Source organism: Salmo salar, chromosome ssa09 (genome assembly GCF_905237065.1).
Source record: "Salmo salar chromosome ssa09, Ssal_v3.1, whole genome shotgun sequence".
Taxonomy (NCBI): domain Eukaryota; kingdom Metazoa; phylum Chordata; class Actinopteri; order Salmoniformes; family Salmonidae; genus Salmo; species Salmo salar.
The window spans coordinates 69026529-69314886 of record NC_059450.1 but is presented as its reverse complement, the minus strand read 5'-3'; the positions used below and the strand labels follow the sequence as shown (position 1 = coordinate 69314886).

General features: G+C 43.9%; 12 protein-coding genes, 2 non-coding genes and 1 pseudogene across 33 annotated transcripts in view; 8 read left to right on the top strand and 7 right to left on the bottom strand.

The window, feature by feature from the left end:
- The window catches only part of LOC106611770 (GDNF family receptor alpha-4), a 39196-nt gene extending 31249 nt beyond the window's left edge, over window positions 1-7947 (bottom strand). For all 3 annotated transcript variants that reach the window (XR_006771044.1, XM_014212325.2, XM_014212326.2), the window contains exon 1: window positions 7680-7947. Coding sequence is in view for 2 of the 3 variants with exons in the window: in XM_014212325.2 (XP_014067800.1) it covers window positions 7680-7719 (40 nt within the window). In the remaining variant the exon portion in view is untranslated. The remainder of the gene's footprint in view (window positions 1-7679) is intronic.
- A 15275-nt stretch (window positions 7948-23222) lies between these two features.
- LOC106611692 (dead end protein 1-like) lies at window positions 23223-25114 on the top strand. The gene has a single exon (XM_045723908.1). The coding sequence runs from the start codon at window positions 24337-24339 to the stop codon at window positions 24733-24735; it is 399 nt and encodes a 132-aa protein (XP_045579864.1). The 5' UTR covers window positions 23223-24336; the 3' UTR covers window positions 24736-25114.
- A 272-nt stretch (window positions 25115-25386) lies between these two features.
- Window positions 25387-30469, bottom strand: hars (histidyl-tRNA synthetase). Of its 2 annotated transcripts, XM_014212328.2 has the most exons (14): window positions 30320-30455; window positions 28956-29398; window positions 28775-28864; window positions 28500-28619; window positions 28292-28387; window positions 27995-28120; window positions 27747-27854; window positions 27513-27611; window positions 27257-27350; window positions 27049-27176; window positions 26465-26740; window positions 26224-26340; window positions 25927-26073; window positions 25387-25831 (listed from the first exon to the last, which is right to left on the bottom strand). In XM_014212328.2, the coding sequence occupies exons 2-14, from the start codon at window positions 29064-29066 to the stop codon at window positions 25772-25774; spliced, it is 1572 nt and encodes a 523-aa protein (XP_014067803.1). In that variant the 5' UTR covers window positions 29067-29398; window positions 30320-30455; the 3' UTR covers window positions 25387-25771. The 2 variants fall into 2 exon arrangements, with proteins under 2 accessions (XP_014067803.1, XP_014067804.1); XM_014212329.2 differs by lacking the exon at window positions 28956-29398 and having other exon boundaries at window positions 30320-30469.
- A 264-nt stretch (window positions 30470-30733) lies between these two features.
- Window positions 30734-30805, top strand: trnaa-ugc (transfer RNA alanine (anticodon UGC)). The gene has a single exon. It is a non-coding gene; the product is annotated as a tRNA-Ala (tRNA).
- Window positions 30806-47921: 17116 nt separating this feature from the next.
- LOC106611773 (matrix metalloproteinase-17) lies at window positions 47922-58187 on the top strand. Its single transcript, XM_014212330.2, has 12 exons — window positions 47922-47999; window positions 52905-53278; window positions 53755-53887; window positions 54003-54156; window positions 54350-54458; window positions 54642-54819; window positions 55180-55356; window positions 55557-55653; window positions 55772-55845; window positions 56100-56249; window positions 56821-57087; window positions 57300-58187. Exons 2-12 carry the CDS (start codon window positions 53114-53116, stop codon window positions 57662-57664), a joined length of 1869 nt encoding a protein of 622 aa, XP_014067805.1. The 5' UTR covers window positions 47922-47999; window positions 52905-53113; the 3' UTR covers window positions 57665-58187.
- Window positions 58188-70417: 12230 nt separating this feature from the next.
- Window positions 70418-72322, top strand: LOC106611802 (saxitoxin and tetrodotoxin-binding protein 1). Its single transcript, XM_014212388.2, has 6 exons — window positions 70418-70736; window positions 71130-71272; window positions 71393-71460; window positions 71656-71781; window positions 72004-72108; window positions 72199-72322. Exons 1-6 carry the CDS (start codon window positions 70593-70595, stop codon window positions 72234-72236), a joined length of 624 nt encoding a protein of 207 aa, XP_014067863.1. The 5' UTR covers window positions 70418-70592; the 3' UTR covers window positions 72237-72322.
- Window positions 72323-78628: 6306 nt separating this feature from the next.
- ugl (ureidoglycolate lyase) lies at window positions 78629-125115 on the top strand. Of its 5 annotated transcripts, none has more exons than XM_045723906.1 (29): window positions 78629-78975; window positions 82169-82330; window positions 82710-82841; window positions 83175-83308; window positions 84321-84367; window positions 84493-84606; window positions 84751-84826; window positions 84976-85090; window positions 85594-85724; window positions 85889-85996; window positions 86091-86284; window positions 87357-87435; window positions 88455-88530; window positions 95723-95835; window positions 118409-118537; window positions 118671-118889; window positions 119180-119270; window positions 119552-119628; window positions 120029-120139; window positions 120273-120332; window positions 120498-120654; window positions 120947-121145; window positions 122837-122915; window positions 123078-123170; window positions 123280-123352; window positions 123461-123528; window positions 123635-123765; window positions 123927-124120; window positions 124637-125115. In XM_045723906.1, exons 1-28 carry the CDS (start codon window positions 78891-78893, stop codon window positions 124096-124098), a joined length of 3225 nt encoding a protein of 1074 aa, XP_045579862.1. In that variant the 5' UTR covers window positions 78629-78890; the 3' UTR covers window positions 124099-124120; window positions 124637-125115. The 5 variants fall into 5 exon arrangements, with proteins under 5 accessions (XP_045579862.1, XP_045579861.1, XP_045579863.1 ...); XM_045723905.1 differs by having other exon boundaries at window positions 123927-124147; XM_045723907.1 differs by lacking the exons at window positions 85889-85996; window positions 124637-125115 and having other exon boundaries at window positions 123927-124466.
- On the bottom strand, window positions 100303-104068 carry LOC106611775 (short coiled-coil protein B). The gene is made up of 4 exons (XM_014212334.2): window positions 103926-104068; window positions 101797-101868; window positions 101609-101689; window positions 100303-101521 (listed from the first exon to the last, which is right to left on the bottom strand). The coding sequence occupies exons 2-4, from the start codon at window positions 101813-101815 to the stop codon at window positions 101379-101381; spliced, it is 243 nt and encodes an 80-aa protein (XP_014067809.1). The 5' UTR covers window positions 101816-101868; window positions 103926-104068; the 3' UTR covers window positions 100303-101378.
- Window positions 114404-117709, bottom strand: rab33ba (RAB33B, member RAS oncogene family a). Its single transcript, XM_014212339.2, has 2 exons — window positions 117185-117709; window positions 114404-116805 (listed from the first exon to the last, which is right to left on the bottom strand). Exons 1-2 carry the CDS (start codon window positions 117413-117415, stop codon window positions 116311-116313), a joined length of 726 nt encoding a protein of 241 aa, XP_014067814.1. The 5' UTR covers window positions 117416-117709; the 3' UTR covers window positions 114404-116310.
- On the bottom strand, window positions 125027-136628 carry naa15 (N-alpha-acetyltransferase 15, NatA auxiliary subunit). The gene is made up of 20 exons (NM_001140156.1): window positions 136431-136628; window positions 134584-134668; window positions 134339-134443; window positions 133687-133844; window positions 133430-133564; window positions 133105-133258; window positions 132824-132943; window positions 132562-132657; window positions 132171-132277; window positions 131990-132062; window positions 131741-131910; window positions 131460-131612; window positions 131256-131384; window positions 129573-129786; window positions 126738-126931; window positions 126393-126501; window positions 126197-126295; window positions 125873-126016; window positions 125658-125755; window positions 125027-125481 (listed from the first exon to the last, which is right to left on the bottom strand). Exons 1-20 carry the CDS (start codon window positions 136482-136484, stop codon window positions 125269-125271), a joined length of 2610 nt encoding a protein of 869 aa, NP_001133628.1. The 5' UTR covers window positions 136485-136628; the 3' UTR covers window positions 125027-125268.
- LOC123724185 (small nucleolar RNA SNORA18) lies at window positions 126573-126706 on the bottom strand. Its single transcript, XR_006756863.1, has one exon. It is a non-coding gene; the product is annotated as a small nucleolar RNA SNORA18 (small nucleolar RNA).
- A 500-nt stretch (window positions 136629-137128) lies between the features above and the next one.
- ndufc1 (NADH:ubiquinone oxidoreductase subunit C1) lies at window positions 137129-138858 on the top strand. Its single transcript, XM_014212340.2, has 4 exons — window positions 137129-137429; window positions 138087-138190; window positions 138438-138513; window positions 138721-138858. Exons 1-3 carry the CDS (start codon window positions 137384-137386, stop codon window positions 138495-138497), a joined length of 210 nt encoding a protein of 69 aa, XP_014067815.1. The 5' UTR covers window positions 137129-137383; the 3' UTR covers window positions 138498-138513; window positions 138721-138858.
- Window positions 138859-150661: 11803 nt separating this feature from the next.
- On the top strand, window positions 150662-171466 carry LOC106611779 (fibrous sheath CABYR-binding protein). Of its 12 annotated transcripts, XM_045723901.1 has the most exons (10): window positions 150678-151024; window positions 154257-154360; window positions 155086-155191; window positions 160670-160690; window positions 163111-163521; window positions 166271-166776; window positions 166810-166830; window positions 166939-167349; window positions 167637-167685; window positions 167923-171466. In XM_045723901.1, the coding sequence occupies exons 1-9, from the start codon at window positions 150949-150951 to the stop codon at window positions 167670-167672; spliced, it is 1692 nt and encodes a 563-aa protein (XP_045579857.1). In that variant the 5' UTR covers window positions 150678-150948; the 3' UTR covers window positions 167673-167685; window positions 167923-171466. The 12 variants fall into 12 exon arrangements, with proteins under 12 accessions (XP_045579859.1, XP_014067828.2, XP_045579856.1 ...); XM_014212347.2 differs by having other exon boundaries at window positions 150675-151024; window positions 166810-167349; XM_014212350.2 differs by having other exon boundaries at window positions 150676-151024; window positions 166271-166686; window positions 166771-167349.
- A 377-nt stretch (window positions 171467-171843) lies between these two features.
- Window positions 171844-179492, top strand: LOC106611780 (ETS-related transcription factor Elf-2). 2 transcript variants are annotated; one of them, XM_014212357.2, is made up of 9 exons: window positions 171844-172172; window positions 172782-172865; window positions 174385-174592; window positions 175335-175442; window positions 175656-175772; window positions 176730-176819; window positions 177057-177249; window positions 177547-177786; window positions 177913-179492. In XM_014212357.2, the coding sequence occupies exons 2-9, from the start codon at window positions 172791-172793 to the stop codon at window positions 178778-178780; spliced, it is 1899 nt and encodes a 632-aa protein (XP_014067832.2). In that variant the 5' UTR covers window positions 171844-172172; window positions 172782-172790; the 3' UTR covers window positions 178781-179492. The 2 variants fall into 2 exon arrangements, with proteins under 2 accessions (XP_014067832.2, XP_014067831.2); XM_014212356.2 differs by having other exon boundaries at window positions 175332-175442.
- A 4686-nt stretch (window positions 179493-184178) lies between these two features.
- LOC106611781 (nocturnin-like) lies at window positions 184179-187420 on the bottom strand (annotated as a pseudogene).
- Between the last annotated feature and the right edge of the window lie 100938 nt (window positions 187421-288358).

Sequence of the window (288358 nt, the reverse complement as noted above, 5' to 3'; positions counted from 1 at the left end):
TTTCACCCAATTGATATGGGAGTTGATCAAAATTGGATTTATTTTTGAATTCTTTGTGGGTCTGTGTAATTTGAGGGAAATATGTGTCTCTATCATGGTCGTACATTTGGCAGGAGGTTAGGAAGTGGAGCTCAGTTTCCACCTCATTTTGTGGGCAGTGTGCACATAGCCTGTCTTCTCTTGAGAGCCAGGTCTGCCTTCGGCGGCCTTTCTCAATATCAAGGCTATGCTCACTGACTCTGTACATAGTCAAAGATTTCCTTAATTTTGGGTCAGTCACAGTGGTCTCTCTCTCTCTCAAACCCCTTGAAACATACGACTAATAAAACTTCAAACGTGAAACACCCACACAGACCTTGGCTTTCCCTGTCCCTATCTGAACACACAATCCATATTCCAAACAAAATGTTTTATCAACCCTATCATCACATCTGTACACTACGTATACAGTGCATTTGGAAAGTATTCAGACCCCTTTACTTTTTCCACATTTTGTTACGTTACAGCCTTACTCTACAATGGATCAAATAATACCCCATAATGACAAAGCAAAAATAGGTTTTTAGAATTGTTTGCAAATGTATTAAAAATAAAAAACAGAAATACCTTATTTACATAAGTATTCAGACCCTTTGCTATGAGACTCGAAATTGAGCTCAGGTGCATCCTGTTTCCATTGATCATCCTTGAGCTGTTTCTACAACTTGATTGGAGTCCACCTGTGGTAAATTCAATTGATTGGACATGATTTGGAAAGGAACACACCTGTCTATATAAGGTCCCACAGTTGACAGTGCATGTCAGAGCAAAAACCAAGGCATGAGGTTGAAGGAATTGTCCGAAGAGCTCCGAGAAAGGATTGTGTCAAGGCACAGATCTGGGGAAGGGTACCAACAAATTTCTGAAGGTCCCCAAGAACACAGTGGCCTCCATCATTCTTAAATGGAAGAAGTTTGGAACCACCAAGACTCTTCCTAGAGCTGGCCGCCATGCCAAACTGAGTAATCGGGGGAGAAGGGCCTTGGTCAGGGAGGTGATCAAGAACCCGATGGTCACCCTGACAGAGCTCCAGAGTATCTCTGTGGAGATGGGAGAACCTTACAGAAGGACAACCATCTGTGCAGCACTCCACCTATAAGGCCTTTATTGTAGAGTGGCCAGACGGAAGCCACTCCTCAGTAAAAGGCACATGAAAGGTGGCTTGGTGTTTGCCAAAAGGCACCTAAAGGACTCTCAGACCATGATAAACAAGATTCTCTGGTCTGATGAAACCAAGATTGAACTCTTTGGCCTGAATGCCAAGCGTCGCATCTGGAGGAAACCTGGCACCTTCCCTAGAGTCAAGCATGGTGGTAGCAGCATCATGCTGTGGGGATTTTTTCAGCGGCAGGGACTGGGAGACTAGTCAGGATTGAGGGAAAGATGAACGGAGCAAAGTACAGGGAGATCCTTAATGAAAACCTGCTCCAGAGTGCTCAGAGCGAAGGTTCACCTTCCAACAGGACAACGACCCTAAGCACACAGCCAAGACAACATAGGAGTGGCTTTAAGTCTCTGAATGTCCTTGAGTGGCCCAGCCAGTGCCCGGACTTGAACCCGATCGAACATCTCTGGAGAGACCTGAAAATAGCTGTGCAGCGATGCTCCCCATCTAACCTGACAGAACTTGAGAAGATTAAATTAACAGGTGTGCCTTGTTAAAAATAAATTTGTGGAATTTCTTTCCTTCTTAATGCGTTTGAGCCAATCAGTTGTGTTGTAACAAGGTGGAGGGGTATACAGAAGATAGCCCTATTTGGTAAAAGACCAAGTCCATATTATGGCAAGAACAGCTCAAATAGGCAAAGAGAAACAACAGTCCATCATTACTTTAAGAAACATAGGTCAGTCAATCCGGAAAATGTGAAGAACAAGAACTGTTCTTATAGGCACTTTAGTATTGCCCGCCTAATCTCAGGAGTTGATAGGCTTGAAGTCATAAACAGCGCTGTGCATCAAACAATGCTAAGAGCTGCTGGCAAATGCAGTAAAGTGCTGTTTGAATGAATGCTTACGAGGCTAATGCTGCCTACCACCGCTCAGTCAGACTGCTCTATCAAATATCAAATCATAGACTTAATTATAATATAATAAACACAGAAATACGAGCCTTTGGTCATTAATATGGTCAAATCCGGAAACTATAATTTCGAAAACAAAACCATTATTATTTCAGTGAAATACGGAACCGCTCCGTATTTTATCTAACGGGTGGCAACCCTAAGTCTAAATATTGCTGTTACATTGCACAACCTTCAATGTTATGTCATAATTATGTAAAATTCTGGCAAATTAGTTTGCCATGAGCCAGGCGGCCCAAACTGTTGCATATACCCTGACTCTGCTTGCACTGAACGCAAGAGAAGTGACACAATTTCCCTAGGTAATATTGCCTGCTAACATGAATTTCTTTTAACTAAATATGCAGGTTTAAAAAAAATATACTTCTGTGTATTGATTTTAAGGAAGGCATTGATGTTTATGGTTAGGTACATTTGTGCAACAATTGTGCTTTTTCGCGAATGCGCTTTTGTTAAATCATCACCTGTTTGGCGAAGTTGAGGTAGGCTGTGATTTGATGATAAATTAACAGGCAACGCATTGATTATATGCAACGCAGGACAAGCTAGTTATCCTAGTAATATCATCAACCATGTGTAGTTAACTAGTGATTATGTGAAGATTGATAGTTTTTTATAAGATAAGTTTAATGCTAGCAAGCAACTTACCTTGTCTCCTTGCAGCCACAAGGTCCTTTTGATGCTGCACTCGCGTAACAGGTGGTCAGCCTGCCACGCAGGCCATGCCGATTAATCGGTTGACCTCTAAAAGAAACCACTACTAAAGGACACCAATAAGAAGGAGAGACTTGATATGGCCAAGAAACACAAGCAGGTGAAAATGTGACAGGTGAAAATGTGTCCTTTGGTCTGGAGTCCAAATTGGGAGATTTTTGGTTCCAACCGCCGTGTCTTCGTGAGACGCGGTGTAGGTGAACGGAGGATATCCGCATGTGTATTTCCCACCGTAAAGCATGGAGGAGGAGGTGTTATGCTGTGGGGGTGCTTTGATGGTGACACTGTCTGTGATTTATTAAGAATTCAAGGCATACTTAACCAGCATGGCTACCACAGCATTCTGTAACGATACGCAATTCCATCTGGTTTGGGCTTAGTGGGACTATCATTTGTTTTTCAACAGGACAATGACCCAACACACCTCCAGGCCGTGTAAGGGCTATTTTACCAAGAAGGAGAGTGATGGAGTGCTGCATCAGATGACCTGCCCCGGACCTCAACCAAATTGAGATGGTTTGGGATGAGTCGGACTGCAGAGTGAACGAAAAGCAGCCAAAAAGTGCTCAACATATGTGGGAACTCCTTCAAGACTGTTGGAAAAGTATTCCAGGTAAAGATGGTTGAGAGAATGCCAAGAGTGTTCAAAGCTGTCATCAAGGCAAAGGGTGGCTATTTGAAGAATGTCAAATATAAAATATATTTTGATTTGTTTAACACTTCTTTGGTTACTACATTATTCCATGTGTTATTTCATAGTTGTGATGTCTTCGCTATTATTCTACAATGTACAAAATAGTACAAATAAAGATAAACTCTTGAATTAGTAGGTGTTCTAAAACGTTTGACTGGTAGTGTATATACATTTGTAAAAACTTCTAAAAACCTGTTTTTGTTTTGTCATTATGAGGTATTGTGTGGAAATTGATAAGGGAAAAAAAAACTTCATCCATTTTTTTTTCAGTTAAGAACAAATTCTTATTTTCAATGATGGCTGAGGAACAGTGGGTTAACTGCCTTGTTCAGGGGCAGAACAACAGATTTGTACCTTGTCAGCTCGGGGATTTGAACTTGCAACCTTTCGGTTACTAGCCCAACGCTCTAACCACTAAGGATGTAATGTAACAAAATGTTGAAAAAGTCCAGGGGTCTGAATACACTGTACCTTGTCATTTTTCATGCATGTTCTTTTCTTTCCCTTGCCGTCATCCCTCTTCATAAGGAAATCATAATGGAGTTTACAGTTCCCTCTAGGTTGTTCCAAATGATTTCAATCATTTTCTGATTTGAACGAAACCATTCATACATGTTTTCCCATGGTGGAAGTAGTCAGCAAGTGACTCTTTGGACCTGATTGCCAAAACATTCAGGAGACAGAGGTGCTCAAAGTTGACCCATTTTGCATACCCCACCATACCTACCATGAGACGTCTCCACCACTGAAAAAGATAAACTGTTCAGTTTGATATCATTTGAAAGCTTAAAAACAGGTTTGTCAAACTATTCTAGGATTTCTTGAAAAAACATTTGAATGAAAAAAAATGTCATTTTTTAAATCTTGAATGTAAATGATCTAAAAACGCGTAAACGGCACTATTTTTTTTCATTTTCAGAAATGTTGTACTGTAGACCCTATTTTACATAATCTGAGGTGTTTGTGTTGTGCCCAACATTGGTTGAGACACTGCATAGTATTGAATACAGGGTGGGTGTCATTTCAATCATAGAAATGGAACTCATAGAACGGACCTATCCCTTCAGACCCCTGCAGTTTAGCTGGTACACCACTGACATTTAAATTGAATTGAAACTTTAACTTCCGACTACTACCAGAAACATGTCCACCGGTCCACCCACTGTTGAAAGTCAACTTGGGAATGTTTATTCTATTATCTATAGTTCTGTGATTTCAGTAGGTTTCCTACGGAAGATTGATAGTTTAATTTACAACAATGGATATTCCCACTCAAGTCAACATTCTATGATGTGTGGAACTCCAACCATCCATGTGGTACCATATGAAAGTTGTAATTTCAGTATTATTGTCACGTCCTGACCAGTGAAAAGGGTCATTTGCCATAGTAGAATGGTCAGGGCGTGGCAGGGGGGTTGTTTTGTGTGTTTTGGGTTTTTTTGGTTCTAGGGGAATTTGTTCTAGTTTTCTATTTCTGTTTCGTTTTCCATGTTTGGCCGAGTATGGTTTCCAATCAGAGGCAGGTGTCTTTCGTTGTCTCTGATTGGAAGCCATACTTAGGAAGCCTGTTTTCCTTTGGGTTTTGTGGGTGGTTATTTTCCGTTTAGTTGTTGTTACCTGACGGAACTGTTGGTCGTTTGTTATTTTGTTATTGAAGTGTTTTCATTAAAAGTAAGAATGAGCACTCAACACGCTGCGCCTTGGTCTGTTCACTACGACGCTTGTGACAATTATTCACATTTTAGTACATTTATTAGCCAAAATATGACACCCATGCAGTATTCGGGGTGGGGTGGCAGGTAGCCTAGCGGTTAGAGTGTTGGACTAACAACCGAAATGTTAAAGATCAAATCCCTGAGCTGACAAGGTAAAAATATGTTGTTCTGCCCATGAACAAGGCAGTTAACCCACTGTTCCTAGGCTGTCATTGAAAATAAGAATTTGTTCTTAACTGACTTGCCCAGTTAAATAAAGGTAAAATTTAAAAAAAAAATATTTATGATAAACTGGGTGGTTCCAGCCTTAAATGCTGATTGGCTGACAGCTGTGGTATGACAACAATTTATTGTTACTGCTCTAATTACATAGGTAACCAGTTTATAATAGCAATAAGGCACCTCGGGATCTTGTGATATATGGCCAATATACCACGGCTAAGGGTAGGGTCCAGGCACTCTGCGTTGCATCGTGGGTAAGAACAGCTCTTTGCCATGGACTATTTGCATTGTGCCCCCCCTCCCAACCCCTCTTTTACGCTGCTGTTACTCTCTGTTTATCATATATGCATAGTCACTTTAACTATACATTCATGTACATACTACCTCAATTATCCCAACTAGCCGATGCCCCCGCACATTGGCTACCCGGACTATCTGCATTGTGTCCCGCCACCCACCACCCACCACCCCTCTTTTACGCTACTGCTACCCTCTGTATATCATATACGCATAGGCCTGTAAGTAAGCATTTCACTGTTAGGTCTACACCTGTTGTATTGAGTGCATGTGACAAATAAACTTTGATTAGATTTGATATTGGCCATATATCATACCCCCTCGGGCCTTATTGCCTAAGTAAGCTGTGGCTCAACCAATGATGGGCTCAACACAAAAACAACTCAGATGACGTAAAATACAATCTGAGCTACAACATATCTGAACATTATTTTTTTATTTATTTACACGTTTGTAGATAAAATAAAAATATAAAATAAAAAAATATTGTTTTTATGAAGATTTCTTATTTATTTTTATAAATCATAAAGCAATTTGACAACCCTGTTTGTAAGCTTTCAAATTATATCAAACTGAACCGTTAATCTTTTTCAGTGATGAAAACATGTCTCATGGTATGGTGGGGTATGCAAAATGGGTCAACTTTGAGCACCTCTATCTCCTGAATGTGTTGGTATTCAGGTCCAAAAAGTAACTTTCTGACCACTTCCACCATGGGCAAACATGTATGGAAGGTTCAAATCAAAAGGGGTGCAGTGAGAAAGTGATTAAAATCATATGGAACCTCTTTATGACCTTTTCCAAAGCGCTGCTGTTCAAACCCCGGCCTCCCGCTATGCGGTAAAATCACCTCCGACGGAGATATCAGGTGGGCGGGAGTCTAGACCTAATACACTTTGGAACACCTGTCACCAGAGTGTGTGACACGAGATGGGCGCGCGCCCTGGGAGGCTGTCAACACATAGTGCGCGACCCCGCCGTGTGGCGCCCAGTCCCGTTGTCTGTCTCCGCGGCTATTCAAACACACCTGGACGCGCATCTGGCCACAAGCACCTGTGTGCCGATAAGACGTCAACCACGATTCCGCTGTTTGCACACCGGTGTCGGTTGAATGCGCTTCCTCATTGAACAACAACTGTACAATGTATTCTGATGTGCGGTTGGAGGTGAGGTGAATTTCTATTAAGATTTTTTTTAAATCGAAAGAGACCTGTAAACCAAAAAGGTGTTCGCTTTAATCAAAACACGCTCACTCGGGACGAGGGAGAAAAAGACACCGCGCTGATATACGATGCGACCCTTGGGACCCTTGTCGACTAGGCCTACACCAGCACCGCAAACACACAATAATTAACTCGGCTAATAAATAAAACTGTCGATCCGTGGGGGAATTATGCATGCAGCCTATGCCTCAGGCGGCAGCAACTCAGAGGGAGCGGAGACTTGGGGATGCCAACTTCCGAATATCCAAAAATAGTGGTTGTACATGAGATCATCAACCTTTGTCCAAAGTCTGGAATGGAAATGTCTTAAGTATTTTCATTAATCAAATCACAAAGTTTAAATTCAAGTCGTTTCCATTTGTTTCCCAAAGTCTCTAATTTCATCAACTATTCCTGCTGTCATAAAGGTTTTATTAAGAGCAAATTAGAAGCCATGCCATTGTCAAGCCAAAGCTCACTGAAAACGCGCATTTGAGCCATGAATGTAAAAGGTTAAATCAAAGAATTGGCGCTGTGGGCAATTAGCCTTATTACGTCTTCAGACTTTAAATACGATATTAGTAAGGTGTCATGATTGCCTATACAATCATATTGCTAAAAAAGTAATTTTAAGGCTAGTTAATAGGCTAGATATAACCTGAATGACTGACGACAAAAATGGATGTAACACCATGGATACCTTCCTGCATCTTACCTTGTATGAAGATGCTGAGCAGTATTCCGAGGAACAACATCTCCGTTATGGGGCGGGAAGAGGCACCGGGACACGGAAAGGGAGATGGAATTTGGACTTTGTGCGTTTGCTCAGCCACGGCTCTATTCGCCCGCACACCGACCCGCGTCACTCCGCTCAACGGTACATCCAGCGGGAGTCACGCTCCACGGTTCTGGGTACGTGTTGCAGGTGTATAGTCCTGTATAACGATTAATTCCTTAGATTACACTGGTCGAGAAGACAGCTAAAATAGTTTGACTGTCACCACCGCCAAAGTGCGCAGCGTGTAGCGCGTGCTCCAATAGACTGAACACAATTAACAAATACTCCCAAATACAGCTGTGGAACATCAGGTTACTCTGCATCCATAGATAGAAATTTTTTCTCTAATTTTGACATTAATGCCATTTCTCTCTCCGCAGTGGCACTAGAGGAGCCCGTCTACATGCTGCCTGAGACGTTGGGAGACCATGAGGATGACAGATGCAGTGCAGTTGGGTTATTAACCGGCGGTCCCTCCTCCTCGCGCTCGTCCGTTCACTGTGCGACAGTGGGTTAAATGCCATACACAGCTGCGTCCTGATGATTGGCTCAGAAGAAGAAGTTCTCAGATGCGGCGACGGGGGACATATAGTAAGGGATGTACCAAGCTATATTAAGTCTGGACATATTCGAGTTTCCTCATAGTTTCAAACTAAAGAGGATTTCATGGACGTTTGTATTTCATGTAGCCTACCGTATTACAACAGCCATGTCTGAATGCAGGTCCCCTTATCCTCGGACTGATGACATGATGCCCTGGTGTGTTTACTCATGTTGGGTCAATGAAACTCTGGTCATCCATGTAAATATTGACCTTTGGACTTTCCTGTCAACACCTCTCACTGTTGTGAAAGATTTTGGCTAGTGCACAGGCTATGCTATCATGGCCCCAGATCTGTCTGTGGCTTGCCAACTCAATTGCTTATTGTCAAGCCAAACGCTCCCTTTATATTGACTGACAAACTTTTCCATTCTGTATATTCTGTTGCTGCCATGCAATGCCATTCTATCTATTCTACAGTCTATTCTGTTATATTCTATTCTATTGAGGGGGTGAGTGTTGAAGTGGATGTGTAGCCTAATGTGCAAGTGGAGAAGAGGCTCGGGGAGGTTTATGGCTGGGCAGCCATAAATAATCATGACAGAAGCGATGAGAGGAGGATCATGAGTCTTTAAATTATTCACGCAATTTCATAATTGGCAAACTCACTGGCTTGAGAACTGTGTAGTTTACGAGCTGGAATCTGCATGCTAATGAAGCCAACCTGTCAGGATGTCACTGATTAAAAGACAATGGAACAAGAAAACAATTGGGATGCTTACGAAAAACATTAGCCTACTGTGTTAGGCCTACCGGTTTCTTGTACAACGATGTTCAGAATATTCAACTTCAAATTTTTAGACCGATGAGAGAGAAACACAACCTATATGACTTATGCTGTTGCTGGTATTCGCAATCCGGTATTCACTGCTTGTTTGCTATTTTCAACCTCAAATTGCCAACAGCAATCATCAGTGGGGTCATTTTAATGTTGACACACACAGACATCCACACGTTATGGCCTTGTCCAGTCAAATAAATGACAGGCCTTTGTGTTGTCACTGCAGAGGTCGTATAACCCTACAGCCTGTTGGGTAATCACCAGGACTGATCCATTCAGCTAATCAGGGAAGAGATCCTGGACAATACTATGACAACACCGTGACAACACAATAGAACAGCTTCACCACCATCTGGCTGGAACTACTGTTCCACCTTCCTTCCTTCTCTCTCTCGTCTCAACTACCTCTCTCCCTCTCTCTGTTCTCTCTTCGACCACCCTTACCAAGGTTTCCAAACAGTTTCTACCATACTCAACCTTCTCTGTCTTCCCCGGTTCTCTCTCACACTAGTCCTGCTAAAACTGCTGTCTACTACAATAATATCATACTGTACACTAATACCATTATCCTAAATCAGACCAGATTTATAGACTTATCTTTTCATTAATGTGCACTATGCCGGTGCGTCAACATCCATTTGAAAAGGGGGAGAGACATGACCCACTGGCACAAATGTCAATTCAACGTCTATTCCATGTTGGTTCAATGTAATTTCATTGAAATGACGTGGAAACAACATTGATTCAACCAGTTTGTGCCCAGTAGGGAGGAGAGTAGGGTGAATATCCACACAGGCACGTAATACCCAGATATTGTTACAAAATCTCACAAACAATTTCACACGCAATTTCTCTCACTCGCTCTCCCGTTTTATATTATTTTTAGTTCCACTTGATATGGCAAATGACAAAACAATCAAAGGCAGTGAGACGGTAGTTTACCAGCTCACAGCACCAGGAAGACAAAACAAACAAGACATTCAGTGAAATCTACACGATACAGGGGGAAGTGGATACTGAAGGCATTCATCTGAAATGTGTCTTCCTCTCTGTGATTGATTGATAGATTTTTTTTTTGACCGTTTAAAACGTGACAGGGATCCTATAGACTTATTTCCATTGTGGTCCCCAAATTCCATGGTCCCCCCCAAAAAAGTGCCTTTGAATGGGGTATGGTAGTAGGTGCCAGGAGCACTGCAATGCTGCTGGGGTTTTCAAGAGCAACAGTTTCCTATGTGTATCAAGAATGGTCCACCACCCACTGGACATCCAGCCAACTTGACATAACTGTGGGAAGCATTGGAGTCAACATAGGCCAGCATCTCTGTGGAATGCTTTCAACACCTTGTAGAGTCCATGCCCCAACGAATTGAGGCTGTTCTGAAGGCAAAAAAATCCTTCCTTAACCTGTCTCCTCCCCTTCATCTACACTGATTGAAGTGGATTTAACAGGTGACATCAATAAGGGATCATAGCTTTCACCTGGATTCACCTGGTCAGTCTATGTAATGGAAAAAGCAGTTCTTACCAGATAGACTCTTAACTTTAAAATGTTAAATTTCAGAGTCTCTGGTGTTGTATCAGTGGACATCTCTAAATAAATAAATAAATACAAGTAAATAATTCAATAGGTACCTTGGGGCTGAGTCAATAATAATGGACCAAACCAAGTTGAATTAACTTACCCTTTTCTCTACAGAATGCGCAACCTCCAGATGAGTATGAGGGGGGAGTTTCTCACCAGCTTGTTTTGGCTGGTTTGTAGCTTATTCTTTCAATGTTTGGGGCTGCTGGTAAACCATGATGTGCACACATAATCAAAGTTACACTGAACTAGCACACGTGTCAGTCTTTAGGGTCGGCATAGAGTAGGCCGATTTCATATCGTCAATGTACATTTACATCTTAGTCATTTAGCTGACACTTATCCAGAGTCACTTACAGTTAGTGCATTCATCTTAAGATAGCTAAGTGGGACAACCACATATCACAGTCATAGTAAGTAAGTATTTTTCCTCAATAAAGTATATATTTTTTGGTGTGTGGGGGGAGGGGGTGTGGTGAGAAGGGTTGCGAGGGGAGGTGTTGTGGGATTATTTAAGATACTCGTTGAAGAGGTTGGGTTTCAGGTGTTTTCGGAAGATGGGCAGGGACTCTGCTGTCCTAGCTTCAGGGGGAAGCTGGTTCCACCATTAGGGTGCCAGGGCAGAGAAGAGCTTGGACTGGGCTGAGCGGGTGCTGCCCTCCCTTAGGGGTGGGAGGACCAAGAGACCAGATGTGGTAGAACGGAGTGCTCGGGTTGGGGTGTAGGGTTTGAGCATAGCCTGAAGGTAGGGAAGGGCAGTTCCTCTTGCTGCTCCATAGGCAAGTACCATGATCTTGTATTGGATGCGAGCTTCGACTGGAAACCAGTGGAGTGTGTGGAGGAGTGGGGTGACATGGGAGAACTTGGGAACATTGAACACTAGGCAAGCTGCAGCGTTATGGATAAGTTGCAGGGGTTTGATGGCACAAGCGGGGAGGCCAGGCAACGGCAAGTTGCAGTAGTCCAGACGGGAGATGACAAGTGCCTGGATTAGGACCTGCACCACTTCTTGTGTGAGGTAGGGTCGTATGTTGTAGAGCATGAACCTGCAGGAGCGAGTCACTGCTTTGATGTTTGCAGAGAACAACTGGGTGTTATCCAGGGTCACGCCAAGGTTCTTTGCACTCTGGGAGGGTGACACCATGGAGTTGTCAACTGTAATGGAGAGGTCATTGAGTGGGCAGGCCTTCGCCGGGAGGAAGAGCAGCTCCGTCTTGTCGAGGTTGAGATGGTGGGCTGACATCCAAGCTGAGGTATCTGCCAGGCACGCAGAGATACGTATCACCACCTGGGTGTCTGAAGGGGGAAAAAGAAAAGTAGTTGAGTGTCATCTGAATAGCAATGAGGAGAGACCACGTGATGATATGACAGTGCCGAGTGACTTGGTGTATAGAGAGAAAAGGAGAAGGCCTACAACCGAGCCCTGGGAAACACCAGTAGTGAGAGTATGTGGTGCAGACACAGATCCTCTCCACGTCACCTGGTAGGAGCGACCTGTCAGGTAGGATGCAATACAACAGTGTGCAGAGCCTGAGATGCCCAGTCCTGAGAGGGTGGAGAGGAAGATCTGATGGTCGAAGGCAGCGGATAGATCTAGGAGGATGAGAATAGAAGATAGAGATTTAGCTTTGGCAGTGTGGAGAGCCTCCGTGCCACAAAGAAGAGCAGTCTCGATTAAGTGACCCGTCTTGAAGCCTGACTGATTAGGGTCAAGAAGATCGTTCTGAGAGAGACAGTGAGAAAGTTGTTCAGAGACAGCATGATCAAGTGTTTTGGAAAGAAAAGAAAGGGATACCGGTCTGTAGTTTTGGATGTCAGAGGAGTCGAGTGTTGGTTTCTTGAGGAGGGGAGCACCTCGGGTCATTTTGAAGTCAGAGGGATGAGTTGATGAGGGAATTGAGGAATAGGAAAAGGTCTCCAGAGATGGTCTGGAGAAGTGAGGAGGGGATGGGGTCGAGTGGGCAAGTTGTCAGCGGCCGGACCTCACTAGTTGCAGCATTTCAACTGGAGAGAGAGGGGGAAAAGAGGTCAAGGCGTAGGGTAGTTCTGTGTGAAAGGGAGGAGAGTAGGGTTGAAGAGGCAGAATCAGGAGAAAGGAGGGCGAAGTATATAGCAGAAAGGAGAGACAATAGGATAGAAGAGGAGAGAGTAGTGGAAGAGAGAGAGAGCGAAGATTGCAACGGCGTGTGACCATCTGTGTAGGGGCTGAGTGCTTAAGGTTGGAGGAAAGGGGGACAGAAAAAGAAACAAAGTAGTGATCAGAGACCTGGAGGGGGGTTGAAGTGAGATTATTAGGCGAACATCCTCTAGTAAAGATGAGGTCAAGCGTATTGCCTGCTTTGTGAGTGGGAGGGGACTGGGAAAGGGTGAGGCCAAAAGAGGCAAGGAGGGGAAAGAGAGAGTTGGAAAGGAATCGAAGGCAGATGTCGGGAGGTTGAAGTCGCCAAGTACGAAGAGCGGTGAGCCACCGTCAGGAAATGAGCTTATCAATGTGCCAAGTAATTGTGGAACTCTTGAAGGGAACCTGGTGGGAAATAGATGACAACAATGTTAAGCTTGAGTGGAGAAGTAAAAGTGAAAGCATGGAATTCAAATGAGGAGATGGACAGGTGTGAGAGGGAGAAAAGAGAACATTTCCACTTAGGAGAAATGAGTAGCCCTGTGCCACCACTGTGACGACCAGATGCTCTCAGACTATGAGAGAAAACATAGTCAGATGAAGAAGAAGAGAGCATCTGGAATTGTAGTACCATGTCTCCATAGAAAGAAAAGTGGGCTAAGAATGCTCCCCTGCGGGACCCCACAGCTAATCCCCTTTCCACTAGAAAGTTTACCATTAAATCCACCATTTGGTCTCTACCTGTTAAATAGGATTCAACCAAGTTAATTGTCCTGCTGTTAAAACCAAGGGCTTTTTACTTGTAGAGAATCTGCCTTCTGCAGATTCAGCATTACCATTCCACAGAAATGTCCCCTTTCTCCTGATGAAGTCCGTTAAAACAATAGACGTGTCAGTAGAAAGTCATGCTATTAGCACATTCATAAAGACCTATAGACGAGTTGGTTGTTTTGCAACAAAACCGACACATGCGGAAAACAGACGGGGTTGGCTTAGATTGTTGACAACATGTAAACTATATTTCATCTCCAATGTTTATTGAAAACATAAATAAATGTGTACAACGAGGACTTGTTGTCTCTCAAATAGATCGTTACAGTTGTTGGCTGTTCCACGCTCTCCGCAGCCGATGTGAGTAAGACCTTTAAACAGGTCAACATTCACAAGGCCGCAGGGCCAGATGGATTACCAGGACCTGTACTCCGAGCATGCGCTGATCAACTGGCAAGTGTCTTCACTGACATTTTCAACCTCTCACTGTCTGAGTCTGTAATACCAACATGTTTCAAGCAAGACCACCATAGTCCCTGTGCCCAAGAACACTAAGGTAACCTGCCTAAATGACTACCGAGCCGTAGCAGTCACGTCTGTAGCCATGAAGTGCTTTGAAATGTTGGTCATGGCTCACATCAACACCATTTTCCCAGAAACCCTAAACCCACTCCTATTTGCATACCGCCCCAACAGATCCACAGATGATGCAGTCTCTATTGCACTCCACACTGCCCTTTCCCACCTGGACAAAAGGAACACCTATGTGAGAATGCTATTCATTGACTACAGCTCAGCGTTCAACACCCTAGTGCCCTCAAAGCTCATCACTAAGCTAAGGACCCTGGGACTAAACACCTCCCTCTGCAACTGGATCCTGGACTTCCTGACGGGCCGCCACCAGGTGGTAAGGGTAGGTAACAACACATCCGCCACGCTGATCCTCAACACGGGAGCCCCTCAGGGGTGCGTGCTCAGTCCCCTCCTATACTCCCTGTTTACTCATGACTGCATGGCCAGGCACAACTCCAACACCATCATTAAGTTTTCCGATGACAAAACAGCCTGACCACCAACAACGACGAGACAGCCTATAGGGAGGAGGACAGAGACCTGACCATGTGGTGCAAGGACAACAACCTCTCCCTCAACGCAATCAAGACAAAGGAGATGATTGTGGACTACAGGAAAAGGAGGATCGAGCATGCCCCCCATTCTCATCGACGAGGCTGTAGTGGAGCAGGTTGAGAGCTTCAAGTTCCTTGGCGTCCATATCACCAACAAATTAACATGGTCCAAGCACACCAAGACAGTAGTGAAGAGGGCGTGACAAAACCTATTCCCCCTCAGGAGACTGAAAACATTTGGCATTGGTCCTCAGAAGGTTCTACAGCTGCACCATCGAGAGCATCCTGACGGGTTGCATCACCTCCTGGTATGGCAACTGCTTGGCCTCCAACCGCAAGGCACTACAGAGGATAGTGTGTACGGCCCAGTACATCACCGGGGCCAAGCTTCCTGCCATCCAGGACCTCTATACCAGGCGGTGTCAGAGGAAGGCCCTAAAAATTGTGAAAGACTCCAGCCACCCTAGTCATAGACTGTTCTCTCTGCTACCGCATGGCAAGCGGTACCGGAGTGCCAAGTCTAGGTCCAAGAGGATATTAAACAGCTTCTACCCCCCTGGGTAGCTGGGTAGCCATTTGATTACATGTTCAGGAGTCTTATGGCTTATAAGACTCCTGAACATCTAATCAAATGGCTACCCAGACTATTTGCATTGCCCCCCCCACGATGCTGCTACTCTCTGTTATTATTTATGCAAAGTCACTTTAACTCTACCTACGTGTACATATTACCTCAATTACCGCAACTAACCGGTGGCCCCGCACATTGACCGGTACCCCATGCCATCCCTAGGAGGGGTGCGTCACTTGAGTGAGTTGAGTCACTGACGTGGTCTTCCTGTCAGGGTTGACCCCCCCTTTGGATTCGTGCCGTGGGGGAGATCTTTGTGGGCTATACTCGGCCTTGTCTCAGGATAGTAAGTTGGTGGTTGAAGATATCCCTCTAGTGGTGTGGGGGCTGTGCTTTGGCAAAGTGGGTGGGGTTATATCCTGCCTGTTTGGCCCTGTCTGGGGGTATCGTCGGACGGGTCCACAGTGTCTCCCGACCCCTCCTGTCTCAGCCTCCAGTATTATGCTGCAATAGTTTGTGTCGGGGGGCTAGGGTCAGTCTTTATATCTGGAGTATTTCTCCTGTCTTATCTGGAGTCCTGTGTGAATTTAAGTATTCTTTCTCTCTCCATCTCCTCTCTGAGGACCTGAGCTCTAGGACCATGCCTCAGGACTACCTAGCCTGACGACTCCTTGCTGTCCCCAGTCCACCTAGTCGTGCTGCTGCTCCAATTTCAACTGTTCTGCCTGCAGCTATGGAACCCTGACCTGTTCACCGGACGTGCTACCTTGTCCCAGGCCTTCTGTTTTCAACTCTTTAGAGACAGCAGGAGCGGTAGAGATACTCTGAATGATCGGCTATGAAAAGCCAACTGACATTTACTCCTGAGGTGCTGACCTGTTGCACCCTCTACAACCACTGTGATTATTATTATTTGACCATGCTGGTCATCTATGAACATTTGAACATCTTGGCCATGTTCTGTTATAATCTCCACCCAGCACAGCCAGAAGAGGATTGGCCACCCCTCATAGCCTGGTTCCTCTCTAGGTTTCTTCCTAGGTTCCGGCCTTTCTAGGGAGTTTTTTCTAGCCACCGTGCTTCTACACCTGCATTGCTTGCTGTTTGGGGTTTTAGGCTGGGTTTCTGTACATCAGCTGATGTAAGAAGGGCTTTATAAATACATTTGATTGATTGATTTCTCCCATTATTCTCTGCAGATCCTCTCATGCTCTATCGGCTTGGATGGGAAGCATCGCTGTATAGCTATTTTCAAGTATCTCCAGAGGTGTTTGATCGGGTTCAAGTCCGGGATCTGGCTAGGCCACTCAGGGACATTCAGAGACTTTCCCGAAGCCACTCCTGCATTGTCTTAGGTGTGTGCTTAGGGTCGTTGTCCTGTTGTCCCAGTCTGAGGTCCTGAGCGCTCTGGAGCAGGTTTACATCAAGGATCTCTCTGTACTTTGCTCCGTTCATCTTTCCCGTGATCCTGACTAGTCTCCCAGTCCCTGCTGCTGAAAAACATCCCCACAGCATGATGCTACCACCACCATGCTTCATCGTAGGGATGGTGCCAGGTTTCCTCCAGACGTGACGCTTGGCATTCAGGCCAAATCTTGGTCTTAATCAGACCAGAGAATCTTGTTTCTCATGTTCTGAAAGTCCTTTAGGTGCCTTTTGGCAAACTCCAAGCGGGCTATCATGTGTCTTTTACTGAGGAGTGGCATCCATCTGGCCACTCTACCATAAAGGCCTGATTGGTGGAGTGCTGCAGAGACGGTTGTCCTTGTGAATGGTTCTCCCATCTCCACAGAGGAACTCTATCGGGTTCTTGGTCACCTCCCTGACCAAGGCCTTTCTCTCCCAATTGCTCAGTTTGGCCGGGCGGCCAGCTCTAGAAAGAGTCTTGGTGGTTCCAAACTTCTTCCATTTTTAGAATGATGGAAGCCACAGTGTTCTTGGGGACCTTCAATGCTGCAGACATTTGTTGTTACCCTTCCCCAGATCTGTGCCTCGATACAATCCTGTCCCGGAGCTCCACGGACAATTCCTTCGACCTCATGGCTTGGTTTTTGCTCTGACATGAACTGTCAACTGTGGGACCTTGTATAGACAGTGGTGTGTTTTTCTAAATCATGTCCAATCAATTCAATTTACCACGTCTGGACTCAAATCAAGTTGTAGAAACATCTCAAAGATGATAAATGGAAACAGGATGCACATGAGCTCAATTTCGAGTCTCGTACCAAAGGTTCTGAATACTTATGTAAATAATGTATTTCTGTTTTTTATTTGTAATAAATGTACAAAAATTGCTAAAAACATGTTTTCGCTTTGTCGTTATGGGGTATTGTGTGTAGATTGATGAGGAAAAAATGTATATAATACATTTTAGAATAAGGCTGAAACGTAACAAAATGTGGAAAAAGTTGGCACTGAAGGCACTGTACACAACGACACACCCACAAACACATCAAATGATGCCAGCAGCATACCACTCTGCATCCCCACTGCTGGCTTGTCCTGGCTAAATTTACCAATCTGGCCCTCATACCATCATGGTCACCTAATCATACCCAGCTTTCAATTGGCTCATTCATCCCCCCTCCTCTCCCCTGTAACCATTTCCCTGGTCATTGCTGTAAATGAGAATGTGTTCTCAGTCAACTTCCCTGGTGAAATAAATAAACATACAAATGTATGCAAAAAGTTTCCATGTAGGTTTAGTTGAAAATCTCCTTTCTATTACAGTCACACTGGGGTGGTCATGTCAAATTTAAGCTCAGTTCTACTGCCTCAACACACGCTGCTCCACACACTTCCTTATTAAACATCTGCTGGTGGCTGTGTTTTAATGTTGTCACAGTACATAGACACGTCTCTCCTGGTGAGTGACTGCTCGGCTCCACGCGTATCACTATCAGGAGCATCAAGGGGCGGGGATTGGGAGGTAGGGAGGGAGAGAAGGAGAGCAAACACATCCCTTTGAGAAAGAGCCTCCAGAGCTAATATTGACCAGCACGCTCAACTACACACAGCAATACAAATTAGCTACAGTACTGACCCCTGCACAAAGGACACATGTTATCACCTCGTTGAATTAGGCCCGTCTGCCACTGATCAGCAGTGCCCAGACACACATCTACTGGGAGGGAGAGAGAGAGAGAGGGAGGGAGAGAGACCGAGAGATTTTTCACAACTGGGAAAGATGGAAACCTAGTCAGTTACACAACTGAATGCATTCAACTGAAATGTGTCTTCCGCATTTCACCCTCTTAATAAGAGAGGTGCGGGGGATGCCTTAAATCGACATCCACGTCATCAGAGCCCGGGGAGCAGTTGTTGTCGGGGGTTAATTGCCTTGCACAAGGGCAGAACGGCAGACTTTTCCACCAGGGATTCGAATCAACAGTGCTTTGCTTACTGGCCCAACTGAGCGACACGCACGCACGTACACACATGCGCGCGCACACACACACACAAACACACCATAAAAAACATGACAGAACACAGTAAAGCCTACTTTTAAATATAACTGAATCTAGTAATCTGGCTCTATACACAGGTGCCATAAAAACAACACATTTTATTGACCAACAAGTGGCTTCTTTTTCACATTATCTACAGTTATTTTCAAGAAAAACCAACTCCCAAACATACTGCATAAATAAAATGCTGATACATATTCTGATAAATGCTGCCGAGTTCACCGTTTGAAAAATACATGAACAACGTCCTGAGTAAGAAAAAGCCCTGCTGGCCTTCAGCAATTCAGAAGCCAACATCAAGGTCCTTCTCATAACCTCATAACCATAAGCATATACACTGAGTGTACAAAATATTAGGAACATCGTTCGCCCTCAGAACAGCCTCACTTCGTCAGGGCATGGACTCTACAAGGTGTTGAAAGCGTTCCACAGGGATGCTGACCCATGTTGATTCCAATGCTTCCCACAGTTGTGTCAAGTTGGCTGGATGTCCTTTGGGATGGTAGACCATTCTTGATACACACGGGAAACTGTTGAGCGTGAAAAACCCAGCAGCGTTGCAGTTCTTGACAAACTGGTGCACCGGGCTCCTAAGACCATACCCCGTTTAATGCACTTCAATATTATTTCGGGCCCATTCACCCTCTGAATGACACACACATCCATGTCTCAACTGTCTCAAGGTTTAAAAATCCTTCTTTAACCTGTCTCCTCCCCTTCATCTACACTGATTGAAGTGGATTTAACAAGTGACATCAATAAGGGATCATAGCTTTCAACTGGATTCACCTGGTCAGTCTATCAAATCAAATCAAATTTATTTTTATATAGCCCTTCGTACATCAGCTGATATCTCAAAGTGCTGTACAGAAACCCACCCTAAAACCCCAAACAGCAAGCAAAGCATGTGAAAGAAGCACTGTGGCTAGGAAAAACTCCCTAGGAAAAACTCCCTAGAAAGGCCAAAAACCTAGGAAGAAACCTAGAGAGGAACCAGGCTATGAGGGGTGGCCAGTCCTCTTCTGGCTGTGCAGGGTGGATATTATAACAGAACATGGTCAAGATGTTAAAATGTTAAAATGTTCATAAATGACCAGCATGGTCAAATAATAATAATCATAGTAGTTGTCGAGGGTGCAACGAGCACGTCCGGTGAACAGGTCAGGGTTCCATAGCCGCAGGCAGAACAGTTGAAACTGGAGCAGCAGCACGGCCAGGTGGACTGGGGACAGCAAGGAGTCATCATACCAGGTAGTCCTGAGGCATGGTCCTAGGGCTCAGGTCCTCCGAGAGAAAGACAGAAAGAGAGAAAGAGAGAATTAGAGAGAGCATATTTAAATTCACACAGGACACCGGATAAGACAAGAGAAATACTCCAGATGTAACAGACTGACCCTAGCCCCCGACACATAAACTACTGCAGCATAAATACTGGAGGCTGAGACAGGAGGGATCAGAAGACACTGTGGCCCCATCCGATGATACCCCGGACAGGGCCAAACAGGCAGGATATAACCCCACCCACTTTGCCAAAGCACAGCCCCCACACCACTAGAGGGATGTCTCCAACCACCAACTTACCGTCCTAAGACAAGGCCGAGTATAGCCCACAACGATCTCCGCCATGGCACAACCCAAGGGGGGGCCGCCAACCCAGACAGGAAGACCACGTCAGTGACTCAACCCACTCAAGTGACGCACCCCTCCCATGGACGGCATGGAAGAACACCAGTAAGCCAGTGACTCAGCCCCTGTAAAAGGGTTAGAGGCAGAGAATCCCAGTGGAAAGAGGGGAACCGGCAAGGCAGAGACAGCAAGGGCGGTTCGTTGCTCCAGCCTTTCCGTTCACCTTCACACTCCTGGGCCAGACTATACTTAGTCTACTTAGTCTATGTCATGGAAAGAGCAGGTATTCCTAAAGTTTTCTACACAGTGTATGCTGCCGAGGTCGAAACTCACACACTCAGATTATTAAAGTCTGTTTCAAAGTCTTGAAGACTTGTTGGGAGTTGTGTAACGGCAGATGCAGGGTGACAGGAAACAGATTGACGCTGCCCAGGGCACGCCCTCAGGTTAGACTGGGGAAAGAGATCACTCCCTGTCCCTGATGTTTAGGTGAGAGAGGCGGGGACACAGCTGTGTGTGTGTGTGTGTGTGTGTGTGTGTGTGTGTGTGTGTGTGTGTGTGTGTGTGTGTGTGTGAGAGAGAGAGAGCACCCCAAGGCCCTACGGCTCAGAATCTGCTGTCGCTATGCAGCTGACACTTCTTAGCAACAGAGTGACACAGTCTCAGAGACTAATTTGACTCTGTACTGGAGTAGATATTCTGGAAACTTCACCTCTATTTAAAATGTACCTCCTAGTTTTTAAAATTAAGAGATGTAAAAGCTGAAAATTACCCAAAGGCAGCAGCATAAAATAGCAGAAGCCAACTCAGTTTGAAATAATTTTTCAATTACGAAGGCATTATATTTCTTCACCAACACAGTTGCTAACAACGTCACAGTAATAAAACGTACTTTCAATGGGAAGACTGTCCCCTGTGGCTCCCTGCTACTGTCATGTACCGTATCTGTCTCCTAACCAAGGCCTATGTGGCAGGCAGCAGTTATGCTACCAATGATGTAACAACTTACAGCACTAAATAATCTAGTTGGTTTTGTATAGACTAATAAACACATTTACTAGTGACACAGTGCCGCGTAACCACTCAATGGCCGTGTGCTGTTGTGTGTAATGGGGGTGTGTGTTCCTTTGCCGCACACGTCAACACTTTATATTGCACAGTCACGGAAAGGCACACAGACACGCATAGGATGGTGTAGAGAGAAGGAAGGAAACCTTCAAACAAGCACACAGGGGGAAACTCATTCATCTATATCCACCTCAGCATCAAGTCCAAAAGCGATGGTCAATAAAAATGTTCAGGACCTTGATGTAAATCTTATTAGCTTGAAACAGGGCTCTTATCTGGCCAGTCTAGATACAGTAATTCACTTTGTTTCATAGAGACACTTCAGATAAAGCACTCTACTGGGAACAGTCTAAGAGGAAGCAGTGTGTCCCTCTCTCTCTCCAACTTTCCATCTCTCCTTTTTTTGGCAGAGGGAAATTAACAAGCTGCTCCGAAAGCCATTATCAGAAAGCCATAAAAGTCATCCGAAGGTGCAGTGCACCCCTGCAAAGACATGGCCAAACTACTCCACAGTAGTCAATTCTCCAAACACGGTTTACCCACCACCCCCACTGTGTTGTTTTGGACCCAGACAGACAGCCCCTGCTATCACACAGTGGATCACAGAGCAAGCAGATTCAAAGCCCATTCTTATTCCCCTCAGCCTCAAATGAACACATCTAATTACCAACGGTAACACACACACACACACACCAGCACCACGACACAGACCACCCACCCGACCCAACCACCCTCACACGGTTGGTCTTTAAAACATGTTTTATAGGATGTATGTGTTACACACGCACACACACACACACACACACACACACACACACAGAGACAGAGATAGACAGAGAGACAGAGAGAGAGACAGAGAGAGAGAGAAGACCTTGATGTGCAGATGTGAGGGAGAATGGCTAGCAGCGGGAATGAAACACTCCTTTAATGCCAGAGTCAGAGACATCCGTAGTGACGCCTGGCTGCGTCCCACTACAAAGCAAAACCACACCAAACAGTCAAGCAATTCTAACCCCGTGTCCCCATCAAACCACTACAAAATACTACAAAATACTACAACATCCCATACACCCTCCCTTCAGGTAACCCCATTACATGCCATACAGGTGAGTACCAACACAACTGTTGGGGGGGGAACACCATTGCGCACATGCAACTGATGTGAAATAGCTAGCTAGTTAGCGTCACTCGCTCTGAGACCTTGGAGTAGTTGTTTCCCTTGCTCTGCAGGGGTGGTGTGTGCAGGGGGTCCCTGGGTCGAGGGAAAGAAGCAATACTGTTATATTGGTGCCGTGACCTGGTTCACTCAGTTGGGCTCTACTCAGCAGCTAGTGTTGCTATAGAGGAGGTGGTCAAAGGGGGGTGGTGAGTGTAACCGGTGTGAAATGGCTAGCTAGTTAGCATCACTTGCTCTGAGACCTTGGAGTAATTGTTTCCCTTGCTCTGCAGGGGACCATGACTTCTGTGGAGCGATAGGTACAGATGCTTCATGGGTGACTGTTGTCGATTTGTGTAGAGGGTCCCTGGTTTGAGCCCTGGTTGAGGGATGAATACAATACTGTTACACACAACCCAGAAACACTGGCAGCGCGCAGACTATGTGTTTGACGATGTGCTGAGAAGCTCAAGATCCTATTGAGAGTTTGATGATGACTATAAGTCTACTTACAACAGACCTGGTGAGATGCTGACATCTTGTGAGAGAACAGTGTAGTTGCATCCCTCCAAATAGGGGACCACAGTCATCCTTTTAGAATCCTGTTTCCCTTTATACATTTTTCATTCAAAGATTAAAATGATACAGCTCTGAAATAACGCAGGTTGAAGGATGCACCTGTTAGAAATTCAACTAGGCCTACCTCTCGGACCCGGTGCAGTTAAAATACTTGAGGTTTCTTCTCCAAATGATTTTCAACATTTGTCTTGCTGCAACTGGCCTTTCCGTCAGCAGGAATGTATTGTCAGTCGCCCTGGTCTTCAACCTTGAGCAACTTTACAACCTTTTGCCCACTCCCCCGACAACATCAGTGACGTAAACGCTTTTTACCTGATGGCTCAGTATATCTCCGTTGTACCTCACTAATCAATAGGAAATAGGAATCTGCAATTGAAGGCTAATGTTACTTTTTCGAGAGTTGGGATGATGGAGGACCGCTCAAGCCAGGTAAACTAAAATGACTTATACCATTATTGTTTTTAAGCATTGTTGATTGACATAACGTGCCATGCACGTCTTTCTGAAGCAGTTCACTAGTTTTGCTGGCATTCGTGTAATATGATGCACGCACACTGGACAATGCTGTGCAATGCCTTTTGCACGTGAATGTTTATTTTTTCACCGAAAACAAGTGCCCATACACTTCAACATCCTTAAATTACTTATTTGTCAGCATCACCCAAAGTGTCTCTGTTTATATTATGAAGGGCGCAAAATGTTTGGAACTTTTTTTCGATTCTCTAGGCCTGTTTGCAAAAGCAGCTAATTGGCTGGTGTATTGGCTAGTCTATTGATCTGCAAGACGCACGTCTTTCATCAAATAGTGATGGCATTCAGTGTTTTTTCTTGGTGAGCCGGCAGGCCCATTAGGCTCTCAAACGGCTCTTCGTTTTAAACACTTAAATTGAACTAGAACCATCATTTTTAGAACCAATCTCCAATGATCAGAGTACACCCCGCTTTCTGTTAGCATCTCGTTTACATTTGAAATGCTCGCATCTCTCCTTTAATCATTTTCCCCCCTCTGCCTGTCCTCTCTCCCTATTTCTGCAGCCGGTAAGAAGCGCTTCAGACTGGCCATCATTGTGAAGTGGTAGTCCACTGCTAGGCCCAAGCACGACAAGCCTTCCAGACCCCCCACCTCTCCCTGCCGCTTCCTCCATGCTGCCCCCGCGTTCTGCTGGGCTGTGGGGGGAGAGGGCCTCTCCCATGGTGCACGCTGCTCCTGTTTCCCCCAGGGGGATGTCTAAGGTGCCTCCTGTGGACGCAGCAGCTCTGCTCCAGGGTGTGTGTGAGGTGTACGGGCGGGGTAAGCTCCTCAACGACCTGCAGTACCGCCACATGGGGCCTGACGGGTTCCTGTGCTTCAGCTACCAGGTGAATGTGTCGGGGCTGGCCACACCCTTCACTGGGATGGTGCAGACTCTGCCCGGCCCCAACCCTGGAGCTATACAGGAGGCTCGCAGAGCTACAGCCCAGCAGGTCCTCAGCGCCCTGTGCAGGGCCTATATCACCCCGATCCCTGAGGCACAGAGCCACTACTCGTACTTCACATTTTAATTGTGAAAATACTTTGTTTTGCACTCTTTTATATGTAGTAAATCGTGAGTAGATGCGTGATTTTACTTTTGCCTGTTTCTAATTTGAATAAAACTATTTGTAATAAATGTCAGTTGTTTGCCTGTCTAATATGGAGTTCAGAGTGGTAGGTATTATACATCTGAAATATCCCCCATGGATTCCACAAATGTACATTTGAGGTCTTTTCACAAGGACCAGATGTAACCCTTGTAGTATTAGGGAATGCTGTTGGTGGTTGGGAGCATCCTGGAGAGGCAGCAACAGACTAGGATTACATCTGTCAACAATGAACACTCAACAGCTTGATGGTTCAGCTGAACAAATGTACATTTAGTAAGCAATTACATACTGCATCTTTTCAGGATGCCGCAAAGCACTTAACAGCACTCCCTTTCAGTAAAACACAGGAAGAATTCACAGGGGGTAAATGTCCTATATTGTTTTGGGAATATCCAACACTGCCGACTGTGTAGCATTTGTTTCAGTGATTTATTGCAGGCCAATGTTTTTACTATTGTAATTTGACAGTTTCTAGTTTTAGTTATTCAAGTAGGTTTTCTAAAACACGACAGGCCACATTAAATTGTAACCTGCTGTTGGATAAACCTGTTGTAAATCAATCTCTTAAGGTGGAGGTAAATATCCATTTATTGGTATGCTGATAGGACAGGCATTAGCATTTTTCCTATATAGGCAGATTAACCTTTAGGGATAAGACTAATACAGTGACTATTGTAATGTTACCCATGTCATACTATTGTCTTATGTACATCATCAAAGTTCCTCATCCTTGAGGGTACGCAGGTGTCTGGGTAGTCAGCATGAAACCACTGCCTTTTGAGACCACTAATATGCAAGGCCTGGACAAGTGAAACTATTGGGCAATCTTCTGCAGTTGAGACTTGATGTCTTGGTTGGCATGTTGAGGGCTTTGGGTGGTCAGCGGTGAGACCTGTGGTAAACTTCTTTAGCCAATCGGATGATGAGGCGGGGTGTTGTCAGGCAAAACCACGACTTAGACGTCTGAGGTCCTTCTCTTGATCTCCTCCACTAGTTCGGCTCTGGACACGTCAATCTGAGAAAAAAAACAGAAACGTGGTGTTTTAGTCAAGAGAGTGTGTGTGTGTGTGTTTAACTGACAGAGATGCTGTGCGTGTATGAGAATCTCACCTCCTCTCGGCTGTGGACTGTTCGGAGCTTCACCACCCCGTCCTTGAGCTCCTGCTCCCCTAGGATCGCCACCAGGGGGATCCCAGAGTCCTCACAGTGCTGCAGCTGGCTCAGCAGCTTGGGGTTCCTCTTATACATCACCTCTGCCTGACAACACACACACAGAGTTATATAAAGGTTCCTCTTATGAATAGCCACAGCCCACACTCAGCCATTTCACCAGTGGAAATCAACTCTACACAGGCACCATCTCTGACTCACTGTGGCATTAATCTCAGTTCGAACACACACACACACCTTGATCCCCGCGTTCCAGAGTTCAGCGGTCAGTCGGAGTCTCTCCTCCAGAAGGTTTTTCTGTGCCGAGGCCACCATGACTTGAGTCTCTGTGGTTCGCACCTTCTCCGCCGACGCCTGGGGAGCCCGACCCCAACACACCAGTCAGCCACACACAGAGTTTCTCTCTTGACACATTTATGAACAGACCAGCCTGTGGGGAGAACTGGCTGTTTGATAATGCCCCGTCCCCCTTCCTTACCTCAGCCTTCTGCTCCATGATGGAGAAGACCCTCTCGATGCCGATGCTGACCCCCACACACGGCACCTTCCTGCCCTTGGGGTCGAACATGCCCACCAGGCCGTCGTAGCGCCCGCCGCCCGCCACGCTGCCCACGCTCACACCTTCCTCAGCCTTCTCGCCCGCCCCGTTCTGGGCTGCCGCCACTGGGACCGGGCCGGTCTGGGTCAGAATGGCCTCATAAATCACACCTGTGTAGTAATCCAACCCACGGGCCAGACTCAGGTCAAACACCACCTGGGAGAGGGGGGGAAGAGAGGGAAGGAAAAAAAAAAGAAGGGAGGGAGAGGACAGATTAAAAGGAGACAGTAGGAAGGAACACAAGGCGAGGGATTTGGGAAAAAAGGACTGCATCCTCAGACTTATTTCAGCTGATCATATCATGACATCTATCTATATAACCCCTGACCCCCCAAAAAACTATTACTGTTCATTGAGAACTAAATGCCTCTACGGAGTAGGCTGTTGATGGACAGATTTCTATAGACTCATTACCTGTCATATCACCTTGGTCACCAGATAACCTGTCACCTCTGACCCCTCACCTTGTCTGTAACCTGGAAGAGCTGCAGGTAGCTGAAGAGCTGCTTCATGTCTGTGAGGCCGGCACACGCCTGCTTGCTCTGTGACATCTTAGCATCCTGCAGCAGACGCTCAGCTAGGTCCATCCCCCCTGGAACACACACCAATCACAGGCAGGGTCAGACCAGGGGAAAGGTCAAAGGTCAGTCTGTGTGTGTGACCTGTCCTCACCCTGCAAGCTGACATACTGTCCGATCTGATCGGCTGCTTCCTCAGACAGACCCTTCTCCTTCACCATTTCACTCCTCACATCCTCCCAAGACATCTGGATAGAAAAGCAGGGAGGAGCATAGAAAGGGTGGAGAAATGTTATATTTACTGTTACCTATATTTACTTGGTTTGCATATTAAAACATTGTTCATGTTTACCGTTTAGCATTCCATTTCCTTAACCACATAAGGTTTGGGTTGGGTGCAGCGGGTTTACCTTGTCCAGTTTGTCCACTGTGGAGCAGATGGTGCGGAACTTGTCATCCGGAACTCCACACACCGCAAACATTCCGTCTAGAATACGTCTGTCATTCACCTGCACAGAGAGGATATTACGGTGGGGAGGGGAGTTAGGACGAGTATGGCCACACATACAGACCTTTCGTGTATTCCTTGCTTCATATTGCGTCACAGGATGTTTTACCATGGGTGCTGTGTGTCTCTGACCTACCTTGATGCGGAAGTCTCCCAGCTCCAGCTCACTCAGGATCTCGTGGACGATCTTCAGGCACTCGGCGTCTGGGATCATGGGGTCGTACTGGCCTGCAATGTCAAAATCCTGGGAAGTGGAGAAACACACACTTAGCAAGAAAATGGGTCATGCGTATCCACAAACAGTTGGATGTAGCAGAAAGGAAAAATGATTCCAGTGTTATGGCTGATGTGGACGGTCGAACCAGGGTTCGCTCTGACGCTTACACACTGATAGAACTCCCTGTAGCGGCCGCGGGTCATGGCGGGGTTGTCACGGCGATAGACCTTGGCAATGTGGTAGCGCTTGATGTTGGTGACCTTGTTCATGGCCAGGTAACGGGCGAAAGGCACCTGGGAGGGGGTGGGGTCAAGGACTAGTAGACACCTGATTGGCTCCTAACCTTGTTAAAATCCACAAGTTGGTTTGCTTTCGAGGCATGACCATGAAAAACATAGGGAATTAACTGACCAGGTTGCAGGCTAGTCCACGCAATGTACGCATCAGGACTAATACAAGGATACAGTGAGATCATATCTAAGGGACAGCAGCTCTCCTCCTTGGTCCTTCAGGTCGTAGATGAGCTTAGAATCCTCACCATACTTTCCTGTCAACGTTTCCTACAAATTGTCAACATAAGCACAAAATCCCGATTTATTACAAATCCACTGGCTAGTTTCCAACTTTCTATTCATTGTCAACAGTGTGTGTCTCTGTGCGCCTCCCACACACCTTCAGCTCAAAGACGGGTGTGTCGATGTTCTCGGCTCCGTGGCGTTTAAAACAGCTGATGATGGTGTTGAAGACTTTCTCTCTGATGGCCATCTGCTTAGGGTTATAGTCCCTGGTTCCCTGAGAGAGATGGAGGGAGAGAAAGAGTACATAAGCAAGACATCTACTGATTTGGATTTTCAATAAAAGACAAGTAGTAAACATGTTATGCAGCAAGTTCTCTTCATGATCACCTGCTGCCTGTGAGGTGCACTCTCTATGGTGGCAGTATTTACCTTTGCAGTCTTGAGCGTGAATTGGTGTCTGCCTTCATCTCCTCCAAGCTGAGCCTTCAGCTCTAGCAGTTTGGCCACTTCCTCATCAATCTAGGAAAGAAAGACACAAACACAGTTCAATGTTCCTCAGGACCTTGGAACAGATTCTCCCCCATCCCACCCTCCAGAGTCAGGGTCCTACCTGAGACACAGTCATCCCAGTGATGGTGCGTAGAGAGCGGGCACAAAATCCAGACCGACGGCCCACCAACCCCGCACAAAGACGCAGGGACGCCACACCCAGGTTAATCATCCCAGCAGGGGAAAGCAAAACAAAATCAAATGGAAAAAATAAATAAAAATGGCCGTTCAGGAGTGCAGCATCAGAGAAGCAATACAGTCCAATGGCAAAGTTCACCAAGCCATGTTGTCCAATAACCACAGTCCGTGAATGCCAGGTGACGGCAGGGTTATCCAATCCAAATGCAGTATTATCCAGGAATATCCAGTCGGAGTGTTTGGATTCCAAATGGTGACGTGTGAGGTAGAGGAAGTAGATGACGGACGGAGATGAAGGTATGACCCCAGCAGGGTTGTTGGCATCGAGCAGGAAGAACAGGAGAAAAGTGGTGAGCAACCCTATCACTAGGGAGACGGGCGGGCATGACGCATCATCACAACATGGAGGACAAAACATGAGGCAGGGGTCAATCAAACCAACCAGCCTATCACAGCCCAGAATCAAACCAACCAGCCTATCAAAGCCCAGAGACATGGGTGGGGGTGGGACGTCACTGACCCCTGGAATCAGAACTAAAACTACCCCTAGACCAGACAAGCATTGGGCCATGTTCAGTACACACAGAGGAAACGGTGTGCTTTTAACACGACCCAGAACTACCTCTGGACCAGACAAGCACATGGTCTTGTTCAGGAGGCACAAACCAGGAGAACATTTTTTTTAAACTGTGTGTCCTACTGAACACAACCCTGGCCTGGTGCTGGAGGAAGATCTGAAGACTCAGTGAGATCCCCCCCCGACTGACTGACTCCACACACACACACACACACACACACACACACACACACAGACAAACGTAAATTAAAACGCATACAGATCATCTCTATCCTCACCTGTGTAGTTAGTTAAAGGTGGGGAGAGATTGTCGGAGAAGCTCAACATTCAGCCATTAAAAGGAACCATGAATTTACACAATGAATGACCAGCCCATGCAGTGACATCTATCCTAAGGGGATTGCATCAGTTTGGATTGATAACTAGCTTCTACTAGCTGTATAATTTGAAGCACTATTATTAACTAACGTGCATAAGAAAAATAGCATTCATGATTTACTTTGTAATAGCCATGAAATTCCACTTCTTATTGAACTGACTAGATAATTAATCTGACCGTGAGCCGGCAAGGCCCGTATTTTGGCATGAGTAGCCAGCTAACGCTAGCTTCGTTCATGACATATGTAGCACGCGTGTCTGTTCATCCCATCCCCGTCCCGCTGTACGTACAACCTTTTGGAACATCGTCGTGCTAGGCGTTGAATACTGACCTGTTCTTTGCTTGCTTTTTCTGTCTTTAGTTTCCGCACGACTTCTCCTTGTGTTTTAATCGCCTCTTGTATCTGTGCTTTGTCGGCCATGGTGTTGCATCTAATGCCAGAGACTAGAAGACTGTGCTAACGCTTCCTCAAAGACCGGAAGCCGAGAACCCGAGGATATACCTCCACGTACCGCACGGTGGCAGTAGATTTACATTGGTGTTTAACAGAGCGACGCGAGATGTACATGCCAGATACAGTGTAACAATCGTGTTTAGCAACAAGACATTGAAATGAACAAAGGTTCCGCACAACAGAAAGTTGCAAGTAGTTTCACACTTCTACACTATCAGCTTTATTTGGACTAAATTTGATATCTCGGAATTCACAGTATGTATAGGGTGCATTTCTGCATTGACCTCAGTAGGGGATGTAGCTCAGTGGTAGAGCGCATGCTTTGCATGTATGAGGCCCCGGGTTCAATCCCCGGCATCTCCACTCCTTTTGACCAAGATCTGTTTTCTGGCAACTACTTTACAATCAAATAACAATGCCTATCTCATCAACAACAAAAAATAATATGTAGAGCGTTCATTTATAAGAAGAGCTTTAGTTTTTTTAATGATTTGATGACCGCCATGCCCCCAATTTGTTGATGCATTCATTTTTGGGATTTTGTAAAATAATTTGGCAGTATTATTTGTAATCTATGTTCTCAGTGACCCAAGTCAAGTCAAGTCAAGAAAAACTTAAATATAAATGGCATTGATTTAGCTTAATAACATAATTCATTTATTAAGTGATAGAGGATTTGTGAATAAATGTCAACAGACATTCTGACGCTGAATAGTCAGCTTTCTGCAGTGCTCACTGAGAATGCTTTGATGTGAAACTTGATGTATTTTATTGTTTATAATGTCTCTCTGAAGGCATGAACATGCCTGCTAGTGGTTAGGTTACACATGTAATGTGTAGTTTGTCGGTAATAGTATACCCCATTTTAGCCTAACACAAACACACACACACACACACACACACACACACACACACACACACACACACACACACACACACACACACACAAACACGTTTCAAGTTTTAATGTCACATGCACAAGTACAGTGAAATGTCTTTCTTGCAAGATCTAACCCCAACAATGCAGTAATCAATAACAATGTAGAAGTAAAAATAACAAGGTATAACAAAAACACAGGAGATATAAAACTAAGAAATGAGAAGAACACGAATAAGTAAGTAAACATACTACATACAGCTTATAGGGAGGAGGTCAGAGACCTGACCATGTGGTGCCAGGACAACAACCTCTCCCTCAATGTGATCAAGACAAAGGAGATGATTGAGGACTACAGGAAAAAGAGGCCTGAGCACGCCCCATTCTCATCGATGGGGATGCAGTGGAGCAGGTTGAGAGCTTCAAGTTCCTTGGTGTCCACATCACCAACAAACTAACATAGTCCAAGCACACCAAGACAGTTGTGAAGAGGGCACGACAAAACCTATTCCCCCTCAGGAGACTGAAAATATTTGTCATGGGTCCTCAGATCCTCAAAAGGTTCTACAGCTGCACCATCGAGAGCATCCTGACGGGTTGCATCACTGCCTGGTTTGGCAACTGCTCGGCCTCCGACCGCAAGGCACTACAGTGGGTAGTGCGAACAGCCCAGTACATCACTGGGGCCAAGCTTCCTGCCATCCAGGACCTCTATACCAGGCGGTGTCAGAGGAAGGCCCTAAAAATTGTGAAAGACTCCAGCCACCCTAGTCATAGACTGTTCTCTCTGCTACCGCATGGCAAGCAGTACCGGAGCGCCAAGTCTAGGTCCAAGAGGCTTCTACCCAGCCTATTTGCATTGCTCCCCCCTCCCCTCTCCACACCACTGCCACTCTCTGCTGTCATCTATGCATAGTCACTTTATTTAACTCTACCTACATGTACATACTACCTCAACTAACCGGTGCCCCCGTACATTGACTCTGTACCGGCACCCCCTGTATATATTGTTATTTTTTACTACTAATGCTCTTTAATTACTTGTTACTTTTATCTCTTATTCTTATCCGTATTTTTTGAAACTGCACTGTTGGTTTGGGGCTCGTAAATAAGCATTTCACTGTAAGGTCTACACCTGTTGTATTCGGCGCATGTGACTAATACAATTTAATTTGATACGCAGGGTCAGTTCCAGTAGGGGAGAGTGAGGTATGTTGTCACACCTTTCACGCTGTCTAACATTTACTGGGCACAATACATCCCAATGGTATAAATGTCATACCAAATGAAAGAAGGAAGTCTTGGGCACATATGTTGTATTCATTACATCTTCATATCTTATTTCAGTACCGGAGTTGTAGACCGTTAAATAGAGAGAGAGCACTTGTGACAATTTGCCCCATCAGCGGAAAAATTGTCACACTACTGTACGTCGGGTAAGTTGTCACATTGGATTATCAACAAATAAGAACACAACTAATTAATTGTGAATATTGATTTTAATTTCAAATTCCCAACCAAATTCAACTTCATTAAAGAACTCAAAATAAAAACAATCATGCCTAGAGAATCTGGCAAATCATGCCTTTCCATCAAAACAATAATGCTGGCAGGGCACATATTAATTAAGTGGCACGACCACTTTACTTTGAAATCGAACGTTCTCTGGCGTGCACGGAGATCCACAGTAATTGTTGGAATCGGAATGGAATGTAATGCTGCAGATAACTTGCTTAAATGTTTAAAGTCTTAACAAAACAGATGTGGTGTTTCAACACACTAATGCACTAACGCACAGTTTTGCAACAGCCTATACGACGTACATCCGTATCTGACTAATCAGACTCATCTTCAGTCACAGTTCTGGCACACATAAATTGCCTGGCCTGAGGTGCAAGCATCATGGGCCCATTTGTTGCATCTCACACACTTCACCCAACTCTCCTTTGGAAGGCTGTTTGAAAATGGCTCCACACAGACGAGGCAGAAGCACTCCTCTTCATCTGATGATGACTCTTCTACGATTTTTCTTTTTTTAGCTGCCTTCTTGTTCTTTGCAGATCCAGATTTTGACTCCCCCCTTGCTTCCCTTCCTTCGGAAACAGCCTTTTGCTAGATTGTGCCTTATTCTTTTCCATTTCTATTGCCTGCTTCACTGGTGTGTCACTTAGAATTGCTGTTGTGCGCCGTTTTCTTCCTTTGCAAGCTGGTTTTCGGGGGCCAGTTTTTGGATATGGCCGGATGTCCTCTGGAGTTGGTAGTCCGCTGTCAGCAATGGCATTGTTGGGCGACGGTGAGCTGGTGCTAGCATAAGAACTGGGCAGGTCTGTGTCTGAGCTTGTGCTAGGCAGGGCTGAAATGGTGCTGGGTCCTGGCAGGTTGGTGCTGGGGACTGGCAGGGCTGGAATGGTGCTGGGTCCTGGCAGGTTGGTGCTGGGTCCTGGCAGGTTGGTGCTGGGGACTGGCAGGTTGGTGCTGGGGACTGGCAGGGCTGGAATGGTGCTGGGTCCTGGCAGGTTGGTGCTGGGGACTGGCAGGGCTGGAATAGTGCTGGGGCCTGGCAGGTTGGTGCTGGGGCCTGGCAGGTTGGTGCTGGGGACTGGCAGGGCTGAAATAGTGCTGGGGCCTGGCAGGTTGGTGCTGGGGCCTGGCAGGACTGGAATGTTGCTGGGGCCTGGCAGGTTGGTGCTGGGGCCTGGCAGGACTGGAATGTTGCTGGGGCCTGGCAGGTTGGTGCTGGGGCCTGGCAGGACTGGAATGTTGCTGGGGCCTGGCAGGGCAGGGTTGGTGCTGGAGTCTGGTAGTGTTGGGTTCTGAATGGGGCGATCTGTAACGTAGGATGGCGCAAACTCGGTTTCCAGAAATACATCCCTGTTGTAAGGTTGTACCCCAGCCACCCTAAAGCCAACCTGAATGTTCAAGGGGGTTTCAGCCAGAGGATAGGCGATTGTCACAATCCCAGGTATGTCATAAATTGACATTGTCCTCCTGGAATTGTTCCTCATCTAGGCATCACACGCGGTGTTGATGTGCCTCTTTAGCGGCCCATAGACAGACCTGTTTAAGGGTTGAAGCCGATGAGAGCAATGGGATGGCAGCATAATGACAGCATAATTATGCCATTTTCTTTGGCATAATTGAGTCCATCAATGGACAGATGAGACTCGTGGTTGTTCAAAAGGAGTAAACACTTCGTATGCTCGACAGAATGTTTCAGGAAGTCAACAAAGTTCACATCTGTCATCCACCCAGAGGGATTTGTATAGCCAACCACTGTTGTTGGCATGGCTGACTGACTTTCAACTTCTTCTCTGGTAACCTTTTGACAATACCGAGTCAGAGTATGGTAATTTATGTCAAAATCCTTCGCTGTACTCATGATTGATTTGTTCTGCAACTTCACCTGCCTCACTGCCTTTAACATTATGCCAGGTGGTGTGCTGCTATTCTCTGTCTTTCTTTTATAATTTCTAACCATCTGTCTTTCCTTCCTTCCTTCCTTCCTTCCTTCCTTCCTTCCTTCCTTCCTTCCTTCCTTCCTTCCTTCCTTCCTTCCTTCCTTCCTTCCTTCCTTCCTTCCTACATATTCATTACAGGCTTATTACGCCCACCTCCCTGTCTACTATCCTTGTTGCCACAATGCAATTCATAACACCGCACTAAATTCATGACACTGTATGAAGTAGTGTGTGTGTGTGTGTATATACTGTCTCATACAGTAGGCATGTAGTGTGTTAGTAGACACACACACGCCAGAGCCTGTCTTGTGTCGTCCAGGGATATGTCTGCTGCTCTAAACTACACGTGTATATAATAATCCATTTACAGTAACATTTAATACTCTTATCAGAGCTGATTACACAATATCAATGTTTTTTGAGCATGTTCAATGTGTCTATGTATACTGGGGCAAGTTGTCACATGTGAAGACTTGCCCCAAGGTCATTGAGACAACTTGCCCCAAACTGACATGTGTGCTAATGTTGGCTAAATCTCAAGGTTAGCTCAACATAGGACTGCATCTAAAGTATCAAAAGACATGTTATTGTCTCCTCTACTCAGTGCAAAATTACCATTTTGAACATTCATACCTAACAAAGTTTTATTGCGTAAAATGTAAAGTGCCAATTTTTTACTTTTGAAGTGGGAAAAAAGAAACTTGTGCTCACCTCAGATTAGAGTGACCTTGACCACATGTGAACAGGAAGTTGAACATAGAACATGTAGTCACACAAAGTAGCTATTTGATTTTTGAGATAGCGCCTCTAGTGTTGGAGGTATGAACAGTTTGATAACTTACCCGTGTGACAACTTACCTTGCTCTCCCCTACTATATCTACAATTTGCAGGGATTCTGGATCGATAGCGGTAGCTATGTATAGGGTAAGGTGACTAGGCATCAGGATATATGATAAACAGAGTAGCAGCAGCTTATATGATGATTGTTTGTGAGTGGGTGTGCGGGTGTGTAGAGTCAGTATAAATGTATGTGCATATTATGTGTGAGTGAGCAAATGATGGAGTGAGTGTTTGTGTGTGTGTGTGTGTTGGAGTATCAGTGTGCATAGTGTGTAGGGTCCTGTGAGTGTTCATTGAGGAAGTGCAGAAATAAGAATAAAATGCAAAGGTCAACTCAGATAGTCCGTGTGGCCATTTTGTTAGATATTTAGCAGTATTATGGCTTGGGGATAGAAGCTGTTCAGGAGCCTGTTGGTGTCAGACTTGATGCACTGGTACCTCTTGCCGTGCAGAGATAACAGTCTATGGCTTGGGAGGTTGGAGTTTTTAATTTTCCGGGCCTTCCTTTCACACCGCCTGAAATAGAGGTCCTGGATGGAAGGGAGCTCGGCCTCAATGATGTACTGGGCCGTCCACACACCCTCTGTAGTGCCATGCGACCGAGAGCCGTGCTATTGCTATACCAAGCAGTGATGCAGCCATTCAACTCTAGCATCTAGCAGTCAACTCTAGCATCTAGCAGTCAACTCTAGCATCTAGCAGTCAACTCTAGCATTTCAACTCTAGCATCTAGCAGTCAACTCTGGCATCTAGCAGTCAACTCTAGCATCTAGCAGTCAACTCTAGCATTTCAACTCTAGCATCTAGCAGTCAACTCTAGCATCTAGCAGTCAACTCTAGCATTTCAACTCTAGCATCTAGCAGTCAACTCTAGCATCTAGCAGTCAATTGTAGCATGTAGCAGTCAACTCTAGCATCTAGCAGTCAACTCTAGCATCTAGCAGTCAACTCAAGCTTCTAGCAGGCAACTCTAGCATTTCATCTCTAGCATCTAGAAGTCAACTCTAGCATCTAGTAGTCAACTCTAGCATCTAGCAGTCAACTCTAGCATTTCAACTCTAGCATCTAGCAGTCAACTCTAGCATCTAGCAGTCAACTCTAGCATATAGCAGTCAACTCTAGCATTTCAACTCTAGCATCTAGCAATCAACTCTAGCATCTAGCTGTCAACTCTAGCATCTAGCAGTCAACTCTAGCATCTAGCAGTCAACTCTAGCATCTAGCAGTCAACTCTAGCATCTAGCAGTCAACTCTAGCATTTGAACTCTAGCATCTAGCAGTCAACTCTAGCATCGAGCAGTCAACTCTAGCATCGAGCAGTCAACTCTAGCATCTAGCAGGCAACTCTAGCATCTAGCAGGCAACTCCAGCATTTCATCTCTAGCATCTAGAAGTCAACTCTAACATCTAGTAGTCAACTCTAGCATCTAGCAGTCAACTCTAGCATTTCAACTCTAGCATCTAGCAGTCAACTCTAGCATCTAGCAGTCAACTCTAGCATTTCAACTCTAGCATCTAGCAGTCAACTCTACCATCTAGCAGTCAACTCTAGCATATAGCAGTCAACTCTAGCATTTCAACTCTAGCATCTAGCAATCAACTCTAGCATCTAGCTGTCAACTCTAGCATCTAGCAGTCAACTCTAGCATCTAGCAGTCAACTCTAGCATCTAGCAGTCAACTCTAGCATTTCAACTCTAGCATCTAGCAGTCAACTCTAGCATCTAGCAGGCAACTCTAGCATCTAGCAGGCAACTCTAGCATCTAGCAGGCAACTATAGCATTTGATCTCTAGCATCTAGAAGTCAACTCTAGCATCTAGTAGTCAACTCTAGCATCTAGCAGTCAACTCTAGCATTTCAACTCTACCATCTAGCAGTCAACTTTTGCATCTAGCAGTCAACTCTAGCATCTAGCAGTCAACTTTACCATCTAGCAGTCAACTCTAGCATTTTAACTCTAGCATCTAGCAGTCAACTCTAGAATTTCAACTCTAACATCTAGCAGTCAACTCTAGCATTTCAACTCTACCATCTAGCAGTCAACTTTTGCATCTAGCAGTCAACTCTAGCATCTAGCAGTCAACTTTACCATCTAGCAGTCAACTCTAGCATTTTAACTCTAGCATCTAGCAGTCAACTCTAGAATTTCAACTCTAACATCTAGCAGTCAACTCTAGCATCTAGCACTCAACTCTAGCATATAGCAGTCAACTCTAGCATTTCAACTCTAGCATCTAGCAGTCAACTCTAGCATTTCAACTCTAGCATCTAGCAGTCAACTCTGGCATCTAGCAGTCAACTCTAGCATCTAGCAGTCAACTCTAGCATTTCAACTCTAGCATCTAGCAGTCAACTCTAGCATCTAGCAGTCAACTCTAGCATTTCAACTCTAGCATCTAGCAGTCAACTCTAGCATCTAGCAGTCAATTGTAGCATGTAGCAGTCAACTCTAGCATCTAGCAGTCAACTCTAGCATCTAGCAGTCAACTCAAGCTTCTAGCAGGCAACTCTAGCATTTCATCTCTAGCATCTAGAAGTCAACTCTAGCATCTAGTAGTCAACTCTAGCATCTAGCAGTCAACTCTAGCATTTCAACTCTAGCATCTAGCAGTCAACTCTAGCATCTAGCAGTCAACTCTAGCATATAGCAGTCAACTCTAGCATTTCAACTCTAGCATCTAGCAATCAACTCTAGCATCTAGCTGTCAACTCTAGCATCTAGCAGTCAACTCTAGCATCTAGCAGTCAACTCTAGCATCTAGCAGTCAACTCTAGCATCTAGCAGTCAACTCTAGCATTTGAACTCTAGCATCTAGCAGTCAACTCTAGCATCGAGCAGTCAACTCTAGCATCGAGCAGTCAACTCTAGCATCTAGCAGGCAACTCTAGCATCTAGCAGGCAACTCCAGCATTTCATCTCTAGCATCTAGAAGTCAACTCTAACATCTAGTAGTCAACTCTAGCATCTAGCAGTCAACTCTAGCATTTCAACTCTAGCATCTAGCAGTCAACTCTAGCATCTAGCAGTCAACTCTAGCATTTCAACTCTAGCATCTAGCAGTCAACTCTACCATCTAGCAGTCAACTCTAGCATATAGCAGTCAACTCTAGCATTTCAACTCTAGCATCTAGCAATCAACTCTAGCATCTAGCTGTCAACTCTAGCATCTAGCAGTCAACTCTAGCATCTAGCAGTCAACTCTAGCATCTAGCAGTCAACTCTAGCATTTCAACTCTAGCATCTAGCAGTCAACTCTAGCATCTAGCAGGCAACTCTAGCATCTAGCAGGCAACTATAGCATTTGATCTCTAGCATCTAGAAGTCAACTCTAGCATCTAGTAGTCAACTCTAGCATCTAGCAGTCAACTCTAGCATTTCAACTCTACCATCTAGCAGTCAACTTTTGCATCTAGCAGTCAACTCTAGCATCTAGCAGTCAACTTTACCATCTAGCAGTCAACTCTAGCATTTTAACTCTAGCATCTAGCAGTCAACTCTAGAATTTCAACTCTAACATCTAGCAGTCAACTCTAGCATCTAGCACTCAACTCTAGCATATAGCAGTCAACTCTAGCATTTCAACTCTAGCATCTAGCAATCAACTCTAGCATCTTGTAGTTAACTCTAGCATCTAGCAGTCAACTCTAGCATTTCAACTCTAGCATCTAGCAGTCAACTCTAGCATCTAGCAGTCAACTCTAGCATCTAGCAGTCAACTCTAGCATCTAGCAGTCAACTCTAGCACTTCAACTCTAGCACTTCAACTCTAGCACTTCAACTCTAGCATCTAGCAGTCAACTCTAGCATTTCAACTCTAGCATTTAGCAGTCAACTCTAGCATCTAGCAGTCAACTCTAGCATTTCCACTCTAGCAATTCAACTCTAGCATCTAGCAGTCAACTCTAGCATCTAGCTGTCAACTCTAGCATCTAGCAGTCAACTCTAGCATCTAGCAGTCAACTCTAGCATCTAGCAGTCAACTCTAGCATTTCAAATCTAGCATCTAGCAGTCAACTCTAGCATCTAGCAGTCAACTCTAGCATCTAGCAGTCAACTCTAGCATCTAGCAGGCAACTCTAGCATCTAGCAGTCAACTCTAGCATTTCAACTCTAGCATCTAGCAGTCAACTCTAGCATCTAGCAGTCAACTCTAGCATCTAGCAGTCAACTCTAGCATCTAGCTGTCAACTATAGCATCTAGCAGTCAACTCTAGCATTTAGCAGTCAACTCTAGCATCTAGCAGTCAACTCTAGCATCTAGCAGGCAACTCTAGCATCTAGCAGTCAACTCTAGCATTTCAACTCTAGCATCTAGCAGTCAACTCTAGCATCTAGCAGTCAACTCTAGCATATAGCAGTCAACTCTAGCATTTCAACTCTAGCATCTAGCAATCAACTCTAGCATCTAGCTGTCAACTCTAGCATCTAGCAGTCAACTCTATCATCTAGCAGTCAACTCTAGCATCTAGCAGTCAACTCTAGCATTTCAACTCTAGCATCTAGCAGTCAACTCTAGCATCTAGCAGGCAACTCTAGCATCTAGCAGGCAACTCTAGCATCTAGCAGGCAACTCTAGCATTTCATCTCTAGCATCTAGAAGTCAACTCTAGCATCTAGTAGTCAACTCAAGCATCTAGCAGTCAACTCTAGCATTTCAACTCTACCATCTAGCAGTCAACTCTAGCATCTAGCAGTCAACTCTAGCATCTAGCAGTCAACTCTAGCATCTAGCAGTCAACTCTAGCATTTCAACTCTAGCATCTAGCAGTCAACTCTAGCATTTCAACTCTAGCATCTAGCAGTCAACTCTAGCATCTAGCAGTCAACTCTAGCATATAGCAGTCAACTCTAGCATTTCAACTCTAGCATCTAGCAATCAACTCTAGCATCTAGCTGTCAACTCTAGCATCTAGCAGTCAACTCTAGCATCTAGCAGTCAACTCTAGCATCTAGCAGTCAACTCTAGCATCTAGCAGTCAACTCTAGCATTTCAACTCTACCATCTAGCAATCAACTCTACCATCTAGCAGTCAACTCTAGCATCTAACAGTCAACTCTAGCATATAGCAGTCAACTCTAGCATTTCAACTCTAGCATCTAGCAATCAACGCTAGCATCTAGCTGTCAACTCTAGCATCTAGCAGTCAACTCTATCATCTAGCAGTCAACTCTAGCATCTAGCAGTCAACTCTAGCATCTAGCAGGCAACTCTAGCATCTAGCAGGCAACTCTAGCATTTCATCTCTAGCATCTAGAAGTCAATTCTAGCATCTAGTAGTCAACTCAAGCATCTAGCAGTCAACTCTAGCATTTCAACTCTACCATCTAGCAGTCAACTCTAGCATCTAGCAGTCAACTCTAGCATCTAGCAGTCAACTCTAGCATCTAGCTGTCAACTATAGCATCTAGCAGTCAACTCTAGCATCTAGCAGTCAACTCTAGCATCTAGCAGTCAACTCTAGCATCTAGCAGGCAACTCTAGCATCTAGCAGTCAACTCTAGCATTTCAACTCTAGCATCTAGCAGTCAACTCTAGCATCTAGCAGTCAACTCTAGCATTTCATCTCTAGCATCTAGCAGTCAACTCTAGCATCTAGCAGTCAACTCTAGCACTTCAACTCTAGCACTTCAACTCTAGCACTTCAACTCTAGCATCTAGCAGTCAACTCTAGCATCTAGCAGTCAACTCTAGCATCTAGCAGTCAACTCTAGCATCTAGCAGTCAACTCTAGCATTTCAACTCTAGCATCTAGCAGTCAACTCTAGCATCTAGCAGTCAACTCTAGCATATAGCAGTCAACTCTAGCATTTCAACTCTAGCATCTAGCAGTCAACTCTAGCATCTAGCAGTCAACTCTAGCATCTAGCAGTCAACTCTAGCATCTAGCAGGCAACTCTAGCATCTAGCAGTCAACTCTAGCATTTCAACTCTAGCATCTAGCAGTCAACTCTAGCATCTAGCAGTCAACTCTAGCATTTCATCTCTAGCATCTAGCAGTCAACTCTAGCATCTAGCAGTCAACTCTAGCACTTCAACTCTAGCACTTCAACTCTAGCACTTCAACTCTAGCATCTAGCAGTCAACTCTAGCATTTCAACTCTAGCATCTAGCAGTCAACTCTAGCATTTCAACTCTAGCATTTAGCAGTCAACTCTAGCATCTAGCAGTCAACTCTAGCATTTCAACTCTAGCACTTCAACTCTAGCATCTAGCAGTCAACTCTAGCATCTAGCAGTCAACTCTAGCATTTCAACTCTAGCATCTAGCAGTCAACTCTAGCATCTAGTAGTCAACTCTAGCATCTAGCAGTCAACTCTAGCATCTAGTAGTCAACTCTAGCATCTAGCAGTCAACTCTAGCATCTAGCAGTCAACTCTAGCATCTAGCAGGCAACTCTAGCATCTAGCAGTCAACTCTAGCATTTCAACTCTAGCATCTACCAATCAACTCTAGCATCTAGCAGTCAACTCTAGCATCTAGCAGTCAACTCTAGCATTTCAACTCTAGCATCTAGCAATCAACTCTAGCATCTAGCAGTCAACTCTAGCATCTAGCAGTCAACTCTAGCATTTCAACTCTAGCACTTCAACTCTAGCACTTCAACTCTAGCATCTAGCAGTCAACTCTGGCATTTCAACTCTAGCATCTATCAGTCAACTCTAGCATCTAGAAGTCAACTCTAGCATCTAGCAGTCAACTCTAGCATTTCATCTCTAGCATCTAGCAGTCAACTCTAGCATCTAGCAGTCAACTCTAGCATCTAGCAGTCAACTCTAGCACTTCAACTCTAGCACTTCAACTCTAGCATCTAGCAGTCAACTCTAGCATTTCAACTCTAGCATCTAGCAGTCAACTCTAGCATTTCAACTCTAGCATTTAGCAGTCAACTCTAGCATCTAGCAGTCAACTCTAGCATTTCAACTCTAGCAGTCAACTCTAGCATCTAGCAGTCAACTCTAGCATCTAGCAGGCAACTCTAGCATCTAGCAGTCAACTCTAGCATTTCGTCTCTAGCATCTAGCAGTCAACTCTAGCATCTAGCAGTCAACTCTAGCATCTAGCAGTCAACTCTAGCACTTCAACTCTAGCACTTCAACTCTAGCATCTAGCAGTCAACTCTAGCATTTCAACTCTACCATCTAGCAGTCAACTCTAGCATCTAGCAGTCAACTCTAGCATTTCAACTCTAGCATCTAGCAGTCAACTCTAGCATCTAGCAGTCAACTCTAGCATCTAGCAGTCAACTCTAGCATTTCAACTCTAGCATCTAGCAGTCAACTATAGCATCTAGCAGTCAACTCTAGCATCTAGCAGTCAACTCTAGCACTTCAACTCTAGCATCTAGCAGTCAACTCTAGCATTTCAACTCTAGCATCTAGCAGTCAACTCTAGCATCTAGCAGTCAACTCTAGCATCTAGCAGTCAACTCTAGCATCTAGCAGTCAACTCTAGCACTTCAACTCTAGCATCTAGCAGTCAACTCTAGCATTTCAACTCTAGCATCTAGCAGTCAACTCTAGCATCTAGCAGTCAACTCTAGCATTTCAACTCTAGCATCTAGCAGTCAACTCTAGCATTTCAACTCTAGCATCTAGCAGTCAACTCTAGCATCTAGCAGTCAACTCTAGCATCTAGCAGTCAACTCTAGCATTTCAACTCTAGCATCTAGCAGTCAACTCTAGCATCTAGCAGTCAACTCTAGCATCTAGCAGTCAACTCTAGCATTTCAACTCTAGCATCTAGCAGTCAACTCTAGCATCTAGCAGTCAACTCTAGCATCTAGCAGTCAACTCTAGCATTTCAACTCTAGCATCTAGCAGTCAACTCTAGCATCTAGCAGTCAACTCTATTATCTGGCAGTCAACTCTAACATTTCAACTCTAGCAGTCATCTGTGCAACATCAGAGGTTAATGCTTCCCTAACTAGACATCTAGTTAACATGGGAAAGCACAAAAGGGACACTGTGGACTGCAAAAAATGTACAGACTCCATTCACCCAAGTCATAGACTGTTCTCTCTGTTACCGCACGGCAAGCGGTACGGCAGCGCCAAGTCTTTGGTCCAAAAGGCTCCTTAACAGCTTCTACCCCCAAGCCATAAGACGGCTGAACAATTAATCAAATGGCCACCCGGTCTATTTACATTCACGGTAAGGTACCTGTTGTATTCGGAGCATGTGACAAATACAATTTGATTTGATTTGAATACCCAGCTAACAGCAGGCCTACAGCAGGGGCGGAAATCCCGGGGGGGACGGGGGGGACCCCCATCCTGGGAAAAATATGATTTGTCCCCCCCAATATATCACTGAAACATAACTATGTAAATTAAATAATATTAATAATACACAATGAAAGCAATTGTGCTGATTATAGACACTTAATAGCACGTTTTTAAGTTTCAAAAGATTGCGACCCCTCCACCCTTTGCCTCACAATGGTTTGATCCACTGCCAGTTCCTTAGTTGGCAAGGTAACAGAGGGGTCGTATCTACTGTCTGAAAGGCACTCAATGAACGTAACTGACGTGAGGTTAATCTAGTCAATCGCGCACACACACTAGCTGAATATGCAGAGCTAGCGTGCAAATATTAACTATTAAGCTAGCTAGTACCTATTCCATTTATGTGGCGTCGTCAAAGATGGAATCAGCATGCAGATGATGTAAGTTAGTGCTTCAAAGTCCCTGAAATAAGGTTAGCGATAAACTGAAGTCCAAACTGAACAGAATTACACTCTCTTCTACCATTGTCTTAAATATATTTAATGGTCTCGTTGCAAAAGCTAAATTGTCGCAAGGGAACTTTTATTTATTTATTTATTTTATTTCACCTTTATTTAACCCGGGTAGCAAAGATTATAGCAAACACCACTGAAACTGAATTGGTGCTCGCTAGCTTTGCAAATTCAGCTATTGTTGGAAGCCAGCCAATATGAAACAAACTATTAAAATTACAAAAGGTTGCAGCATATGTTGTGTAAATGGTGAACTCATACAGCTGTCAACTCTTGTCATTTTAATCCGTTTTCACATTTGCTAGCTACCTATTAGATCGAAGCCCAAATAGAATGATAGAAGATGATAGAAGCCCATCTCCTACTGTAAATAACCTACACACTGTGTGTGTGTGTAGCCAGCCAGCCAGCCAGGTAGAAAAATGGCAGAAAAATAAAAGACGGACATCAGAGTATTTTTCAATACACCAAAACGCATAGTAAGAACCCTAGTAGCCTAATATCTCAAAGACTAGTTGATAAAATGTTCATAAGAAAGAAATTAAATTCTACTGGAAATGTTTCACAATGATGTCATTAGGCAGAGCAGGCAACAGATGGCACACAGACAGCAGAGTTGGGGACAGATATGCAGGGACAGACTGGCAGAGACAGGGAGTCTCAGGTAAGTTTGTTGAGTCTTTGTTTGGCAACATTATGAAAGGTTCTCAACTTTTTTGACTTATAAAATAGGAACATAATTGGAAAATGCCATGGATACCCTCACTCTCAACTTAAACTGGTGACTGAACTAAGATTTGTTAAAGGCAATGGTATTGCTGTTGTGATTAGTTGTGTAGTTTTGGGTACCGGTAGTTAGGAGTACAGCAAACACCTTATTTCTTTGGTTCCTCAATATACATTTCCCATATTACAATGTAGGCTATGTGTTACAGCACTACTTTTGGTGTCCCCCTCAGGAATTGCTCTTGAGAAAATTTCATGTAATGTCCCCTCCAAAGTTGATATCAGATTTTCGCCCCTGGCCTACAGTCACAGTATGGCTCGGCATTCTCCTCCAAGTGATGTTCCTTATGGAGTTGGCCTCACTTGATGTCAGTTACTGTAAGTCTAATGCCAGTTGTCCTCGAGAGGGTGCCAGTCTGTTTCAGCACTGAAATGCCTGCCATATTAGTTTTAGTTTAACTAAAGATTATCTACAGTGAAAAATGTAAAAGAATCAGTGTCAGTTGATGATCTGGTCATTTCAACAACCTTCCCTGTTCTTGTCATTCGAGCAGACTGGCATCAGGCAATGAACACCCTTCCCACTGGGCACACTGGTTGAATCAAAGTGGTTTCCATGTAATTTCAGTGAAATGACGTTGAACCAACGTGGAATAGACGTTGAATGGATGTCTGTGCCCAGTGGGTTCCTTCTAGGAGTATGTGACAGGACAATTAACCCAGTAAGAACACTTATATCCTTAATGTTGCAGAGTGTAAAAAAAAACAGGACATCTGAAAGATGTCAGTTGTGAGGAACGCCACATGCTGAGTGAACAACAAAGACCCCATGCAATGTAGAATTCTTAAAAATGTGCCTGTTGCCTGGGGAACCACAAGTTCAGCCACACAATTGGGGCATTCGCAGATTCCCAGACACACAAGCCCATTCACATATTCAAGCCTATACCCCCTTCCCTGCTTCAGGAGTACAAAATACAGCCTCCATGCGTTAACCATCTCCCCCCCCAGCACATCACCTTTGACCCTGCCCAACCACCACATACATTCATGTGGGTTGGCCCCGTCGTCAAGACAACAGGGGAAACTATTTTCTATTTTCTCCACCTAGTTGGCAGCCAACTATAGATTCATGGGATTTTAAAATAGTCAATCGTGTTAAACCACAGCTGCGAACAGGTTTTTGATGTCCCAATACCATGGCATTGGGTATATGAACTGACATATAAAACAACAATTGACACATCAATCCGTTTGTTTCAATGTAAGCTATTATATAAAGTAGTTGCTACAAGGATGTATTGCAAAATAAAATAGCAAAATGGCATTATACTGGGAAAGATGGGTTAATCTGTGGACATTGGAGGGTTGGAGTTAAGATCTGAGTGAATGGAGGATTGGCTGCTGTGGGTGAAAATCCAGCACTTGAAAGAGGAAATGAAGAATATATGTAGAAGTATTTAACTACAGGTACCGTAGTTGTGAGTGAAATAGCTGTAAGTAGCAGTAGAAGCTTACTCCAAATTAGGGTAGGCATTCTAGGGTAGGAGGAAAAAGCCTAGAGAAAAGAAAAATATCACAGAGAAATGGGGTCAGTTGGCGAGGTTGTGGTGAGTTGAGGTTTAGCGTGAGGGCTTTAAATGAGAAAAGTGGTGGTGCTAATGTTGCCATTAGGTATTTTATGTCTTTTTTTGTCTCTGCTTTGACAGGTCCTGGTTTAAGATTAGGGGCAGATCAGGGGATAATTTTTTTTTTGTAAAAACAGGGAGTCCTTAACATCCTTTTCCAATCAAACCTTTCCCCCGAGAGAGAGAGCATGGAGGAGGAGAAAGAGGGATGTATCTATACTGATGCATCTGGAAAAGCATCTGTTCTCTCTCTCCTTTCTCCCTCTCTCTCTCTGTCGATATAAAGTTTCAACAGGTGGTGTTATAGTTATCCTGCATCGTCGCTCAAATCTTCTTATTTTTGTCTCTGTATCTCTTTCTGTCTCCTCTGTTTGGGGTGGCAGGTAGCCTAGAGGTTAGAGCGTTGGGCCAGTAACCAAAGGGTTGCGAAATCAAATCCCTGAGCTGACAAGGTAAAAATCTGTCGTTCTGCCCCTGAAACAAGGCAGTTAACCCACTGTTCCCCTGTTGGCTGTCATTGTAAATAAGACTTTGTTCTTAACTGACTTGCCTAGTTAAATACAAATTTGGTAATTGGCTTTCTTAGTCAGAATTCTTTCCAGAGGAGGTCAGTAGGATAAAATAATACCCCTGCAGACAGAAAGAGAGTGGGAGCGAGAGAGAGAGAAATAGAGAGACACTTAGCGAGTGAGATCTCTTCAAATCTTTATCTTACATTTTTTAAATCCTTTCGTTAAGAGGATTTAATCAAAATCTTACTAACCTCCCTCCTTACTACACACAGTCAAACGTGGACACACTCACACACACAGAGACACAAACAAGCACACTATATGTGCTGTCTCACTGTCACTAATTCCACAGAGAGAATCTTTAGTTACACATCAAATGTATTTTTATACGCCGTGCCAAACACGTTTCTGAGCCTAATTGTTTATTTAAAAAACATGGATTAATTCAAAATGTGGTTTTCATATTGAATGTGTTACAGGTTACATACAGTATACAGTACACATATATACTGTGTATATATATATTACAATTAATTAGGAGTTGGAAAGGATTAATAGCCATATGTGTGGATTGAGCGACACACACACACAGATTTGTTTAAGTGGTAGTATTGAGGAGGCTATTGTGAGAGCTCAGCAACATGGGGCGGGAGGGGGGGTAGAGTTTGAGGGAGGGAAGGCGGAGTGATTGAGTTAGAGGTTGGTAAAAGGGACACATCTGTTCAGAGTGAGTGAGAGGAGAGAGCGAGAGATCGAAGTCAGGGACGAAGAGTAAGGTAAGCTTTGGATAAACTGCACCTTTTATCCATTTTTGTCTAACTGTCAATCATGAGAATCAACTTGTATGCAGTAAAAAGGAATGTTTGCCCTTTGTTTCCAGTATTGGTATACAGATGCATTGTAGTAGCTATTAAACATAATATATTATTAATTTGCAGCTCTCTTACAGTATGCTTTTTAGCTAACGCGTTTCTTTGCCATATTGTCTGACAGAGGGTGCTAGAACCATTTGTGCGTGATGAGTGCTTTAGAATGCCAACATGCACTGGACCAGATGGCGGGCCCAAGTCAAGAGTGCGTGTTTGGAACCCAGCATAATTAAAGAATCCCTTCATTAACACCCACTAGCACTTTCATTACTCAACCACCACATGCCACCCTTCACCCATCTTACTGTACACCTCCCTTTCTTTCTTTCTGTAGCCTACCTCCTCTCTTAAGCGTCTCTCTCTCCGAGTCTCTCCCCTTTCTCTCCTTTTCTCCTTGAAAGGGAGAAGGAGGCACCACTTGTCTTTTATTTCCTCTCTTTCTCCTTCTATCTGTCCCTTGAGAAAAGGCCTGAACCCCCATTCCACTTTAATCCCATTACTTTACAACTGTCCTCCATGATCCCTCTATCCTTTCATCCATCCTTCCATCCCTCCTTCCATCCCTCCCTTTTTGCCCCCCCCCCCCCTTCTTTAACTAAATGACACCAGCTAATTTAATTAAACCACCACATCCTTCTCAGCCCCCCTTACTCCCACCTCCAGCCCACACACACTTTCCCTCTTTGAACTAAAATCGTATTGTACACACCCTGCCATATCCATACGCCCCTCCCTTATTTACTTCATGCAAATGTTCTTCCATCTCCTGATTAGCTTTTCTTGGTTCGTCTCCTATTGAACATGCCTACATGTCCTGACCATCTTCATCGACATTTTTCTTCATCATTATTTTCAGTATGAATATAATATTGTATCTCTGCATTATATACATATTATTTCAAATGTCTCAATGATAAAGAGGTAGATTTACTCACTTTTATGCTGAGTTAAAACGAGGCTATACAGCAGAGGCGTCAGTTGGGTCGCCATATCCTAGCTAGCTCAAAACCAAAAATGTAAAGTAGGCAAAAAAAAAAAAAGTAGACTCAAATCATTCCAATCCCGGTTAAAACGCAACAGCTGTTTAGGGTAATCCAAGGCTGGTTTTAGGACCATGTGGAGCGTCGCTCGGAGAGCAGCTGCCAGTTTGCGCCCTTTTCTCTCACTTTTAGAAAGCAGAGACGGTGCCAGTTTCCTTTGCCAGTCCGCGGTTTAGGCAGTGCGCCGATTGCTTTGAATTTAATGTCAGCATTTGAACTCGGCCGTGTAAACCTCGTTGTAATCTGATAGCCAGGGGTTAATTGCATTGGGAATCGGAAGGTGAGGGCGCCCTCCTTTTTGGTGACCTATTGCTATTAAAATGCTGTGATATCTTTGGGCCTAATTGATATTTAGATTAATTTGCCCAGTAGGGTAGTGTAATTTTTGGTATGAAAAACCCCCACAACTGAACAACTTTCTATTTAGAGCATTTCTCCAAAATACATGTCCTGTTTTTGGCTTCAAAGACAATAACAATTGTAGGCTATAAAACATGTACATTGTCATACAGTGACAGAATGATAATTGAGATCATGCAAATCAATAATGATTTAGTTGTAGGCCTACTTCTTCATCATCCTCTGCCTGCATCCCTAATCCCTACCTGTAGCCTACCTGCCTCTGGTGTAATGCATTTCCACCTCTCACTCAATGAAAATCACATATTCTTACAGATCAATCTTACTGGCAAAACGTAATTAAATAGTGCTAAGTTATTTAGTGTGGATGTAGTTTTTTATATTTGTATAATAACCTCCCAGATAGGGCAATTACTGCGTAGGCAACATAATAATATCAGTCAAGCTTGCCCATGGAAAGATGCCGCCCTTTCATTGGCTACTATGTTGCAATCAATATTCTCGGAGCCGCCTTGTTGATACAGAATGTTTCAGTATTCTCCGAGCCGCCTTGTTGATACAATGTCAAAATATTCGCAGAATGTTTCCCTTCTCTGGTGAATAATGCAAATGCAAAAATGAGCTGGGCGCACACATGAGGAACATTTCTGAATGCAGCGCAACGAGACAATGTTAGTGAGAGGGGCACGAGACAATGACACTGTCATGGTACACTGTAGCCCTATGCGCTGTTCCGCAAGGGTGGCGTCATATAGCCTATGACGTGCTGACTTGGTCAGCACATGTGGATTGGTAATTTACAATTGATCCTACCATTTCTAAAGATCTGCGTGCCAGTTGTGAATTTCACATTTTTATTAACTTTTATTTAATCAGGGAAGCCCAATTGAGACCAGGGTCTCCTTTTCAATATACGCACTGTAGGCTACCTAACTGTGACCAAAACATTTCTAACAGCCCCACAAACTAAATAATTATATACACTACATATACAAAAGTATATGGACACCCCTTCAAATTAGTGAATTTGGCTATTTCAGCCACACCCGTTGCTGACAGGTGTATAAAATCGAGCACACAGCCATGCAATCTCCATAGACAAACATTGGCAATAGAATGGTCTTACTGAAGAGCTCAGTGTCTTTCAACGTGGCACCGTCATAGGATGCCACCTTTCCAACAAGTCAGTTTGTCAAATGTCTACCCTGCTAAAGCTGCCCTTGTCAACTGTAAGTGCTGTTATCGTGAAGTGGAAACGTCTAGGAGCAACTATGGCTCAGCCGCAAAGTGGTAGGCCACACAAGCTCACAGAACGGGACCGCCGAGTGCTGAAGCCCGTAAAAATCGTCTGTCCTCAGTTGCAAAACACTCACTACCAAGTCCCAAACTGCCTCTGGAAGCAACGTCAGCACATAACGGAGCTTCATAAAATGTGTTTCCATGGCCGAGCAGCCGCACACAAACCTAAGAAAACCAATGCGCAATGCCAAGCGTCGGCTGGAGTGGTGTAAAGCTCACCGCCATTGGACTCTGGAGCAGTGAAAACGCGTTCTCTGGAGTGATGAATCGCACTTCACCATTTGGCAGTCCGACGGACAAATCTGGGTTTGGCGGATGCCAGGAAAACACTATCTGCCCAAATGCAGAGTGCCAACTGTAAAGTTTGGTGGAGGAGGAATAATGGTCTGGAGCTGTTTTTCATGGTTCGGGCTAGGCCCCTTAGTTCCAGTGAAGGGAAATCTTAACACTACAGCATACAATGACATTCTAGACGATTCTGTGCTTCCAACGTTGTGGCAAAAGTTTGGGGAAGGCCCTTTCTGTTTCAGCATGACAATGCCCCCGTGCACAAAGCGAGATCCATACAGAAATGGTTTGTCGAGATCGGTGTGGAAGAACTTGACTGGCCTGCACAGTGCCCTGACCTCAACCCAATCGAACACCTTTGGGATGAATTGGAACAATGACTGAGAGCCAGGCCTACTCGACCAACATCAGTGCCCGACCTCACTAATGCTCTTGTGGCTGAATGGAAGCGAGTCCCCGCAGCAATGTTCCAACATCTACTGGAAAGCCTTCCCAGAAGAGTGGAGGCTGTTATAGCTGCAAAGGGGGGAGCAACTCCATTTTAATGGCCATGAGCAGGTGTCCACATACTTTTGGTCATGTAGTGTATATGTAGTGTATATATACAGTATATATATACTGTATATATATCCTGAACCAACACATATATCGTTGTTTTGGGGGGTGCGGTTCAAGGAGGGCGATTATTTAAGATTTATTTTTATATTAATTTCACCTTTATTTAACCACGTAGGCTAGTTGAGAACAAGTTCTCATTTACAACTGCGACCTGGCCAAGATAAAGCAAAGCAGTGCAACACAAACAACAACACAGAGTTACACATGGAATAAACAAACATACAGTCAATAACACAATAGAGAGAAAAAGTATATATACAGTGTGTGTAAATGAGGTAAGATAAGGGAGGTAAGGCAATAAATAGGCCATAGTGGCAAAATAATTACAATTTAGCAATTAATCACTGGAGTGATAGATGTGCAGAAGATGAATGTGCAAGTAGAGATACTGGGGTGCAAAAGAGCAAAAAAATAATAACAGTATGGGGATGAGGTAGTTGGATGGGCTATTTACAGATGGGCTATGTACAGGTGCAGTGATCTGTGAGCTGCTCTGACAGCTGGTGCTTAAAGTTAGTGAGGGTGATATGGGTCTCCAGCTTCAGTGATTTTTGCAATTCGTTCCAGTCATTGGCAGCAGAGAACTGTAAGGAAAGGCGGCCAAAGGAGGAATTGGCTCTGGGGGTGATCAGTGAAATATATCTGCTGGAGCGCGTGCTACGGGTGGGTGCTGCTATGGTGACCAGTGAGCTGAGATAAGGCAGGGCTTTACCTATCAAAGACTTATAGATGACCTGGAGCCAGTGGGTTTGGCGACGAATATGAAGCGAGGGCCAGCCAACAAGAGCATACAGGTCGCAGTGGTGGGTAGTATATGGGGCTTTGGTGACAAAACGGATGGCACTGTGATAGACTGCATCCAATTTGCTGAGTAAAGTGTTGGAGGCTATTTTGTAAATGACATCACCGAAGTCAAGGATCGGCAGGATAGTCAGTTTTCCGACGGTATGTTTGGCAGCATGAGTGAAGGATGCTTTGTTGCAAAAAAATATACTCTTTGAAGAGGTACGGTTTCCGGTGTTTTCAGAAGATTGGCAGGGACTCTAAGTAGGCAGGGGCAGTTCTTCTTGCATGTTTGAAATATTTGTGCCATATGGTGCAAAGCCAAGCTTCGTAGTCTTTAACATAAACTGTGTCAATGTTTTCTTTGGCAACAACAGCATAAAACCAACAATGTAAACCGGTGGCTTCTCCCTCCCATTTCCAGAACGTTTGACTGGTTTCACGAGCAGTGGCAAAAAGTTCAGAGAGGTCCTGTCACGGCTTACCTTCCCTCTTCACCGTCAACCCGACCATGAAGGACGGATGACACCTCATAGACCTTGACCAGTCGCATGGCTGAACTGACCTGAGGCGATAAATGTTCACTCCAACTTTGTTTCCCGAGTTTGATTGGAATATGTGAACGCCAGCAGGATGAAGGCAGCGGCGTGGGGTTTTCTCCTCCTGTATGTGTGCGAGCGCATGCAAACCGTGTCCATGGCCGAGGTCCAAGGCTCAGCAGTTGCCCCGACGGACACAACAGCTTCCACATGCTCTGCTCCTGTTACCCCCACGGATGACGAGACCACTGGACTGGTGGTGAGGGACAATGCAGAGGCGTATAGGTCTTTCACAAGGAGGTTTTTATTATTCATGCTGAATGGATTATTTATTTCAGAAAGTTGTCATTTACGATGGCCTAGTGAAAATAGACAGTGAATAGAGAAAATAGTGAATACCAAATCCACTAGCTAAGGTGATACATCACATGCCTTGATGAGCAAGCTTAACTGGGCTCACGTGCATATGGTCATGTACCTTCACAGGATTGGTCTATTGAGTTATTGAGTTAGACACTTAATTTTAGACACTTTGAAGAGCTGTCGAGTCAACCCCTGCTTTTTACTTATCTGATTTCCACTTAACCTGTGATTTCTCTTTACCCACTCAAAACCACCACCTCTGCTGCTCATGACGTTGTCACATTGTCACAATGGACCCACGACTCGGTAGTTTACAACTGAGTCCTACCTACATGATGCTTCTCAATGCAATACTTCAATGTCTTGTCCCAGGATTGGCTGACGAGGTATGGCTACCTCCCGCCCTCAGACCCCGCCACTGGACAGCTACAAGCCTGGACAGCTGTCACTCATGCTGTTAGCGCCATGCAAAGGTTTGCAGGCCTAGAGGAGACAGGAGTTGCTGGTGAGAAAATAAAAAAGAGGGTTGGGGTTGGGGAAATTGGGGTGATTGTATCCATCCTCTGTGGTTCTCTCTCTCCTTCTCTTTCTCTCTCTCTCTCTCTGTCCTCCTGTCTAAGATGAGGAGACGCTGGCTCTGATGCGAGCCCCGCGATGTTCACTGCCAGACAAAGGGGAGGAGCCCAAACCACTGGCCAATCAGCTCCAGGAGGGGCAGGGCCTGAGGAGAAAGAGGGCTGTGACCACATGGACACGAAGGAACATCAACTGGAGGTTCATTAGACTTCTGCTCATCATCCCTCCAACATACCCTCTTATTCATCAAGTTATCACTCGATTGTTAACTTATCCCTCAATTGTCAACCCCACAGCTCTCTCATCCTCCCTAGAACTCCCTAGTAATGCTTCTCTCTCTCTCTCTCTCTCTCTCTCTCTCTCTCTCTTTCTCTCAAATAAATGTCCCTAGGTTGCGTTCATACCCCACCTCCTCCTCCCTCTCCCGCGAGACGATTCGCTCTCTGGTGTTCTATGCCCTGAGGATGTGGGCGGAGCCAACTCCGCTGGAGTTCCACGAGGTCAGTCTCTTTCCCTAGACGTTCCTTTTTGTGATAGTTGAATACAAAGATTACCCCTCTTGCACTCTCTCTCTCTCTCTCTCTCTCTCTCTCTCTCTCTCTCTCTCTCTCTCTCTCTCTCTCTCTCTCTCTCTCTCTCTCTCTCTCCCCTCTGACCTCACTGCCTGTTTCTCCCGTTGCCAGGTGGGAGGCCCAGAAGGGGCGGATCTGCAGGTGGATTTCCTCCACGGTTTCCATGGTGACGGCTACCCCTTCGATGGTGCAGGAGGAGCTGTTGGCCACGCCTTCTTCCCCTCTGACCTCGCCAGAGCGGGCGGTGTACACCTAGATGCCGAGGAGGAGTGGGTGTTCCGCCAGCCAGGTGAGTGACAGCCAGAAGACCCAGAGACAGCAAAAAGAGCTACTGGGGGTTCAAGAGCCCAATACCAAACCAACCACTAGCCCTTAACCCTTGGAACTTCCTGTTGATCTGAAAGTTAAAGCAAGTATTTGCGTACCTGTGATAGTTCTGTGCAGCCCTCTGGTAAGCTAGGTAGAATTTATGGTCAACTCTCCACTGTTTAATCATCCTGAGGTTTACAATAGTAAGGGGTTCAATTTGGAAAATATTATTGACACACATTTGTGGAATATTATGGACACAGACAAGACACTGCTAACATTCCCCCTAAACTGAAACTCTACACCTCCCCACCTCCCCACAACCATCGCCCCTGCCCAGCCTCCGAGGGAACGGACTTGTTCACCGTGCTGGTGCATGAATTTGGCCACGCCCTGGGTTTGTCCCACTCGTCTGCCAGGCGCTCTGTGATGAGACCTTACTACCAGGGCCCCGTAGGAGACCCTCTAAACTACCGCCTGGGCCCCAACGACCTGGAGCTCATCACCAGGCTCTATGGTCAGTCTGTGTGTGTGTGTGTGTGTGTGTGTGTGTGTGTGTGTGTGTGTGTGTGTGTGTGTGTGTGTGTGTGTGTGTGTGTGTGTGTGTGTGTGTGTGTGTGTGTGTGTGTGTGTGTGTGTATTATCACTTGTCCACTTAGTGTGGGTGTGTGTCCTTCTGTTCTTGTACTGAGTTCTGAAAGGAAGGTGTGTTGACAGGTAATAGAAATCAACTCATGGTCACAGACGTTCCTCGGTTGGTTCCTGAACCTCAGCTGCAGCATCGCGACGGACACGGACACCGACACAGGCACAGGTACTGACAGGTTAACAAAAGTGGATAAGGGGCAGCCATTCAACCAATACCTATCTCCTCCATCTCTACGTCTTTCCCTCCCTCTCATCCTCTCTGTTGCTCTCTCCTTCTCTTTCAGACATTCTGTAGACCGCTGTAACACTAGCTTTGATGCAGTAGCCAAGATTAGGGGAGAGACGTTCTTCTTTAAAGGTGAGTGTGGTGTAGGTAGGCTCCCTATTGGTTGGACTATTACCCCTAGCATCCTGTTTTAAACTACGGACATGATCGCCCCCAGGTGGAGGTATCCACAAGTGTATTGAACTCTTTGTATTGAACTCCTCTCTCTCTCTCACCTCACATCTCTTTATCTGTATCTGTCCTTCACCCAATACGCCCCTCTCTATTACTACTCTGACTATCCTGCCTTATTCCTCTCTATTCCCCCCCGCCCCCCTCTCTGGCAGGGCTGAGTATTTGGAGGGTCAGTACTGGGGGGCTGGTGTCGGGCCGGGGGGCCTCGGTGAGGAGGCTGTGGGGGGGTCTGCCTCCTAACCTGCCCCCCCTGCAGGCTGTGTTGGAGAGACACTCAGACCACGCCATCATATTCATCGCTGGTAGGTAACCTCTGACTCCAGTCACCCCACAAACTATGATGTTGGAAAATGCTGTGAAATTGTGAAAACTATAAAGGCAATTTTTATTGTAAGAGCTGTTTGAAAAAAAACGCCTGAAATTTCTGCCTGTTTTGGTGGGATGGAGTTTTGGCCTGCCTGGTGACATCATCATGTGGTAAATTAGTTAATAGACCAATAAGAAAGACAGTTCCAATCCTCTCTACCAATAACAGCTCATTTTCAGTTTTCTCCTCCCCTCTTCCAGACAGTCGTAGCAAAATTCTTGCTTGAGAAATTTCTCTTTGCTATGAAGCTATTTTTGTTTCTTTTTGACCATTTTAATTTAAAACAATCACAGTAATTGTTACCCAGAAATGATCTGATATTGAGATAAAAACGCTGCATTGGACCTTTAATAACAGAGGAGAATTAGTGTTATTCAACAGACTAAACTATGCTCTTGATTCTAGTTTCTCTCTCCACCCGCAATCATATACCCTTGTGAATTAATTTTAAACCAGACACAACCTTGAGGACACTCTTCATTGCCTCTTTCCATTTTGTTTTGTAGATTCCCAGTTTTGGCTGTTCAACGACCTCTCTCTCCAGGAGGGCTACCCCCGCCCCCTCTCAGCTCTGAGGAAATGGGGAGAGACAGAAGGAAAGGGAGGAAGAGAGGAAGAAGAGGTGGAGCAGGGCCTGATGTGGGATCCAAAGGAAGGACCAGTGTGGGGGGAGATTGGAGAGGGGGAAGCAGGAGGAGGAGAGGAAGAGGAGAGTAACACCTGGGCTGACCTTATCAGAGGAGGAGTGAATGGGATTACCACTGAGAGAGATGGTGAGAGAGCGAGGAAGAAATAGAGGGAGAAAGAGAGAAAGTGTATGAGAGAGAAAGTGAGTGAGAGAGAGATGAACGTGAACAGACTGAGATTCTATGAGAGTGACAATATGAAAGATTATATGTGTGAGACACCACACGTAATGTACAATACATGTGTGAGTCTGTTTATATCAACATACATTAAGTCCCCTCCTATATCACTTCCTCAGGCTCCGTCTACCTCTTCAAAGGAGATTCCTATTGGAAGTTCCCCTACCCAGGCTCTACCCCGGAGGCAGGATATCCCCGATCCCTGGCCGCCGATTGGTTGGACTGCCCGCACCCCTCCGCACCTGTCCTAGACGACCTATCGCTCTCTCTTCCTCCCCCTACTGGACGGCAGGAGCTCCGCGAGAGAGGGAGAGAAGAGAGGGGAGGCCAGAGGAAGGGCCTGGACAGACGCATGGACATAGACAGAGAGGGACTGCAGAACTGGCCATGCACTTGCTTGAATGGAGCACCAGGAGGCAGCACGAGTGTGACATCGTTCATAAGTGCCCTGCTATTGACTCTCTTCCCACTGATAACTGTGTGATGTTGGGCTACGTCCCAATATTCTACGATGGCCTCCCCCCTCTCAACCCCGTCTGTCCCATGGCTACGTCCCAATGCTCTACGATGGCCTCCCACCTCTCACCCCCTTCTATCACATGGCTACGTCCCATAACTACAATGGCCTACTCCTCTCACCCCCATTCATTCCCATGGCAAGCCAGAGGTTGTGGCTGCCGTTGTCAATGGTGCTAGGCCCTTTCTCACCTTCCTCTATGACAAAGTTTTCCATTCACCCCATTCTACATACCTACACTTAGGGCTGTGGTATAGGGGTTACGGGTTAGGGGTTAGGGAAAGTTGGGAATTTTGGACACAACCAAGAAGTCCCTCCACACTGAAGGAGGAATGTTTGTCCTGGAAATTGAATATTTCAGCAGAATCTGTCTCTGTCTATCTGTGAAATATATCCCTTTGCACCTTGTTGTATAGCCAACGCTCAATGATTGTGTAATTTTGGCCAATTTCAGAAAATGTTATCTAACGAAATAAAATGAAACATTGTCTTCAGTGTGCAGATGTCTAATTTATATTTGATACTAAAAGCAATACAAGTAAGTCAATGTTTGGTTTATAGTTCACCGTCAAACATGTCTCTTGGGGTGTTGCCCTATAGAGCCCCTGACCAAACCAAACAAACTATAAATAATTGATAGTTGTAGAGTGCCAATGGTTTAATCATGATGTCACTGCACCCTAGAGTTCAACCACATGTAAATTGACCTTGGGGATCAGTAGGAGCCTAGGCCCCACAGGCTGATTTGGGTAACTTCGGTATTGCGTAACATGGGGAGAAATATTCTCTTGAAACACACCAGTCTTACCTCAGTATACATTGAAGGTGTTTCAGCTCATTGACAACCAACGCTTCCTTCTTGCTAAGACTTACTTCTCTGCAGACTCAGTTTATCTTGATTTACACAATGTGTGTCCTCTACGTGGCCCTCCCCCTTGCTCTGTTGTCTGAGGGAACAGCAGCACCGGCCCCAGAGGATTGTGGACATCTGGTCAAAGCGCTTGCACCGGAAGACCAGCATACTGTGAGAACATCACCTACAGTTGAAGTCAGAAGTTTACATACACCCTAGCCAAATACATTTGAACTCAGTTTTTCAAGTTTTCTGACATTTAATCCTAGTAAAAATTCCTTGTCTTAGGTAAGTTTGGATCACCACTTTATTTTAAGGATGTGAAATGTCAGAATAATACTAGAGAATGATTTATTTAAGCTTTTATTTCTTTCATCACATTCCCACTGGGTCAGAAGTTTACATACACTCTATTAGTATTTGGTAGCATTGCCTTTAAACTTGGGTCAAACATTTCCAGCAGCCTTCCACAATAAGTTGTGTGAATTTTGGCCCATTCCTCCTGACAGAGCTGATGTAACTGAGTCTGGTTTGTAGGCCTCCTTACTCACACATGCTTTTTACATTTTGGTCATTTAGCAGATGCTCTTATCCAGAGCAACTTACAGTAGTGAATGCACACATTTCATAATTTTTTTTCTCCGTACTGGTCCCCTGTGGGAATTGAACCCACAACCCTGGCGTTGCAAACACCATGCTCTACCAACTGAGCTACACAGGACTTCACTTTTTCAGTTCTGCCAACAAATTTTCTATAGGATTGAGGTCAGGGCTTTGTGATGGCCACTCCAACACCTTGACTTTGTTGTCCTTAAAACCTCTTAGCGCACGGATCCCGTTACCGGGATCAAAATCGACAACATTCTGTGAAACTGAAGCGCGACAAATTCAAATGACAAAATTGTAATATTAAACATTCATGAACATACAAGTGTCCTACATCATTTAAAAGCTTAACTTCTTGTTAATCCAACCGCGTTGTCAGATTTCAAAAAGGCTTTACGGCGAAAGCATACCATGTGATTATCTGAGGACAGCGCCCCACACCAAAATACTTTTCCAAACCAGCACAGGCGTCACAAAAGTAACAAATAGCGATAAAGTAAATCACTTACCCTTGAAGATCTTCCTCTGTTTGCAATCCCAAGGGTCCCAGCTAATGGTCGTTTTGTTCAATAAAGTCCTTCTTTATATCCCATAAATGTCAGTTTAGTTGGCGCACTTGATTCAGTAATCCACTCGTTCAACATGCACACAAACGAATCCAAAAGGTTACCAGTAAAGTTCGTCCAAACAAGTGAAATGATGTTTCTAATTAATCCCCAGGTACTCTAATATCTAAATAAACAATGAAATTTAAGACGGAGAATAGTATGTTCAATAGGGAAGATAAATAACGAAGAGCGCGCACCTCATTCACGTGCGCAACAAGACTACATTTCTAATGAGAGACACCTTGGAAAAACTACAAGTACTCGCTCATTTTCAAAAAACAAGCCTGAAACCCTTTCTAAAGACTGTTGACATCTAGTGGAAACCATAAGAACTGCAATCTGGGAGCTGTTTATTTGTATATCCCATAGACAAGCATTGAAATGGACTGTGACCTCAAAAAAACATTTTCCGGATGGATTTTCCTTGGGTTTTTGCCTGCCATATCAGTTCTGTTATACTCACAGACATTATTGTAACAGTTTTGGAAACTTCAGAGTGTTGCCTATCCAATGCTACCAATTATATGCATATCCTAGCTTCTGGGCCTGAGTAACAGGCAGTTTACTTTGAGCACGTTATTCATCCAAACTTCCAAACACTGCCCCCTAGCCCTAAGATGTGTCCTTAAGCCATTTTGCCACAACCTGAGAAGTATGCTTGGGGTCATTGTCCATTTGGAAGACGCATTTGCGACCAAGCTTTAACTACCTGACTGATGTCTTGAGATGTTGCTTCAAAATATCCACATAATTTTCCTTCCTGAATGATGCCATCTATTTTGTGAAGTGCACCAGTCCCTCCTGCAGCAAAGCACACCCACACCATGATGCTGCCACCCCCATGCTTCGCGGTTGGGATGGTGTTCTTCGGCTTGCAAGCTTCCCCCTTTTTCCTCCAAACATAACAATGGTCATTATGGCCAAACAGTTCTATTTCTGTTTCATAAGACGAGAGGACATTTCTACAAAAAGTACGATCTTTGTCCCCATGTGCAGTTGCAAACCGTAGTCTGGCTTTTTTATGGAAGTTTTGGAGCTGTGGCTTCTTCCTTGCTGAGCGGCCTTTAAGGTTATGTCGATATAGGACTCGTTTTACTGTGGATATAGATACTTTTGCACCTGTTTCCTCCAGCATCTTCACAAGGTCCTTTGCTGTTGTTCTGGGATTGATTTGTACTTTTCGCACCAAAGTACGTTCATCTCTAGGAGACAGAACGCGTCTCCTTCCTGAGTGGTATGACAGCTGCGTGGTCCCATGGTACATGGTCCCATTTTTTCTGAGGTCAAGGGCTGATTTCTTTTGACTTTCCCATGATGTCAAGCAAAGAGGCACTGAGTTTGAAGGTAGGTCTTGAAATACATCCACAGGCACACCTCTAATTGACTCAAATTATGTCAATTAGCCTATCAGAAGCTTCTAAAGCCATGAAATCCTTTTTGGGAATTTTCCAAGCTGTTTTAAGGCACAGTCAACTTAGTGTATGTAAACTTCTGACCCACTGGAATTGTGATACAGTGAATTATAAGTGAAATAATCTGTCTGTAAACAATTGTTGGAAAAATTACTTGTGTCATGTACAAAGTAGATGTCCTAACTGACTTGCCAAAACTATAGTTTGTTAATAAGAAATTTGTTCAGTGGTTGAAAAACTAGTTTTAATGACTCCAACCTCAGTGTATGTAAACTTCCGACTTCAACTGTATATCTATAGAGTGGGCCTAAGCCATAGTGGTGTTGTGGTATGTTAGAGATAGTGATGATTTCCAATTTGCAAACGGAATCTAAAGGAGTTTAAAAGGCATTTGACTCCAACTTATAGACAGTGTTTATAGGCAGAATACAACCTCTGCCCTCAGGCATTATGATCACCATACAAATAGAAATCTATGAAATGAAATGACAGACCAATACATTTCACCACAGATCTTTGGGAAGTGGGTCTTCATCAAGGGTTTCCTGGACCATGAGATGTTCAATGCGATACTGAGGAAGACTAATAGCTCCTGGATTGAATTCTTTCCCAGTTCACACAACAAGATAGTCCTTCTCCTCCAGGGAAACTTGATGTACGTTTATAGTAACTCTCTATAGCTTGTTTCCAATCCCTTGTGTAATGTATTGTTAGACACAGTGGCTATGTGAAGAGACATTCAGCTCTCAGATAAGCCGATTAAAGTGTATCTATCTAATGATCATCTCATTTTCTTCTGACAATGATGGAAAATGGCTCAACTCCTCTGTCAACATCCTAAACCAGATTTCAGATAGAAAAGATGCTGTTAAATTACTCTGAGAGTTACTGTATGTTTTCTTACATAGAGAATAATGTGACTTCCACGGGACATTTACTGCAAACCTGCCCTGACTGTCTCGTCATGCAAAGCAGTAGCACCATGGCCGGAGTGCATATCTGATCTCTCTATATCTTTGGTAGGTGTGTGTGCGCACATGTACTATTGAGACCTCTCTAATGGCCAAATATTACCCAAACATTTACCCAAAACCTTTTGAAAACCAGGAACCCAAGTCAATCAAGTCATGGAATCAACAAGTTTATTTTCCTCTTTCCAGGGAAGACCAGGACACTGCCAGAGTCAGAGCTGAAGCATTTCTGGAAAGCAGCAGAATGCCTCCAGTATCCTCAGCCTGCACAGTATTCATTATTTACCCTAACCCTAACCTACTCAACAACAGGGACACCAGGCAGAATTTAGTATTGATTTCGAAAAGTTGAAAAGTTTGTGCTTCCTGACAATCTTTTGAAATGCATCCTCATCCATTAACACAGACAGACAGACAGACAGACAGACAGACAGACAGACAGACAGACAGACAGACAGACAGACAGACAGACAGACAGACAGACAGACAGACAGACAGACAGACAGACAGACAGACAGACAGACAGACAGACAGACAGACAGACAGACAGACAGTAGTTTGTACACAGTGAGGTTGTTCATTAGAAAATGGGATTCACATTAAGGCCAAATACAAAGCTACATTTCCATAGGGGGCAGTATTGACACGGCTGGATAAAAAACATACCCGATTTAATCTGGTTACCACTCCTACCCAGTAACTAGAATATGCATATACTTATTACATATGGATAGAAAACACCCTAAAGTTTCTAAAACTGTTTGAATGGTGTCTGTGAGTATAACAGAACTCAAATGGCAGGTCAAAACCTGAGAGATTCCTTTACAGGAAGTGGCCTGTCTGACCATTTGTTGAACTTCTTTTCCATCTCTATCATTTACTAAGGATCTCTGCTCTAACGTGACACTTCCTACGTCGTCCATAGGCGCTCAGAGCCCGGGAAAAAACAGAATGTCGTCATCCCAGCCCCAGGCTGAAACACATTATCGCCTTTCTCAAGTGGCCGATCAAGGGACTCTGGGCTTAGGCGCGTGACCCGACCGCCCCCGCCTTTGTGATTTTTTCCTCTGTTTGCCGAAAAGGAGATTCCCTGTCGGAATATTATCGCTTTTCTACGAGAAAAATGGCGTAAAAATTGATTTTAAACAGCGGTTGACATGCTTCGAAGTACGGTAATGGAATATTTAGAATTTTTCTGTCACGAATTGCGCCATGCGCACGACCCTTCTTTACCATTTCGGATAGTGTCTGGAACGCACGAACAAAACGCCGCTATTCGGATATAACGATGGATTATTTTGGACCAAACCAACATTTGTTATTGAAGTAGCAGTCCTGGGAGTGCATTCTGACGAAGACAACCAAAGGTAATCAAACTTTTATAATAGTAAATATGATTATGGTGAGTGCTAAACTTGCCGGGTGTCTAAATAGCTAGCCCGTGATGCCTGGGCTATGTACTTAGAATATTGCAAAATGTGCTTTCACCAAAAAGCTATTTTAAAATCGGACATATCGAGTGCATAGAGGAGGTCTGTATCTATAATTCTTAAAATAATTGTTATGCTTTTTGTGAACGTTTATCGTGAGTAATTTAGTAAAATGTTAGCGAATTCCCCGGAAGTTTGCTAGTTCTGAACGTCACATGCTAATGTAAAAAGCTGTTTTTTGATATAAATATGAACTTGATTGAACAAAACATGCATGTATTGTATAACATAATGTCCTAGGGTTGTCATCTGATGAAGATCATCAAAGGTGAGTGCTGCATTTAGCTGTCTTCTGGGTTTTGGTGACATTATATGCTAGGTTGAAAAATGGGTGTCTGATTATTTCTGGCTGGGTACTCTGCTGACATAATCTAATGTTTTGCTTTCGTTGTAAAGCCTTTTTGAAATCGGACAGTGTGGTTAGATTAACGAGAGTCTTGTCTTTAAATAGCTGTAAAATAGTCATATGTTTGAGAAATTGAAGTAATAGGATTTTTAAGGTTTTGAAAATCGCGCCACAGGCTTCAAGTGGCTGTTACGTAGGTGGGACGAATTCGTCCCGCCTGGCCCATAGAGGATAACCTTGTACTATGGCCCATCACCGAAACCAAACACACAGAAGACAGCAGCTCTAGGATTGAATAAACACAAAATGCATTAATCATTATCAAAGCTACCAAAGCATTTCTGAGTTCCTGAACATCGTCACGGTACCCATGGTGGAATCCATAGCCCCAGGGTGACCTCTATTCAACTTAAAGGGGAATAACGGCAAATTTCGAAAATGTGTCTATGTTCCTAAACCTGTCTGACTCGTTGTTGGACTTTCTGTCAAAGTGCGTACCTCTCTTATTCAGGGAGAGCGAGGTAGAGCTAGAGCGCGAGCTACAGTATGTCACAGAGCTATCCAGCCCCCCACTCACTGCAGCGCTAGATAGAACTTTGTGGAATAAGGAAATCTATGAAGAATATCAACATTCTGTCACAGTAGGGGCAGACTGGGACAAGAATTCGGCCTTGGCATTTTATCCACACCAGCCCACATTACTGCGTGTGCCACCAACAGTGGAGGCTGCTGAAGGGTGGACGGCTCATAATAATGGCCAGAGCGGAGCAAATGGAATGACATCAAACACCTGGAAACCATGTGTTTGATGTATTTGATACCATTCCACTGATTCCGCTCCAGTCACTACCACGAGCCCTTTCTCCCCAATTAAGGTGCCACCAAACTCCTGTGACCGCCAACTCACCCCCATCCCGCACCATGATTATTTTTTTTCAATAGAGATGAATTACATACATCTTTATGTGCACTAACTAGGCTAATTAATTTGGGGTTAAACACCTGAGGAAGTGGAAAAACATGAACTAGATCGCTAACTCTAAATCTACTACCCACTGCTATTAGCCATGTATTCATCCAAGGGTAAATGTAACGTCCTAAAAAAAACATGGCAGTTGTAGGCTCCTACCCATGAAACCTATAGGCCTATGCCCTCGCAAAGGCCGGTGCGCATTTCACACACGCCGCTCCATATCTCAAAATAGTTGCTATTAAGCTGAATACTGAGAGTTGAGAAATAAAAATGATACCTACAGAAAGCTCAAGTTTCAAGTTTTATTTATGTACAGGATACACACGGTATACACTGTCTAACGAAATGGTTACTTGCAGGTTCCTTCTCGACAACGCTACAACAATAAGAAATAATTAAAGATAAGAACATGAACATAAAGTAAATGGCTCAGTAGAATAGAATAAACATTTTAGCATAAGTATAATACAGGAAGGCACAATTTATAGTCCAATATTTACACCTGTATTAGAGAAAGGGGGATTGGTGTGTGTGTGTGTGTGTGTGTGTGTGTGTGTGTGTGTGTGTGTGTGTATGCGTGAGTGAGTGGGCGAGTGCATGTGTACTACGGTGTGGAGAGTCAGTTCAAGTGGTCAGTCCAGTTCAAGAGTTCAGCAGTCTGATGGCTTGTAGATAGAAACTGTTTCTGAACCTGTTGGTATCAGACCTCATGCTCCTATATCGTCTGCCCTACTCTCTTTGACAGGGACAAGGGGACGAAGCTTTGAAAGGTGTATTTTTCCCAAATTTGCATTTTTAAATATTATAATTGTTTTTCTTCTCACGAGCGCATTGGGTCGAGAAGAGTGGCTTGCTTATTACAGCAGTAGGCTCCAGCGAAACAGGCACAGGGGGCAGGGCACTCACTTTCATTACAGGAATCATAAGGATAGTACACTTTACTGTTTGACCAAATCATGGTTTTAGCCACCCAAAAAATCTGAAGTTTTGAGTGAGGTGACAATGTCGAATGTGTTCTTTCAATGTTTATAAGCACCCTTTCCGTTTCTTACGATCCATGATCTTGGCTGTCTAACTGAAGACAGAGTCGGATTGGGTGTCTTTGCTGATGTTTGACTTTGAATGTGAGTTTGTGTGACATCAGCTGATTTTGACCCTCTCGCTCTCTCCTTCCCTCTCTCTCTCTCTACCACACCTGCTGTCTCGACCTCTGAATGCTCGACTATGATAAGCCAACTGACATTTACTCCAGAGGTGTTGACCTGTTGCACACTCTACAACCACTGTGATTATTATGTATTATTATTAATCTATGAACGTTTGAACATGTTGAAGAATGATCTGGACTTAATGGATATGTACTGTTATAATCTCCACCCAGCACATCCAGAAGCACACCCCTCATTGCCTGGTTCCTCTCTAGGTTTCTTCCTAGGTTCCTGCCTTTCTAGTGAGTTTTTCCTAGCCACCGTGCTTCTACATCTGCATTGCTTGCTGTTTGGGGTTTTAGGTTGGGTTTCTATATAAGCACTTTGTGACATCTGCTGATGTAAAAAGGGCTTTATAAATACATTTGGGGCCAACCGTTGCCCACTGATCAGCTAAAGGCTCATTATAGATTAGAAAAACACAGAAATTGCGCAAAAATCTTAACAGCCACCGGCCATGTCATGTCACTATTTCATTATTTTTCAACCAGCCCATCCAAGTAAAAATGGTCCACCCCATCTGGCTTTTGCCAGAATTGCCAGATGGCCAATCCACCCCTGGGTCACAGCGAAAATACTAAATTTGTGAAGTCCAAGCGATTGTGAGATATGGCAATTCATTTGTGATAAATACATTTGTGATAAATTTGAGTTGTGGGTTCACCATTTACCTGAGATCTCTGCCAAGCAAGGAGGAAAGAGGCTGACCTAATCCTGCCATCCACTTTTATCATGCAACACAACTGGACATAATTTCACCTGCCCATCGGCATTGTCCATCTTCCTCCCTGACTGTAGGCTACATCCCTCATTGAAAACAAAAACAAAAAAGACAAACAAAAAAATTGAAATGTTTACAAATGTATACATCCCTCGTTGCATGGTGTGATCAGACATTGCGGCAAAATATACCCACTCAAATGTGAGGGAAAGACTAGTAAATGCAACATAACGGCCACTTCATTGGATGACACATATGGGCTAAAATTGTAATTTATGTAACGAATGTTTCATTAGATTGTAACTTGGCTACAGTAGCCAGCTGACAGCGATGTCACGCCCTGATCTGTTTCACCTGTCCTCGTGCTTGTCTCCACCCCCTCCAGGTGTTTTTTAAAATGTATTCTTATAGTCTGTTTGCATCAAATACCTTACTCCTTGAAAGTCATGTATTGATGAATGATAACTGCAGTCAACAGCCATATCATGGAATAGGCTATGTGAAAGTTTAGAAAGACAAAAGGCTGACTCCTGGAATTATTTGATTTGGATGGTTGACATGACAAAGGTAGGTGGATATTTAAGCGATATGGCACGAGGGGGTGTGGTACATGGCCAATATGCCATGGCTAAGGGCAGGGGCGGAAATCCCGGGGGGGACGGGGGGGACACGACCCCCCCATCCTGGGAAAAATATGATTTGTCCCCCCCAATATATCACTGAAACATAACTATGTAATTTAAATAATATTAATAATACGCAATGAAAGCAATTGTGCTGATTATAGACACTTAATAGCGCGTTTTTAAGTTTCAAAAGATTGCGACCCCCCCACCCTTTGCCTCACAATGGTTTGATCCACTGCCAGTTCCATAGCTTGCTACGTAACTGCCGTGAGGTTCATCCAGTCAATCGCGCACACACACACTAGCTGAATATGCAGAGCTAGTGCGCAAATATTAACTATTAAGCTAGCTAGTACCTATTCCATTTATGTGGCGTCGTCAAAGATGGAATCAGCATGCAGATTATGTAAGTTAGTGCTTCAAAGTCCCTGTGATAAGGTTAGCGATAAACTGAAGTCCAAACTGAACAGAACTACACTCTCTTCTACCATTGTCTTAAATATATTTAATGGTCTCGTTGCAAAAGCTAAATTGTCGCAAGGGAACTTTTATTTATTTATTTTATTTCTCCTTTATTTAACCCGGGTAGCAAAGATTATAGCAAACACCACTGAAACTGAATTGGTGCTCGCTAGCTTTGCAAATTCAGCTATTGTTGGAAGCCAGCCAATATGAAACAAACTATTAAAATTACAAAAGGTTGCAGCATATGTTGTGTAAATGGTGAACTCATACAGCTGTCAACTCTTGTCATTTTAATCCGTTTCACATTTGCTAGCTACCTTTTAGATCGAAGCCCATATAGAATGATTGAAGATGATAGAAGCCCATCTCCTACTGTAAATAACCTACACACTGTGTGTGTGTGTAGCCAGCCAGGTAGAAAAAATGGCAGAAAAATAAAAGACGGACATCAGAGTATTTTTCAATACACCAAAACGCATAGTAAGAACCCTAGTAGCCTAATATCTCAAAGACTAGTTGATAAAATGTTCATAAGAAAGAAATGAAATTCTACTGGAAATGTTTCACAATGATGTCATTAGGCAGAGCAGGCAACAGATGGCACACAGACAGCAGAGCTGGGGACAGATATGCAGGGACAGACTGGCAGAGACAGGGAGTCTCAGGTAAGTTTGTTGAGTCTTTGTTTGGCAACATTATGAAAGGTTATCAATTTTTTTTACTTGTAAAATAGGAACATAATTGGAAAATGCCATGGATACCCCCACTCTCAACTTAAACTGGTGACTGAACTAAGATTTGTTAAAGGCAATGGTATTGCTGTTGTGATTAGTTGTGTTGTTTTGGGTACTGGTAGTTAGGAGTACAGCAAACACCTTATTTCTTTGGGTCCTCAATATACATTTACCATATTACAATGTAGGCTATGTGTTACAGCACTAATTTTGGTGTCCCCCTCAGGAATTGCTCTTGAGAAAATTTCATGGAATTGTCCCCTCCAAAGTGGATATCAGATTTTCACAATGCATCGCGGAGTCTGATGCATCGCGGAGTACCTGGACACAACCCTTAGCCGTGGTATATTGGCCATGTACTACAAACCCCAAAGGTGCTTTATTGCTATTATAAACTGGTTACCAATGTAATTAGAGCAGTAAAAATACATTTATTTTCATACCCGTGGTATACGATCTGATATACCACAGCTGTCAGCCAATCAGAATTCAGGGCTCGAACCACCCAGTTTATAATTAAGCAATAAGGCCCGAGGAGGTGTGTTATATGGCCAATATACCACGGCTAAGGATGACACAAGCGACTGGTATTCCAACGTAATTAGAACAGTAAAAATAAATGTTTTGTCATACCCGTGGTATACGATCTCATATACCACGGCTGTCAGCCAATCAGCATTCAGGGCTCGAACCACCGAGTTGATAATTTCTTATAAAATATGGGTGAAACTTTGCTTCACTATACAGTTCTCGAGCTCGTTATGTGTGTTGCTTCGCGCATCGAACTCGAGCCTAGGTGGACTCGCGCCAGGTGAAAACCTTAGCCTAATGCGCAATATTATCGAAAATTCAAACAAAATACACCAGTGACATCATTTAGGAGATTAAGGTTGTGAGTGTGACAGTGTAGGTTCCGTCCATCTCTTCGCCCCAACCTGGGTTCGAACCAGTGACCCTTGCACACATCAACAACTGACACCAACGAAGCATCGTTACCCATCGCGCCACAAAAGCCGCGGCCCTTGCAGTGCAGGGGTAACAACCACTTCAGGTCTCAGAGCGAGTGACGTCACTGATTGAAACGCTATTAGCGCGCACCACCGCTAACTAACTAGCCATTTCACATCGGTTACATGAGCACAGTTTTTCCGATCAGATCGACAATTATATTCTAGTGTATTCGTGTGGCTACGATGCCATCATTAGAGCACAGCATGTTCTGCTTGGTTTCCAGAGCATTGAAAGAGAGACATGAAATAGGCTACTACGGAGGTCTGATGATGCGTCTGACAATAGTGAAAGTTGTGTGTTGTGTTGGGTGATGCGCTAAAGTCTGAGGTAGACTAGTTTGAAACCTGCCGGTGTGTTGTGTTTATGAGGAGCCTCCTCGTGTGTGTTGTTGCATGAGCTGGCTGATGTTTCCTCTACAAGCAGAGATCTCAGAAAAGGTAAAACTGTGAAACCGCGACCAAATTTATCACATAAAATGTATTACCTATGTCTCACAATGGGGTGTTTTTGCTGTGTCAATGTTTATATCTTTCGTACATTTGCATTATTCCACAAAATTCTATATGTGGGGGACCTCGTAACCCTGTGACATACTGTAGCTCGCTCTCCCTGCGTAAGAGGTGCGCACTTTGACAGACAGTCCAACAACAAGTCAGAGGGGTTTAGGAACATAGACACGGTTTAGAAATGTGCCGTTATTCCCCTTTAACGGTACTACCCTGGTCAAAGGTAGTGCTCTATATAGGGAATAGAGTGCCATTTCGGACGCAAACCGGATCACCCTGGAACACACTCAGGACAAAGTCAAACCACAGGCTGTAGCTATATTAGAGAGTGGTTCTGTGGCTCCGATAAGGTTCCAGTTTCTACCATGTGTGTTGTGTACTACTACGGAGTGGCTCTCCTGGCTCTGCTGGCAGTGAGCAGGGTAACCGCGGCACCGACGACTGAGCCACCGACTGAGGAGGACTGTGGTAAACTGGTCAAACCACTCCCTGCCGACAAGTTCAACACGGTGGGTTTCAGGCCTATACTTTTTTTAAGGAGTGGGAATTGATATTTTCTGATTTGATTGAATACATACTGAGAGAGGATGACAGCGGGGAATGAGAGAGAGAGGGTGTGTCAAAGGGCAGTAGGAGAGATTCATATCTATGCTGACACTGTAGACATGGATGCCAGAGGCTGTAGCACTCCCACTAGACTACCCATGACTCTTGCCATCACTTTGATCTTGCACATTGTATATAGTCACTTTACTTAAAGCTGGCAGGTATGATGCTGTATTAGTTATTATAAACATCTATGAGCCTTTATGTGTTTATATCAGGCTTATAATATGCGATGTCTATGTAGCAAGTTCTCAACTGAAAAAGTGAATGCCAGTGTAATGTATGTTTCCCTACAGGTCTTTGGTGAATGGATTCTCATCGAGGCGTTTTCAGATGATGAAGGTTATGCCGAAAAACTGAAAATGGGAAAAAGCTCCAAGGTGGAACTACGAGCAACATCAAGCGACAAGAGTGTGCTTTTCAAACAGGGAAACATGATGTGAGTGGCTCCTTACTCTACTGCGTTGTCATAGGTTTGATGAACACATCTGGACCACTGACAGTTATGAGATATGAGGCAATCTCTGAATCTAATAGGACATATCCTCTTATCTTCCAGTGACGACACCTGTGTTAATTACTCCATAATGAATATGTCCATTGTAGAGAACACCATACAGCGGTTAAGTAAGTCAAATCCGTACCTTTCCCTTTCGAGTGTTAGTGGTGTGTGAGAGCTGAAATACTGTACTGTAGCTAAATATGTAGCTATCCCAGACCAGACGTGAACTGGCTGCTTCAATTCATCCTATGCTAATGGAAGATTATCAAATAGAAATAATGCTGAGAGTTACTGTTTGTGCTTTTTTTTTTTACATATAGAGGATAATGGAATTTCCAAGGCACACTTCCTGCAAGCCTGCCCTGACTGTCTCGTCATGCACTTCAGTAACACCATTACAGTAGCAGGAGTGCCCATCCGAATGGTCCGATCTTTCTATATCTTTGGTAGGTGTGTGTGTGTGTGTGTGTGTGTGTGTGTGTGTGTGTGTGTGTGTGTGTGTGTGTGTGTGTGTGTGTGTGTGTGTGTGTGTGTGTGTGTGTGTGTGTGTACTTTTGAGTAGGTGATTGTGTGGGTAAAGTGGGACTGGGGTGTTTGTGGGTGTCTACCTTTGTCCGAATTTACCCGATTGCTGTGTTTAAAAAGCCATTTTATTTTCCCTTTTCCAGGAAAGACTGGCAAACTGCACGAATCAGAGCTGGAGCCAATCAGAAAACAGGCCGAGTGCCTCAAGTTCCCACAGCCTGCACAGTTCATCTATGATGGCGTTGCAGGTACAATGTCTACAGATGAAATAACGTCGCAACATTGACATTGTGACCCAAATCTAAATCTTTCTTTCCTTCAATGTCTTCTCTCTGCAGAGTTTTGCCCCGAGACAAAGAAGAGTGAGACTAAATAAAACTAAGAGCTGGAATATGGAAAACTGGAGCTATAATCATGTTCACAGGAGATATTGTTAGGAGAGAAATAAAACTGACTGAAATATTTTGCTCTTCTTTTTTTTACAATTAATGGTGAAATCTGCGCTGTTATGGATTGTGTCTCACTCACTCTGCCTCAAACATTGGTATAACTGCCTGTCACTCATTTGACACAAGATCTAGCAGAGAATCAGCCTGTTTGTATTAAGCCTGTGTTTCTTACCATCTTTCATTCATAACCTATTGACAATTCTATGTTTTTGTCTGTAGTACCTCGCTATATTAAATATCAAATCAATTGTGTTGAAAAAGGAACCACACTGGAATAAAAAAAAAAAACACGCAGTTACAAAAATGCCCATCAGGTGGGTTTCAAAACACAGCAGAGTAGGTGAGCAGAGGAGCGTGTCCAATTTGACTGGAGCGTGGAGCGAGCTGGCCTTCTCGCCAGCTCCAATTTCGCTCCAGTAGCGCTCACTTCATGAGCTCAGGGCATGCCCGCCCCAGCATGCATTTGTAGTATACTTGTGTACTGCTATAGCCCCTTGCTTTAGCTACTGTCATCTAGTATGCTAAATATTTTCATAAAGAAATTATAAAACACACAGGTCAAAAATCAAGGTGACTTACCAAGATGAGGAGGAGCAAGAGCAAGAGAGGGACTGAGGTCATGTAAGTGTCCACAACTAAATATTCATTGTGGAATCTGAAAAGGCAGGTATCCCGAAAGCATGATGGTGTACTTACTAACTGCACATGCTAACAGAAAGGAACAATACGGGTAGCTAAGTCTGTCATTGTAGCAAAGTATTTGTAAACTAAAAATCAGATCTCTTAAAAGTTTCGTTCATTTTCGTTCTATTATCTATACAATAGGCCACCATTGACTTTCGCCCAATAGGCCTGGCATATAATCTCTTTCAAGAAACTTTCCGTTTTGATTGGGTTAATTTTCCTACCTACAGAAAAACATTTTAAAAAACAACTACACATCCCTGCCCGGCCTGGCAAGAGTGGCATAAGGGTGTTTAGCATCGCCAGTGGCTCTGCAAGCGCTGAGAGGGTACTCTCCGCTGCTGCCATGCTCTCCTGGCACTGTAGATGGAGCCTAATAAGGCATTTTTAGTTTCATTTGTATTTCATTCTAAGTAAGTCACAGTCTATATGTGCAATTTATAGACTATAATGATTTAATACATCTAAATAGTGTTTAAATGCTGAGCGCATAATGTCCCTGCCAGCCTAGTGTCTTGCACTTGCAAATGCTTCACAATGTATTTCTTTGTAGGCTATAGCCAGTAGTGGAAAAAGTACCCAATTGTTAAACTTAATATAAAATGACTCAAGTAAAAGTGTTTGTTTTAAAATATACTAAAGTATCAAAAGTAGATGTAATTGCGAATATATACTTAAGCATCAAAAGTAAAAGTATAACTAGTTTAAAACTCCTTATATTAAGCAAACCAGACAGCATAATTTACTTTTTATTTATTTACGGATAGCCAGGTGCACGCTCCAACACTCAGACATAATTTACAAACGATGCATGTGTTTAGTGAGTCCGCCAGATCAGAGGCAGTAAGGGTGACCAGGGATGTTCTCTTGATAACGGTGTGAATTAGACCATTTTCATGTCATGCTAAACATTCAGAATGTAACGAGTACTTTTGGGTGTCAGTAAAAATGTATGGAGTAAAAAGTACATAATTTTCTTTAGGAATGTAGTGAAGTAAAAGTAAAAGTTGTCAAAAATATTAATAGTAAAGTACAGATACCCTAAAAACGACTTAAGTAGTAGTTTCAAGTATTTTTACTTAAGTTCTTTACACCACTGGATATAGCCTTGAAATAATATAAATAATATAGCCTAAATATTTCATTTTCGTTCCTTCTTAGGGTACCTGTCTGGCTCCTGGCCTACTTAGAGTGTTTACATGCTGTTTGATACAACATTTGAAATTATAAACGCTTCTTACAGTCATCTTTTCCTGTTGTTTATTAAAATACTTTTAATTAAAATCATATGGTTTGGTTTCAATACTTCAATACCAAATGGTAGGTCCAGGTAGTCACAAAAATAGATGCGCGTTGGTTAAATTGTGATTTTAATGAATAAAGCTAATTTGGAGCACCATTTTTTTTCCTTTGAGCGAAGAGCGGTTTTTAGCGAGCTGTTGGAAAGGAAGTGGAGCGCTGGAAAGGAAGTGGAGCGCCAGAGCGATGAGCTGGTTTCCAACTGCTCAACTCAAATGTCAATCATCACCTTTCCTGGGAAATGTCAGATGTCCCGAGTTGTAGACTAGCCAGGGGTTGTCGTCATATGTCACCCTATGTTATGAAGAGATAAGGAAGTGACTGACTGACAGACAGAGAGGACAGACAGACGGAGAGGACAGACAAACAGTAGGTTGTTCACAAGAATATTGGATTTACATTAAGACCAAGTCCAAAGATAAATGTATGTGCATCCGAGGAGGCTGGTGGCAGGAGCTATAGGAGGACGGGCTCATTGTAATGGCTGGAATGGAATAAATGGAACGCATCAAATACATCAAACATATGGAAACCACATGTTTGATTCTGTTCTATTTATTCTATTCCAGCCATTACAATGAGCCCACCCTGCTATAGCACCTATAAACCAGCCTCCTCTTGTACTATGACATACAACCAAAACCAAACACACAGCAAAGTAGCTTTGATGATGATTGAGATATTTCATGTTTATTTAATCCTAGAGCTTCAAGAACACTGTCCTTGTGAGTTCAGTTCCTATGGTTGTAGCCTCAGACCCAGGACTTCCTGAAATGGCAATGGTACCTATTTCCTATTACCGGTGGTGTAAAGTATTTAAGTAAAACTACTTTAAAGTACTACTTAAGTAGTTTTTGGGGGTATCTGTACTTTACTATTTATATTGTTTACTACTTTTACTTTTACTCCACTATATTCTTAAAGAAAATAATGTACTTTGTACTCCTTACATTTGCCCTGACACCCAAAAGTACTCGTTACATTGTAAATGCTTAGCAGGACAAGAAAATGGTCTAATTCACGCAATTATCAAGAGAACATCCCTGGTCATCCCCACTGCCTCTGATCTGGCAGACTCACTAAACACAAATGCTTTGTTTGTAAATGATGTCTGACTGTTGAAGTGTGTCCCTGGCTGTACCTTTTTCCACATTTTGTTACGTTACAGCCTTATTCTAAAATGGATTAAATAAAAAAAATCCATCCCACAATGACAAAGTAAAAACTAGTTTTTAGAAATGTTTGCACATTTATTAAAATAAAAAAAACAGAAATACCTTATTTACATAAATATTCAGACCCTTTGCTATGAGACTCAAAATTGAGCTCATGTGCATCCTGTTTCCATTGATCATCCTTGAGATGTTTCTACAACTTGGAGTCCACCTGTGGTAAATTAAATTGATTGGACATGATTTGGAAAGGCACACACCTTTCTACATAAGGTCCCACAGTTGACAGTGCATGTCAGAACAAAAACCAAGACATGAAGTCAAAGGAATTGTCCGTAGAGACAGGAGGCACAGATCTGGGGAAGGGTACCAAAATATATCTGCAGCATTTGAAGGTCCCCAAGAACACAGTGGCCTCCATCATTCTTAAATGGAAGAAGTTTGGAACCACCTTGACTCTTCCTAGAGCTGGCTGGCAGCCCAAACTCAGCAATCGGGGGAGAAGGGCCTTGGTCAGGGAGGTGACCGAGAACCCGATGGTCACTCTGACAGAGCTCTATAGAGTTCCTCTGTGGAGATGGGAGAAACTTCCAGAAGGACAACCATCTCTGCAGCACTCCACCAATCAGGCCTTTATGGTAGAGTAACCAGACGGAAGCCACTCCTCAGTAAAAGGCACATGACAGCCCGCTTGGAGTTTGCCAAAAAAGGCACCAAAAGACTCTCAGACCTTGAGAAACAAGATTCTCTGGTCTGATAAAACCAAAATTGAACTATTTGGCCTGAATGCCAAGCATCACATTGGGAGGAAACCTGGCACCATCCCTACGGTGAAGCATGGTGGTGGCAGCATCATGCTGTGGGAATGTTTTTCAGAGGCAGTGACTGAGAGACTAGTTAGGATCGAGGCAAAGATGAATTGAGCAAAGTACAGAGAGATCCTTGATGAAGACCAGCTCCAGAGCGTTCAGGACCTCAAACTGGGGTGAAGGTTTACCGTCCAAAAGGACAACGACCCTAAGCACACAGCCAAGACAACGCAGGAGTGGCTTTGGGACAAGTCTCTGTTTTTGCTTTGCCATTATGGGGTATTGTGTGTTGATTATTGAGAAAAAAAACAATTTAATCAATTTTAGAATAAGGCTGTAACCTAACTGTCAGGTGCGTCGTAAAAGCTAGAACAAGGCGCAGCGGGTATCATGCTCATCTTCTTTATTTATTATAAGAGAACACTTAAACAAAATATAAACTAACGCCAAACAACAGTTCCGTAAGGACACAAGCACTATACGAAAAACAACCACCCACAAAACCCAAAGGAAAACAGGCTGCCTAAGTATGGCTTCCAATCAGAGACAACGAAAGACACCTGCCTCTGATTGGAAACCACATTCGGCCAAACCTGGAAAACGGAACATAGAAAATGAAAACTAGAACCAAAATCCCCTAGACAAAAAACTCCAAAACACAAAACACACCCCCCCCTGCCATGCCCTGACCATACTACAATGACAAAAGACCCCTTTACTGGTCAGGACGTGACACTAACAAAATGTGGAAAAAGTCAAGGCATGTGAATACTTTCCCAAGGCAATGTAAGTGCGCTACTTTTGATCAGAGAGTCCTGGTCAAAAGTAGTGCAATAAATAAGAACTAGGGTGCAATGGTAAACCCTGGGACACACTCAGGACAAAGTCAAACCACAGGCTGTAGCTAAATTAGAGAGTGGTTCTGTGGCTCCGATAAGGTTCCAGTTTCCACCATGTGTGTTGTGTACTACTAAGGAGTGGCTCTCCTGGCTCTGCTGGCAGTGAGCAGGGTAACCGCGGTAACCGCGGCACTGAGCCACCGACTGAGGAGGACTGTGGTAAACTGGTCAAACCACACCCTGCCGACAAATTCAATACGGTGGGTTTCAGGCCTATACTTTTTTTAAGGAGTGGGAATTGATATTTTCTGATTTGATTGAATACATACTGAGAGAGGATGACAGCGGGGAATGAGAGAGAGAGGGTGTGTCAAAGGGCAGTAGGAGAGATTCATATCTACAGTATGCTAACACTGTAGACATGGGTTCCAGAGGCTGTAGCATCACTGCTAGACTAGCCAGGACACTGGCCGTCACTTAGATCTTGGTAGCTGTCTTGGCACCACAATGCCAGTTCACTTTCCTCCTCCCTATTGGCTGACTCGTCGTTGTTGGTTATCAGGCTTACAACCCGGGTGTCGTCCACAAACTTGATGATGGAGTTAGTGTCGTGCAAAGCCACATGGTCATGGGTGAACAGGGAGTACAGCAGAGAGCTGAGAATACACCCCTGGGGGGCCTCTGTGTTAAGAGTCAGTGTGGAGGAGGTGTTGTTGCCAATCCTCAAAGCCTGTGGTCGGCCCGTCTGGACGTCCAGAATCCAGTTGCAGAGGCTGGTGTCCAGACCCAGGGCTCTGAGCTTGGAAGGAACAATAGCGTTGAATGCTGAACTATAGTCAATGAACAGCATGCTCACATAGGTGTTTCTCTTGTCCAGATGTGTTATGGCTTTGTGAATAGTGATGGAAATGGCATCTTCTGTGGATATGCTGGAGCGGTGGAAAATTGGAGTTTGTCTGGCCTTGATTTGGGCAATGACCAGCATCTGGAAACACTTAATGATGACCGGGGTGAGTGTGATGGGCGGTAGCCATTTGGGCACGTCACCTTGTTTTTCTTGGGCACTGGGATGATGGTAGTCTCCTTGAAGCAGGTGGGGACTACAGCCTGGGACATGGACAGGTTGAAGATGTCCAAGAAGATGCTCGCTAGCTGGTTAGAGCTGGCTGTAACAATGTATTTGAGAGACAACAAGTGCTCATTGTGCAAATGTATTTCTGTTTTCAATAAACATTTGGAGACAAATTATAGTTTACATATTGTCAACAACCTAAGCCAACCCTGTCTGTTTTGCCCCATAGTTGCGTCAGTTTTGTTGCTAAACAACCAATCCCTCTATTGACATTTCAAAGTGTTGGTTATTCTCGATAGGACTTCTGTAGAAAAACGAACCACTCTGGAATAAAAATCCGGCAGTTCCAAATATGCCCAGCAGATGGGGTTGAGAACACAACTGAAAGAGGTGCAGTGTCATCACCTTTCCAGGAAAATGTCACACGTCCTTAGTTAGTAGTCTAGCCAGGGGTTGTCGTTGTATGTCAAACTATACGAAGAGATAAGGGAGTGACTTTCAGGCTTTCATCAGTGCACACTGTCTAGGCACGGACTTTCTGACGACTAACCTGGGGCTGCACATTGTCATGACAGGAGCAAACGCGAGAATAACCTGAGTGGATTATCACCTGTGGGTTCATTTGAACGCAACGGCAGCGCTGTTTTCGTCATAGACCCCCCAAAAAATCAGACGGAATATTTCTATTGACAGTTTCAGAGATGAGATGAGGCTCACCCATGTCAAATTTGGATGTCTTCTGGCTTCTGTTTTTCTCTCTCTAACCTGGTTCACCGCTTATAATGGAAATGGTAAAATGTCGCACGTGTAACACTAGTTATTAGGCTACAAACTTTAAATTAGACTACAAACTTTCAAAAGGTGAAACGCTTGTGCAGAACTGCTGTATCAGTTTTCTATTGTTTTCGAATGGTAATATTTAAAGATAAATATACAGAACAAAAATATAAACGAAACATGCAACAGTTTCAACGAGTTTACTGAGTTACAGTTCATATAAGGAAATCAGTCAATTGAAATAAATTCATTAGGCTCTAATGTATGGATTTAACATGACTGGGCAGGGGCGCAGCCATGGGTGGGCCTGGGAGTGCATAGGCCCACCCACTGAGGAGCCAGGCCCAGCCAATCAGAATATGTTTTTCCCCCCAAAACGGGCTTTATTACAGACAGAAGACCTCCTGCTTCATCAGCTGTCAGGGTAACTGAGCTCAGACGATCCCACAGGTGAAGAAGCCAGATGTAGAGGTCCTGGGCTGGCGTGGTTACACGTGGTCTTCTGTTGTGAGGCCAATTGGATGTACTGCCAAACTCTCTAAAACAACATGGTAGAGAAATTAACATTAAATTATCTGGCAACATCTCTGGTGGACAGACATTCCTGCAGTCAGCATGCCAATTGCATGCTCCCTCAAAATTTGTCACATATGTGGCATTGTGTTGTGTGACAACACTGCATATTTTAGAGTGGTCTTTTATTGTCCCCAGCACAAGGTGCACCTGTGTAGTGATCATGCTGTTTAATCAGCTTCTTGATATGCCACACCTGACAGGCGGATGGATTATCTTGGCAAAGGAGAAATGCTCACTAACAGGAATGTAAACAAATCTGTGCACAGCATTTGAGAGAAATAAGCTTTTTGTGCATATGGAACATTTCTGGGATCTTTTATATCAGCTCATGAAACATGGAACCAACACTTTACATGTTGCGTTTATATTTTTGTTCAGTATATTTGATATATTGATTGATATGTTGAATTGTATACCTACAGTTGAAGTCGGAAGTTTAAATACACCTTAGCCAAATACATTTAAACTCAATTTTTCACAATTCCTGACATTTAATCCTAGTAAAAATTCCCTGTCTTAGGTCAGTTTGGATCACCACTTCATTTTCAGAATGTGAAATGTCAGAATAATAGTAGAGAGAATGATTTATTTCAGCTTTTATTTCTTTCATCACATTCCCAGTGGGTCAGAAGTTTACATACACTCAATTAGCATTTGGTAGCATTGCCTTTAAATTGTTTAAATTGTGTCAAACGTTTCAGGTAGCCTTCCACAAGTTCCCTCAATAAATTGGGTGAATTTTGGCCCATTCCTCCTGACAGAACTGGTGTAACTGAGTCAGGTGTGTAGGCCTCCTTGCTCGCACACACTTTTTCAGTTCTGCCCACAAATGTTCTATAGGTTGAGGTCAGGGCTTTGTGATGGCCACTCCAATACCTTCACTTTGTTGTCCTTAAGCCATTTTGGAAGTATGCTTGGGGTCATTGTCCATTTGGAAGACCCATTTGCGACCAAGTTTTAACTTCCTGACTGATGTCTTGAGATGTTGCTTCAAAATATCCACATAATTTTCATTCCTCGTGATGCCATCTATTTTGTAAAGTACACCAGTCCCTCCTGCAGCAAAGCACCCCCACAACATGATGCTGCCACCCCCGTGCTTCATGGTTGGGATGGTGTTCTTCGGCTTGCAAGCATCCCCCTTTTTCCTCCAAAACATAACGATGGTCATTATGGCCAACAGTTCTATTTTTGTTTCATCAGACCAGAGGACATTTCTCCAAAAAGTACGATAAATGTCCTTTGCTGTTGTTCTGGGATTGATTTGCACTTTTCGCACCAAAGTACATTCATCTCTAGGAGACAGAACGCATCTTCTTCCTGAGCGGTATGACAGTTGCGTGGTCCCATGGTGTTTATACTTATTGTTTGTACAGATGAATGTGCTACCTTCAGGCGTTTGGAAATTGCTCCCAAGAATGAACCAGACTTGTGGAGGTGTACAATTCTTTTTCTGAGGTTTTCACTGATTTCTTCTGATTTTCCCATGATGTCAATCAAAGAGGCACAGAGTTTGAAGGTAGGCCTTGAAATACATCCACAGGTACATCTCCAATTGACTCAAATGATGTCAATTAGCCTATCAGAAGCTTCTAAAGCCATGCCATAATGTTCTGGAATTTTCCAAGCTGTTTAAAGGCACAGTCAACTTAGTTTATGTGAACTTCTGACCCACTGGAATTGTGATACAGTGAATTATAAGTGAAATAATCTGTCTGTAAACAATTGTTGGAAAAATGACTTGTGTCATGCACAAAGTAGATGTCCTAACCGACTTGCCAAAACTATAGTTTGTTAACAAGAAATTTGTGGAGTGGTTGAAAAACTAGTTTTAATGACTCCAACCTAAGTGTATGTAAACTTCTGACTTCAACTGTATATACCTTCCAATGGTTCCAATCTGGAGGTAGGCCTATTTCCATGATTCTGCAACCCCAGATCACTCAACCTGTTCTTACAATCAGAAATGTACACCAGGTGCAACAAACGTCAATTTGATTCTAGCTCCTCTCTTTCTTCTCTCTCTCTCTCTCTCTCTCTCTCTCTCTCTCTCTCTCTCTCTCTCTCTCTCCATCTCTCTCTCCCCTCTATCTCTCACACACATGCACACAGAGTAAAAGTAATGGTGACTTTATACCATGGTACCAGTTTTACATGATGTAATACTTCAATGACCTAAAGACTACTAAAGTGTGAATTCCTTGTTTTCTGGGAAATGTACACACCATTCCACTTGCCCCTTTCCTGCTTTAGGCGTTTAACCCGGCAACTAAAACACCAGGAGTGTCCTTTGAGGAACTATGTAGTATGAATGGGGTTGTCATGGAAATCCCAGAAGTGGAATGGGACTATGGGTGGATTATCTTAATTAATTTTGGGGGGAGGAGTAAGCGTGTGTGTGTTTGTGTGTGTGGTTATTCTACTGTACATGCAGTTTGCTGAGCTATACCTTTTGTTATCCTGCACCCAACTACTCAATACTTCAGAAAATTTGATGTCACGGAAGTTTTTTCAAATCCATGCATTAAACATAGACTTGTAACTGTTATCCACTCTCTAAATGTTTCTATCTCTCCTCCCGACTCTTTCTGTCATGCAACTGTATGTGTGGGTCCGTGTGTGTGTGTGTAGACAAGGGTGAACCCCCCTACGACCCTAAGATGATCCAGCTGTATGATCGTCTGCTGGCTGCAGAGTCCAGGGGGGAGCTGGTGTACAGGGAGCTCAGCAGTCTGCTGACCAGCCTGAGGAACCTCACCACACCAAACAACAACTCCTCCACTAATATCACAGGTGAGGTGACAGAGCCAAGTTATCATCAGTATACATTTAGATCATAGGTGATTTTCTTTCTTTCTTTTTCTTTCTTTCTTTCTTTCTTTCTTTCTTTCTTTCTTTCTTTCTTTCTTTCTTTCTTTCTTTCTTTCTTTCTTTCTTTCTTTCTTTCTTTCTTTCTTTCTTTCTCTTTCCTTATTTGCATCTCTCTCTCCTCCCAAGTTTGTTTACTTTTATGAAGCCAAGATAAGCCTTTTAAACATTGCCAACAACACTAATCAAATGACCTCTCTCCGCACTCTGTTAAAGTACTGCTGTAATAAAAAAGGATGAAGTGTTTTTTATGTCTGACCGTTCGTTGTGTGTTTGGTTTGGTTACTGGTGGTGTGGAGTGTAGAAGGACTGATAAAGAGAAGACTCGGTCTGCTTTCCTCCAGACTGACCAATGCCTACCTCTACCTGCCCCACCTACGGGACCACGCAGACAGTCTGAATCCTAACATTGTCCTGGGACAGGGCCGGACTGGAGGTGAAAGACACATCCTTCTGTCTTAATCCCTGTGTGTGTGTGTGTGTGTGTAAAAATGTATTACATGTAAAAATGTGTCTGCGTTAACATGTCCTCTTTGACAAACAGGAGGGGTTGTGTTAAAGTGAGAGGCTACACAACCTGGTGTGGATTTCACCCTGTAACCTCTATCCACCCACTTCACCCTCCCTGATCTGTGTGGACTTTATTCCTCCTTCACCAGAACGTCACCTGTGTTATCAATAGCTCTGGAAATATGAAATATGCAGCAGATAAGGCTATTTACTGTGTTCTTTCCTTCCTTCCCTCCCTGTGTGTGTGCGTGTGCGTCAGTGTCCCTGGTATTGGGGATCCCTACAGTGAAGCGTCAGAAGCAGAGCTACTTGGTTAGCACCCTGAACTCCCTCCTCTATGACCTTTCACCTTCTGAACGAGAAGACACCGTCATCATCGTCTTTGTTGCAGAGGTAACTTGCTCACATACCCTGATAGAGGCACATGGACACACGTGATAGTCTTTTCCAATCAAACCTCACTTAAAGTCAATAACGATTGGGGCCCCATCAGGTCATTTAGAAGTGTCTTTCTAGATGTTAAGCATAAGAGGCAGTGACTTTGTAGATGGGGTAATGTGTGCTTCCGAGTGGCGCAGCGGTCTAAGCCACTGCAATTCGGTGCTAGAAGCGTCACTACAGACCCTGGTTTGATTCCAGGCTGTATCACAACCGGCTGTGATTGGGAGTCCCATAAGGCGGTTCACAAATGGCCCAGCGTCATCCAGGTTAGGGTTTGGCTGATGAACGCCATCATTGTAAATAAGAATTTGTTCTTAACTGACTTGCCTAGTTAAATAAAGGTTGAATTAAAATAAAAATGAAATAAATGTGGCTTGAGGTTGGGGCCCCAGACTTTGGCCAGGTCTCTCCCTAGGGTCAAACCGACCTATTATTATTAAAGCAGAAAATAGAGGGATTAGGATGAGAAAAAGAAAGTGATTAGATTCCATCTAAAGACCTGCTTAACCTATTGAATGTGTGACCGTGCCTTTCAGAACCTGAGGTGTGTATGCTTTAACACTAGACTTAAACTACAGAAACTGACGCGCGCGTAACAGGAATTTCCTGTTCTTCATTTCAAGACCTAAAGCCGTTTCATCTCCTAATGTTTAACTGTGATCACTCGCGTAACAACTACCCTGCAACTGCTTAGCATATTTGCTTTCCAACTCAAAGGTTTGCCCAATTGATGGTAACTTTGTGTAGTGGTTGTGTGTCTGAGGGTATGAGCACACACAGGAGTCAAGACACAAGATACCTTCAGTATATTGTAGCTCTCATGTTTCATCTATACTGATTCTATTGCACACGAACACACCACTCTTAGTAATATGACCTCATGTTTACACTTTCACTGGATTTCCCCTTCTCATGAATTTCCGCTTCTCATGAATTTCCCCTTCTCTCTGTCTCTTTATTTCAGATGGATGCAGAATACGTCAACACCGTAGCAGAACTCATAACGCATAAGTGAGACGTTTTGGTTGTTTTGGATATTAGTTGGACTGTTTTGGCTGTTTTTTTGTTTGTTGTTAGTCTGTTTCTTCAATGTGTTTTGTAGTTTACCTGTGTTTGCCTGTTGTGTGTGGCTGTAGTTTTCCTAAGGATGTGCACTCAGGCCTGTTGGAGGTAGTGTCCCCTTCTCAGTACTTCTACCCCAACTTCCGCAGACTCAGGGAAACCTTTGGAGACTCCAAGGATAGAGTCAAGTGAGAAACGGACGCATGCACAACCAAACACAACACAACCCAACCCAACACATACAGATGTGTGGTCTTAAAATCATGAAAATAAAAAAGTCTAACACATCATGTATACCTGAAGTAAGTGGTTTGTATTGTGGTTGTTTTCAGATGGCGCACCAAGCAGAACTTGGACTACAGCTACCTGATGCTCTACGCACATGAGAAGGGAACCTATTATGTACAGGTGGGGGTCAGAGTTCAACTTCTCTGATTGGTCAGTCAGTCTGTCTGTGTAACTGTATGTGAGTTGTTGCATTTAAATGTGAATTTAGAAAGTGAATTGAAATCATATTTTTATGAACACATCCTCATTGAAAGAATATGTGTTGTCAGTTGGAAGATGACATCGTGGCTAAGCCTGGTTACTCTCAGGCCATGAAAACATACGTCAGATCACTGGCCTCGGATGACTGGATGTTCCTGGAGTTCTCTCAGCTCGGCTTCATCGGTGAGTCTGTGTGTGTGTGTGTGTGTGTGTGTGTGTGTGTGTGTGTGTGTGTGTGTGTGTGTGTGTGTGTGTGTGTGTGTGTGTGTGTGTGTGTGTGTGTGTGTGTGTCTGTCTGGAAAAGGAGGTCGTAGTTGATCGTTTTTAGATAAACACTTGTTTCTACTGTAGGACAACTGTGGAAACGAAAGCAGGTGAACACATGCAATTTATTTATTACCTTCAGTTCATGAGGTTATTTACTGAGAAAACACACTCACAGGTGTGGATATGTACCAGTGGAGGCTGCTGGGGGGAGGATGGCTCATAATAATGGCTGGAATGGAGTCACTGGAAACCATATGTTTGATACCATTCCATTTACTCCATTCCAGCCATTATTATGAGCCATCCTCCCCTCATCAGCCTCCACTGGTATGTACAATATACTCATGACTCTTCTTCCTTGTCATAAAGTCATTTTATTTTAATTTGTGGGTTTGTGTGTGTGCTTGTGTCTGCATCAGGCAAGATGTTCCGAGCCCGTGATCTACCAATGATAGCAGAGTTCTTTCTGATGTTCCACAAAGACAAGCCCATTGATTGGCTGTTGGACCACATTCTGTGGGTGAAGGCTTGCAACCCAGAAAAAGATGAGGTGAGTAGTGCTCAGCAAAATAAAGTATTCTGTTCAAGAGAATGAAATGCAAACGATGATCTAATGTAGAGTCCACGCGTCTGACAAACCTGAGTTTGTGAGTGAACAATTCCTTTATTTGATGGAGAGTTGATGGGCTTTTCATCTTGTTTTGTCCTGTCCAGAAAGACTGCAACCTGCAGAAGGGCCTGCTAAAGCCGAGATATAAACCCTCTCTGTTTCAACATGTAGGCCTTCACTCCTCTCTGCCTGGGAAAGTACAGAAACTGAAAGTAAGATTATCTCTCTGGTGTGTTTGTGCAAGATAAACTCAGTTAGTGGCAGTTATAATTAAAATGTCTCTCTCTCTCCATTGTGTTTGAGCAGGATAAGGACTTTGGGAAGGTGCCACTGTTTGCTGCCCACAGTAACCCTCCTGCAGAGCTGAGCAGTAGTCTGAAGCACTACCAGCAGCACACTCTGGAGAGGGCCTATGAGGGCCAGGACTTCTTCTGGGGCCTGACCCCTACCGCTGAAGACTTCATCCTGCTCAGCTTCGCGCAGCCACGCACTGTCACCGGGTCAGTGGACACACACACACGCACACACCCACACAGTAGCCTACACCAGGCATGTGAACGTGAACACCAGGCACGGGAACGTGAACACCAGGCACGGGAACGTGAACACCAGGCACGTGAACGTGAACACCAGGCACGTGAACGTGAACACCAGGCACGGGAACGTGAACACCAGGCACGTGAACGTGAACACCAGGCTCGTGAACAGATATCGGTAGCCCTTTGTCCTCTTGTGAAAAAAGAACCCTTAAAGATTGGTGGTATTTTCTTTCATTAATAACTTTTTTATTTTCAGACTTGTTTCTCTATTGTAGCTTTAAATGTAACAAACTGCTTTGGAAATGAATACGATAAATGACTTTGGAGTTGCTAGCATGTGTCGTGTCACGGTCAGGGACAGGATAGGGGCACGTGTAGTTCAACTGTCTGCAGCAGAACAAATTCAAATCAACTAAAGACTAGTAAGCTAGCTGTTTCATCTCTCACACACACACACACACACACACACACACACACACACACACACACACACACACACACACACACACACACACACACACACACACACACACACACACACACACTTTTATTTGAACTTCAACCACAGGTCACATTTAAAAAATGGCCTTCCCGACGCTGACTCCAGTTCCATCTGTGTGCTTGCCTGTATAAAGGTTGTGGAACAGGACTTTGTCTTCCACTTGTCACACTCCCTCTCACAATGGACTCCAATAGGTCCTGTTTGAAATGCCCTGATGCAAGCAGTTTGCTACACCCGCAATAACATCTGCTAAATATGTGTATGCGATCAATAAAATGTTATTTGATTTAATCCTACACTATCATTAGACACACAGGGAACGTCTCAAAGCAACTAGAATGGAGTTAAAGGCAATTACGAGTTATGAGCAAATACATTCTAGGTATTGAGTGAGTTGACACTTGTTGATCGTGGTCATTTATGGCATGAGAGGGATATATGACAGAGGTATATTCTATTTTGACCAGTCAGCCCAACTGTTGCAATTCTACAGTAGGTAATGACTCCTATCATCCAATCTTGTCTCTCAAGGTACCTGTTTCGCAGTGGAAACATTGAGATCAACGGAGACAAGTTTTATAACACCACCGTGGAGGTGCTCCCTAGTGATGTGAGTGCCATGGAAGTCATACTAACTGCAGAGTGAGTGAGTGAGTGAGTGAGTGAGTGAGTGAGTGAGTGAGTGAGTGAGTGAGTGAGTGAGTGAGTGAGTGAGTGAGTGAGTGAGTGAGTGAGATCTCTGGTGACTGCAGTGTCATGGAGCTGGTCTAAGAGACTGATGTGACTCTCAGGTGTCAGGTCCTGGGGACTAAGTAACAAGATAACAGGAAACACCAACCACCACATGCTATCTGCTAACACGCTGCTGGCCTGTGTGTGTGTGTGTGTGTGTGTGTGTGTGTGTGTGTGTGTGTGTGTGTGTGTGTGTGTGTGTGTGTGTGTGTGTGTGTGTGTGTGTGTGTGTGTGTGTGTGTGTGTGTGTGTGTTTGAGATAAATCAACACAAAATATGATACTTTCACTCCTGTCCATACTCCGCTACAGTCTTATACAAAGTAAAAATGAAAGAATCACACAGTGTTCATAATGTCATCAATATAATCGTCAGTGTGTCTTGGTACCTTCGGTAGCTCTAACGTCAATCACTATCAAACGATATGAGCACAATCCCCAACATTCCGTAACTAGTCTGGTGACTTGTGAGTCTCACAAATAGAACACTGGAAATCGTGTGTATTGCAGATGGGAAATCATATAAATATGCTAAGCATTGTGTTAATTACTCTTAAATGAATTTGAACGTTATGTATCTTAAACATTCCCATTCTAGTTCTAGTGTTATAGCGGAAGTGTTCCATAGACTTCTGATCATATCGTGGTTGTGTGGCTATTTTAAATTATACTAATTTGAATGACTGTACTCCATAGAACTTCAGTTATCTTATGGTTGTGTTTCGTAGAACTATTCAAATATAGCTCTATTTGTATAGTTCTGTGGAGCAGAACCATCGTCATAGTGCAATGAATGTGGACATAGATTTTGCGTTATACAGGTTTGCTGAATGCGATCTGAGACAGTGAAGACATAGGTCCATTGTAACACAGTTTAACATGTATTTTTCCTCTCCAGAGCTCGGTGAGAGACAGACTGGTGGGTGGCCAGTCTCCTCAATACGAAGGATCTTACGGAGGCTTCATAGTGATTGGTACATGACTTTTAATATTCTTATTCCTGGTCAGGTGATGTGGTCGGGAAAAACTCTGATCTCCTTTTATTGCTAGTGGTTTCTCTGTCATCTCTGGCCTTATAGACACAAACACTTGTCAGGGTAAGACGAGCAGGCACACCTCCATCAAGGTGTTGTTCTGTATCTGGATTATTCGGAATCATAGAAATACAATAACTAGAATAGCTATCGGACTCTACCCTGGTAGTGTCTATGTGGTGGGGGTTGGTTGTCTGTATAACTGTACCTTTGACCCTCATAATGCCTTCTGTGATTGAGGTGCAAATAGAGAGATAAGGAATGACTAAGCTTTGCCGAATCATAAATCACCTCAAAGGAGAATGGAAACACTAGGCTTTAGAAATCCAGCTAATTGTAACTGTAAATCGCTATATTGGCATTATTGCATCATCGATAGTTGAGTTTTTGAAGGCCTGAATTTACTGAGACCATAACCTCTGTGTACATTAATGAACATACTTTGCTGGTGTCAAAAACATGATACAAATTTTGAAAGCTGAGAAATAGCCCTTTCAAATGATATGATATACAATAGCACCACATCAATCAAGAAACATCTGTCATTTACACATCTTCCTAATGAAGAACGAGAAAGATTTAGAGCATATTGAGCCTTATTTTATAAGGGTTGAAAATTGGAATAGTAATACCTTTTACTGTGATTGAGATACAGCTGTTTTAGTGAACAGTGGTATTTTTCTAGAATTCTATGGATCTTCTGTGATCAGACACTTATCTGGATAGCATATTAAACACATATATTCACCGAAACATATTACAAATTGCATTTATTCTTACATATGATAAGGAAAGACATACACAAGTAATATATTATCAATAAAACAACTTTATTAAAAGAATACGGTTAGGGGAATACATTGTCTCATTCAAACCTGAAAACAAGGTGCAAATTGCATCGCTATCATAACCAAAACATTATACAACAATCTCAGGGATATTGTTTTCCAAATTCAACTGGAATAAAATAAATATGATAATATTAAAGCATATTATAGAGTAGTCTTCCAGTACATTGAAGTTCACTTAGTCCATAACTGAAATAATAAGATTTATGGAGAGAGCGAGAGAGACGAGGGAGAGGTAAGGGATAGGTAGAAGAGGGGATGGCAGGTGAGGAGAAAGAATGAGAGAGGTACATAGCGCTAATAGTACATCACAATAATACATTCAAAAAAAGGTAACCGTTTCATATTTGATAGTCCATAACTGAAATAATATGCTAATGTATGCCTGTAAGTAGCAAAGTCACAAAAATGTCCAAACGCCTGAAGGTACATAGTTCATCTGTACAAACAATAGTACGCAAGTATAAACACCATGGGACCACGCAGCCGTCATAGCGCTCAGGAAGGAGATGCGTTCTGTCTCCTAGAGATGAATGTGCTTTGAGGCGAAAAGTGCAAATCAATCCCAGAACAACAGCAAAGCACCTTGTGAAGATGATGGAGGAAATAGGTACAAACGTATCTATATCCGCAGTCAAACGAGTCTTATATCGACATAACCTGAAAGGCCACTCAGCAAGGAGGAAGCCACTGCTCCAAAACCGCCATAAAAAAGCCAGACTACGGTTTGCAAATGCACATGGGGACAAAGATCATACTTTTGGTCGAAATGTCCTCTGGTCTGATGAAACAGAAATAGAACTGTTTGGCCATAATGACCATTGTTATGTTTGGAGGAAAAAGGGGGAGGCTTGCAAGCTGAAGAACACCATCCCAACCATGAAGCACGGGGGTGGCAGCATCATGTTGTGCGGGTGCTTTGCTGCAGGAGGGACTGGTGCACTTCACAAAATAGATGACATCACGAGGAATGAAAATTATGTGGATATATTGAAGCAACATCTCAAGACATCAGTCAGGAAGTTAAAACTTGGTCGCAAATGGGTCTTCCAAATGGACATTGACCCCAAGCATACTTCCAAAGTTGTGGCAAAATGGCTTAAGGACAACAAAGTCAAGGTATTGGAGTGGCCATCACAAAGCCCTGACCTCAACCTATAGAAATTTGTGGGCAGAACTGAAAAAGCGCTTGCGAGCAAGGTGGCCTACAAACCTGACTCAGTTACACCAGCTCTGTCAGGAGGAATGGGCCAAAATTCACCCAACCTATTGTGGGAAGCTTGTGGAAGGCTACCCGAAATGTTTGACCCAAGTTAAACAATTTAAAGGCAATGCTACCAAATACTAATTGAGTGTATGTAAACTTCTGACCCACTGGGAATGTGATGAAAGAAATAAAAGCTGAAATAAATCATTCTCTCTACTATTATTCTGGCATTTCACATTCTTTAAATGAAGTGGTGATCCAAACTGACCTAAGACAGGGAATTTTTACTAGGATTAAATGTCAGGAAACTTGAAAAACTGAGTTTAAATGTATTTGGCTAAGGTGTATGTAAACTTACGACTTCAACTGTAGCTATTTTCATTTAGGGTTAGGCTTCAGGCTTAGGCTACATGACTTACTGTATTCAACAGCCAGCAGGCTTAGCTACTATTTTTTGGAATCGTATGACATATCACAGATAAACCGACACCTAATGAGATTTTACTGGTAAAATAGCAATCCTGCAGCAGACCTCTCTGGCTGGCAAATCACTAGCCAGTTCATTTAACTCTGAATAATGCCTAATGACAAATGTAATTCAAATTGTCCATATGAGCATTTTATGTACAGCTATCAAAGAAAACATTAAAAAGACAAAACAAGGGAAGTGATAAATTATGTAGGCTAGGCAGCTAGCTGACTGTCTACTCGGCTTGTTATCAGAAGTTAATTTTACAGGACTCATCTTATCAATCGGAATAAATACTCTAAAATTGAAATATTATAATTACCAACATCAAAACAAATTGTATACAGTTTCTTACCTTAGCTGTCAAAGTTGTGAGAAACCTTTCAGGTCCAGTGGAGGCAAGGCAACTCCTGTTGGCAGCATTCACTTTCAGTCCCCAAGGCAAAACTCACAATTTGCTCAACCCTGCCAATGATGCATTGGCATCAGTCATTACTATGGCAATTCAAGATAGTGCTACTCATACCTCTAATAAACTATATTCAAGATCAAAATCCTAAAAATAGAGATGTTTAAATGCACATGTTTAGTATTAGTGGATTGAATACATCTCTTTAATTTAGCTATTTGATTAAATGTCCTTGTTTTTGAATGAAAATCTTTTTTTTTGTCCATTTAAAATAACATCAAATTGATCAGAAATACAGTGTAGACATTGTTAATATTGTAAATTATTCTAGCTGGAAACGGCAGATTTTTATATGTTCAGTGTTTTACTCACAAGCCTCACGGGCCTCGTTTGAAGTCGGTATTGCCAATATGTCAACATCTGTCTGTAGCGTCCTAACAGTTTGACCTACAAACTAATATGACCGCAAAACACCAGTGTCAACGTCAACAGCGAAGAGGCGACTCCGGGATGCTGGCCTTCTAGGCAGAGTAGCAAAGAAAAAAACATATCTCAGACTGGCCAATAAAAATAAAAGATTAAGATGGGCAAAAGAACAGACACTGGCCAGAGATATGGCTTTTTCTTTGCTGCTAGTTGAGGACTTGTAAGGCGTCTGTTTCTCAAACTAGACACTATAATGTACTTGTCCTCTTGCTCAGTTGTGCACCGGGGCTTCCCACTCCACTTTCTATTCTGGTTAGAGCCAGTTTGCGCTGTTCTGTGAAGGGAGTAGTACACAGCGTTTTACGAGATCTTCCATTTCTTGGCAATTTCTCGCATGGAATAGCCTTCATTTCTCAGAACAAGAATAGACTGACGAGTACTTTGTTTCTGGCCATTTTGAGCCTGTAATGGAACCCAGAAATGCTGATGCTCATGATACTCAACTAGTTTAAAGAAGGCCAGTTTTATTGCTTCTTTTATCAGAACAACAGTTTTCAGCTGTGCTAACATAATTGCAAAAGGGTTTTCTAATGATCAATTAGCCTTTTAAAATTATAAACTTGGATTAGCTAACACAATGTGCCATTGGAACACAGGAGTGATGTTTCAGCCGTTTCCAGCTACAATAGTCATTTACAACATTAACAATGTCGACACTGTATTTTTGATCAATTTGCTGTTATTTTAATGAACAAAAATGTTGCTTTTCTTTCAAAAACAAGGACATTTCTAAGTGACCCCAAACTTTAATGGTAGTGTGTAATATATATATATATATATATATATATATATATATAAGTGTCTGGCCTATATTGAAGTGTCTGGCCTATATCTAAGAGATCTGAGAAAGCCCAGGATATTATCCCCCCCGAAATTGACCCATATTTAACCCCTTTTTTTGGGCACTAGAGTACTTCCATATGTACTATCATTCACTTTTTTTAAACTGCTATCGGGTTACCTTCCGTCTTGTGAGGCTTGTCGGCGTCGTAGAGCAAAACAACTGACATGTACATGTTTGTGAGAATCTCAGATTTCGATGGCGAGATCATATTAGTTTGTAGGCCAACCTTTTAGGACGCTACAGACAGAAGTTGACACAGACAAAGCCTGTGAAGCTTGTGGGGGTCATAGAGTAAAACACTGACCATATACAGTGCATTGGGTAAGTATTCAGACCCCTTGACTTGTTACGTCACAGCCTTATTCTAAAATGTATGAAATTGTTTTTCCCCCCCTCACCAAGCTACACACAATACCCTATAATGACAAAAATGGTGCCAGGTTTCCTCCATACGTGACGCTTGGCATTCAGGCCAAAGAGTTCAATCTTGGTTTCATCCAACCAGAGAATCTTGTTTCTCAGTCCTTTAGATGCCTTTTGGCAAACTCCAAGCGGGCTGTCATGTGGCTTTTACTGAGTGGCTTCCGTCTGGCCACTCTACCATAAAGGCCTGATTGGTGGAGTGCTGCAGAGATGGTGGTTCTCCCATCTCCACAGAGGAACTCTAGAGCTCTGTCAGAGTGACCATCGGGTTCTTGGTCACCTCCCGGACCGAGGCCCTTCTCCCCTGATTGCTCAGTTTGGCTGGGGGGCAGCTCTAGGAAGAGTCTTGGTGGTTCCAAACTTCTTCCATTTAAGAATGATGGAGGCCACTGTGTTCTTGAAGACCTTCAATGCTCCAGAATTGTTTTGGTACCCTTCTCCAGATCTGTCCCCCGACACAATCCTGTCACGCACAATTCCTTCAACCTCATGGCTTGGTTTTTGCTCTGACATGCACTGTCAACTGTGGGACCTTACATAGACATGTGTGTGCCTTTCCAAATCAGGTCCAAACAATTGAATTTACCGCAGGTGGACTCCAATCAAGTTGTAGAAACATCTCAAGGATGATCAATGGAAACAGGATGCACCTGAGCTCAATTTCGAGTCTCGTAGCAAAGGGTCTGAATACTTAGGTATTTTTAATACATTTGAAAACATTTCTAAAAACCTGTTTTTGCTTTGTCATGATGGGGTATTGTGTGTAGATTGACAAGGATTTTTATTTTTATTTATTAATCAATTTTAGAATAAGGCTGTAATGTAACAAAATGTGGAAAAAGTCAAGGGGTCTGAAAACTTTCTAAAGGCACTGTATGTATTCATGAGTCTCACCTTTTGATGTTGGGGGTCACATTCGTTTGTGAGAAGACCGATTGTCAGTTTAAACAGATGGATTATGACAGGGATTTTTATTATTATACTACCGGTAGTTACATTTACACAGGGGTTGTGGACATCGACTCTATATTAATTAGCTGGTACACACCTGATATAAGACCCAATTGTTGAAGAGCCAGAAGGAGGGAAAGCTAAGGGAGACGGATATAGAGTTACAAGGAGACCGAGAGTGAGAAGTAGTCTTGGAAATACTAGACCTAGGGCGGCAACAGCAGTAGGACTGGGATTAATGACTGATTCTCTTGGTGACTTCAAAAAGGGAGAAAAAAATAATAATAACATCCTCTTCAGAAAGACAACTCTCCCAACATATCACTACTTAGACATACCTAAACAACGCGATTCGAAACCAAAGTTTGCAGGCGAAAACCTTTGCAGTGGTTTTAGTGAAGTTGATGCAAACTTGCCACTTGCGAAATGCACTCAGTCAAAATAACCTTCACTTGCTTGGTACTATCTTGTGTCCAGGGTATGTTTAAACAAGCTACTGTGTCCTGATGTCCCAACTCCGCCTTTTCCTGTAAAAACTGAAGTTGTATAGTACTGATATGGTACAAGGGCCCTATTCAATCCGCATTGAGCTTTTAAAGCGGGATTGAAATGTAAAGTCAATGCTCCCCTTAATGGCAGAAATCCATCTAGCACGTTGGGGGGCGATGAAACAACGGAGTCCCATTCGTTTTCAATGAAGGGAGGCGAAGTGGGCGGGGACCGTTGGATGACGCAAACATGGGCGATGGAGCGTGAACAAGGTGGGGACCAAAGTTGAGGAAAGTGGAACTTTTGTTGCGTACTCCGCGATGTTGCATTGCTGTTGACCAATCAAAGCTCACTATATAGTTTCCAGCCCCTACTGGATTGGCTGTTGATACCAAGCACTACCTAACCTGCTTGCTAACACCGACATGAGGGCGAAGCTAGCGTGCTAGCCGTATAGTGGATCACTGCTGTAAGTGAGAAGGGTCGTCAATAATTGCCACAAAGTCATAAACCCCACATATATCTTCAATTTATCTTCTTAAAATGTGAATTAAACTTAACCACACCGCTAACCATATGCCTAACCCTAACCTTAAATTAAGACCAAAAATATGACTTTTTATGATATAGACAATTTTGTGGCTGTGGTAACTAGTGGAAACCAGTGAGAAGGGGAGAGAGAAAGAGAGAGAGAGAGAGAGAGAGAGAGAGAGAAATTACAGTACCAACACAGCAGAGGAGAACAAAGGATCAGACACACCTTGAAGCCTTCCATTGATGTCAGAGTCCAATCCATTCATACATAACCAACAGACTTCCTCATAGACAATAGTCTCATATGAAACTCCAATTGTTAAAAGGTTATATCCCACTGTGGGATGTTTTGTACATGACTGGTTATAGAGTCGATTACTGTTATAATAGACTGTATATTCTGCCAGGGGTTTTCAGAATAATGCTACATTCAGGTTACTAATATGTTATTGAATGTTTGTCTTGTTTGTAGGTTCCTTTGTGGATGGGATGGCTGAGGGACAGATAGACGCACAGATGCAGCCCATCTCTGCTTTACGTCTGCTGGTACACAGCGACTCTAACGTGTGGGTTCTGCTCAGTGAGGTGAGCTGTGTGCGCGAATGAGGAAGTGACAGGAATTTAGTGTTTTATTAGTTAGTCAATGATTCTCTAGATTTAAAGGTGTGTCCAAACAGCTTGTAGGTGCTGTGTCCTGAAAGATTTGTTTCACGAGAATGACAAGGGCTCTCTTTAGTCCGTATCGCAGAAGTTCAGCATTAATGGTGTGATTGAAATTTAAAGGCAACATTCCCGCGTTAGGGAAGACTGCATTCATAGTAAACTCTGCAAATGTCAGCTCAATAGGAAATTACCTTTACATTTCTATTGAACAGAGCCCTAATTCACATTCCTACAGAGTTCCCTCTCTTAACTTAGAGGGAACTCTGTGAACTTATTTACAATAACCATGAGTGTGTCTTGGTACCTTCAGTAGCTCTGGTGTCAATCACGATCAAACGATATGAGAACAATCCCTAACATTCAGTTACAAGTGTGGTGACCATCAACCCCTGCACAAATGAGTGTTACAAATAGAACACTGGAAATCATGTGTATTACAGAAAGAGAAAACAGCAATATATGCCAAGCATTGTGTTAATTACTCTTGACTGATTATGGGGGGCATTAGAGAGTGTGTTTCTGTGTAGGATTACAGCAGCTAAGGTTTGGTTAATGCTCATGTTTGTCCCTGTCTGTCAGATATTTATTAAACTTTGATGACGGGAAGAAACAGGAGAAACCTGAGGGCACGCTCTGCCTGTTACACTCCATACCTGGACCAACAACGACCTCTATTGGACATGGATAGTCAATGCAGTTTCTCTTACCGTCTCACCTGCTACTGAATGGAAGTACACACACACACTGTGGATGTTTTCTTCGCCCTTCGGATACTTTTTCAACCTATGACTATAATGTGAATCTGGAAGAGACAGTTTCAGTTTGTGTGTTCCTAAATGAGTTTGTCAATCAATTTGAGCATTTCCACGTTTGTGGAAGACTTTATACTGGACACCAGCTTTCAGATGCGGCTTTAGTCTACGTTCTGTAGAGGGAAAACATGATTTAACGTGTACAGGGCTATGTTAGAGTATAACAATGACAATTCAGCGAGAGATGATTTGATTGATACCTCCGCTAGTAATGAGTGCAATGTGTTTGTTTGTGTGTGTGTGTGTGGTGTGTGAGAAAAGGATATGGACTGATGCAATGATTGTATGGCTATATTATTGAGGGTTAGTTACATTGTTTGCGCAAGTGTGTGTGAGTTCATGTCTCGGGCCAAAATACTGTTGATCAGGTTCATTCCACAAGTTGGTATTTTGCCATAGGTGCATTTCCCTGGCACTGAACTGCAACTCTGATAGTTTTAATGGGGATCAGTCACTCCACATGTAGGTACTATGTGCTGTATATAAAGAAAGAACATGAAGGCATTCTTGATTGTGGATAGCAATTTAACTGCTTGACAAATTCTCTTGATTTTTTCCAACCTTTAACGTATAAGTAGCAATGGAGGGGAGGATGGCTCATAATAATGGCTGGAACAGAGTAAATGGACTGGCATTAAACACATGGAAACCATGTTTGATGTATTGGATACAATTCCATCAACTCCGCTCCAGTCATTACCACGAGCCCGTCCTCCCCAATTAAGGTGCCACCAATCTCCTGTGATAAGTATCTACAGTGGGGCAAAAAAGTATTTAGTCAGCCACCAATTGTGCAAGTTCTCCAACTTAAAAAGATGAGAGAGGTCTGTAATTTTCATCATAGGTACACTTCAACTATGACAGACAAAATGAGGAAAAGAAATCCAGAAAATCACATTGTAGGATTTTTAATGAATTTATTTGCAAATTATGGTGGAAAATAAGTATTTGGTCACCTACAAACAAGCAAGATTTCTGGCTCTCGCAGACCTGTAACTTCTTCTTTAAGAGGCTCCTTTGTCCTCCACTCGTTACCTGTATTAATGGCACCTGTTTGAACTTGTTATCAGTATAAAAGACACCTGTCCACAACCTCAAACAGTCACACTCCAAACTCCACTATGGCCAAGACCAAAGAGCTGTCAAAGGACACCAGAAACAAAATTGTAGACCTGCACCAGGCTGGGAAGACTGAATCTGCAATAGGTAAGCAGCTTGGTTTGAAGAAATCAACTGTGGGAGCAATTATTAGGAAATGGAAGACATACAAGACCACTGATAATCTCCCTCAATCTGGGGCTCCACGCAAGCTCTCACCCCGTGGGGTCAAAATGATCACAAGAACGGTGAGCAAAAATCCCAGAACCACACGGGGGGACCTAGTGAATGACCTGCAGAGACCTGGGACCAAAGTAACAAAGCCTACCATCAGTAACACACTACGCCGCCAGGGACTCAAATCCTGCAGTGCCAGACGTGTCCCCCTGCTTAAGCCAGTACATGTCCAGGCCTGTCTGAAGTTTGCTAGAGAGCATTTGGATGATCCAGAAGAGGATTGGGAGAATGTCATATGGTCAGATGAAACCAAAATAGAACTTTTTGGTAAAAACCCAATTCATCGTGTTTGGAGGACAAAGAATGCTGAGTTGCATCCAAAGAACACCATACCAACTGTGAAGCATGGGGGTGGAAACATCATGCTTTGGGGCTGTTTTTCTGCAAAGGGACCAGGACGACTGATCCGTGTAAAGGAAATAATGAATGGGGCCATGTATCGTGAGATTTTGAGTGAAAACCTTCCATCAGCAAGGGCATTGAAGATGAAATGTGGCTGGGTCTTTCAGCATGACAATGATCCCAAACACACCGCCCGGGCAACGAAGGAGTGGCTTCGTAAGAAGCATTTCAAGGTCCTGGAGTGGCCTAGCCAGTCTCCAGATCTCAACCCCATAGAAAATCTTTGGAGGGAGTTGAAAGTCCGTGTTGCCCAGCGACAGCCCCAAAACATCACTGCTCTAGAGGAGATCTGCATGGAGGAATGGGCCAAAATACCAGCAACAGTGTGTGTGAAAACCTTGTGAAGACTTACAGAAAACGTTTCACCTGTGTCATTGCCAACAAAGGGTATATAACAAAGTATTGAGAAACTTTTGTTATTGACCAAATACTTATTTTCCACTGTAATTTGCAAATAAATTCATTAAAAATCCTACAATGTGATTTTCTGTTTTTTTTTTCTCATTCTGTCTGTCATAGTTGAAGTGTACCTATGATGAAAATTACAGGCCTCTCATCTTTTAGTGGGAGAACTTGCACAATTGGTGGCTGACTAAATACTTTTTTGCCCCACTGTATATGATGTGTTCCATATTTCATAAGTAGAAAATACAGGTTCTCTCTACTCTACAAACTAGACTATAATTGTCTGACTTTACAATATCTACAGATATTATAGTTGATGAGTAAGTAGTATTGTTAGCTCAATTTCTCCCCAAGTTTGGTCTCAAGTTTACTTTGACTTGCAGACAGTCACAGCTAATGTTCCCCAGCAGGGGGCACTACTACTGCACAAGTCTTGCAGCTGGGTCAAATCAACAATCACTTCTATGGAGAATATGGGGTTTTGCATCAATCCTCACCTCCGGATATTAAAACACTTCGTTAGCCGCCGGGAGAATACATTTGTGTATCCTAGGCCGGGAGAGGCAATCGAGGAGAGAAGTAAACTCCGTCCACCTTAAGGTGAGGTGAGGACAGACTTTGGTCTAATTGAGAATCTCCCAGAGAAATTCAGTTTCTAATTCAATGGATTGACGTGCCACCTTGTCCCGGGCCTGCTGTTTTCGACCCTCTCTCTCTACCGCACCTGCTGTCTCTAACTCTGAATGATCTGCTATGAAAAGCCAACTGGCATTTACTCCTGAGGAGCTGACCTGTTGCACTCTCTATAACAGCTGTGATTATTATTTGACCCTGCTGGTCATCTATGAGCGTTTGAACATCTTGGCCATGTACTGTTATACTCTCCACCCGGCACAGCCAGAAGAGGACTGGCCACCCCTCAGAGCCTGGTTCCACTCTAGGTTTCTTCCTAGGGAGTTTTTCCTAGCCACCATGCTTCTACATCTGCATTGCTTGCTGTTTGGGGTTTTAGGCTGGGTTTCTGTATAGCACTTTGTGACATCGGCTGACGTAAAAAGGGCTTTAGAAATAAATTTGATCGTTGTGGTCAATACATTTAAGTTCAAACAATCTAGGGATTGGTATGTCAACTGAAAATCAGGCTACCACAGGCCCCAGCAGCACATGACAGATTTTGAAATAGAATATTAACTATAAGAACATGTTCCTGATTGTTGAGACACTGAGCCTTGTGTTAGCTGTGGACATACAGCATAATGCCTCGACATGTCAACAGATACATTTACAGCATGACCTCAGTGAGATGCAGAACGCCAAAACTCAAACTTGGCTGTGCCTCATTTGTCTTTCCGGGCACCCTTAGAGCCCATGTGGAAGCTGGAGATGTGGTTTAGAGAGGACTATGTGGAGACTACACCACCACATACACTCAAAGGGAAATCAAACACTTTTATTAAAACAAATGCATTTAAAAAGAACATAATGGTCAAATGTACACAACGGCTACACAGCAAGGTTTAGGGTGACTTCCACCGACTGACAAATGCAACGAATCAACTTTCTCTACCATTGATGCACATGCCCCAAATTGTTTATTTAATGACAATTGATTTTAGAAAATACAAGGGCTGAACTCTGTTTTAACATCTTTGTGTTTGATGAAAACTTAGCCAGTGGAGATAATCATCATTGCAATTGAGCCTAGACCTAAAAGCATAGTCTAATAATATGATAAACAATATTAAAGCATACAATATTAAAACATGATGACCTTAGGGCTCTATTCAAGCTGTAAAGCTGAAGCATTACAGATTCTGCGATAGAAATGTAAAGGTCATTTCCAATTGAGCCGACATATGCAGCGTTTACCATGAATGAGGTCTCTGCTAAAGCAGGAACATTGCCTTTAAATTTGAATCACGCTGTTAAGATGAACTTCCGCGATGCGGATTGAATAGAGCCCTTAGGGTTGCATAATTCCAGTAACTTTCTCCAAATTCCCTCGGTTTTCCAGAAATCCTGGTCGGAAGATTCCTGCAATTAGAAGTGGATAAGCAGGAAATCTGGGAATCCTCTACCTGGGATTTCTGGAAAACCTGAGACTTTTGGGAAAGTTACCGTAATTTTGCAAGCCTATGTAGACTACTAGGCAATCTGAAATGACGGGGTTCCCTTGTCTCTTCCTCCAGGCGAGGTTATGTGTAGTAAAAGAAACATATACACCCAGAAATAACATAAAGTCGGATACAACAACTGTGTAACAAATGGCAATAACACTGTAACATAAATAGAAAAGTTAAAAAGTAACCCAAGGTAAACAATTGAGTTTCACTGTAGAAATCTTAAAGGTGGCGAAGTGAGGGGAGGGTCTAGGGCTATGGATGTCATGACGACAAAGGCAAACTCTACCAGCTGTAGTTCAGGGGGGTTATTGGGTGGTATTTGGGTTAGGAGGGCTGAAGGTAGAGGGGGGTTGGTTTAGGAGGGCAGTGGCAGTTCTTGTCTGGTCCATTATTTTCGTTTGCTCTTGGTGTCAGTGGTCTGGAACACGCTGGAGGCAGACATAAGGTTCTCGATGTACTGACCCAGAACCTGGTTCTCAGACTTCAACTTCAGGTTCTCCTCCTTCACCGCGTCCACACGCGACGACAGGTCTGACAACAACAATGATTTAAGGAATTGCAACAACTAACATTATTAACCGCTGCTTTCATCTGTCTGCAAACATCCAGCTGTCTCACCTTCTAGAGTGTGCTGAAGCTCCAACACCTGGTTTATAAGCCTAGTCTTTTCTTCCAGCTCAGCCTGATTCTCCATTTCACCTACAACACACACAACGCATTTCTATTACAAACATGTCCACAGGAAACAAATGCTGTTGACATCGCACATTTCACAGAAGTATGTGAAGCAAGCCTTAGGCTCTTACCATCCCCGTCGGAGCTCATGGCGAAGTACTCGTCTTCCTTTTTGGAATGCAGGGCTGCGACTTACAGGGTCACTGGAAGGGGACAAACATTTTGAAGGAATAGGATTTTAGGCAAGGGTCAATGGCCCCTGACTGACCTGTTCAACTCTTATGTATACTGAACAAAAATATAAAAACGCAATGATTTCAAAGATTTTACAGTTCATAAGGAAATCAGTCAATTGAAATAAATTCATTAGGCCCTAATCTATGGATTTCACATGACTGGGAATACAGATATGCATCTGTTGGTCACAGGTACCTTAAAAACAAGGTAGGGGCGTGGATCAGAAAACCAGTCAGTATCTGGTGTGACTACCATTTGCTTCATGCAGTACAACACACCCCCTTAAAATAGAGTTGATCAGGCTATTGATTGTAGCCTGTGGAAAGTTATCCCACTCCTCTTCATTGGTCGTGCGAAGTTGCTGGATATTGGCGGGAACTGGAACACGCTGTCGTACACGTCGATCCAGAGCATCCCAAACATGCTCAATGGGTGACATGTCTGAGTATGCAGGCCATGAAATAACTGACATTTTCAGCTTTCAGGAATTGTGTACAGATCGTTGAAACATGGGGCCGTGCATTATCATGCTGAAACATGAGGTGATGGCGGCAGATCAATGGCACGACAATGGCCCTCAGGATCTCGTCACGCATCTCTGTGCATTCAAATTTTACATCAAACACAATTGCATTTTTTGGCCATGGCTTATGCTTGCCCATACCATAATAACGCCACCCCCAACATGGGGCACTCTGTTCACAACGTTGACATGAGCAAACCCCTCACAATGCCATACACGCAGGTCTGCGGTTGCAATGGCGGTTGGACATAGTGCCAAATTCTCTAAAACAACGTTAAAGGCGGTTTATGGTAGAGAAATTAACATTCAATTCTCTGGCAACAGCTCTGGTGGACATTCCTGTAGTCAGCAATGCAAATTGCACACTCCCTCAAAACCTGTGGCATTGTGTTGTGTGACAAAACTGGACATTTTAGAGTGGCCTTTTATTGTACCCAGCACAAGGTGCACCTGTGTAATGATCATGCTGTATAATCAGCTTCTTGATATGCCACACCTGTCAGGTGGATGGATTATCTTGGCAGAGGAGAAATGCTCACTAACAGGGATGTAAACAAATTTGTGCGTTTGGAACATTTGAGCTCTTTTATTTCAGCTCATGAAACCAAACTATACATGTTGCATTTAGATTTTGTTAAGAAAAGTAGAGGTTTGTGACGTAGCGTCTGACTGTGTGGACTGATTAACAGTTTTACGACTGACTTGCTGTAAATTATTCAATACAATCAATGCAACGGTCTCTACTGGTAGACTTACATTTGTTAAGTCTACCAGTAGACTGCTCCATTCAATTTGCAGCCAAGTGGTACACTTCCATTGTGAATAAGTTAGTTTTTGGCTATATTTCATTTCAGCTACTTTAAAAAGGAGCAATCTGGAATTGCTACATCAGTTTTTGGACTTCTAAAATTAATGATATAGCTATACCCATTCATTCTTGGATGGTCAGTACTTAATCTGATCATTCCTTGCATAGCTCCGTCTGAATATGAGTGGTTACATTTCTCCAGACCAAGTTCAGCTTTTTAATAAAACAGTGGCGGGGTTCTGCTTTGTTTAAATCGTAATCTTTTTTTTTTACAGATACACTGGTTGACAAGATTATCACTCTAACCCTAGTTGAGCATAGATTTAGCATGCTATGTAATTTAACCAGCTAGCTAGCTAACGTTAGCTAAAAATAAAAATGGTCTGCCCGTAATCACAACCTAGAAACACTTGTCCACCCAAAATCTAACATTATTGTTATACACGTTGACTTACGAATCGGGTAGCCACCGGTAATGTTATAAATTATGTTATTCTACCAGTGTCCAGGCCAAAAAATTTGCACCTAAATTAGCAGACTGTTTAGCTAATCTTGCTAGCTATGCCGACAGAGGCCAGCTGGCGAAACAAACCCTGACCGGCCTGTCTTATTTGCTACCCAGAACAATACTTTCTACAAAGACATTAAAACAACACAAGTCGAAATTGACAGATAATATTAAAATGACTTACCCTCAAAGACAAAAAAAAACAAATATGCAATGTTGTGCTGAAATGGGAAAACGTCAGAAAAAATGTCAGCAATCCTGCCAGCAGCTGTTCAAGGTAATTTAGGTGTCAAGCGCCTCTTCGTGAGATGTTCCTCGTGTGTCCGCTAGAGGGGTGTAAGACTGATTATTGTATCCAGAGCCATAATTTACCTACAGGAGATACTAACGTATTTATGACATTGATTGTGGACATTATTGCGAGCTCCTTTGAAACAATGTTGCAGCTGGTCAATGACATCGCATTTTGTTGTAGACAGTTTTAAGACAAGTAAAAGCGTGGTCAAAAGCTTTTTTTAAGATTTCTATTTTATTTTGGAGTTGCACAGGGGTATACCACAAAACAGAAATGCAACCACCATAGCATTTTCTCCATATTTATTCCTAATGCTTTTGCATCATAGAAACCATTTGGAGAATGGAGACTATGGATGCTTCTCAGCACAGACAAGCAGAGTAAGTTAATGTAGCTATTCATTACAGATTCTCCAGTACTTTTGTATACTTTTTAGCCAATAGTTCTGAAAATTGCCTACTACGTCACATTTGAGCAGATATGTGCACCATGTCATTGCTCTCTCTCTGCTGTGTCCACTGAGCTGTTGGGCCCGCTCTGCAACCTCATTGGAGAACGCTGGACAGGCGTCGTCTAGCTGTCACCTGTGAGAGCAAAATTATGATAGAATACTGTTATTGCATCAAATGGTTGTTTTATGGCATAGAATAGGGTTCTTAGAACACTCATATGTGTGTTGTCTCCTGAGTTGGGCCTCTGGGGCTTAATGCTGACAGTGGATTTACCAGGCCTTTGGTGATAAAACCTAAAGACCGCATTCCATAGCATGAGTTGGTGTTTGTTTACTGGGAGGTACCAGGGTTGAGATGGCTCGGGTATGGATAATTATGAGAGGACAAAAGCTGAAGAACATACGCACATCCAGGTACCTTCCACAGGTGCTGGAGTTGTAGACAAACTCATGGAAAACAGAAAGGAAAACGCTGCACACTGTAGCTCATGCTCCTAGGTTATATTTATTTATAATAACGTTTCGACCCTAAGGTCTTCATCAGGCATCCATATCCCAGGTCGGGGTGGAAGGTCCTATATATAGTGGCAGTACTCAGTTACATCACTTCCTGAAACAACAGGTAAACAATGTATAACAGTTTCACAATACCACAATTCAGTGTATCAAAATATATTATCATACACAGGGAATGTGATCCATATTTACAGGAATATACATAAAAAACAAATCCTAATTGAATATTCTAAATACATTTTGACATAAAAACAGTTTCAAGTCAAACTCCTCATTAAGGCCAAGAGACAGTGTTCAGCCTGTGGATCCAGGATGATTCCCTTTGAAGAAGTTCTCTCTCAATGTCCCCTCCGTGACATCTTGACCATTTCTATTCCAATGTATCTCAGAGAACTAATAGGATGTCCAGCTTGTGCAAAATGAGCAGAAACCGGATTTTTTGTCTCACCTGTCCGTATATTGCTGCGTTCTTCACTGATCCGTGTCTTAAGGCTTCTACAGTGAGGGAAAAAAGTATTTGATCCCCTGCTGATTTTGTACGTTTGTCCACTGACAAAGAAATGATCAGTCTATAATTTTAATGGTAGGTTTATTTGAACAGTGAGAGACAGAATAACAACAAAAAAATCCAGAAAAACGCATGTCAAAAATGTTATAAATTGAATTGCATTGAATTGCAATCAAGTGTATTGATGACGTCGTCCCCACAGTGACAGTACGTACATACCCAAACCAGACACCATGGATTACAGGCAACATCCGCACTGAGCTAAAAGCTAGGAGCTGCCACTTTCTAGGAGCGGGACAATAACCCGGAAACTTCTAAGAAATCCCGCTATGCCCTCCGACGAACCATCAAACAGGCAAAGCTTCAATACAGGACTAAGATCAAATTGTACTACACCGGCTCTGATGCTCGTCGGATGTGGCAGGGCTTGCAAACCATTACAGATTACAAAGAGAAGCACAGCCGAGAGCTGCCCAGTGACACGAGCCTACCAGACGAGCTAAACTACTTCTATGCTCGCTTCGAGGCAAATAACACAGAAACATGCATGACAGCACCAGCTAATCCGGAAGACTGTGTGATCACGCTCTCCGCAGCCGATGTGAGTAAGACCTTTAAACAGGTCAACATTCACAAGGCCGCAGGGCCAGACCGATTACCAGGACGTGTACTGCGAGCTTGCGCTGACCAACTGGCAAGTGTCTTCACTGACATTTTCAACCTCTCCCTGTCCGAGTCTGTAATACCAGCATGTTTTAAGCAGACCACCATAGTGCCTGTCCCCAAGAACACCAAGGTAACCTGCCTAAATGACTACCGACCCATAGCACTCACATCTGTAGCCATGAAGTGCTTTGAAAGGCTGGTCATGGCTCACATCAACACAATTATCCCAGAAACCCTAGACCCACTCCAATTTGCATACCGCCCCAACAGATCCACAGATGATGCAGTCTCTATTGCACTCCACACTGCCCTTTCCCACCTGGACAAAAGGAACACCTATGTAAGAATGCTATTCATTGACTACAGCTCAGTGTTCAACACCATAGTGCCCTCAAAGCTCATCAATAAGCTAAGGACCCTGGGACTAAACACCTCCCTCTGCAACTGGATCCTGGACTTCCTGACGGGCCGCCACCAGGTGTTAAGGGCACACACACACATCTGAGCACACACACATCTGCCACGCTGATCCTCAACACAGGGGCCCCTCAGGGGTGTGTGCTCAGTCCCCTCCTGTACTCCCTGTTCACTTATGACTGCACTGCCAGGCATGACTCCAACACCATCATTAAGTTTGGCAATGACACAACAGTGGTAGGCCTGATCACCGACAACGACGAGACAGCCTATAGGGAGGAGGTCAGAGACCTGGCCGTGTGGTGCCAGGACAACAACCTCTCCCTCAACGTGATCAAGACAAAGGAGATGATTGTGGACTACAGGAAAAAGAGGACCAAGCATGCCCCCCATTCTCATCGACGGGGCCGCAGTGAAGCAGGTTGAGAGCTTCAAGTTCCTTGGTGTCCACATCACCAACAAACTAACATGGTCCAAGCACACCAAGACAGTTGTGAAGAGGGCACGACAAAACCTATTCCCCCTCAGGAGACTTGGCATGGGTCCTCAGATCCTCAAAAGGTTCTACAGCTGCACCATCGAGAGCATCCTGACTGGTTGCATCACTGCCTGGTATTGCAACTGCTCGGCCTCTGACCGCAAGGCACTACAGAGGGTACTGCGAACGGCTCGGTACATCAATGGGGCCAAGCTTCCTGCCATCCAGGACCTCTATGCCAGGCGGTGTCAGAGGAAGGCCCTAAAAATTGTCAAAGACTCATGCCACCCTAGTCATAGACTTCTCTATGCTACCGCACGGCATGCGGTACCGGAGCGCCAAGTCTAGGTCCAAGAGGCTTCTAAACATCTTCTACCCCCCAAGCCATGAGACTCCTTAACACCCAATCAAATGGCTACCCAGACTATTTGCATTGCGCCCCCCCCCCCTCTTTTACACCACTGCTACTCTCTGTTGTTATCACCTATTCATAGTCACTTTAATAACTCTACCTACATGTACATATTATCTCAACTAACCGGTGCCCCCGCACATTGACTCTGTACCGGTACCCACCTGTATAGTCTCGCTATTGTAATTTTACTGCTGCTCTTTAATAACTTGTTACTTTTATTCCTTATCCATATATTTTTTTAAACTAATAATTTTAGAGTTCTTACTGTGCCCGGAATGTTCTCTCAAACTCTGGTGGTCCAGTGACAAATGGGCGGCATGACCTCGTGTGTCATTCTCGCCAGCCACACCCCTCTCGCCAGGTATCCTGAGGAACATGTGCCAACAACACTTCAATCTTATGAACTCAACATTATATTTACACAAGGGTACATGGTTCTGTTCCCATAAGCATTGTCATAGATATCCGTGTAGTCTGCCATATGGCAATGCTAAGTCTCACTTGAAAAAAGAAAGGCGATCCGCACACTCTAGGAGCTCAAATGCTAAAATATGTATGTCCAACGTTTCGACAGACAAGCTATCTTCATCTTACCCTGATGAAGACAGAAGTGTTCCACTCCGCTAGCCAGCACCTCGCCTAAATAGGTGTGCGTTTCTTTCACCTCTTGATAACGCTAAGTCTCACTCATGAAGGCCTGAAGGTAGTTTGTTTACCCATTTGTAAGGCAGAAAACAAAGTCACAGCAGCCAGCAGGAGGGGTATTTCTGTAGTCATGATTTTGTTAATAACTCCAGGTTGGTTTGCATAACTTCCTTAGGGAAAGTCAAATTACACCTATTGTCCACAAGTATGTTCCTGTATTATGAATAACCCAGAGCCGAGTTTCTAAAACGCGCCCACAGTTGTTAGTTGTTATGGAAGCCCACTCTTCGGGCGAGTGAGGCAGCAGTAGCGACACAAGAATGGCCCGCTGGACGACACCATGAATTCAAATGCTGTGTTTTTAAATAAAGTATTAAATTGGATTGTAACGCAAAGAAGTCACGTGCGTCAATACGCATTCAACAATTGTTGACGTGCTTTAAATTTTGTCGTGTGCCATACAGAATTAGTGAGACTTCAACCATAGGCCAACTCTTTATCACACAATTGTTACTTTTAGAAAATAGATTTTTATTTATAGTTAGTGTGCTGATACAGTAGCTTAACGTTGTTTTAAGGGAATATCGGAAGCAACGTCTTAATCTGATATGCACGCCCCCACCCTCAACCATCCCCATTGGTTCCTGCATGAACTCACCCCATTTTCAAAAATCTTGCCACGCGAAAAGCTAGCTATTCACTGGTGCAAGTGGGAACACTTCAGGCTGAAGAGTAAGTTTCACACATCCCCATACACTAGCACACAGTGTCGCCCTCACCTACTGTGTACCGGAGTCCTCCTATGACTAGCTAGCTAGCACACAGTGTCCTTCGCTCATGCCTGCATAACACCTGCCCTCACCGTCGTTAAGAGAACTGCTGGAAAACAGTGACCGCAACAGGTGGGGGCGAAGGACACTGTCTACCGGTTGCCCCCGCCAGCTACTCTGGTACACAGCAGATGGGAGGCGGCACTGCGTGTGTTACAGGTCCCAGTTTTGGGACTGGTGCAGTAGATAATAGTTCCTGTAACACAGGATAAATGATGAAACAGGAGAACATAGCTTCTCTTTCAAAGGTTCTCTCAATTATCTTATTCAACATTCTCTTAAGTGCAAATCATCTTTTTCTTTCTTTTGTTTTTCTTTAGTGTATTTAAGTCTCATAAATCCCTGACTTATTACTTCAATACACATATCAAACATATACATTTACACCTAAGAAATATTGAACTCCAATCCATTTCACATCCTCATTCTTTACATGTTACCCCAAAAACATGTATTCTTAATCACCTGTTTAGGTTATAATTATGTATTTGACTGTTGCCCACTATAGCCCCATGGGTGACTAAAACATGAAAGCCTTTAAAGACTGGTGTAAGTCATTAGAAGTTACTTTATACCCATGCTCAAAATATATTCACCCAGTGTAAGAAGGGCTAATAGAAAGACAAGACTATTGCAAATTACATTAATGCTAATTATTAGAAAATGATTGAACAAGTTAGCACTATGCTAACCGAAGCTAGCAACCAACTGACCAGAGCTAGCAAACAGCTAACCGGAGCTAGCAACTTTTCTAACATTTACAGTACAACAATTACAAAGTTCTTAAACATCACAGCTACAACATTACATTCTCTAAACCTTAAGGATAATGTTAGGCGTGTCCTTTTCCAAATGGGTTCCCTCTAGATCAAAGGAATGCACCGCCATCATTTCATTTCGCAATCGACATGCGTTTTCTGTCTAATACAATTAACGTTACTATGTTATTCAAAACCATTACATTCACTTCAATAGGCAAGTTACAAAACTATATTGTGGTATTCGGTGTATTTTTTAACTTTACTGACCTGTAACACAGGATAAATGATGAAACAGGAGAACATGGCTTTTCTTTCAAAGTGCAGGGTTGCATATAGTCCCAGTGCGAAGGAAACGCGTCTTACTGCCCCCTACTGGACAACAGTAGTATAAATGCATCGCAATGGCAAGACCGTACACTTTGTGTGCGTCACACGTGCTAACTAGCAAGTGACACCTAGTGCTAGCTAGCTCGTTAGCTGTGTACCGGAGTCCTTATCTCCTACCTGCCGTCGCTAAAGAATTGCGGAAAATAGTGCCCCACAGGTGGGGCGAAAGACACCGTTGTTGCCATCGCCTTCTCTGTGGGGTTTATCGGCAGTTGGCATCCAATGTTATGGTACCTACTGTACTGGAGCGCCCCCACCTCCCGCCTGTCCTAGCTATAAAAGTGTAAAGAGGGGTTCCTGCAGATGCAGGAATGCCCTAAATTGCAGGCCGCAATTGCATCCTTCTTGCGTGTTGACACAATTCCTAGCTGCTGGCACCTGAGGAATTGAAGAGTTGAACCATAGGGTGCGTGCGTTAAGCAAAAGTTGTCAGCTTATCCTAGAAATGTCACTCTGTGATTTGGATCAGAACAGCAAACAAAACAAAGGGTGCATTTATCAAATACAGTGACAATAATCAGCCTGGTCTCATAGACTAGATGTAACATGGAAAATGAAAATCCGAGACACTCAAATTAGTATGATATGCTACCTTTAGTATGGTTACATAATACAGAAGGTTAATTAAGGCAACAACAAAAGGAGGTTGGATGGGTTGGCGTATAAAGTGAACATCTTGCAACCCAAGGTTGCTTGTTCGAATCTCTTCACAGACAATTTTAGCTAATTTGCAACTACTTGGCCACCTAGATAACATTAGCCACAATTGTAATTTGTAACATTTCATACGAATTGTAATTTGTAACATATCATACTCAATGAATGATGGACATTCACAAATGTAATACCATACCAAACGTAACATATCGTACTGATTTTAGCATTGCGGACTTTCGTTTACTATGTTATGTCAACCCCTGAGTCCAGGTTGCAATAATGCATGGCTTGTAGACTCAAATGTGTAGTTCTATTGAGCCAATTTGGAGCAATGGAGACTCTTGAACTCCAGTGAACAATTCTAATGAGTGTGTGTGTCCAGTCCCTTTTGATGAGGACGACCAGCTTCACTGGTTCTGTACAGTCACGTTTCCTCCTTCGATCGCTTTGAAGGAAACTTTACACAAGGAGAAAATAATGGGAAGGGCAAGTTCTTCTTTTTCAATGGCAGGCATGACAGAAAAGCATACACAGTACATTCAAGTGTGAAAAGTCTTAAAAACCCTTCTTTAATCAGTCTCCTCCCCTTCATCTACACTGATTGAAGTTGATTTAACATCAACTTCAGTGACATCACTAAGGGATCACAGCTTTCACCTGGTCAGTCTATGTCATGGAAAGAGCAGGTGTTCCTAATGTTTTGTACAGTCAGTGTACATCATGCATATTTAGACAGTGAAGTACTCCAGCATTTGGGATTTGAGATCAAATGTTTGATATGAGGCGACAGACTGTCACCTTTTATTTGAGGGTATTTTCATACATATCTGTTTTACCATTTAGAAATGAAAGCACTTAATGTATCAGTTTTAACAAGGTAACAAAAGTAGGGTGAATTTACAGATATATCCAACATATTAGCCCAACAAATGACACATTTCCTAAACCACTGAAAAAGGACACATATTTTCAGTTTGGTAAACTGGGACACCATTATTATAGTCCTAATTATTTTATTTATTTAACTAGGCAAGTCAGTTAAGAACAAAATAAATGCCTTGTTCAGGGGAAGAACAACACATTTTTACCTTGTCAGCTCAGGGATTTGATCCAGCAACCTCTTGCATACTGGCCCAATGCTCTAACCACTAGCTTACCTACAGCCCCAAACTATACCCCAATGATAATTCAATTCACACTGTGGTGTATATTATCATCTTAAAGATTTCAGAAAATGTATAATGTGTTGGATAATGTGTTGGAGCTAATGTGTTGGATAGATATCGGAAGAGGTTACAGAAGACGGAAATGTAAACGGTGTCCCACTTTTTCTGAATTCACCCTACTATAGTTCTGTTTGGTGCCATTGTACTCTGGAATACACATGTCAATTAATCAGTGGTATTAGAAGAGCCAGAGCCCTGCCTTAAGTACAGCGGGTCCCTAATGTAAATTGGATCTCTTCTCTCAATTAGAAAATACTATAAGACTGTCTTACTTTAGCTGCTCCATGTTGACCCACTTCAGCTACTCCATGCTGTTCTACTTTAGCTGCTCCATGCTTTCCCACTTCAGCTGCTCCATGCTGTCCCACTTTAGCTGCTCCATGCTGTCCCACTTTAGCTACTCCATGCTGTCCCACTTTAGCTACTCCATGCTGTCCCACTTTAGCTACTCCATGCTGTCCCACTTTAGCTACTCCATGCTGTCCCACTTTAGCTGCTCCATGCTGTCCCTCTTTAGCTGTTCCATGTTGTCCTACTTCAGCTACTCCATGCTGTTCTACTTGAGCTGCTCCATGTTGTTCTACTTTAGCTACTCCATGCTGTCCCACTTTAGCTACTCCATGCTGTTCTACTTGAGCTGCTCCATGTTGTTCTACTTTAGCTACTCCATGCTGTCCCACTTTAGCTGCTCCATGCTGTTCTACTTTAGCTACTCCATGCTGTCCCACTTTAGCTGCTCCATGTTGTTCTACTTTAGCTACTCCATGCTGTCCCACTTTAGCTGCTCCATGTTGTTCTACTTTAGCTACTCCATGCTGTCCCACTTTAGCTGCTCCATGCTGTTCTACTTTAGTTGCTCCATGTTGTTCTACTTTAGCTAGTTATGGTTGGTAAAGCAAAAAAATTGCATTATTTATGACAGTTTTATAACCTTAACTTCGAAACAGAAAAAAAGCTGTCACTGATCTTACCATGTGCTTACCGGCGAGCTTCCTGTTTAAAGCTTGCTTTAACCCACGAAATGATGTGACACCAATGAAGTGATGTGATTTTGATCATGTGGTTTCTCTGCAACGGTCTAATAAGAAATAAACTCGTCATGATTAAGCTGTCCCAGTTTATATGACGTCACACTTTTTAAGAATTCACCCTGTGTTCAAATACATGAAGTTATTCATGTAATTAATTGACCTTTGTTGACAATAGTTGAGTGGTCACAGGGTATTTAAAAACGCTTCTTAGCATTTGCACACGAAGGACAACGTCACGGGAGAAGGAAGTACAATGATGTCTATTTGTGTCCGGCAGAGAAGGGGTTAACCTCTACGGGATCGGTGTCCCTCCACCAGGACAGTTGAGCTAACGTGCGCTAATGTGATTAGCATGACGTTGTAAGTAACAACAACATTTCCCAGGACATAGACATGTCTTATATGGACAGAAAGCTTAAATTCTTGTTAATCTAACTGCACTGTCCAATTTACAGTAGCTATTACAGTGAAAAAATACAATTTTATTGTTTGAGGAAAGTGCACAACAAACTTTTCACGGCAACTGGTTTGATACATTCACCTCTGAAGGTAAATAATGTACTTACATACAGTAATCTTGCTCTGATTTGTCATCCTGAGGGTCCCAGAGATAAAATGTAGCATAGTTTTGTTTGATAAAATTAATTCTTAAATTCAAATGTAGGAAATGGGTTCTAAAGTTTCAACCCCTGCTGTTTCTGTTACCGGCAGTTAGATTTGGGAATGTCATTTTAGGCAAAAATTGGGGAAAAAAGGGTCCGATCCTTATTATACCAGCGCAGGGTCGTTGTTCTGGGCATGCTGCAGTTGGCCTGTGTGGCGTTGTGTGCGGGTTCATTGACTTGTTCTTTCATGCAAAAACACCAACCTCAGTGAAACTCGAGCACCTCTGTGGACTGGTTTGGTGAACAATATGAGTGTTCTTTCATCTAAACAATTTAAATGATTTGTCAAATATAGAGTACAACACTTGACTTGTTTACTTTTGTGGTGACTCTTTGCTTCCCAAAGGAAAAACACAGTATTGGTAAGTGATCAAGGTGGCATTGGCTTGAGGCTACAATTGTCTGACTGAATGCCAAAGGTGACACAATGTTCAATCATCTAATAACATGGTTTGACCCTCGCCAGGTTTATCCTGCCTTAGTGTGCCCCTGTGTTTCCATGGTGATGGTGTCAGGCTAGGCATGCCTAACGTTGACCAATGGCGAGAATGACAACGAGGTGTTCCACCATCACAACAACCCTGAAGTGGTAATACCATGACCCTAACAGCTCCCACAAATGATCAACACAACAATAGTTTAACTCGCACTTCTCTTTAACTCCCCCATCCCACAGATAAAAGAACATGTCGACCTGAAATGACATACACTGCGTTGAAATGTTCAGGATGCTTTATTGCAAGGTTACACATAACATTTGTAATGTAATCCATAAACCATTGCAAGGCTTTACTCCCTTGTTTTGTTCCCAGTAGTTCTTTCCTGAAGTGATCAGTCTCGTTAAAATAAACGGTGTCTTTCTCAAACAGATACCTTTGTATCAAATAGGCCAAATAAAATGAACAGAAAAAAAATAATTGATTAACCTGAAATGACAAATTAACTACACAGAGCACTAACAGAACACATAAAAATATATATTTAAAGCAGTGAAGACCACATGTAAGCAAAACAAGAGTGCAAGGCAATTGATAAAGCCTACCATTTTTCCCCCCTTGCCTAGTTCTATAGACCAAACTAAGGGCAACAGGTCGGAGAGAGTGAAAATCTTTTAATTGAACTGTATCCTGAGAAAAGGCTATCTAAGCCCACAGTACTTTAGCGCAGCTAATTGTTGTGTTTTCCTAGCCACTGTGCTTCTACACCTGCATTGCTTGCTGTTTGGGGTTTTAGGCTGGGTTTCTGTACAGCACTTTGTGACATCAGCTGATGTAAGAAGGGCTTTATAAATCAATTTGATTGATTGTGTTGACATAATGTGGGGTGGCATCTGTGCTCTACTGGCTAAAAACTGTAATTATACGACAAGACTTCCTGGTAATCTGACATACAGTACATAAACACCAACCGTCTTCATTAGAGGGTAATTATACGACAAGACTTCCTGGTAATCTGACATACAGTACATAAACACCAACCGTCTTCATTAGAGGGTAATTTCACTGGTGGGGTTTCTTTGCAACTGTCCCATGTTCAAAGAAGCAGGTCTATTAGCTAAGGTTCAACGGCAACAATACAGGTGATCAATCTCCTCACCACTACTTTTGACACATTTTACAGGCTTGTTGTAAAGATAAAGATACCCCGGCATCGATAGCAGTTGTCATCATTTCTTTGCCAAAGCAGATTATGAAGAGGGAATGATGACGAGTCTTGCCCCACATTATCACTGAACTCATCAGGCGGAGTGGTTAGTGCAGCATCACACCGTGCTGCACTCACAGTACTGAACATTTATCTGATGTTATACCACACATATTTCTCACAAACACACGTAAAACATTGCACCACAGAACCAGCTGTGATCCAAACGCACAAAGCAATGGTGACGGTAGTGAAGGCATTTGGGATGACATCATAGGGTAGAAAACATGTTACAGTTAGAAAAGATTTAAGATACATGGTATTTTTTGTATATTGTAATAGTTGTTTTATAGACATTACTTATGCAAGACATGCTACAGAAGATCATAACTTTGCTTAAGAAAACTGTTGTATATTGTGGGACTTGCGTAGGGGCACAATTATAAACCCGATGGATGGGTATTTTGGTACAGAAACACCCGAGTGATGTGTACTGATATTGCCTGCTGTATACTATGAGGTGTGTGTGTGTGTGTAAATTGAATATGTTGTACATCAATCTGGCCAACAGTTTTCTAGCTCAAACACAGTTCAGTGGAACCAGTCAACAAGATTCACTTCAGACAAGTTCCTTTTTATCCTTAGCTTTCCCATGTCACTGAGATGTTTACCATATGATGACAGTGCTAACACCGTCAGGACTACCTCCTAACACAGAATGTGTGTGTGGTAACACACGGTCAAGGTGGAGCACAGGAGGTGAGTGAAATGTGTGTTGACAAAGACTGAGGGCATCTGAACTCTTGTAATATGATGACATCACCCCATCTCTCAGGTGACCAAACATCCACTTAAATAATAAAAAGGTGCTTAACTGTTGGGGGGGGAATCTACCCTGATATTGGAAGTAGAGGAATCTACCCTGATTCCTATATCTCCCCACAACCTTCCTCTCTCGCTCCCCCCAATGCTCTCTCTCAGCACATACAGGCCCAGCTCGCCTTCTCGCCCTCGTCCCTTCCCCTCGTCAGGGTCACCGTGTCCCCCCCGGGTGGCTGGCTCAGTATCAGTGGCTTCTGGGACTTCAGCTTGTGGGCTACCGTCATGAAAATGGCCTCCACGTGATCACTGTTTCCCCGGGTACCATGGCTACCGTCACCATGGCCGTCGCTGCTGGGGTTCTTGGCAGATGTCTCGAACAAGGGCATGGAGTGGGCGTCAGCAAACTGCTGGGCCAAGTCTGTGCCCACCTGGACAGAGTTCTGCAGGTCACACTTGTTCCCAACCAGGATCCTCGGGACTTCCTGGCCCAGGGCGTGCTGCTTACACTCCTCGATCCAGGCCGGGAGGCTGCGGAAGCTGGCGGCGCTGGTCACGTCGTACACGAACACCACAGCATGCACGTTGCGGTAGTAGTGCTGCACCATGCTCTTACGGAAACGCTCCTGACCCGCCGTGTCCCATAGCTGGACCTGGAAGGGAAAAGAGAGGGAGGGGAAAGAGTCAAATAAACACACTCTGAACAGCTTCTTTATTGAATGTTGTCAGTCTCCAAGGAACTGAAATACAGTACCTAGATAGACCTTATATTCACTGTGAGTTTGCCAGAGGATGAACTGAACTGTAATATGTATGATTCTGCAGAGGGCAGTCAGCGCACCAGACAGATTGCTTTCTCTTCTGCCACTGCCCTTGAGATGATCAAAGACAAGAGACGTTTGAAATTGATTCCACAACAACTCCAACGTGGATGAGGTAGACTGCATTTACATGTCAATTGTTTCCAGGTTGTGCTGTTTTGTAACAACCCAAACAATAATTTCACTTGTTTTATGTAATCTATCTATTCACCTTGATGTTCTCGCCGTCAATCTCGATAAGTTTCTCCCGAAAGTCCACCCCGATCGTGGCCTCGGTTTTCTCCGGAAACTTGCCCGCACAGAATTGGTAGGTGAGGCAGGTCTTGCCCACACCGGAGTCCCCAATCACGATGATCTTGAAAATCCGCGTCCGTGGTGGCGGAAGATGAGACGAGACAGTGAGCGAACTAGTGAATTCCGTCGACGACTCCACACTTGCCATATTAATTGGTTATTGATTATCGAGGATATGCTAGCAAACTACAGTAGCTGCCTAGCTAACGTTAACCCACAGAGCTGTTATGGCTTGCAAAACCGCGCCTTCGCCAATGCTAGCTGGATGGGCTGTCAAAATGAGACAAGCAATCTCGCCCAATACAAATGGAATTGGACATTCGTGACAAATCTGTAACCTCCAAATATAAACATGTGCATTAGTTTTGTACTAACACTCTCAGGTTGCTAGCTTAAGCATCCTTCTAACTCCTTCCCCACATTTGAAGCCACGTACAACGTTGACAGACAACCCAACTCTCGCGAGAGGTAACCAAGAACATGAAAGACGCTATGGATTGGATCAGATTCGACACGAGGGTCGTTGCTTCCAACTTCAGTTCGTGTCCCAGCTCCACACCTAGCCCAGTCAAAACACTCAAATAACCATTACATGGGAATATCACAGAAGTGAACTACAGTACTAAATCTCTTCCAAATACAATTTGAATGAAATATGAATAGGTATTCAGATGTTTGATAATATCTCGAACGTGTGTCAGCACTTTAAAATCCTGTTAATGTTTCAGAAAGTGGCTTTTAACCTTTACCTAAAACAAACAAGGGTTAGTGGTGCGCCTTACCAAAGTCCACTTCAGTAGTGAAAAAAGGCATCAACATGTCCGTGAGTACTCATTCCCTCCTATTACAATTTGTTAAAATGTTGTAGGTGACAACATTATCTTTATTGTCATGACTGTTTAAAGTTCGCACATTTCCGCTCTGTCCTGCTCGTTTTATTGAAGTTAAGCTGCAGTGCCTTTTTGAGCCATGTAAACGTGTGTTTGTAACATTCTTATCTATAGACAGTCAGTAACCAACTAGACATATTCATGTACAGCGTACAGTACTTCATATAAACTTTCATGTCCCAGTTGATTGATGATTTCTTTGCATAACATGAGGCATGGTATTACACTTGTAATAACTCTATGGCCCACAGGATCCTATAACTATGGAACTAGAGCCCTCTCCCCCAGGGTTGGAGGCTGAGTATCGAACCATCTTTACCGCAGGCTCCCTGGTCTTCCTACAGGAACTGGTCTCAACATTTGATGAAGAGGTTGACAAGGTAGGTCACAAAGCACTAATACATTGTTCCATACATTGTTCTAAATATATTTGTTTTCTCTAGGCCTACTTGTTGACAAATATACAGTATATCAACCTCGTCTAATACAGTATGTGTCTTTCTGTCATATAAGATCCTGAGGCTTAGAATCTCCAGGAAGACCCACCTGGACCTGTCAGGTGACCTGCCAGGGTTCTGTGAGGTCACAGCCCCCGTAAGAAGCGACCCTACCTGGAGGGTCCGTCCAGTCCCCCAGAGGCTGCAGAGGAGACATGTGGATGTGGGGGACCTGGCCCCCTGTGACACCCAGCGCTTCATTCAGGCCCTCAGCTCCCCTGCACAGGGCCTACAGGTATACAATGGGGCCTGCAGGTAAAGGATATTCAGGGGTCGATTTAGCCAATTAGCCTTGTTTGAGACATTGTTGAATGTAACATACAAGTAACATTGTTGAATGCAGAAACAGTCATGTATGAACCCAGTCTAGAATGTTGCTACAAGGCAAGGGATGTTGGATATAAGGATGCTTTGATATAAAAGTTAAAAGACGTATAAATCAGGTGATTCTGGATCTGTTGGTGGGCCGAGCATTCCAGAAAAGCCCTCTTCACTATGTAGACGACTGTTGTTTTTCTCTTGCAGATTGATTTTGATGATGGAAACTGCCCGACGTACCACAACCAGATAAAAGGCATTTATAATGTTTACCGGGCGGTGCATAATCAATTTCCCAGTGAGTTTATATCCACTCTATTACCCATTACTCACGGTTGGCTCAGTCCAGGGCAGGAAGCGTTTTGTTGGCACACATCATCTGAATCTAAACGTATCTAGATACAGTCTATCTTGATTGTTTAACTGGACTTTATAACATCTTATATTTTAATCACAAACCCTGCATTAGTCTACTTTATAACTTTCTACCATGTTTAAGTAGATCTACAGATCAGAATATTGTATGAAGACCTGCATTATTATTAATGTATACGCCCAACTATTACTGTCCTCCAACAGATGCCCCCAAGATATCCCAGGCTCCTGTTCTGATGCTCCGCCCTAGAGCCTGGAACATGGTGGAACACAACATGATGGTATTGAGTTCCAACTTCAACACTCTGATGTCCAAATTCATCTCAATACCTCACTTTACATGCATACAACGTCTGGATTGGCTGAAAGTGTAGAGCCATCCATATGATCATGTTATGTCTACAACCATCATCAGGGGTGCATCTTTGGTTTTAGAAGTGGGGGAGGACATTTTATATATATATATATGTGTGTATATATAAAAACAGAAAAACACTCAGAAAGCCTACCCGATCGCTCGGAAGCATCCGCATGGTCTTAAAGCACACCGTTGCCCCTTTTGTATCACATTCCAATGACATGCCCCACCCCCCCATTCCCAGTGAAAGTTGACCCCTGACCATCACCTTATTTTTGTGTGGATGATATTTCAGCAGCGCTGATGCATTTGTGTGTATGCAGGTTAAAGGCAAAGAGGTGCCAGGGCCGCTGTGTGACTTCGGCTTCCTCATGTTCCACTGTGGCAAGCTGTTGTTTGACAGCGAGAGTGGGCCATTTTTCTACCTCTCCAAAGTAAGGCTATGGTAGATAGCTGTGCTGTTATTGGCTGTTAGAATAGCAAATAGGATTGACACGATCTGGTATAAAAATTTTAAAAAACTCTCCACTACTCTCTCTTTTCCTCACCACCATCGCTGCATGTTAGGTCGAGAGCTACCTGGAGGCGAGACTTTGGAACAACATATTCCTCTGGACAGAGCAGAAGGTTTGTAGCATGCCAACATGGTAAAGGTGTGAAACGCTTTAGAACAGCATGCTTGCTATTTGATTGCTTCTCTGATATACAGTAAATTACTGATCATAAGTAACATTGAATGCAAGTGTGTGTGTGTGTGTGTGTGTGTGTGTGTGTGTGTGTTGTATCCTCTAGCTGGGCCTGCCTGTGGGCAGCATAAAGGCAACCGTGCTGATAGAGAACGTGCTGTCAGCATTTGAGATGGAGGAGATTCTGTATGAGCTTAAGGATCACTCCGCTGGACTCAACTGTGGGATCTGGGATTACTCCGCCTCCTTTGTCAACAAGTTCGGTGAGTGACTTCAATCACTCAGTCATATCCTGTCTTTTCCATGGAAACTAAGGGTTTTTATGGGTCTACAAAATGTATCTGTTCTGTTAATGTTGGAGAAGACAGCTTTCAACTTTCAACCATGTTGTTTTTTGGATTGGGACTATTCTGGCCCAAACAGCTCAGTTTAACCTTATTATAAAACTGATTGCAGCAACTGTCTAAACATGGGTAATCCCTGGGTATATCTTGATACATCACTGGACTACTAGTTTACAAAAGGTCATCTAATGGTCATATTATTGTCTGCCAGGTCACCGAGGGGCCTTCCTGCTCCCTGACCGCAGTAAGTATGTCAACATGGAGAAGCTGTTCTTGCGGAGCTACATGGACCTGCTGGTCCAGATATGTCACCGTAGAGGAGCACTGGCTACTGGGGGTATGGCAGCCCTGCTGCTGCCTCAGGACAGGGACAGTGCCCCCTATAGAGCAGCCTTGGCCAACGTCACCAGGCAAGGACCTATTCTACACAGTCATCTATACGTCATCTGATATATCTACTTAAAGTACAGTACCAGTCAAAAGTTTGGGCACACCTACTCCTTCCATAGGTTTTCTTTATTTTTACTATTTTCTACATTGTAGAATAATAGTGAAATCATCAAAACAACAAAAAAAAAGTGTTAAACATATCAAAATATATATATTCTTCAAAGTAGCCACCCTTTGCCTTGATGACAGCTTTGCACACTCTTGGCATTCTCTCAACCATCTTCATGAGGTAGCCACCTGGAATGCATTTCAATTAATGTGTGCCTTGTTAAAAGTTAATTTGTGGAATTTCTTTGTTTCTTAATGTGTTTCAGCCAATCAGTTGTGTTGTGACAAGGTAGGGGTGGTATACAGAAGATAGCACTATTTGGTAAAAGACCAAGTCCATATTATGGCAAGAACAGCTAAAATAAGCAAAGAGAAACGACAGTCCATCATTACTTTAAGACATGAAGGTCTGTCAATCTGGAAAATTTCAATGACTTTGAAAGTTTCTTCAAGTGCAGTCGCAAAAACCATCAAGCGCTATGATGAAACTGGCTCTTATGAGGACTGCCACAGGTAAGGAAGACCCAGAGTTGCTGCAGAGGATAAGTTAGTTACCAACCTCAGAAATGGCAGCCCAAATAAATTCTTCAGAGTTCAAGTAACGGACACATCTCAACATCAACTGTTCAGAGACTGCGTGAATCAGGCCTTCATGGTCAAATTTCTGCAAAGAACCACTACTAAAGGACACCAATAATAAGAAGAGACTTGCTTGGGCCAAGAAACACGAGCAATGGACATTAGACCGGTGGAAATCTGTCCTTTGGTCTGATGAGTCCAAATTGTAGATTTTTGGTTCCAACCGCCTTGTCTTTGTGAGACGCAGAGTAGGTGAACGGATGACATCCGCGTGTGTGGTTCCCACCGTGAAGCATGGATGAGGTGAGGGGGTGCTTTTCTGTTGACACTTTCAGTGATTTATTTAGAATTCAAGGTACACTTAACCAGCATGGCTACCACATTATTCTGCAGCGATAGCCATCCCATCTAGTTTGCGCTTTGTAGGATTATCAGTTGTTTTTCAACAGGACAATGACCCAACACACCTCCAGGCTGTGTAAGGGTTATTTCACCAAGAAGGAGAGTGATGGAGTGCTGCATCAGATGACCTGACCTCACCCGAATTGAGATGGTTTGGGATGAGTTGGACCGCAGAGTGGAGGAAAAGCAGCCAACAAGTTCTCAGCATATGTGGGAACTCCTTCAAGGCTGTTGGAAAAGCATTCCAGGTGAAACTGGTTGAGAGAATGCCAAGAGTGTGCAAAGCTGTCATCAATGCAAAGGGTGGCTACTTTGAAGAGTATAAAATATACTTTTTTGGTTACTACATGATTCCAAATGTTTTTTTCATAGTTTTGATGTCTTCACTATTATTCTGCAAGGTTGAAAATAGTAAAAATAAAGAAAAACCCTTGAATGAGTAGGCGTGTCCTAACTTCTGACTGGTACTGTATCAATTTATTGCTTATTTGATCCTGATCTGTCCTGTGTTTTTGGTCATGTTACACAACAGCAGTGACGACTGATTGCTCGATTATGATTTCACTGGGCTCCAATTGCACCATTCAGCTCTAAATTTGTTTCTCCCTTTCTCATATTTCAGACTGAAGTTACTGGAGATCAAAGCTGGTGTTGATGGCTTCATGGTGTATGATCTGGGCTTGATAGAGCCCATGCAGAAAGTAAGTCCTTGATGTAGGAATTGTTGAGCTATACCTTTCAAGGAACTGCTATCTTCTCAGTAAGCATTTCACTGTTAGTCTACACCTGTTGTTTACGAAGAAGGTGACAAATAACATTGGATTTGTCACTCTCCCCACCTTTCTGTGTCACTCTCTTCTCAGCTCTTCCAGCTGCATTCTCAGGGTGACAACCAGATGCACCAGCTTAGAGATGACCTCACGGTTACCCCCGACGACCTGCTCTGTATGCCAGCGGTCAGTTCCTCAATAACGTTGTGCTACTGTATATTTATACTACACTATGCATCTCTCTGGAATACCATTCCACATCTTGTGTACTGAACTGCTATAAACGTTCTTCTAGGGTGGAGTAACCCTGTACGGCTTGAAGTATAACATCGCTGTAGGAATCCTGTTCATAGATGCTTGGCTCAAAGGTGAGAATTCAAGAGTATGCATCATAATGAACCAGCATCCTTAATGGAGGTTTGGGATGGATATGTGATTGAGTAATGTTGATGTAATGCTCCATGGGTCTCCCCTAGGCAAAGGTCACTTCTTCTACAGGGGACAGGTGGAGGATTCTGCAACTGCAGAAATCTCCAGATCCCAGGTAGGTTCACTTTAGTTTAGGTCATCCTGTGCCGCACTTCCCATTGCAAAAACGTGAGAGTCCAGGGTCCATTTCATGAGATGTCTGTGTGGTGTTTTGTGTCCAGGTGTGGCAGTGGATCCGCCATCAGACACAGCTGGAGGATGATAGCAGGGTGGTGACCCGGGGTCTGGTCACAAAGCTGACCCAGGAGGTCATGGGGGAGCTGAAGGTCGTCACACGCTGTCACACTGTCAGGTAGGAGTAGGATAAGAGCACAAGGTTGCCAAGATAACTCAAAATTCAAACATTCTGCGTTTCTAGAAGTTTATTTTGTCTCTGCACTCCTCACTCTCTTTTGAGCCTCCAATTCTTCCACCCTTCTAGGACTTTCTTCTGACTCTTCCTCTCTCCCCCAGGGAGGAACAGAGGTTGTTGACAGCTGCAGCCATGTTCCTGGAGGTTGTCCAGAAGAGAGATTTCCCAGAGTTCCTCACCACCTACCTCAACTTGGACCACACCTTCCTCAGCTCTCAAGCAAAAAGGCATGAGGGTGGGGTAGTAGGGGACGTGCCCAGACCAAAACTCTGAAAGCCCTGTCCAACGTAGCATGGTATTTACACCCCTCATAGTATCTACGGTGAGCATGTGAGGCAGCGTGAGCGATAGTGTTCCTCTTCAAGACCCTTCAAATCATTTTGTGTTTCTTGACAATCCTTGACAAATGGCAATCCTTGAATAAAATACAAACTTCTGCAGGAAAAATGCCATCAGGAAATAGCTTTTTATTCAACTTTAGTTATTGATAACTCCTCGTTGTGTTAGGAGTGGTCTGTGTGCAGAACTCAGTATGATTGACAAACGCCTTTTTCAAAATAAAAGATGGATTGGTAACATTGGATGAGCCGATAACATTTGACCAATAAACAGAAATAAATCCCCAAAACAAACCCCAGTAACTGTAGAGTGTCAGTGTGTTTTTGCTGTATCAGGAAGTGGTTTCATGGGACTTTCACATGGGTAAAACTAGGAAGGAAAATACAGAGCGGAAAAGGAAAACAGAAATCTGCACATTTGTCAGTCATACAGCACTCCAGGTGAGCATTGAGCTCTGTGTCTCTGCATTCAGATCAGTCGTGTCCTGTTCCCTCCTGGAGGCCATGCCGGGACCTCTACCGCTGCACAACCTTGTGGCCGAGCAGAGGACTGCTTGAGCTCAGTAGCTGATTCACCGAGTGCATCGCCGCTACGCCTCCCCTGGGAAACAAGTGATGTCTCCTTTTAAAAAGTTCCACCTTTTCATTTTTGGCACATGCCAGCTCACAGGTAGATACCACAATCCTCCATCCCCACCACTACTACTACAATTTATATTCTTTCAATTTTTGCAAATGTTTTAAATTCTTTGTTTTTAATATATAAATTACCTTTAAAAACGTGAGAAGCAGATGCACATACAGGAGAAACACAGGCGTGAAAACACAGGAGTAAAAACCTGACTTAACGGCAGCCACCCTAACACTTTTCTTATACAGTTTTATTTTGTTCAGTTAAAGAAGAGATGTCAACAGGGTTTAAAAAAAATAAAAAATAAATTTGGAAAATGCGCATTTGTTTTTCCCTCCTCTTCACGGCTCTCTCAGTCCAGGTCAGTGCACTGCAGGGGGCATTCACAAAACAAACAACCGTAGCTGGGGTGTTGTTGTCAGACTAGCGGCTGGCAGCTTGTACGCTCCTCCCCTCCCATCCCTCGCTCCCCTCTCACATGTCGTTGGCCATGTCGTCGTGCTCGCCTGCTGACAGGTCTCCGTTGGCGCTGATGGTGGAGGTGGTGTTGTCCTCGTACCCGGGGGGCATGAAGGCCAAGGTGTGGGGGTACAGCTTGTTACACGCGGCGCGGTACGCCTCTGCTGCCTTCTGCTGCCCATCGCCCAGATTGCCCTCACGCAGCGCCTCCAGCACATCTGTGCAGATCTGACAGGAAAGATAAAATGTCTTAGACTTGGGTCACACAGACAATTGACATTATTCCTTTCCTTTTTCCCTAATGTTGTTTCTGGTTCGGGTGTGGGACTACTGTGCCAAAGGTACTTGATACATTTAAATATAAAAATGTTGTACAAGGATTAGTGCAGTGAGTAAGCACTCACCGTGATGCTTCTCCCTGTGAGGGACTCATCCAGCGCTGTAGCCAGCTCAGAGGCCATCTTGTCAGAGGATGGGTCCAGATAGAACATCATCTTAGCAGCTGCAGGGGGGACAACGTGGAACTTTTCAGTTACAAGTTGACATAGTGTGTGTGTAGTTATGGTTAAGTCTCATGTGGCATAATTGTACTGTTGAGTCAGGTAGTGCGTGTACGTACCAGCCACGCGGTGTGGTATAGAGTTGGAGTGTTGGCTCAGGTAGTTCTTGTTAAAGTTCTGGGGGTTGCTCTCCCCAAACAGCCGTGAGATCTCCTGCTTCAAAACAGTCCGCACAGCCTCCGGTAGGTCCTTACTGTCGGACACTGAGGAAGACACACAGAATCAGAACGTGGTAGAGATATTTGTACCAGAACACAGTCAACTATTCCGGAAACAAATGGTTCAGAGACAGATGGATGTGAAGGTATCTTAAATCCATAGAGTTTGGATAATGACATGGCCCAACAGCCTGACCAAATGACAGAAGCCCTACTAAACTGTACCTCCTTTGAAGAAGCGCACTAGACACTGGTGCAGCCAGGGGTGAGAGGGCTCCATGGAGAATGCTCTCTTCACGGACTGCAACATCAGCAGGTACTTCTCTACGAGAGGGAAAGCAACAGATATGTTTAAGTTTTTTTGACAAAAGTACCAGATTCTTCTCGTGTCAGAACGTCAATCAGCTTCTCGTTCCTTTACCTTTCCTGAAGTAGATCTCGAAGGCCAGGAGGTGAGTCTCAATCTTGTTCTTCACCAGGTTTTTCAGGGGGGTTAAAAACTTCACTGCCTCCTCTAGTGGGTTCTCCACCTACAGGGGAAGAAAACAATATCATGGGTCTTATCCCCCAAAAACTGTTCAGTCTCCTTAGTGTAATTGCACAATGTTCTGCAGTGATATCCCACAGGGCTAATGGCAGTAGCCATGAGGGTAAAGCGAAACCACAAGTTTGTTCTTTGAGGCATTTCCAACGACTAGGGCTCACTGTGAGGAGTCTGTCGGGATAGGCCTCAGTCATTCCTTCATCTTTTACAGGCCACACGCACCTTGGCCAGTTTGTCTGGTATGAGCTCCTCCTTTGGTCCTCCGATCTCCTCGTCGTCATCTTCTTTCTTCTTCTTCTGGTTCTTCAGCTGCTTCTCCTTCTCGGCGTTCTTCTTCTCCTCTTCTAGTTGGGCTTTCTTCTGGGCTCGTCTCTGCTTGTTCCTCAGCTTCTTTAGCTCCTTGTCATTCAGGTTCTCTGTGGGACACGCACAGGGACAGACGGGACAGTGTCACTTCTCTCAGACACTGGGATCATTTACAAATCAAGACACTACACCAATGTTCCCTCAAAGCTGCACGTGGGCGCACAGTAGCCCGAGACTGCCTCGCAGAAGAAATATCAGCATACAGAGAGAAGCAAGAGATTTGAGTGATGTTCACTTTCTAGAGCAGTGGTCACCAACCGGTCGATTGAGATCAACTAGTCGATCTCCAAGGCATTCTTAAATCGATCGTAAAAAAATAAATAACGATAAAGCCTTTTTTTATTTTTTATCTCCGGCTGTTGGCGTTAAGTGCACCAGATTCAGCTGCCCTGCGTGCCGGAAATCAAGTGCACTATAGGCCTACCGCTGGCCAATCGGATGGCTCAGATTACAGTGTCTGCAGTAACGTAGCAGGCATAAAAGAAAGCTATAGCAAAGTTGATACTGAGATTTCTGAACATTTAAAACCATGACTACAGTAATGACTAGAGTGAGACTCAACTAATACAGCAAAGAGATGCTGTGAGATTTCTCAACATTTAAAACCATGACAAGAGAGACTCAACCAATACAGTAAAGAGATGCTGTGAGATTTCTCAACATTTAAAACCATGACTAGAGAGACTGTCAATGAATACAGCAAAGAGATGCTGTTTTTATGAGAGTTCTTACTCAGCACTGTCAACACTTTTATAAGCCATTAAATCCAAGTTCGTCCTATTTCCACACAGCGCTACAACAAGCACTGCAGCAGTAAATAAAGAGTAGGAAAGTGCATGTCTAGGCTTGCTTTAGTATTAGCGACTTTTAATATAGAGGAACATTTTACATTCTCTGTTCATAGGAGTAACATGAATTTGTGCATGAGGGGCGATTCGAGTTTCGCCATCAGCTGGTCAGTGTCAGTGGAGGAAAGGGAGAGCTGAGGGATGTTGAGAGGCAGACCCTTAGTCGGCTGCTCTCTTCCTCCGCTGAGACTGACCATCAGATGCAGACGCCATCAGCCCGGTAAAATGAAAATAAAAATCCAACTATTTAAATGCATGCTCAATCAGCAGTGTCTCACAAATAATACAACGGATCTATTACCAGTGTGATCATATAGCCTACCTCAAAATGTTTCATATAATTTTTCAAAAATGGCCCGACCAACAATGCACTGGCAGGCCAATTGCTGTGATAATGTATTGGGCCTATAACTTACTGCACAAACCTCATTGTTAATGTTGCATAGGCTTATGTTTTTCAAGTCGTGGTAAAGAAAATGTGAGCGGTAGATCTCTGCTTGCATTTTGACTCAGTGATCGTGACTCAGAAAAGGTTGGTGACCACTGTTCTACAGGTTTCCCTGTTAACACCATCAACGTTTCGCTTTACTGTGGCAATTGTGATCAAAACAAAACAAGAGGTTGTTGTAGGCATAACGCATTCGGGTAGGATTCTATTGCATTGACGCACTACTCAGCCCGTACTCTACATAGACCAGTGCAGCATAAACAGAGGTACAGTAGGCCTATACGCAAATAGACCATTGCCATATATGGATCATTGCCATTTACCTTGAACTGGACTGTGTTACCAGCATGAGCGGTCGTGAATAGATGAGCTTGTTTTGCGATCAAAGCGAGAGCTGCATGTAGCCATGTGTGCACATTTTGTTCATATCCTTTGCTAGTTCGAGTCATTTGCTGACTTCAAATTATCTATAACTGGGCTATAAGTGAGGGATTGCTTATTACAAGAGCACAAAGAAGTGTACATTTCTAGACATCTGTGAAAAGCAAGTCAGGTAAAGAGCTTTTTTTTTCCTCTTAAAGGGGCAGTGTTTTATTTTGTGACAGGATTTGTAAAAAAATAAATAATAATAAGTTACTTTTATTTACAGTGATGGCCTACCGGGAAACAGTGGTTAACTGCCTTGTTCAGTAGCAGAACAACAGATTTTTACCTTGTCAGCTCAGGAATTCGATCCAGAAACCTTTCGGTTACAGGCCCAACGCTCTAACCACTAGGCTACCTGCCGGATTTAATAAGCTAAGTAGCCAATAGGCAGAGGGTAGCTTAATGTGTCTGATTCTCTGGAATAATGGTATGGGAATAAAACACATTTTATTTTGGAAAGTGGTTTCTTGCATCAAACATTTTCAGTCACCTCCTTGTCTGAAAGACAAATGGATAAACAGATTAATGTCAAGCCCTGTATGTTTTTTTCAAGCCTCATGGAATTTAGGCCTACATTGAACTCCACACATTGGCTGCCACTGTAGGCTGAATGAGAGAACAGCTATTTCCATGTTAAAATGTTATGAGATTTATTTTCTCCATCGTTTTTAATGGTAGGCCTACATTATGATCAAATAGCCACAGTAGCCTACTTGACCAATTAAAACTAACTTAAAGCGGGAACAGTCTGTGTTCACAGTAAACGCACGCTGGAAGTTGCACAGAATCTTCAAAGTTCAAGTTTGTGCTCAGCAGACCTGAAATTTGCTCAGTGCCAAAAAACAGAGGGAACTTTGCACTACACCAAACCAAAAACCAGTGTGTAAAACATCAAATGAGCGATATCAAACAAGCGTCAGTTGGGGTCTTGCACAGACTCACACTCTCACACACACACACAACACGTACCGGCGTCGGCCTGGTGTTCCTTGTTGTCGTCGGTGAGTGGGTTGTCGTGCAGGCCGAGGTAGATCTGGATGGCGGTGCGGGCAGCTTTGTAGTAGAAGGGGTGCATGCGCAGCACGTCCTCCAGCTTGAGCAGGTCCACGTAGGATCGCAGCGTCATTTTCCTCATGCAGTACGTGTGGAAGTCGAACTGGTCGTCTGTGATCTCCACAAAATGCTAATGGGACACAGATGGTTATGATGAGGCAATCCAACCACTGAGCAGACCTGTACTAGCACTGGGCCATCTATACAGGTTTAAACCTCGTCAGTGAATTTTTATTTTATTTTATTTATTTTATTTCACCTTTATTTAACCAGGTAGGCAAGTTGAGAACAAGTTCTCATTTACAATTGCGACCTGGCCAAGATAAAGCAAAGCAGTTCGACAACATACAAAAACACAAAGTTACACATGGAGTAAAACAACATACAATCAATGATGCAGTAGAAAAAAAAAAAAAAAGATTTTTTTTTTTTTTTTATTTAAAAAATGAAGATTATATACAATGTGAGCAAATGATGTGAGATAAGGGAGGTAAAGGCAAAAAAATGCCATGGTGGAAAAGTAAATAAAGTATAGCAAGAAAAACACTGGAATGGTAGATTTGTAGTTTGAAGAAAGTTCAGAGATAAAATATAAATAATATGGTGCAAAGGAGCAAAATAAATAAAATAAATAAATACAGTAGGGGAAGAGGTAGTAGTTTGGGCTAAATTATAGATGGGCTATGTACAGGTGCAGTGATCTGTGAGCTGCTCTGACAGCTGGTGCTTAAAGCTAGTGAGGGAGATAAGTGTTTCCAGTTTCAGAGATTTTTGTAGTTCGTTCCAGTCATTGGCAGCAGAGAACTGGAAGGAGAGACGACCAAAGGAGGAGTTGGCTTTAGGGGTGATTTTGCAGATTTTGCAGCTCTTTCAGAACATCAGCTGAATGGATTTGGGATAAGGAGAAATGGGGGAGGCTTGGGCGAGTAGCTGTGGGGGGTGCAGTGCTGTTGAATGCAGTAGGGGTAGTTAGGTGGAAAGCATGGCCAGCCGTAGAAAAATGCTTATTGAAATTCTCAATTATAGTGGGCTTATCGGTGGTGACAGAGTTTCCTATCCTCAGTGCAGTGGGCAGTTGGGAGGAGGTGTTCTTATTCTCCATGGACTTTACAATGTCCCAGAACTTTTTAGAGTTGGAGTTGCACGAAGCGAATTTCTGTTTGAAAAAGCTAGCCTTGGCGTTTCTAACTGCCTGTGTGTATTGGTTTCTAACTTCCCTAAAAAGTTGCATATCGCGGGGGCAGTTCGATGCTAATACAGAACGCCACAGGATATTTTTGTGTTGGTTAAGGGCAGTCAGGTCTGGGGAGAACCAAGGGCTATATCTGTTCCTGGTTCTAAATTTCTTGAAAGTGGCATGCTTATTTAAGATGGAGAGGAAGGCATTTAAAAAAAATAACCAGGCATCCTCTACTGATGGGATGAGGTCAATATCCTTCCAGGATACCAGGGCCAGGTCGAATAGAAAGGCTTGCTCGTTGAAATGTTTCAGGGAGCGTTTGACAGTGATGAGTGGAGGTCGTTTGACCGCTGACCCATTACGGGTGCAGGCAATGAGGCAGTGATCGCTGAATCTGCCCCCCCAGCTAGAAAACTTACCCTCTCGATCTCGTGGCACTTCTTGAGCGCATCTCCAAACTTGTTCATGGACTTGTAGGCCAGAGCACATTCTGTCTGGTACCACATACACTGCATCTCATTCAGATTCTCTACCGCTGACGCACCCTCCTGAAACACAGATACCCACAGTTAACACCACACACACAAAGGGTTTTAAGGCAACACACACAAACACTGACTGACCCTTGTGAACTTGGAGCACATCTCTTCTGCCTCTTTGACCAGGCCGGCCTTCAACATGTACTTGGCACACTTTGAGTTAATGAAGCGGTCAGCAGTGTCCAGAGCCTGGGCCTCATCCATCCACCTGGCTGCTTCCTTTATGTTACCTGCATGCTACAGAGACAAAGATAGGATGAGAGAGTGTTACACTGTAAATCTTCACTATAATGACATCTAGAAAATGTGTGCCTTGAACAATTCTACGGGTGCAGGGGTGCTCTCAACAGCTGTATGTGGGCTACCTTGTATATTTTGGCCTTGATGAGGAACAGTTCTATGAGCGTGGGTGTGCTCTCGATAGCTGTGTTGATGTAGTCCAGGGCTAGCGTCTGCTGGCCCACGTGGTCAAAGTGCTGAGCCAGGAAATACTGGACCCACAGCAGAGTGGTGGGGGGCTCCTCCTTACCGTCATCTAATACACACACACCATAAGAGATTCTAATACGGTTCCTATTAGATTTCATAAAACACGCAAATCTGATCGCACTCACCACTTTGATTGAACTTTCGACAGCTTTTCAAACACGTCTCGTATCCAACCACTAATTCTTCAATGATGGACAACTACACGGAGAGGAACAAGCAAACACAAGATCACCCTGACATCTCAGTCCAGGCATGTTACTTCAGTGACTTGCTGGAGCCTATGGAATGGCAGTGGTTCTCGCTCACCTTCTCCTTGTCGTGATACAGGGACTTCAGAGTGGTGAAGACGGGCGGACAGCCTTTACTGAAGTTCATCCTCAGATAGCAGTCCAGACATTCACGGAACTTCTCACCTGAAAAGAAAACAAGTGAATGGAGCTCCTCAACACCCCATCCTCCGGTGTTCCACAGACCACGTTTCAACGTGCTCGAGTCTGTCAGCCGTCGTCTTGATAGGCCATCATACCATGGATGATTACACAGCAATAGTGATAATGGCTTATTTATGTATCAAATCAAAATCAAATCAAATGTATTTATATAGCCCTTCGTACATCAGCTGATATCTCAAAGTGCTGTACAGAAACCCAGCCTGAAACCCCAAACAGCAAGCAATGCATGTGAAAGAAGCACGTACCTGTTAGGAAGGTGAGAGGCAGCCTCCGGGGAACAAGTCCTTTGGGATACTTCACCCACGCCTCCTCATAGAGCTTCTGCCTCTCCTCTATGCAAGCTGGGAACACAAGAAGCCAACAGTCAGAGCATGCCATTCATAGGCAGATTCAAATCTGGTCAGAGAATCTACCAAACGCATAAGTGAGAGGACTCATGCTAAAGAATGGACCAGAGAGAGGGTCCAGTGGGAATGGGGTGGGTAGCAGTGAGGGTTCAAAGGATACCTGGTTTCAGTGCTTTCTCCAGACCCTGGTAGTAGGCCCAGTTCTCAGGGTTCCTCTCTTGGAGTTGTCGGTAGACCTCAGTGGCCTCCTCCGAGCGGTCTAGCTGCAGCAGCAGCTCTCCTGAACGATAAATAGGTTCACATGAATCACATTTTATACAGATCTACAAACACAACCCTACACCCTCACAAACATTAGGATTCAAACACTCAATACACACATGAATACTTTCACATGCAGTTTCACTGTCCCCCCCTTCTCTCGCTCTCTCACACACACACCTCGTGTCTCCTCCACGGCAAGCTTGTCACAGATCTGTTTCTCATAGGTGGTGAGGTGCTCCAGTGCTTCCTTGAACAGCCCCGCCTCCCTGAGCACCTGGTTCTGGTACAGCAGCAGCTCACTGTACTCATAGTCGACTTTGTCTGGTGACGTCTGAAACACAGCACCACCCACCACATTTACTGACACAGGCAGTGACCAATCGGGTGTACTGATCCAGGCAGGGTGACCAATCAGAATAATTTATACAGATGGGTGATACAGGAACTCTACAGAGCACCCAATGAGAATTATTCGACTCAAAACACAGAGGTCAAAGCTCACCTGTTGCGTTTTGCGAAACTCTTCAACGATCTTGGCGGCCATCTCAAAGTCCTCCAGCAGGTGGTAGGCCACGGCGTATCCGATCCATGAGGCTCTCTGCGCGGGACGCAGCTGCAGGAGCTGGTAGCGGGTCTCCTGCAGAGAGAGAGAGCGAGAGAGAGCGAGAGAGAATAACAGAATAATTATTACACACAGCAGGAGCTAATACTTATGAGTGGAGACATGTGTGCACACACAGTCCGTCTCTGGGTCCTCACCCTGTAGCCCTCCAGGTCTCTCATCTGGATTTGGAGAAGTGAAAGGTCCCTCAGGATCTGCAGGTTGTCCTTGTCCCACTTCAGAGCATTGCGGTAGCACTTGATGGCCTCGTCGTACTTCTTATCCGACCGCTGCAGCAGACCGTACACATGCCAGCCTGGGAGAGCAAAGGTTAAGGCGGCAAAACAACAGACTACACACACACACTAAACCAGGGGTAGGCCGTCATTGTAAATAAGATTTTGTTCTTAACTGACGTGACTAATTGAAAGGCTAAAAAAAAATATATACAAACCTCAAATATAATCCCTCGCTAAAACAACCCATTTGGAGGACTACTAAAGGCACATGACTAAATGTCAAGGCAACAAAGAAAACTAATACTCATGGTGACAAATAAAAACATTGAACCCTGTGTTAATGCAACCAAGCCTATACTATTAGATGTCACAGTAACAGTCAGAGCCAATCTAGCGCGCTCCCATTCCATGTCTGGATTATGTGCCGTAGACATGGCGCAGTAAGGGCTTGTGGGATGGAGTCAAAAGTGTGGGCTTATTATGATGTCGAGCTTTTGGTGAATGTCTTCCCGCCTCCGACTAGGAGGTTCATACGAACCCTCACCTCATTAGCCCTAGTATAAAAGGATACAGACATGGCTCTTGAGGTCGTTGCGCAGGCCTCGTCTCACCAGCTCGTACGCATCCTCCTTCTTCCCCAGACAGTTCAGGGTCAGTCCCTTCATCGCCAGCGTCTCTGAGGGACAGATGAGGGAGAAGAGGAACTAGTGTCAGTCACAGCCCAAAAAACTTAATTAGGCCAAGAAATTAATTACCAACACTGATGTTCCGACCACTGAAAGATAAGTGAGTAGTGGCTGTTGAAGCAGGCCTCACCTCCATGCTCTGCGAACTTTGGGTTGGAGAGGATCTGTTTGCAGAACTTGAGTCCATTTCTGTACTGCTTGTGCTCATAGCATCTCTGCAACAGGGGAGAGGTGTGTTGTCATCAAGGTTTTTGCAAAGCCTGTTTTTAGAGTTCAGATCTGATGAATCACCCAAATACAGAGTTACAAATAACACCTTTGGGTAGGTTGTCTGGTGATACCATCCTGCCAGCAAGCAGGGACAGTAGCTCACCACAACCTAATACAGTAAGTAGTATCTTGATTGATTGGGTTTGAAAAAACATCTAGCTTTGTGTGAATGTGTGGTCAGGTGGGTGATGAGATGCAGTGATTAGAGAACCAGTCAGACGTAGATTCCTATCTGCCTGGGTCAGCACAGTGTGGCCTAGCACCTCAGTGATCAGCCTGCCAATTCCCCGCATAACGCTAATACCCGGGAATCCACACTGGCATAGGGAGAAGGCAGGGGCTCCAAGGAAACTGAGGAGTGTTCAACACAGCAACTAAAACAAACATTTTCAGAATGTTGTACAGAACGTTAGAGGCTCTGAGTGGAAACAGACAATTCACATTATGCAAAACATACTTGTGGTAAGCATTTACAACCAGGCCACCACCTTGAAAGCTCTCCTCAAACAGCATTGGCAAATGAATACTATTATATTTGCAGAGTAAAGTAATGCAAGAAACTAAGATAAAGAAATGTTTGCTCTGCATCAGAGTGGAATTTTTTGTTGTTGCAGAGAACCAACTCTGTAGAAATTTATTCAGTAATGTACTTTCCTCAATTTACATAATTGCTCAAAAATATATGAGTATACTTATGAAAAAACATATGTTGGCAACTAATCTGACAGTTTATACCCAACACTCTAGGTGTGGCTTACTTGAATTTGCAGGCCTAGAGAGATGCCGAACTAATGACAACCTAACTAAGCCAATACCCCCAACATTGTTAAACACTATGTCCAGAAATAGGAAATGGTTGTGTGAATGGTGCTCAATATTCAGCAAAGTAGACTAAACGTGTGTACTTTAGCTGGCATGATAGGAAGCTAATTGTTTATAGTTAGTTCCCATATGTGGTTAAGCAAAATGTGAGTGACAGCTAGCTGGCTGGGTAGCTAGGTTGTGTTAGCTAACTGCAATCTGTGGTAAAGGATTGCAATACTTAACATACCGCTGTTTGCAGTAATATCTTTGGGACAACACTGCACATACGTTGTGCATGTTAAATGTAACGCCCATCTAGCTTCATAGCTAGTTATAGTTACTCTTGTTGCTAAAATGCTGAGTAATGATGAAGTACCTGTGCGGATGAATGTAGAATGATCTTGCAGCGAGCTAGCTTCCTACGTTAGCCAAACTTATCTAGCCGTAGTTAGCAAGCTAACTAACGTTCCTTGCCAATCATGTTTTGGAGCAAAGTTATGCGTTTATTTTTGAACCACCCCGCTACAACAAACTGATACAATAGATAACAAGTTAGTGAGTTTACTCGCTTGTTAGCCATGTTTCATGGTAACTAGCTAGCTAGTAAACGGTGTAAAACTGAAACCGCTAACTAACAAGCTAATGATGACAATCAGGCCATTTCGAGTGCCTCGCGACATACTAGCCCACGAGTTAGCTAGTTATTACGTTACAATCGTTGAGAGGGTGATGGAAGGAACAACACATGTCAACTAACGATACAACATGAATGCATGCTGTTTTATTTCAAATCGAATCAACGCTAGCTAGCTACTGGTAATGTATAGAGTAGCTACTGTAACGTGCGCAAGTTAGCTAGCTTGCTATATTTAGCAAGTTAGCTAGCGGCAACTAGGCACTTACCAATATTCTCTTGAATAGAGCGTTCTCCTTCGGCGGTAGAGTAATTGAGGGCATTCTGTAAACTGGCTACTCTTCTGTAGCTTCGCACATGAATCAGAATCGAAGCTTCCTCTCTCTCTCCCCTCTCGGTCTCTTCGAGTCAAAGCTCCCGGAATAGTCTCGCTCTCTTTCGGGCTCTTCTTCCTCACGTGGTGACAGCCAAGGCCCCCTTCAGACCAAAATGGCCGCCTTCTCCTCCGGGTCAAGCTGCTCTCTGGGTCTGTGTGCGTGCTGCTGTACGGTGCAAAATTGTCAAACTGAAAAGTTACAAATGTAACCAATCAATCAAAGACAATTATGGAAGGGGACGTGTTATAAACTATAGTGCATCACTTCGGTTCTGCAATAGACGTGATGTAAAATATATTTTTCTCTGTTCTCATAACTCTAACCTTAGGTTCTCCAGAGCTAGCTACATGGCACTGTGCCCAGCCCCAGACAGAAATAATAATACAAAATATATGAATTAGATAAGATTACAGTCCATTTCCGTAGCCATTAGCCATCATTGCAGCATTGTCATTACTGTTATGTGGTTTGCATTATAGACGTAAAAACATGACATATAGAAGTTGATATGTTATTGCAGGGTAGCCTACTGGTTAGAATGGTGAACTAGTAACCGAAAGGTTGCAAGTTCGAATCCCTGAGCTGACAAGGTACAAATCTGTCGTTCTGCCCCTGAACAAGGCAGTTCTTAACTGACTTGCCTAGTTTAAAAAAAGGCTAAATGGTTCAAGTGTGTACTTTATTTGAGGAACACTGAGCCTTTCATCTCTAAATAAAATCATCCCTCTTTTTTCAATCTATTATTCAGTTTTCATTTCAAATTCTACTCCATTGGACAGGGCACATAGTCGATCACAGCTCGTCACGAACCGATTTCGGATGAGGGAACAAATCCTGTGGCTAAAATGACACCTTATCGTTTGTTATTACGGGCAGCAAGCGTCAGCAAGAGTAAGTAAAGTAAAAGGAAACAGATGTATAAATTGTGTAATAATCCTTTATATATATATATTTTTAAAAAAAACGTTAACCTTGCGAGAAGACTGGCTATCGGGCTGTTTTGAGGCCTGACCTTAGCTTAGCTAGCTAACATTAGCCAATGTCAATAGCTAACGTTATTTTAGCAAGGTTAGCGTAACTGTCTTGACTAAGTGAAGTACTAAGTTATATGGCAACATTGATAGCCATTCAAATTTTAATAACATTGCAATTGACATGAAAACACAAAGTAGCTGTATTCAAATGATTGATATAGCTATCTAGGTATAGTAGCTAAGTGACGTTAGCTTACTAGTAGTCTACAAGTTAGTTAGGTATTATTAGCTACCTGGGATGTAATCATTAGTCCAAACACAGGATTTTCATGCACAATAATTACCTCATGAATGATTGTTTTATGGAGACATCTGTCAACCTAGTATTGGTGTAGTCTACAATAATGTATGCACAATTTGTGACTAACTTGTCACTTGTGGGATCTCTATTGGGAGTCAGCAAGAACATACTCATACAGTAACAACTAAAGCATTACAACCCCACAAGTCTTTCTGTTGAATTGCCAGTCAGTCAAATACTGATTATTAATCTCATTGCCCTTTTATCTTGCAGTTGGGAGTCGGTCTGTGTTCACCGCAGCAAAGCCAGATCACACCAACCCCAACTGGCTGCGTGTGGGCCTAGCGTTCGGGACGTCCGCTTTCCTCTGGGGCCTGGTAATGACGGCTCACCTCTTCTATTGGGGGTTACACACATTAAACTGCATGACTGTGTGCCCTTTGGCACCAAATTCATTCCCAGGATCAAAACATAAAATTACTTAGTTAGCCTACTGATATTTGTAAACTTCTCCCCTGATTTCCTTTCACAATACTGTAGAACATTGTTTGAATTTTTGAATGCAGTCCAGGATGAATGCCAAACTATAGAGGCTGGTTGAATGGTTATTTTTCTCATCTGCAGCTCTTCAAACAGCACAGCACTGATGTGCATGAGTACAAAGTGAGGAATGGCCTGGAATGAATCGCTATGACAACATGTGAGTCTTACCCTCTTCAAGTCTCCCTCAGTTTAGTAATTTCAAAGGTAATGCATGTGGGACTTTCAAGAATAAGGATGTTGTGCTGTTCTAACGCTTGTAAAAATGTCTGCCGTTTGAATTCAGATTGTTGTTCTTTCGATTATTATATTACAAAAGAAAAACATGACAGCCTAATGTTTTGTGATTCATTATTATTCTTTGCAGGACTATTTCGTGGATCCATCTGGGTGATCTGAAGATGTCTTCACACTTTTTTTTTTTTTCTGTATTTTTATTTTGTTTTAATGATCCCATGTCCTGGGCATAATATCTAGTTCTATGTGTAATAAAGAGATGACTGTATTTACATGTCTCCTTTTATATAAACCCATATTTTAATAATTTGGTGGGTGCTTATTTGTCCTATTTCACACGTGTGTATTAATATGCATTTGTGAATTGGAAATGTGTTTTTTTGCATATCCCACTCTCCCTGATACACAATTGAAGAGGGGGGGGTCAAGGTCTGCCATTCAATATTTTCCCTTACACCACAATATTTTTAAGATATACACTGCTCAAAAAAATAAAGGGAACACTTAAACAACACAATGTAACTCCAAGTCAATCACACTTCTGTGAAATCAAACTGTCCATGTAGGAAGCAACACTGATTGACAATACATTTCACATGCTGTTGTGCAAATGGAATAGACAACAGGTGGAAATTATAGGCAATCAGCAAGACACCCCCAATAAAGGAGTGGTTCTGCAGGTGGGGACCACAGACCACTTCTCAGTTCCTATGCTTCCTGGCTGATGTTTTGGTCACTTTTGAATGCTGGCGGTGCTTTCACTCTAGTGGTAGCATGAGACGGAGTCTACAACCCACACAAGTGGCTCAGGTAGTGCAGCTCATCCAGGATGGCACAACAATGCGAGCTGTGGCAAGAAGGTTTGCTGTGTCTGTCAGCGTAGTGTCCAGAGCATGGAGGCGCTACCAGGAGACAGGCCAGTACATCAGGAGATGTGGAGGAGGCCGTAGGAGGGCAACAACCCAGCAGCAGGACCGCTACCTCCGCCTTTGTGCAAGGAGGAGCAGGAGAAGCACTGCCAGAGCCCTGCAAAATGACCTCCAGCAGGCCACAAGTGAGCATGTGTCTGCTCAAACGAACTCCATGAGGGTGGTATGAGGGCCCGACGTCCACAGGTGGGGGTTGTGCTTACAGCCCAACACCGTGCAGGACGTTTGACATTTGCCAGAAAACACCAAGATTGGCAAATTCGCCACTGGCGCCCTGTGCTCTTCACAGATAAAAGCAGGTTCACACTGAGCACGTGACAGACGTGACAGAGTCTGGAGTGGGTTGAGTCACTGACGTGGTCTTCCTGTCTGGGTTGGCGCCCCCCCTTGGGTTGTGCCATGGTGGAGATCATTGTGGGCTATACTCGGCCTTGTCTTAGGACGGTAAGTTGGTGGTTGGAGACATCCCTCTAGTGGTGTGGGGGCTGTGCTTTGGCAAAGTGGGTGGGGTTATATCCTGCCTGTTTGGCCCTGTCCGGGGCTATCATCGGATGGGGCCACAGTGTCTTCTGATCCCTCCTGTCTCAGCCTCCAGTATTTATGCTGCAGTAGTTTATGTGTCGGGGGGCTAGGGTCAGTCTGTTACATCTGGAGTATTTCTCTTGTCTTATCCGGTGTCCTGTGTGAATTTAAATATGCTCTCTCTAATTCTTTCTTTCTGTCTTTCTCTCGGAGGACCTGAGCCCTAGGACCATGCCTCAGGACTACCTGGTATGATGACTCCTTGCTGTCCCCAGTCCACCTGGCCGTGCTGCTGCTCCAGTTTCAACTGTTCTGCCTGCGGCTATGGAACCCTGACCTGTTCACCGGACATGCTTGTTGCACCCTCGACAACTACTATGATTATTATTATTTGACCATGCTGGTCATTTATGAACATTTTAACATCTTGACCATGTTCTGTTATAATATCCACCCTGCACAGCCAGAAGAGGACTGGCCACCCCTCATAGCCTGGTTCCTCTCTAGGTTTCTTCCTAGGTTTTTGGCCTTTCTAGGGAGTTTTTCCTAGGGAGTTTTTCCTAGCCACCGTGCTTCTTTCACATGCTTTGCTTGCTGTTTGGGGTTTTAGGCTGGGTTTCTGTACAGCACTTTGAGATATCAGCTGATGTACGAAGGGCTATATAAATACATTTGATTTGATTTGGAGACGCCGTGGAGAACGTTCTGCTGCCTGCAACATCCTCCAGCATGACCGGTTTGGCGGTGGGTCAGTCATGGTGTGGGGTGGCATTTCTTTGGGGGGCCGCACAGCCCTCCATGTGCTCGCCAGAGGTAGCCTGACTGCCATTAGGTACCGAGATGAGATCCTCAGACCCCTTGTGAGACCATATGCTGGTGCGGTTGGCCCTGGGTTCCTCATAATGCAAGACAATGCTAGACCTGATGTGGCTGGAGTGTGTCAGCAGTTCCTGCAAGAGGAAGGCATTGATGCTATGGACTGGCCCGCCTGTTCCCCAGACCTGAATCCAATTGAGCACATCTGGGACATCATGTCTCGCTCCATCCACCAACGCCACGTTGCACCACAGACTGTCCAGGAGTTGGCGGATGCTTTAGTCCAGGTCTGGGAGGAGATCCCTCAGGAGACCATCCGCCACCTCATCAGGAGCATGCCCAGGCGTTGTAGGGAGGTCATACAGGCACATGGAGGCCACACACACTACTGAGCCTCATTTTGACTTGTTTTAAGGACATTACATCAAAGTTTGATCAGCCTGTAGTGTGGTTTTCCACTTTAATTTTGAGTGTGACTCCAAATCCAGACCTCCATGGGTTGATAAATTGGATTTCCATTGATTATTTTTGTGTGATTTTGTTGTCAGCACATTCAACTATGTAAAGAAAAAAGTATTTAATAAGACTATTTCTTTCATTCAGATCTAGGATGTGTTGTTTAAGTGTTCCCTTTATTTTTTTGAGCAGTATAGTACATACCAATACACAGGTACTGTTGATTGGGAAAGTATTCAGACCCCTCAACTTTTTCCACATTTTGTTATGTTACAGCCTTGTTCTAAAATTGATTAAATAGTTTTTTTTCCCTCATCAATCTACACACTACCCCATAATGACAAAGAAAAAAGTTTTTTAGAAATACCACATTTTCATAAGTATTCAGACCCTTTACACAGTACTTTGTTGAAGCACCTTTGGCAGCAATTACAGCCTCAAGTATTCTTGAGTATGATGCTACAAGGGTAGCAGACATGTATTTGGGGAGCTTCTCCCATTCTTCTCTGCAGATCCTCTTAAGCTCTGTCAGATTGGATGGGGAGCATTGCTGTAGTTATTTTCATGTCTCCAGAGATATTCAACCACTGGCTGGATACCAATTTATTTTATTTAACTCAGAAAGTCAGTTAAGAACAAATTCTTATTTTCAATGACGGCCTAGGAACAGTGGGTTAACTGCCTTGTTCAGGGGCAGAACAACAGATTTTACTTTGTCAGCTCGGGGATTCGATCTTGCAACTTTTCAGTTACTAGTCCAACACTCTAACCACTAGGCTACCTGTCACCTCTGGCTGGATACCAATACACAGAGACGTATACTATCAGGGTGATCATTGAAATACAGTAAATAGATGCTTTATTGATATGGTGCTCCAGAGTACTGTACGGTCCCGTGTGGCTCAGTTGGTAGAGCATGGTGTTTGCAACGCCAGGGTTGTGGGTTCGATTCCCACGGGGGACCAGTACGGAGAAAAAAATGTATGAAATGTATGCATTCACTACTGTAAGTCGCTCTGGATAAGAGCGTCTGCCAAATGACTAAAATGTAGATGGCTACTCTGTAAAGCCTGCTCTATTCATGGTGCGGATGCTTGCATGCATGTGTCTCACATCTGTAGACTGTGTCTAGGCCAATGGTGTAAAAATACTTTAAAGTACTACTTAAGTAGTTTTTTGGAGTATCTGTACTTTACTATTTAAATTTTGAAAACTACTTCACCACATTGCTAAAGAAAATATTGAACTTTTTACTCCATACATTTTCCCTGACACACAAAGTGCTCATTACATTTGAATGCTTAGCAGGACAGGAAAATTGTCAAATTCACGCACTTATCAAGAGAACACGTGGTCATCCCTACTGCCTCTGCCCTGGCGGACTCAGTAAACACAAATGCATCTTTTGTAAATAATGTCTTGAGTGTTGGAGTGTGCCCCTGACTCTACGTACATTTTAAAATCAAGAAAATGTTGCCGTCTGCTTTGCTTAATATAAGGAATTTTTCATTATTTCTACTTTTACTTTTGATACTTAAGTATATTTTAGCAATCACATTTACTTTTGATACTATGGGGGTACCACAGGGTTCAATTCTTGGGCTGACTCTTTTCTCTGTATATATCAATGATGTTGCTCTTGCTGTGGGTGATTCCCTGATCCACCTCTACGCAGACGACACCATTCTGTATACATCTGGCCCTTCTTTGGACACTGTGTTAACTAACCTCCAAACGAGCTTCGATGCCATACAACACTCCTTCCGTGGCCTCCAATTGCTCTTAAATTCTAGTAAAACCAAATTCATGCTTTTCAACCGTTCGCTGCCCGCACCCGCCCGCCCGACTAGCATCACTACCCTGGACGGTTCTGACCTAGAATATGTGGACAACTACAAATACCTAGGTGTCTGGCTAGACTGTAAACTCTCCTTCCAGACTCATATTAAACATCTCCAATCCAAAATCAAATCTAGAATCGGCTTTCTATTTCGCAACAAAGCCTCCTTCACTCACGCCGCCAAACTTACCCTAGTAAAACTGACTATCCTACCGATCCTCGACTTCGGCGATGTCATCTGCAAAATAGCTTCCAATACTCTACTCAGCAAACTGGATGCAGTCTATCACAGTGCCATCCGTTTTGTTACCAAAGCCCCTTATACTATCCACCACTGCGACCTGTATGCTCTAGTCGGCTGGCCCTCGCTACCTATTCGTCGCCAGACCCACTGGCTCCAGGTCATCTATAAGTCTATGCTAGGTAAAGCTCCGCCTTATCTCAGCTCACTGGTCACGATAACAACACCCACCCGTAGCACGTGCTCCAGCAAATATATCTCACTGGTCATCCCCAAAGCCAACACCTTTGGCTGCCTTTCCTTCCAGTTCTCTGCTGACAGTGACTGGAACGAATTGCAAAAATCGCTGAAGCTGGAGACTTATATTTCCCTCACTAACTTTAAACATCAGCTATCTGAGCAGCTAACAGATCGCTACAGCTGTACATAGTCCATCTGTAAATAGCCCACCCAATCTACCTACCTCATCCCCATATTGTTTTTATTTACTTTTCTACTCTTTGCACACCAGTATCTCTACTTGCACATCATCATCTGCTCATTTATCACTCCAGTGTTAATCTGCTAAATTGTAATTACTTCGCTACTATGGCCCATTTATTGCCTACCTCCTCACGCCATTTGCACACACTGTATATAGACTTTCTTTTTTTTCTATTGTGTTTTTGACTGTACGCTTGTTTATTCCATGTGTATCTCTGTGTTGTTGTTTGTGTCGCACTGCTTTGCTTTATCTTGGCCAGGTCGCAGTTGTAAATGAGAACTTTTTCTCAACTAGCTTACCTGGTTAAATAAAGGTGAAAAAAAGTATATTAAGTATATTTAAAACCAAATACTTTTAGACTTTTACTCAAGTAGTATTTTACTGGCTGACTTTCACTTTTACTTGAGTAACTTTCTATTAAGGTATCTGACAATTGGGTACTTTTTCCACCACTGGTCTAGGCACCTCTAGTTCAGACACTTGCGATAACGATGTGGAGGGAGAGCAAAGCCAGTCCCCATACCTCCCTGTTGTAAACAGATCTTCAGCATTGCATCATTCGTTAATTTGATTACAGAAAATGCTAGCTAATGTTGTGTTCTCCAGTGGCACTGCAGATATTTGTCCCTTATATTATGGAACTCTACTGTGTGTCTGATAGCCAGGACATGATGACTTGCTGCCTTGCCAATAAAACTAATTTGTAAAATTGTGGTCAATTTTGACAGTCAACACCCCCCCTGAGTTGTCCCCCCTCACGTCAAGATATAATCTCATAGGCTATGACAATGACCTTTGGACAGGGGCAGACTGGCCATCAGGCATTTCGGGCAAATGCCAGATGGACTGGTCCATTTTTAGCTGAGTGTTCCTGCAGTGGTGTAAAGTTACTAAGTAAAAATACTTTGAAGTACTACTTAAGTATATTTTTGGGGTATCTGTACTTTACTTGAGAATTTATGTTTTTGAATACTTTTACTTTGACTCCACTACATCCCTAAAGAAAATATGTACTTTTTTACATTTTCCCTGACACCTAAAAGTACTCGTTACATTGCGAATGCTCAGTCAGGGCAGTAATATGGTCCAATTTACACACTTATCAATATAATGGGTTGTCATCCCTACCGCATCTGATCTAGTGGACTCTAAACACAAATACTGCATTTGTAAATGATGTCTGAGTATTGGAGTGTGCCCCTGGCTGTGCCCCTAGTTCCTTCTCGACAATGAAACAACAATAAGAAATAAAAGGTAAGAATATGAACATAAAGCAAATGGCTCAGTAGAATGGAATAAAAAAAAATAGCATAAGTATAACACAGGAAGGCACAGTTTATAGTCCAATATTTACACCTGTAAAATGTAATTAAATGTAAAATGATAATTATCTGGCTAATAATGGGGCCTCAAGGAAAAAAAATTGTCAGTGTGTTAGAAATACCAGAGCCGATTTCTGGTCCCAGTACGCGCATGTCTTCGGACATTTCTAGAACATTCCAGCAATGAAGGAACTGGAGCATAGCCTGTGGTTTATGAAAAGCCACCTGCCCATCCTCTATAAATCAAATTGACAGCTTTGAACATATATAAAAGACCACTGCTAGACCAATGCTAACTGTAAATGAGTTGATACTTCTCTGTGGAGCATATTTAACCCACTGGGGTTTGGCACCCCATTTCCTACCTTTACCCTTTCTTGGGGTAATCCGCGCACATGGAGGAATTGATCGATTTTGGAACGCGCATTGCGCAAATGGTGAACAAACTCCCCTTCAGATGAAGTTGAAAAATGTAATTAAAAAGGCTACCGTAAATTGTCTAGGCTATTCGCTATTGAGACATGTTTGCCAGTGGTAGGGTATGTGCAGGGGCGCCGCCAGGAATTTTGGTCCCCATGAAAAGATATCACATTGGACCCCACCACCACAGGCCACACCAACCCTGCGCAATTGCTGTAACCACACACCTCCAGAACCCAATCGACCCATTCAAAACTTTAAATAACTCTACCTTTGCAGGCTTGCAACTCTCTTGTAGTCCAATATTTACTGCATGATATTTACTGACAGTGAGCTGTGAAAATATAACACTGCAGACATGCATGGAGCATTCTGCATACAGTGGAATTCACTATTTGATGCAAGACTGATACCCTCTATAAGAATTGTGCTAAAGGCCATCTTTTACAGTCTAAATGTAATTTTAATGGTCAAATTCTTGAATGGAAAATTCTCTTAACATTAATGAATAACTTAAAATAAATATTACTTAAATTTACATGAACCTCTTCAATTAAAATAAATGAACATTATCATCTATAGAATGATATAACAAACAAAATAATAAAATCAGCAGCAGATTTTTGAAATAAGTAAACATACCAACTAGAAAATAAGCAGCTGTAAAAGTGGAAATGGAAATGAAAAATGAAAAAGCCTGATGGTGGCGCTAGAGAAAAGGTCAAGTGGTCATCAAATCAATAGGTTTCTTCCACTTGGGGTCTTGATTGTGCACAACAAATTTTATGGCAATCCAGCCATTACTTTGAGATATATCTTGTTCTCAGTCTTGTTCTCAGCCTGTGGGCATCGTGTGTAGTGATCCAATATCCATAACAATGCCATTTAACAGTTAGCACTGGCCCTTCCTCAGCCTTACTCACCAAGAACCCAGCTCCGAGCCTTCTTGCTAACAAAGTCACTGATCAAGTCTTTGAAGTCCAGCTTTCTAGCTAACCGACTTTCAATGGACAGCATGGCAAGACTACAAAGCCTGTCCTGGGACATAGTGGACCTCAAATATTTTTTTTAATCAGTTTTAGTTTACTGAAAGCTCTCTCGCCACCAGCAAGTCACATGCAGTGTGCAAATTATACGTAAAGCAATGCACACTTGTCCAAAAATGCTCTGCAGCTGCATCTTACTAATTGCCATCAGGAGACCAAGAGGGGACAAGTTATGGGGGAAAGTGGCAGCATATACAGTGTTCAGGTGTCTTACTTCCTTTTGAAACTCAGGTGTAAGATCTCTGTAATACTTCATGATCAGTGGTTGGCACCCAGAAGGGACTTTATCCTCACTAATCTGCCCAACTTTCAGAACAGCAGAAAATTATACTACAATTTTTGCAGTGGTGTGGAGCCTAGTGTTCAAGTCACTTATGATGTTGTTCATAGCAGTAAAAAAACACTGTGTTCCAAAACACTGTTGCTGCACTGTCCTGAGCTGTCTCCTCTTGAGAGGTCTCATCATGGAATCTCTTCCTTTTCCTCTGGCGGCTGTGTTCCTTGCTAAATTGAGGTGCAACATCCATTTGCGTAGCAATCAGTGTTGCCTCAGACAGGAGAGACTCCCATCCATCTCTAAGAGCCTGCATCTCTTCATTTAAGGCTCTGATATTGACTGCCTCTGTGTCAAGAGAGATTTTTCCTGACTGGAGAATCACATTCCTATCCTCAATGCATTGCAGTACCTGCAATTATGCCAACTAACATGTCATTCAACACAATGCTGCTCACCTCCTTCTTCAGGTGGGAGTAGGGCTGGGTCAGGGGTATGGGGATGGGGAGACAGGGCTGCTATGCCTAAAGCTACATCCCTTGGGCCTGGCACCAGGCAGGGACAACTGATTTAGTATGAATAGCTTGCTAAACGTTTGCTTGCATTGATTAAATGTCGGCTAAAAGAGGAGCGAAATGTAAACACTCAGAATTGTCTGTGAAGATATTAAGTAAGTAATGTTAGGGGAGCAAAAGTAGCCTGTTTCACTATGGACTAAGCTAACAGGATAATTTCCAACACTCACAGACTACACCCACCTTCCTTTGTGAAAAATTGGGTGACATACTGTCGCCCTTTCTTTTTTCTCTCCTTTCTTTCTTTTCTTTCTTTTTGTTTTTGGAAGCCAGATTTTTCTTTAGGAAGCTGAGACATGATGCTCCACCAGCACTCCTCACTCGCAATTCACTGCTAAAAAAAGTGTCATTCGCACCTGGTTTGGGGGCAGGACCGAACCATTTCATGTAAATAGAGGGCGGGTGGGGCTCTCTGGGGGCTCTCTGGATGCTTACTTTTAGCCAAAAACAAGAAATGAAAAAGAAAACGTTAGTTGTATTAGCACATTGTAAATAAAATATTATATTAATGATGATAGGTTAATAATTTAATATTGAAAAAAATATACCTAATGTTCTTGTCACGGTTTTCGTCAGTAATGGAGGACCAAAACGCAGCAGGTATGTGTAAGCTCATCTTGACATTTATTAACTTCCCAAAATTAACGTACAAAAATAACAAAACAAGTGAACGACCGATATACAGACAGTCTGGCAAGGCACAAGGCTAAACACAGAACAATCTCCCACAATTAAACAAACAAACACACCCAACTAATATAGGACTTCCAATCAAAGGCAACACCACACAGCTGCCTTCAATTCGAAGTCCACCCCAATTAACCAAAAATAGACATACAACTAACTAGATAAACATAGAAATACGTAAACAAAGATCATAACCCAAAAACCCGGAAATACTAAATCAAACACCCTTTTTCCAAAACACCACCCCGAACCACATAAAACAAATACCCTCTGCCACGTCCTGACCAAACTTCAATAACAATTAACCCTTATACTGGCCAGGACGTGACAGTTCTAATATTTTTTTAGGGCAAGTGTTAGTCACAGACCCGTAGAATCGTCCTAACTTCCCCCATACGGCGCCCCCGGAAATGTGTAATGCAATGCCCTGAACCTGAACAGAGTGTCTGCCTAAATTGGTTTAAAGTGGGGTTCTAAGCTGACATGGAATTGTTTTAACCCTCCTGTTGTGTTCGTTACTTGTTAATTCATTCTGTGTTCCCGGTCCAAAATGACTGCCCCATTATAGCTGATTATAAATACATAATAATACATATATTATCACCTAATGTTGTGTTAGATCTTTTTTTTTTTTATCAACTTAAGATCTTGTGAAAATTACACGTTTTTAACTTTATTTGCTATTTATGTTCTGTAGGCTTCATTGACCTGAGCTCATACAACTCGTTTTTGATCAAAAAAAGCATAATGTATGGATTAGTTTGACTATAACAAATACTCAGATTAAACATATTGTACTATTTATCACAGACTACTTCACTGTCAGTTTCCTGGCCTCTCTCCTCCTCACCAGTGTCATGATCAAAGATATGATCAAGAGCCTCACAAACAGTATATCGTTTGGTCATTGTGCTACCACAGAATGAATTATGAGCAAGGCCTCAAAAAAGCTTAATGTACCAGAGCAGTGAGAAAAGTTCAATATATTATTGAAACAATGTTGCGATTGTTTGTGAGAATGCCAACAAGTGTGGTTCCCGTGGGGAAAATATTATGTTGGGGAAAGGTTCCCGTGGGGGTTGACATGGAAGCAAAGAAGGGGAGTGAGGTGTGTGTGTGTGCTCAAACAGACATGCATGTGGGGGTCTGGGAGAGGAAGCGTGTCCATCTGATGAATGGGCATGTGCCTGAACTCAATTTTATACACTAATTGTAGTCTCACCCATTCATTTCTAATGACCGGTCATTTCTGACCAGGAACACCACAGGTGTACAAAAGTTAAATAAAACACCCAAAATGTAATGAAAATCATCAACATGTATTTTGGGTGTTCAGATGCCCTGTGTGGACAAAGTCATGGAACCTTATGACAATCAGATTAAATGAACTACATTTTTCAGAGAGAAAACTTGTAAATCAGTCCAATTCGACCAGAACACAACAGGAAGGTTAAGATGGTCATACTATGGATCATTGAGCTGTTTGATTTAGAATTTTAGGACGCTTTAGGTATAAACGTTTAATTTGACCTTTACTACAATAGCCCAGAGAAAAACATTGAATAACACGTGCATAAATGGCAAAAAAAAGAGTAAAAAATATATCATAGGTTTTGAAGTTTTTGTCCTATATCTAGAAGATATAAAACAGTTAAGGAAATATATATATATATATATATATAGCCCCTTTTTGTGGGTAGGCACAAAACTTCCTTCATACTTTTTTTTTTTAAAGTTAGACGAGTCCTGTGACACTACTTGTGAGAGTCTCCCCTTTCCATAGAGTGGTCATAATAGTTTGTTGGTCAAACTGTTCGACAGCTACAGACGTTTTTGTAAGAAAACCAATTTTCGGGATGACTCATGGTTTGACAAACACAGCTCTAGCTCTGCCACCTTTCACCGCCGAAATGGAAGAACGACAGATCGACAGATTACGACGTATCCAATGCAAAAAACACATTTTTTTATTTTGGAAAAGTTTTATTATCGCATTTCCTTTAAAACAGCTCATATATATTTTGTACCTCATTTTTTACACATAAAAACGTCATAAAGCATAAAAACAGCATTTGAATATTACATGTTGTTAAAACCAATAAAAACAACCATAAATAAAAGTATTTTTTTATGTAAAACATCCAATTCTGTAAAAGCCATTTAAAATGTGTATAAATTATTTAACAAAAGTTCAACATTTTTATGACATGAAAAACACAACACATTAAAAAGTCACTTTGTTCAAAGGCTGTCTTCGGTCCTTTGTACAGGAACGGGGTGAGACCTTATCAAACTCGCCTCCTCCTGCTCCTACGAATCAATTTACAGTATCTCTACTTGAAATTGACGGATTTTGATCTGGAGTTTTAAAATGATGTTACTTAGGTTGATGCAACCGTGTGTCAATCGACTAAGGGGTTTGGGTGCGTACATTGAACTCGTAAAATGGATGCACTCATAACAAACGTACAGGAAAGACATTAAAAAAATGAAAGACACACCGATAAAATAAAATATATGTTTGTGTTTAGGTTCCACGTGCTTGACGTTTGACCGTTTCCCTTGTGCGTGAGAAAAGGGGGAGGTGAAGAACCGTTTGAGAAGACACACATCCAGCGCTGAGCGCAAGCTAGACAGGGCTCTCCTTCGCTCCTCTCACACACGACCAGCTCACGCCATTCATTCTGCCCTCCCTTGCTCCGGCACACGCTGCATTCCTACCGTGGTTTTTGGATAGCGAGCGGCGATGTTTCTCTGCAGAGCGGCTTGGCAAAAATATGGGACTTTGGCAAGGAAGGTAGCCCAACAGTTATCTAGAGATGGTGAGTATTTACATGATGGGTTCAAAATATGGAGAGATCTAATTACATTACATTTGTACATGATACAAGATGGCAACTGTGTATGCCTGTTGGTTTTTCATTCCTCTGTAGGATAGGCTAGTGGCAGAGGAATATGCGTGCATTTCAGAAGAGAACATTTTGTTCTCATGTGTTTTGGCTTTTGACACAGTCGCATCCCACATATGAAAGATGGCACCGGTGTTACAGGACAAGGGAAGTGAAGGTCAATTGGAATGTTGACCAATGATGCTCTGAATCTTTTCATTGTATTTATTTTGATCATTTTATTGTAGCATTGTTACATTTTAAAGGGAAAGTCCTGTTTTCTCCATGTTCAAGTAATCTCATGCTCAAAGTATCCTAACAATTTTGTTCCGAAATGAATTCGGTGTTACTATACAGACTCAGCGGTGGCCTACTGTGCCAGTAAATCGTTGAAATCCCCTCCAATCATTAGATTATGGCAGCTTGTCACTTTGTATTGAGGGCGATTGCACGGCCTAGGTGTTCACATGATCCATTTTAACCATAGTTACGAAACACGCAATTGGAAGGGAATGTATCAATTAATTGAAGCTCGTTACATAACGTTTGTGGTTTTAAACACGAATAGTGTGTGACCTTCATTATGTCAAAGATGGCATAGGTATAGGGTTCATGCGTTTGCTCACGGGATGTGACCATGGTCTCAATGTATAGACTGCGGACAGAGGCACGCGTTTCTCGTCATATAGCTGCCTCCACGGGAGCGCGCACCATTGAACTTGCATTCTCTGAACAAAAAATGGTTGGCCTAATCAGTGTTTCAAAGCCGGAGTCAGCATTCATTAGTAGTTCAGGCAACCATATGCTGTACTTACACATATATTTAGGCTGACATAACGTCAGCTTCTGAGAAGGTCCATTTTAATATTTGGAACTTTATTAAATTATCAACGGCTTTACCTTACACTATTTACCTTCACATTTTAGTGGAATGTCCACACCCTTTGCTTACATGGCATTGCTCGTAATTTGCTGTAGCCCCTGCAGAACGTGGTTTTGCTGCTCTTGGACAAATGCCCAAGGACTAGGCAACGATAGCAACATGACGTGCCTTGAGCTTTTGGCCCAGCGTTCTCCCCATTGACACACACACTCAAAGGCGAGCTTGTCCGGTGTCCTTCTGTCAGACACCATTGGTGGCCGCTTATGAGATTACGCAACAATACCGGCCCCTGCTTTGCGTTTGTACAGTATACAACCACAGATGGAACAATGAGCCAGATGTTTCATCGGATGTGTACATATGAAGCATCCGGTTGCCATTCATATTCACCATCAAATTTGGTGATGAGAGGAAGCCCAGTGTCTGGGAGTGGGAGAAGATGGAGCGAGATGGATTTTGGCCGATATTCTGCAAATTTTCTTACCGATGAAACATTTGATCTCAATGTTCCCAAAACTAGAATCTGTTACAAACAAGGTCGACTAAGTTTTGTGGACTTTACCCTTTGCCAAAATTTAAAAAAAAGTGCAATGTTTAGGGTTGCAAGGGCGAATTTAGTTATTACACACGCACTTCAGTTCCTTAACAGAAATATACAGATAAATACTAGAACATGCCAATAGGATCTCGCTAGCTCATGCTTGGCTCTGCCCCACCTCCTTGCTTGTTCTGCCCACTATGATCCATTTGCTCCCTTTGGAAACAACAGGCTGTGGTCTATCTTGGGTTAGTTATAAAAAAAAATATATTTGATCAATTTCTACATCTACATGCAAGTATGGGCCTCTTCTCATGGCAGTGGGACCCTCCCTGCCCACTCGCCTCCCTTGACCAGTACTAAGGCACACAGAGCAGGTATCATAGTTTAATTTTATGACCCACAACCCCTCATACTCTCTCAATCCCACACCACCTTAACCCTGCAACTCCTGTGAGGGTTTAACAGATTAGCTGGTATAAATAACAGGGTACAGTGACAATCCCTATGTTGTTGTTTTGAAAGGAGAAACTCACGTACTATGTAGTTAGAACCCATTTATAAACAGCGACACTGTTCTTTCCTAATTATCAGGATCAAGAGGAAATTGACACCAACAGGGACTAGTTATGTCTAAAATAAAATCCTATTGCCTTTTTCCCCATTAAATTATCAACTTTATTTGGGCCTAAAATAACTGGTCCCCCACTTTGCGCACTGATTGTGAAAGGCATGCAGGCTCTCCGGTTAGTTTAGACTGTGCTTGTTTACTGTACAAGTGAAACTGGACACTTGTGATTCGTGGTAGTTTTCTCAACTGTAGCTACTTGACAGATTTATTAGTACTGTGGCAAAGCCGGAAGTCTGTTTCTGTGACAGTCTGTCCGTACAGTAGACTTCTGTCATGTGTTTGATGTCTGTCTGTGTTCTAGACGTGCGTGCTTGTTGTGTAGTAAGTGTGTGCGTACGATTGTGTCCGTCTTTGTGTGTTGTGCGTGTCTAGTTTTTGTGTGCCTGTCTGCAGTGAGGGCATGGCACTGACCTACAACAGCATTAGCAGGAATCTGTGACTATGGTCCAAGTCTTGAAGTTGTTAACAAAGTGCCTGGCTGCAGTGTTTTCCTGCTGATGTAATGGCACTCAGGGAAAACACAATCAAAGTGAAAGAAGTACGTCAAATGACACAGCACCACCTTGTGCGGAGTATCATCAAAAAAATATGCGTCTGGAGAGAGTGATTTAAAAAAAAAACGTGAATACTGGTGGTGGGTCATTTCACCTGCTTTTGAATGTTGCTATTGCACTGACCTGCTAGGAAAATTACTTTAGGTAGAATTTGATTGAACTTGTATTTTACTTTATTTTATTTTACAATAGTCTATTGAAAAAGTTGCCCAGTGTAACTCTGGTTGAAGGTCTACCAGAGGACCACTGAAGTCTATTTCAGTTGGAGGCAAATGAGCTCTGACAGGCACATTCCTGGACACCTAAACGCATTCCACCCAATCCAATAAACAGCCAGGGATTGTGCTTCAACAAAGCCTCTGTCCTCACGCTTCCGTCTCACTCTTTCTGAGGATTGTTTTGATGCATTAGGTCTACGTCAATCTAATGGGGAGTCAGGGTTATAGGGCGGGATCAAGATCAAATGTCGAATATCCTGTTTACATCTACCATGTTTCCTTCTCACTGATGACCACTCTGAAGGCTGGGTGAGTTGTGCTATGATTTTTTATTTTTTTTAGCAGTGTTGCCACGGCGACAAATGTCGTCAGTCCCCGGTGGTACTGGTGATAACATTGTCTACGCCCTGCTGTGTGGCGGGGCCTTCGCTGGAGCCATCGCATACGTGAGTCTACGCCTGGCCATTTTAGTTTGATCTGTCTGAGTTCAGATGACGTAGTTTAGAGATAAACTATAATACCAGACTGGCCTATTTCATAAACCTTTTACAACTCTAGAATGCGTTCTATTTTATTATGTGACATGGCTAAAGTTATTATTATTATTTTAGGTCTTTTTTAAAAAATGTATTGTTTTTCACCCCAATTTCGTGGTATCCAATTGGTAGTTACTGTCTTGTCTCATCGCTGCAAATCCCGTATGGACTCGGGAGAGGCGAAGGTCAAGAGCCGTGCGTCCTCCGAAACACAACCAAGCCGCACTCACTTAACCTTGAAGCCAGCCGCACCAATGTGTGGGAGGAAACACTGTGCACCTGGTGACTGCGTCAGCGTGCACTGCGCCCAGCCCGCCACAGGAGTCGCTAGTGCGCGATGGGACAAGGACATCCCTGCCGGCCAAACCCTCCCCTAACCCGGGTGACGCTGCGCCAATTGTGCGCCGCCCCATGGGTCTCCCAGTCGCACCCGGGCTGCGACAGAGCCTGGACTCGAATCCAGAATCTCTAGTGGCACAGCTAAAACTACAATTCAGTGCCTTAGAACACTGCGCCACCTGGGAGGTCGACATGGCTAAAGTTGCCCTCCAAAATAATTTTATAGATTTCTCTGGTAGAGGTGAAGATATTACTATTTTGAGCGTTTAAAATGTTCTTTGTGTTTCTTCCAACAGACATACAGCACTGTGACCACAGACCACGCCAGATTCAACGACCGTGTAGCGGATATCAACGCTCGTCCCAAGACCGTGTGGTCGCCCAAACCATGGCCTCCCAAGAGTCAGTCTCACCTCACCCACCATCTTACTGCACAACCTCACCCACCATCTTACCGCACAACCTCAGCCACCGTCTACCGCACAACCTCATCCACCGTCTTACCGCACAACCTCATCCACCGTCTTACCGCACAACCTCACCCACCGTCTTACCGCACAACCTCACCCACCATTTTACCTCACAATCTCACCCACCATCTTACCTCCCAATCTCAACTAACCCATCATGTCATGACAGGTTGTTGGATAAGACACGGTTTGGGTTTGGTCCTGGCGCTAAGGACTGTGACACACTCACTGTAAATACAGTTGAAGTCGGAAGTTTACATACACCTTAGCCAAATACATTTAAACTTTTTCACAATTCCTGACATTTAATCCAAGTAAAAATTCCCTGTTTTAGGTCAGTTAGGATCACTACTTTATTTTAAGAATGTGAAATGTCAGAGTAATAGTAGAGAGAATGATTTATTTCAGCTTTTATTTCTTTCATCACATTCCCAGTGGGTCAGAAGTTTACATACACTGATTTAATATTTGGTAGCATTGCCTTTAAATTGTTTAACTTGGATCAAATGTTTCGGGTAGCCTTCCACAAGGCAACAATAAACATGTCGTCCCCCACGAATGATGCAGCGCCCCCCCATGGGGCCAATTGAGATTGCGTGTGACTAACACATTTCAGTTAATTACTATAGCTCCCGACTTGGGCCAATCAGTGTAATTTTGTAAATGACGGATCTCTATGGCAAGACTCATCATTCACCCAAGTTTCGTCCAAATCGGCCCAGTGCTGTCTGAGATATCACATGTGACAATTCTCCTGACAGAGCTGGTGTAACTGTGTCAGGTTTGTAGGCCTCCTTGCTCGCACACGCTTTTTCAGTTCTGCCCACAAATGTTCGATAGGATGAGGTCAGGGCTTTGTGATGGCCACTCCAATACCTTGACTTTGTTGTCCTTAAGCCATTTTGCCACAACTTTGGAAGTATTCTTGGGGTCATTGTCCATTTGGAATACCCATTTGCGACCAAGCTTTAACTTCCTGACTGATGTCTTGAGATGTTGCTTCAATATATCCACATAATTTTCATTCCCCATGATGCCATCTATTTTGTGAAGTGCACCAGTCCCTCCTGCAGCAAAGCACCCCCACAACATGATGCTGCCACCCCCGTGTTTCATGGTTGGGATGGTGTTCTTCGGCTTGCAAGCCTCCCCCTTTTTCCTCCAAACATAACAATGGTCATTATGGCCAAACAGTTCTATTTTTGTTTCATCCGACCAGAGGACATTTCTCCAAAAAGTACGATCTTTGTCCCCATGTGCAGTTGCAAACCGTAGTCTGGCTTTTTTATGGCGGTTTTAGAGCAGTGGCTTCTTCCTTGCTGAGAGGCCTTTCAGGTTATGTCGATATAGGACTAATTTTACTTTGGATATAGATACTTTTGTACCTGTTTCCTCCAGCATCTTCACATGGTCCTTTGCTGTTGTTCTGGGATTTATTTGCACTTTTTGCACCAAAGTACGTTCATCTCTAGGAGACAGAAAGTGTCTCCTTCCTGAGCGGTATGACGGCTGCGTGGTCCCATGGTGTTTATACTTGCGTACTATTGTTTGTGCAGATGAACGTGGTACCTTCAGGCATTTAGAAATTGCTCCCAATGATGAACCAGACTTGTGGATGTCTACAATTTGTTTTCTGAGGTCTTGGCTGATTTCTTTTGATTTTCCCATGATGTCAACCAAAGAGGCACTGAGTTTGAAGGTAGGCCTTGAAATACATCCACAGGTACACCTCCAATTGACTCAAATGATGTCAATTATCCTATCAGACGCTTCTAAAGCCATGACATAATTTTCTGGAATTTTCCAAGCTGTTTAAAGGCACAGTCAATTTAGTGTATGTAAACTTCTGACCCACTGGAATTGTGATACAGTGAAATATAAGTGAAGTAATCTGTCTAAACAATTGTTGGAAAAATTACTTGTGTCATGTACAAAGTAGATGTCCTAACCGATTTGCCAAAACTACAGTTTGTTAACAAGAAATTTGTGGAGTGATTGAAAAACGAGTTTTAATGACTCCAACCGAAGTGTATGTAACCTTCCGACTTCAACTGTAACTATTCATTGTCCACTGTTGCAATGCATTTTCAACTGACGCATAAAAAATACAAACCTGCTACACTCCCACCAGCTGCCAACCCCCCCCGCTCAGTACAGTGGCCTAAGCCCTCTATTCGTGAGTCATGGTTGGCACAGTAGCTCTGTCCTGTCTGTGTGTGAGAGAAAGCGGGATGTGATCCAAGCTAGAGATTGTGGGACAGGAGGCCAGGATAATCCTTGACTTATTTCACTATGTCCGAGGAGTGTCACTGAAGGACCACACGCACACGCTCATGCTCCTAAAGCTGTAACATGGCTATTCAGTGTGTGTGTCCTATTTTCTCATCTGAGAGAGCCTTCCTTCTGCAGTGGAAATCCTGCTGAGTTCATTAGAATAGACACACACACATACTGAGGGTGTCTCCTGTCATGATGTATTATTAACTCTGACACGGACAGGCCAGCCCGCGGGTCAGGACAACCCAGCCCAATCTACAGGAGAACACAACAGTGTGTGTGTGAAAATAACAAGCGATCAGTAGTTTTGGCCAGACCACCATGGACTTCTAGCCAAGCAGGCCAGCCCCCCTCACGTTCTCTGGCCGAACCAAGTCATTGCTGTCCAGTGTCCAGGCAGCTGTCGGAGACCTGCGTATCCCACTATCACTCCTTTTCCTCTCTGCCAAAATCACTTCCTGCTAACAAAAACACTCTCCTGTCCAAGACTATTCTATTTATGCTTGCAGCTATTATGTCATCCAACAGTGGCCAGGGAGTTGGTTATTTATTGAAACTGGGGGAGGACCATATCGTTCTACTGGTGCTGTATAAACACGAGATTAGATATATAACTAGCTTTTATTGTCCACCTGTAATGGATGTTTATTTTGGCAGGCTTCACCATGACGATAAACTCCAACTACACAGATATCATCACATAAGCGCACGGCTATCTCACCCATAAACGCTCATGCACGCTCATACACGTGTGAAAAGATAAACAAGGCAACAATAAACATGTCGTCCCCCACGAATGATGCAGCGCCCCCCCATGGGGCCAATTGAGATTGCGTGTGACTAACACATTTCAGTTAATTACTATAGCTCCCGACTTGGGCCAATCAGTGTAATTTTGTAAATGACGGATCTCTATGGCAAGACTCATCATTCACCCAAGTTTCGTCCAAATCGGCCCAGTGCTGTCTGAGATATCACATGTGACTGACGAACGGACGGACGTATGGAGACAGATCCACAGTCCCCTCCCTGATTTCATCGTGGGGGACAATAAAACACCATGCCAATATCATAACTGAGTACAGATCAGACAGATATACTATGACAACCTCATTCATATAAACTCAACAAAAATAGAAAAAGTCCTCTCACTGTCAACTGCGTTTATTTTCAGCAAACTTAACATATGTAAATATTTGTATGAACATAACAAGATTCCACAACTGAGACATAAACTGAACAAGTTCCACAGACATGTGACTAACAGAAATGGAATAATGTGTCCCTGAACAAAGGGGGGGTCAAAATCAAAAGTAACAGTCAGTATCTGGTGTGGCCACCAGCTGCATTAAGTACTGCAGTGCATCTCCTCCTCATGGACTGCACCAGATTTGACAGTTCTTGCTGTGAGATTTTACCACACTCTTCCACCAAGGCACCTGCAAGTTTCCGGACATTTCTCGGGGGAATGGCCCTAGCCCTCACCCTCCGATCCAACAGGTCCCAGACGTGCTCAATGGGATTGAGATCCAGGCTCTTCGCTGGCCATGGCAGAACACTAACATTCCTGTCTTGCAGGAAATCATGCACAGAACAAGCAGTATGGCTGGTGGGATTGTCATGCTGGAGGGTCATGTCAGGATGAGCCTGCAGGAAGGGTACCACATGAGGGAGGAGGATGTCTTCCCTGGAACGCACAGCGTTGAGATTGCCTGCAATGACAACAAGCTCAGTCCTATGATGCTGTGACACACCGCCCCAGACCATGACGGACCCTCCACCTCCAAATCGATCCCGCTCCAGAGTACAGGCCTCGGTGTAACGCTCATTCCTTCGACGATAAACGCGAATCTGACGATCACCCCTGGTGAGACAAAACCGCGACTCTTCAGTGAAGAGCACTTTTTGTCAGTCCTGTCTGGTCCAGCGAAGGTAGGTTTGTGCCCATAGGCGACGTTGTTGCCGGTGATGTCTGGTGAGGACCTGCCTTACAACAGGCCTACAAGCCCTCAGTCCAGCCTCTCTCAGCCTATTGCGGACAGTCTGAGCACTGATGGAGGGATTGTGCGTTCCGCAGTTGTTGTTGCCATTCTGTACCTGTCCCGCAGGTGTGACGTTTAGATGTACCGATCCTGTGCAGGTGTTGTTACACGTGGTCTGCCAATGCGAGGACGATCAGCTGCCCATCCTGTCTCCCTGTAGCGCTGTTTTAGGCGTCTCACAGTACGGACATTGCAATTTATTGCCCTGGCCACATCTGCAGTACTCATGCCTCCTTGCAGCATGTCTAAGGCACGTTCAAGCAGATGAGCAGGGACCCTGAGCATCTTACTTTTGGTATTATTCAGAGTCAGTACAAAGGCCTCTTTAGTGTCCTAAGTGTTCATAACTGTGACCTTAATTGCCTACCGTCTGTAAGTTGTTAGTGTCTTAACGACCGTTCCACAGGTGCATGTTCATTAATTGTTTATGGTTCATTGAACAAGCATGGGAAACAGTGTTTAAACCCTTTACAATGAAGATCTCTGAAGTTATTTGTATTTTTACGAATTATCTTTGAAAGACAGGGTCCTGAAAAAGGGCCGTTTCTTTTTTTGCTGAGTTTACATGCAGCAGGATCATTGTGTAGATCTCTAATCCATATACTCCATAGCCTATATTATACTGAACAAAAATATAAACACATCAATTTCAACGATTTCACTGAGTTACAGTTCATATAAGGAAATCAGTCAGTTTAAATAAATTCATTAGGCCCTAATCTATGGATTTAACGTGACTGGGCAGGGGTGCAGCCATGGGTGGGCCTGGGAGGGCGTAGGCCCACCCACTGGGGAGCAAGGCCTTTTATTGTCACCAGCACAAGGTGCACCTGTGTAATGATCATGCTGTTTAATCATCTTGATATGCCACACCTGTCAAGTGGATGGATTATCTTGGCAAAAGAGAAATGCTCACTAAGAGATGTAAACAAATTTGAGATAAATAAGCTTTTTGTGCAAATGGATTTTATTTCAGCTCATGAAACATGGGACCAACACTTTACATGTTGCATTTATATTTTTGTTCAGTATATAATCCATATAAAACCCTGTAAATCTGTGACACTGTGCTTCTCTGTGTCTGTTTTCAGGCAGGGATGAGGAAGAGGAGGGTGAGTGCCTATGTGTGGCTCTACTGGCTAATGTCTTTCATTTTTATAATAACTCACAGCCTGTTAAATGACTCTCTTCCTGAATGACCAATGAAACTTTGTCTTAGACTAAGGGTACCTTGGCATGGATTTGATTATTCTCTCACTGATTGCCTTGAAATGTATGTTTCTCTATTGGTGCACTCACACCTAGATTTTTCTCTAGATACATTCACAAAACTGCATTTCACAGAATTCTGAGGACCAATGGTGGGGAAAAGGAGCGGATTCATGGGCTCTGAAATGAGTGGAGTCTTCATGTATTGCATTTCAATGATTGAGCCTAATGCTGTGAAATGCCATGATGATAATCTACAGTATAGTTAGTAATGATGTCTCCACTCATTGTAGGGTTCCTAAATCCTCATTGGTTAGTCAATGCAGAGCACCAATCACATAGATTCTTACGCCCACTCTGAGATCTCCCTGTTCTGGTTAATAACTGCCTGAGCCATTTGCCTCATCTGCTAAATTTTTCAGCCAATTTATCAGCAATGTGTGCTTCCAAACTTCTGGCCTTAAATGCGTTCTATTTATGCATAGTAGAACTGGCATAACGGTCTGAGACAGATTACCCATTTATTTAAATTGACACCCGGATAAGATGTCGGGTCAAGAACAGGTTCTGTGCTCTGATTTTCTGGACTTAGTTTTGGAAGTTTCACAACCCAATGTCTTAGCTTTCTGTCATTGGCAGAAAATATTGTTAGGGGACCTAAAGCATGTAGTTGGTGGAAAACCTTCTATTGACGGTAATATTTGGGAGGACCTGTTCCCTGTACACAATGTCTTGCTTTCTCTAGATGGTAAACTCTAGATGGCCTACTCCTGTTGATGACTTTGATATAGACATTTTTATCGGAGTGGTTCTGAAAGTAGGAAACCCAGCCTCTCCTTTCTGGCCCCACCCCACCCAGCTTCTCCCGTCTGACCCTAACCTGGTCCTATTGGCTGAAATACCTGTTAATCAGAACAGGGGGCTCCCCTCCTTGACACTACTCCTTTCCTACTGTACGATCCACCCCAAAATGTGCCCACCCTTCAAACCCTCTTCTCTCACTGTTAACCCCCCCCCCCAACCTCTTGTAAACCTGTACCTCTTTATTAAAGAGTCTTTATTCCCTACCAAACTCAATGTGCACACTGACGCCACTCGTCAAACGGAAACAGGTGATGTCATCTTAGTGCCCCTTTAAACCCAGAATGCTAATTCACTGTTGGCATTATCAGTGCATTATCAGCGCAGTCATTTTGATGAGATAAGCCTGTAGGGATTTGATGATCATAGTCTTTGATGTTAAATTTGCGTATTTGATAATGTTGAAATTGTAATCTGATTTGAAGTCCTTTTTTGGGTTAAAAGTTAAAGGTTCTCTTCCTCCTTTTTGCGCTAACGCTCTCCTATTTTTACTCTTTTCAGTGTAAAACTAAATTGGCTATACGTCAGGGGACTCTTTGGATGAATCTGAAAAGGGGGAAATCTCCTACTTTCCTCCTTCTCCTGTATGACCGAACAAGTCCTGCTACGTCCCATACATTCAACTATTGTCTGTTTCTGAACGTTTCTCCTCTGGACACTTCGTTCTATGTATTTTTTTATTTGATGAACTCATGTTTTTGTGGCGTCTTCCAGGATGGAATCATGTTAATGGATAAATGTGTAAAAAGACAGACTGCCTCAATTTAAAATGAAATGCACACCAACCACCTGGCTTGTCTGTTATTGTTGGAATTTCCAGGTATTGGTAGCTTTGATTGGATGGTAAGATTCACCATCTTTATCCCCTCACCCCTCAGTCCACCCTCTGACCTCTAACCCCTGATCCTGTATACCTTCCCTATGTCACTTTCATTTTGCTCCTCTCCCTTTGTTGTTTTTATCCCTCTCTCCCCTCCTTTTCTCTCTGTCTCTTTGGGCTTTGCATGTGGTTCTGCAGTGAATTCTCTTCTGTAGGGATTTGTTTGCCCCTTCCAGGTGGAGTGTGGTATGAGCCGGAGGTGTGGTAAGATGAGTGGCATGGGCGTGTGTGATGCGTTGTGTGATTGTTTCAGTGTGTGGTTGTGTACACGGCAGCTAAATGATAAGTAATGAATGTAAAGATGATTTAAGATAAAAACATAGAAATAGTACTTCATCGGAATATTCTGTTATATTATAGGCTAGTGTTATGTGGGCGTGAGTAGGGTAATTCACATGCCCTGCAAATACTCTTATTTCGTGTTGTAAAGCTTACTCAGGCAGTGTTTCAAAGGCTGATGCCATCTTTACTGATTCATATATTTTTCTCTCTCTCTCTCTCTCTCTCTCTCTCTCTCTCTCTCTCTCTCTCTCTCTCTCTCTCTCTCTCTCTCTCTCTCTCTCTCTCTCTCTTTTGTTTCAGGTGAGGAAGCAGCAGCCTGGGGAGGAGAGGATGAAGCAACGGAGGCTGCTGAGGAGGGAGGAGAGGAGGAGGAGGCGGCAGCAGCAGAAGAGGCTGGAGAGGAGGCTGCAGTTGAGGAGGCTGTAGCGGCGGAAAACGGAGCAGAACCCGCGGAAGAGGCCTCAGTCGAGGCAGAAGCAGCAGCCGAGGCAGTCTCTGAAGAACCTGCTGGGGAGGCAGCAGCAGTAGAGGCCGAGGTGGCACCAGCGGAAGCGGAGACTGTGGTGGAGGAGATTGCAGAGGCTGTTGCTGAGGTCGCAGAAGAGGTCGTCGAGGTGGCAAATGAAGTGGAGACAGCAGCAGAGGAAGTGGCCGTGGAAGAGGCTGCTGAGGAGGCAGTTGCCGTGGCAGAGCCGGAGGAGGAGATCAACGGTACGGGCCCAGAGGAGGAGGCAGCCCCAGAGGCTGCTGTTGCTGCTGAGTAACGCACACACACCACAGGGAGGCACACACTGTCCTTCACCACCAGCCCAACACACACTCCGATAGGCCAGCAACAACATGGAGGTTATGTGTACACTGTTCCTTACCTATAGAATACCACTACAGAATCTAACACTGATCTCACCTGGTTCTAAAACCACTGTAGAGCTATACTGCTTATTCTCTCGAAGAGAACACTTTATTTACTAGTTTATTAGAGTTTACTTAGAGGGCAGAGAGTAACTAATGGTATGGCTGATTTTGTAAGTGAAAGTGTGAAAAGCTAGAAGACAGAGTTTTCAAGGTTCAAGGTTTTTGTGAGGTTTGATTTTCTGTCGTTCAAAATCTCCTGACTGTGTACAGTATATTTGTTGTGAGTCCAGCAGATGGTAAAAGTGCTAAAACAGCTTTTACCAGTGAATTCAATCAGAACAGCAGACGATCACCGCTGTGAGACCTTTTAGAAAGTGGCAGTGATGTCATCCATCTCAACCTCATATCACAGTAAGGATAGAAATACACAATAGTGCAAATCACTGTTCCCCCCCCCATAGTGAAATGTGACGAGAAACCTGCTTATTTCCTCCTCTAAACTATCTTTATTCACCCCTTCCCTCTCTCCCTTCTTCTTCTCAAACACTGTTTACAAAGCTCCACTGACCGCACGTATCAATGCCCTTTAACCTCTCCCCTGCCTTACCTCAGAGGTCCGATGCCGCATGCAAACACAAACAGGAAAACACCTCGAATGCGCCATTTGATTATCTTATTTTGTTTGTAATGTGTAAGACCAGTCCACGGCCAACCAACCGCTAATACTCAGGCTTTATTTGGGAGATATTACATTGACAACTGTACATTTTTAAGCCTCTTAACTTATGCTTCTCTGCCAGATATCACGGAGTTGGTACATGCCGATGTAACGTTAACTTTGTTTAACCTAACCCGCTGTACATCTCATGCAGCCGTGTGATGGCTTCTGCTAGTACAGACAATGCTGAAACCTGTCCAAGCTCTGTAACTGTAACAAAACAAACTGTTGCCATGTATTTTCATTCTTAACTGTAAAACTGGAACTTGGAGGTAATTACCTCGCAAGGTTAAAATGTGAGGAAATCAACCAAGTGTGGTCATTCAGATTTGCTCTTTTTTTAACTAGCTAACGCAGTGAGTAGTCGTGTAATTGATTAAGGGAATTCATCGAGCCATACAATAAAATGACTGGAAAGATCCCCCTCCCGTGTTGAATTTGTCTGGGTTTGGTTTGCTTGTGCTAATACGCTACGCTTGTAGGGTTTTCGGGTGCCCTACAAAGTCTTTCCAAAACAACAATGGTTTCCATCACGAGGACAAATGACAAGACACTTCTGATCTAATATTATGCTAGTTATACCATGGAGAACCTAGGGATAAATCCACCACACTGACACTAGAGTTCATTCACCTCTGCACTGTTGCCCCATGAGTCAACAAATGATTTACTTTAGCCCAGGACACATATCAGAAAAGCTCCCTAGTTGTGAAAAAATGTCAAGACCAATGTTTGAAATCAAACCATTATCCCATTTGGTGTGTGTTCCTTTGTGATATTTGGCAGGAAGGCATTTTATTTTATTTGAGGTGGCCTCTTTTTTTTATGAAGGATTTTGGACAACATGCAGAAGTACTGTCTTTGCTGTATGTTCTGATTACTTATTTTGGAATGTCTTCTATTCACATTAGAAATGACTCGTTCACACTTAAAGGCATTTTGTGTTGCACACATGCACCATATGGGGAATTGTCATGTACAGTTAACTGCTATTCCACACACTGTTCCTTCATTACTTCTACTGCTTCCTGTACCCTCTTCCATTCAATGCTTTTCCTGTCACCGCGCCTTTTTTTCTATGCCTGCCATCTACACCCATGCCACTGCTACCCTGTATGTTGAAGTTCTGCACCAGTTGGCTCCATCCTAACTCTCTCAAAACCACCCATTATTTTGCGGTCACTCAATGCTCTGGTGGGTACATTCTTGCCATAGCCTGACAGTCGGCATTGGTCCAATGCATTTCTGCTTTGCATCATTCACCAAAATGTGCAACAATAGAGGTTTTAATGACTGGTCCAGCTGAACTTTTAGATATGAGACTTTTGGGGAGCAAGTGATGCATGCAGTAGAGGTCAATGCATGGTTAAAGTACACCTTGGTCTGTACAATGTTGATGCAAACGCAACAAAAATGCAAGGATGACCTAAAAGTAGTCTCAACACATTCGGATTGCCTTTTTATCTGAAGAAGCACAAGCTAACACCTATGTCTGTACAAATCTTAGTTTTTTTCTAACTAATGTCATGTTTTTCCATGGAAAGCTGCCTTGTCTGTCTTCTCCCTGTGACCTCTGTCTGGCTAATGGCTACGTGTTGGTCTGTGTATTTTCCCTAACCCACACAGTGTGGGCTGATACAGTAAGGGTTTTGGTCAAACTGCACTATTTAAACAAGAATGCGTCTTTCACCATCTCTTGGGATTTGTACACAGACTTCTACAATGTTCACGTTGGCATGTCTAACTCACTATATTTTCCTGGATCTCCTTTCTCCTGTCACACTGGGTGCATATGTGCTATGTTGATTGAGTTGGAGATAAATTGTGAGTCAGTCTTTTTGTAACATGAGCGTGAGTGATGTTTGGGCGCTGGGTTCTGTTTTGCAGTGGAACCAGTCATTCTGGCAGCAGCCTCTGCTTTGGAGGTGACAACAGTCGCTGAAGTGGTCAAAGAAGTGGTTGTGCCTATTGTAGAAGAAGTCGAGGAGGTTGCCCCAGTGGAGGCCCCAGCTGCAGTGGAGGAGGCCCCAGCTACAGTGGAGGAGGCCACAGCTACAATGGAGGAGGCCACAGCTGCCCCACTTGAGGCTGCACCCGCAGAAGAGGCCCCAGCTGCAGTGGAGGAGCCCCCAGCTGCCCCACTTGAGGCTGCACCCATAGAAGAGGCCCCGGCTGCAGTGGAGGAGGCCCCGGCTGCAGTGGAGGAGGCCCCGGCTGCAGTGGAGGAGGCCCCGGCTGCAGTGGAGGAGGCCCCGGCTGCCCCACTTGAGGCTGAACTCATCGAAGAGGCTGCAGTGGAGGAGGCCCCGGCTGCAGTGGAGGAGGCCCCGGCTGCAGTGGAGGAGGCCCCGGCTGCAGTGGAGGAGGCCCCGGCTGCAGTGGAGGAGGCCCCGGCTGCCCCACTTGAGGCTGAACTCATCGAAGAGGCTGCAGTGGAGGAGGCCCCGGCTGCCCCACTTGAGGCTGAACTCATCGAAGACGCTGCTGTGGAGGAGGCCCCTGCTGCAGTGGAGGAGGCCCCGGGTGCCCCACTTGAGGCTGAACTCATCGAAGAGGCTGCAGTGGAGGAGGCCCCGGCTGCAGTGGAGGAGGCCCTGGCTGCAGTGGAAGAGGCCCCGACTGCCCCACTTGAGGCTGAACTCATCGAAGAGGCTGCAGTGGAGGGGGCCCCAGCTGCAGTGGAGGAGGCTGCAGTGGAGGAGGCCCCAGCTGCCCCACCCGTAGAAGAGGCTCCACCCTTAGAAGTGGCTGCGGTGGAAGAGGCCGCGGTGGAAGAGGCCCCAGCTGCAGTGGAGGCTGTCCCAGTTGTGGTGGTGGCACCTGTGGAGGCGCCCAAAAAGGAGTACATTGTCGTGGTGCTGGAGGGTGCAGCCAAGACTGATAAGAGGCCCAAAGTCCTGGGGGTCGGCCCCATGACTGGCAGGATCATCCCATCTCCAGATGATGATGAGGCCCCTGCTGCTGAGGTAACAGGTAATTTGACAACTAACAGCATGCAACTGATCAATAGAATGTTTGATTAGTTGGATGAGTAGATTAAAAATAGGACTAACACTGTCTATAAATGCACAGATGGTTATATATTTTGTTCAAATAGATAATTTTCAATAACAAAATCATGAATGATGATGATGCAACAGCCGTGGCGGTAGTACTGGGAGTTCACATTTAGAAATCTAGGTTAATAGGATACTGTCACTTCAGTGCTAGTCATAGTATTGTGATGTAACGTGATCTCACCGTCTGTCTTCAGGGCAAGCGACGGCTGCTTAGGATGCAGATGCAGTAGAACCACCTGACAGGTACTGAGCTTTACTACAGTCGCCTCCTGTAGCCACTTCTCTAAGATATTAGTAAGCAACATTTTCCTTTGTGGGTGTAGTGTAACGGAGTCAAACCTGAACCTGTAAGGGTTTTTCTCTGGTGAATAGATGCCTATTTATTTGTGTAACTTTTTTCTGTCTGGTCTGTCATGTACCAGTCTTGATACATTGTGTATTTATGTCAAATGTTTTTCTTCTTCTTTCTATTCGTCACAGTAAGCACTTGGAGCCCCTGAATGATATAGTTTCTCTACCCTGAGGGAGAAGAGGGGATGTGCCTTCCCCAACCCCCCTTTCATTGACCCCACCACACACTTTGACCCTTGATATTGAATATTGATCTGTAGTATAAAACTTATCTTCCCGTCTTGGTCTAGGGAATTATCTGTGTATATATTCAGATAATGCCTGCTTTATGGAAAAATACATGATCTGGTATATTTTTCTAGATGTACAACACCCCCCAAAAATCCTCCTCCCCCAAAAAGTCCCTCTCCATCACACCGGGCAAGCTAAATGATAATAATCTGGGAATATTTGGCCATGGAAACATTCCTGGTTGACGTCAGGAGAATATAACTGTTTGCCAAAGTTACACAAGTTTGCCAAAATATATTAACTAACTTTTTTAGCTCTCCATTACAAGCTCGCTGGAACTGGGCCTGGCAGAATTTGACCCAATGTGATTGGTTGACGATATGACACATTGGCTCGCTAGCCTATACCCTACGTTTTGTCGGGTTGGAATGCAATCAATGTCAATTCTGATCAAATGAATGGGAAGTATAAATTGAACTACGCAGTGGTGGAAAAAGTACTGCATTTTCATACTTGAGTAAAAATAAAGATGCCTTAATAAAAAATGACTCAAGTGAAAGTGAAAGTCACCCAGTAAAATACTACTTGAGTAAAACGAATGTATAAAAGGTTTTAAATATATTAAAGTATCAAATATAATTGCTAAAATGTATCAAAAGTAAAAGTATAAATAATTTCAAATTTCTTATTTATCAAATCAGACAGTACCATTTTTGTGATATCCAATTTGTAGTTACAGTCTTGTCCCATCGCTGCAACTCCCGTACGGACTCGGGAGAGGCGAAGGTCGAGAGCCATACGTCCTCTGAAACAAGAACCTGCCAAGCCGCACTGCTTCTTGACACTGCTCGCTTAACCCGAAAGCCAGCCGCACCAATGTGTCGGAGGAAACAACTGGTGACGGAAGTCAGCTTGCAGGCGCCCGGCCCGCCACAAGGACTTGCTAGAGCGTGATGGGACAAGGACATCCCAGCCGGGCCAAACCCTCCCCTAACCCGGACGATGCTGGGCCAATTGTGCGCCACCTCATGGGTCTCCTGGTCACGGCCGGCTGTGACACAGCCTGGGATCGAACCCGGGCCTGTAGTGACGCCTCAAGCACTGCGATGCAGTGCCTTAGACCGCTGCACCACTTGGGAGGGCCAGACAGCACAATTTAAATAAAATATTATAATAATTACGGATAGCCAAGAGCACACTCAAACACCGACATAATTTACAAACAAAACATTTGTGTTTAGTGAGTCCACCAGATCTGAAGCAGTAGGGATGACCAGGAATGTTCTCTTGATAAGTGCGTGAATTGGACCATTTTCCTGCCCTAAGCATTCAAAATGAAACACGTACTTTTGGGTGTCAGGGAAAATGTATGGTGTATAAAGTACATTATTTCCTTTAGTAATGTAGTGAAGTTAAAGTTCATAAAAAATATACTTAAGTAGTACTTTAAAGTATTTTTACTTAAGTACTTTACACCATGGGAAAAACGGGAGAAATTGACATTTTTTGTGACTAAGTCAGGACACCTGAAAAGTGGCTGAAAAACGTGACTGTCCCGTGAAAAAACAGGACATATGGTCACCCTAACACATAGGGTCAACCTACTAGACTACAATGTTAATCACAATTAACTTTGAACACCGGTAGGCCTACACACATGAACACATACAGGCTTCAGATAAGTACACCTGATCGTATATCAACTTCAATAGGGTAAAATAACAATCGACTACATCACCAAAACTCAAATGATCATTATTTTCTCCTTATAGGGGAGCTCCCCTGTAATTTGCACCGTGGTCATGCCCTTGACTCCTCCCCATGCCCTAGTTTACTTCACCTAAGAAACTTCACACTAGATTCACTCCAATGGTGTTTCCTGATTCATCATCATCCAATGCAATACTACACATCTGATGCTTAGCCACCAAGTCAACCACTAATTGCTTCAGGACTGGGCAGGACAAGGCGTGGTTTTGGTGTGACCAGTATTCTTTAACTATCCTCAGGTTTTTCCTTGTTGAGGCAATTCCAATGTGAACATAAGTATTTAACTCTCAAAGCCATAGTGATCGGGGACTCTATTTCTGAGTCACTGTTTTGTTTTTGGGAGACGAGACACAGTAGACTACCTCAGTATTCCTCCTCTTTTCCTCCAGCTGGTGATCCACAGACCTTTTATTAATGCAGTCAGAGTGTTAACATTGAACAAACCTTCTCAGTTGCAAGACAGACATGGGATTCATATTGGGAAATGAGCATGATGAGAGTCGGTCAGGTTTTTACATTCAGTGATGTCGCTTAAGCTAGACTCTAGCATATTTCATGATATCGCTATTCAGCAATATTTCACAAGGCAGACATTTTTGTCTCTTTACTTTCTCCCACACCCTCTGTTGTAGAGCCTTTCCCTCAGTTCCACACCATGGCTATAGAATACACAGCTGTTAGATAGACAATTCATTTAATGGTGACCTATAGCTTATTGTGAAGCTGTATCTGAAATAGAAAAAAGCAATTTTTTGAGTGTATAATCTGTTCTCCAAGCCTGGTATAAACAGTCGTGTGTTGTTGTTGTTATCATATGAAAGTTGCATTATTACTTAAGTCAGTCTTGTGTGATTACATAAGTTAATTCAGCGCTCGATGGCTCAGTAAAGTGTGCTGATATGGTTTTGTCTGCTTTTCAAATTATATGACTTATTCGTTTGTGTTAGATTCATGAATAAATGTTCAACTTTGTCAAAACCAGTTAAAATAATCGGTAGGCCAATACAAGGCTCTCACTGTACTCTACAGATTTGTTGTAGAACGAGTTCTTCTCACTTTCCTTCCCTCACTTTATATATTGGAGTACTTGCTATGTTAGGCATATTGAAAAGGCACTGAGACCATTGATAAGTGAATGTAAGCTTATTCCTAATTAAGGAGTGGGATAATTCAATTTGTCTGTCCGAATGTTTGCAGGCACTTTTTGTATGGGATATATACAGTACCAGTCAAAAGTTTGGACACCTACTCATTCCATGGTTTTTCTTTATTTGTAGAATTTTTTTACATTGTAGGATAATATGAAGCTGATCGAGAGAATGCCAAGCGTGTGCGGAGCTGTCATCAAGGCAAAGGGTGGCTACTTTGAAGAATCTCAAATATAAAATATATTTTAATTTGTTTAACACTTTTTTGTTTACTACATGATTCCATATGTGTTATTTCATAGTTGATGTCTTCACTATTATTCTACAATGTAGGAAATAGTAAAAATAAAAAATAAACCTTGAATGAGTATGTGTCCAAACTTGTGACCCCGGTACTGTATATAGTGGCTTGTTCTGCCATGTGAGTGGATGGCTTGCCACTGTGCAACAGCCTAGCATGGGCCAGAAACTGTGACTGTGAAACATTGCTGTTTTTCTGAAATAAAGAGGGAATCAAAAAGGGATATTTCAGTCTATGGCTTTACTTTTTGTGTGTCTCAACTTTGAAACCCCTCTATCATGTCTGCTAATGAAAACCCAACATGGCACTAATTATGTCCTGTATGCACTACCTTTGTCATAGTAAACCCACTAACCTTGTCCCCAGGCTCAATTGGGGGATGAGTAAATAAACTCACAACCATAGGACTACAACACAATATTCAGACTGCAGCTCATGTAGTTAATTATGACATACTCCTGCAGTCGTCCAGTAATCACAATGGATGTATTCATGTAGCCATTTCTATTTACAGAAGTGTTCTGAAAGGGCTTTATCGACCAGTGAGTTTTTGTAACGACTGGGGCCACAAGACAGGGGCTCGTAGCGCGGTGCTCTGACGTCATCATTGTCAATGTGTCATTCGCTATCGGGCTCCAGGAGGTTGAGCTGACTCCCTCCGCGAAGAGACGGCGCGCAGGAAAGCAGTGAGATCGAAACATCCTGTAAAACAGAACTAACGTAAACAAATGCAATATATAGCATTTTAGTATTGTTTGTCCGTAAAAATCCAAATTTTGCTACAACTAGCTTGCAAACAGTTGAGAGTATTTCAATTGAGGAGCACGTCGACGTCGGTCTGGTCAACTTGGATAGCTAGCAGTTAGTTCACACAGCTAACGTTAGGCCTAGCGTGAAGCTATCCACCGGAGGAAAAGCAACATACGAAGGTAAGGAACGTTATTTTTGCGAGATTTTATACAATACCATTATTGGATATGTGGTGTTTATCGGGCAAGGATGGCCATATGATAGCCAACTTTAGCGTTGCTAGCTAACAAACCATCTAGCTAACGTTCGCTATTTTAGTCTGTTGGCCGCTAACAAGCTAGCTAACGTTATTTAACTTGCTTCTATTTCATCTCTATAACACACACAATGTAGAACACACGCCTAACGTTATATACCAATCAATGTACAGTAAACTAACGTTACTGGCTAGGTAACTAGAGCTAACGTTTGTTACAGTACAGGCCGGAAACTGCTCAAATTATGTAAACATTGATGCACGCTTGTGAACGTGATGTCCGAACCAGCAAGTATTGGATTATACAGTGTGCAGAGTTTGCTCCGTACTATTTCTGAAAAAGGTTTTCAAATGATCAATTTCGCACTATTATTATGTTGTATACATTTACGTTAGTATTAGTTCAGTTTCTCAGTTAGCAGTGATGAAGATACTAGTACTTACTTTAGGGCCCGATACAGAACTATTCCTAGTCTGTGATGGGGAAGAGGGTGGCTCAGGTTCCCTTCCTGAAACTGTTTTATTCCCGTAGGAATGAGTGATGACCTCTGTTGTGGTGGCAGATGGTGGAGGGAATATGGTGGAGTACGTCACTGTCATGGAAGAGACTGAACAGGTAAGATAGTATCACCAGGCCCCTGTGGTGTAGTGCCTGGAGAAGTGGGTGTACTCTAATTTTGCCCAATATTACCCTAATGGCCTGTCCGGTGAAGGAAAGGTGGCCTATTTGGAAAAAGTATATGACAAACAGTGGCACTCTGAATGACCTAAAATGATAACTCCAAAATTGGTCTTTCACAGTCAGGCCAAACCAAACTGTACAAGTAGGCTAATAATAGGCCTACTATTGAAACAGATAAACAAGGCTGTCAACTGAATCAGAAATTCACAGATCTAAGTTATTTTCTTAATTTTTATTCAGGTTCTCTCTCTCACACTAATAGAAAAACAAAAAAATTGGATGTTCCAAGCCCACAATAATGCTTAAACCACACCAGGAGACTACTTTGAGGTAGTCGAAGAAATATAGATTTGAGTCTAGTTACCCTTAAATTAAACTGCACAGGCACCTAGCACTGTTGTTTTGTTAGTGGTGTTTCTGTAGCGCACATGAGATGGAGTTTGCAAAACAAATGGCCACTGGATTGATGCTAATAATCATGATATCATTCTGGGAGAGAGGCATAATCTACTTTGTAGCTAGTTAACATTTAATTAAGAAGGTTTTTGGGAAAGTCTTTCCATCTACCAGAAGACAGTTAGGCCTATCATTAGCATTACTATATTTTCCCTGTTCCTGAATTGTTTGAAACCTGGGCGTTTTACTTCATATTCTGAGGCGTCTTACCTTGCTAAGGCATGTTTAACCTATAGCCAAAATCTCACCATAGAAACGTGAAGGCAATTATTTTATAAAGACTTCCTCATGTGCACTCACCTGTTCTATTGGCTCTCAAATCAACTTTGTTTCATTGTTTAGCAGACAAAGGCATTATGCTAGTCATATTAGCAACCCGTGAGAATTGTTGCATCTTTAGATCTACCCTCTTTCTAAATATCTAGCTGATATTTACATCTCTGTTCATGAAACCGCTTGCATGTGCAGTGAGCATTTTAGAACAGTGTTTTCCCACAAATTTCATTTTGGAACTTTTGCCCGTAGGCCTACCGCCATGTGCACATTTAATAGTTGATCAACATTTTAAGCTAAACATTCTGACCTGTTCCATCAGCCGTATTAATTAATACGGCGTATACCTCCACTACACTACTTAGATACTCATCGTAGGGATTAAGACGTGAGTATACGCAATGCCCACTGAAAAATAAGTCAGTATACGACAACGTATACCCACCACTGCCTGGCCCTAACCTTCCCCATACAAAAAGGTATTTCACTTGCTATACCAGCGCAACCCAGAAGCTTATTCTAAATGTAAAGCAGTAGGGCCACGGCTGATCTCATCAACATAAACAATATTGTGAAGTGAACCAATAAATAACAACTTCTTTGTCTGGTGACCATAGCATCTCTGTCCTGCAGTTTTGTGGAGTAAATAATTAAACAATGTTCAAACATACACACAATGGACGTTTCAGCTTGCCCTCAATGTGTCTCGCTGTCCTGTCTCCAGAGTGAGGAGGGGGAGGTGGTGCAGGAGATAGTGGAGACGGTAATAGGGGAGGATGGGGAGGAGTATCCTGCTGTGGTGGTGGAGGAGGTTCCCAGTGCCCAGGTGGAGCAGTGCTACGCTGCCCAGGTGCTGGTCTACGATGACGGGACCTACCTGATGCAGGACGTGGGAGACGAGCAGGAGGTGGTCACAGAGGTGGTGGAGACAGGTGAGAGGGCTGCAGGGAGAGAGGTGGGGGTACATGGTTGGACAGTGACGTATTTCAGCAGTGAGATGGAGGGTTTGGATTGTGTTGATAGAGAGACGTGCAAGGGTTGGATGCTTAATCATCGCTTTAGAGAGGGAGGCAAGAGGAGTGTGGGTGTTAGACATAACTTAGCTCCTTAAGAGTTGACATTGCCACTGAGAGTAGTAGTGGGACAGTATTGTTTCCATCCAGGACCAACTCAAGAAAGGACATCTGGTGGTGTATAAGCTGAGCCCATTGGAAGAATGACAGAAGTTATTGATGCTTGAGGGAGGGGACAGTTTTATTGGATGTTGACCAATGACCACCCTAAAGATGAAACTACTTCTGTAGGCAGTTGTTGCTATGCACGATCAAACATGATCAAACATGGAATGGGAGGAGGGTCGTAAAGGGGAAAAAAGTGAATGAGTGCGATAAAGGCTACACAGTTTACTACCCTTTTCTCAAAAGTACAGGTTTACTTCGCCTCACCACTCATTTTTTACAGAAAGACAACAGCTGTCTTGCCCAGCTAACTGTTTCCAAGGGGGATTGTTTGTGGTGTCTGCGGTTATAGGGCCCCAGCCATAGGGCGGTATGGTTAAATAATTATTGAAATAAACTAGTTGAATGAACATTACATTGACTTGAAACGTAGAATGGATGTTCACTTCTCTAACCTCTCTCCTTCCTCCTCATCGCTCCTGTGTTGTCGTAGTAGAGGTGTCATCACACGGGGGCACCATGTGCTTTGATAAGACCTTCGAAGCTGCCGAGGCCCTTCTTCACATGGACTCCCCTAGCAGTTTCCATGGAGACCGCAACACAGGTAACCACTCAACCCCTCCCCCACTGGCCTTGCTGGGGACCAGGCATTACAAGTGGGTAGGACATGATGCCGACTGTTTATTTAATTTATTTGCCGTGTAACCTGTCAGTTCATTGTACCACTAAGTTTGTTTTATTACCATTTGCCAGTCTGAGTTGAATCACTGCTCTGTGGTTTTAATAATGAAAACTATTGTCTCTGTGTGTGTCTCAGTGGAGGATGTGATGATGGAGACGGTGGTGGAGGTGTCTACAGAGTGTGAGCCCATGGAGGAGGACAGCTTCCCTATACCCCCCGACTACGAGCCTCCCTCTGCCAAGAAGAAGAAAGGTCTGCCTCCGACACCAACCAAATGCTTTCGTACTCCGTCTCTGTGTTGATCACCGTGTCCAATCCAGTATTAAAAGTTGTATATTATAAATCAAATTTTATTAGTCAAATGCGCCGAGTACAACAGGTGTAGACCTTAGTGAAATGCTTACTTACGAGCCCCTAACCAACAATGCAGTTAAAAAAAAAAGGATAAAAGTAACAAGTAGTTAAAGAGCAGCAGTAAATAACAATAGCGAGACTATATACAGGGGGCTACCGATACAGAGTCAATGTGCGGGGTCACCGGTTAGTTGAGGTAGTATGTACATGTAGGTAGAGTTATTAAAGTGACTATGCAGAGATGACAACAGAGTAGCGGGGGGGGCAGCAATGTAAATAGTCTGGGAAGCCATTTGACTAGATGTTCAGGTGTCTTATGGCTTGGGGAGTAGAAGCTGTTTAGAAGCCTCTTGGACCTAGACATGGCGCTCCGGTACCGCTTGCCATGCGGTAGCAGAGAGAACAGTCTATGACTAGGTTGGCTGGAGTCTTTGACAATTTTTAGTGTCCTCTGACACCGTCTGGTGTGGAAGTCCTGGATGGCAGGAAGCTTGGCCCCAGTGATGTACTGGGCTGTTCGCACTACCCACTGTAGTGCCTTGCAGTCGGAGGCCAAGCAGTTGCCATACCAGGCAGTGATGCAACCAGTCAGGATGCTCTCGATGGTGCAGCTGTAGAACCTTTTGAGGATCTGAGAACCCATGCCAAATCTTTTCAGTCTCTTGAGGGGGAATAGGTTTTGTCGTGCCCTCTTCACAACTGTCTTGGTGTGCTTGGACCATGTTTGTTGGCGAGGTGGACACCAAGGAACTTGAAGCTCTCAACCTGCTTCACTGCTGCCCCGTCGATGAGAATGGGGGCATGCTTGGTCCTCTATAGGAAGTGTACTAAGTTGTTTTGTTTGTTTCCTTGCAGGGGGAAGGAAGTCGAAGACACAACAGCCTCAGCCTGACACCAACTGCACCATTGACCTGGGGATCAGGAAGAGACCCAGAGAGGGAAAAGGTACCCCACACAGCAGGGGCTAGGGTTTGTCAAGCCCATGAAGGGATGCTTCTCTACGTAGAGCAACTCAAGCTAGCAACTCACACTCAAGCTAGCAACTCACACTCAAGCTAGCAACTCACACTCAAGCTAGCAACTCACACTCAAGCTAGCAACTCACACAGGCTGATTCAGGAATCAGCCTGTGTGAGAGGTCCTCTATGAATGACGTTGGTCTTCTCTCCCGCTGTCCTCCAGGGAGCACCACCTACCTATGGGAGTTCCTGTTGGATCTCCTCCAGGACAAGAACACCTGTCCCAGGTACATCAAGTGGATGCAGCGGGACAAGGGCATCTTCAAACTGGTGGACTCCAAGGCGGTTTCCAAACTGTGGGGCAAACACAAGAACAAACCTGACATGAACTACGAGACCATGGGCAGGGCACTCAGGTAACCACGGGATACCATTCTGTTTGATAGGCAATTCCTCACTATGGTTAGTGAGTAAGGCTGACTTGTTGACCCAACATATCTTTACTACTTTTATGCTAAGGAATGACTAATGACATTCTAGATTTTGGCTAGAATGCCTGTTTAAAATGCATGAATTTGACCCTTTTTAAAGTCCCCTTTTCAATATACATGCTAGGCTGTGACACTTGTGTTAAATGACATCTTGGGTTGTATTTCCGCACGTATTCTGAGTGTAAGTGCAGTCGTCTGACTGGTAGGGTTGTCCCTGTCTAGGTATTACTACCAGCGGGGGATCTTAGCGAAGGTGGAGGGTCAGAGACTGGCTTACCAGTTTAAAGACATGCCCAAGAACATCAGGGTGATCGACGATGACGGGGATGAGGAGGGCGAGGAGGGTGAGGGGGAACCCTCTGAGCACCACCGGGCGGTCCAGACCCTGACCCTTGACCCTGCCACCTCCACCCAGACAAAGCAGAGTTATGTCACTGTCGTCCCCACTGCGTCCGGCAACAGGTGAAGCATGATTAGTGATGAAATAATTATGCATGCTCTCTCTCTGTACATCTTCATACAAATGCACAGTGAACTCATTTGGAAGGTTCATGAATAAATCTGTTTTTGTTTCTGTCTGATGTACAGGACCATGCGTTTGGCCATGCCCATGGTCATGACGACGACGCTGGGTCAGATGACCCTCAACTCCTCCACCGTCTTCACCACCCAGGCTCCCATCACCCTGGGCAACACCCACGCCAACGGGCCCAAGCTGGTGATCCAGACCCTGCCCACCATGATGCCCTCCGGGGCCAAGAGCGGAGAGAAGATCACCATCATCACCATCCCGGCAGCCCAGCTAGCTCAGCTAACGCAGGGCAACCTCTCAGCCCAGCTCTCAGGCCAGCTAGCTCAGCTCATACAGGCCAAACCAGTCACCCAGCTCATACAGGCCAAACCAGTCACCCAGCTCATACAGGCCAAACCAGTCACCCAGCTCGTGCGGGCCAAACCGGTCACCCAGCTCGTGCAGGCCAAACCGGTCACCCAGCTCGTGCAGGCCAAACCGGTCACCCAGCTCGTGCAGGCCAAACCGGTCACCCAGCTCGTGCAGGCCAAACCGGTCACCCAGCTCGTGCAGGCCAAACCGGTCACCCAGCTCGTGCAGGCCAAACCGGTCACCCAGCTCGTGCAGGCTAAACCCGCCATGCTCCAGATAATGCAGAAACCAGCCCCTCCGCTCATACTGGCAAAGCCTGTGACACAGCCCCCCAACCAGCAGCCACCTGCGGCCTCCCCTGTAGGTATACCACAGCCCCCTCCCTCCACTGTCATCACCACCCCTGTACCAACCCCCACTACACCCCCTGTAAAAGAGGCCATCTCACCCCCCACAGCCCTCCCAGAGTCCACCCCGTCCCCTCCTTCAGCGAGCACGGAGCCCTCCCAGTCTAGCCCGGAGGACCCCTCTGCCTCGGAGTCGGCACAGAACCCAGTGGCCCCTGAATCTTGAGAACTTGAGGCCCGAGGGCTACTGACTCCATATTGACACTGTTTGAAGTGGAGTCTTCACTTCCCATCCTTCTCTCACTGGGCAGTGGAGCTGTTGGACCATACAGAGTAGGAGAGCTCTGAACTGGACCTCAGTTGGAGCGCCTAGCTACCAGGAAGCTAGTCTTCAAACTGGAGCTGCAGTGCCCTCCGTCCCTCCACATCAGAAAACCAGGAAGACACAAGAGAGGAAAAGGAACTTTGTATACATACTCTTTAGAAGCTCGTTGGAACTCAAACGACGGGCAAGCCTTAGATTGTAAATCGAAAATCCTTTTTTAAAATCAATAACATAATATAAGGAAGGTCTTTGTGTAAAACCTTTTTGATACTCTGCAGCAGGTTACGTATGATGTATTCTAAGTTCGATGCAACTGCAGTTCTTTTGTATCATAGTTGGAATCTTTGCTTTGGCTTTTCATCTGACTTTGTTGGTTCCCATTCTCAGTCTCTGTATGGCTATCGGGCAGTAGTACCCCACAGCACTGTCCCTCAACACTCAATGTTCTTTTGTGTTTCTTTTTTTACTGTTCAGGAATGGGAGTGAAAGGATGTTTGTGTCAAGAAAAGATGAATCTAGATAGTATATTCCACATTTATGCTATTTTCTTGTACTCGCTGTATTGATGTAGATTTAAACTGAAATGTATTATAAAAACTAACATGAATAGAAACATCTCGTCTCAGTCAATGCTTGTTGGCACTGAATCACTTTCAAATATAAAATTCAGTTGGATTTAGTTGGTCTTGTATACTGTACATTTTTTAAGCTGAGGTTCCTGTATGGCTGCAAGGCCTGGACCCTGACAAGCGTCTAAATGGTTGCTACACTAGGGGGCTGAGAGGTGAAAACAGTCCACCGGTCAAAACACCTGTAACCTTAAACCAACCAGGTTTCGCAATGCTCACATTTGGTTTTACATAAATAGGGAAAATTCAAAAGTGTTCTGCATTATATTCATTTCCAGCACCACCCCAACATTAACATAAATGTGCCATCTTCACATTTTTTTACTACAAAACAATCATCTAATGTAAATTATTTGGCAATGCCTACTCATAATTGGTTAAAATCACAGGATGCGGTCATGGGAAACACTTATGTCCCCTTAAAGTGCCCACTTTCACTCAGTGGCAAATGTCCCTGTGAATATATGCTGACATAGCAGTACATGCCATGCAGCTGCTAATACTATTGTCTATACCAGGGGTTCTCAAACTTAACGGTCCGGGGACCCCTTTCTTGATAGCAAATTCATCAGGGACCCCCCCCCCCCCTAAATAAACAGAGCACAACTTGAGTGAGAAAAAAAAAAGGATACAAGGAGTTTAACTGATCTCGGCAGCGCGTAGCCGGACAAACCACGTCTCGGGCTCTGGGAAGGAACATTTTAAAGGCCCGACTCTTGGCCTTTTTCAAGCTGTATTCCTATAATTCTACACAGAGATTTGTTGTTGCAAATTTAAACACCAATACAGTGGCTTGCGAAAGTATTCACCCCCTTGGCATTTTTCCCTATTTTGTTGCCTTACAAATTTATTTTTTGGGTGTTTGTATCATTTGATTTACACAACCACTTTCAAGATGCCAAATATTTTTTGTGAAACAAACAAGAAATAAGACCAAAAAAAATTAACTTGAGCATACATAACTATTCACCCCTCAAAGTCAATACTTTGTAGAGCCACCTTTTGCAGCAATTACAGCTGCAAGTCTCTTGGGGTATGTCTATAAGCTTGGCACATCTAGCCACTGGGATTTTTGCCCATTCTTCAAGAAAAACTGCTCCAGCTCCTTCAAGTTGGATGGGTCCTGCTGGTGTAAGTCATACCACATATTCTCAATTGGATTGAGGTCTGGGCTTTGACTAGGCCATTCTAAGACATTTAAACGTTTCACATTAAACCACTAGAGTGTTGCTTTAGCAGTATGCAAATCTGGAAGATTGAAACAGGTTTCCCTCAAGAATTTCCCTGTATTTAGCACCATCCATCATTCCTTCAATTCTGACCAGTTTCCCAGTCCCTGCCGATAAAAAAACATCCCCACAGCATGATGCTGCCACCACCATGCTTCACTTTGGAGATGATGTTCTCAGGGTGATGAGAGATGTTGGGTTTTTGCGCCAGACATAGCATTTTCCTTGATGTCCAAAAATCTCAATTTTAGTCTCATCTGACCAGAGTACCTTCTTCCATATGTTTGGGGAGTCTCCTACATGCCTTTTGGCAAACACCAAACATGTTTGCTTATTTTTTTTCTTTAAGCAATGGCTTTTTTTCTGGCCACTCTTCCGTAAAGACCAGCTCTGTGGAGTGTAAAGCTTAAAATGGTCCTATGGACAGACACTCCAATCTCCGCTGTGGAGCTTTGCAGCTCCTTCAGGGTTATTTTTGGTCTCTTTGTTGCCTTGCTGGTTAATGCCCTCCTTGAATGGTCCGTGTCTTGGCAGGTTTGTTGTGGTGCCATATTCTTTCATTTTTTTTATAATGGATTTAATGGTGCTCTGTGGGATGTTCAAAGTTTCTGATATTTTTTTATAACCCAACCTTGATCTGTACTTCTCCACAACTTTGTCCCTGACCTGTTTGGAGAGCTCCTTGGTCTTCATGGTACCCCTTGCTTAATGGTGTTGCAGACTTTGGGGCCTTTCAGAACAGGTGTGTATATATATACTGAGAACATGTGACAGATCATGTGACATGTAAATAAAGTCCACCTGTGTGCAACATAACTAATTATGTGACTTCTGAAGGTGATTGGTTGCACCAGATATTATTTAGGGGCTTCAAAGCAAAGGGGGTGAATACATATGCACTCATATGCACTTTTCCATTCTTTATTTTTTTCATTTCACTTCACCAATTTGGACTAATTTGCATATGGCCATTACATGAAATCCAAATTAAAATCTATTTAAATTACAGGTTGAAGACAACAAAATAGGAAAAACACCAAGGGGGATGAATACTTTTGCAAGGCACTGTATCCTGTAATTCTACACTTTTCTATGAGGCAGTTTTAAAGCTTAAATTACATTTTAAGCTACTTTCCTGTAATTCTACATATTTTGTTATGAGGCAGAGAGATGTTACAGCTTTAAAACTATCCTGCAATTCGATTGTTTCTTCTTCCATGAGTCAGTTTTTATTTTATATATTTTTTTACCACTTTTTCGTGGTATCCAATTGGTAGTTACAGTCTTGTCTCATAGCTGCAACTCCCGTACGGACTCGGGAGAGGCGAAGGTCGAAAGCCTCGCGTCCTCCGAAAGACAACCAAGCCGCACTGCTTCTTGACACAATGCCCACTTAACCCGGAAGCTAGCCGCACCAATGTGTTGGAGGAATCACCGTACATCTGGCGACCGTGTCAGCATGCACTGCGCCCAGCCCGCCACAGGAGTCGCTAGTGCACGATGGGACAAGGACATCCCTGCTGGCCAAACCCTCCCCAAACCCAGACGACGCTGGGCCAATTGTATCCACAGTACTCCACACGTCATGTATTCCCCCAAAATAAACTGTGGGTCTCCCGGTCGCGGCCGGCTGCGACAGAGCCTGGACCCGAACCCAGAATCTCTAGTGGCACAGCTAACACTGCGATGCAGTGCCTTAGACCACCATGCCACTCGGGAGGCCCATGAGTCAGTTTTAAAGCTTAAACTACAGTTTATTTTGGGGGAATACATGACGTGTGGAGTACTGTGGTTACCAATATCCCTGTGAGTCTCCCAGGCCCATGTTGCCCAGGGTTATTGCCGTGTTCACGTGCTAGTCGGAATTAGTAAACTCTGACATTTCCAACATGCTAACTGGTTGTAGTTGTGCCGCGTTCAACCACTTAGCAAGTCGGATATTTTAGTTTCCTAGTTTCCACTAGCACATGAATGCGGCAAGAACATAAATTGTAGATTACATTTTATTGTATTACACTGAATTTATTCCACGGAGACAATTTGTTTAAACTGTTTAGTAATATTCATATATATTTTTTTAAACGTATCTGCCCTGCAGGACCCCACTTTAACTGCATTTCTGTGGTGGAATAAAAAACCCAATTGTCATACTTGAGTAAAGTTAAAGATATTTTCTATTAAGGTGACTCAAGTAAAAGTCCCCCAGTAAAATACTACTTGAGTAAGTCTAAAAGTATTTGGTTTTAAATGTACTTAAGTATAAATATGTCTTATTAAGCAAACCAGACTGCAACCATTTGCTTTTTTAATTTATGGATAGCCAGGGGCACACTCCAACAGCATTTACAAATGAAGCATGTGTGTTTAGTGAGTCTGCCAGATCATAGGCAGTAGGGATGACCAGGGATGTTCTCTTGATAAGTATGAATTTCACAATTTTCCTGTCCTGCTAAGCATTCAAAAAGTACTTTTGGGTTTCAGGGAAAATGTATGGAGTAAAAAGTACATAATTGTATTTAGGAATGTAGTGAAGTAAAAGTAAAAGTTGTCAAAAATATGAATAGAAAAGTATAGATACCCCCCAAAAAATGACTTAAGTAGTACTTCCAAGTATTTTTACACCACTGCTGCGTTTAGACACGCAGTCCAATTCTGATCTTTTATTCACTAATTGGTCTTTTGACCAACCAGATCAGCTCTGAAAAAGAGCTGATGTGAAAAGAGGTGATGTGATCGGTCGAAAGACCAATTAGTGGATAAAAGATCAGAATTGGGCTGCGTGTCTAAACACAGCCCTTGAGAACCCCTGGTCAACACTACATGGCAGTGTTGCTGATCGTTGCTATTCTATAGACTAAATGGCCAACAAAAGGCTTTAGAATTGAAGTGTGAGCATTTATTCCCAAAAGTAATTTGACTGAATGTTGATGCTCAAGCATTTATTCAGCCTGGGCGAACGTGATACAGAATATTAACATAACTAGCTACACAAAGTATCAAACACTAAAATAAATACACAGGACATTTATTTATTTATTCTGTGCTCACTGGCCATCTAGCTGCCACAGCATTGAAAATATAGCAGAGTTACATAATTATCCACAGGACTTATATTATCCTATTCTTCAGTTTCCCTCTTTTACATAAAGAAATAATCAAGAGGGATAACATCACACCTGTGCCAGAAACTTTTTTCCCCTGGAGGTAGTTATTTTTCAGCAAGTGATGGTTTTTAATATATACAAAAAACAACTACTCCCCGGTGTCAAGTCTAAAATCTAATCTCACCACCAGGTCAAGTAAAATAAGCATTCAGTTCTTTAGTATCACAAACCCATCCAGCCACTTTTCCTTCATTGTCCTGAACTGTGGTCCTATTGGCTGATACCTCTGTGATAGGCAGCCTACGTCAGCCTATGGGGTTGCTCCCTGAAGCTGACATCACAGAGCAGTGAGAGGTGGTTGGAGGGGTAGTGGTATGAGGGGCAGGCGGTCAAGTCCTAGCTCTTCCTCAGTGGGTATGTCCAGCAGGGTATCCACAGTGAAAGAACCGTGAGAGTACCAGATGTAGTCCAGGGTACTGCAGCTCTCCCCTGAGGGACGGATCTTCCAGGTAGTGAAGGCCGGCTCCGTCTGCCCATCTGTACACAGCAGCTTATAGGCTGAGTCCAGACCCAGGGCGGAGTAGGTAAAACGCCTGTACACGTTCTCCGAGGGCTCGCCGTTAAAGACACTATCAGAGGCACCCCCTCTGTCCCACTCCCTCCCCCAGCTCCCGTACCGACTGGATCTGAGCCAGCTGGCTGCGAGGTGATCGCTTTCAGGCTCTGCAGCAGGTCAGCCCCCCCCGGGCAACCCTCAGCCTCTCCTCGCCTTCAGGTGGGTCACGACCACGCACAGCCTCTGACCTGTTGCCCGGCAACACAGCGTTTGCACAACGGCCACCTGATTGGTAGGCAGCATCATGGAGGAGAGATGCAGGTGGGAGGTGTGGAGAAGGCTGAAGCATGAGTGGCGGTAGAAGAGAGCACAGCCGTCAGGGCCGTTGTTGCTGGCCACATCCAGGCAGGGGGACCAGGGCTTGGGCAGGAAGGTGCTGTGGTAGCCCAGGCTGGCCAGGATGGGCTGGAAGGTGTCGTGGTAGTGGTCCACTTCCTGAAGACACAGGATGTCAGGGCAGTAACTGAGGATCTACTCCAGGTACTTCCTCTCAGCCCAGATCAGAGCTTCCAGAGGACAACGCACAAAGCCCTCTTCGCCCTCCCCTAGAGCTGAGGAGATAGGGCTGTTAGCAGGGACCAGTTTGGCTCAGTGGTGGAGCACGGTGCTTGCAACGCCAGGGTTTGTGGGTTCAATTTCCACAGGGGACCGGTACGAAAAACGACGAAAATGTATGCACTCTAGTGTAAGTCACTCTGGATAAGAATGTCTGCTAAAAGACTAAATTGTAAATGTAGTTAGCTGACATTACCAGAGTAGACATAACTGTATACTGTTGTACACTTCTCCCCATTTCTGATCGTGAGCACTGAGCAGTACCATGTTCTGTAGTCTTGAGACCAACTGAGTGTACAAACCATTAGGAACACCTGCTCTTTCCATGACATAAACAGACAGGGTGAATCCAGGTGAAAGTTACGATCACTTATTGATGTCACTTGTAAAATCCACTTCAATCAGTACAACTGAAGGGCAGGAGATTTTTGAGCCTTGAGACATGGCTTGTTTGTGTGTGCCATTCAGAGGGTGAATGGGCAAGACAAACGATTTAAGTGCCTTTGAACGGGGTATGGTAGTAGGAGCTAAGCGCACCGGTATGTGTGTCAAGAATTGCAACTCTTCGTTTTTTATGCTCAACAGTTCTCTGTCTGTGTCAAGAATAATCCCCCACCCAAAGGACATCCAGCCAACTTGACAACTGTGGGAAGCATTGGAGTCAACATGGACCAGCATCCCTGTGGAACACTTGACACCTTGTAGAGTCCATACCCTGATGAATTGAGGCTGTTCTGAGGGCAAAAGGGGTTGCAACTCAATATAAGTAAGGTGGTCCTAATGTTTTGTACACTCAGACATACAGATGCTCTGGTGGTCTTCTGTAATCTGCAGTACTCTATCATCCATCAGAGGTCTATGTACCTTGAGCTAGGATGTTCCACATCATGACCCATATGGATGGTGTGTTCTGCTGCTCATGGTTCCTGTATTGGTACTGGTGTGTTGGGTCTGCAAGGTAGACCCGGTCCCTGTGTGGCCTGGGCCGGCCGGTTCTGGAGGGCTTCCTCACACTCTCTGAGGAGCTGGCTGGGTCGGCCTGCTCCGGGCCCTCTGGGTCCTGGTCCGAGTCCTGGTGCTCTGGGTAGTAGTCCTGCTGGGTCAGGGTACCAAAGAGCCTGCTGCTGCCCATCGGACACACTGGGGACACGGAGACAACATATTAGAGATACAAAACTGTACACAAATCGTGTGCGCACATAATCACACCTACATAAACAAACTCCCCTGACAGCTCATGAGACATTGTCAAACATGAGTGCAGAGTGTAATCCTGTTCACTCCTGTCAAGTTACCCAGCAGTCAGCAGAGACTGTGTGTGGGGCAGATGTCTCTTAGGCTCTCGCATGAAAGATCATGTCCGAATCCGACTAAATCGATCATCTGTAATCACTCAGTAAAGCATGGAACGCTCTTAGGTTGACTGGTCAACCGCGACACATTATTTTGCTCCGTTTACCACAATAAATGTCCACAGATTTAAAAAGGCTAGCAAATTCAGTGGACACACCCTCTTGACAACAGTCAGGCTCGGACTCATCCTCTGCGTTCCTTGGAAGCCATTTTGTGAGTGAGCAGCTAGAAAGAGGACAGAGGGAGTAGACAGGGACTGGATCTAAAAGAGAGACACAAATATGTGGTCTTACCCATCATCTCCATCCTGAGAATATGTCAGTGTGGTTTAGTGATCGTCACCAGTGTTTAGTCTTGTCTATCTGAGAAAAACAGAACAACTCTCTAGCTTTATTCTACTTTAATGAGCTTCTTCACCGTCTTTCTCCTCCTTCAGGGGTTTATGATTTTCTCTCTCACTCAATTCGGACAATCTGACTCCTCCCAATTCAGTTCTCTGCTGCTTTTAGTGCTCTCCGGTTCGATCTTCCCCAATTTCTCTCTCTCTCTCTCTCCCCATCTCAGTCCCTCTCTAGGTTTCTGTGTCAGTGACATTCCAGCTGGTGACGGTGTGACAATTTAGACCCAGTAAGCCGGTCTTGAGACTGACTAGAGGAGTAGAGGGGGACTATGAGGTCGTCATCATTGCTAGTCATAAGTGACAGTGAGGGTTTCACAGCTAGTCAGGTGGAGCTGACAGACAGATGTATCTGGACACTTGAAAAACCCACAGGGGAGTGGGAGGTGGGCAGTAACACACACACACACAGGTTTAAAGTGCCGGGTAGGGGAGTTACTCAATGGCCAGGACAGAGTGTTCGAATGCAGGATCATGTTTAAAACTATAAACCTCTCCAGAGAGAAGAGGAGAGATGAGGAAGAGAGGAGCGCAGTATTTATTTGCTACCATCTACTGACCTCTAGTGGGGTTCCAGTTTCTATTCTAGAGTTATTACTTATTCTCCTCATCTAATTTTATTGGTCACAAACACATATTTAGCAGATGTTATTGCGGGTGTGGTGAAATGCTTGTGTTCCTAGCTCCAACAGTGCAGTAATCTCTCACCCTCTCCCCCCCTCGCTCCTCTTGTCTGTTTCTCTCTCTCCCTCTCCAGGAGTTCTGGTGGGAAGACTATTTCTTCTGAGCAAGATTGGACTCTTCTGAAACGGATGTAATGACGTGATAGAACGTTCCAGAGCAGGCGGATGTTACTGGACTGCTCCGTGTGAGAGTTCAGAGGATTCTGCCAGCTACTCAGCATTCCTGAATAGACCAGTGCCAGTCACACTCTCCTCTCCCACACTCTGCTGATCTGGCTGCCACAATAGCTTACTATAACTGTTCTGTGAGCGCCACACACACACACACACACACACACACACACACACACACACACACACCACGGCACGCTACATAATGATCAAATGAAATGAGAGAAGTGCAGTTTGTCCTTAGTTAATCTGTGTGATAGGGGAGGGACTGAACCGAGTGGAGTGTGATTCAATAAGCTGACTGTCTGCTGCTCATAGAGCACATACACACTGGAATGCTTCAGGGCCCCATTGAGCACACGAGTAATGAACTACTGCATGTACACTATGTGAAATATACATACAGTGCATTCAGAAAGTATTCAGACCCCTTCACTTTTTCCATATTTTGTCACGTAACAGCCTTATTCTCAAATGGATGAAATAAAAAAAAATCCTCATCAATCTACACAAAATACCCCACAATGACAAAGCGAAAACAGGTTTAGTTCTTTTGTGCAAATGTATTAAAAATACCTTATTTACATAATTATTCAGACCCTTTGCTATGCAACTCAAAATTGAGATCAGGTGCATCCTGTTTCCATTGATCATCCTTGAGATGTTTCTACAACTTGGAGTCCACCTGTGGTAAATTCAATTGATTGGACATGGTTTGGAATGGCACAGACCTGTCTATATAAAAAGGTCCCACAGTTGACAGTGCATGTCAGAGCAAAAATCAAGCCATGAGGTTGAAGGAATTGTCCATAGAGAGCCGAGACAGTATTGTGTCGAGGCACAGATCTGGGGAAGGGTACCAAAAAAATGTCTGCAGCATTGAAGGTCTTCAAGAACACAGTGGCATCCGCTCTTCTTAAATGGAAGAAGTTTGGAACCACCAAGACTCTTCCTAGAGCTGGCCGCTTGCTTCAACAAAGTACTGAGTAAAGGGTCTGAATACTTATGTAAATGTGATATTTTTACATTTTTAATATATTTGCTTTGTCATTGTGGGGTATTGTGTGTAGATTTATGAAAGAAAACGATTGAATCAATTTTAGAATAAGGCTGTAACGTATTTATTTTTAATAAATTAGCAAAAAAAAATTAAAACCTGTTTTTACTTTGTCATTATGGGGTTGTGTGTGTGTGTGTGTGTGTGTGTGTGTAGATTGAAACATTTAATCAATTTTACCACGTAGCAACATTTTGAACAAGTGAAGGGGTCTGAATACTTTCAGAATGATATGTGGCATCCGAGTGTTGGCGTTTCCAAAACACAAGGTTTAAGATACTGTAGCTGGTAATGCCAGCGGAGTGGATATTATGTTTGACTCAAGTTTTTCAACTACGGAAGAACATGATTTTATCTGTGTAGTCAGTTGGCCATACATACTTTACATCTCCCTAGAGGACAACAAAAAAGATTAAGGAAATTGTTTCAATAATCTGTATGTAGGCCTACTCCTTTATTCTGTAGAACTAAATCAATTGTTCTCCATTAAAAAACACTGCATTGACAGCACAGCAGGCCCTGCCTTTCTACAGGCCGACATTTCAATTGGAAAAATAGAATCTCTCCTTAGGAATGTCGGTGACATCAGTGTTGAATGAGACAATCACATGACTGCTCCAGGCAATTATCAAATGAAGGATGGGAGCATGGAAGAAATTTGTCAGCTGGGTAGTCAAATGAAAAGATCATTCTCCTAATCTAAATTTGGAATACATTGAATGCTGATGGGTTATACATTTTGGCTGCCTCCCAACCCAAGAGGACTTACCCCAAATGCCCCTTGTACACTTGCCCATGAATGGGAGGGAGCTGTGAGGGGGAACAGCAGAAAATTGCCTGGCCCAGCCGCCTCACATTCTGAGTGTGTGTGTGTGCACATTCTTAATAAGGAAACCTCGAGTCGTAACACATTATGTAACCCTAATCTCATTAAAACAGGCAGTGCGCCAACGGGGGGGAAAAAAACTATTTTAGTTTCTTCCTTCCCCTCGTCATTAGATAATAGTTTAATCCACAAGTGGAATTAAAACAAAACACATTCCTTCCTCTGAGGATTTACCATTAGTGGGTGAATGTAGCTAGTTATGAAACCCCCACAGCCCCACTCTATAGATCAGTGTACTGTTGGCTGTCTGGATACAGAGAGGTACAGGGGCTTCTATCACCATGACCTGCTTTTACTGACATGATGGAACCTAAAACAACATAACCCCTCTCTGATTCTGATCTGTGCCTTCATAGTTCCTCCTCAATCAGCCTTCACCTTTTAACCTCTGACTGTAACGACTCAGAAACACTACTTCAACCAGGCAGGAAAACTTAAGGCGTGAAGTAAAGGTGACATAACCGTTATAGGCTATGTGGTAAGGTCACCTTTTAACCCTAGTCTGACTTTTCTCCTGCCGTGTTGGAGGCATTTTGCTGAGGGTTTGAAATGGTGGAAAAAGTACCCAACTGTCATACTTGCAAAAGCGAAAGTCACCCAGTAAAATACTATGAGTAAAAGTCTAAAAGTATTTTGTTTTTAAATATACTTCCATGTGTGAAAGTAAATGGAATTGCTAAAATATATTTAGGTATCAAAAGTAAAAGTATAAATCATTTCAAATTCCTTATTAAGCAAACCAGAAGCCACAATTTTTATTTACTTACGGGTAGCCAGGGGCACACTCCAACACAATTTACAAACAAAGCATTTGTGTTTAGTGAGTCTGCCAGATCAGAGGCAGTAGGGATGACCAGGGATGTTCTCTTGAGAGGTGTGTGAATTTGACCATTTTCCTGTCCTGCTAAGCAGTAAAAATGTAACAAGTACCCATGGTATCAAATTGGTAGTTAGTCCCTGCAAGTCCCGTACGGACACGGGAAAGGCGAAGGTCGAGAGCCGTGCGTCCTCCAAAACACAACCCTGCCAATCCACACTGCTCACTTAACCCGGAAGCCAGCCGCACCAATGTGTCAGAGGAAACACAGTACAACTGGCGACCGTGTCAGCGTGCACGCGCCCGGCCCGCCACAGGAGTCGCTAGAGCGCGATGGGACAAGGATATTCCGGCCGACCAAACACTCCCCTAACCCGGACGACGCTGGGCCAATTGTAAGCCGCCTCATGGGTCTCCCAGTCGCATCCGACTGCGACACAGCCCAGGATCGAACCCGGATCTGTAGTGACCGCTGCGCCACTCGGGAGGATAGAAAGTTGTTTTTGACAAATATGTCAGTTTGTCACTTCTGCAAGGTTGGAGTAATAACATACATTTACGTCATTTAGCAGACGCTCTTATCCAGAGCGACTTACAGTAGTGAATGCATACATTTCATACAATTTCATACATTTCATACATTTTTTATCTGTGCTGGCCCCCCGTGGGAATCGAACCCACAACCCTGGTGTTGCAAACACCATGCTCTACCAACTGAGCTACAGGGAAGGCCATAACATGCTCAACTACTTAAGACATTGGCTCAAATCTAGGTTGTGCCTAGATTCGAGCCAACTAACAAAGAATTTTTCACTTCCTTCATTGACTTCTCAAACCCCGGTCCTGTCTGTTTCGCAAGCGTTCCCGGAAGTCTCGCGATGTTGCATCTCTGGGTTTAGAAACTCTATGCTTAAACTTTCTAGTCAGTCCCATTTAATCAACCATAAGTGGAGCATTCTAGACAGAGTAGGGTGACCAGACGTCCCCGATGTTGGTGGCCTGTCCCCAGCTCGAGCTGTCCCCGATTAGCTCCTCAAAGAAAAAAGCAGCATCGAGTTAAATAGAGTCTGATATTTCAATAATCAAAATGCTGTATCCAATCAGTCCCTGTACCAAACCTGTTTGCTCCCGCGGCTTTGCCGCAGACCTTTTATTAGACAGTTCAGGCAAATGTTTGATCAGTGATAGATACACCCTCAGCACCCCTACTTCCCACGGCTATTACCCCATGAGGTGCCTAGTAGGTCAACTCTGGGCCTCTCAGTGTCATGGTTCTTACTTAATGTTGTTCCTGCCTGGTCATTCCATGTGTGTGAGCTTTAAGGGCTTTGGTGCCCTTGAACAAAACATGGGGCATGGAAGGGACATGTATTGTAAAAGATTAACTGAATCCAGTCAGCAAGGGAAAGCCTTGACATTCATTGAACATCATGAAACAAGCTTCCGATGGAGAAAGGAGGAACAATATGGTTAATAAGATCATTTCAACAGAACCCAAGAATAACGTTATTATATAATTGCCTTTTCTTTCTTTTTTTACATAACAGAAAGGCCTAGAGAAACGTGTCCTAAACTCCATCCTGGGGACCCCAAGGGGTGCACCTTTTGGTTTTGGCCCCAGTACTAGACACCTTAAAATAATCAACTCATCATTAAACTTTGATGATTTGAATCAGCTGTGTAGTGCTAGGGCAAAAACTAAAACCTGCACCCCTTGGGGTCCCCAGGTCTGAGTTTCAAACACGCTGGCCTAAAATAGAAGATACCTCCTGAACTCTGGAAAAGCCTACCTGCCCCAGAGCTCTCCGACCCGCGTGATTTCACCTGTGGTTTGCCACTTCTACCGTTTCTTCCTTCGGTGTGACAGTACCGTGAAGCCGGATGGGAGAATCTCATCGGAGTTGGCTCTTTCTTAGTTGCCGGTCCCAGGGAGGTAAGACATAATGCTGCCAAGTCTCCGTGAAGGACTGAACACCGACGAGACGGATACATGCCTCGCTCCGGTTCTGGTACAATCAGTGAACGAGAGAGCGGCAAGGAGCCTACCGTAACAGACTCCTTCAGTCAGCCCCTACACTCTACCGTCCTATCAAATTCCAACCATTTACATACAAATAGCGAGAGCATTCTATCAACACAACATTCTCTCACGTTTGGATCAGTAACAAAGTCTAACCGGCAAAAGTTTTATCATATTTCTCACGGGCTCTTTGAACTACAGTTTCGAGGGGGGATAACGACAAATGATGATTTCAAAAGCATAAATACAGATGCTGTAAAATCTTGTCAATACAAATATATCTGTAGTAATTATTGGTTTAAAGATGCCCTTAATCAAACCACATTATTCATTATATTGAGAGATTTAATGCAACTTTCCCAGAAAACCACCCCCTGATTCCAACTGCCAATTGATTGATCTGTACAGCAGTTTTTATGCACAGTGCATTCTGGGACACTTGGGACGTCCATACACCCCTCCGCCCTAACCAGGGTTGCCAGGTCCAGCTAAATGTTTTGCACAATGACTACACAAAACCTGCCCACAAGGCCTTAAAAATAACCCCTTTTTTTTTTGAGTTGTCACATTTAGCCAATAAACCCTATTTCCATAAAGTTATCAAGCGAATTATGAAGGAATCTTGACTTAACTTCTAACAACCCAAGAAGCAAAATTCGTTTCTCCATCAAAATAATATTTACTGCTCGCTAATGTGAATAATAAAGTAATTTTAATATGTTGCAAGACAAAATATAATTCACCCTTAAACTTCAAAACATGAATGTTAGGCTATTTTCTGCCAATTGTGCCTTTATTATGTGTACCAGATGTTATAAATGGCCTAATTGCGAGATTTACGTGTAATTCAATTTTGCCATGGTTTGCTTCGTGGGCTCCCGAGTGGCGCAGCATCACTACAGACCCTGGTTCGATCCCAGGCTGTATCACAACCGCCCGTGATCGGGAGTCCTATAGGGCGCGCACAATTGGTCCAGCGTCGTCCGGGTAAGGGGAGCGTTTGGCCTGGGTAGGCCGTCATTGTAAATAAGAATTTGTTCATAACTGACTTGCCTAGTTAAATAAATTGCTAAATGCAGGTAGCCTATAGGCCTACATCCTAATTGTAGATTGCCTACAGTAGCCTAGGCAAGATGTAAAATGAACAATTTAGCAGCTTGCTTAGTTCAAATTGACAGAATCATTTATTCAACATGAATAGCGAGGCGATTTCGAGGTAAGAAGTGCTTCTGTTGCCGAATAGCCTGCTGGAATAGGCTACTGATGTTGGGGTCGTAATTTAAATCACTGAATCAAGTATTAACATATGGATATGAGCTGAATAGGCCTATGCATGTCAACAAGCATTTTTTTTTTAACCTGTAGCTTAATCTGATTGACTGTTACCTTCAATCTAATGCATTCTAACAACAGTTGATCGGCATTTGCGATAGAACTGTGACCATGATCACAATTGATAACTTCCAATTTCATTAACTAAACATGGCCATTAATAATAGCATAATAACACAAGACTACAACAATAAACTGAAGTTATAGGCTATTTATTCAACCCATTTGCAAGCTCTAGGTAGGCTGCACAAGAGGCACAAATGGATTTGCAATGACTCCAGTGATATTGTCATTTCAACGTATTTATTGTATAAAATGGTAGACTACAGTAGCCTACATTGGCATATAAATTAATAGGGTCATTGATGGTCAACAGATGCAAATGTGTCATTCTCCACATTTAATGTCAATTTCATTGTGGACTTTTCCCCATAACTGAAGCCCGAGAGGGAGTTCCATAACGTTCATTTCAAATGTCTAATCGGGCAGCGCTCGAGACCCTATAACTGAACATGCATAAACCCTTCGCTTAATATGATTAGAATACAGTTTAAACCACTTCTGAGCGAATTTACTAGAGCGCCTAAAGTCTGATGCCCATCAGTTCTAGCATATTAATTCATGTTTTATGGAAAAGGGGTTGGAAATAGGTGTCTCCATAATGACAATCTAAATAGCCTACGGACGTGTGAGCGTGCTGCTCTGTCTCTCACGAGACTCAGCCAACTGTCTTCTCAACACACACACACACACACACACACACACACACACCCCTCCGGCCATCCCCACCTTTCACTCACTCAGAAACAAGCTGCCCCACTGCCTGATAATCAGCAGGTCACAGTGAAATATATACTTGTAAGAAATTGCCTTGGCGGCAGCGGTGCAATTTAGAAGTAGCCCAAAAACCCGCAACACGCGGCCAAGTGACATCGTTTTCAAAATAGCCCAATTATAGGAAAATCACGGACATGGCAACCCTGACACTAACATATTTAATTATTAACGTCAACGTGTAGGAACGTCCCAAGGATTCCCGATAGCAAGGACCATTTTCATTCTCCCTGCTCCAACGTGCTCACGCAATGTACTTTAGTGTTATGTCAACAACTGGAATTTTGGACAAATATCGTTCTACAAACAGCTTGACCCAGAACATGTCACGTGTTGCCCTTCCTTGTTTCCCCCTTTTATGTGTATTTATTACTTTTATTTTGAGTTTGTGTTGGTCTTTTATTTAACATATTTTGCTCATCTTATTAAAATGTTGCATTAATTTCTATGGTTTGTTGAATTTCTATGTTTTGCTGTGCCTCCTTTTGTGCTTTCCAATTGATTTATTTAGACTCCTCCACCTTGGCTGGTGTCCTTGGAGACTGGAGTTGGCCGGCCTGTCACACCTAGGCCTTATTAACTAATGGGCTACCTGAGCTCCTTAAAAATGGAGCTTCCAGTTCGCTCTCGGTCTGCTGCTGGAGGGAGAACACCAACGGGGAACCGCTGCTGCTGTCACCGCCACTACAGCATCTACTGTCACTTGGATCACATCTCGTCCAGCCACCGATGACCGGCAGCCAGGGGGAGACCAAACAGGTGTGAGTGTGGTTGAATACTTCTGTTCAGAATGTCTCCCTAGCCATGCATGTTTTCCTCTCCCTACTCTGGCCATGCATGTTGGACATGCCCGATAACCTATGGCAGGGTGGGCAACTTTGATGGGGGTGGGGGCCACCCCAAAAAATCTGCTCATCATGAGGGGCTGCAGTTGCTCGTGGGTTTGCATACCCACATTTCAAGCAAAACGTTTTATCAGCCCCCCCTCTTGGCAGCGGAGAGATTTTTTCAGTTTTAGAGTTCATTTTGTGCAATTGTACACATTTTGCCATGGGTGGTAGATACGATTTTGCAATTTTATAACTAATTTCATGCAATTCGACGTTTTACAGCTAATTTTATGCAATTCTACACATTTTGCCATAGGGTGGAGAGAAATGTTGACAGTTTTTAATATTGTCAGAAGGTGGGTGTAGCTGGTGCATGAAGTCAGGCGCAGGAGAGCAGAAACGAGTGAGCAACGTACTTTACTCAAAATAAAGGCACAAGGTAACAATACACTTGACCAACAATAAACGGTAATCAATTACGCACGGGTGAAAACAGCACCTGTTGAAAACCAGCCATAACGTACCGAATGAACATAGAAACAATCACACACAAAAACATGGGGGAAACAGAGGGTTAGATACATGTAATTGGGGAATGAAACCAGGTGTGTAGAAAACAAAGACAAAACAAATGGAAAATGAAAGGTGGATCGGCGATGGCTAGAAGACCGGTGAAGTCGACCGCCGAACGCCGCCCGAACAAGGAGAGGGACCGACTTCGGTGGAAGTCGTGACAAATATGATATCTGAGTGAGACTGACTAACAAAATCTGTGGGGCTTCCCGACCGGTAATTCGACCATGATTACAACATTTAGATAGCTGGCCACTAGACTAATTTACCAATCTAAAAATGTTTAACTGACATGGGCTAATTCAGTGGCTGACATAACAAGAGAAACTGCTGATGCGCAAACCAAATTTTGAAATTGCACCTTGTGTATTTTACTATTCTAACTTGCAAGTTGAGACTCCGACTGAGTTTCAATTGTTTTTATTTTTTCTAATGATCCGAGGGCCTGTCCATCCCTGATCTATTGGTTTGCAATACTGAGAACCCCTAAGTCTTATTTGATGGGGATAAAGTGGAACTAACTTATCTAATGTTGTTACATAACCTAACAGCAGAGTCGTCAGTAAAGTTTACTCCAGGTTAATCACAGACAGGGGTTTTGCAGTGCAGCAATCCTGCCTTGAAATACCTGCATTTATGTCATATTTTTATGAACAGCAGAATACGCTCAAAATAGGAGATAACAGGTTCCTTGTTGCCTGCACACTTTTTGTCTGTTTCAGAAATGTAGAGAACAGGAGCTAAAGTAGAGAAAAAGTGCTGCACATGTTGGCACGTAGGAGATGAAATATTGTGTGTGTGTGTAATGCTGACAGGTGCGTGGCTGAATTAAGACGAATGTCCTTGTCTCTTTGCTCTCGACACAGGGCTTCTGGTGGCAAAACTGATTACATCTTAATCTCGCTTCTTGGAGGGAGACAATGGCTCTGTAAGTACAGCTGCTTGGCAGAAAGAGACAGATACATTAAAAACAAATTAAAATAAGAAAATCTTCCCAGCGACAGTATCTCTCACACCTGTCAGCCTGAAAAACAGGCCTATTAAACAATGAATTGGAAAACGAACACACTGTCTTGGTTATGCAAGTTGGGGGCTCTCTGTACAGTACGTTTACCTAAGGATCAGATCCAATTTTTGCTTAAAATGACATTACCAAATCTAACTGCCTGTAGCTCAGGATCTGAAGCAAGGATATGCAAATTCTTGATACATTACATTTACATTACATTTAAGTCATTTAGCAGACGCTCTTATCCAGAGCGACTTACAAATTGGTGCATTCACCTTATGATATCCAGTGGAACAACGACTTTACAATAGTGCATCTAAATCTTTTAAGGGGGGGGGGGGGTTACTTTATCCTATCCTAGGTATTCCTTAAAGAGGTGGGGTTTCAGGTGTCTCCGGAAGGTGGTGATTGACTCCGCTGTCCTGGCGTTGTGAGGGAGCTTGTTCCACCATTGGGGTGCCAGAGCAGCGAACAGTTTTGACTGGGCTGAGCGGGAACTGTGCTTCCTCAGAGGTAGGGGGGCCAGCAGGCCAGAGGTGGATGAACGCAGTGCCCTTGTTTGGGTGTAGGGCCTGATCAGAGCCTGAAGGTATGGAGGTGCCGTTCCCTTCACAGCTCCGTAGGCAATCACCATGGTCTTGTAGCGGATGCGAGCTTCAACTGGAAGCCAGTGGAGAGAGCGGAGGAGCGGGGTGACGTGAGAGAACTGATACCATTTGAAAGGAAAAACTTTGAAGTTTGTGGAAATGTGAAATGAATGTAGGATAACACATTAGATCTGGTAACACATTAGATCTGGTAAAAGAAAATACAAAGAAAAAAACCCAACTTTTGTGTTTATTTTGTACCATCATCTTTGAAATGCAAGATAAAGGCCATAATGTATTATTCCAGCCCAGACACAATTTATATTTTGGCCACTAGATGGCAGCAGGGTGTGCAAAGTTTTAGACTGATCCAATGAACCGTTGGATTTGTTACATTTTGTATCAAGACTACCCAAATGTGCCTAATTGGTTAATTAATAACTTTTCAAATTAATATCTGTGCACAGTCCTCAAACAATAGCATGGTATTCTTTCACTGTAATAGCAACTGTCATTTGGACAGTGCAGTTAGATTAACAAGAATTTAAGCTTTGCCAATATCAGATATGTCTATATCCTGGGAAATTCTCTTGTTACGTACAACCTCATGCTAATCGCATTAGCCTATGTTAGCTCAACTGTTCCTAAAAGTTAAATGCATGCCAGAAAAGCCACTACACAACATTAAACAATACATTAATTGCACTATAACAGTGACAAACAGTGCCCACAAACTGTTAGGGCCTACCTAAAGCTGTCCCAACAGCAGAGTCCCAACAGCAGACCCAACATCTTACCACTGCTACACCTGGCTATCAGCGGAGCCTTGTCTGTCAGCAAAACAGTTCATTCAGCCTCAACTTCCTTAAAAAAAGCTGATATGGCTGACTTGCTTAAACAAATGTGGTTTCTAATGTAAATTGAGATGTACAAACTATGGCATAAGGGGATGACGAGCGTTAGTCAATATAACTATTTGTTTAGCACTTTTGAAATGTACAGCGACAGAATTCAGAACATGGGCCCCGTTCTTACAGTGTTCTCCCTGTACACCAAGTCAGAACCGTAGGATAAATAAAGGGGGCATATAAGCAGAAAATGAAAGGTCTTACAATATTCGATGATTAGGTTATATTTTTTTATTTACCTTTATTTTACCAGGTAAGTTGACTGAGAACACATTCTCATTTACAGCAACGACCTGGGGAATAGTTTCAGGGGAGGGGAGGGGGATGAATGAGCCAATTGTAAGCTGGGGATGATTAGGTGGCCATGATGGTATGAGGGCCAGATTGGGAATTTAGCCAGGACACCAGGGTTAACACCCCTACTCTTACAATAAGTGCAATGGGATCTTTAATGACCTCAGAGAGTCAGGACACCCGTTTAACATCCCATCCAATAGACAGCACCCTACACAGGGCAGTGTCCCCAATCAATGCCCTGGGGAATTGGGATATTTTTTTTAGACCAGAGGAAAGAGTGCCTCCTACTGGCCCTCCAACACCACTTCCAGCAGCATCTGGTCTCCCATCCAGTGACTGACCAGGACCAACCCTGCTTAGCTTCAGAAGCAAGCCAGCAGTGGGATGCAGGGTGGATGGCTGCAGGGTGGTATGCTGCTGGCTACATGTGCAGGCTACAGGCTACATGTGCACCAAGTCAGAACAGTAGGTGAAATTAAGAGGTGTAAATAGACCAAATTATTAGGGTGAGGCACATGGGCTACTAACATCTTACTTCACAACATACACTTAGTATTACTTTCTTAACTACAGTATACATATCTCCCTGGCATATTACATAATTTATGCAGTAGCATACAATACATTTTTGGACTCAGCTTGTGCTGTGCTCACTTGAACAGGAAGATGGCGCAGCGGTCCTTCGTGATCAAAGTCTGGCATTCTCTGGATTTATGGTGCTTTCAAAACTACTGGAGGCCGGATTTACAATTCCGTATTTTCCCAGTCGGGAGCCTGTTTATCCCTGACTTCCCAGTTGTCTTGAACTCACGTTTTCAGTTACAGTTAACAGTTGTTTTGAGCGCGGCACAAGTCATGCTTCATTGACAGCATAGCCAATGTGTAATGAAGATGCTGTAAGTCGAGAAGCAGGTGCAGGTGAAACGTTTAATAAGACAACAAACATAACAGTAGCATCTTTGCATAAACACAGGATCAATACTGAGTGGGGAAGGAACCAAAGGGAGGTAATAAGTGAGGTAATTGAGTCCAGGTGTGCCTCATGATGACGGGCACGTAACGATGGAGCCCAGGACCGGTAGTTAGTATACCGGCGACGTCGAACGCCAGAGGGGAGGAGTGGGAGTAGACGTGACAGTACCCCCCCCCCCCAGCCACAGGACGACGCAGACCAGAGGAACGACCCCGAGGACAAGGAGCGGGCTGGTCAGTGATGGTGGAAATCATGGATAATGTTGGGATCCAGAATGTCCTCCACCGGAACCCAACACCGCTCCTCTGGGCCATACCCCTCCCAGTCCACCAGGTACTGGATCACTGTACCTGTACACAGCCAATCTGTAAATAGCACACCCAATCTACCTCATTCCCATATTATAACTTACCCTCTTGCTCTTTTGCACCCCAGTATATCTGCTTGCACATCATCATCTGCACATCTATCACTCCAGTGTAAATGCTAAATTGTAATAATTTTTCCTCTATGGTTTATTTATTGTCCCTCCTCTTCTACATTTGCACACACTGTACATAGATATTTGTATTGTGTTATTGACTGTACGTTTGTTTATGTGTAACTCTGTGTTGTTGTTTTTGTCGCACTGCTTTGCTTTATCTTGGCCAGGTCGCAGTTGTAAATGAGAACTTGTTCTCAACTGGCCTTAAATAAAGGTGAAATAAAAAAAATAAAAAGGGGCCAGGGAACCACCGCCCTGAGAACGGAGACATGAAAATAAGGTGAGATACGGTAGTCACTGGGAAGCTATAACCTATATGTCACCTCATTGACCCTCCGAAGAACCTTGAACAGTCCCACAAACCGGGGGCTCAGTTTCTTGCAGGCCAAGTGGAGTGGGAGGTTGGTGGTAGAAAGCCAGACACGATCCCCAGGCTGGAACACAGGGGTCACACTGCGGTGGTGGTCTGCCTGCTCCTTTTGACGGTGGACAGGGCGCTGGAGTTTCACGTGAGCATTGCTCCACACTTCTGCACGCCGGAACCACTCAACCGCAGGCGCTTCAGTCCACGGAGCCAGGGCCGGCTGAAAACCCATAACACACTGGAAGGGGGTCAACCCAGTGGAGGAGTGACGTAGTGAGTTCTGGTACTCTGCCCATGGAAGGAATCAAGCCCACTCTCCCTGCCTGTCCTGACAGTGACACCTCAGGAACCTCCCCAGCTCCTGGTTCATTCTCTCCACCTGCCCGTTGGACTGAGGCCGGTACCCTGAAGTGAGGCTGACCGTGACCTCAAGCTTCTTGTTACGTTCCCCAGTTTCTGTGTTGTTGTGTGTGTGTGTGTGTGTGTGTGTGTGTGTGTGTGTGTGTGTGTGTGTATTTCAGCAAATGGAATCCTGGATTCCTCAAGCAGCTGATTGGTCGGCCCCATCGATGATTGGAGCTCTGAACCCTCCCTCTCGTCAGGGAAAACAGCTGTCTTCAATTACCAACTCCTTCTACAGCTAGATAAAAGCCAGTGTTCCTTTGTCAGGAGGAGAGAGCTTCTTTAATGTCCTGTGTTGGTTGTTATTCCGTGAAAGTTTTGTTGAAAGTATTTTGTAGCCGCTACTTCTGAGGTATGTGTATGCCAATAGGACTTAGTGTTTTTGATTATTGAAATTGTTCACTTTAAGTTAGTAATTTTTCTGTTTAATTTGTTCCCGTGGGGAAGGGGAATGCACGTTAGGAGTGTTTAGGCAAGAGGCCTGCGGGCATACATAACCCATAGTATTTACTCTGTCTATGCACACTAGGTAAGACCTGGGCGGACCACCTGGTTAGCGGGCCAGGAGGTGCTAAAAGATTAGGTAAGTAGTGGGAAGGCAGGTAAGGTAGGAGAGGGGACTCTTTAATTTTTACTTTCTTTGCTTTGGTTCCGTCCAGCCCCTTTTCCCCACCTTACTGTGTTAAGGAAGAATAAATTCCCTGTAAATGGAATTTTTCTCTGCCTCTGTCGTCCTTCCCCGCACCAACGATCACATACTTTTCACTCCACGGGGAGTTGAGATGTAGCAGGGTGTTGCGTTCCCTCCTCCAAGAGGCATACGTAACACTTCTCCATAAAGGCTCTCCATACCCGTGATGTGAATTGGGTGCCACAGCTGGAGACGATGTCCTCCGGAAGGGCATAATGCTTGAAGACCTGCTGGAATAGTATCTCAGCGACCTGGAGAGCAGTAAGGAGACCAGAAAGAGGGATTCAATGACAGGATTTTGAAAATCTATCCACAACCACCAAAATGGTGGTAAAACCATCAGAGGGGAGATCAGTAACAAAGTCAATGGATAGATGGGACCAGGGACGCTGAAGCACGGGAAGGGGAAGGAGTTTCCCTGCTGGAGCATTCTGGGGGGATTTGGTTTGGGCACATATGGAACAGGAGTGGACGTAACGAGTGACTTCCTGTGCCAAGGTGGGCCACCAGTATTTCTCAGAGACGGATTGAGTAGTACGAGAAATACCTGGATGTCCAGCGACGACAGCTGTGTGTGCCCAGGTCAGTAGACGGTCCCTTATCCCCGTAGGTGTGTGGGCTCCCTCCTCAGAGCCTGGCGGATGTCCACATCTGCGTCCCAGACCACAGGGGCTATGACTCAGGAGAATGGGATTATAGGTGCATTCTGGACAGGACCTCCTGAATTGTAGAGACAGGACAGGGCATCGGCTTTGGTGTTCTTTGAACCTGGGCGATAGGTCAGCGTGAAGTCAAACCTTGTGAAGAAAAGGGGCCACCTTGCTTGGCGTGGATTCAGCCTCCTCGCTGTGCATATATACTCCAGGTTCCGTTGGTCGGTGAGGATGATGAATGAATGGTTCCTTGGCGCCCTCCAGCCAGTGTCTGTACTCCTCTAATGCCAACTTCACCGCCAGGCGCTCACGATCACCGACTTCGTCATTCCTCTAAGTTTCTTAGAGTAATATGCACACAGGTACAATTTCTGTGGATTATCCTGTCATTGAGACAGAACTGCCCCCACCGCCACCTCTGAAGCATTCACCTCCACCACAAAGGATATCCTGGGATCTGGGTTTTTGAGCACTGGGGAGGAGGTGAAACATCCCTTGAGTAGACAGAATGCCTCGTTGGCTGCTGGGCTCCACACCAACCTATGGGGACTACACTTAAGGAGAGAGGTGAGAGGACTGACTGAGCTGAAGTTCTTGATGAAACAGCGGTTGAAGTTGGCAAACTCCAAAAAACGTTGCAACGCCTTTATGGTGGTTGGGATCGGCCATGACCTGACCGCATCTACCTTCTTGTCGTCCATCCTCAATCCCTGTGGGCTGGTTTTATAGCCTCGGAAGGAGACAGCCCTCTGATGAAATTGGCACTTCTCAGCTTTGACGAACAGGTGGTTAGCCAGGAGGCGTTCCAGGACTGCTCGAACGTGAGTAATGTGATCCTCCAGGTTAGCCAAGTAGACCAGGATGTCATCAATATACACAACCCCCTGGCGTCCGAGCATGTTCCTGAACACCTCGCTAACGAATGCCTGGAACACTGACGGAGCATTGGCTAAGCCAAATGGCATCACCAAGTACTCGTAGTGACCAGACATTGTGCAAAACACAGTCTTCCACTCATCCTCCTCCTTGATGCGGATGAGATTGTATGCACTCCTCAGGTCCAGTTTGGTAAAGAACCGGGCCCTGCGGAGCTGTTAGATGACTGCCAGTACCAATGGGACAGGGTATCGATACTTCGTGGTGATTTCATTGAGTCCTCTGTAATCAATGCATAGGCATAACCCTCCATCCCTCTTGGCCACAAAGAAGAATTCAGCTGATGCAGGAGAAGTGGACGTGCAGATGAAACCTTGTTGGAGCACGTCTTGGAAGTAATCCTCCATGGCCTGGGTCTCAGCCATCGACATAGGGTAGATGCGTTGGTGTGGAGGCGCTGAACCTGCAAGCAGGTCGATGGCACAGTCCTAGGGGCGATGAGGAGGAAGACGAGTGGCGTGGGTCTTGGAGAATACCTCCCGAGGTCCTGGTATACCTCCTGGATGTTGGGCAACCAAAAGACTCTCAACTGACATGGAACCACAGGGGATAGGAAGCAGATCCTCCGGAATTTGGGTGACCAGTCTGTGATTCTCATCCTCGACCATGAGATGTTGGGGTTATGGCGTTGAAGCCAAGGGAGGTTGAGGATGATCTTGTGAACTGGTGCACTGGTAATGAAGAAGGGGATGTTCTCCTGATGAATGAACTCCACGGTGAGGGTGAGTGGTTGTGTGATGTGTGTAATAACCAGGAAAGGAGCGGAGAGCGGGTATGAGATGTTAAGAGAGGCAAGGGTCTGGTCAATCAAGTTCCCCGTGGCATCGGAATCCACTAACGCTGTAGACACAGTACATGAGGGACAGTCAACTAGGGTGATGGACACCAAAAAGAGTTTAGCAGAAAGTGATGAAGATGGAACACTCACTTGTGCCCCAGGAGGTGGAAGATCAAGTGACTGTCCCTCTGTTCTTGTGAATCCCGGATTAGGAAGCACCGGACACCGCTGGAGCTGGTGCCCTCCTTGACTACAATACAGACAGAGCCCCAGCTGTTTCTGTCTGCTTCGCTCTGCCGCGGGGAGGCGTGTGACCCCTACCTCCATGGGTTCAGGCTCTGATCCAGAGTGTTCACTGAGGGAGGGAGAGAAGCGATGACAGTACCGACGCGCCCAGAGTAGTTTATCCAGATGGATTGCCATCGCAATGAGCGCGTCCAAGGAGAGCTTGTCGTCTCGACAGGCCAGTTCCGTCTGGACCTCCTCGCGCAGACCTCTTCTGAATAGGGTATGAAGCGCCAGCTTGTTCCATCTGCTGAATGCTGCTACTGTCTGGAAGGTGAGCGTGTACTCGGCAGCAGTCTGGTTCCCCTGCCGTAATTGGAGTAGACACTCATCCCCCTCCCTGCCCTCTGGGGAATGATTGAAGATACATTTAAACGGAGCCATGAACCCCTCTTATGAATCTAGCTCCTCTCGTCTCTCCCAAACGGCTGTGGTCCACTCCAACGTCCGCCCAGTCAGCAGAGAAATAACTGTGGCAACCTTGGACCTCTTGGTGGTGGGCGCTCCCCTCTTGTGACTAAAGTAGAGGAGCCAGAAAGTAGAAGTAGAAAGCCACGGCATTTAGATGGGGTGCCGTCATATTTATCCGGGAGGGACAAACGGGCATCGCTGATCTGAGCGGGTTGCTGAATGTGCTGTTGTGCTGGGTCGTTGTAGAGTATCCTCTGCTAGTTGACGGCAACGCCTCCCGGGTATGTTCGAGACGTTGCACACTGCGAAGAACCTCTCCCATAGCCGTCCCCAGTTGTGCCAGCTGTTCCTGCTGTTGACGTAGAAGGTATCCCTGCTCGTTGACCGTCTGGGAGATATTTTGTTCTCCTGCAGCTTCCATTATTTGAGTCAGTATTCTGTAACGAAGACGCTGTGTGTCGAGAAGCAGGTGCAGGTGAAACGTTTAATAAAACACAAACATGGACCGCGACAACATAACAGTAGCATCTTTGCATAAACACAGGATCAATGCTGACTGGGGAAGGAACCTAAGGGAGTACCAGATATAGGGGAGGTAATAAGTGAGGAAATGGAGTCCAGGTGTACCTCATGATGATGTGCACGTAATGATTAATGCCAGTTGTGCGTAATTGTCACGGCTGTCAAAAGGAGAGGACCAAGGTGCAGCGTGTGTGTAGTTCCACATTTGATTTAATCTGTTAAACTTTGCAATACATAAATAAACTGAATTGACAAAACAACAAACCGTGACGCAGAGGAGAAACAAACACTACTCAAAATTAATCACCCACAACACCCAGGAAGAAAAACCCCTACTTACGTATGATCTCCAATTAGAGACAACGAGGACCAGCTGCCTCTAATTGGAGATCATCCCAAACAAACCAACATAGAAATACAAAAACTAGAACCTAAGAACATAGAAATACAAAAACACAAAACACCCCCTGTCACGCCCTGACCTACTCTACCATAGAAAATAACATCTTACTATGGTCAGGACGTGACAGTAATGATGGTTGCCAGGACCGGTGGTTAGTATACCAGCGACGTCGAACACTGGAGGGGAGGAGCGGGAGTAGATGTGACACAATGTTGAATGTTTACCATTTTAAATTTAGAAAAGAGCCCCTTAATCCCAGATTTGGGACCACACAGCCACTGTCAATGATTCCTTCCGAACCACTCATTGTTGAATTTGCGATTTCCAACTTGTTGTGTAATGTTTGTCCACTGGCCGATGAGCACCGATGCGCTTTAACTATAATTTCTCTTCATTATTTCTCATCATATGACAAGGATTAAAAAGGATTTGCCAGTAGATTGTCGACTTGATTCATGATACTGACTGCTAGCTAAGATTTTGAAAGTATGATGTTGACATGATCAGTCCAATCAAAGTTACTGTACATATAACGTGATTTGACATAATTTTATCTGTGGCTAATGACCTTGAGCCTTCTTGGATGGGCCCTTCTAATGTAATTCTATGGCAGCAGCCAAAGGACGAGAATTTTCGATGTCTCCCCTTAGACTTTCCGGTGATGTAGTTTCCCCATGAGTGACAGAACACTGAGCCAATCACGGCGCAACGCTCTGTATCACTGAGCTAGGCTGAAACACCTGCATTTTGGAGCTGCCTTAATCAAGAAAACAAAAAAGACACCATGTTTGTATGTGGCTTTATTAACTCAATTATATATATATATATATATTTTTACATTGTTTGCAAACTGATAGGTGACACTTATTAATGCCAAAATAACATGCAAAACAGGCAAGCCCTCTGCCCTGAATGACGAGTCGCCACTGAAACCATGGCTTGATCATGCCACTTACAGTATATGATTTAGGGAGAGAACCAGCTATAACAAGAACATGTTGTAAATTAGATTTTTACCTCGGTCTCACCTTCCCGTCCCCTCATCACAGGATGAGCAGGCAGAGCTCCGCTCCCCTCAGCATGCTAACAGCTTACAGTACCAGAGCAGAGATTTCTGTAATTAGTGTCTTTCTGAAGCCTGTCTGGGATGGATTCCTGCTGAGCCGAGCAGGAGAACAGGAGGACTCAGAGGGCATACAGCAGATCCTTACCCTAACGAGCACGTTCCACAGTGCTAGCTCCAACAGAGAAACCTGCTACCCGGGACGTGTGTGTTAAGCGTTTGAACATGAAGAATGTTTCCTTTGAAAGGAAAGCTTATGGATCAGCCACTCGGCGCTAATTATTGCTCGTTGGTCTGACACGAGAAACATGTATTCATTCCTCTTCTCCCATCCGGAAAGAGCTTTTAGATCTTAGGAAACATTAGGAAAAATAAGACTGTAAAGGAGGGGAAGTAGAGAGAAACTCAGGGAGCTAATTTATCTTCGTGAAGTTTGTGTATAGGTACAGAACCAGACACGCATGCACAGTGTAGCTACCTGCCACACAATTATACAAGACAAAGATTCAGTTTGATAACAACTAAAATCAGATGTTAAACATTGTCAGTATGGTGTACAGAATGAAAGTACCTGACCTCTGGTTCTAGTGAGTGGTTTATTAATGACCAGTAGTAGCCTACATAACATTGGAGCATTTCCTCATGATTTTTCAATCCATTACCTTGAACATGCTCATAAAGCATAAGTGGCATATATTTTCTGATTATAAGTGTGTGTGTGTGTGTGTTTGCGCGTATGCAGGTTATGGCCAACGACCATTGACTTGCCACCTTGTCTAACACTAACCTTCTGCTTCATTAATCATAAAAGAGCCCTCAGTCATTTAAATTGAGTTTTAGCGGACTCTCCATTTACAGACTGATACACAATGAATGTGATCTGACATTACTTAGAAATTTGGTTGACTGATGTAGGCTACAAAAGTCAGCCAAAATGTATGAAAAAGAGAAACTGGGCTTTAAACCACTGAATGAAGCACTTACCATCTTTATATGAGTAGATTGGCTGATGCTTAGTGGTGGCTATATTTGCAGGGATAACGGCTATCACAAATCACATCTAAAACTGTTAGACTGGGTAATTTAGGGCTCCATTTAGATATTTGATCTATTATAGATGATTGATTGTGATCTGAGTGTGTGCCGCAGCCGACGTGCAGTTTTCAGAGATTATACAGGTTATCTCTGTACTCAGCATTAGGCGGCGCTCAAACCCCACATTTGACTACCGTTCCAACAAGTGCTCAGAAAAACATAAAACAGTCTCTTGTGCCACACTAGAAATGGGAAATAAATATGGTATGCGCTGTGTCAAATCAAAAGTAAGCCTAATGTCTTGATACATGCAGTGTTGAACTGACAAGTACATTTGCCCTCTTGCCAGGTCGCCGTCGCAAAATAGGTTTTTAGCCTCCAATGGGTCTTACCTGGTTAAATAAAGGTTAAATAAAAAAAATATGAACACTCCCATCTGATATGTAGTTCCAGGATGGAAGTTGAGTCTGTGCCACAATGGTAATTGGTGAACGAGTTCTCTCTGTCTCTGTGTCTCTGTCTCTCTCTGTCTCCGCCTCGCTCTGTCTCTCTCTGTCTCTGTCTCCGTCTCTTTCTGTCTCTCTCTGTGTCTCTGTCTCTGTCTATCACCACTGTGCAAAAACTGGTTGAATCAACGTTGTTACCACGTTTCAACTAAAAACAATCTGTGATGACGTTGAATCGATTTGGGAAACTGATAGAATTTGAAAAAAGTCATAAAATAAGGGCACTTTGTCTAATTTACTGCCTTTAAAAAAAACATAGCTGATATGGCTGACTTGCTTAAACAAATGTGGTTTCTACTGACAATTGAGATGTACAAACATAAGGGGATGACGAGCGGATAAGAGGCAATTCGTAATTTCGATTAAGACATTAATTGATAAGCGAGCTAGGTTGGACGTAGACAATATAACTATTTGTTCAGCACTTTTGAAATGTACAGAGACAGAATTCAGAACATGGGCTGTTCTTACAGTATTCTCCCTGTACACCAAGTCTGAACCATAGGATAAATAAAGGGGGCATATAAGCAGACAATGAACGCTCTTAAAATATTCGATAGATATAACGTGATTTGACGTTATTTTATCTGTGGCCAATGACCTTGAGCCTTCTTGGATGGGCACTTCTAATGTGCTCTATGCAGCACCCAAGGGGTTTGAATTTTCGAGCTCTCCGCATAGATTTTGCAGTGATGTAGTGTCCCGATGAATGACATGACACTGAGCCAATCAAGCTCTAAATGATTTGGAAAGGCACACACCTGTCTATATAAGGTCCCACAGTTGGTAGTGCATGTCAGAGCAAAAATCAAGCCATGAGGTTGAAGAAATTGTCCATAGAGCTCTGAGACAGGATTGTGTCAAGGCACAGATCTGGGGAAGGGTACCAAAAAATGTCTGCAGCATTGAAGGTCCCCAAGAACACAGTGGCCTCCATCATTCTTAAATGGAAGAAGTTTGGAACCACCAAGACTCTTCCTATAGCTGGCCGCCCAGCCAAACTGAGCAATCGGGGGAGAAGGGCCTTGGTCAGGGAGGTGACCAAGAACCCGATGGTCACTCTGACAGAGCTCTAGAGTTCCTCTGTGGGAGAAACTTCCAACATGACAGTGATCTCTGCAGCACTCCACCAATCAGGCCTTTATGGTAGAGTGGCCAGACGGAAGCCACTTCTCAGTATAATGCACATGAAAACCCGTTTGGAGTTTGCCAAAAGGCACCTAAAGACTGTCAGACCATGATAAACAAGATTCTCTGGTCTGATGAAACCAAGATTAAACTCTTTGGTCTGAATGCCAAGCATCACGTCTGGAGGAAACCTGACACCATCCCTACGGAAAAGTATGGCGGTGGCAGCATGCTGTGGGGATGTTTTTCAACGGCAGGGACTGGGAGACTAGTCAGGATCAAGGCAATGATGAATGGAGAGATACTTGATGAAAACCCGCTCCAGAGCGCTCAGGACAATGCAGGAGTGGCTTCGGGACAAGTCCCTGAATGTCCTTGAGTGGCCCAGCCAGAGCCCGGAGTTGAATCCTACACTATGAAAGAACAACTATATAAAGAATAATGGTAAAAAGCTTTGGAGCACCTTAAATGAAATTCTGGGAAAAAAGGCTTATTTATCACAAAACCAACTGATATTGCCAACTACTTTGAATGATTTTTGTCATTGGCAAGATTAGCAAACTTAGGCATGCCATGTCAGCAACAAACACTGACACTACACATCCAAATATATCTGACCAAATTATGAAATACCAGCATTGTAATATTGCATTCCATAAAGTGAGTGTGAAAGAGGTGAGAAAATAATTGGTGTCTATCAATGACATGCCACTGGGGTCTGACAACTTGAATGAAAAATTACTGAGGATATAAGCGGACGATATTGCCACTCCTATTTGCCATATTTTCAATTTAAGCCTACTAGAATGTGTGTAACCCTAGGCTTCGAGGGAAGCAAAAGTCATTCCGCTACCCAAGAATAGTAAAGCCTCCTTTTTGTTGGCTATTTGAGCCAGTAATCAGCCTGTTACCAACCCTTAGTAAACTTTTGGAAAAAATGATGTTTGACCATATATAATACTATTTTAAAGTAAACAAATATACAAACTTTCATCATGCTTATAGGGAAGGACATTCAACAAGCACAGTGCTTACACAAATGATTGATGATTAGCTTAGAGAAATTGCTGATTGTGGGGGCTGTTTTGTTAGACTTCAGTGCGGTTTTTGACATTATTGATCATAGTCTGCTGCTGGAAAAACATATGTGTTATGGCTTTACACCTCCTGCTACATTGTGGATAAGAAGTTACCTGTCTAACAGAACACAGAGGGTGTTCTTTAATGGAAGCCTTTCTAACATAATCCAGGTAGAATCAGGAATTCCCCAGGGCAACTGTCTAGGCCCATTACTTTTTTCAATCTTTACTAATGACATGCCACTGACGGATGACTCAACTTTCAGAGTGGGTGGCAAGGAATAAGTTCATCCTAAATATTTCTAAAACTAAAAGCATTGTATTTGTGACAAATCATTCACTAAACCCTAAACCTCAACTAAATCTTGTAATAAATAATGTGGAAATTGAGCAAGTTGAGGTGTCTAAACTGCTTGGAGTAACCCTGGATTGTAAACTGTCATGCTCAAAACATATTGATACAACAGTAGCTAAGATGGGGAGAAGTAAGGCCTGATCACCAACAACGATGAGACAGCCTATGGGGAGGAGGTCAGAGACCTTGCTGTGTGGTGCTAGGATAACAACCTCTGCCTCAACGTGATCAATACAAAGGAGATGATTGTGGACTACAGGAAAAGGAGGACCGAGCACGCCCCAATTCTCATCGACGGGGCTGTACTGGAGCAGTTTGAGAGCTTCAGGTTCCTTGGTGTCCACATCACCAATAAACTATCATGGTGCAAACACACCAAGACAGTCGTGAAGAGGGCACGACAAAACCTATTCCCCCTCAGGAGCCTGAAAAGATTTAGCATGGGTCCTCAGATACTCAAAGTTCTACAGCTCCACCATCGAGAGCATCCTGACTGGTTGCATCACTGCCTGGTAGGGCAACTGCTCGGCTGCCAACCGCAAGGCACTACAGAGGGTAGTGCGTACGGCCCAGGACATCACTGGGACCAAGCTTCCTGCCATCCAGGACCTCTATACCAGGCGGTGTCAGAGGAAGGCTCGAAAAATTGTCCAAGACTCCAGCCACCCGGTCAATGAAGATCTGTGAAGTTATTTGGATTTTTAGGAATTATCTTTGAAAGACAGGGTCCTGAAAAAGGTACATTTCTTTTTTTTGCTGAGTTTATATATTTAGCTAAAGAGGTGGGGCTCTGCCCTGAATGAAGGGTTGCCACTGAACATATAAACAGTTATTACAATAAAAAGTTACTCCCTGAAGCAGCTATCCTAACAGACACAGCTAGTTAGTGCATACATAAACTCAGCAAAAAAAGAAATGTCCCCTTTTCAGGACCCTGTCTTTCAAAGATAATTGGTAAAAATCCAAATAACTTCACAGATCTTCATTGTTTGCCATGCTTGTTCAATGAACCATAAATCTTCTAGCGGGACACCTGTTGACCACATCTGGTGAAATTGGAGGGCGCGCAATTCAAATAAATAATCGTAATATTAAACATTTATAAACATACAAGTATCTGATATCATTTAAAAGCTTAAATTCTTGTTAATCTAACTGCGTTGTCCGATTTACAATAGGCTTTACAGTGAAAGCATACCATGCAATTGTCTGAGGACGGCGCCTCACATCAACATATTTTTAAACCAGCACAGGCTTCATAAAATCACAAATAGCGATTAAATAAATCACTTACTTTTGAAAATCTTCCTCTGTTTGCAATCCCAAGGGTCCCAGCTACAAGACGAATGGTCGTTTTGTTAGATAAAATCCTTCTTTATATCCCAAAAAATCTGTTTTAGTTGGCACCATCGATTTCAGTTATCCGCTCGTTCAACTTGCAGACAAAGGAGTCCAAAAAGCTACCGCTAAAATTTGTTCAAACAAGTCAAACTATGTTTCTATTTAATCCTCAGGTATCCTAAAATGTAAATAAACTATAATATTTCATACGGAAAGTAGTATGTTTAATAGAAACGTGAAATTAGTAAGCGCGCCCTCTTCCTCGCACGCCGACAGACTGATATTGTACCCGGAGTCTCAAAATTCTTGATCATTTTTGAAGAAACAAGCCTGAAACCTTAAACAAAGACTGTTGACATCTAGTGGAAGCCATAGGAAATGCAAACTGGGAGCTGGAATTGCATATGACCCATAGCTTCCCATTATAAGAGCCTGGAATGTAAAAAAAACCCATTCTGGTTGGTTTTTCTTTGGAATTTTGCCTGCCATATCAATTGTGTTATAGTCTCAGACAATAGTTTAACATTTCTAGAAACTTCAAAGTGTTTTCTTTTCAATGCTACCAATTATATGCATATTTTGGCTTCTGGGCCAGAGTAACAGGCAGTTTACTTTGGGCACAACAGTCAGGCGGAAATTCAGGAAAATAGACCCTAGCTGTATTGACTGAACATGCACCTGTCATTAAGACACTAACAGCTTACAGACGGTAGGCAATTAAGGTCACAGTTATGAAAATTTAGGACACTAAAGAGGCCTTTCTACTGACTCTGAAAAACACCAAAAGAAAGATGCCCAGGGTTCCTGCTCATCTGCGTGAACGTGTCTTAGGCATTCTGCAAGGAGGCATGAGGACTGCAGATGTGGCCAGGGCACATCTGGGACCTGTTGGATCGAAGGGTGAGGGCTAGGGCCATTCCCCCCAGAAATGTCCGGGAACTTGCAGGTGCCTTGGTGGAAGAGTGGGGTAACATCTCACAGCAAGAACTGGCAAATCTGGTGCAGGCCATGAGGAGGAGATGCACTGCAGTACTTAATGCAGCTGGTGGCCACACCAGATACTGACTGTTACTTTTGATTTTGACCCCCCTTTGTTCAGGGACACATTATTCCATTTCTGTTAGTCACATGTCTGTGGAACTTGTACAGTTTATGTCTCAGTTGTTGAATCCTGTTATGTTCATACAAATATTTACACATGTTAAGTTTGCTGAAAATAAATGCAGTTGACAGTAAGAGGGCGTTTCTTTTTTTGCTGAGTTTACATACATACATACATACATACATACATACATACATACATACATACATACATACAGTGGGGGAAAAAAGTATTTGATCCCCTGCTGATTTTGTACATTTGCCCACTGATAAAGAAAGGATCAGTCTATAATTTTAATGGTAGGTTTATTTGAACAGTGAGGGACAGAATAACAACAAAAATATTGAGAAAAACGCATGTCAAAAATGTTATAAATTGATTTGCATTTTAATGAGGGAAATAAGTATTTGACCCCCTTCTCAATCAGAAAGATTTTTGGCTCCCAGGTGTCTTTTATACAGGTATAAATGGTAACTAGCTGAGATTAGGAGCACACTCTTAAAGGGAATGCTCCTAACCGCAGCTTGTTACCTGTAAAAAAGACACCTGTCCACAGAAGCAATCAATCAATCAGATTCCAAACTCTCCACCATGGCCAAGACCAAAGAGCTCTCCAAGGATGTCAGGGACAAGATTGTAGACCTACACAAGGCTGGAATGGGCTACAAGACCATCGCCAAGCAGCTTGGTGAGAAGGTGACAACATTTGGTGCGATTATTCGCAAATGGAAGAAAGACAAAAGAACTGTCAATCAATCAATGGCTCCATGCAAGATCTCACCTCGTGGGGTTGCAATGATCATGAGAACGGTGAGGAATCAGCCCAGAACTTCACGGGAGGATCTTGTCAATGATCTCAAGGCAGCTGGGACCATAGTCACCAAGAAAACAATTGGTAACATACTACGCCGTGAAGGACTGAAATCCTGCAGCGCCCGCAAGGTCCCCCTGCTCAAGAATACATATACATGCCCGTCTGAAGTTTGCCAATGAACATCTGAATTATTCAGAGGACAACTGGTGAAAGTGTTGTGGTCAGATGAGACCAAAATGGAGCTCTTTGGCCTCAACTCAACATGTTTGGAGGACGAGGAATGCTGCCTATCACCCCAAGAACACATTTACATTTTAGTCATTTAGCAGATGCTCTTATCCAGAGCGACTTACAATAGTGAATGCATACATTTCATACATTTTTTTTTTTTTTTCTGTGCTGGCCTCCCATGGGAATTGAACCCACAACCCTGGCGTTGCAAACACCATGCTCTACCAACTGAGCCACACGGGACCATCTCCACTGTCAAACATGGAGGTGGAAACATTATGCTTTGGGGGTGTTTTTCTGCTAAGGGGACAGGACAACTTCACCGCATCATTTGACGGGGCCATGTACTGTCAAATCTTGGGTGAGAACCTCCTTCCCTCAGCCAGGGCATTGAAAATGGGTCGTGGATGGGTATTCCAGCATGACAATGACCCAAAACACACGGCTAAGGCAACAAAGGAGTGGCTCAAGAAGAAGCACATTAAGGTCCTGGAGTGGCCTAGCCAGTCTCCAGACCTTAATCCCATAGAAAATCTGTGGAGGGAGCTGAAGGTTCGAGTTGCCAAACATCAGCCTCGAAACCTTAATGACTTGGAGAAGATCTGCAAAGAGGAGTGGGACAAAATCCCTCCTGAGATGTGTGCAAACCTGGTGGCCAACTACAAGAAAGGTCTGACCTCTGTGATTGCCAACAAGGGTTTTTCCACCAAGTACTAAGTCATGTTTTGCAGAGGGGTCAAATACTTATTTCCCTCATTAAAATGCAAATAATTTTATAACATTTTTGACATGCGTTTTTCTGGATTTTTTTGTTGTTATTCTGTCTCTCACTGTTCAAATAAACCTACCATTACAATTATAGACTGATCATTTCTTTGTAAGTGGACAAACGTACAAAATCAGCAGGGGATCAAATACTTTCCCCCCCCACTGTACAGACATACAGACAGACAGACAGACACATGATTGTATGTATGTGAGATTATCGATTATTTTTCTCTCCGCTATTACACTTTGCCTGCATTGATTATTTCTCAGTGTGTAGCGAGGTGTTAGATGAGTGAGGGTGTTGCCTGAGGGAGCGAAGAACAGAAGGAGAGAGACTCAAAAACAGAAAGCAGCCATTGGTGCCTTCTCTATCGCCTGTTGATCTGTGGTGTGGCTTGATGAGACCGGAGTGGGCAGCCAAGGTCTCAGGGGATACTTTGTAACCTTTTCACACTGAGAGATGGATGGTTTCAGAATCCAAGAAAGCTCTCTGGAACACAACACAGTTGTCTGTGGTTGTCGTCTGTGATCTGAAAGACACTCTCGGGTCCTGCTATCACCTCTCTTCTCTACATTTGAAAAGCTTATCCTCTCCTGTCGTTCTTCTCTGGTTCAGGAGAAGTTCATAGCCCAGAGGCGTCTGAAAGGAAAAGGAGTTGTTGTGTTGTAGCTCAAGGCTGGAGGTGACAGAGGTTCCCTTCAGGACAGATTCAGTTCTTCGTAAATACACTCAACAACCAATAGGTTTTTGATGAGTTTGACATCTAAAGCAAAGGGGTCGAGCACTCTAAAAGCTCAGGCAGAATCCACAGGGGATAACCTTGGTCTTTGTGTCCTATCTTTCTCCCGCCTCCCTTTTTTATTTCCCTCCTCTCTGTGAATGATAGATTTTTAACTTTCGTGTGCAGGTGCTAACACGACTCAACCATCAACCCTTCTTCTTGCACCTCTCTCTCTCCCATTTCCCCCCTCTCTCCTTTCTCTCTCTCTCCCCTCTATCCTTCTGAACATGGCCCCTGTTCTCCTCCTCTGATACAGAGAGCTGAGAGGACAGGAGGAACAAAGTGGGAAAAATCAATGCTGGAGTAGATTAGCTTTGAAGAGTGTACATTTCAAAATGCATGTGTGTGTGTTAGTAGTGGAAGTGACAAGGTGTGAGGGACAGCTCAGGGAGTGTTAAAAGGAGAGAATGTAAATACCAGAGTGTGTGTGAAAGGTGAATGAACTGAACAAAAGAGAGTGAGTGCTAGTTAACTCTTGACCACAGATGCTCTCTGTGCTTTGGTTTCAGATGCTGGTAGTGGAGAGGGTTGTCAAAGAGGAGAATGCATAGTAGCAAACCACTTCTAACATAGCTGAAAGTAGGTGATGCTCTGAGACACACACACACACACACACACACACACACACACACACACACACACACACACACACACACACACACACACAGTGTCCTGTAGGCTCTGTCTCGCCTCTGTTTGGTACTCAGGGTTGTTGTAGTGGTAAGTCAACCAGTAGAGTATGCATTTTATACAACAGCCTCCATTTATATGGGTTAATGAGAGAGAACTGAGTACACGTGTACTCACACTCAATGCATGCATTTATGCATATGCACACACAAACAATGCGTACATGCATCCATTCACACACTATGGTTAAGTAACAACATTTTCTCTGTTTTACCTGCAGCCTGAGTAGGCTATTTATCAATCAACATTATTATTATTATTATGATGATTTTTGGGTATTTTCCCCCCTTTTCCCCCCAATTTCGATCTTGTCTCATCGCTGCAACTCCCCAAAGGGCTTGGGAGGTTGGGTCATGCGTCCTCTGAAACATGACCTGTCAAACCGCACTTCTTAACACCCGCCCGCTTAACCCGGAAGCCAGCTGCACCAATGTTTTGGAGGAAACACTGTTCAACTGACGACCGAAGTCAGCCTGCAGGCGCCTGGCCCGCCACAAGGAGTGGCTAGAGCGCGATGAGCTAAGTAAAGCCCCCCCCGGCCAAACCCTCTCCTAACCCAAACGATGCTGGGCCAATTGTGCGTCGCCCTATGGGACTCCCCGTGACATCCTGGTGATGTTCGAAGCGTTAAGATTTCCATACACTGAAACTAAGGGGTTGAGCCCAAACCATGAAAAACAGCCCCAGACCATTATTCCTCCTCCACCAAACTTTACAGTTGGCGCTATGCATTGGGGCAGGTAGCGTTCTCCTGGCATCCACCAAACCCAGATTTGTCTGTCGTACTGCCAGATGGTGAAGAGTGATTCATACTCCAGAGAACGCGTTTCCACTGCTCCAGAGTCCAATGCGACGAGCTTAACACCACTCCAGACACTTGGCATTGAGCATGGTGATCTTAGGTTTGTGTGCGGCTGCTCGGCCATGGTAACCCATTTCATGAAGCTCCCGGCGAACAGTTGTGCTGACGTTGCTTTCAGAGGCAGTTTGGAACTCGGTAGTGATTGTTGCAACCGAGGACAGAAGATTTTTACGCTTCAGCACTCGGCAGTCCCGTTCTGTGAGCTTGTGTGGCCCACCACTTTGCGGCTGAGCTGATGTTGATCCTAGACGTTTCCACTTCACAATAACAGCACTTATAGTTGACCGGGGCAGCTCTAGCAGGGCCGAAATTTTACGAACTGACTTGTTGGAAAGGCGGCATCCTATGATAGTGCCACGTTGTAAGTCACTGAGCTCTTCAGTAAGGCCATTCTACTGCCTATGTTTGTTTATGGCAATTGCATGGCTGTGTGCTCAATTTTATACACCTGTCAGCGACGGGTGTGGCTGAAATTACAGAATCCACTAATTTGAAGGGGTGTCCACATACTGTTGTATATATAGTGTACCTTAAAAAAAGAGTAGGGGTGTGGATCAGAAAACCAGTCAGTATCTGGTGTGACCACAATTTGCATCATGCAGCGCGACACATCTCCTTCACATAGAGTTGATCAGGCTGCTGATTGTGACCTGTGGAATGTTGTACCACTCATCTTCAATGGCTGTGTAAAAGTTTCTGGATATTGGCGGGAACTGGAACACGCTGTCGTACATGTTGATCCAGAGCATCCCAAACATGCTCTATTGATGACATATCTGGTGAGTATGAAGGCTATGGAAAAACTGGGACATTTTCAGCTTCCAGGAATTGTGTACAGATCGTTGCAACATGGGGCCGTGCATTATCATGCTGAAACATGAGGTGACGGCGGCGGATGAATGGCACAACATTCCTACAGTCAGCATGCCAATTGCACGCTCCCTCAACTTGAGACATCTGTGGCATTGTGTTGTATGACAAAACTGCACATTTTCCGTTTCCAAGATGGCGTAGCAGTGCAGACGTGTTTTGTTCGTCCTCTCGTGTACTTTTGTATTTTTTGTCCTTTTTTGTATATATTTCAATTTTATTTTCAATCTCTTTTCCGTTTCAAATCAATTATACCTTCCGGTAACCTGCCTCACCCAATGTGATAGCGGAACCGCCATTTTTTGTTGTTGTTGACCTTATAGCCAGAACCACCCAGCCATCAGAAGCTAACCAGCTAATTAGCTACAAGCTATTTAGTCATTTTTAGCCACTGCTAGCGGCCTTTACCTTCTGCACAGATAACAGCCCCTTTTTTTTAGCCTGGATAATTCTTGCCAGCCTACCAGTATCGGACTGTTTCTACACTACAACGCCGGATTCTTGCCGTAAACCCTGGACCATTACTCCTGATCTTCACAGCTAGCCAGCTGCCACCGAGTGACTCAGTACCGAAGCTAGCCCTGAGCCAGGCCAGGCCCACCTCCCGGCCTACTCAGTTGTTCAACCGGACTCCACCCAAACACGGCTAGAATCCACTACTCCACTGGATCCTTGCCGTAAGCTCTGGACCTTGGCACCGGATCACCGCTGCTACCGAGTGGCAATAGTGGCTAACGCCACTGCCCCGAAGCTAGCACTAGTTAGCCGTGAGCCAGGCGCATCTCCTGGCTAGCAAACTAAATTACTACAACTACAATACCTCTTTCACCATCTGGCTTTGATCCTTTGTCGACACGGCGCCCCGCCGCACCACCACAACTGGTCTGCCGACGAATACTCCATCCGCTGTGCCTTCAACCGGCCTCTGTCGGACGTCGGAGCAGACGCTTCTACTAGCCCCGGCCTGCTAACTTTAAACGCTGTGTCGCCCGCGTGCTAGCGTAGTAGCGGCTTCCCTGTTCCATCTATTGCTGTCCCCTGGACCCTATGATCACTTGGCTACATAGCTGATGCCTGCTGGACTGTCCATTAATCATGGTACTCCATTCTGTTTATTTTTGTTTATCTGTCGGCCCCAGTCGTGAACTCAGGCTCTGTCTGTAGTTAACCGACCCTCTCTGCCCATTCATTGCCATTTTACCTGTTGTTGTTGTCTTAGCTGATTAGCTGTTGTTGTCTTACCCGTTGTTGTCTTAGCTAGCTCTCCCAATCAACACCTGTGATTGCTTTATGCCTCGCTTTACGTCTCTCTCAAATGTCAATATGCCTTGTATACTGTTGTTTAGGTTAGTTATCATTGTTTTAGTTTACAATGGAGCCCCTAGTTCCACTCATCATACCTCTGATACCTCCTTTGTCCCACCTCCCACACATGCGGTGACCTCACCCATTATAACCAGCATATCCAGAGATGCAACCTCTCTTATCATCACTCAGTGCCTGGGCTTACCTCCACTGTACCCGTACCCCACCATACCCCTTTCTGCACATTATGCTCTGAATCTATTCTACCACGCCCAGAAATCTGCTCCTTTTATTCTGTGTCCCCAACGCTATAGACGACCAGTTTTGATAGCCTTCAGCCGTAGTCCTACTCCTCCTCTGTTCCTCGGGTGATGTGGAGGTAAACCCAGGCCCTGCGTGTTCCCAGGCACCCTCATTTATTGACTTCTGTGATCGAAAAAGCCTTGGTTTAATGCATGTTAACATCAGAAGCCTCTTCCCTAAGTTTATTTTACTCACTGCTTTAGCACACTCCGCCAACCCTGATGTCCTTGCCATGTCTGAATCCTGGCTTAGGAAGGCCACCAAAAATTCTGAGATTTCCATAGCCAACTACAACATTTTCCGTCAAGATAGATCTGCCAAAGGGGGAGGAGTTGCAATCTACTGCAGAGAGAGCCTGCAAAGTGCTGTCATACCTTCCAGGTCTATGCCCAAACAGTTTGAACTTCTAATTTTAAAAATGAATCTCTCCAGAAATAAGTCTCTCACTGTTGCGGCCTATCGACTCCCCTCCGCTCCCAGCTGTGCCCTGGACACCATATGTGAATTGATCGCCCCCCATCTAGCTTCAGAGTTCGTTCTGTTAGGTGACCTAAACTGGGATATGCTTAACAACCCGGCAGTCCTACAATCTAAGCTAGATGGCCTCAATCTCACACAAATCATCAAGGAACCCACCAAGTACAACCCTAAATCCATAAACATGGGCACCCTCATAGACATTATCCTGACCAACTTGCCCTCCAAATACAATGCTGTTTTCACTGCCTCATTGCCTGTATCCACTATGGGTCCGCGGTCAAACGACCACCCCTTATCACTGTCAAACGATCCCTAAAACACTTCTGCGAGCAGGCCTTTCTAATCGACCTGGCCCGGGTATCCTGGAAGGATATTGACCTCATCCCGTCAGTCGAGGATGCCTGGTCGTTCTTTAAAAGTAATTTCCTCACCATCTTAGCATGCCCCTTTCAAAAAATGCAGAGCTAAGAACAGATATAGCACTCCAGACCTGACTGCCCTTGACCAGCACAAAACATTCTGTGGCGGACCGCAATAGCATTGAATAGTCCCCGCGATATGCAACTGTTCAGGGAAGTCAGGAACCAATACACGCAGTCAGTCAGGAAAGCAAAGGCTAGCTTTTTCAAGCATAAATTTGCGTCCTGTAGCTCTAACTCCAAAAAGGTTTGGGACACTGTAAAGTCCATAGAGAACAAGAGCACCTCCTCCCAGCTGCCCACTGCACTGAGGCTAGGTAACACGGTCACCACTGATGAATCCACGATAATCTAAAATTTCCATAAGCATTTCTCAACGGCTGGCCATGCCTTCCTCCTGGCTACTCCAACCCCGGCCAACAGCTCCGCCCCCCCCGCAGCTACTCGCCCGAGCCTCCCCAGCTTCTCCTTCACCCAAATCCAGATAGCAGATGTTCTGAAAGAGCTGCAAATCTTGGGTCCGTACAAATCAGCTGGGCTAGACAATCTGGACCCTCTTTTTCTAAAACTATCCGCCGCCATTGTTGCAATCCCTATTACCAGCCTGTTCAATCTCTCTTTCGTATCGTCCGAGAAAAAGATTGGAAAGCTGCCGCGGTCATCCCCCTCTTCAAAGGGGTGACACTCTAGACCCAAACTGCTATAGACCTATATCTATCCTGCCCTGCCTCTCTAAAGCCAAGTTAATAAACAGATCACTGACCATTTCGAATCCCACCGTACCTTCTCCGCTGTGCAATCCGGTTTCCGAGCCGGTCACGGGTGCACCACAGCCACGCTCAAGGTACTAAACGATATCATAACCACCATCGATAAAAGACAGTACTGTGCAGCCGTCTTCATTGACCTGGCCAAGGCTTTCGACTCTGTCAATCACCATATTCTTATCGGCAGACTCAATAGCCTTGGTTTCTCTAATGACTACAATGACTGCCTTGCCTGGTTCACCAACTACTTTGCAGACAGAGTTCAGTGTGTCAAATTGGAGGGCATGTTGTCCGGACCTCTGGCAGTCTCTATGGGGGTACCACAGGGTTTAATTCTCGGGCCGACTCTTTTCGCTGTATATATCAATGATGTTGCTCTTGCTGCGGGTGATTCCCTGATCCACCTCTACGCAGACGACTCCATTCTGTATACTTCTGGCCCTTCCTTGGACACTGTGCTAACTAACCTCCAAATGAGCTGCAATGCCATACAACGCTCCTTCCGTGGCTTCCAACTGCTCTTAAATGCTAGTAAAACCAAATGCATGCTTTTCAACCGTTCGCTGCCCACACCCGCCCGCCCGACTAGCATCACCACCCTGGACGGTTCTGACCTAGAATATGTGGACAACTACAAATACCTAGGTGTCTGGCCAGACTGTAAACTCTCCTTCCAGACTCATATTAAACATCTCCAATCCAAAATCAAATCTAGAATCGGCTTCCTATTTTGCAAACAAAGCCTCCTTCACTCACGCCGCCAAACTTACCCTAGTAAAACTGACTATCCTACCGATCCTCGACTTCGGCAATGTCATCTACGAAATAGATTCCAATACTCTACTCAGCAATCTGGATGCAGTCTATCACAGTGCCATCCGTTTTGTTACCAAATCCCCTTATACCACCCACCACTGCGACCTGTATGCTCTAGTCGGCTGGCCCTCACTACATATTCGTCGCCAGACCCACTGGCTCCAGGTCATCTATAAGTCTATGCTAGGTAAAGCTCTGCCTTATCTCAGCTTACTGATCACGATAACAACACCCACCTGTAGCACACGTTCCAGCAGGTATATCTCACTGATCATCCCATAAGCCAACACCTAATTTGGCCGCCTTTCCTTCCAGTTCTCTGCTGCCAGTGACTGGAAAGAATTGCAAAAATCGCTGAAGCTGGAGACTTATATTTCCCTCGCCAACTTTAAACATCAGCTATCTGAGCAGCTAACCGATCACTGCAGCTGTACATAGTCCATCTGTAAAAAGCCCACCCAATCTACCTACCTCATCCCCATACTGTTTTTATTTACTTTTCTGCTCTTTTGCACACCAGTATCTCTACTTGCACATCATCATTTGCTCATTTATCACTCCAGTGTTAATCTACTAAATTGTAATTCTTCGCTACTATGGCCTATTTATTGCCTACCTCCTCATGTGTTTTGCACACACTGTGTATAGACTTTCTTTTTTTCTACTGTGTCATTGACTTGTTTATTGTGTTATTGGCTTGTTTATTGTTTATTCCATGTTATTCCATGTGTAACTCTGTGTTGTTGTCTGTGTCACACTGCTTTGCTTTATCTTGGCCAGGTCGCAGTTGTAAATGAGAACTTGTTCTCAACTAGCCTACGTGGTTAAATAAAGGTGAAAAAATACTAAATAGATAGAGTGGCCTTTTCTTGTCTACTGCACATGATGCACCTGTGTAATGATCATGCTGTTTAATCAGCATCTTGATATGCCACACCTGTCAGGTGGATGGATTATCTTGGCAAAGGACAAATGCTCGCTGACAGGGATGTAAACCAATTTGTGACCCACATTTTAGAGAAATAAGCTTTTTGTGCATATGGAACATTTCTGGGATCTTTTATTTCAGCTCATAAAACACGGGACCAACACTTTACATGTTGTGTTTATATTTTTGTTTAGTGTAACTGAATTTTGTTCCCCAGAAAGAACAGGAATAGATCATCTTCTAGGTTTACTAGATTCTCTAACCTTTCTTTCTAGAGTATCCTCCTTCTCCCCCTCACTGCCTTTCTCTGTTTCCTGTGTTCTCTCTTATCCTCCTTTACCTCGCTGTACCTTCCCCCTCTCTGTTAAAGGAAAAGAAATGGCAAGTAAACACATTCAGCGATACGAATTAAATATGTAAAATAATAATGTATTATTCTGTTATTGGGTTTACTTGTCATCCCTTCATGCAAACTGTGTTGAGGCAACTATTGGGTCGTGTTGCTGGCCCATTAAATTTGATTGTTATAACGGTTACGTGACGTTTATTAAAATGTCCCTGGCTGGCTCTGCTCTGGCGTGTGTTAAGTTGGTTATTTTTAGAGGGTGGTAATGGCTTACAAATTGTAGTGGGTCGTGGAACAGACGGCAGAACCTTGTAATAAGACTTAATGAAATATGCTTCTCTCTCTCTCTCTCGCTCTTGCTCTTTCTCACTCTCGCTCTGTGTTTATATGTGTGTTTGTCTATGTGACTGTGACTATGTCATTCTCTTTGATTCTGGTCTCTGTCTTGCCTCTAGATAAGTAGCTGTTTATCAAACCAACTGGATGGAAAGAAAGAGGAAAAAAAAAAAAAGATTGATTCTAACATAGAACTTGCTGTTAGCGATTCAGGAAATGGGAGAAAAGTTTTATTCCAGTTCATCATGTTTGCAGGAACATTTGAAAGCATCACTCAGAGATGGGGAAGCTATATCTGGCACAAATATGCGACTACAATAAGTAGAGATGGCTTTTTTGAACGGGGTCTCTGAAGGAATAGTGGCCTTTCCAGCCAGTCTATTGGTAATTACTGTTGGTCGAACATATTGGAGAAATCCTTATGAGAACAGAGGCCATTGAATGTTTCCCTTACATCCAGTAGTATCACACACACACACACACACACACACACACACACACACACACACACACACACACACACACACACACACACACACACACACACACACACACACACACACGCATTCCCTCCCACATATGAGTAGCAGAGACAGTAAAATATTTCCATTTGTTTCCTCTTCTCTCTATGACCTTGACAATCCAGCCAACTGCCCTTGACTGAAGTGTTTTACTCCAACACCTTCATGCTGTGACTGTTAGGGCTGCTTTCCTTTTATGTGAAACATTGAAATGTAGTTGTGCAACAGAAGATTGGTCTGTCATTTTCTATGCTTCTGAGTTATAAGTGTGAATCCAAAGGTTTGTGTGAGTGATTCTGCACCTCTCTCTCCTTCTCTCTTTCTCCCCCGCCTCTCTTCTCCCGCTCTCCTCCTCTCCATCTCTCTCTCCCCCTCTTTCTCTTTGTTTCTCTCCTTCTCTCTCTCCCCCTCCCCATCCTCCCTCCTCCTCTCCATGTCTCTCTCTCTCTCTGCAGGGTCGCCAAGGCTGGTAGAGTAATATCTGCTGTGGAGCTGGCTGGCGGATCCTGGTGTGAGCTAGAATGGATGCTGCCACGGAGAGAGCACAGTGTGTTTGTCTCTGTAGCATTACAGCAACAACACAACTCTCCTGCGTTCATCAAAAACACTAAAGACCACATGGCACAGATGTCATGTCATAATATTTATGACAAAACTCTGTTGAGATAGACTGAGGGGCTCTGCAAATGGAAGTTCACACAAGTTCAGAATGTTCATTTACAAGAATACATTGTATTGAAACGTGGGCCTTGATTTTTATAATCTGATGGCTGTGCCTTTTGAGTTGGTCAGTGTCCTGTACACACACACACACATGCACCCCCCCCCCCCACCACCACCACACACACACACACAGACAGTCAGTCAATTCATCTCTGTTTCAGGTGTCTTGCTGTTTTTCCCTCTGAACTCTGCGTTTCCAACTCATTTAACTTCATCAGTTCATTAAGAAAACCAAGCGTGGCCACCCTAATGAGTGCTTATTATCGAGGGAGAGCAGATTGCCTTGACTGGCGTGCAATCTAATTGGGACGGGAGAGAGGGCAAAACAGAAGAGAGAGAGAGAGAATGAGAGAAAGGGGAACTGAGTGATGTGAAAAACAACCTTCAGCGATTCTCAAGGACATGCTGATTGAAAACCAACCAGACATTGTGTGGGTGGGTGTGTGTGTGTGTGTGTGTGTGTGTGTGTGTGCGCGTGTGTGCGTGTGTGTGTGAGAAAGAGAGAGATATGAACTCATGCTGTGTGTGTGGTGTGGGAGGGTGTTTTTGGGAACATACTGGTTCTAGTTGTGAAATGAAAACATTCAATGTGACCATTTTGTGAATGGTTCCTATTCAGCAGTTATTGACCCTTGACCTAATACTGAGTGAACCCTGCTATTTTTCAGGTACAAAGGTCAACAGCAACACACGCACACATCCTTTTATAAACACATGCACACGCACACGCGCGCACACACACACACACACACACACACACACACACACACACACACACACACACACACACACACACACACACACACACACACACACACACACACACACACACACACACACACACACACACGCACACACACACACACACACACACATCCTTTTAGAAATACAGAGTGAGATATGTCTTTGTTGAGTCTCTCTCCCTGGCTGTGCACACACTCCTTCTCTCCCAGACAGAAACACAGTACAGACTGGAGACTGGAAAGAGAGACCTCAGTGTGAGTCCTGTGATTCTTTATATGTGAAAGGGGCCATTGAATACAGAAGAGAAGAAGAGGATGGTCAGTCAACTGTATATGTTAGGTGTTGTATACAATATATTGTATTTGATACAGTGATTTAAATTCCAAGATATTGAAGTCCTTTATATGACAGAAATCTACTAATACTGCAAACACAACAGGTACAGTGAGGGAAAAAAGTATTTGATCCCCTGCTGATTTTGTACGTTTGCCCACTGACAAAGAAATGATCAGTCTATAATTTTAATGGTAGGTTTATTTGAACAGTGAGAGACAGAATAACAACAAAAAAATCCAGAAAAACGCATGTAAAAAATGTTAGAAAATGATTTGCATTTTAATGAGGGAAATAAGTATTTGACCCCTCTGCAAAACATGACTTAGTACTTGGTGGCAAAACCCTTGTTGGCAATCACAGAGGTCAGACGTTTCTTGTAGTTGGCCACCAGGTTTGCACACATCTCAGGAGGTATTTTGTCCCACTCCTCTTTGCAGATCTTCTCCAAGTCATTAAGGTTTCGAGGCTGACGTTTGGCAACTCGAACCTTCAGCTCCCTCCACAGATTTTCTATGGGATTAAGGTCTGGAGACTGGCTAGGCCACTCCAGGACCTTAATGTGCTTCTCCTTAAGCCACTCCTTTGTTGCCTTGGCTGTGTGTTTTGGGTCATTGTCATGCTGGAATACCCATCCACGACCCATTTTCAATGCCCTGGCTGAGGTTCTCACCCAAGATTTGACGGTACATGGCCCCGTCCATCCTCCCTTTGATGCGGTGAAGTTGTCCTGTCCCCTTAGCAAACAAACAACCCCAAAGCATAATGTTTCCACCTCCATGTTTGACGGTGGGGATGGTGTTCTTGGGGTCATAGGCAGCATTTCTCCTCCTCCAAACACGGCGAGTTGAGTTGATGCCAAAGAGCTCCATTTTGGTCTCATCTGACCACAACACTTTCACCAGTTGTCCTCTGAATCATTCAGATGTTCATTGGCAAACTTCAGACGGGCATGTATATGTGCTTTCTTGAGCAGGGGGACCTTGCGGGCGCTGCAGGATTTCAGTCCTTCACGGCGTAGTGTGTTACCAATTGTTTTCTTGGTGACTATGGTCCCAAGTGCCTTGAGATCATTGACAAGATCCTCCCGTGTAGTTCTGAGCTGATTCCTCACCATTCTCATGATCATTGCAACTCCACGAGGTGAGATCTTGCATGAAGCCCCAGGCCGAGGGAGATTGACAGTTCTTTTGTGTTTCTTCCATTTGCGAATAATCGCACCAACTGTTGTCACCTTCTCACCAAGCTGCTTGGCGATGGTCTTGTAGCCCATTCCAGCCTTGTGTAGGTCTACAATCTTGTCCCTGACATCCTTGGAGAGCTCTTTGGTCTTGGCCATGGTGGAGAGTTTGGAATTTGATTAATTGATTGCTTCTGTGGACAGGTGTCTTTTATACATTTAACAAGCTGAGATTAGGAGCACTCCCTTTAAGAGTGTGCTCCTAATCTCAGCTCGTTACCTGTATAAAAGACACCTGGGAGCCAGAAAGCTTTCTGATTGAGAGGGGGTCAAATACTTATTTCCCTCATTAAAATGCAATTCAATTTCTAACATTGTTGACGTGTTTTTCTGGATTTTTTTGTTGTTATTCTGTCTCTCACTGTTCAAATAAACGTACCATTAAAATTATAGACTGATCATTTCTTTGTCAGTGGGCAAACGTACAAAATCAGCAGGGGATCAAATACTTTTTTCCCTCACTGTACAGTCAACAAAAAATATCCAGGTCTCCTAATTGAATAAATATTGATTTTTAAGTTGGTTGGAAAGACATTCAATGGCAAGATCCATCACATAATTATCCTCAACTCTAGAATGATTTCATGCAAGACATTTATATTTTGTTGATCACTGTTGTGTAGTTCTAAAACATGGTGAATCATTTGTTTGTAATTTAAATTGGTAATTGATTATCTACCTAGCAACTACTTTGATCTATTCTGGTTGGTCAGATTTTATGTTAATTAGAGTGGAAGAGAACAGGAAGTAGTCAAGTGGATGCATGGTTGTGAATGTCGTCCGATAGAGATGAATAGAGATCACTACTTGCATGGACATTGCCATTGAGGGCTTCCACCATTTTGAAGTAGCCAACTGGGTGGGACTTCCTATGGGTTAAGGAAGGAACTCATGATTCCATCCTGGCCATCAGGTCATCAGGCCAACCTTGGATTTCTACATGTTCAAACAACACACTCCAGATTGCTGTATGCAAGAAAATGTACTACTTAAAAATGTAGATGGCCTCAATGGTACTGGCCGTGCTCTCACCAACGCCATAATGGGACAAATACAAAGATGAGTTGTCTATCTAAGTCTATGATGTGGTCAGTTCCCACAAAATCGGCAAAAGAGTCATCAGTGTCCATCTACATATATAGTCATCCATCCACCTTCTTTATTGTACTTTTTACCCCTTTTTTTCGAAATCCATGTGTCCTCTGAAACACGACCCTGCCAAGCCGCACTGCCCCCTTAACCCGGAAGCCAGCTGCACCAACGTGTCGGAGGAAACACTGTACAACTGCTGACCGAAGTCAGTGTGCATGCACCAAACCCTCCCCTAACCCGGCCGACGTTGGGCTAATTGTGCGCCGCCTCATGCGTCTCCCGGTCGTGGCCGGCTGCGACACAGCCTGGGATCGAACCCGGGTCTGTAGTGACGCCTCAAGCACTGCATTGCAGTGCCTTAGTCTGCTGCCGCATTCGTCAGGGAAAATCCATCCAGCTTCTAAAGAACCCTTAAACTACTTCAACAAAGAAGTGAAGTCGAGGGCATCATCTGCCTCTAGTTCCTGCTGAGAAGCTCTGGTATGCGTCTGTCCACTGTTGATTACATTGTGACACTCAGTAATTACTCATCTTCTGAGGTTGTTTCATCCACTCAGAAAATAGACACCACTGACCTTCCTTTACCCTATTACGTCTTCGAATGAATATCTTCAGAGAGAAAGAGAGGAGAAAGAGGAAGGCGATTACAGGTAGGGAGGGTACAGGTGCCACAAAGCAAATGGAGGCCCCTTTGAATCTCAGAAATCGGGAATCTGAATGTCTCTCCTAGGAAAAGAAACACTGCTGCTAAATTGCTCTCCAAACAAGGTGCATGTATTAAAGAGCAAACTGAAGTGAAGAGGAAATCATTGGCCCAAAGCAGAGGAAGGCAAGTAATGTTATGGTACAATTGTGTTGGATTTAAAAGAGGTAGTTATAAAAATATGAATAATCACAGAGAAACTTCCATTTCACATTGTACCAGAAACTGCACCAAATGTCACTGAGTATGGGTGGAGGAAAGAGACAAACTCACTCAAGCCTGAGATTGATTATGCAGGACATCACAAACTAGCAAGAAAACAAAATGAACATGCTTATCAGTCATGGACAGGAAGGCTGCAGCTCCACACCTGTAGGATTGGCTGTCGTCTAACCAACAGATAGGAAAAAAGGTTTTCAGTTGTAACAAATCTTTGTCCAATATAAGTGTTACATTCAGAGAGCTTTAAGGTTTCACTCATACAGAATCAATAAGCTTGAAAAATAATCTCAAAACAAAAGCACTTATACTGCCAGTGAACCCATCTTTGAAACCATATCACTATAGGAGATATAGATAGTTAGCCTAGATAAGCTTTTTCATCTTCTTGACTAGATTATAAAATGTTGGCCAAACATTTCCGTACGGATTTTGTGAGCAGCCAGCTGAACGCTTTCCAAGAGTTAGAACAAAAACCTCAACGTCGCCAACGGTAGATAAGAGTTTCTCAGAGATGCTGGAAAAACAAACCAGTCTTTCTTTTCCAGTAAACTTTATCCATCAAGGATTTTAATTTTCTCCACCTTACATTCTGGACCGTGATTCGTCCTCTAGTTTCTGTTTTTTTTAAGACCATCATAGATAGTCAGTCCCAATCCCCTTCAGAAAGCAGGAGTTTAGTTCCCAGATGAGTTTATAATTCTCCCTCTGCGCTGCCATTTGATCCAGCGTGTTGGATGGCATTCTAGGGCAACGGGCTATAAGCTGCTAAAAATCAAAGACTCTTTCTTCTTAAATGAGAAGCTCAGGGGCTACAGCCTCATCTAGCTTTTCTTCCTCTCCTCCTCCTATCCGCCCCCTCTCCTCCTCCTCTCCCTGGGTTTGGGGATGAGAGCGCTCTGGCACTCGATTAAAGGGCTCAGGTTGCTGTCCACGTGGAGCGCTCGCCTCGCCCGCCTCTCGCCTGTTTAGACGCAGGCGTTTTCAGGGAATGGAATGGAAATCTCAGATGTGACGGCCCACTCTCCTCTCCACTGGTGGGCGATGATTTAGGAGCGATTTGTGGAGAAGGCACCTCTTCTTATCTCTCACTGTCTTGTCTGTCCTCCTCTCTTTTTTCTCTCTTTTTCCCAATCTCTCCTATATTTGTCTCTCCTCTCTCCGTTTCTCTTTTTCCCCCCATCTCTCCTTGATAGCTTGCCCCTCTACCTCAAACCGTGCCTCCGTTCTATCTTTTCTCTTTCATCCCTCCTTCTCCCTTTTCATTTTTGGGCGGCAGCCATTCAAGTGCTTGTGTCCTTGAGCTGAAAGCTGCTTGGCAGCGATTGAGACAGGAGACAGCCAGCAGGCCGGAGTTGGACATGGCTATCACTATCATTACCTTCCGACAGCTGACACTTTCAACAGGCCCCAAAAAAACAAAAACGCAACACAGAAAAGCAGTATATTTGAGAGAGAATCTGTGTGTGGCTGTCTGTCTTTTTCTGTCTCTGTCTCTATCTGTTTCTCTTTCCATCTGTCTCTTACTGTTTCTCTCCCTCTCTCTATGAAGTTTCGCTCCAAGTTAAGTGATGCAGATTTTCTCAGACAGGCATACATTATTATACAGGAATGCCTTCTAAGTTCCTGGGGTAACTACCAGTTTTTACCATAGTACTTCCCCCCCACCAAATGGTCTTTCTGCCTTGGACAGCACACTGAGTGAGTTATCTGACAGCCAAATCACAGCAGTAGAGCTGACGGGAGGTCAACCTCTCAAACCTGAATGGGAACGAAGGGGAAAGTTGAAAATCACTTTCAGTGTCAAACCTGTCAGCTCAGGGATCAGCTGTGAACCCTTGTAGCGAGACCAGGACAGACTGTGCAAAATATGACACTTAAGCGTGAAGGAGCCAGCATGTTTGTAGCATTATCTATTATGGTGTAATACATTGTTAAATGTTTTAATGATCCGTGTATGATGAACATATATCTATAGATCTGAACTAACTTCCTTTCAGCACAATAGACAGTTCCGTCGACTGGATCTGTCCTCCGCTCTCAACTACAGTTCCACGGTTTTAATCAGAAGGTAGGTTTTTCTTTTGTCAGTTTATGGATATTTCCATTGAGATGACTCAGTGAGGTGGCTAGGCCTACGGGATGACACCCGGGAGTTTTTAGAGTAAACAACCTTGTGAACAGGCATCGTGTTAGGGAGTGTGACACGCATTGTGTCAGGTCGCTAATTTAGACACGGCACAGTAAACAACAGATATTAATGCCCTAAGGGAGGCGTCCTGTCTGTCTCAGCATCACGTCAAACACTAACAAAGACAACCCTAATTGGGACATTAGACTTCTCATGTAACAACATCATTTTGTGTCTTTTTTTGACGCAGACAGTGAGTAAATGTAAGATCATGTAACAACATTGAGTTGAACGTATACAAACAATGCGAAAGGGTGGTAAAACCCAAAGAGGCTTGAGTATGGATTTCGTGTGTTGTGTTGTTCCAGGTGTCAAAATCAGAACAGTCTCCAGGTTTTCCTTAGGAATGCTGAAGCTCTACAGTATGCAAGTCCAAAGCTTCTCTCTTGTTGAAGATGTAAGTGATCACTCTCTAACCATTCAGACCAGTTCAGTTCGTGAGCGCAGTAACCTAGAGAACCAGGTGAAGGGGCTCTGGCAGACCTGTTGAGCACAAAGCAGAATCCATCAACCAGAATCTAGAGATAGCAGAATCACTACAATCTGGGACTGCAGTTGCTCCTCCACTGACAGACTAAGGATGAGGATGAACAAAACTCAGATGTGTGAAGCTGATGTGTGTGGTGGTGGTGATGATGATGATGATGATGATGATGAATAATCAGCATATGACACTGAGAGATGTGTTCATATTCTGGGTGTATCCACAGAGGATTGTAGAGATGGATGGAGGGATGAATAGGAGATCATGAAGTCTGTCTTAAGGGAAAGAGAGTGACGAGTGTGTCAGTAGAATGATCACGGAAAAGTCAAGATAGATTTTCTACTCTTGGCTGTGTTTGAGTGTTGAGACTCTAACACAAAGAACTCACGGACTTAAAGAACTGCATGAAGAGAGGCGCATAAACAGAAACATGCTCAGGACACACCGAGGGAAGCAGAAAAGGAATTGCACGGTTATAATCATTGTTTGTACAAAAAGAACGAATGACAAACAAATAAAAAAACAAATAAACAAGACACAACACCACAAAGTGTGTATAGAGCGAGGTGTGTGTGTCTGTGCGTGTGTGTGGGCAGCGTACACCAGGAAGCTTTCTATATTTGGGAGACTTCACTCATGTTGGCAGTTTGAAACATCACTAGGACTTCGGTTCCTCCCCATATCCAGTTCCACCCTCAACACAAAGAGCCGAATACAACACAAACACATGAATAGGAGACACCTGGACAGTGCTTCACAGGTACTCCCTCCTCACCCTCATTTATATACCCACTGCTCTGTGTGGTCCCCCTGTGTACCTCCGAAGGTCCCCCATCTAGTCCCCTTCTCCTATAGTCTAGTTGTGCATTTTCCACACAGTTCTTTCATCTGCTTATCTCTCTGTATACCCAAGCTTCTGTGAAATGTGAGATCTGTCGATGCCGTTCAAATGCTGTCCTTTACTCTGTCTCTGTGTTCTCCGTCTCTCATCTACTCCCCCCCCACTACCTCCCCACCTCCTTCCCTCCATCCCTCTCCCTCTCTCTCTGTGCTGAAAAGGGACACATGACATTTCGCTTGATGCCACATTTATGATTATTTCAGCAGGATTTCCTCTGAAGGGGAGGGGTAGTGGGAATCTGTCTGACTCCATAGAGAACTATTACACCGCTCTGTCCACTCCCAAATACAGTCCTGCGGAGACATGAAGTCATTGATCTTAGCTAGACAGCTATCAACTAGGAAGGGAGAAAGGGATGGTGACAGAGTAAGACAGTCTGATAAAAAAGACAGTAGATATAGAGAACATTGGAAAAAGAGGAGAGGAGAGTGTCATGATACCTGTTAGTATGCAAAAAAAGGCCAGTGTGCCATCAATACATCTAGTTGACGAATTCTCAGAAACACACAGACGCATGGACAGATGCCTTGAGTCTACAACAGAGGCTTCTAATGTCTCTCCTTAGATGACTGGCATCATGCCCTGCTTAACTCAGACAGCAGGGGGCAATGATGGTCCATCACACACTGAGAGAGGGAGGCCTATTGAGTACATAGTGCTATGTGTTACACATACACTTGCACATCCCTAATGTACATACATTGCCTTCAGAGAGTATTCACACCCCTTGACTTATTCCACAGTTTATTGTGTTACAGTCTGAATTCAATATGGAAACAATAACATTCTCACACATCTGTTGTGTCAAGGTAGGGATGGTATACAGATGATAGCCCTATTTGGTAAAAGACCAAGTCCATATTATGGCAAGAACAGCTCAATTAAGCAAAGAGAAACGACAGTCCATCATTACTTTAAGACATGAAGGTCAGTCAATCCAGAAAATTTCAACGACTTTGAAAGTTTCTTCAAGTGCAGTCAAAAAACAATCAAGCGCTATGATGAAACTAGCTCTCAGGAGGACCGCCACAGGACAGGAAGACCCATAGATACCTCTGCTGCACAGGATAAATTCATTAGAGTTACCAGCCTCAGAAATTGTAGCCCAAATAAATTCTTCACAGAGGTCAAGTAATAGACATATCTCAACATCAACTGTTCAGAGGAGACAGCGTGAATAAGGACTTCATGGTCGAATTGCTGCAATGAAACCACTACTAAAGGAAACATGAACAATGCACATTAGACTGGTGGAAATCTGTCCCTTGGTCTGATGAGTCCAAATGTAAGATTTTTGGTTCCAACTGCTGTGTCTTTGTGAGACAAAGAGTAGGTGAGCGGATTATCTCTGCTTGTGTAATTCCCACCGTGAAGCATGGAGGAGGAAGTGTGATGGTGTGGGGGTTCTTTGCTGGTGACTCTGTCTGTGATTTACTTAGAATTCAAGGCACATTTAAACAACATGGCTACCACAGCATTCTGCAGCGATACACCATCCCATCTGGTTTGCGCTTAGTGGGACTATCATTTGTTTTTCATCAGGACAATGACCCAACACACCTCCAGGCTGTGTAAGGGCTATTTGACCAAGAAGGAGAGTGATGGAGTGCTGTATCAGATGACCTGGCCTCCACAATCACCCAACCTCAACCCAATTAAGATGGTTTGGGATGAGTTGAACCGCAGAGTGAAGGAAAAGCAGCCAACAAGTGCTCAGTATATGTGGGAACTCGTTCAAGACTTTTGGAAAAGCATTCCAGGTGGTTGAGGGAATGCCCATAGTGTGCAAAGCTGTCATCTTGACAAAGGGTGGCTACTTTGAAGAATCTAGAATGTAGCATATGTTTTCATTTGTTTAACACTTTTTGGTTACTACATGAATCCATGTGTACTTTTTCATAGTTTTGATGTCTTCACTATTATTCTACAAGGTAGAAAATAGTAAAAATAAAGAAAAACCCTTGAATGAGTATGTGTGTCCAAACTTTTGACTGGTACTGTATATATTTGTTTTAAAATATATGTTCCTTTATTATTTTCCCCTAACCCTACCACCCTTACCCTAATTGGAGTAAACTAATGAACAACAACACTTAGGCTTCTACTTCATGCTTATACATACTGTATACATTTTACGGACACAGTATATTTTACATTAGTTATCTTTTTGTTTGTTTTAGTCCCATCCTTCAGCTACCCTCAACCCCTGTCTATCTCTGAACACCATCCAGTTTTTATTTTTATTTGCCATATATTTTTCAACTGTGCTGTGATGTTTCACAAAAGTGGATTAAACTGAAATTGCAATCCATTTTCTACGGCTTGCTTTAAAAATAGCGATATTTTGGAGATTATTTCATTTTCAAATAACCGAAAATGAGAGGTTGTAATCTGAATAAAGGGAAAAAGGACATTCTTGAAGACGGGGTGAGCATTTAGAAAATCTGCTAGAGAACCAGTTCGGATTTAAGTATAGCTTTTGTATGACTGAAGCATTTAGTGAGAAGTCTAATGCTTTAATATTTAATCATTTCTGCCCTCTGAATTCATATTCATTTGTGTCGTGAGGTATTATCGTTAATATGATGACATGCTATTTATCGAATAATTAACTATGTTTATAATTATGTGATTAAATTAATCAGGTAACCATTAACTCAGTAACCTGGGGCACCACGGGAAAAGTTTGTTTAATGATTTTCCGTTTTCTGATTTAACTCAAAGAATATCAGAATATCGATTTCATAGCAGTCACTAATTAATTCATTTCCTCATCAGTCTCATTCTGAACATAATTCGTAAATCTGCACAAACCCGGTCTCACTAAATCATTCCGTACCACACAAATTGAGTTGATACATTTTTTACAAACAAGCTAAATGATAACATCAGATACACACACACAAACAGTCTAGGTCTGTCACAACTTCCACCGAAGGTGGCTCCTCTCCCTGTTCGGGCGGCGCTCGGCGGTCGTCGTCGCCAGTCGTCGCCAGTCGTCGCCAGTCGACTAGCTGCCACCGATCCCTTTTGCTTTTCATTTGGTTTTGTCTGTCTTGTGTTTCACCTGTGTCTAGTTTAGGTTTATTAGTGATGTATTTAATCTCGCCCTACCAGTTTGGTTTCGTGCGGGATTGTTTGTGCACCTGTCGTTGGTTTGGGTTGCGTTTTGTTTTGTTCTGTTAGACAGGTGTATTTTCTGGACTGTGTTCCGGATTATTTTAGTGGGCTGCTGTTGTGGTCCTGTGCCTGTTCTATGGATGGACTCTTTAACCTGTTAGGGCTAGGGGGCAGTATTTTCATGGCCGGATAAAAAACGTACCCGATTTAAACTGGTTACTACTCTTACCCAGAAACGAGAATATGCATATAGGAGTGTCATCTGATGAAGATCATCAAAGGTTAGTGCTGCATTTAGCTGTGGTTTTGGTTTTTGTGACATATATGCATGCTTTGAAAATGGCTGTGTGATTATTTTTGGCAGGGTACTCTCCTGACATAATCTAATGTTTTGCTTTCGCTGTAAAGCCTTTTTGAAATCGGACAGTGTGATTAGATTAACGAGAGTCTTGTCTTTAAAATGGTGTAAAATAGTCAAATGTTTGAGAAATTGAAGTTATAGCATTTATGAGGTATTTGTATTTCGCGCCACATGATTCCACTGGCTGTTGACTAGGTGGGATGCAAACGTCCCACCTTGCCCAGGGAGGTTAACCTCTATGGGCTAGGTGGGACGCGTCCCACCTACTCAACAGCCAGTTGAATCCTGTGGCGCGTTATTCAAATACCTTAGATATGCTATTATGACTATTTTACACCATTTTAAAGATAAGACTCTCGTTAATCTAACCACACTGTCCGATTTAAAAAAGGCTTTACAACGAAAGCAAAACATTAGATTATGTCAGCAGAGTACCAAGCCAGAAATAATCAGACACCCATTTTTCAAGCTAGCATATAATGTCACATAAACCCAAACCACAGCTAAATGTAGCACTAACCTTTGATGATCTTCATCAGATCACAACCCTAGGACATTATGTTATACAATACATGCATGTTTTGTTCAATCAAGTTCATATTTATATCAAAAACCAGCTTTTTACATTAGCATGTGACTAGCATGTGACTAGCATTCCCACCGAACACTGCCGGTGAATTTACTAAATTACTCACGATAAACGTTCACAAAAAGCATAACAATTATTTTAAGAATTATAGATACAGAACTCCTCTATGCACTCGATATGTCCGATTTTAAAATAGCTTTTCGGTGAAAGCACATTTTGCAATATTCTCAGTAGATAGCCCGGCATCACAGGGCTAGCTATTTAGACACCCAGCAAGTTTAGCACTCATCAATGTCAGATTTACTATAAGAAAAATGTTATTACCTTTGTTGTCTTCGTCAGAATGCACTCCCAGGACTTCTACTTCAATAACAAATGTTGGTTTGGTCCAAAATAATCCATCATTATATCCAAACAGCGGCGTTTTGTTCGTGCGTTCTAGACACTATCCTAAAGGGTAAATAAGGGTGGCGAGCATGGTGCAATTCGTGACAAAAAAATTCTAAATATTCCATTACCGTACTTCGAAGCATGTCAACCGCTGTTTAAAATCAATTTTTATGCAATTTTTCTCATAAAAAAGCGACAATATTCCAACTGGGAATCTGCTTTTAGGTAAACAGACAAAGGAAAAGAAAGCATTCGGTCGAAGCGGGCACGCGCCTAAGCCCATAGTACTCTGAGTGGCCACTTGCCAAAAGCGATAAAGTGTTTCAGCCAGAGCCTGCCTCGATATCGTTCAGCTTTTTCCCGGGCTCTGAGACCCTATGGAAGCCGTAGGAAGTGTCACGTTATTGCACAGATCCTGAGTCTTCAATAAAAAGAGCCAAGATGAAACACAAATTCTCAGACAGGCCACTTCCTGCTTGAAATCTTCTCAGGTTTTGGCCTGCCATATGAGTTCTGTTATACTCACAGACACCATTCAAACAGTTTTAGAAACTTTAGGGTCTTTTCTATCCAAAGCCAATAATTATATGCATATTCTAGTTACTGGGCAGGAGTAGTAACCAGATTAAATCGGGTACGTTTTTTATCCAGCCGTGTCAATACTGCCCCCTAGCCCTAACAGGTTAATAAACGCCTTCTCTATATTATTACTCTCCTGCGCCTGACTTCACACCCACCTCTCCTAGGGAGCGATTGACAGAACCCCGCACCGATATCATGGAGTCAGCAGGAGTGGATGCGCCCTCCCCGTCCATGGAGGAGCGTGTCCTCCAGCATACAGCTGTTCTACACCGTCTGGGGACGGCTATGGATCAAGTGTTGGCGAGAATGGAGTGATGGGAGAGGAGCGGTCTCCCTGCCCCGTCTTCAGCCACTCTCCAGCCTGCTCCAAAACTGCCATTAAAAAGCCAGACTACGGTTTGCAACTGCACATGGGGACAAAGATCGTACTTTTTGGAGAAATGTCCTCTGGCTTGATGAAACAAAAATAGAACTGTTGGCCATCGTTATGTTTGGAGGAAAAGGGGGGAGGATTGCAAGCCAAAGAACACCATCCCAACCGTGAAGCACAGGGGTGGCAGCATCATGTTGTGATGGTGCTTTGCTGCTGGAGGGACTGGTGCACTTCACAAAATAGATGGCATCATGAGGAAAGAAAATTATGTGGATATATTGAAACAACATCTCAAGACATCAGTCAGGAAGTTAAAGCTTGGTCACAAATGGGTCTTCCAAATGGACAATGACCCCAAGCATACTTTCAAAGTTGTGACATAATAGCTTAAAAGAAAAAAAGTCAAGGTATTGGAGTGGCCATCACAAAGCCCTGACCTCAATCGTATATTTAAATATTTTTGGCAAGCAATTATTATTTTGAGAAACAATTATTGTGATTCATCCTATACTTCCCTAACATCATTACCCCTTAGTAACAGATGTGGGATACATTCACACACTCTCTCCACCCTTCCCCAACAAACAACCACAAGCTCAGATGTTCAACAGTTGTTCTATCCCCGAGCCCAACTCAAGAGAAGACTTGATGTGCGAATGTGTACAGTTGTAGCTGATTGTGAAGGCATGCAAAATTGGGCAAGAATGGGGAGATTTGCTTAACTAATTTCAAGTCCTACTTGATGGAGCTCAGATACACCCCTTTCCCCGAAACATACACACACACTGGTCCCCTGTTGTGACCATTTTCCCAAGCATCTCTGAGCAGTCAAACCTTTTGATTATTTTGAGCCGCCAGGCCCACAATCATTTTCCCCGTCTCTGATTGTCTGAGTGTGACCCCCTCTCCATGGGTTACTGCAGCTAGTGTTGCCAGCACTGCCACTACTTAGGTGGGGGTCTCCACCGGAATTACCACCGACTAGGTACAAAGTCGTCAAGGTACTCATTAGCAGCTTTGAAAAATTCCTTGTATATTATGCACACACACCCAGGGGCTTTGGCTTTGTTGGATCAACCCTGCCAGGCAGACTCAGACTCTTGAGGGGGTGGTGCTGCTTAGTGGGTCTCTGACCACGTTCATCTTTCTGTCTTGGCTGTGTATAGGCTACTTCACTAGGCCTTTAAAACAGATAAGGACGTCTCCTTAGTGTGTGGGTTGCTCAGGTGTGTGTCTAGGGTATAGGGTTGGGGACCATTCCATCATGATAGGACAATAAATATTTAGACTATTTTGTTATTTATTTCTTAAATGTAACTCTCTCTGTCACTAAATCAAATCAAATCAAATGTATTTATATAGCCCTTCTTACATCAGCTGATATCACAAAGTGCTGTACAGAAACCCAGCCTAAAACCCCAAACAGCAAGCAATGCAGGTGTAGAAGCACTACTCCTGCCCGCAGACACACATGGGCTCTGGCATTTGCAACCATTTTTCTTTTTCACTCACTTAACTCACCACACTCTCCAATCACAAAAACATACACCCCATCTTCCATCACAACCACAATCCCCCATACATGTTCACTGGTACATACCCACATACTGTGCCTTCTATGTCCCCTGTTTGCTGTGTTTCTATCCCTACCATGTTGATTCCTACCTAATTTCGAGCTTTTGAGTACTTTTGTCTTCCAGTTCCTTATATTTGAAGTTGTATTATTTAAATAATTATCCTTTCTTCTACTGCTGCCTTTTATCTATTTATAAATACTATAAATAGAAAGTCAAATACTAATTATTTTACATTTACATTTAAGTCATTTAGCAGACGCTCTTATCCAGAGCGACTTACACATTTTACACCATTCCCTATCTTTAATGGTGTAGTGCAGGTATTCCCAAACTGGGTAACACGCGTCATATTGTGTTGGTCTGCTAGGGACCTGTTGCCATTGTATTAAGTTCTAACCAATAACCTAGACCAGGTATTCCCTGTATGGCCAGTATGGTATGGCCCATCTCTCCAGTATATCAGTACAGTACAGTATAGGAATGTGTTCCAGTAACTGCAGTACACAATCTTTCATTCCAGTAAAGTAGTACACTACAGTACTGTATTTGTAGCACAGTAAAATGTGTTTATTTTACTTCTGTAGAGAATCTTTGAGCTTGATGCCATAGCTGACCCACAGGAGTATATCTTCATCGACGAGGCAGGGTTCAACCTAACAAAAAGGCGCAAAAGGGGGCGCAACATCATTGGTCACCGTGCCATCATACAAGGTCCTGGCCAGAGGGGAGGCAGCGTCACCCTATGTGCAGCCATCAACAATCGTGGCGTCCTCCACCTCCATGTCAAAGTGGGTCCATACAATATGGCACAACTCCTTCAATTTCTAGATCAGCTGCACAATAACATTCTTCAACAGGAAGGGGAGCCAGGGCAACCAGAGCAAGCCCAATATGTTGTCATTTGGGATAACGTGAGTTTCCACTTGGCTTCTCTGGTTTGCGCCTGGTTCAATGACCACCCCAGGTTCACCATTCTTTTTTTGCCAGCATATTCCCCATTTCTGAATCCAATTGAGGAATTTTTCTCGGCATGGTGGTGGAGAGTGTATGACCGCAACCCCTACGCACAACAAAACCTCCTGGAGGCAATGATGGACGCCTGTGGTGATGTCTCTGTGGAGTCTATCCAGGGTTTTCTAAGGCACACAAGGGCATTTTTCCACGCTGCCTGGCAAGAGCAAACATAATGTGTGACGTAGATGTAACGATCGTCGTGCAGGAATGAAGAAGTGGACCAAGGCGCAGCTGGGAGCGAACTCATGTTATTTATTACAGACTGAAATAACACGGTCAAAACAGAGAATAAACGTATCGCTACTGCTCCAACAAAAAGAGACAACAACCCACAAACATCGTGGGGGGAAAAGGAACTTAAATATGATTCCCCAATCAGAGGCAACTAGTGACAGCTGTCTCTGATTGGGAATCGACAGAACCCAACATAGAAATACGCCCCAAAGCAAGGCTATACCAAAAACATAGAAAATAAACTATAGAAATGCCACACCCTGACCAAAATAGAAGAGTTCACATGGTCAGGGCGTGACATTACCCCCCCTCCAACGGTGCGTACTCCCGGCGCACCAACCTAAAGTCTATTAGGGGGGGGGACCCGGGTGGGGGCCTCACCCTCGGTGGAGGCTCTGGCCCCGGGCGTGTTTCTCCCCCTGCCTCCACCCTAGCCCTACCCCTCTGGCCCGGACTGGACCACGGTGGAGCGGCATGCTCAGGCTCCGGAGCGGAGCCGCCGACCGGAACAGGACTGGTCACCGGTGGACCGGACACAGGCCGTGCCGGACTGTGGACACGCGCCGTGGGCCTGGTGCGGGGAACAGGGACGGCCGGACAGGACCGGGGACACGCACCACCAACCTGGTGTGGGGAGCAGGGACGGGCCGGACTGGCCTGGGGACACGCACCACCAACCTGGTGCGGGGAGCAGGGACGGGCCGGACTGGACTGGGGACACGCACCACCGGCTTGGTGCGGGGAGCCGGGATGGGCCGGACAGGACTGTGGACACGCACCACTAACCTGGTGCGGGGAGAAGGGACGGGCCGGACAGGACTGGGGACACGCACCACTAACCTGGTGCGGGGAGCAGGGACGGGCCGGACTGGACTGGGGCCACACACCACTGGCTTGGTGCGGGGAGCAGGGACGGGCCGGACTGGACTGGACTGGGGACGCGCACCACTAACCTGGTGCGGGGAGCAGGGATGGGCCGGACAGGACTGGGGACACGCACCACTAACCTGGTGTGGGGAGCAGGGACGGGCCGGACTGGACTGGGGCCACACACCACTGGCTTGGTGCCGGGGAGCAGGGACGGGCCGGACTGGACTGGGGACGCGCACCACTAACCTGGTGCGGGGAGCAGGGATGGGCCGGACAGGACTGGGGACACGCACCACTGGCTTGGTGCGGGGAGCAGGGATGGGCCGGACAGGACTGGGGACACGCACCACTAACCTGGTGCGGGGAGCAGGGACGGGCCGGACAGGACTGGGGACACGCACCACTAACCTGGTGCGGGGAGCAGGGACGGGCCGGACTGGACTGGGGCCACACACCACTGGCTTGGTGCGGGGAGCAGGGACGGGCCGGACTGGACTGGGGACGCGCACCACTAACCTGGTGCGGGGAGCAGGGATGGGCCGGACAGGACTGTGGACACGCACCACTAACCTGGTGTGGGGAGCAGGGACGGGCCGGACTGGACTGTGACCGCACACCGGCGACACAGTGCGCATAAGCGGCGCCGGATATCCTGGACCGAGGAGGCGCACTGGAGGTCTGGAGTGCACAGCTGACATCACCCGTTCTGGCTCAACACCCACCTTAGCCTGGCAAGTGTGGAGCGCTGGCACAGAACGCACTGGGCTGTGCAGCCGTACCGGAGACACAGTGCGCGTCCTCGGCGCAGGATACATCGGACCGAGAAGGGGCACCGGAGGCCAGGAGCGCTGAGCCGGCACAACACGTCCTCGCTGAACACTCCCCCTAGCCCAGCAAATGTGGGGCGCTGGCACAGCGCGCACTGGGCTGTGCAGGCGCACTGGCGATACAGTGCGCACCTCTGCCACCCAAGGCTCTTCCTCCACGCTGTCCCTACGCAGGTCCTCCAGGACCTGCCACATCTCTGCCTCCTCCTTCGCCGTTATCCCCCACGAGAGCAGTGGTCTGGGCTCTTCCTCTGCCCTTCCGGACCACCCCATTAGCCCCCCCAAAAAAAATTCTTGGGGGTGTCTTCCGGGCCTCCTCGACCGCCGCCTGCGACTCCTTCCACCGGCTGGCATCACCTCCTCGACCTGGGAATCCTTCCACCAGGGTCCTTTCCCCGACATGATCTCCTCCCAGGTCCAGAACTCCTTTCCCTCGCGAGCCCATCTCTCGCGCTCCTTTTCCTCCCGCTGCTTGGTCCTGGTTTGGTGGGTTGTTCTGTAACGATCGTCGTGTAGGAAGGAAGAAGTGGACCAAGGCGCAGCTGGGAGCGAACTCATGTTATTTATTACAGACTGAAATAACACGGTCAAAACAGAGAATAAACGTATCGCTACTGCTCCAACAAAAAGAGACAACAACCCACAAACATCGTGGGGGGAAAAGGAACTTAAATATGATTCCCCAATCAGAGGCAACTAGTGACAGCTGTCTCTGATTGGGAATCGACAGAACCCAACATAGAAATACGCCCCAAAGCAAGGCTATACCAAAAACATAGAAAATAAACTATAGAAATGCCACACCCTGACCAAAATAGAAGAGTTCACCTGGTCAGGGCGTGACAGTAGATGAGATATTATGGCCTGAGCCAGACCTGAGACGAGATGATGAGGACACTGATGCTGATTAACCTGTACATTTGCCTCATTTGAAAATAAAGCTTTTGGAAATTGGGTATTTTAATGTGCATGGACTCTTCCTTACATGTTTTGTCAGTGTGACATTTTAAAGGTTTTTTACCAAAACAGCATAACCACTAATGTAAGAGGTATTTATTACAGTACTGTTTTGAATTTCTCTCACCAGGGTGTTCCTGAAAGTGTTATCTGGATAGTCAGTGCTGTTATTCTACAAATTTCCAAACTATTTCTCTGAAAACCTATTCTAAACGTTTTGGTAGCAGTGTTTTGAATTCATCCCTCCAGTGTGTAACAAACAGTCATGTAGTCTGTGTTTTTGACAGCTTGTGTGTGTTGTCTAAGGGCAAAATTTGAATTGGGACCCAGAAGTTAGATGTTTGTACCGTTGGGTGTGAGTTTTTAAAATTGTGTCTAAGCAATTGAGAATAGCTGTATTGTATTAAAACATTTCAGCTTTTCATTTTGTTTTAATTTAAAAATGTTTCTAAAAAACATAATTCCACTTTGACATCATGAGGTATTGTGTGCAGGCCAGTGACAAAAGAATCTCTATTCAATACATTTCAGGCTGTACCACAACAAAATGTGGAAAAAGTCAAGGCCCTGTACACACCCACACAAACACGCACATACCAGATGAACCCAGACACAGACAGAAACAGAAAGACACAGAAACATTTGCCAATAATATGTATTAAGGCATATTATGTTTTGGAAGTTTTTGTGCCCCTAAAACATCAGTACACAGAATCTCAAATGATATGCGATCAAAGCAAGGGGTTTAAACTTTAAAGTGGGTAAAATAAACACTATATTTTGCTTCCTGGAAACAAACAAACAAACTCAGAATAATCTAAATGTCAGGATCTAGATAGTAAACAGATGATAAACAGAGGCTGTGTTATAAAGAAGGATATGGATTTATCTAATTGGCTGCTCTATCCATTACATTCTTCCCTTCTGCCCTCAGAAAGTGATAAGGAAAGTCTATTAAAAGGAGGCGCGGCATGGTCGCGGCACGGAGGAAGGCAGCTGACAATTTGCAGTGCCACAAAAGGAGAAATTAAATGTGAAAAAGAAACTAATTGGGTTCCCATCAATTGTGCTGACAGCCTGTGCCTTGCAGCAGGAAATTATTCTGATTTCCGACACACACAAACCCACACAGACTGAGACACACATACCGACACACAGACACACAGATCACTTGCATACACACACGTGTAAACACACACACTCACACACTACACACACACAGTGACCAAACTCTGCTAATCAAAGATGGCACCCGTGACCTTCAAGATGACAGACAATCCACTTTTCTCAGCCACATCCTGTCACCCACTTTGTCCTCTCCTCTCTCCAGTCCTCTCCTCTCCCCCCACAGCCTTGCTATACTCAGAACCTTTAACATGGTAGACACCCACTGCCTCTCTCTCCTAGACACTCTATGTCACCCCCTTGTCCCATCGTAGGCTCCCCCCTACACCCTACACCAACATCCTAATGCAACCTTTAATGTCACAACCTTTAGATGTTAGTGTAAGAACAAACCTCTCCTGGATCCATTTGAAATGAGAAAGCAGGGGAAGTTCATGCCTGTCTATTGACAGTAGCGCTCATTGAGTTCCTTCTGGACAGAGTCTCTCTGAATGAGAGGCTTCTCTGACACAATGAACAGATAAATGGCTGCATTGACTCTCACAGGCGCTGTATTTCTCAGGTGCTGTATTTCTCAGGGGCTGTATTTCTGTACATCAGTAGTGTATGACAAAATGTCAGTTCATGCTGCAAGAGCTATGATAGGTTGGATGACGTCCTCCAGAAGTTGTCTTCATTACTGTGTAAGTCTATGGAAGGGGGTGAGAACCACGAGCCTCCTAGGTTTTGTATTGAGGTCAATGTACCCAGAGGAGGACGGAAGCTAGCTGTCCTCCGGCTACACCATGGTGCTACCCTACAGAGTGCTGTTAAGGCTACTGCAGACCTTCATTGCAAAACAGTGTGTTTAAATCAATTATTTGGCGATGTGAATATGTTTGATATAGTTTTATCTAAAAAGGACAACTTTTTTATTGTTTTCTGAAATTCACTGAGGAGGATGGTCCTCCCCTTTCCCCTCTGGGGAGCATCCACTGCTCAGCATCCACATCACTGAGGACTTGACATGGACCAACAACACCACCAATCTTGTCAAGAGGGTTCAACAGCGCCTCTACTTCCTAAGGCTTCCTGAAGAAATTCGGCATGCCACCCCGGGTCCTTTCCAAATACTACCACTGCACCATCGAGAGCGCCATGACCTGTTGCATCACGGCTTGGTACGGGAATTGCTCTGTCCACAACCGCAAGGCCCTCCAGCGGCTGGTAAAGACTCCCCAGTACATCACTGGGACCGTACTCCCACCCATCCAGGACATCTGCTTGAAATGGTGCCTGAGGAAGTCCCTCAACATCATCATGGACCCCACACATCCCAGCCATGAGCTGTTCACTCCCTTACCGTTGGGAGGGAGTGAGGTCTGATATCGACAGGATCAGAGACAGTTTCTATCTTCAATCTTTCAGACTGGTGAACACTAACTTTCCTGACCAGCTGCACTGACTCTCTGCACCTTAGCACACACCCACAATCCCCCCCCACACACACACTTGCACGCACACACTGACCAAACTCTGTCTCAGTGACCAAACTCTGTTAATCAAAGATGTCACCCGTGACCTTCAAGATGACACCCAATCCACTTTTCTCAACCACATCCTGTCACCTCCTCCTCCTATCTCTGCTGTCCTCCCCTCTCCTCTCTACCTCCTACAGCCTTGCTATACTCAGAACCTTTAACATGGTAGACACCCTCTGCCTCTCTCTCCTAGATACTCTCTGTCACCCCCTTGTCCCCTGAAACCAACAGGTTCAGAAACAGACTGCTGAACTCTTGAACTGGACTGACTCTCCACACCGTAGTACACATGCACTCGCCCACTCACTCACTCACTCACTCACTCACTCACTCACTCACTCACTCACTCACTCACTCACTCACTCACTCACTCACTCACTCACTCACTCACTCACTCACTCACTCACTCACTCACTCACTCACTCACTCACTCACTCACTCACTCACTCACTCACTCACTCACTCACACACACACACACACACACACACAGAGACATACACCCCCCCCTCCCCTCACACACACACATTGTAGCTACACATACATAACAATTCTTGCTACCAGACTATTTTTTAGTATTGCTAATACTGCACAATTTAAACACTTGCTCCCCTATCCCCCTTTCTCCAATACTCGTCGAAATATTGAACTATAAATTGTGCCTTCCTGTATTATACTTATGCTAAAATGTTTATTCTATTCTACTGAGCCATTTACTTTATGTTCATGTTCTTATCTTTTATTATTTCTTATTGTTGTTACGTTGTCGAGAAGGAACCTGCAAGTAACCATTTCGTTAGACAGTGTATACCATATACATGCAACTAATGCAACTAATTAAACATGCATTCCTGTGTTAGCCCTGCCTTGGACTGAAGAATAGTGACAGAGAAGGAAAGGAGAGAGGTGGAGAGGAAAGGATAAATCGTGAGGCACTGAAGACTGATAATCCTCGCCTCACTCAAATGATAATGAACTAAGAGCTCTTTTTTTCATTGCTTTCATTGTTAATGCCAACCATACGGTGGGGCTGTGAGTGACATATTGGGGAATGGCTTTTTAATGAGACCCAAAAGGACGTGGAGGTAATTTGAGGGAAAGTGGAGAGAATAGGACCTCCCATCATCATTTCAACTACCCAAGTAGAATCATCAACATGAACTACCATACACAGTCAGAGACACACCAAAACACACAGACTGATAGAGTCGTCCAATGCACCATCAAATCAAATTTTATTGGTCACATACACATGGTTATATATTTTTAATTTTTTATATACATTTTTTCTTCGCATTTTCTTCGCATATATTTCGTATATATTTTTTAAATATTTTTTAACCTCCAAATCCAACTCCTGTCTCCTCACCCAATGTGGTATGGATCTGCTATTTACTTGTGGAGTGGCTACTCCTGGCTAACGTCTCTGTCCCGAAGCAAGCACCAATTAACCTGGAGCTAGCCTATGCTAGGCCCATCTCCCAGCTAGCTGAAGAGGTCCATCAGCCACTCCTTGGGCTACAATACCTATTTTGGCAATTGGCCTGGACACCTTTTACTGCTGACACGGAGCCCCGCCGATCCTTCACGACTGTTCTAATGATGTGATCTGCCAGAGGGGGTTTTCAACAGAGTCCTCCGTTGCGACGTCCACTGAATGCCCATCTGCTAGCCTGCTTGCCGCGGCCCGCTAGCTGTCGAGAGCATATCGGACTGTTAGCTGAAGAGGTCCACCAGCCAATTTTCTTGGGCTACAATACCTATTTTGCCAATTGGCCTGGACCCTTTTACTACACGTAGTCCTGCTGATCCATCACGACTGGTCTGCCGACGTAACCGCCCGAGGGGGATACAACTGATTCTTCCGTCGCGACGTCCCCCTAAGGCCCTTCTGCTAGCCTGCTAGCCCCGGCCCGCTTGCTGTCTGAATCACCGTGTCTCCAGCCCGCCTAGCTACTCATTAGACCCCATGATCACTCAGCTACGCACGCCTCTCCCTAATGTCAATATGCCTTGTCCATTGCTGTTTTGGTTAGTGATTATTGTCTTATTTCAGTGTAGATCCTCCAGCCCTGCTCAATATGCCTTAGCTAACCCTTTTGTTCCACCTCCCACACATGCGGTGACATCACCTGGTTTAAATGGTGTCTCTAAAGACAATACCTCTCTCATCGTCACTCAATGCCTAGGTTTACCTCCACTGTATTCACATCCTACCATACCCTTGTCTGTACATTATGCCTTGAATCTATTCTTCTGTGCCCAGAAACCTGCTCCTTTTACTCTCTGTTCCGAATGCACTAGACGACCAGTTCTTATAGCCTTTAGCCATACCCTTATCCTACTCAACCTGCCCACTTGACCCTATCCCCTCCTCTCTTCTCCAGACCATTTCCGGAGACCTTCTCCCCTACCTCACCTCGCTCATCAACGCATCCTTGACCGCTGGCTACGTCCCTTCCGTCTTCAAGAGAGCGAGAGTTGCACCCCTTCTGAAAAAACCTACACTCGATCCCTCCGATGTCAACAACTACAGGCCAGTATCCCTTCTTTCCTTTCTCTCCAAAACTCTTGAACGCACCGTGCTTGGCCAGCTCTCTTGCTATCTCTCTCAGAATGACCTTCTTGATCCCAATCAGTCAGGTTTCAAGACTGGGCATTCAACTGAGACTGCTCTTCTCTGTGTCACGGAGGCTCTCCGCACTGCTAAAGCTAACTCTCTCTCCTCTGCTCTCATCCTTCTAGACCTATCTGCTGCCTTTGATACCGTGAACCATCAGATCCTCCTCTCCACCCTCTCCGAGCTGGGCATCTCCGGCACCGCGCACGCTTGGATTGCGTCCTACCTGACAGGTCGCTCCTACCAGGTGGCGTGGCGAGAATCTGTCTCCGCACCACGTGCTCTCACCACTGGTGTCCCCCAGGGCTCTGTTCTTGGCCCACTCCTATTCTCGCTATACACCAAGTCACTTGGCTCTGTCATATCCTCACATGGTCTCTCATATCATTGCTATGCAGATGACACACAATTAATCTTCTCCTTTCCCCCTTCTGACAACCAGGTGGCGAATCGCATCTCTGCATGTCTGGCAGACATATCAGTGTGGATGACGGATCACCACCTCAAGCTGAACCTCGGCAAGACGGAGCTGCTCTTCCTCCCGGGGAAGGACTGCCCGTTCCATGATCTCGCCATCACGGTTGACAACTCCCTTGTGTCCTCCTCCCAGAGTGCTAAGAGCCTTGGCGTGACCCTGGACAACACCCTGTCGTTCTCCACCAACATCAAGGCGGTGACCCGATCCTGTAGGTTCATGCTCTACAACATTCGCAGAGTACGACCCTGCCTCACACAGGAAGCGGCGCAGGTCCTAATCCAGGCACTTGTCATCTCCCGTCTGGATTACTGCAACTCGCTGTTGGCTGGGCTCCCTGCCTGTGCCATTAAACCCCTACAACTCATCCAGAACGCCGCAGCCCGTCTGGTGTTCAACCTTCCCAAGTTCTCTCACGTCACCCCGCTCCTCCGCTCTCTCCACTGGCTTCCAGTCGAAGCTTGCATCCGCTACAAGACCATGGTGCTTGCCTACGGAGCTGTGAGGGGAACGGCACCTCCGTACCTTCAGGCTCTGATCAGGCCCTACACCCAAACAAGGGCACTCCGTTCATCCACCTCTGGCCTGCTCGCCTCCCTACCTCTGAGGAAGCACAGTTCCCGCTCAGCCCAGTCAAAACTGTTCGCTGCTCTGGCACCCCAATGGTGGAACAAGCTCCCTCACGACGCCAGGACAGCGGAGTCAATCACCACCTTCCGGAGACACCTGAAACCCCACCTCTTCAAGGAATACCTGGGATAGGATAAAGTAATCCTTCTAACCCCCCCCTTAAAAGATTTAGATGCACTATTGTAAAGTGGCTGTTCCACTGGATATTATAGGTGAATGCACCAATTTGTAAGTCGCTCTGGATAAGAGCGTCTGCTAAATGACTAAAATGTAAATGTAAATGTAAATGTACTCCTCTGTTCCTCTGGTGATTTAGAGGTTAATCCAGGCCCTGCAGTGCCTAGCTTCACTCCCATTCCCCAGGCGCTCTCATTTGTTGACTTCTGTAACCGTAAAGGCCTTGGTTTCACGCATGTTAACATTAGAAGCCTCCTCCCTAAGTTTGTTTTATTCACTGCTTTAGCACACTCTGCCAACCCGGATGTCCTAGCCATGTCTGAATCCTGGCATAGGAAGGCCACCAAAAACCCTGAAATTTCCATCCCTAACTATAACATTTTCCGACAAGATAGAACTGCCAAAGGGGGTGGAGTTGCATTCTACTGCAAAGATAGCCTACAGAGTTCTGTCATACTATCCAGGTCTGTGCCCAAACAATTTGAGCTTCCATTTTTAAAAATCCACCTTTCCAGAAACAAGTCTCTCACTGTTGCCGCATGCTATAGACCACCTTCAGCCCCCAGCTGTGCCCTGGACACCATATGTGAATTGATTGCTCCCCATCTATCATCAGAGCTCGTACTGTTAGGTGACCTAAACTGGGACATGCTTAACACCCCGGCCGCCCTACAATCTAAGCTAGATGCCCTCAATCTCACACAAATTATCAATGTATCTACCAGGTACACCCCCAAATCCGTAAACATGGGCACCCTCATAGATATCATCCTAACCAACCTGCCCTCCAAATATACCTCTGCTGTTTTCAACCAGGATCTCAGCGATCACTGCCTCATTGCCTGCGTCCGTAATGAGTCAGCGGTCAAACGACCACCCCTCATCACTGTCAAACGCTCCATAAAACACTTCAGCGAGCAGGCCTTTCTAATCGACCTGGCCCGGGTATCCTGGAAGGATATTGACCTCATTCCGTCAGTAGAGGATGCCTGGTTTTTCTTTAAAAGTGATTTCCTCACCATCTTAAATAAGCATGCCCCATTCAAAAATGTTTGAACCAGGAACAGATATAGCCCTTGGTTCACTCGAGACCTGACTGCCCTTGACCAGCACAAAAACATCCTGTGGCATACTGCATTAGCATCGAATAGCCACAGTGATATGCAACTTTTCAGGGAAGTTAGGAAACAATATACACAGGCAGTTAGAAAAGCTAAGGCTAGCTTTTTCAAACAGAAATTTGCATCCTGTAGCACAAAGGAGAACAAGAGCACCTCTTCCCAGCTGCCCACTGCACTGAGGCTAGGAAACTGTCACCACCGATAAATCCACGATAATTGAGAATTTCAATAAGCATTTTTCTACGGCTGGCCATGCTTTCCACCTGGCTACCCCTACTTCGGTCAACAGCCCTGCAACCCCCACAGCAACTTGCCCAAGCCTCCCCATTTCTCCTTCACCCAAATCCAGATAGCCAATGTTCTGAAAGAGCTGCAAAATCTGGACCCCTACAAATCAGCTGGGCTAGACAATCTGGACACTCTCTTTCTAAAATTATCCGCTCCAATTGTTGCAACCCCTATTACTAGCCTGTTCAACCTCTCTTTCGTATCATCTGAGATCCCCAAAGATTGGAAAGCTGCAGCGGTCATCCCCCTCTTCAAAGAGGGAGACACTCTAGACCCAAACTGTTACAGACCCATATCTATCCTACCCTGCCCTTCTAAGGTCTTCGAAAACCAAGTTAACAAACAGATCACTGACCATTTCGAATCCCACCGTACCTTCTCCGCTATGCAATCTGGTTTCGAGCTGGTCATGGGTGCACCTCAGCCACGCTCAAGGTCCTAAACGATATCATAACCGCCATCGATAAGAGACAATACTGTGCAGCTGTATTCATCGACCTGGCCAAGGCTTTCGACTCTGTCAATCACCACATTCTTATCGGCAGACTCAACAGCCTTGGTTTCTCAAATGACTGCCTCACCTGGTTCACCAACTACTTCTCAGATAGAGTTCAGTGTGTCAAATTGGAGGGCCTGTTGTCCGGACCTCTGGCAGTCTCTATGGGGTGCCACAGGGTTAAATTTTCGGGCCGACCCTTTTCTCTGTATACGTCAATGATGCCGCTCTTGCTGCTGGTGATTCTCTGATCCACCTCTATGCAGATGACACCATTCTGTATACTTCTGGCCCTTCATTGGACACTGTGTTAACTAACCTCCAGACGCACTTCAATGCCATACAACTCTCCTTCCGTGGCCTCCAACTGCTTTTAAATGCAAGTAAAACTAAATGCATGCTCTTCAACCGATTGCTGCCCGCACCTCCCCGCCCGACTAGCATCACTACCCTGGACAGTTCTGACTTAGAATATGTGGACAACTACAAATACCTAGGTGTCTGGTTGGACTGTAAACTCTCCTTTCAGACTCACATTTAGCATCTCCAATCCAAAATCAAATCTAGAATCGGCTTCCTATTTTGCAACAAAGCATCCTTCTCTCATGCTGCCAAACATACCCTCGGAAAACTGACTATCCTGCCAATCCTTGACTTCGGCGATGTCATTTTCAAAATAGCCTCCAACACTCTACTCAGCAAATTGAATGCAGTCTATCACAGTGCCATCCGTTTTGTCACCAAAGCCCCATATACTACCCACCACTGTGACCTGTATGCTCTCGTTGGCTGGCCCTCGCTTCATATTCATCGCCAAACCCACTGGCTCCAGGTCATCTATAAGTCTTTGCTAGGTAAAGCCCTGCCTTATCTCAGCTTACTGGTCACCATAGCAGCACCCACCCGTAGCACGCGCTCCAGCAGGTATATTTCACTGGTCACCCCCAAAGCCAATTCCTACTTTGGCCGTCTTTCCTTCCAGTTCTCTGCTGCCAATGACTGGAACGAATTGCAAAAGTCACTGAAGCTGGAGACTCATATCTCCCTCTCTAACTTTAAGCACCAGCTGTCAGAGCAGCTCACAGATCACTGCACCTGTACATAGCCAATCTGTAAAAAGCCCATCCAACTACTTCATCCCCATACTGTTTTTTTTTCTTCTCCTTTGCAGCCGAGTATCTCTACTTGCACATTCATCTTCTGCACATCTATCACTCCAGTGTTTATTGCTAAATTGTAATTTATTGCCTTACCTCCCTTATCTTACCTCATTTGCACACACTGTATATATAATTTTCAATTGTGTAATTGACTGTTTGTTTGTTTATTCCATGTGTAACTCTGTGTTGTTGTTTGTGTCGCACTGCTTTGCTTTATCTTGGCCAGGTCACAGTTGTAAATGAGAACTTGTTCTCATCTGGCCTACCTGGTTAAATAAAAGTGAAATAAATAAAAGAAATAATGCGAGTGTAGCAAAGTGATGTAGGATATGAAGACATTATTAAAGTGGCGTTGTTTAAAGTGACTAACGATAGGCATAGGCAAGATGGGGTAGATGGTATAGAACAGTATATACATATGAATTGAGTAATGTAGGATATGTTAACATTATTAAAGTGGCTTTATTTAAGGTGACTAGTGATACATTTATTAAGTCCATTTATTAAAGTGGCCAGAGATTTGAGTCTGTATGTTGACAGCAGCCTCTCAATGTTAGTGATGGCTGTTTAACAGTCTGATGGCCTTAAGATAGATGCTGTTTTCCAGTCTCTCGGTCCCAGCTTTGATGCACCTGTACTGACCTCGTCTTCTGGATGATAACGGGGTGAACAGGCAGTGGCTCGGGTGGTTGTTGTCCTTGATTATCTTCTTGGCCTTCCTGTGACATTGGGTGCTGTAGGTATCCTGGAGGCAGGTAGTTTGCCCCCGGTGATGCGTTGTGTAGACCGCACTACCCTCTGGAGATCCTTACAGTTGAGGGCGGTGAAGTTGCCGTACCAGGCAGTGATACAGCCCGACAGGATGCTCTCGATTGTGCATCTGTAAAAGTTTGTGAGTGTTTTAGGTGACAAGTGGCCTGTACAACGGTCTTTGATAACAGACCTGGGTTCAAATAGTATTTGATTTCAGAAAAATCTTTTAAATGCTTTTGTTGGGTTTTGTTGAGCTGGCCTTGCACAATGGAACCAATGGAATAGTGACAAACGGGCAAATCCCACTCATCTAGCACTCCAGGCAGATTCAATCAAACCATCAAGGTATGTGATAGATTTGTCTATTTCCAAACTATTTGAACGCAGCAGGTCTGTTAATGGTCTATGTGATTTACCTTCATTGAGAATGTTAGCAGAGTTTTACTCTCACTGAAATATTAAGTGAAGCCTTGGAGTATTAATAACCTCACCTTTGATGCCTCCCCACCTACGCTCATTAGTAGAGTTCTAAGGTGTGTGTGCATGTACAGTATGTGTGATATGTGTGAGTGTGTGGCCCTTGGGTGATGGTTGAGCCAGAGTCAGTGAAATGCATAATTCAAGTACTAACTATCTTTGACCTCTGACCTCTGCCTGTGGCACATCTGGTTAGTGACTGGGCTTTTAATTGGTGACCTTCTCCCTCCCGTTCCTAAGGTGTGGGCCAGTCCTACCTCCTCTAATCTTTCATCCCACACAGACAGACTGATGGACGGGTTACCAATCACCCTCAAACCTGTGTGTGTGTTGAATATCAGTTTGTTTACCACTGTGTGTGCCTCAGTGGTAAACACATAATAGTGTATTTGTGCACATGAATTGATTTTGTTCTCATCGCAACCACGACATCAACAAAGGTCGTTCCATCTTGTGATTTAGCAAACAAACAATTTGACCGTGAAAATAACTTTAATAATGAGTATATGGCAGATTATGTTTAATCACATCCCTCCTGATGTTTGTTTTAGACTTTTCTAGGTGGGTAATTCTCCTTCATCCTCACATAGTCTTTGTTCTATTTTTTGTCTGGGTGTTTATCGGGTTGCATTGTGGGAGAGTGACAGAGGGACAGAGATAAACATTGTGTTGTTTTGATCCCTGTTTGTGGTGCTAATGTGCTGGTCTCCATGGAGACGGAATTAATGAGCACTCTTGTGTATACTCAGGGATTAAAGTTATTATATTTATTATATTCGGTGAAACAAAAAAACAACACATTGTTTGGGTTTAAACACACTTAAAACATTCTCCTCTCTCTCCCCCTGGGTATTTAGCGTGTCAGCTTCTCCCTAGTTAGTTCCTTTTGTGTTGTTTTGTTGTTCATGGCAGAAATCCACCACGAAAACAAGTGTAAAAAACGGAACATAGTTGCCAGCAGCTGATATGAGTTTCACCGTCTGGATGATGGAGACTTCAATGGCAGTTTAAAAATTCAAAATGTCGGTACGTTTACATTGGTTTGCAGCATTGATCTACATTGCAAGTGTTGAACTGCACTTGAACTTCACTGCACTAAGATCCGCATTGCCATTGTTTAGCTTATCATTCATTTGATCACAAAGAAAAGTTATCTTACATTCTTTACTTCTATGAAATAGAAAACAATTTTGATTTTCTGTGCTAATGCATTCATTTGTCCTCACATAGTTTTATTTTTTCAACCTGCAGTATGACTTTCAGTTTTTAATGAGGTCTGAAACGTGGGCCAATCAGGGCTCATCATAATATGTAGTCTCTGGGTTTGACTATTCATACATGGGCCTGTGCTCAATGACTCTGTGACAGCCAGGTGTTATACAAACGAAAAATGATTACCAACTGACTGATTGTGGGATCAATCGATTATGACAGGGCGATCATCTGACTGCAGACTTATAACGAGGCTGGTCAGTTCTCCCAGTCTGAGCTCAGCCTGGGTCTAAATGTAAAACATCAGAATGAGGATCAGCTTTTCAGTAACAAGTGACACACAAGGCTATAAATTAATGAGCCGGTTTGATTTCCTGTGATCCACTTAAATATATTCAGAAGCCCCCCTAGTGCCCACCCCTTGCTTGTGCCCCCCTGTCCTCTTCACCTGTGGCCTGCTAATCAGTCCACACCATCTCTCCACTCTAATTGGCTGCCTGCCTCATCATATCAATCGGTGAACAACACCTCAGGAGTTCACCCAAAGTTACTCTAAATGTACATGTAGGTTTGATCAGTTTGTCTTTTGGATATTCAACTCTCATACTCACTGCAGTTCTGTCTCCACCACTCTCAATGCTCCGATTGCTCTTTTCACGCTAGTCAGTGTTCAAAGCAAGCTCTTCAAACTGGTGCCCTGAAAGTGTGTTTCTGTGGTACTTGCCGGTGGCCAGGATGTTAATCATTGTCCTATTCTAACAGCAGGAGGAGATGAAGTTAGGTTGATTCTGGGGACACCCAGAGAGAGGGTACAGCGAGTCATCCATCAGCCCCACCATGGGACCTCTCCTGTGGGGATACCACCTTCCACCTGTTCCCCCCTTCACCTGCCAAGTCCCTACTGCACTGAAGCGAGAGTTAAAGAAAGAGAGAGGTATAATCATGTATTTTTTTAATCATGCAGTATTTTCATCTTCTTTATGTGTCCTATATCAACACAATAGCAGCTGAAATTGAAGAACAAAGTATGTTGGCGGCTCACTGAAAATGTAATGTACCTCTTTGAATAAGAACTGCATATTTTGGTTCTGTTCCCATTTCTCAAGACAGTGCTACAATGACTCACCTGTGCCTAAAAGTCTTTACTATTCTGGAGCCCATTGGCGATAGCTTTTGTGTTCTGTGCTGTGGAGAAATGCAGAGAAAGGTGTGCTTTCTGGGGTAAAATATCACTGTAAATCTTCCAAATTGACTGTATTTGCAATTCAAAAGATGTATTTATGTCGATAAGTGTTGGTTTATTCCTGTGATGGAGAAATCACAGCACTCAATCACGACGCTGGCGCCAGGCGGCCATCTTAGACTGAGAAAATATCAATACTCCCTGCGACACGGCACAGTGAGAGAAATAATGTTCACCTGATGACTCAGCTCTTATAAAGACCAGTTTCATTCTTATGCCCCATCCCCGCCTTCTACCTCCGCCTTCGCTCTACACAATCATAGGTAGGCCTTTATAAAAGCTATGTGATTGAAAACACAGAGGGAAGGAGAGAGAGAAGGGGAGAGAGAGAGAGAGAGATGCATATGGGAAGTGTGTTTGGTTGTGAAAAAGTGTGTGTGTATGTGTCTAAGACAAAGAAAGAGAGAAAGAGAGAAACATTTACTAAAATGAAATCACTATCTTCGGGCCCGGCTCCGGAAAGAGAGGAGAGAGGAGGTCTCTTGGGGCTGTCATTTGATTTGGTGTAGCTCTTAAAACTGATCATACTGGAGCTTCCCCCTGTCTTAACATTTCTCTGTGAACACTATGTTCCCCCCTCCTTTTCTCCTTTCATTCAATGGAAAAGCAGAGCGTGCAAGAGAGAAAACGATGTATGAGACTGTATGAGATGCTCTCAGGAAGTAAAAAAAGGAGACAGCATGACGCAAGAGCAATTTGTTTGTACATATAAATGTACACATGATTACATTTCTGGCAGAGGGCATTTGTGTGTGTGTGTGTGGTTGTGTGTGTCAGGGTGTGTATGCTCCATTCATTGCTGTGCTCGATCAGGGTATTGGTATTCAGTGTGCAGCAGCAGCTTGGCTGATTTAAACTGGCCCATTCATTCTTCTCTATGTCTGGGACTGGGCCTGTGTGTGTGTGTGTGTGTGTGTGTGTTTCAAAGTATGTTCTTTCATCTGAGGACCTATCTGTGTCTTCCTGCATGTGTGTGTGCTTGTGTGTGTGTGTTTCAACGTATGTTCTTTCATGTTCATGTCTTCCTTTGTGTCTGTCGAGACTGAATATATTGTACAACATGTCACCAAAGAGCATCTCTTTACCTTTGCACCTACCTTCCCCACCACAAATGAACAGAAAAGACCTTCCATGACTTCTGAGAACCCAACAAGGGAGAATACAGGTGCGAGTGAGAGGGGTTGAAAAAGAGAACATTAAAGAAAAAGGGCAGAGAGAGAGAGAGAGAGAGAGAGAGAGAGAGAGAGAGAGAGAGAGAGAGAAAGAGAGAGAGAGAAAGAGAGAGAGAGAGAAAGAGAGAGAGAGAAAGAGAGAGAGAGAGAAAGAGAGAGACTTCCTTAATAAGCACAATGTCTTGTGTAAAAGCCAAATTGGATTTATACCAAAACATCGCAGGACTGATCATATTTACACACTACACACCCTGATAGATAAACATGTCCACCAAAATATACGCTTGCTTTATCGACTACCAAAAAGCATTTGATTCTATTTGGCATACAGGACTGTACTACAAAGTTATTGAAAGTGGTGTAGGGGGTAAAACATATGACATAATTAAATCAATGTATACTGGCAATACGTGCAGCATTAAAATTGTCAAGAAAATAACAGAATTCTTTAACCAGGGGCGGGGCCATCGCCAGGGTTGCAATCTGAGCCCTACACTCTTCAATATTTACATCAACGAATTGGCCACTATTCTAGAAAAATCCTCAGCCCCTGGTGTTAGTCTCCACAATTCAGAGGTTAAATGCCTACTTTTCGCAGTTACCTATGCCTGCTGTCACCCACAGCACATGGCCTACAGCAGAGCCTGGACCTGCTAGAGCAGTACTGCCAGACCTGGGCCCTGGGCCCTGGCAGTAAACCCCAAAAAGACTAAAATAATGATTTTCCAGAGAAGATCCAGATCTCAGGGAATTAGACCAAAGTTCTCAATTGGTACAAAATATATAGAGTACTGCACACACTACAATTACTTATGTTTAAAAATAAGCTCAACTGGACACCTTATTGAGGCAGTGAATGAACTGAGAGAGAAAGCACACAGGGCATTCTACACCATTAAAAAGCAAATTCAAATTGAAATACCTATTAAAGTTTGGCTAAAACTTATTGAATATGTAATTGAACCAATTGCACTTTATGGCAGCGAGGTGTGGGGTCCACTTGCAAAACAAGATTTCATCAAATGGGACAAACACACCATTGAAACCCTGGATGCAGAGTTCTGTAAGATTCTCCTACATGTCCAGAGGAAAACTACAAACAATGCATGCAGGGCAGAATTAGGCCAATATCCACTAATAATAAAAACTCAAAAAAGAGCAATTCAGTTTTGGAAACATCTAAAATACAGTGACCCCCTCTCATATCATTACCAAGCTCTGCAATGCCAAGAGCTGAGCAAAGAAAAGAGTCCCCTCATCCAGCTGGTCCTGGGGCTGAGTTCACAAACCTGTTCTACTAACACACTGAATCCTCAGGACCAGAACATCCAATCAATCAGAATAAACCAAATTACAACACAGTCAAAACAAAACTGCATTGCTTATTGGGAAACACAAAGCTATCTGGCCCTAAATCGACAGTACACCGTGGCAAAATATTTGACCATGGTTACTAATCAAAACCTTAGAAAAACTTTGACAAAGTACAGGCTCAGTGAGCACAGCCTTGCCGTTGAGAAGGGTAGACACAGGAAAACCTGGCTCCCTGTAGAGGAAAGGCTGTGCAACCACTGCACAACAGCAGAACCTGAGACGGAGCTGCATTTCCTGACAAAATGTGAAAAATATAAAACAATTAGAGTGTCATTTCCCCAAATTTGAAACCCTTATTCAAGGTTTCAAAGACCTCTCTGATGAGGATAGGCTACCCGTCCTGTTGGGGGAGGGCGCAGAGAGCTGTGGGTTGGCAGCGCACTACATTGCTGCCTGCCATAAGTTGAGGGACAGTGTCTGACAGACCAATCAACCTGCACATCAACCTGCACTACTGTATGCTTATTGTTACTGTTCAATGTATGGTTATTTTGACCCTTGGTTATTTTTGTTACTGTTGTCCCGTTAACAATTTTGATTCTCATTATTTTTCATATTGTAAATATCCAAAGTAAGCTTTGGCAAAATGTACATTGTTACATCATGCCAATAAAGCAAATTGAATTGAATTGAATTGAGCAAAGAGAGAGAGAGCAAAGAGAGAGAGAGAGCAAAGAGAGAGAGAGAGCAAAGAGAGAGAGATAACAAAGAGAGAGAGCAAAGAGAGAGAGACAGCAAAGAGAGAGAGAGAGCAAAGAGAGAGAGAGAGCAAAGAGAGAGAGAGAGAGCAAAGAGAGAGAGCAAAGAGAGAGAGAGGGCAAAGAGAGAGAGAGGGCAAAGAGAGAGAGAGAGCAAAGAGAGAGAAAGAGAGCAAAGAGAGAGAGGGAGAGCAGAGAGAGCAAAGAGAGAGCAAAGAGAGAGAGCAAAGAGAGAGAGGGTAAAGAGAGAGAGAGACAAAGAAAGGTTCCAATAAGGGATAGTGTTGGCGTTGGCCCCTGAGTTTGTAGGAAGGCAGGTATTTCAGAGGAAATGAGCTGTCACCCAGATGAAACTGGCAGCACATAACAAGGCTGAGCTGAACTGGTCGCCTCACAGTGAAGTAGTGCTGATCATTCTCTCTCACTGAGCAGAGTCTGTACTAAATGCAGGTATTATCCTGTTAGGGTGTTCTTGCAACCTCTTACCAATGATTCGATGTCTCTGTCTCTCTACATCTCTCTTTATATATGCCTGTCTCTATGTAGGTCTCTCTTATCTCTCGCACTTTCTCTCTCTTTCTCCCTGTAGAGCATTGAGAGGTATTACTCCTGTGAGGTCCTGCTGAGGTGTGCAGGTGGTGTTGGAGGACACAGGGGCAAATTTTTTTGGGAGGATTCTAAAGGTACACCGTGTTCATATCCCATGTAATCATAGTGGAGTCTACCGGTCATAATGGAGTATAATAATCCATATCATTATGGGAGTCTCCCACAGGGCCTGATGTCCTCATGTCCTCATGCCCTCTCTCCTTTTCTCCCTCTTTCTGTCTGTCACTTCCTTTACTTCCTCTTACCACTCTGCTCTGGTTCTCAGTACTGCTGAAATCTCCATCTCTGCTAAAGGAGTGTCATTATGTCCTGTTCAGTACAGAGGCTGGGAGGGGGAGTAGGGGGAGGTAAGGGGATTAGGGGGAGGTAGGGGGAGTAGGGGGTGGATCACAGCCTTTGAAATGAGCTTAAAGCCGGGAAGAGATGAGAAAAGAGGACAGGTCCTGCCGCTTTCCAGATTTGACTTCTAACATGCTCTGCCTTGTGCAGAGGCTGAGATGGGGAGAAAGAGGAGTGAAAGAGAGGGAGCGCGCGTGAGAAAGAGAGGGAGCGCGAGAGTGAAAGACTGGGAGACAGAATGAGGGAGGGATGAAGAAAAGAGGAGTAGGAGTAGGTGGGAGACACAGAACGTGAGATATTGACAGCTAAGCGCTGATGGGTGAGCGTATGTTCTTTGGGGTTTGTTTATTTGTTGTCCAATCCCAGAGACAGAAATAGAAGTAATGGTGGTGATTGAGTTTGATAGTGTGTGCTATTATGTGAGGTATTGGGATTGTATTGTATTATTCCCAATGATTAACTCTGTTTATGTCTCTCTGTCCGTTAAAAGCTTTTAGTCTACTTCTTTGTAGAAAGTGTTGACAGCGCGCCCACTCCAATAAGCCTTCCAGACCACTTCAATGTCAACCAATTGCACCCTATACTCGTATTGTCAGGTGTTAGAAAAGAAATTGAAAGTTGTGACAAATCGTCCATCCCTCTCCAGTTTTTCATAGATTTTTATGAGGTGACTCCGTTGGATAACTTTACGTGTAGTCTGACTCTGCAGTCCATCACTCTCGCTGTGTGCCTCAGACTCTTTGTCCCCCCCCCCCCTCTCTCTCTCTGCTTCTCTCTAATTTCTCTGTCTCTATCTGTGCTAGAAGAGATGGCTCCCTTCATGAATAGCAATGACACACATCTCTCTCACAGGGCAGAGAGAAATAAATAAATAGTCCGTTGTGGATGGAGGGAGGGAGAGAGAGGGAATGAGAGAGAAAACTGATAGTATGTAGCCTCAAATAACCTGCAGTATAGAATGCAGTGATTATATTTTCTCCAATGAGAGAGACAGAGACAGAAAGAGAGAGAGAGAGAGAGAGAGAGAGAGATAGAGAGAGAGAGAGAGATAGAGGGGGAATGAGAGAGAAAACTGATAATGTGGCCTCAAATAACCTGCAGTATAGAATGCAGTGATTATATTTTCTCAAATGAGAGAGACAGAGACAGATACAGAGAGTGAGAGAGAGAGAGAGAGAGAGAGAGAGAGAGAGAGAGAGAGAGAGAGAAGAAGGTGGACAAGTTTGTATCAAGCATGGGCATGATGTCCTCAGGAGGACCTGAGTCTATTGTATAATTGGTAGGATTAGTCAACTCCTAGGCAGCAAGCATCAAATCCAAGGGACAAAATAAAGATGACTGTAGGACAAGTCACGCTACGAATCTGGCCTGTAATGCCTGGAGGTTATAACTGATCATTAACAGAACTTAATGTAATCTATTCAAAGGTCAGCCTAATGATGTATAAGGCTGGATTATATCACAGCCAAACTCTCTATATCACAGCCAAACTCTTTTAGCTACAGTGGCTAAGCTATAGGGCCTGATTTACCATCGCCATGACAACTCAATGACCTTATCAGTCTATAACACCTCTAACTTTATCCACTACTCCTCAATAAAGGTCTTCACAGGTCCAAAAAGTTGAGACCTGTTCCGAACAGACATGAGGACAACTAGACACGTTCCGTATAGACCTGGTCGGATTCAGACCTGGTCCGATCCGAGTGAGGGAAGCAGCAGAAAAATCATTTTTACTCTACTTTATTAACCGGCGCTGATAAAGCGTGAGATGAGGGAGAGAGAGGTGCCACTCTATCATGTGGGGGAGGGGGCATACTGTGAGCGAGTGACACATGAGAATAATGTGTTTTACTGTTTGACCAAATAATGGTTTAAGCCACCTAAAAAAAAACATTTTGAGTGAGGTGACCATGTAGAATGTGCAGCTCCCAACGATGAGTTCAATTAAAACATTTATTCGCACAGCCAAGTGCAGGGAGAGACAGCATCCAACCAAGCCAACTCGTGCTATAGTAGACTAATAGCTGCCATAGCTAGGTTAATTATCATGAAATATGATTACGTAGTACCTGTCTTGACTGCATCAAACCGGGAGAAGCTAGTTAAGCTACGTCGCTAACGTTATCTAGCTAGGCTAATTGAGGCTGCAGTGGATGCCCTTTCTCATCCTACAGTTACAAATTACAACAACTTCATTCAGAATATTAAGTAGCAGCCTACCTGTTTGCTCTTGGTCATTGTAGCCTATCCTTCTCCTTTAACTTTTCATTCCGTCATTTTAATTCCATCTTCCATTGATTAGATATCTCCTAACCTTTGCCTCACATGGAGGCTCTATGACTGTAGCCTCTTGCCGATTTGATGACTTACGATTGGCCAACAACAACAACAATCTACACTCTTGTGAAAAGAAAGAGCAGCAGCATAAATTATTTCTCTCTCTCTCTACTGCAGCAGTTACATTCGGATCTGTACGAGCCCTTCAGTTCAAATTACATATACTCGAGACCCTTGAAAATCATATCAGATCCGCCCAGCCCCGTGACATTTTTTTAAATTCTCGATCCGGACCCTCTTGGGTCCCAGACAGGGTCTCGTATATTCGGGTACAGGCGGATCCTTTTACCTCAGTTAGTATGGCTACTGCTTTCCTGAAACCTGAAGATCTGTCACCCTGGGACCACATATGCCTTGGCTGTTCTGGGTCAGTGATATTGACCGTGCTGTTTGTCGTTCGTTGTGGCATAGGTTCAAATCCCAGGTCGGCTGTGGCAGGTATATGGAACAGTTATACTTCCTGGTTATCCAGGTAATCCAATTTAAAGGGAGTATTATTTGAATGAATATATAAAAAGTGTGTCGCTTCCCTTTCCACTCCATTCAGTCAGTGAACACAGCGGAGTACTGCTGTGGAATGTTCTGTCTCTCTCTGCTGATGACATCAGCTAATGTGGTGTGTGGACGTCCTCCACAGCTCTCTCCGCATGAGAACAGCAGGACACTGATGTGCCATCAGTGTGTGTATGTGTTTGTGTGTATACAGTATGTGTGGGTCTATTTGCACTGTGTATGTCTGTCTCTGGGTATATGTGTTAATAAGCCCACAGTGTGATTTTCCTGGGCTATAGTATTAGCTGGCCCAGTAGGGAGCCCCATAAGGAAACTGCTATTGAAGTCTCCTTTGTAACACTGATCTCCGGGCCTACATTCTCAACACACAGACCCACTACTGCCTTCTGCCTAATCGGTATGTTTAATAGAAGCAAACAGGTGAAAATAGTTTGAAATAGAAGTGAAAATCAGCAGTCCAACTGGACAACTTCAGGTTTTCTCCCCTTTTCTTGCAAGCTGAAGGCGAGGTTTGATGCCACGTAGCCTATAGAATGATGTGCAGGTGTCTAAGGAAACAATATAAGGTCTATTATCAAGACCCCTGTCATGACGTTGCCCTCTTTGGGTACATCGAGCACTATACCCCCCCCCCTCTGCACCAGCCCTTTTCTATGCACCATCCCATCCCCCTACCTCTATACTCCTGACACCAGGCTCTGTCAGAAGAGGTCGTAAATTCCTATGAGGATATCCTCTCCTCATGGCCACAGTATAGAGAGAGAGTGAGTTTCATAGAGAAAACAAGGAATTTCTTCCACCTCACAGAACTGGAGAACCGAACGACATTTATGTTCTGGAGAAGGTATAAAAGATTGGTGAAGAATTCAGCTACGAACTGGTCTGTTTGGTAAATTTTTGTGAAGCTCATGAGAGACAATACCGCCACATTACCATAACCATGTTTATAGAAGAGTCTCAAGTATGAGACTTACATCTAATGGTTGTATAAAATGAATGAATAAGGATGAATCTATTTGTGAGATGATGGGATGCTTTGTAATGATGTTAATGTGAGAGAATTGTATTTCTGTTTAAAGTTCCACTAAGTCCTTGGCACGCCCCCAGGGGCACAGACAGGACCTGGCGTCATGAGACAGCCTTTTTCTATGTCCTGAATAAAACCCCCACCTAGGTTTTCTATCACCAGACCAGCTTACCTCGATAACGAGAGGGCCAAGGTTTGAGACCATGCATTTCTCTTGCTGAACTTTTAACCATACCACGTGGTTAAACTCTTAGACTATTGATACCGACAGAATAAGAACAAGTCTTTGATATTAATTACTAGTCTGCAGCTAGGAATTCGGTATCATAGAACGCGAAGACCAACAACCGCCGAAACAGCTATTCTATAACGACATGAATGAATGTTACTCTGAACTATCCATTCTAACCCCGACAGTGAGAGAGAGAGAGGGCGGACAGACTCCAACAGAAACAAACTTTTCAACAGAGATCCTGATGACACACTGAGTGTAAATATATATATCGATTGCAATTGTTCCCGAATGAGTGAGCGTTCATGTGCAAAGGCTTAGCATTTCAATTGTTATAATATTAAACTCTGTAGTGTCTCCTCAGTTGATCCCCACTCCCCTTTTGTCTAACAAGCCGCCATGCTGGTTTAGCCCACTAGGGCACATTCTCCTATAATTTCCTTGTAAACATATCTACTGTTTGTTATGCATTTCTGTGAATTACCTAGTTAGTAAATAAATGATTTTAAGACAATTGATGTATGGATGACTCATAGTGAAGACTGGGTTCGTGCAGATAACCTACAATTTATGACATTTGGAATGAGACTAACGTCAGGTAAATAATAATTCATTAATTCGAAGACTAATTGATCAGATATTAAAATATCTGAAAGTTATATTAGGAAAATTATAACTTTGTAATCTGAATATTTTCCTTGGTGCCCCAACTTCCTAGTTAATTACAGTTACATGATTAATCAGTTTAATCGCGTAATAATAATTACAGAGAGTTATTTGATAAATAGGTCTTCAGTTTTAATGATGCCAAAGACACGACACCCCATACAGATTCTTTCTCTCCAATATACATATTTAACATCAGGTGAAAATGTATTTTATATACATGTAGAATATTTACATCTTTGCTAAAATGCATATAATGCCTTAAAACGAATTCCAGAGATGCGTGTAGGCCTACTTTAGCCTGTTAGGGCTAGGGGGCAGCATTTGCACGTCTGGATAAAAAAAATGTACCCGATTTAATCTGGTTACTAATCCTACCCAGTAACTAGAATATGCATATACTTATTATATATGGATAGAAAACACTCTAAAGTTTCTAAAACTGTTTGAATGGTGTCTGTGACTATAACAGAACTCATTTGGCAGGCAAAACCCTGAGACATTTTCTGACAGGAAGTGGATACCTGATGTGTTGTATTGACTTTAAACCTATCCCATTGAAAAACACAGGGGCTGAGGAATATTTTGGCACTTCCTATTGCTTCCACTAGATGGCACCAGCCTTTACAAAGTGTTTTGAGTCTTCTGGAGGGAGATCTGACCGAACAAGAGCCATGGAACGATGATGTCCCATTAGACACCTGGCGCGAGTTCATGTTGGGTACCCTCGTTCCAATACGTTATAAAAGAGTATGCATTCGTCCACCTTGAATATTATTCATGTTCTGGTTAAAAAGGCCCTAATGATTTATGCTATACAACGTTTGACATGTTTGAACGAACGTAAATATATTTTTTCCCCTCGTTCATGACGAGAAGTCCGGCTGGCTTAGATCATGTGCTAACAAGACGGAGATTTTTGGACATAAATGATGAGCTTTTTTGAACAAAACTACATTCGTTATGGACCTGTGATACCTGGAAGTGACATCTGATGAAGAGAATCAAAGGTAATGGATTATTTACATAGTATTTTCGATTTTAGATCTCCCCAACATGACGTCTAGTCTGTATCGCAACGCGTATCTTTCTGGGCGCAGTGCTCAGATTATTGCAAAGTGTGATTTCCCAGTAAGGTTATTTTTAAATCTGGCAAGTTGATTGCGTTCAAGAGATGTAAATCTATAATTCTTTAAATGACAATATAATATTTTACCAATGTTTTCTAATTTTAATTATTTAATTTGTGACGCTGACTTGACTGCCGGTTATTGGAGGGAAACGATTTCCTCAACATCAATGCCATAGTAAAACGCTGTTTTTGGATATAAATATGAACTTGATAGAACTAAAAATGCATGCATTGTCTAACATAATGTCCTAGGAGTGTCATCTGATGGAGATTGTAAAAGGTTAGTGCATCATTTTAGCTGGTTTTATGGTTTTGGTGACCCTGTCTTTGACTTGACAAAACATTACACACAACTCTTGTAAATGTACTGTCCTAACATACTCTAAATTTATGCTTTCGCCGTAAAACCTTTTTGAAATCGTAAAACGTGGTTAGATTAAGGAGATGTTTATCTTTCAAATGGTGTAAAATAGTTGTATTTTTGAAAAATTTGAATTTTGACATTTATTTGGATTCAAATTTGCCGCTCTTGAAATGCACCTGCTGTTGATGGAGTGCACCACGGGTGGCACGCTAGCGTCCCACCTAGCCCATAGAGGTTAAGGATGTAACAATTCACCGATAGGCATTGGTCCCCGATTGAAATGTTTAAGATTTAACTGCATTGGTTGGCGGGCCCCAAACCGATCTAATTGATATTCACAAAAATGTTTTGCTTATATTACTTTCTTTCTACCTTCCGAAAATACCTCATATTTTGTGACAACTGATGCGTCCTCTCCTTCAGTGTCGAACTAAGCATGTAACCGTGTTGACAGTCATTGATCTACAAGTCCTTTGCATGCCGAACAAACCTAGGTAATATCCGTTTTCCCTCACTGTGGCCAGCTTTGCTCGCTGACCATTGCAAGGTAGGCGGCCTGTTCCTGACCTTGCACATCTGTGCGGCATCTTCAGCATTCAAATGATGAAATGGCTTGCACCATATTAGACTTTATTAATTGAGTGACAACCTATGTAATTTGCTAGGCTATTGTTATCTATGCACAGTTAAAAATTGTGTTTTACCAGAATGAAAGTAAGCTACCGGAGACTCTCATCTGGCTATAGCCTACCTACTGAACGGGGCTTACAATATATTTTATTTTGATTGTTCAGGTTCACCATCAGCAATAGTTTTGGTAGTTTATTCATTAGTTCTGCTAGATATTCATTGGTTCAGCGCAAATACTTAATCTGCAAAAATGACAAGTTAATTAACTGGGTGATGGTGATTTCAGAACCAAAGTGGGGGGACAAAAAACATAGACTACACCCTCCTCTAATTTGATAGTGGTATTTGGGTGGTAGATGATTAAGCTGCGGTTCAAACACTTAAAAGACACACCCTTGTCCACTTACCCTCGCCTTCTGCCCTTGGGGGAATCCCCGTCGCCATCTTGGAGGGTGGTCCAAATGATTAGCCAAGCAAGGGAAGTTTGCAACTTAAGCCCCTCAGCCCTCATTTTTAGTCGGCTTTGCGAGTGTACAGTTATGTTCACTCCGGGTCCTGGAACTCCCCATAATTCAATTTGCGACGATTGTACATCTGCTAAGAAAAGTCCGCGAAAACTTAAAAACAACATCAATGGAGAAGTCAACATACAAGTGTAAGTAAAAAATGAATGCAAATAAGTTAGAAATTGTGCCACTAATGCACATGACGGCACAAACACATCTCAAAAAAGGAAATATGTTTTTGTTTGGTTAACTTTTGGAAATTGTAGAAATAAAACATTTCCCTTCTTCAGAAGTTCCAGCTAGGCAGGCTAACGTTAGTTAGCTAATTCATTTGCTAGCTATCATAGAGTAGGCATATATTAATAATGATATATTTAATATAAGTAGATATGCACTCATAATTGACTGTAGGGCATATAAAGCACCCACAAGCTACTGGTGGCTGAAAACACAATCATCGCGGGATGAACGGATGCCGAATTTCTGACCAAGGGTGGTCCATTTAAAAATCATTCCTTCTTCCTTCGCCCCTTGCCCTGCGAGTGTATACTCGTCAGACGTCATGATACGTCATCAGAAGTGCCCACTTAATTTGAGGGCTGAGGGGATAGGGTGTGTATTTTAAGTGTTTGGACCGTAGCCCTTGTCTCCCTTATGGCTCTGATCAGGTGACTACAGGACATACAGCATAGACATATGTACATCATTTACACACGCACGCACACAGGCACGCACACACACACGCACGCACACATGCACACACGCACACACGCACACACACACACACACACACACACACACACACACACACACACACACACACACACACACACACACACACACACACAGATCCAGCTCAGAGAGGCCCAGCTCATGAACATCAGCAGCAGATTTTAATTTAGAATGGAAAATGAATGTGTTTATGCAACAAATGCTAGTGCATCGAATTGTACCGAATCACATCGAACCAAATCGCATCGATTCGTCCTCGAATCAAACCGAATCACACCAAATCGTTTCAAACTAAAACTTATCGTTCCTGTATCCTATCGAAGACCATGTATCGAATTGTCTTGAAAGGGAAAGATGCACATCCATAAATTACATATAGTGCATTCGGATAATATTCCGTTTTTTTCACGCCCTGACCGGAGAGAGCCTTTTTTATGTCTCCATTTAGGTTGGTCAGGGTGTGATTTGGGTGGGCATTCTATGTCCTTTTTTCTATGCTTTGTATTTCTTTGTTTTGGCCTGGTATGGCTCTCAATCAGGGACAGCTGTACATCGTTGTCGCTGATTGGGTGTCATACTTAGGCAGCCTGTTTTCCTTTGGGGTTTGTGGGTAGTTATTTTCTGTTTAGTCATTTGTTACCTGACAGAACTGTTTGGCTGTTGTCTTTTGTTTAGTTGTAAAGGGTTCTCATTTTCCATTAAATTTCATGATAAGCACTAACCACGCTGCGCCTTGGTCTACTCCATTCAACAGCCGTTACAGAACTACCCACCTACAACGGACCAAGCAGTGTGGTAAGGAGGAGCAGAGGGTTCAGGACTGTTGGACTTGGGAAGAGATACTGGAAGGAAAGGGACCCTGGAGACAGGCTAGAGAATATCGCCGCCCGCCGGAGAAGATAGAGGCAGCGAAGGCAGAACGGCGTTTCTGGGAGGATCGGCTGGCATGGCAAGAGGAGGAGAGGCAGCCCCAAGATTTTTTTGGGGGGGGGCACACGGGAAGGTCGGCGGTGCCGAGGATGGAACCAGAGCCAGTTGGGGGGAAGTTGGAGGTGAGCGAAGGGAGCGAAGCAGAGACAGTGAAGGAGTTGATGGGGAGATTGGAGGAGAGCGATATGAGAGAGCTGCTGTGTTGGTGAATGAGGCACGACATTCGCCCTACGGAGCGTGTCCTCGAATTGATGTCACCTGAGTCAGCTCTCCATACTCGTCCTGAGGTGTGTGCTGGCCGTCTGGTGAAGACTGTGCCAGCCCCACGCACCAGGCCTCCTGTGCACCTCCCCAGCCCTGCATGTCTTGTGCCTGCTCCCAGAGCCAGGCCTCCTGCAAGTCTCCCCAGCCTGGTCTATCCTGTGCCTGCTCCCAGAGCCAGGCCTCCTGCATGTCTCCCCAGCCTGGTCAATCCTGTGCCTCTTCCATGGACCAGGCCTCCAGTGGGTCTCCCCAGCCTGGGGAATCCGGCGCAGCCAGAGTCGCCCGCCTGTCCTCCGGCGCAGTCAGAGTCGCCCGCCTGTCCTCCGGCGCAGCCAGAGTCGCCCGCCTGTCCTCCGGCGCAGCCAGAGTCGCCCGCCTGTCCTCCGGCGCAGCCAGAGTCGCCCGCCTGTCCTCCGGCGCAGCCAGAGTCGCCCTCCAGTCCGGGGCCCGCGGCGAGGGATCCGGGGTCTGCGTCCCGTTCCAGAGCCGCCACCGTGGAGAAATGCCCACCCTCCCCTATAGGTTCAGGTTTTGCGGCCGGAGTCCGCACCTTCGGGGGGGTATTGTCACGCCCTGACCTGAGAGAGCCTTTTTTATGTCTCTATTTAGGTTGGTCAGGGTGTGATTTGGGTGGGCATTCTATGTCATTTTTTCTATGCTTTGTATTTCTTTGTTTTGGCCTGGTATGGCTCTCAATCAGGGACAGCTGTACATCGTTGTCGCTGATTGGGTGTCATACTTAGGCAGCCTGTTTTCCTTTGGGGTTTGTGGGTAGTTATTTTCTGTTTAGTCATTTGTTACCTGACAGAACTGTTTGGCTGTTGTCTTTTGTTTAGTTGTAAAGTGTTCTCATTTTCCATTAAATTTCATGATAAGCACTAACCACGCTGCGCCTTGGTCTACTCCATTCAACAGCCGTTAGAAGTTTACGTGACTTTTTCCACATTTTGTTACGTTACAGCCTTATTCTAAATTTGATTAAATATTTTTTTTCCTCATCAATCTACACACAGTACACCATAATGACAAAGTGAAAACAGGTTTTTAGCAATGTTTGCGATTGTATTAAAAATCTAAAACTGAAATACCTTATTTACGTAAGTATTTACAAAGTAAGACCCTTTGCTATGAGACTCAAAATTGAGCTCAGGTGCATCCTGTTTCCAATGATCATCCTTGAGATGTTTCTATAACTTGATTGGAGTCAACTTGTGGTCCTTGATGAAAGCCTGCTCCAGAGTGCTCAGGACCTCAGACTGGGCAAATGTTTTACGTGCCCCCAACCGATTGTGTTTTTTTGTTTATCTGTGTTGTTTGTAACTTTTTTTTAAACTATTTTTGTACATAATGTTACCGCTACCGTCTCTTATGACCGAAAATAACTTCTAGACTGTGATTACTCACCACGGACTAGCAGAATCCTTTCTTCTTTCACGACTATGACGAGCCCGAGGCGGAGGATATACGGCTCCCTCGGGAACAGGCCCCGACCCCAGTGACCTGCGTGAAGAGGAGGCGGAGAAAGAGAGGCTGGAGGGCAGGCTGCCTTCAGAGGAGTAGGAGGCGATCGAATAAACCCCCACTTCCCTCAATTCTGCTCGCAAACATTCAATCTTTGGACAATAAATTGATGAATTATTGGGAAGATTAAACTACCAACGGGACATTAAAAACTGTAACATCTTATGCTTCAGGGAGTAGTGGCTGAACGACGATGTACCGGCAGGATAGAACAGCAGTGTCTGGTAAGACAAGGGGTGGCGGTCTAAGTATTTCTGTAAACAACAGCTGGTGCGCGATATCTAAGGAAGCCTTGAGCCATTGCTCGCCTGAGGTAGAGTTTCTCATGATAAGCTGCAGACCACATTACCTATCGAGAGAGTTTTCATCTATATTCTTTGTAATTGTTTACATACCACTTCAGTCAGAGGCTGGCACCAAGATAGCATTGAATGAGCTGTATTCCGCCATAAGCAAACAAGAAAGAAGATATATGCTCGCTTCGAGGCAAATAACACTGAAACATGCATGAGAGAACCAGCTGTACCAGAAGACAGTGTGATCATGCTCTCCGCAGCCTATGTGAGTAAGACCTTTAGACGGGTCAACATTCACAAGGCCGCAGGGCCAGATGGATTACCAGGACGTGTACTGTGAGCATGCGCTGACCAACTAGCAAGTGTCTTCACTGACATTTTCAACCACTCCCTGTCCGAGTCTGTAATACTAACATTTTTTAAGCAGACCACCACAGTGCCTGTGCCCAAGAACACTAAGGTAAACTGCCTAAATGATTACCGACCCGTAGCACTCACATCTGTAGCCATGAAATGCTTTGAAAGGCTGGTCATGGCTCACATCAACACCATCATCCCAGAAACCCTAGACCCACTCCAGTTTGCCCCAACAGATCCACAAATGATGCAGTCTCTATTGCACTCCACACTGCCCTTTCCCACCTGGACAAAAGGAACACCTATGTGAGAATGCTATTCATTGACTACAGCTCAGCGTTCAACACCATCATGCCCTCAAAGCTCATCAATAAGCTAAGGACCCTGGGACTAAACACCTCCCTGTGCAACTGGATTCTGGACTTCCTGATGGGCCACCCCCAGGTGGTAAGGGAAGGTAACAACACATCCGCCACGCTGATCCTTAACACAGGGGCCCCTCAGGGGTGCGTGCTCAGCCCCATCCTGTACTCCCTTTTCACTCATGACTGCACGGCCAGGCACGACTCCAACACCATCATTACATTTTCCGATGATACAACAGTGGTAGGCCTGATCACCGACAACAATGAGACAGAGGAGGTCAGAGACCTGGCCGTGTGGTAGGGAGGAGATCAGAGACCTGGCCGTGTGGTGCCAGGACAACAACCTCTCCCTCAACGTGATCAAGACAAAGTAGGTGATTGTGGACTACAGGAAAAGAGGACCGAGCACGCCCTCATTCTCATCTACGGGGCTGCAGTGGAGCAGGTTGAGAGCTTCAAGTTCCTTGGTGTCCACATCACCAACAAACTAACATGGTCCAAGCACACCATGACAGTCGTGAAGCGGGCAGGACAAAACCTATTCACCCCCAGGAGACAAAAAGATTTGGCATGGGTCCTCAGATCCTCAATAGGTTCTACAGCTGCACCATTGAGAGCATCCTGACGGGTTTCCATCCAGGACCTCTATATAAGGCAGTGTCAGAAGAAAGCCCTAAAAATTGTGAAAGAATCCAGCCACCCTAGTCATAGAGTTGATACTCTCATGCATGTGTCAGTGTTACTTGCCTCGAAGCGAGCTTAGAAGTAATTTAGCTGGTCTGGTAGACTCGTGTCACTGGGCAGCTCTCGGCTGTGCTTCCCTTTGTAGTCTGTAATAATTAGCAAGCTCTGCCACATCCGACGAGCGTCGGAGCTGGTGTAATACGATTCGATCTTAGTCCGATATTGACGCTTTGACTGTTTGATGGTTCGTCGGAGGGCATAGTGGGATTTCTTATAAGCTTCTGGGATAGAGTCCTACTCCTTGAAAGCGGCAGCTCTACCCTTTAGCTCAGTGTGGATGTTGCCTGTAATCCATGGCTTCTGGTTTGGGTAAATGGCCTATGTGGCAATGATATTAGTCAGAAACATTTATTCTTGTATCAAAATTGTCTACAGAGTAAATAGGATTACTTTGGTAAGTGAGTTCATCACGATTTACTGGCTGGAGGGTTGGGTATGGATTACAATCCCACCCGATTGCCCAATGCCCACTAACATGCTTTATAATCTGTGTGCTCTCTATCCAATCATACCAGCCAGAACCTCCAGACAGTGAGACAGATCTTCCCATTTTGCAGCACCACTTGTTTACATACGACAACACATCGGCACAGTTATGTTGAAATAACCCGTGGCCCTAAGATTTTTATGGAGTGGCCACTTGCTGATGTGTTTGATAGTGTCAATCACTCGAATCTGACACTTTTTGGGGCAAAATAAGAATTGAAACCATCAGAGCTGTGGTTGAAATTCTAACCAAGTGAGAGAGACTGTCATTTCTTCAAACAATCATCTTTATTCAATATCGATGAATTATTGCAATAATGAAGCTGGCCGGCTCACACCCTTGAGTGTTGGACCAAGTAACCTAACCTTTACACAAATGCAGAGTACTATATATAGCTGACACTAAAATGCATCATAAGCCACTCTGGGTTCATCCAGTCGTTATCTGCACGGAGGTGTTGTATTAACCCCTCCCTGGCTTAGTTTCCCAGATGCAAGGATGATTTAGAGACAATGAGGAATTGTTCTAAACTCCTCCTGGCTATCTCTATCTCGGTTAGACCCACCACATCTTGTCTATGTAATGCAGTCTTTAACTCATTTGTCAGCTCAAGCCATCTCTAGTGATCATACGCCCAGATTAGCACCATAAAAACACAGACACTAACAGGACAGAAATATCTTCATATTTGTTAAGTATTAATTGTTAACTATTAATATCAAACAAATCAGGTAACTATGTAATTTTTCTCTCACATTCGCCTCTCAAGAAACTCAGTTTCTTCTAGAAAAATTCAAGATTGTTAAGTATACATTTAAACTAACAAAATACATCCCTCTGGTGTTTGACATTCCATCCATGGTAAACAACCTGATTTTGGGTTGCTGAGTTTTATACCTTTCTTATCAAAACACAGTCAATCTGGAACAGAAAATGAAAATGAAACATAAAAACTCACACACAGGCTTAATTACAGCAAATAGGACAGTCATCACTCTGGCACCTGTCACGAACCGGCTCAAAGCTCATAACAAAAAGGGAGACAACATGGAGATAATAAATATATTTTGTTATTTCTTAACTAAAGTAAACTAAATACAATTAACAATGGTGTGTGTAGTCAGTAATCAGTGGTGTAAGTGAGTGGTTGCGTGCATAAATGTGATAATGAGGGGTGTTGAAAGGTGCCAACAAAAACAAACAAACAAAAACAGCCACAACCAAACTCTATCAGTGTGTCTGCATGGAGAGAGTCTCCTCAATGAATAAGGGGAAGAGGTGTATTTATCCTGGGACACACCCGAGCCCAGGTGTGTCCCATTTCGCTGACGACCCTCCCGGCTCCGCCCACCAACATCCTATTAAGGAAAACAAGAGCAAAGAGAAAGAATTCGGCAGACAGAGAGGGATGGTCATCATACACCACACACAAAGGTAGGGGTCAGCATGACGAAAATGTCCACCCCATTTAGAACGAACCCTTCCTACACCAGTGACAGACACCCCTCTCTGGGCACTTTGTACACTCAGTAGGAACATGAGCTCCACATCTGGGTCCTTATGCTTAGAATTGGGGTCTTCATCAGAGATGTAGTCAGAAATAGGGAATAGGTCAGGGAAATCCTTCAGTTTCCAAATCAGAATTAAAACCCAATTAATTATCCAACCAAAATCCAGAATGACATTGCTCAGTGATTTGCATTGGTTATATCACTCAAAATGAAAACCGTCAACTTAACCTCTTATGGCTAGGGGGCAGTATTTTCACGGCTGGATAAAAAACGTACCCGATTTAATCTGGTTACTAATCCTACCCAGTAACTAGAATATGCATATACTTATTATATATGGATAGAAAACACCCTAAAGTTTCTAAAACTGTTTGAATGGTGTCTGTGAGTATAACAGAACTCAAATGGCAGGTCAAAACCTGAGAGATTCCTTTACAGGAAGTGGCCTGTCTGACCATTTCTTGAACTTCTTTGCCATCTCTATCTTTTACAAAGGATCTCTGCTCTAAATCAAATCAAAATCAAATCAAATTTATTTTTATATAGCCCTTCGTACATCAGCTGATATCTCAAAGTGCTGTACAGAAACCCAGCCTAAAACCCCAAACAGCAAGCAAAGCATGTGAAAGAAGCACGGTGGCTAGGAAAAACTCCCTAGGAAAAACTCCCTAGAAAAGGCCAAAAACCTAGGAAGAAACCTAGAGAGGAACCAGGCTATGAGGGGTGGCCAGTCCTCTTCTGGCTGTGCAGGGTGGATATTATAACAGAACATGGTCAAGATGTTAAAATGTTAAAATGTTCATAAATGACCAGCATGGTCAAATAATAATAATCATAGTAGTTGTCGAGGGTGCAACAAGCACGTCCGGTGAACAGGTCAGGGTTCCATAGCCGCAGGCAGAACAGTTGAAACTGGAGCAGCAGCACGGCCAGGTGGACTGGGGACAGCAAGGAGTCATCATACCAGGTAGTCCTGAGGCATGGTCCTAGGGCTCAGGTCCTCCGAGAGAAAGACAGAAAGAGAGAAAGAGAGAATTAGAGAGAGCATATTTAAATTCACGCAGGACACCGAATAAGACAAGAGAAATACTCCAGATGTAACAGACTGACCCTAGCCCCCCGACACATAAACTACTGCAGCATAAATACTGGAGGCTGAGACAGGAGGGATCAGAAGACACTGTGGCCCCATCCGATGATACCCCCGGACAGGGCCAAACAGGCAGGATATAACCCCACCCACTTTGCCAAAGCACAGCCCCCACACCACTAGAGGGATGTCTCCAACCACCAACTTACCGTCCTAAGACAAGGCCGAGTATAGCCCACAACGATCTCCGCCATGGCACAACCCAAGGGGGGGCGCCAACCCAGACAGGAAGACCACGTCAGTGACTCAACCCACTCAAGTGACGCACCCCTCCCATGGACGGCATGGAAGAACACCAGTAAGCCAGTGACTCAGCCCCTGTAAAAGGGTTAGAGGCAGAGAATCCCAGTGGAAAGAGAGGAACCAGCCAGGCCGAGACAGCAAGGGCGGTTCGTTGCTCCAGCCTTTCCGTTCACCTTCACACTCCTGGGCCAGACTATACTTAATCATAGGACCTACTGAAGAGATAAGTCTTCAGTAAAGACTTAAAGGTTGAGACTGAGTCTGCGTCTCTCACATTGGTAGGCAGACCATTCCATAAAAATGGAGCTCTATAGGAGAAAGCCCTACCTCCAGCCGTTTGCTTAGAAATTCTAGGGACAATTAGGAGGCCTGCGTCTTGTGACCGTAGCGTACGTGTAGGTATGTACGGCAGGACCAAATCGGAAAGATAGGTAGGATCAAGCCCATGTAATGCTTTGTAGGTTAGCAGTAAAACCTTGAAATCAGCCCTTGCCTTAACAGGAAGCCAGTGTAGGGAGGCTAGCACTGGAGTAATATGATCAAATTTTTTGGTTCTAGTCAGGATTCTAGCAGCCGTATTTAGCACTAACTGAAGTTTATTTAGTGCTTTATCCGGGTAGCCGGAAAGTAGAGCATTGCAGTAGTCCAGCCTAGAAGTAACAAAAGCATGGATTAATTTTACTGCATCATTTTTGGACAGAAAATTTCTGATTTTTGCAATGTTACGTAGATGGAAAAAAGCTGTCCTTGAAACAGTCTTGATATGTTCTTCAAAAGAGAGATCAGGGTCCAGAGTAACGCCGAGGTCCTTCACAGTTTTATTTGAGACGACTGTACAACCATCCAGATTAATTGTCAGATTCAACAGAAGATCTCTTTGTTTCTTGGGACCTAGAACAAGCATCTCTGTTTTGTCCGAGTTTAAAAGTAGAAAGTTTGCAGCCATCCACTTCTTTATGTCTGAAACACAGGCTTCTAGCGAGGGCAATTTTGGGGCTTCACCATGTTTCATTGAAATTTACAGCTGTGTGTCGTCTGCAGTGAAATTTAACATTATGTTTTCGAATGACATCCCCAAGAGGTAAAATATATAGTGAAAACAATAGTGGTCCTAAAACGGAACCTTGAGGAACACCGAAATTTACAATTGATTTGTCAGAGGACAAACCATTCACAGAGACAAACTGATATCTTTCCGACAGATAAGATCTAAACCAGGCCAGAACTTGTCCATGTAGACCAATTTGGGTTTCCAATCTCTCCAAAAGAATGTGGTGATCAATGGTATCAAAAGCGGCACTAAGATCTAGGAGCACGAGGACAGATGCAGAGCCTCGGTCTGACGTCATTAAAAGGTCATTTACCACCTTCAGAAGTGCAGTCTCAGTGCTATGATGGGGTCTAAAACCAGACTGAAGCGTTTCGTATACATTGTTTGTCTTCAGGAAGGCAGTGAGTTGCTGCAACAGCTTTTTCTAAAATGTTTGAGAGGAATGGAAGATTCGATATAGGCCGAAAGTTTTTTATAATTTCTGGATCAAGATTCGGCTTTTTCAAGAGAGGCTTTATTACTGCCACTTTTAGTGAGCTTGGTACACATCCGGTGGATAGAGAGCCGTTTATTATGTTCAACATAGGAGGGCCAAGCACAGGAAGCAGCTCTTTCAGTAGTTTAGTTGGAATAGGGTCCAGTATGCAGCTTGAGGGTTTGGAGGCCATGATTATTTTCATCATTGTGTCAAGAGATATAGTACTAAAACACTTTAGTATCTCCCTTGATCCTAGGTCCTGGCAGAGTTGTGTAGACTCAGGACAATGGAGCTTTGGAGGAATACCCAGATTTAAAGAGGAGTCTGTAATTTGCTTTCTAATGATCATGATCTTTTCCTCAAAGAAGTTCATAAACGTATTACTGCTGAAGTGAAAGCCATCCTCCATTTGCGAAGGCTGCTTTTTAGTTAGCTTTGCGACAGTATCAAAAAGAAATTTCGGATTGTTCTTATTTTCCTCAATTAAGTTGGAAAAATAGGATGATCGAGCAGCAGTGAGGGCTCTTCGATACTGCACGGTACTGTCTTTCCAAGCTAGTCGGAAGACTTCCAGTTTGGTGTGGCGCCATTTCCGTTCCAATTTTCTGGAAGCTTGCTTCAGAGCTTGTGTATTTTCTGTATACCAGGGAGCTAGTTTCTTATGACAGATGTTTTTAATTTTTAGGGGTGCAACTGCATCTAGGGTATTGCGCAAGGTTAAATTGAGTTCCTCGGTTAGGTGGTTAACTGATTTTTGTCCTCTGACGTCCTTGGGTAGGCAGAGGCAGTCTGGAAGGGCATCAAGGAATCTTTGGGTTGTCTGAGAATTTATAGCACGACTTTTAATGCTCCTTCGTTGGGGTCTGAGCAGATTATTTGTTGCAATTGCAAACGTGACACTTCCTACGTCGTCCATGGGCGCTCAGAGCCCGGGAAAAAACAGAATGTCGTCATCCCAGCCCCAGGCTGAAACACATTATCGCCTTTCTCAAGTGGCCGATCAAGGGACTGTGGGCTTAGGCGCGTGACCTGGCCGCCCCCGTCTTTGTGATTTTTTCCTCTGTTTGCCGAAAAGGAGATTCCCGGTTGGAATATTATCGCTTTTCTACGAGAAAAATGGCTTAAAAATTGATTTTAAACAGCGGTTGACATGCTTCGAAGTACGGTAATGGAATATTTAGAATTTTTTTGTCACATTTTTTTACATTTTAGATTTTAGTCATTTAGCAGACGCTCTTATCCAGAGCGTCTGCGACTGGAAGCCAGTGGAGAGAGCGGAGGAGCGGGGTGACGTGAGAGAACTTGGGAAGGTTGAACACCAGACGGGCTGCGGCGTTCTGGATGAGTTGTAGGGGTTTAATGGCACAGGCAGGGAGCCCAGCCAACAGCGAGTTGCAATAATCCAGACGGGAGATGACAAGTGCCTGGATTAGGACCTGCGCCGCTTCCTGTGTGAGGCAGGGTCGTACTCTGCGAATTGCGCCATGCGCGCGACCCTGATTTACCATTTCGGATAGTGTCTGGGACGCACGAACAAAACGCCGCTATTCGGATATAACGATGGATTATTTTGGACCAAACCAACATTTGTTATTGAAGTAGCAGTCCTGGGAGTGCATTCTGACGAAGACAACAAAAGGTAATCAAACGTTTATAATAGTAAATCTGATATTGGTGAGTGCTAAACTTGCCGGGTGTCTAAATAGCTAGCCCGTGATGGCTGGGCTAGGTACTTCGAATATTGCAAAATGTGCTTTCACCAAAAAGCTATTTTAAAATCGGACATATCAAGTACATAGAGGAGTTCTGTATCTATAATTCTTAAAATAATTGTTATGCTTTTTGTGAACGTTTATCGTGAGTAATTTAGTAAATTGTTAGCAAATTCCTCCGGAAGTTTGCGGGGGGTATGCTAGTTCTGAACGTCACATGCTAATGTAAAAAGCTGTTTTTTGATATAAATATGAACTTGATTGAACAAAACATGCATGTATTGTATAACATAATGTCCTAGGTGTGTCATCTGATGAAGATCATCAAAGGTTAGTGCTGCATTTAGCTGTCTTCTGGGTTTTTGTGACATTATATGCTAGCTTGAAAAATGGGTGTCTGATTATTTCTGGCTTGGTACTCTGCTGACATAATCTAATGTTTTGCTTTCGCTGTAAAGCCTTTTTGAAATCGGACAGTGTGGTTAGATAAAGGAGAGTCTTGTCTTTAAAATGCTGTGAAATAGTCATATGTTTGAAAAATTGAGGTTTTTGTATTTTTGAGGAATTTGTAATTCGTGCCACGCCTATCATTGGATATTGGAGCAGGTGTTCCGCTAGTGGAACGTCTAGATGTAAGAGGTTAACACAAATCAACACTGGCAGAATGTACATTTATATTAACATACAATATAATTATCCTATAATTCTAGTATTAACTTTCTCATCACGATTATAATTACAGATCAGTATCTCAATGCATTCTTAGCCTAAATTACTATAAATTTAACAGTGTATACCTCCACAATCAACCTGATACCCCAAACAACAATTTTAGACAAGTCTAAATCAATTACGGGCACAGTTGACCAACCCCCTCCCTTTCCCGGCACTCAATCTTCAGGCATTTCTTAATTTTTCTTCTTCAGATAGCTTCACAGTTCAAAGTGGATGGCCCATTACAATGTCCCAATTTCAGTGTCTCACCTGAACCCCACCACAACTCATTATGTCTTGTCCATTTGCCAACCAGTATACCAGCAATATGAGAGAAGTTTTGGAACGGATCTCTCTCCATTCTCACTCCACATGGACTTCTGTTGCACTCCTGAGAGAAAAGGCATTTGATAACTTCAACTGGATGCTGTACACCGGTTGCTAGCTCAAACTCAGGTCTCTTGATGAAGGTGGTGCAGGACAGGGCTGCAGTGAACACCATTTCTTCAGCAGGTTAGAAGGGGTTTTGAGGTCCACACCATTTGGTCAAATTATCCCTTTCATGCATCTAGATACCATCTCCACAATAACCTCGAGAAAGGACAGATCAGAACAACAATTCAGTTCAGTGCATCTCTGATTCAGGAAATCCAGATAAGCGTTTCAAGAAATCCAAACAAATTTTCTACTGTATGACAAATCATTACTACTATCAATATTCTTAATCCAATCTCTAAAACACATGTAAAATAAAAAGAATACATAATATTCTGTTGAAACTATTTCCCCAAATTGGTTTGTACTCCCCCTATCACACTGTCAACCTCATCGCAGAGTCATAGGGTCAGGAAGTTATCCTGATCATCCAGCAGACCCAATCTGGTGAGATTTATCAAACCAAACAAAACAAACAATGCAACAATACACTCCTTCATATATCACTCGATACATTCCTACATATCACTCAAGGTGTGTAAACTTCAATCCAAAAACCTCAAAAGACTAGTAATTCCCCTATTTTGACACATGCCTCACCATGTGAGTAATGTGCAAAAAGAACACCACTGCAAATCCAATTCTAATTACTACCCTTAACTCCATAAAAAAACATTTGTACCCATTCAAGGGCAGCCCTCTCTTTCCACCGTGGACCTAATTCACAAATAGGCCATGAACTATAAACTAAAAACTTTGGCCCTGTCCGGGGGTTTCATCGGATGGGGCCACAGTGTCTCCTGACCCCTCCTGTCTCAGCCTCCAGTATTTATGCTGCAGTAGTTTATGTGTCGGGGGGCTAGGGTCAGTCTGTAACATCTGGAGTATTTCTCTTGTCTTTTCCGGTGTCCTGTGTAAATTTAAATATGCTCTCTCTAATTCTCTCTTTCTCTTTCTTTCTTTCTTTCTCTCTCTCGGGAGCCCTAGGAATATGCCTCAGGACTACCTGGCTTGATGACTCCTTGCTGTCCCCAGTTCACCTGGCCGTGCTGCTGCTCCAGTTCCAACTGCTCTGCCTGCAGCTATGGAACCCTGACCTGTTCGCCGGACGTGCTACCTGTCCCAGACCTGCTGTCCCAGACCTACTGGAACCCTGACCTATTCACCGGATGTGCTACCTGTCCCAGACCTGCTGTTTTCAACTCTCTAGAGACAGCAGGAGCGGTAGAGATACTCTCAAAGATCGGCTATGAAAAAGCCAACTGACACTTACTCTTGTGTTACTGACTTGTTGCACCCTCGACAACTACTATGATTATTATTATTTGACCATGCTGGTCATTTATGAACATTTGAACATCTAGGCCATGTGCTGTTATAATCTCCACCCGGCACAGCCAGAAGAGGACTGGCCACCCCTCATAGCCTGGTTCCTCTCTAGGTTTCTTCCTAGGTTCTGGCCTTTCTAGGGAGTTTTTCCTAGCCACCGTGCTTCTACACCTGCATTGCTTGCTGTTTGGGGTTTTAGGCTGGGTTTCTGTACAGCACTTTGAGATATCAGCTGATGTAAGAAGGGCTATATAAATACATTTGATTTAATTTGATATAAACCTCTTCATAATTAACAGTAATACAAATGACCTTAAGATCAGTATTACCAATGATCAAACCACACTAGAAAGTCAGGACAGAGGTCAGAGGTCATAAAATCCTTCAAAGAAGTATTTCGTTTTCTATTAGACTGTCACAACGTCGACAGAAGGTGGCGCCTCTCCTCGTTCGGGCGGCGCTCGGCGGTTGTCGTCGCCGGCCTACTAGCTGCCACCGATCTCCTTTTCATTTTCTTTTGGCGATGTCTGTTTTATGTTTGCACCTGTTGTGAGTTAGGTCGTTAGTGGGGGAGTTATTTAGTCTGTCTGTTTAGGTTTGGGGATTGTGCAGGATTATTTTTTGTCTACGTTGTTTAGGTTGGGGTTTAGGTTTTCCTCTGCCATTTGTTTATTGGTGCATACGGGTTTTCCTGGGCTGCGTCCCTACTCTGTTTACAGGCTCTTGCCTTTTGGATGTATTTCGCCCTGCCTTGCATTTTGGCATCTTTGGACTGAAACCTTCTAAACGTGTTTTCACGGACCTTGGTCTCCTGCTCCTGACTTCACCCCTCCTGCTTATTTGAGTATCGTGACATAGACTAAGTATTTAAAACCAGTCAAACATTTCACACATTTCTTATCCCAGATTGCAATATGTTTTTCAGTACATTTCTTATCAAAATAATTCACGTGTTCAATTAAAACTCAGAAAAACTGAAAATTCCATGTGTGTGTGTGCCCCTTTAAGATACTAACTCATATTCATAACCAGTAAGTAGTGTGTGCCTGCTGGTGTGTGTGTGTGGTAAACTATATGGCAAAAAAAGAAATGTGACTCACCACCTGGATTCAGTCTTATGTAGCAACATTTGAAGTTTTGTTTTTTACATTGGATAAAAGTAGAGACTCAGAGCTACAAAATGCTATATCATACACTGCATTTGAGGAAACGATGGGAAAGTAATTCTGCTTTGAAAGTTGATCAACTTGTAAACTCACTTTTGAGAAAACTGTCTTTCAATGTTTTGGTACTACTATTGGAGAGCCTTTCTTTGTCTACACCCATTCAGCATTGTTCACACCCTCTTAAGCCTTAGCCCCACCCATCTATTGAAGGGTTGATCTGACCGTTCGGTACTAACTTGCCAGCTACTTCCAGACATGTAAGAGAGCGAGAACAGCGCACTGAACATTACTCGCCCTTGCAGAGCTGGTTAGGCTGTTACGTTATCCAGAGCGTTGGTGACTGCAACTGTGCTGTCAGATTGTCAGTTCGTAAATTCAGAGCATTTCGTGTTCAGAGTGCACACTGGATGCTCTGGCCAATAAGTAGGGTTGTTCCGGAAGCTCTGACCTGACAACGACAGTCAAGCACCCAAGCTAACTGGCTAACATTAGCTAGCTACTTCCAGACACATAATGAGAGAACACCCCACTCTGACCATTTTACTCACCCTTGCAGAACTGATTAGGCAGTTTTCATGTTATCCAGAGCGTTGGTGACTGACTGTGCTGTTGGCAACAATTGAATTAAGCTTTGTTGCCGACGTTTACTGACACCAGACATATTCAACGGGTGTTGAGCATTAAAAAATTCTGCGCTCTGGCACACTAAGACGAGAGTCTTTTGTTAAGAAGTGTAGCTAGATAGCTAGCTAGGTAAACAATGAATCCCAACGCATGACGTAATGTTAATTAGTGAGCCAGCCAGCCAGCTAACTACTGCTAGCTAGCTAACAGTACACTTAAACTCTAAATTAAAATACTTTGTCAAAATTAGAGTGGAGTCTTTTGTTAAGACATGTAGCTAGCTAGCTAAACAATGGACCATAATCACAACTCGTGACGTAACTACCCTGCATGAATCTGCAGTTAGCTAACCAACCAGGTTCTATGGCTATAACTAGACAAGCAAATGTGTCTGAGATACGAAGAATAAGATCAAAACATTACGACCCAGCCAGCTAACGTTAGCTAGCTAACAGTACACTTGAAATTAAAGCACTTTCTGTCAAAATTAGAAATGTTCTAATATCTGAAAATGTAGCTAGCTAGACTATCTTACCAAGATACACTACTGTACATAATGGTTGGACACGTCTCTTGTCTGATACCATGCATGGTTGCCCTTAGTTTGACAATGTAACCCAGACTGGTGTTTTCTCCAAGTCCTTAGCTATCATACTCGAATTCCACTGATTTCAAAACTTGGTCCTCCAGAAAGTGGAGAGCATACACTTAACGTTAGCTAGCGAGCCAGCCAGCTAATGTTAGCTAGCTAACAGTACACTTTAACTTGACATTAGGTTTATGCAGTTTTACTACACGATACATTAAAAAAAAGCGTTCGACACGATTACCTAGATATACTCAACAGCTCCAATAGACAGACGCGTGCTATATGGCAGACCACTCCAAACTCATCTCTCGGCATTGTCCAGCCCACTCATTATCTCAGCCAATCATGGCTAGCGGGCAGGTTGCTCACTTTTTCTCTGGCTAAACCAACATGGCTCGTAATTTAAATGTTTTATTCATATTTACAGATATTAAGGCACATGAAAGTTCACATGTTCGAGAAGGTATTTCTGGCAAAAAATGCATTTTGCAAAAAGAAAATGTTTGACGCTCTAACGGCTCTCCTGTGAAGTCGTGACTTACATCTAGTTTCCTGATTCGGGTCACAAATGGCCAGGACTTATTTATTTTGGTATCTCCTCTTTACCACCGAATCCGGACACCTTTATACCTATTAAACTGCCAAATTTCACTAACCCCTCTCCCAAGACCATAGCCTCAGGAAACATTTCAAAAAAGAGAAAATGACTATCCCCATTCTCCTGGAAGAGAAACAAAACATTTCTTTAGCGTAAGGAACCAGTGATATTTGATCCCAGGCATCTATTTAAAAGTTGTTTGAGACGTGGTCTCCTGTGTCTCCCTTAATAACAAAAAGACTGTAATCTCTATGAACCCCTATTGATCTAACCGAGGCCATACATCTCTACTGTATGTACCATTTTCCTGTCCTGCTGCTTTCTAGAGGGTTTGTTGCTGCTATTTTGAAAAAGATGATAAGGCTTGCATCGCAGCATCCCCCACCCCCCAAATGCAGTGGGCGCAGTAGTCTCCATTACCACTCTACTCATTATTTAACCTTTACCTTGTATTACTAAAATGTCACATCATTAGAGTGCTATCAAAAAACTCACTAATAACATATTACCATTCACATACTGTCAACACTCATTAAATGTAGATCAACCCTCCTTATCAATGTCTTCGTCACTGTCACCCATTGCAAGGTTTAGAAAATAAAAGAAACCAAACCATGCTTATTATCTCCTTACTAGAAGGCAATGTTTACATGTAGTCTACCCTAACCATATTACTCTATATTTTTTATACCAACCTCTGCTTCACACTCATTAAACTTCTATTATTTTAAGATTAACCTCTAATGTGCCGAATGTAGAAAATACATCAGCCAATTCTTAATCAATCCAAACAATTCAAATTCGAAATTCTTACTTTCCAATTTACTTACTCTCCTTTGTTACCTTCTCTAGTCTACATCTCTTCCCTTAAACTCAGAAAGCTTTCTACAATCTCAACCATACTGTCGTGTCTTTGGGCACCCTTAAACTGAAGACATGTTTATCAAAATAACTCCCTGTTATTATTATTACGCGATTAAACTGATTAATCGTTTAACTGTAATTAACTAGGAGATTGGGGCACCAAGGAAAATATTCAGATTACAAAGTTATAATTTTCCTAGTATAACTTTCCTGTATTATAACATTATATATTATATTGTATTATATTATATTATATTATAGTATAGGCCGATTATATTCTGGTTTAAATGGTGTATTTTACCTCGCGTCCAGTCTCATTCCAAACGTCGTAAATTGTTGTATCTGCACGAACCCAGCCTTTACTAAGTCATCCATACATCAACTGTCTTAAAATCATTTATTTACTAAACAAAGTAATTCACAGAAAGTATACAAACAGTAATTATCGTCACAAAGAATTGGTAGAGTAATGTGCCCTAGTGGGCTAAACCGGCATGGCTGGTGTCTTGTTAAAACAAAGGGTCATAAAGGGCAGCTGAGAAGACACTACAGAGTTGATAAATATTAACAATTGATATGCTAATCCTTTGCACATGAACGCTCACTCATTCAGGAACAATTGCAATCAATATATATTTACGCTCAGTGTGTCGTCCTTGTTGGAGAGTTTTCTGTCCTGTTGGAGAGTTTTTGTCCGCGTTCTCTCTCTCTCTCTCGGTTAGAATGGATCTTTCAAAGTGACATTCATTAGCGTCGTTATAGAATAGATGTTTCGTCGGTCTTCGCGTTCAATGATAGAATTTCTAGCTGCAGACTATTAATTAATATCAAAGACTTGTTATTATTCTGTCGGTATCGATAGTCTAAAAGTTTAACCACGTGGTATGGTTAAAGTTAAGTAGAGGGATGCAGGGTCAAACCTATTGGCCAACTCGTAATGGAGTGGAGGCCTGATCTGAAGAAAGTAACCCTGGGTGGGGGTTTTATTCGGAATGACAGAAAAAGGCTGTCTCATGACACCAGGTCTTGTCTGTGTCCCTGGGGGCTTGCCGATGACTGAGTTAAGCTGAACAGAAATACAATTCTATCACATTAACATCAGTACATAGCCTCTCAACTTATTCCAAATAGCTTTAATCTTATTAAATCATTGTATACAACCATTTAGATGCAAGTCCCATAGCTGAGGCTATTGTCTCCAATGGGTATCACAAAATTGTACCAAGTGGACCAGTTCGTAGCTGGATTCTTCACCGATCTTT

Coding starts and splice junctions, on each gene's coding strand:
- naa15 (NM_001140156.1), bottom strand. CDS start 136,484: ATGCCCTCAATTACTCTACCGCCGAAGGAGAACGCTCTATTCAAGAGA. Junction 132,063..132,170: donor TGTATCACGACAAGGAGAAG/GTGAGCGAGAAC, acceptor CTCTCCGTGTAG/TTGTCCATCATTGAAGAATT. Junction 126,932..129,572: donor GGAACACCAGGCCGACGCCG/GTACGTGTTGTG, acceptor CGTGTCCCACAG/AGAACCTGAATGACAAGGAG.
- ndufc1 (XM_014212340.2), top strand. CDS start 137,384: ATGACACCTTATCGTTTGTTATTACGGGCAGCAAGCGTCAGCAAGA. Junction 137,430..138,086: donor GGCAGCAAGCGTCAGCAAGA/GTAAGTAAAGTA, acceptor TTTATCTTGCAG/TTGGGAGTCGGTCTGTGTTC. Junction 138,191..138,437: donor CCGCTTTCCTCTGGGGCCTG/GTAATGACGGCT, acceptor TCTCATCTGCAG/CTCTTCAAACAGCACAGCAC.
- ugl (XM_045723906.1), top strand. CDS start 78,891: ATGAGGCTCACCCATGTCAAATTTGGATGTCTTCTGGCTTCTGTTTTT. Junction 83,309..84,320: donor TCATCGTCTTTGTTGCAGAG/GTAACTTGCTCA, acceptor TCTTTATTTCAG/ATGGATGCAGAATACGTCAA. Junction 120,333..120,497: donor TCCTCTGGACAGAGCAGAAG/GTTTGTAGCATG, acceptor TGTATCCTCTAG/CTGGGCCTGCCTGTGGGCAG.
- LOC106611773 (XM_014212330.2), top strand. CDS start 53,114: ATGAAGGCAGCGGCGTGGGGTTTTCTCCTCCTGTATGTGTGCGAGCGC. Junction 54,820..55,179: donor GTGGGTGTTCCGCCAGCCAG/GTGAGTGACAGC, acceptor GCCCCTGCCCAG/CCTCCGAGGGAACGGACTTG. Junction 57,088..57,299: donor GATTACCACTGAGAGAGATG/GTGAGAGAGCGA, acceptor TCACTTCCTCAG/GCTCCGTCTACCTCTTCAAA.
- LOC106611802 (XM_014212388.2), top strand. CDS start 70,593: ATGTGTGTTGTGTACTACTACGGAGTGGCTCTCCTGGCTCTGCTGGCA. Junction 70,737..71,129: donor CTGCCGACAAGTTCAACACG/GTGGGTTTCAGG, acceptor GTTTCCCTACAG/GTCTTTGGTGAATGGATTCT. Junction 71,782..72,003: donor CCGATCTTTCTATATCTTTG/GTAGGTGTGTGT, acceptor TCCCTTTTCCAG/GAAAGACTGGCAAACTGCAC.
- rab33ba (XM_014212339.2), bottom strand. CDS start 117,415: ATGGCAAGTGTGGAGTCGTCGACGGAATTCACTAGTTCGCTCACTGTC. Junction 116,806..117,184: donor TTGACGGCGAGAACATCAAG/GTGAATAGATAG, acceptor TTTCCCTTCCAG/GTCCAGCTATGGGACACGGC.
- LOC106611779 (XM_014212341.2), top strand. CDS start 150,949: ATGTTTCTCTGCAGAGCGGCTTGGCAAAAATATGGGACTTTGGCAAGG. Junction 154,361..155,085: donor TCGCTGGAGCCATCGCATAC/GTGAGTCTACGC, acceptor TTCTTCCAACAG/ACATACAGCACTGTGACCAC. Junction 167,350..167,636: donor ATGAGGCCCCTGCTGCTGAG/GTAACAGGTAAT, acceptor GTCTGTCTTCAG/GGCAAGCGACGGCTGCTTAG.
- LOC106611775 (XM_014212334.2), bottom strand. Junction 101,522..101,608: donor GCTTCAGCACACTCTAGAAG/GTGAGACAGCTG, acceptor TGTTGTTGTCAG/ACCTGTCGTCGCGTGTGGAC.
- LOC106611692 (XM_045723908.1), top strand. CDS start 24,337: ATGCTGCCCCCGCGTTCTGCTGGGCTGTGGGGGGAGAGGGCCTCTCCC.
- LOC106611780 (XM_014212356.2), top strand. CDS start 172,791: ATGACCTCTGTTGTGGTGGCAGATGGTGGAGGGAATATGGTGGAGTAC. Junction 175,443..175,655: donor CCATGGAGACCGCAACACAG/GTAACCACTCAA, acceptor TGTGTGTCTCAG/TGGAGGATGTGATGATGGAG. Junction 175,773..176,729: donor CTCTGCCAAGAAGAAGAAAG/GTCTGCCTCCGA, acceptor GTTTCCTTGCAG/GGGGAAGGAAGTCGAAGACA.
- hars (XM_014212328.2), bottom strand. CDS start 29,066: ATGATTAACCTGGGTGTGGCGTCCCTGCGTCTTTGTGCGGGGTTGGTG. Junction 28,388..28,499: donor CACCCGTCTTTGAGCTGAAG/GTGTGTGGGAGG, acceptor GACAATTTGTAG/GAAACGTTGACAGGAAAGTA. Junction 27,177..27,256: donor ACAGTATGTCAGCTTGCAGG/GTGAGGACAGGT, acceptor TGTGTGTTCCAG/GGGGGATGGACCTAGCTGAG.